General features: G+C 53.0%; 6 protein-coding genes across 15 annotated transcripts; 4 read left to right on the forward strand and 2 right to left on the reverse strand.

Annotated features, from left to right (window-relative positions):
- Window positions 1-9,667: 9,667 nt before the first annotated feature.
- FAM178B (family with sequence similarity 178 member B) lies at window positions 9,668-106,435 on the forward strand. The gene is given in 18 exon segments (XM_060116977.1): window positions 9,668-9,781; window positions 9,877-9,978; window positions 23,990-24,059; window positions 24,259-24,680; window positions 25,699-25,760; window positions 28,631-28,738; window positions 33,351-33,503; window positions 39,775-39,880; window positions 43,420-43,504; window positions 62,027-62,145; window positions 67,228-67,317; window positions 67,599-67,775; window positions 68,010-68,107; window positions 82,917-83,004; window positions 90,885-91,010; window positions 104,458-104,535; window positions 104,858-105,010; window positions 106,364-106,435. Coding segments are annotated over 18 exon segments (2,184 nt in total). The 3' UTR covers window positions 106,397-106,435.
- A 5,082-nt stretch (window positions 106,436-111,517) lies between these two features.
- SEMA4C (semaphorin 4C) lies at window positions 111,518-120,604 on the forward strand. Of its 4 annotated transcripts, none has more exons than XM_060117603.1 (15): window positions 111,518-111,575; window positions 113,566-113,714; window positions 115,177-115,325; window positions 115,652-115,714; window positions 115,861-115,959; window positions 116,035-116,131; window positions 116,254-116,370; window positions 116,468-116,619; window positions 116,704-116,879; window positions 117,126-117,270; window positions 117,367-117,589; window positions 117,712-117,824; window positions 118,781-118,938; window positions 119,026-119,096; window positions 119,224-120,604. In XM_060117603.1, the coding sequence occupies exons 2-15, from the start codon at window positions 113,606-113,608 to the stop codon at window positions 120,051-120,053; spliced, it is 2,502 nt and encodes an 833-aa protein (XP_059973586.1). In that variant the 5' UTR covers window positions 111,518-111,575; window positions 113,566-113,605; the 3' UTR covers window positions 120,054-120,604. The 4 variants fall into 4 exon arrangements, with proteins under 4 accessions (XP_059973586.1, XP_059973587.1, XP_059973585.1 ...); XM_060117604.1 differs by having other exon boundaries at window positions 111,525-111,575; window positions 113,569-113,714; XM_060117602.1 differs by lacking the exon at window positions 111,518-111,575 and adding an exon at window positions 112,136-112,254.
- Window positions 120,605-122,312: 1,708 nt separating this feature from the next.
- Window positions 122,313-131,428, forward strand: ANKRD39 (ankyrin repeat domain 39). Of its 3 annotated transcripts, none has more exons than XR_009534337.1 (5): window positions 122,313-122,500; window positions 123,549-123,652; window positions 123,990-124,193; window positions 126,844-127,548; window positions 128,632-131,428. XR_009534337.1 is itself a non-coding variant. In XM_060117611.1 (4 exons), exons 1-4 carry the CDS (start codon window positions 122,401-122,403, stop codon window positions 126,985-126,987), a joined length of 552 nt encoding a protein of 183 aa, XP_059973594.1. In that variant the 5' UTR covers window positions 122,313-122,400; the 3' UTR covers window positions 126,988-128,083. The 3 variants fall into 3 exon arrangements, 1 of the variants encoding a protein (XP_059973594.1); XR_009534338.1 differs by lacking the exon at window positions 128,632-131,428 and having other exon boundaries at window positions 126,844-127,302; window positions 127,444-128,083; XM_060117611.1 differs by lacking the exon at window positions 128,632-131,428 and having other exon boundaries at window positions 126,844-128,083.
- Window positions 129,992-135,604, forward strand: ANKRD23 (ankyrin repeat domain 23). Its single transcript, XM_060116978.1, is given in 11 exon segments — window positions 129,992-130,018; window positions 130,678-130,771; window positions 131,063-131,137; window positions 131,325-131,384; window positions 131,387-131,442; window positions 131,644-131,778; window positions 132,914-133,039; window positions 133,288-133,386; window positions 133,477-133,768; window positions 133,911-134,017; window positions 134,080-135,604. Coding segments are annotated over 11 exon segments (1,167 nt in total). The 3' UTR covers window positions 134,176-135,604.
- Window positions 135,600-165,035, reverse strand: CNNM3 (cyclin and CBS domain divalent metal cation transport mediator 3). Of its 5 annotated transcripts, none has more exons than XM_060117610.1 (8): window positions 163,654-165,035; window positions 145,510-145,653; window positions 144,364-144,513; window positions 143,903-144,072; window positions 143,621-143,717; window positions 143,132-143,265; window positions 142,646-142,784; window positions 135,600-135,790 (listed from the first exon to the last, which is right to left on the reverse strand). In XM_060117610.1, the coding sequence occupies exons 1-8, from the start codon at window positions 165,011-165,013 to the stop codon at window positions 135,777-135,779; spliced, it is 2,208 nt and encodes a 735-aa protein (XP_059973593.1). In that variant the 5' UTR covers window positions 165,014-165,035; the 3' UTR covers window positions 135,600-135,776. The 5 variants fall into 5 exon arrangements, with proteins under 5 accessions (XP_059973593.1, XP_059973591.1, XP_059973589.1 ...); XM_060117608.1 differs by lacking the exon at window positions 135,600-135,790 and adding an exon at window positions 139,336-139,493; XM_060117606.1 differs by lacking the exon at window positions 135,600-135,790 and adding an exon at window positions 139,407-140,548.
- Window positions 165,036-168,299: 3,264 nt separating this feature from the next.
- CNNM4 (cyclin and CBS domain divalent metal cation transport mediator 4) lies at window positions 168,300-204,667 on the reverse strand. The gene is made up of 7 exons (XM_060117495.1): window positions 203,251-204,667; window positions 177,912-178,055; window positions 177,491-177,625; window positions 176,309-176,478; window positions 175,950-176,046; window positions 171,113-171,297; window positions 168,300-170,806 (listed from the first exon to the last, which is right to left on the reverse strand). The coding sequence occupies exons 1-7, from the start codon at window positions 204,650-204,652 to the stop codon at window positions 170,609-170,611; spliced, it is 2,331 nt and encodes a 776-aa protein (XP_059973478.1). The 5' UTR covers window positions 204,653-204,667; the 3' UTR covers window positions 168,300-170,608.
- Window positions 204,668-219,833: the final 15,166 nt, after the last annotated feature.

Consider the following 219,833-nt stretch of genomic DNA (forward strand, 5'->3'; position numbering starts at 1 on the left):
TGATGCATGCTAATTGTGATGCTGGTTCTCCTGGCAGTGTGTGAGCCACTGCAAACTTGTGGCCCAGCCTACAAGAACTTGGGCAGGACCTGCCCGCAGTCCTAGCATCAGTTTCCTGTTACAGTGGTTTTGAGGTGATGAGGTCCAGGCCTGAGGCGAGGCTGGGGAGGGGGAGGAAGGTAGGGCCAGATTGTGGACCCTTCCCAGGACCAAAGACCTTGGTGATGTGGGGTAAAGGGGTGGCTACTGGGAGGCTGTTAACTCAGAAGAGGTTAAGGGAGGGGAAGCAAGAAGCGGAGTTGCTAATGGAAGATGGAGTCCCAGAACGTACTGGGACGGGAGTTCTGCGTTTAAAACTGAAAACATCTTCCGTAGCTCCCCCATTGCCCACAAGCTAAGATGTGCAAGTTTCTTAGGGTGGGCTTTGTAAACACTGCCTGCCATGGGCTCCTAGGACCTAGTTCCCATTGTCAGTATAGCCCTGTCACAGTCTGGCTGCATGTAGTATCGGTTTCCCTACCGGATAGAAAACCCCTTCAGAGCAGGAATTATGCTCTATTCACCTTTGAATTCTCAGTGCCTTGCAGAGGCCCGGCATATAATAGGACCAAGTAAATTTTTGTAAATTTGTTTTTTGGAGAGAACATATAGAATCAGTTTTGTAGGGCTTCTCCTGGCCCAATGAGGTCAATTTGAGGTAAATTGGGGAGGGTTGAAGTCCCAGGTGTTCCCACCTGTCCCGTGGGGGTTATATTTTCAAAAGGACCTGGTGGAGCATTTCTTCACATGAGCACAGCTGGTCTTCGTGGGTGCCCCTCCATCAAGAAAAAAAAAAAATCATCTCTAAGGCCAAAGATGTCTTGATCCTCTTTAAAGGTGTGTTTTGCTTTGAATGGCTTCTGCTGTTACTCCCTTCTTCCTTACCTCCACTGCACCCCTTCCAAATTAAACTGGGAAAAAATTCCCTTAAGTCCTAGGAATGTTCCCCAGAATCTATAGTTGATTTGTACCTATGGTTAGATGTTTAATGCTGGGGGGAAAAAAAGCATTGGTCTGGAAAATAGGTGTTCTGGGATGGAACCCCACCAGCCAACTCAGCAAGTCACTTTTTGTTTTGGCCACCATTTCCGCATCAGTAAAATTATGATTAGACTAGTATTTCCCAAAGTATATCCCATGGACTCCTGGTCTCCGGATATGCTCTCAGTAAAAAGGTCTTGGTCAAGATAGGAAAGTTCTGCATTTGATAACCACCCTTTTGGAGATGAAGACACTAGCATGTTAAAGACTGATGCGGACTGCAGCAGAGAATGCTGTTTAATTTTCCCATCATAATTGAGCACTGTTTGCAAAGAAACACCTGCTAACCCAACTCTCAGCGGACCAGGGAGAAATTCTGTTCTGATGTGTTATGGTTCCCTCCTGCCTGACCATAAGATGGTTTATTCCAGGCTCTAAAATGGAAATAGAGTTGAGGCTTGTTTCTCCCTCTCACAGTAGGCTTGCCTAATCATAGGATGTTTTTTGCAGGTGGATAGAGAAGATGTGATATATATATAGATACATAGATAGATAGACACACACACACATACATACAATGGAATATGACTCAGCCATAAAAAAGAATGAAATTTTGCCACTTGCAGCAACATGGATGGACTTGGAGGGCATCATGCTAAGTGAAACAAGTCAGACAGACTGTATGATATCACTTACATGTGGAATCTAAAAAATACAGCAAACTAGTGAATATAACAAAAGAGAAGCAGACTCACAGATATAGAGAGCAAGCTAGTGCTTACCAGTGGGGTGGGGGAAGGAGGGAGGAGCAAGATAGGGGGAGGGGATTAAGAGGTACAAACTATTATGTTTTTATATAATAACATGTAAGGATATATTGTACAACATGGGGACCATAGCCAATATTTTATAATAACTATAAATGGAGTATAACCTTTAAAAATTGTGAATCACTATATTGTACACCTGTAACTTATAAAATATTGTACAGCAACTATACTTCAATAAAAAAATTTAAATCATTAATGAGTATTTTTTAAAAAACTGTCTATTCAGTACATTCATAGTTGCTTGTATTTACCTAAAGGAACTCTGGAAGGATACATAGGAAACCAGTACAAGTAGTTACCTCTGTGTCCATGTTGGGTGGGGGAGGGAACTGGGCCCCTGAGGACGGGGTGGAGCGAGACTGTTCCCTGCAGGCCTCTTATACCATTTGGGGGTCTTGTTTTAACTGTGTGAATGTATTATCTATTCAGAAATGAAATAAACATTTTTAAAATTGGCTATTCATATTATTTTGGGAGATTGTTTAATTGATTTGCAGAGACTCAATGTTAGGGAAGTTATATCAATTCCTTTCCATGGGCCAAGGCTGGTCACTATTCAAGAGTGAATCAAATGTGGCTTCTGCGTTGAATCTATCACGAGTGATTGGAAGAGGGGAGGTTGTGCTTCACTTGGGCCAAGTTCACACAAGCTTGAAGGAATGGGGTCAAAAAAGGACTTAATCCGCATTTCTGTTGCCAGAAAGAGCAGCTCTGACTGGATCACAGAGGCCCCACCTCTTACAAAAGCAGATGTAGGATCAGTTTTTAATTATAACAAGGGGTGAGGGAGACAGTTGCCGCGTGAGGCCTGGCCCCATCTGCAGCATTCAGGGACAGCTCGGAGCCCCGGCGCCCCCTAAGGGGGGCTGAGGATCATGTGACCCAGGGCCTGAACCTCTGGCAGGCTGCTGGGGGCCAGGACCCTTCTGGTGGAAAAGCCAGGTCAGAACAAACTGAATGTTTTTGTGCAGATGCTGCAAATCCAAAATGGGTCACCTGGCGCTGTGTCAGCATGGGGCCTGGCTGGGGCTGGGGCTCAGAGGGATCCGAGGGGGCTTCTTATTTACAGTGTGTGTGTGTGTGTGTGTGTGTGTGCGTGTGTGAAATGAAAGCAGTCTGGTGAACCAGGGGACAGTACAGGACACCTCACACAGGAGAAAGGTGAATTGCCACCCTTCCTCCTCCTCCCAGGACCCTTCTCTCGCCCACTGATCCCCCTGCCCAGCCCCGTAGAGCTCTGTTTATTCTTTCAGGGAGGAGCCTGAGCCCCACCTGGGAAGTCCTAGTATTCCTCTCTTCCTCTACATCCACCTCTTCCTTCCCTCTCCTTCCCCCTCCTTCCCCCTCCCTCTGGGCCAAGGTCTGTTGTTCCCAAGTCAGTTGGGTCCCCACTGCACTGCACGGAAGAGGTTAGAAGAGGACCGTTTGCAGAGGGTGCACAGGGTTTAGGGAGCCCCAGGGGATGGTGAGGACCGGGGACGGCCATGGTGGGATGCTCTGACCACCTGGGCCAGGCAGTGCTGGCACGTGGTGACCACTGTAGCAGCAGGAGGCGCTGTGCCCGGGCCAGAGCCTGGCGGGGGCGGGAAGGGCCCCTGCTTCCCCAACCTCTCTCTCCTCCCACCCTCCTCGCTGCCTGGCTGGCAACCAGAGGGCAAGGGAGTCCCTGGATGTGGGCCATGGAGGTTAGTGCCCCCCAAGCAGAGAGAGCAGGGAGAGGGGTGGAGGGTGGACCTGGGGGACCAGGCAGGAAGTGACCAGCATGATTCTCCGGCTGGGACAATCCCTGCTTAGATGGCTCAACCACACTATCACCAACATTTTCAGCTCCTTGCTCCCTTGCCCACTGATCTCAACACTAAATTTACTCAACCATGTTTTTTCTGCGTTCCTGCTTCCAAGGTGCGTAGCACGGCTGGAGAACGTCACACACTATGACAGGCTCGTGACTGTTGCCCTTGGCTGAGCCATTGTTATTGGGAGCTTGGCAGTTCTTTTGCTCACTGTTCTTTCTTTCTTTCTTTTTACTGATTTATTTTTGGCTGTGTTGGGTCTTTGTTGCTGCGCGCAGGCTTCTCATTGCCGTGGCTTCTTTCACCGTGGAGCACAGTGCTCTGGGCACGCGGCTTCAGTAGTTGTGGCACGTGCGCTCAGTAGTTGTGGCTTGCAGGCTCTAGAGCGCAGGCTCAGTAGTTGTGGCGCACGGGCTTCGTTGCTCCGTGGCATGTGGGATCTTCCCGGACCGGGGCTCGAACCCGTATCCCCTGCATTGGCAGGTGGAGTCTTAACCACTGCACCACCAGGGAAGCCCTTGCTCACTGTTCCTAAGCCCTAGCCCTACCCACCTGTATTTTACTCAGCCTCCCTTCCCTCCTCTTCCTCTTTGACCCTCCTCTTCCCCTCCCCTCCTTCCTTCTCTCTGGTCTTGGAGGAGCTGGATCTCCCCTCCCCAGGGCTGCTCCTTCACCTGCCGGGCTCTTCCTCCTCTCCCTGCGTCAGGCACCTTCTCTTGGCCTTCACGCATGCTGAGACATGAGTCTTTCCTCCGCACAGCGCCTCTCTGTCCTCAGTCTGTCTTCTCGTTCCAGACTTCTCGCAAGAGTTGCTCCCTCCCTGAGTCTACATCTTCAGCAGCCACTTACACGTGGTCTCACCCAGCCGGCCTTCTGACCACACTGTGCCCCGAACTTCTGTCCTCCTATTTGCCAACCCCCAGACTCCTTTTACAACCTCGTTTTCTTAGATACCTTCCCAATGTGAACCGCCTCCTCCTTGCCTCCCCGAAACTAGACTTCAAGGCTGCCTTTCAGTCTCTCTTCTTGGCTCTTCTCCCTCTGCTGGAGGCTGGATCTCAGCTGCCATTTCCTTGACTCAAGCCCCAGCAGAGCCCTCTTCCCTCTCCCAGCCCACTCCCTCCAACTAAGTTGCCCACCCCCGCCGGCACCTCGTGGTTCTTTAGGGACTGCATGCAATCAAGTTATCCAAACTCACCATCTTTCCCCTCCAAGCGTCCTCCACCTCTTCCTCCCTGTCCACCTCTTCCCTGCTTACAGACCTTCAGTGACTCCCCCTCTCCTAGAGAATGAAGACCAAATACCCTGACAAGTCTTTAAATCCTGCCTCTGCTGCCCTTGCCCTTGGCTTTCCAACCACAACTTATTCTTTGCTGTTTTACCAAAGGTCTCTCTGCTTTTTCCCTTTAGGGATTTTAGGACCAGTCCTGACACCTGCCTCCCAGGGTGGAGAGTTATTTGTTCTCCCATTGTGTTTTCTCATAGCACTTTACACAAATCTAAGGAGCTGGGTTTGAATCCAGTGTCTTCTTTTTTAGCTCTGTGACCTTGGCCAAGTAGCTTAATCTCTCTGAATCTCTGTAAAATAGTAACCTGTAACCTCAGTCCAGAAATAACCCTACACATTAATGGTCAATTGATTTTCAACAAGGGTGCAAAGACAATGGGGGAAAGAATCGTTTTTTCCACAAATAGGCAATGTCCAGAATAGGCAAATTCGTAGAGACAGAAAGTAGATTAGTGGTTGCCAGGAGCTGGGGGAAAAGGGGAATGGGAGTGATTGCTAATGGGTTCTGATTTTTCTTTTGAGAATGTTCTGGAATTAGTGAGAATGATGGCCAAACCTAGTGCATATACTAGAAACCACTTTAAAAGGATGACTTATGGCATATGAATTATATCTCCATTTTTAGAAATCAAGCCCCCCCCAAAAAAGAAAGAAAGGTCCACTTCACAGGGTAGTTGTGAGGGTCAAATATGAGGCAGCATGTGGGAAATGGCTGTGTTGCCTTCGGTGCTGAGAGAGTGGCTGTGTATCCACCTTTCTCTCCCACTAGAGTATGAGCTCCCCTTGGGAGGACCTGCTGAACCACATTCATCTTGTTCCTCTCCTTATCCAAGTACCTAGCATGGAGTCCAGCATGGAGTAAGTATTCAACAAATCCAAGTTGTTTCCATAAAAGACAGCTATACTGCTTTTGTTTTTTTAATTTTATTTATTTATTTATTTTGGGGGGTGCTGTGCTGTGCGGCATGCAGGATCTTAGTACCCTGACCAGGAATTGAACTGCTCCCCCTGCAGTGGAAGCGCAGAGTCTTAACCGCTGGACTGCCAGGGAAGTCCCCACATGTTTTATTTTTTTGGTACGCTGCTTTTTTTTTTTGCGGTACGCGGGCCTCTCACTGTTGTGACCTCTCCCATTGCAGAGCACAGGCTCCAGACGCGCAGGGTCAGCGGCCATGACTCACGGGCCCAGCAGCTCCACGGCATGTAGGATGTTCCCGGACCGGGGCATGAACCTGTGTCCCCTGCATCGGCAGGCGGACTCTGAACCACTGCGCCACCAGGGAAGCCCCTTGGTACGCTGCTTTTGTAAGCTGATGAGAACACGTTATAGGTAAGCACACATGCAAGTGAATGCATTCAAAAACTAAGTTCATGAATCCACAGGGTTATTGGGGCAATTCATCTGAACTGGACACTTGTCCAGCTCAGAGTAAGCAGAAGATTCAAAGAAGGAGCTTCCAAAACGTTCTCCTCCCAGAATTACATCAGAGAGCCTGAGCTCAAATCATCCTCTAAATACAGGTCTAAAGAATTAAAAAAACAAACAAAAAAAACACAGGAAAGTGACACGCCAAGGATAGCCCATGGTATATCCCCTTTATCCAGTCCTCATCCTTGAATCTCAGTTCTGTCCCAGGAAGGAGTGTTTGAATCCCAAAAAGGCTCTGGGCCTGTCAGTGGAGTCTTGCACGGAGTCACCCTCACTGGTCTTTGTTTTGATATTATATGCTTCATCTACGGGAATAACTTTGTATTAGACCTCACCTCCTGAATTCTCTGTGGACTCTTAAAATCGACCTGGTTTCCAGCTGAGCTCACTTTGGGTCCCCTCATTCAGTTCATGGAATCTGTCCTCTGTGCTGACACATTGGTGTTCCCCTCCTGTCAGTGTGTGGTTCTTCCTCAGCAATAGTCGCCAGGGTGGCCCCTCTTGGGGCCTAGCCACCGACTCCCATGTGTAGTCTTGTTACTACCTTTTTTGGGACTCCCATTTCCCAGCTCCTCCCATCTCTGTTTGGCCCCTGTTCCTTCAGTACTGAATTGGATCCTGCTGAGGAAACCCCTTAGCCTGGCCCTTGAAGTCCTAATCAAGCTGGCTGTCACCTATGAGTCCTGTACTGCCGCACTGGTAAGTGACATTCCAGTCCTCAAATGTACCATTTGCATTCATGTCTTTGCACATTCCTCGCATGCTTTTTCCTCCTTTTGAAAATAAGTTGTCAATTCCAACTCAAACTTCAAGACTGTGGGGCTACGTTGCCTGTGAGGTCATCAGACTCCCCCCACCCCTCACTGGCAGGGTGTCATCCCACTCCTGTGTGCTCCAGAAGCATCAGGCACACCTCCATTATGGGGTTGATTACATTGCAGGGTAATTATCTTTTTGCATGTGGTTTGCATCTAGGCGGCTAAGGCATGGTAGGTGCTCAGGGTTTGTTGAATGATTACAGAATGGACGAACGCTTTACACAGGACAATTGTTGAGCTGTCTTTTGCTGTACCTGGTTGTTGAAAACTTTGTTCATTTTGTTATATAATATCCTTGTATAAAATCCCACATGAGAAATGACTTCTGGAATGGAAAATAAGGAAAAAATTTTATTTCCTCCTACCTCAGAGACTCTATATTATATAGAGAAGCATGTAACCCTTCATGTTTCCCCCCTCTTTTTCTTGCTTCCAAGAAACTCAGAGACAGATTTAATATTCATTCACATAATCACATTAGCCCTGTTGGCCAAAATTTGGATCTTCTTCCTCATTGTGGTTTTGATTTTTTATCTTTTCTCTATTAACTCTTGAAATCATTGTAGTGTGGAGAAAGAGGTATAGACTATGGAGTTAGAGAAACATGGATTTAGATGGTCTCAGTAACTAGCAGCTGTGCAACTTGGGCAACTTTCTTAACCTCTCCGAACCTCCAATTTCCCTTTTGTAGGGTCGTTTAAAAGGGTTAAATTACAACTCATATTGCGTATGCAGCACCTTCTAGGTGATCAATAAATGATAATTACATGAAGTAGAAGTCATGGATGAATAAAATAATTGAAAGTGTCACTCCAGGCTGGCTTTTGGAAGAATAAGCAGCTGCTCACATGGCATGACTTGGGAAGGAGCAAGGCCAGATCCCCTGAATCAGTCCCATCACTAGGGCGTGTTCAGAGGACCCTTTGGAACACAGTTCTTTAACTAGGCTAAGAGATCAAGTCACTAGGAGTGGGCACGCATAGCAGGTGGTCCCCTGGAGCAGGGCCTGAGGGAACGGAGATCCCAGGAAGAGGAGATGGAGGAGTGGGAGGAGGGGGAGGGAGGGGACAACGGGGCAGGTCCTCAGCTGCCCATGGCCAGGCCCTGCAGGGGTCTCTCCTGTAGTCCCTGAGCTACCCGAAGCAACCCTGTTGGCCAAACCTCCTTTTCTCTCTCCAGGGTCCTCTGGGTAGAATACAGAGGGCCTCAAGGACACAGACCCTGAACACAAGCAAAGAAGTAGGACAACATGTCTCCAAAGTGAAGGCAAAACCCTGAGAGATGTGGGGAAAGACAGGTCAGTAGCAAGGAGAGCCCTGGGGTTAAATGCTGGCTCTCATAACCCCGTGTGTGGCCCTGGGCCAGGCAGGTGGCCTCCAAGCCTCAGTTTCTTCATCTGAAGAATGAGGGTAGCAGTAATGCCCTCTAGCCTGCTGTGAAGAGGGAAAATTGGGGGAAGCATTTATACACTGAAAAGAATTATTCTTGTGTAGGTTATTTTCAATTTTGCCTGTCTCTTTATCTTAAACTTTGAAATGATGCTCATTAAAATGGATCTAACCTATATATGTTTAAAACATTTAAAACAGCAAGAGTTCTCAAAAAAACAGTAAGGAGTTCAGATGGGATCCGTTCAACCTCTGCATTATCCCTTTTGACAACTGGAAGTCAGATGAATTAATGGGCCTGAACTTCTAGAGGTGATGATCAAAGGAAGTCAAAGCAGCAATGTTGCTGGGAAGGCCTCCCAGCACAGCAGGGCTGCTGCCTTCCCACCCATTACATCCTGGCCCCAGAAGAGGGGGCTCGCTCACAGTATGGGCTTAGCCAGAGTTCCAGCAGCAGCTCTCCGCCATCCTGCCTGAAAAACCACACAAGAGGATGATTAGTTATTCATGATGCCTAATTAAAAATCAGTTCTCCAGAAAAAAAAAAAAAAAAATCAGTTCTCCAGAAGAGTAGGATGTGGGTTTTAACTGATGGCAGGACTGGCCGAGGACAAAGAGGAATACTGTGTAAATGGCCCAAATCAATGCCAGGCATGGGGTCGGGGCTCAACGGGTATTTGTTGAGTGTGAGTCTGAGGGCCAAGACCCTCCAAAGAGCGTGCACACAGACACACGGACATTCACACACAGTCAGGGACAGATCCATTCGCAAAGCAAAACGTAGGCCTGTAGCGTCTCAACTTTAAAAAGAACTGAAGTGCTAGGACGACCAGGTCTGGAATCGAATCTTGACACCGCCCCCTTCTGTCCATGTGCCTTTGGCAAGTGGCCCTTTCCCCCGGGGGCCTTGGTGTCCTCATCTGTAAAATGGACACCATCGTGCCCAGGTGAGGATTCAGCGATTTACTGAACTTACCAAGGTTCAGTGTGGGGAGGCAAGCCGCTGCTGGCGGCAGCCAGGGCAGGTGCGGGAGCGCGCCTGCGAGGCCGCCCGCAACCTCCCGGGGGCGCGCACGTGGTGCGCACGTGGAGGAGCTGCGCATGCGGCCCGGAGGCTGGGCGGGCAGGAAGCGGCGGTCCCGGAAGCTGTTTCTGGAGGTCAGTGGGCTGCTGAGGTCGACCTTGAGGCGCGGGGAGGACCCCGAAATCCAGGAGGTAGGGACCCACGCCTGTCCCCGGCCGGCCCGCCGGTCCCGCGTCCTCCACCCCCACCACCCTGGAGGCCTGTGCCCGCTCCCTTTCCCCGCTAGCCGGCCCTGTCCCCTGCCACCCTCCCGGGCCTCCTGAGCCCTGCCCTGCCTGCCCTTCGTGACGAGGGCTCCCTGTGCCAGCCTCCTCCTGCAACTCAGGGAGTAGGCTGCCCAGCTCCGTTTTACAGATGAGGAAACTGAGGCTGAAGATCCTCGAGAGGCGCATGGTGGCCACACAGTAACTTCCCCCTTAGGACTCTGGTCGGTCCCAAGCCCCGTGCCGGTCAGCTGTCCTCCCGTCTTGTACTTTTATGGATTTCTTTGTTCCACGTGTGCATTTGCGTTTGACTCTGACCTCAGCACAGGGATGGCCCCGATGAAGACAGGCCAGGCCCTCCTCTCCCCGGGTGGCACAGTCACCAAGGCATGGTTCGCTTTGTTGGAGTGGAGATTTCTTCAAGGTAGTTTGGAATTGGTTTGTGTTGTTTTTGTTTTTTTTTTTCGGTACGCGGGCCTCTCACTGTTGTGGCCTCTCCCGTTGCGGAGCACAGGCTCCGGACGCACAGGCTCAGCGGCCATGGCTCACGGGCCCAGCCGCTCCGCGGCATGTGGGATCTTCCCAGACCGGGGCACGAACCCGCGTCCCCTGCATCGGCAGGCGGACTCTCAACCACTGCGCCACCAGGGAAGCCCCCTGGTTTGTGTTTTGATTGATTTGGTGGTTTGTTTTGTTGTTTGCGCGTTTGTGTTTCATGTTCCCCAGGGCACAAAGGGTCGCTGTCGTTTTTCTCTCCAGAGAGGCTGTCTGTTCCCGCCCCTGCCCAGTCTGATGGATGTGTGGCTTATGATACTGGAGACTGTTTGGCTTTTCTTTGTGGATAAAACTCATCTCGTTTCAAATTGTGAGCTGAGTCCTCGCTGACCAGAGCCTCTGCCCCCACTAACATTCCTGAACTATTAAATATTTGTTTAAAGGGACAGACATAAAGCAGGGTGTTAGGAATAAGGCATCTTGAAGAAATGGTCTTCATAAAAGCACAATAGATGTACTATTCTGAGTGAATCTTGGATCTTAATGTATCAAGGCTCAAAGCACTATGGAGTCCGTAATTATTTGGCCTGGTGCTCACACTTTAAGACAGATGGCTTTATTTTTCTTGTAGCCTGGAAAGTAGAAGAACAAAAAAGGGAGGTGATGTGTTGAAATCAGATGTGAGACCGTGATGAAGAATGGGAGAGGCTGGGGACGGAGGCTGAACATTAAAGGCTTTGGACTTGGGTTTGCAGGACTTGGGGTCCTGCAGTGGGGTACGTTTGACAGACCGAAACCCCAGTCCCTGGGCTGCACTGGGGAGGTGGGAACATGGCCGGACCAGGGAGCCGTGCTCTAAGGTGGTCTCCTTAATGTGGAAAGAATTGAGTGAGATTGAGGAGGAACAGGCCTTGGATGCTTGGGTGTTACGGGCTTGCGGGGGACACAGCGGAAGGAGAAGTAACGTTTAGACAATAAGTGTGTCTCCCCATTTGACTGGAGCAGGGCCTTGACATCATCGCTTTTGTCCCCTCCTGTGTTCCCGTCTCGACACCTAGCACACAGCGCTCGGAGCCTGTCAGACTAACCAGAATTATCGTTTTTAATTGATTCTAGGATGCATCTTTGCTCACATTTTTTTTTTTTTTTTTTTTTTACGGTATGCGAGCCTCTCACTGCTGTGGCCTCTCCCGTTGCGGAGCACAGGCTCCAGACGCACAGGCTCAGCGGCCATGGCTCACGGGCCCAGCCGCTCCGCGGCATGTGGGATCCTCCCGGACCGGGGCACGAACCCGCGTCCCCTGCATCGGCAGGCGGACTCTCAACCACTGCGCCACCAGGGAAGCCCTTTGCTCACACTTTAACAGCTCGGTGTTGGGCTGGATCCCACAGTGGATGGTGTCTTCCTTCGTGCTGTCGTTTGTTCATTCGGCAGCTTTTTGTCTTTCTTAGTTGCACTGAAAGTCACAGTGCTCTTAAAATCTTAGCTCTGATGAATTGCAGGTTTCAGAGTTGGAGACTCAGGCAGAAAAGATGACCTGTTAGCAGCCTGTGTTCTTCTACTGTGGTTCATTTCTTCTTCTTTGAAAATGCTAATGTTTTCAAGGAACTCAAGGGAGGGGGGTTGGTAAAAGCCAAGAACAACAGGTACATGTAAGAAAAATGTATTACTTTGTGGGTTGGAGAGGGAAGAAACAGATGGTGGATGTGTCTTCTTTGCAGGGAAAATTGGACTGCTGTATAACCACTAGCAGAGCAGTACCTTTGAGGGACATGTGCTTTACGGCAGCTGGCCTTAGCTGCCCGCTGAGCAGGCAGCCCTAGCCCATAAGCCTGCTCATGACCAGCCAATCTGAACACACCTTTTGGGACAGTGGGGCCCAGGCTCCATCATCCACTGGTGTCTTGGTGACCCCCGGTCTGCCTCTTGGTAGACACCTCCCACTGCTGCAAGTTCAAGGGCAGAGGCCCTATCTTCCCCTTCCTTGGTATCCCAAGGCTCAGCACAAGGCCTGACACATCAGAGATGCTAAATTGGGTTTTGCTGAGCAGAACTGTACTGGACAAGTTGGGGCAAGTTGTCTTGCTGGTGCCTAGGTCAGTCATCATCTCGTAGGAATCATGTTCTGGGTCAAGGTTCCGTTCACGGCCCTCAATCCTCGCTGCAACTGCTTCGTGAGTTACTGGTTTTGTGAGCTAACCTGGACACTGTCTTTCTCTCCAGCCCCCATCTCTCTTATTTCTAACTCTTGGCTTTCAGAATGAGCTTTTGGGACTTAGTCCTCTTAAAAATTAGAACCTGTTTCTATGTCAGCTCCCTTGGTGACATTGCTCCCAGGGACCCTGACTGGTTAAGCTGCAACATAGCAGGATCCCAGCTGGTGCAGCAGGTTGTCTGTGCTGGGTTTGGTGTTTAAACAGGTGAGCAGGTCTCAGCCTGGGGAGAGCTACAGAGGTGAGAATCTCCTAGAAACACAGTCTGAAGTTCGCCTTCTGCTTTGTCTCCAGAGAAGACATGAGCTGGACCCTGGGGACCTCAGGATCTGCCAGGCTTGAGGCCTGCTTCCCATCCCTGCCCTGGCTGACCTTATATGCTCCTTCTAGAATGAGATGCTTTGAGCATGCAAAATGTCTTTTCTCAGCCTGCATCCAGATAGTCTGCGGGTGGTTTGTACAGAATCGGAGACTTTTAGGAGTTATTCTCTGTCTTCTTTGCCTGAGAATGTAGCCACTGCCGGTGCCACCACCAGTTTGCCAGTTTTATTCTTTTAATCTTTGAAGGTGACTCTGGGGATGTTTTTGTGGTAAAAGTCTAATGATCTTCCAGGCTTCCGTTTGATTTGTGAGAAGTACTGGTTATTACTGTAAGATTTTTGCAAAATTTGAAGTTATTAAAAACAAACAAAAACTAGTTTTCAACCATTCCCATAAAAATTGTTTCAGGCAAGAATCATCAATGGATGCTAAAACTAGGAAATGAAAGTATGATGAGAAACAGGATGTTTGCATAGTCGCAAAGCATCTTCCGATAAGATGTTAATTAGTTACAAAGGGAAAATTGTAATATTATGGTGGAGAAACCTGGCAGATACCACCTTCGCCAAGTGATGAAAGTTAGCAACGTCAGTAATGGGACAAATTGACAGCTGTGCCTTCGAATATGAGGCTCTGAGGACTCAGCATCACATCTGTGTGTTCCTGCCCAAAACATATAACCTGAACCCAGTTGTGAGGAAACATCACACAAACCCAAGTGTACAGAATCTACCAAGTAACTAGCCAATACTCTTCAACAGTGTCAAGATCACATATTTACACACACACACACACACACACACACACACGTGCACATACATATTAGAGAGAGGTAATGATAAAGCAAGTATAATGAAATGTTAACATTTGAGAAATTTGGATGAAGGGCATGTGGATTTCTTTGTGTTATTTTTGTAATGTTTTGTAAGTCTGAAATTATTTCAAAATAAAAAACAGAGAAGAGGGCTTCCCTGGTGGCGCAGTGATTGAGAGTCCGCTTGCCAGTGCAGGGCACACGGGTTTGTGCCCCGGTCCGGGAAGATCCCACATGCCGTGGAGCGGCTGGGCCCGTGAGCCATGGCCGCTGAGCCTGTGCGTCCGGAGCCTGTGCTCCGCAAGGGGAGAGGCCACAACAGTGAGAGGCCCGCGTACCGCAAAAAAAAAAACCCAAAAAACAGAGAAGACTGGTTTTCACAGTTCTTTCCAAAAAGAATTATAGATGTGGGAACTATAGATGTATCATAGATAAAATATGCTATATGTTTTTGGCAGGGAGAGCTTGACAAATCTAAATGTTTTTCATAGAGTGGGAGCATCAAAGTTTTGTGTATCCTGGTAGATATCCGACATAAAAGAGTGTTTATGTCCTTCAAAAGCATATACAAGAATATTCATAGCAACTTCTTATTCATAATACCTTGAAATAAGAAACAACCTAATCGTCTATCAAAAGGAGAGTGGGTAAAGAAGTTGTGATGGGGACTTCCCTGATGGTCCAGTGGGTAAGACTCTGCACTCCCAATGCAGGGGGGCGTAGGTTTGATCCCTGGTCGGGGAACTAGATCCCGCATGCATGCCGCAACTAACAGTCTGCATGCCGCAACTAAGAAGCCCACATGCCACAACGAAGATCCCATGTGCTGCAGCTAAGACCCGGTGCAGCCAAGATAAATAATAAATAAATAAATAAATGAATATTAAAAAAAGAAGTTGTGATGTATTTATATGGAGTGCTATACAATAATGAAAATGAATGAACAGCTGCATCATGCAACAACATGGATGAATCTCAATGTTAATCAACATTGATGTTGAGCAAAATATAATCAGACCCAGAAGAGTACAAAATGTATGATTCTGTGTATCTAAAGTTCCAAAACAGGCAAAATAGTTGATGGTGATAGAGGCAACGTATTGTTATCTTTGGGGTTATTGACTGAAGGAGGTATGAGAGATCCTTCTAGGGTGTGAGAAATGTTCAATATTTTGATCTGGGTGGTAGTTACCTATATGTATATAAATTCATCAAGCTCGTTAAGATTTGTGCACCTTATCTAAGTTATACACCAATAACAATTTAAATGTATCTTGTGTGGATTATAGATCCACATATGAATTGTAAATAACAGAAATTCTAAAAGTTGACATATGAGGCTATGTTTGTGACTTTGAGATAGAGGAAAATTTCTTAAGCAGGATGCAGAATGTGCTAATTATAGAAGACACTGTTGATAAATTAGTCTACATTAAACTTACAAAGTTCTTTTAAACACACCATTAAGAGAGTGAAAAGATGAGCCATCTAGTGGGAGAAAATATCTGCAGCACATAAAACTGACAGAGGGCTCGCCTTGAGAATATATGAAGAATGCCTCCAGATGAAGAAATTTTGAAAAGGACAACTCAATAGGAGAATGGACAAGAGGCACTTTATAAAAGAAGATATCCAGGAGGACAATGCAATAGGAAAATTGGCTCCATCTCATTATAATTGGGGAAGTACAAATTGAACGATGCCACGAGAAACTAGTACACACCTCCCAGGATGGTAAACATTGAAAAGACTGACGTCAAGGGTAGCATGAGGGGAACTGATAAATGGCTGACAGGAGGGTAAAGTCATCCTACCACTTGGAAATTGTTTGGCCTCTGCCACCACAAATGGACATAACTATTTCGTGACGCACCTAGGTGCGTTCCCAACAGAAATGCATGTGACTGGGTGTGTGGGTATGTGGCTGTGTGTGTACAAAAGGCAAGTATAACAATGTTCATGGAAGCATTATTCATAAGTCCAAAACTGGAAACAACAAAGATATCCATCAATAGTAGAAGCATTGAGCCTGTATTCATACAACAGAACACTACAGAGCCATGAAAACGAACATGCACAAACATCACACTGAACAAAAGAAGCCAGACACAAAAGAATCCATACTGTGCGATTCATTTACGCATTATTCAAGAAACAGGCGAAACGAATCTATGGAAGTCCTACCTTTTGAGCAGAGGGTAGGGGTCCTGACTGGGAAGCAGTGTGAGGAGGACCCTGGGATGCTGGTATATGCTATTTTTTGGACTTAGGTCATGGTTGCCTGGGTGTGTTCACTTGGTGAAAATTCATCAAGCTGTATTCTTACCCTGGTTCCCTTTTCTGCATGTATATTGTCCTTTAAAGTTGCTTAATCTGATTTGTACCTGGTATAGTGATGTTTGGTATATTGCATGTCACAGTGGGCTGAACTGTGTCTCCCCCGCAGATTCTTGCATTGAAGCCCTTACCCTCAATGTGATGGTATTTGGAGATGGGACCTTGGGAGGTAATTAGGGTTAGCTTAGGCCATGAGGGTGGGGCCCATGCTGGGATTAACATCCTTAGAAGAGGAAGAGACCAGAGTGCACACACAGGCTCGCTTTCTACCCGCTCCCATCCTGTGAGTGCACAAAAGAAAGATCGAGAGAGATGGCAGCCTCCCGTGAGACACGAGAAAAGGCCTCAGAATATAACCTACCAGCCAGCACCTGGATCTGGGACTTCCAGCCTTCAGAGCTGTGAGAAATAAATCTGTGGTTTAAGCACCCCCCAGCCCATGGTATTTTGTTAAGGCAGCCCAAGCCGACATAAAAGTGTACAATAGCATCGACTAGTTTTCTGAGCTTCCTTCTGGGATGGGCCCTGGGCTAGGCGCTGGGGTAGGGAGATAAGACTCCGTCTGTGCACTCAGGTGACGCAGGAAGAGCTGGGACTCCCCAGTGTGGTGATGAGGGTGCAGGGGAGGGGCTGAGAGACCGTGCTGCTTCCTCACTCAGCAAGGACAGCCACCCCTCTAGCCCGCCTCCCCATGCTCCCGCCCTGCGCCCTGCGCTCCATCTGAGCCCTGAACTGCTGAGCTGTCACGGACCAGAGCGTGCTGCTTGTCATGATCCTGAAATTGGAACAGCAAAAGCCATCGACTCTGGACTGGAACAAAGGCTGTGCTGTTTTTCCTAAACGTAGTGGGCTCCGCATTGTTAGGAAGACACAGAAAGCACTTGTGCTCAGAAAAGAAACCGATTTAAAAAGGAGAAAGAACATAGCCTCTCCTCCCACCCCCTCACCCCTCCCACCCCCGTTGCACGCAGCTTTTTCTGCATGGATTTGGTCTCATTATATCAGCGGTTTCTGATTCTTTTTATATTTTATCATCTCCGTGGACTTCTGCTCACCAAAGCATTTGCTTGGTTTAGGCAAATGTTCTAGACTCAGCTTTGCACTAAGAACCTCAAATAAAAGTGTTTTTAAAAAGAGTAGCTGTAATCGCCCCCAAAATTCCCAGAAGGCATTATCATTCACATAGAATATTTCTGGAAGATTTTAGTGATACTTTTTATTCTTTGGTTTTCTTTTCCTTCTTGCTTCTTGATCAGCATCTACAATGTGAACAGCTTTGACCATGTTTTCCAGCTTCCTGTTTCTGAAGTCCTCTGCCCTCAGAATCTTCAACTTCATCGACAGCGGTGACCTTTAGTTTTACTCTCCTTGTACTGACTTTCTTTTTAAAAAAAGTTTTATTGAGATAAAGTTCACATACCACACAACTCACCCATTTAAAGAGTATAGTCATAGAGCTGTGCAACCATCGCCAAAGTCAATCTTAGAAGTTTTCGTCACCCCAGAAGAAACCCAGCATCCCTGAGCTCTCACCCCAACTTCCCTCCTCTCTCTCAGCCTTAAGCAACTATGAATCTGCTTTGTGTCTCTACTACTTGCCTATTCTGGACACTTCATATAAATGGAACCCACAATATGTGCTCGTATGAGTCTGGCTTCTTTGCTTGGTATAATGTTTTTGAGGTTCATCCATGTCATAGCGTGTCTCTACTTCATTCATTTTTATGGCTAACAATATCCATGATATGGATATTTTGTGTATCCACTCAATGACTGATGGGCACTTCGGTTGCTTCCACTTTTTGGCTGTTGTGAATAACGCTGCTGTGGACATTCGTGTGCGAGATGTTGTGTGGACAAATGGTTTCATTTCTCTCGTGTACATACCTAGGGATGCTTTTGTTGGGTCATATGGTACCTCTGCATTTAATCATTTGAGGAACTTCCAGGCTCTTTTCCAAAGCCCTTTTCCGTGTATTATCAGTAAGCAAAGGGAATATTTTATTGCTCTTTGACTTCTGCAGAATTTTGAAATTTTATTCCTGACCACCTTTGCAGTTTGTCTGTTAAAATGCTTCCATGAAAAAGCTGGAGGTGTCATCAGCATGCTTAGACCCTCGCCCCACATACGTCTCATCCTCTGCGAGCACTGCCGGGGGAATCTGGGTCTTAGTCCCCAGTTTTCTCAGGAATGGAGACATTTTCCACCAGATGCATTGTTATTTATGGACCAAAGAGCGTTTCAGATATTCTGGCTATAAGAGCAAAACATTTTTTTTTTTTTTTGGCTGGTGTTTACCTGTCCTCTCACATATTAAACCATTGAGAGTTCAGATAGAAGATTGCTCACAATTTTTGTTTGCCTGAGCACATGTCTGGGTTGCCCACTGTGATCATGCTGATGTCATGGCCATATTAGCAGTAAAATGATATCCAAATCAAGAACATGGGAAAGACCTGGGACTTTCACTATCATCCTTTCTGATACACATAAAGAATTTTCAGCATTTTTAGAGGCCTCTACTACCAGCCTCCACCTTCCACAGAGCTCAAATGCACATAATAATGTGCTGCCAAATGCACATAATAATGGGCTAAATTGTGATCCCCTAAAATCCATATGTTGAAGTCCTAACCCCCAGCACCTCACAATGTGACTGTATTTGGAGATAAGGTCTTTAAAGAGGTCATTAAGGTTAAATGAGGTCATTGAGAGTGGGCCCTAATCCAATATGACTGGAGTCCTTAGAAGAAGAGGAGCTTAGGACACAGGCATACAGAGCAGAAACCATGTGGATGACACAGGGAGGAGAGAGCCATGTGCAAGCCAAGGAGACAGGTTCAGAAGAAACCAACCCTGCTGACACCTTGATCTTTGACATCTAGCCTCACAGAATTGTGAAATAAATGTCTGTTGTTTGAGCCCCCCAGGCTGTGCTACTTGTTACAGCAGCCCAAGCTGACTAATATATGCACCTTGATGCTCCTTCACCCTGACACCCTGCCTGCTCTCCTGTCCTGCAGTCCTGATGGACAACTGCTCTCCTATCTCCCAGACCGTATCCTCTGCTTGGCTCATCCTGAAGCCTCCATTCTGGCTCCCTTTCCACTGGGCCCCACCCTCGTCCTTCTTGTTTCCCCAGGGCCAAAGGGGCCTGCTAGGTAGAAGGCACACCATGGCCCAAGTATCACCCCACAGCGGGAGGAAGAAATGCCACCGGGGGGCTCCTGTCAAGACTTGAACCCCCTCTGCTCCCACTTCTCCTTTACAAGGGGAAGTTCAGTGATTTCTTAGCACTTGCCAGGGTCCCCATTGAGTTCAGAACTGGGAGGGCCAACAGTGGACACCTTATATACAGAGATGGCTTAGATTATCCCAGAAGCATTTTCATTTCATTTAACAGAAATTGTATGTTGTGTTTTCCTCCAGATGATTTCTAATGTGGAAATAATTTTATATGTTGAAAAGTCTCAATATTTGCTAAGTGGAAGCTGGTGTTATTTCTTAAGTTAGGTTTATGGAGGTATAACTTACATCCAGTAAAATTTACCCTTTCTAGATGTGCAGGTCCGTGAGCTTTGACAATGGTATGTAGTTTTTGAGGAACCACCACCACAGTCAAGATAGAGAATATCTTCATCACCTTCTAAAGATGCCTCATGTGTGTACCTTTGCCCAGCAATGGCTTCTGAGCAGAGGAGGTTACACGATTGAGTTGATGCTTAGGAAGGTTGAATCAGAAGCAATTTTCAAGAAGGACTGGAAGGAAGAGTGATTATTTTTTAAGGCAGAAAAACTAGAAAAAAATCCCACTGGCAAGTGGGAGAATGGGCAGTCCTGGGCAACACCTCCTGAAGGCCCCAAGGAGGGCAGGATGTCAGAACCAGGACAGGGTGATTTTTAGTGCCATCCTTATCTCACTGGTCCCCTAAAGGCTTCTGATGCTGCCCTCCAGTGCTTAGATGGGCACACATTTAGAACATTTTATTATTTAAACAATTTTGCAAAAAATTACAACCATAACTCCTTCACTTCATATGGTTATTTCATATTTCTGTAATTTTTTTATAAGTTTATTTTCTTTTCATTTGTGTTTAGCTGCGTTGGGTCTTCGTTGCTGCATGCTGGCTTTCTCTAGTTGCAGCGAGTGGGGGCTACTCTTCTTTGCAGTGTGCAGGCTTCTCATTGCAGTGGCTTCTCTTGTTGCAGAGCACGGGATCTAGGCTCACAGGCTTCAGTAGTTGTGGCACGTGGGCTCAGTAGCTGTGGCTCGCGGGCCCTAGAGTGCAGGCTCAGTAGTTGTGGCGCACGGGCTTAGTTGCTCTGTGGCATGTGGGATCTTCCCGGACCAGGGCTTGAACCCATGTCCCCTGCATTGGCAGGGGGATTCTTAACCACGGTGCCACCAGAGAAGTTCTGTTTTTTTTCTTTTTAATTCATGATTTCTACCAAGTTGTGTTGACCTCTACTTACCTGACGTTATTTTGCATACACTTTTCCCCCGTGTATAATTTATATATTTATTTATCTTTTATTGTGGTAAAATATACATAAGACTTACCATTTTAACCATTTTAAAGTGTATAACACAGTGGCATTTGGTACATTCATGGTGTTGTGCGTTAGCGCTGTCTAGTTCTAGAGCATTTTCATTATCCAAAGAGGAAAGCTTACGCAGTAAGCAGTCACTCCTCAGTCCTCCTCCCCTCCCCACACCTCCCACAGCACCTGGCAACCACTAGTCTACTTTCTGTCTCTGTGGATTTGCCTACTCTGGGCATTTCATATATAGAGAATCATATATATGATTCTTTTGTGTCTGTCTTCTTTCACTTAGCATAACGTTTTTGAGGTTTATCCATTGTTATAGCATGTATCAGTGCTTCATTCCTTGTTGTGGCTCAATAATATTCCACTGTGTGGATATACCACCTTTTGTTCATCCATTCAGTAGTAGATAGACATTTGCATTACTTCCACCTTTTGGCTATGTGAAGAGTGCTACTGGGAACATTCATGTGCAAGGATTTGTCTGAGAACCTATTTTCACTTCTTTTGGGTATATACTTAGGAGTGGAATTCCTGCGTCATTTGGTAATTCATATGGTAATTGTATCGTAACTAACTGAGGAACTGCCAACCTGTCTTCCACAGTGGCTGTACCATTTTATGTTCACAGCAGCAATGTATGAGGGTTCCAATTTCTCCAGTCCTCACCAGCACTAGTTATTTTTTGTTTTTGTTTTTGACGATAGACATCCTGGTGGGTGTGAAGTAGCATTTCATTGTGGTTTTGATTCACACTTCCCTAATAAAGTGACTGTTAACATTGAGCATCTTCTCATGTGCTGGTTGGCCCTTTGTGTATCCTCTTTTGAAAATGCCTATTCAAGTCTTCTGCTTATTTTTTAATTGGATTTTTTTACCTTTTTGTTGCTAAGTTGTAAGAGTTCTTCATATGTTCTGGATCCTAGACTCTAATCAAATAAATGATTTGCAAATATTTTGTCACATTCTGTAGGTTGTCCTTTTATTTTCTTGCAATATTCTTTGAAGTGCAAAATTAAAAATTTTTGTGTGTGTGTGTGGTATGCGGGCCTCTCACTGCTGTGGCCTCTCCCGTTGCGGAGCACAGGCTCCGGACGCACAGGCTCAGCGGCCATGGCTCACGGGCCCAGCCGCTCCGCGGCATGTGGGATCTTCCCGGAGCGGGACACGAACCCGTGTCCCCTGCATCGGCAGGCGGACTCTCAACCACTGTGCCACCAGGGAAGCCCCAACATTTTAAATTTTGATGAAATCCTATTTATGTATTTTTTCTTTTGTTGCCTGTGCTGTTGGTGTCATATCTTAAGAAACCATTTGCCAAATCTGAAGCCATGAAGACTTACCCCTATGTTTTCCTCTGAGCCATATGGTTTTAGTGCTTCTGTTTAGGTTTTTCATCTATTTTGAATTAATTACTGTGTATAGTGTCTGGTGAGACAAGGGTCCAGTGTCATTCTTTTGCATGTGAATGTCCAGTTGCCTAGCACCATTTGTTGAAAAGACTCTTCTTTCTCCACTGAATGTTCTTGGCATCTTTATTGAAAATCAGTTGACCATAGATGTATGTGTTTATTTCCAGAACTCGGTTCTACTCCTTTGGTGTGTGTGTGTGTGTGTATATATATATACATATATATATACATATATATACACACATATATATATATGTATATATGTATGTATATATATATGTGTGTATATATATATGTATATATATATATATGTATATACAGTTTAAGAGTTTGTTTTACTTCTATGTATTTGTGAAATTTCTTCTGTCATTTATTTCTAGTTTCTATTGTGACAGGGAAAGATACTTTGTATGAATTCAGTATTTTAAAATTTATTGAGACTTGTTTTCTGGCCTAACAGATAAATTATCCTGAAGGAATTCTACGTGTATTTGCAAAGAATGCACATTGTGCTGTTGCAGGGTGAAGGGTTCTGTGTCTGTCTGGTTATGTTTAGTTGGTTTATAGTGTTGCTCAAGTCCTCTGTTTTCTTTTGATCTTCCATGTAATTTCATTGTTGAAAGTAGGATATGGAAGCCTTCAGCTATTATTTTATAATTATTTCTCCCTTCAGCTCTGTCATTTTGCAGCACATAGTTTGGAGCTCTGCTTTTAGGCGCATATATGTTTATAATTGTTATATATTCTTGATGACTGACCCTTATATCAATGTATAATGGTTTGCTTTGTCTCATAGTAATTTTTGACTTAACATCTATTTTTTCTGATGCTAATATAGCTACTCCAGGTCTCTTTGGGTTTCTGTTTACATGGAGTTATCTTTTCCATCCTTTCACTTTCAATCTATTTGTATCTTTAGATGTAAAGTGAAACTCTTGTAGATGGCATATAGTTGGATCATGTTTGTTTAGTCCATTTTGCCAGTATCTGCCTTTTGATTTGAGAATTTACTCCACTTATGTTTAAACTAATTACTCATAAGGAAGAATTTCTGCCATTTTACTATTTGTTTCTTATATATCTTACATCTTTTTTTGTTTCTCAGTTCATCCATTACTGCCTTCTTTTGTGTTTAACTGATTTTTTTTGTAGTGTGTGATTTTGGTTCCCTCCTCATTTCCTTTTCTATATATTTTGAAGTTATTTTGTTAGTAGTGACACTGGAGATTATAATTTATATCTTAAATTTATTACAGACTTGTTTGAATTAATACCAACCTAGCTTCATTCAATAGTATACAAAAACTGCTCCTATACAACTCCATCCCTCCTCTTTATGTTTTTATTGGCACAAATTACATCTTTAAACATTGTGTGTTCATTAACATATATGTATGACATTTCTTTTTCCTTCTTTTTTTTTTTTTTTTGCGGTACACGGGCCTCTCACTGTTGTGGCCTCTCCCGTTGTGGAGCACAGGCTCAGCGGCCATGGCTCACGGGCCCAGCCGCTCCGCGGCATGTGGGATCTTCCCAGACCGGGGCATGAACCCGTGTCCCCTGCATTGGCAGGCGGACTCTCAACCACTGCGCCACCAGGGAAGCCCTCTTTTTTCTTTTTGAAATGTTTTTCTTTTTTTACAATTGTATTAAGATATAATTGACATATACCATTTTATAAGTCTAAAGTGTACAGCATAATGATTTGACTTAATATACATCATGAAATGATTACCACAATAGGTTTGTATAATATTGTTTTATGCAGTATTTCATACAGGTTTAAAAAATGTTGATGTCTTTACACTTGCCCATCATGTCCTTGAAATGAGAGGTCAGAACAAGCCTCCTTCACCTCAGCAACTTGATCTTTGTGGTACATGTGCTGAGTCCTTGGGGTGGAGCTGGAGGGGGAGTTCCTTGCCCAGGACCCCCTCTAGAGCACTTAGCTCTCTTCTGGAGGCTCGCCTCACCTGACAGGTGGTTCCTTCCAGGATAAAACGCCCAGTGGTGTGCAGATGGCCAGGCCCGAGAAGTCTGTGCTAGTCCATCCTTGGAGAGAAGGTAGGTGTCACTCCCCTGTGCAGGTAGAGCCTTTCTGAGGTTTGGGGCCACGAAGGAGTGGAAAACGCACGGTTGAGGGACTCCCCTTGCATGCTGCCCACAGCAATCCCAAGCCACCCCTCTCCTCAGCCAGTGTGGCGCCGTGGTTGGGATGGTGGCGGGCAGGTGGGGACACTGCAGGACTCTGTCCCGTCCACAGGGGTTCAGGCAGCCGCTGCCAGACCCATCCTCTTGCCCAACCTGAAGGGCGGCGGCCTCAACCACCCCCTGGACCAGGGGCTCCTGCACCCCACGCAGCGCCTTTGCAGCCCCTCCTCTGCTCTAGCTCCCAAGTCGTCGAAGAAGCCCAAGATGCAGGCCGACGGAGACATGTTCCCCAGTGACTGGAGCCCGCCAGCCATGGAGTTCCTGAAGCGGAGGGCCCTGCTGGCTGACAGTGGGGCCCCAGCCCAGAGGCAGGCAGGCACGGCGGGGCCTCGGGGCCTGAGAAGACTGGCCCACCAGCTGCCCGAAGAGTCAGAGCAGGAGCCCCAGGACCCAGACCCCGTGGGGGGTCTGGCCTCACTGGAGGATCCGTTCTGGAGCACGGCAGGCACCAGCCCAAAGGCTGCAGCGCCATGGGTGGACGCCCGTACCTCGGTAAGCCAGGAACTGCCCCTTGGCCTCCTCTCCTTGCCGCCCCTCTTCATCCACCTCTCCTTAGTCACCCCCAAGCCACCCCTTTTTGGCCATCCTCCTCAGCCACACCCCAACTGCCCTCCGGCCACCTCGCCTTGACTGTCCCTCCTTGGCCACACACACCCCGCCACCTCTCCCCAGCCCCTGGGCCCTCGTGCCTGGGAGCTTGGGCCCCCAGGGCTGGGCTGCATCTCCCCCTGTATTTCTGCTCGTAACTCCTGCTAATGAAGATGCCGGGGGTGGTGCCGTATTTGGTGCTGCCCCTGAGTGGGTCCCATCAGGCTTTTGCAGCTGTGCTTGGGATCATGGGTCTGGGCGAGGTCAGGCACAAAGCCTCAGGCTAACTGTGGTCCAGCGACCTGGGATTCCTAAGTGGAAACTTCAGTGATGAACTTTAAGCCGGGAATAAACTGTGGTTGCTGGGGAAGACTGTGGGGACATCTGAGTGTCCATAGATCCGGGAAATTTATTCTAAGAATAGGATTTATTTATTTGTAATAGCTCAAGATTGCCAGTAACCAAAATGCCAATCACTAGGGAACTAATAAATTATGTTCTAATCATAAATCAGAATACCATGGAAGTGGTTTTTTTTTTAAAAAAAAACTCTCTCTTTAGTATTGATATGGAATGACCCTGAAGACATATTGTTAACTGAAAATCAGCAAAGTGCAGAATAGGGGGTGTAGCGTGCTACCACCTGTGTTGAAGGAGAGAGTCTATGATGTATTACTGTTTGCTTGTCTGTGCGTACAATAGCTCAGCACAGCCAGCAGTAAACACCTGTGGTCACCTGTGGGGAGGGACCTGGACGGCTGGGGATGGAAGTGAGCGAGTGAATATATTGCCTGTTCAGAAAAGTAAACAAAATAAGTAAAGGGCTTAACGTAGCTTCAGTTTTATTGTTTTCCCTCTGTCTTTGTCTTTCTCTTTCTTGCCCATTCCCATGTGGCTTCTCCAGCTTGCCTCTGGGGGCTCCGAGTGCTACTTCAACAGCTTGGATTACTTACTGCAGGAGAAGAGGTGAGTGGGGAGGGTCCATCGTGGGGGGTCTTCATTTCTGTGGGGTTGGCAGTAATTTCATGGGTTTGTCCTCAGAGACTCAGAGCAAATTCCTCTCAGGATAAAGCAGCCTACCCCCGCCATCGGCATGCCTCCTGAGTGCCCTGTGTGCCCTGGTGAATAACGAGTGTGCAGAACAGTAGCGGGTCAAAGGGCAGCATCTCTGAGGCAGAGAGCCCCGGACCCTCACCACGTACAGAGCCCTCGTTCCGGTTCTGTCTCCACCTCGGTGCTATTCTGCCCAGTTCATGCCAGTTTAGGGCTTGCTCAGCTTCCACTGAGCGAACCAGAAGAAGCACACTGCTTTGATACCGAGGCGCACAGCCTGACCATCGACTCGACGGTGACAGAGGTGGAGTGGGAGGGGTGGGGGGTAAGGTGCCAGCTTTTCCTGTGCCCTGCCCCACACCGCCACCTGAGCACGCTTTGCTCGTTATTCCATAGCACTTGGTCTAGTTCACCTGCCCTCCCCCCAGGATTACGGTGAGCATGTCTCACGTGGAAGTTGGTTTCTAAAGGCAAAAGTCACATCCCATCAGAACTGTAAGTCCCTTAAGGAGGTGGAGGTGGGGATGGAAACCAACCCCGGTGCTCTCTTTACTGGAAAGCAGGTGCCATGGTTGGCTTGCCCTGAGGGCCCATTTAGTGGTGAAGACACTAGAATCCTGCTCCTCCATTGCCCGCGAGGACTGGGGCGGCTGGGATGCAGTGGACTTCACCCCTTGCGCTTTGATGCATGGGAGCCCGTTGCCCACAGGCTTATTCTGTGTTCTCATCCCTTCTCCAGTGTTTTGTTTTTGTTTTTGTTTTTGTTTTGTGGTACGCGGGCCTCTCACTGTCTTGGCCTCTCCCGTTGCGGAGCACAGGCTCCGTACGCGCAGGCTCAGCGGCCATGGCTCACGGGCCCAGACACTCCGTGGCACGTGGGATCTTCCCGGACCAGGGCACGACCCGTGTCCCCTGCATCGGCAGGCGGACTCTCAACCACTGCGCCACCAGGGAAGCTCTCCGGTGTTGTTTTTGCTCAGTGTGTGCGCACTCACTTTGCGGAAGTTAAGAGACGGTGCTGTGGTCTGATGCTTGGGTTCTTGTCGGAATGACATCTCACTGGTCTCTGTTTTTCCCAATTCCCAGCCCATGTTCTTGCCTGCAAGAGGGGGTTAAAGACACGTGTGGGATGAATGATTGTTTTCTCTCCTATGTCTATTCTTGACCCCACCCCAGAGTCATCTTTCTCCTCTGGCTCTTAACAGCCCGTGACTTCTGTTGTTTAACTCCTTTACCTGAGTATATTTTTTCCTAACCAGAGGGTAAGTTAGGGAAGGGGCCATGTCTGTATGTTTGCACGGTATCCAGCTGTAAATGTATTAGATACTCAGAAGTGTCAACAGGAAAGTGAACACGCGTGGGGAACTACCCGCTCCTCAGTGCCTGGCATGGGAAGGTTCCTGCTCTGTGCTGCGCCCTGTGCCAGGCACCGGATATACAGATATGGTGGTGAGCCCCACAGACCTGGAACTGAACGCAATGATTCTAGTATTTCCCGTGCTGTAAAGCTGCTACGGAGGGGCCTGGAATAGTGGCATCTAACTTAGCCTGGGAGTCAGGACAGGCTCCCCAGGGGGATCCTTGTCCTTGGACCTTGGAGGATAAGAGGTGGGAGGGCAGCAGGAGTGACCACACATGTAAAGGCAGGAAGGACAGACCGTGCCTCTCCTGGCTGGCTAGGACTGGAGTTCTTGGTGCCAGAGTGTGGGGAGTGGACGGAGCAGGAGGTGCAGCTGAGATGGGAACGGAGCCTCGTGAACACAGGGTCGAGTCGCGGGCGAACTTTAAGCAGGTCCTGATGTGTTTTGCCAAGTGTTTAAGAGAGGGCACTCAGGCTGCGTTATGGAGAATGGATGGGAAACGTGAGGGGGGAGTAGGGTGAATGGTGATGAGACAGGGCCTCGGGGAGCTCCCGTGGGACCTGCTGCCCTGGGTGGCCGGGGCCTGTGTAGGGAAGAGGAATTGAGAATTGGGTGCACAATGTCGGGAGGATCGGCCACGTTTGGCTGCAAATCATCCATCTAGTGGCTGGCTCAAAGGATCTGAACCCAAGACAGGCTGGACTGGAGGCGAAGCCTTTGAGAACCGAGGACCAGTGGGCAAAGCCAGGGTGAGCACCCGGAGGGCAGGGTGAGGGCCGGGGGGCTCCCAGGGGCTCCCTCAACAGCCGGAGGGAACAAGGACTCAGAAGGCCAAGCGGGGACTGGTGCCCCCTTGGGGTTTGCGTGTGGTCAGGGCAGGAGGTGAGGGAGCCGGGCTCCCGCAAGATGATGGTCGGCACACAGGGCCTCTGGTGGGGCCGATTGAAAAGGGAAGTGAGGCGCTCAGGCCTGGAGGGAGAAAACGGACTCGGGGGCTGTGCAGGTGCAGTAGGGAAGGAGCAGGCCCTGGGGGGCTGCCACTTGGGGCTAGAGAGTCAGGCCTGGGGGAGCCATGGGCACAGGGGCTGCTCCTGGTCAGTGTGGCTGGACCAGAAGGGCTAGGCCCTGTCCCTGGTGTGTTAAAAAGAGAGCAAATGCCAGAACAAAGTACACAAATAAAGGTGCGTTTGAAGTTGTGTAGCGTAAATTGTCTTCTTTCAGGCAGCACAGCTGATGCGGTGCAGTCCCTCCCCCGCCCCAGGAATCTAAGTCTGAGAGCTGTGTGCAGGGAGACAGGGCTCCGGGCTCCCTGGTCCCCGTGCCTAGGCCTTGCTGTGCCCAGGGAGGCCCCTGCGGCCCAGTGACGGGGCCGGATGAGCAGGCACTGCACTGACCCTGTTGTCACCTCTCACCTTCTGGCAGGGAACAGGCCCTGGAGCAAGAGCGAGAGAGGCTGCTTCTGCAGGACTGTCTTGACCTCAACTCCTTGGATCCTGATGAAGATGAAGTGCCGCTCACACCACAGCACAGGTGTGGGGAGTGGACACAGGTTTGGGGAGTGGGCACAGGTGGGAGGGGAGCCGTGTGCCCACTCAGGGCCAAGTCCCCGCACCCGCCTCTCCAGGCAGAGGGTTTAAGTGCTCACCTGCCCTTGGTTTTGGATGGTTTCAACCGCGATTTGTGTGCTGTTGAGTTCTCAAGCTGCGTCCTTCTCTTCATCCCACATCTGTTCATTGATTCGAGAAGCATTTATTCACCTACTGTGTGTCAGGGTCTAGTGTGGGCCTTTGAAGACACAGAGGTATGAAATACGGCCCGCTCTTCCCCTGTTGTCTGCCCAAACGTGTGGAACCAGGTCTCAAACTGCAGTCTGAATGAACACTGACTTTAAACGGGAAAATACAGCCACGGGACATTTTCTGTCTTCCCCTGTGTGGGGAAGGGAGCCGGCTTCTGTCAGCTGTCGTCTGGGCTGGAGTCTGCTGGCCCATGGGCTGGAGGGAGGGCTGGAGTCATCTGTACCATGGAGTCTCGGAGATAGCTGAGGACCACAGTTGAATTCATCTTCAGGGTACCCTGTTATCCATTCATCCATTTGTCCATCCATCTGTCCATCCGTCTGTCCACCCATCCATTAAACATCTGTTACCTGCCAACTTTGTGCTAGGCTCCGTGCAGACTCTGGGGATACAGCAGGAAGAGAACAGACAGAGGTCTCTGCCCCCGTGTTGCTCGCCGTCCGGGCGGGGAGACCACCAATGCACACGGTGAATGAAGGGAGCTGTGTGACAAGTGCTCATGAGAAAGGAGAGAGTGGGGAGGGGGCGTCAGCAGTGCCGGGAGGGCTGGAAGATTTGGAGGAGGGGTCAGGGAAGGCCTCTGTGAGTAGCTGGCTTTTCAGCAGAGCCCTGAAGATGGTGAGAGGCGGCCCTGGGAGGGCCTTGTGGCTGCCGCTCCTCTGAACGGGGTGGAGGGTAGACTCGGGGTGGGGGTGGTCGTGGCGCCGTGGTAGTAATCCCGGAGCGGTCAGGGCCGGGTGGTGAGGAGGAGGCAAACTCTGGGTACGTTTTCAGGGTAGAACCGACAGGGTTTGCTGACGAGCTGGAGGGAGGCTCTGGGAGAAAGAGAGGAATCAGAGGGACCCCGGGGATTTTGGCCTGAGCAGCCAGAAGGTCGGAGTTGTCTTTATTTAATGGAGGAGGGCTGAGTGACGCACGCTGGGGGGTGGCAGGCACGGGCACAAGAGTTCATTGGGGGACCCCCGGGGTGAGACCAAGACAAGGACCCCCTTGTCTAGAGAGGCCAGCTTGGGAATCACCATGTATAGGTGACATTTAGAGCTGCAAAACCAGATGAGATCAGCCGGGAGCCATAGAGAGAAGAGCAGGGGCCAGAGGGCACAACGTAGAGATCACGGTGACGTTGACAGGAGCAGCCCTGGGGGGTGACAGGGGGCGAGCCTGCCTGGAATAGATTCAGAGAACGAGAGGAGACGGCAAAAGAGAAGACTGGGCAGCAGCCGAGGGGGAAAGTGGAGCCGGGACGGATCTGTCTGTCTGTCTGTCTGCCTTCCTTTCCTTTCTCCCCTCCCTCCCTCAGGCCCCACGTGCCCCTGTGTGACTGAGGGCAGGCTGGTCCACACGCCCTGGATTGCCTGCCTGTCCGGGCTTTTCTTTTTCTATGCGTCCGGGTGACGTTATTGAGGTCCCAGCCGTGATGGTCTGGTTTGGGTGCTCGTGCTGAGTCAGCATTCTGCATCCCCTCACTGAGGGGCGTGAGCGATGACACACGGACACCTGGGGGCCCCCGCTCTCAGGACCCCCAAATGGTTCCCACCGTCACTGATGCCCAGAGAGGATCCCAAGCAACACCTTGGCTGCCCGTGTGCTTTTTTTCTCAAGTCTTTCTGCTGATTGTCTTTGGACTTTCTGTAAAGCCTGTGAATAGTAAATATTTCAGGCCTTGAGGACCATACAGCCTGTCGGCGGCTACGTGGCTCAGCTGTCGTGGCGGGAAAGCACCCGTCAACCACGTCAGCCATCCGTAACCGGTGAGCCTGCTTGTGTTGCACTGAGACCTCGTTTACAGAAGCAGGCGGGCGAGAGGAGGCCACAGCCTGTGTGCAGTTGCTGGCCCCTGGCCCGGATTAGGGGATGCCTGTCTCCTAACTGGTCCCCGTTTCCACACGCTGCCCAGGGGCAGGGAAAGGGTGCCTCGTGGTCTCACGATGGCTCCCTGCAGAGCATGAGGACTGAATGGAATCGGCGGGTTTGGGCCAAAGGCCTTGGTGGCATCGTGAGTGATGAAGCGGTTTTCTATGTCGGGGGCCGTGGGTTCGCTTTCCAGGTCCCCCGCTCACCGGATGGATAGCCTTGGAAGTAAACATTTTGAGACAGCTCTGTAGCCAGAATAATCTTTCCAGCTCTTTGCCTTTCTCCTGAGTGCATCCAGGATTCTGGAAGTCATGGCCTGGATGTTTTGAAAATTCCCCACAGAAAGGGAGTTACCTGGGCATACGGTGTTCCAGGCTATGAAATTGCTGATAATTTTCTGGGCACGTGACATTTTCAAGTAGTACTTTGAGAAAGGCTTTTTTGACAGCAGCCACTGAGGTGGTTGTTTTGATGTGGGATCATTTTGATGGGACAGTTCAGTTCTCTGCTTCAAAGAAAATTACTCACTGATGTACAAAGCCAGCAGCCTCTTCCATCCCTGAATGGGGCCGGGGGTGGGATGGGGGGTGCCAAGCAGGGGTGTGGGTCCGGAAGGGGTGAGGCCAAGGCTGGGGGCTGGCTACCATATGGCAGGCAGGTCGCCTGTGACCAGGAGTCACGTGACCACCACAATTACGCGTCACAGAAAGGCCCCCAATCATCCTGAGCAGATCATCCGCTCCTGCTCCAAGGATTGCTTGCGTCTTGAATAGACAGTGTCCTATATTCTCTGTTCCTTAAAGTTAAAAGACCTTATGTGTGTGCTGGGGCAGGGGAGGGGAGGATATTTATACCACAGCATCATCCTTTATCCTCGGTTCTGGGCTGCACAGGAAATCCTCAATTAGATGCAAGAGAGTCATCTCAGAGTTCTGAATAATTACACATACATTATATTTAATATCACAAAAGGCCCTTTGAACGATAGTTTGGGGGACAGGAGCTGAGACCTTTTTACAGATGAGCCGAGTTCTTACAAACTTCTAATGATTTGTACCTTTCTTCAAATTATAAAAACAACATAGGGAACCATAGATAGCCAGAAACTCAAAGAGCAAAGAAATGAACAGAACAGAAAATTGTTTCACCATTTGTGCGGTGGTTTGCCAAGGCTACTTCCAAAGGCTGCGGGATCAGAATCTCCCCAATTTTCCGACGTCATTCCCATTCATTGTGCCATTTCATCCTTAGAATGACCCTCCTTACCTTGGGTCACTTGGCCAGAGAGTGACAGGTTTCCTCTGGCCAGCTGATGGGCCACCAGCTCTGCACCTCCACTTCCAGTGCCGGCCACTTGGTCCCAGATCCTCACGGGAGTCCCTGGCAGTGTCGCCTCCAAGTTCACTGCCTCAGGGCCTAGCTGAGAACCTGGGTATGGGCCTTCCTCTGGTGAGGGGAGGGGGTGCAGTGCCTGTGCCTCGTGTTATTTTGTTATTTTTATTGTCAAGTGTATGTTATGTTACTGCAAAATCAAGCCGAACACAGTTGCGTGAAATAAACGGGAAATGTCACTTCTTCCTTCCCCTCCCCCATCCTGTTCCCTAGGGACGACCCCAGACCTTGGTTGGGCGCATCAGATGTGTGGGGGGGTGTTGTCTGTGTCTAAGAACGTGCGTGTGCATGTCTGTGTGTTGACGTGCACGTGCGCACGCGTGCACACACGCACCTCCTATTCTGCAACTTGCTATTTTCACCCACTGCGTACTGTGCTCAGGGGATCATTCCATCCTGCGTGGTGCAGAGACCTGCCTCATTCTTAGGAATCCTCTTCACCGCCTCTCTTAGATGCGTGCCTATAGAGTCGGAATGTATCCCCTCTGTGGATGTGCGGCCCATCTCTGATCCACTAAATGAGACTCGCAGGGCGGCGTGGGCCTGGGTGTCTGCATTTAGCAGGTTCCCTGGAGAGTCGTCCTGCTCACAGGAGCTTGAGGACGCTGCTCAGAGGAAGAGTCCAAGCAGTCCAAGCAGGGGAGAGTCCTCCCCTCGAGGCACCATGTGGCAGCTCTGAGGCTGGTCCCCTTGCTGGAAGGCATTGCCGTGATCCCTTTACACTTTTCCTGGCCGTGCAAGGGCAACTCACGCCTGACTCATCCTTCAGCGCCTGGCACTCGCAGTCGTGGGCACTCAGTGAAAGTTTGAACGCAGCCCATGGGTGGGGCAGGATTTGGGACCAGGATTCTGGCTCCTGGACCAAGGCCCTGAGGGAGGGGTTGGGGTTTGACCCAGAGTGGGAGGGGGAAGGGCTCCTCAGTCTGCATCTCTCGGGCTCCCCCTCCGTCAGCAGGTGGCGCCGTGTCCCTGGGCTGGTCCCCACCAGGCGGGGGCTGCAGGGCGGGGGCAGCCATCTGGTCCTCCCTGGCCTTCCTCCAGGCTGCAGACCAGGTGTGCCTGCTGACGCCCGGCTCTCCTGCCCCTTGCTTTGCCAGGAAGCTGGTGGAGAGGTTCTCCGTGTCACTGCGGGTCATCCCAGCAGTACATCCAGGCGAGACTATGTTTCTACCCCGGCATCACCTTCTGCCCTGCATCCTGGACTGTTCACACCTGAAGCCACGGAGCTGCCTGGAAGAGCTGTTCCTCAGGTAAACATCGGCGTGGCATTACCAGGCCCCTCTCTCAGGGAACCCAGTGGTAAGGACCACCCCAAATGAGGCAATGCAAAGCTGTGTTTTGCCAATTTGGATATGTCTGTCCGCTTTTAGGGAAACAGATGAAATAGCACACGTCAACTTATAATATTTCATTTACCAATTTAGATGCACACACTTTAAAAAACCTTACATTACAGCAGATATTAGGCATCTGTTCTGTAATTGTGTCGCCTCTTCCTCCCCCATGCCCCAGTTTCATGGAACAGCTCCGGTCACACCCATCATACATGCCTTTGGGGTTATGTCTCCATCAACACTGGAGCCACTTTACCGGCCATCCAGCAGTTCTCCAGAGCCTGTCATGGCCACTTCCTCCTCCTCCTTGGGTCTGTGTGTGATGTTGACCCTGAAAAGTTTGTCCCCAGCCCCAGGTACACTCTGTATAATGTTAGGACAGCCACCCTGGTACTCCTCTCATTAGAAGGTGTTCATGGTCGTTATCACATAACCCCTGACTATGTTGATTTTTTAGGGGATTTTTGAAAACTTTACCACAATACCACGCAACGCTTGCAACTGTGAGTTCACATGTCTACGAATAAGAGAGAGAGAAAGTGCACAGGATACAGTACAGCGGCCCTCCAGGGGGCTGGTGCCCTGCTGGGCCTTGGCAGCTGAGGGGATGGAGGAGAGGCCACCAGCCCCCACCAACCCCTGCCCCAGCCTGTAAGGCACGTGGAGGTTGGGGCCACATTAGCACTTGAATGCAGGAATCTTGTTCTCTTTTCCAGCTAGTCCATCTTATTTTATAATAGAAAGATAACAATGTTTTGATGTGTTTCCTGTAAAACTCTTTATCATGGGAAGTTTCAAACATACATAAGAATAGAGTGTACCTCCATGTACCCACCACTCAACATCAGTTACCAACTCAAAGCCAATCTTGGTTCATCTGTACCCCTGCCCACTAACGTTGTCCCCTCGGGATTATTTTTAAGCAAATCCCAGACACATACAATTTAATTCTGTAAGTACTTCAGTCTGTCTCTAAAAGACTCTCTTTAGGCACAACTTCAATACATTATTACACCTAAAAAATATAGGAATTTCTTAATAGCATTAATATCAGTCAGCATTCAGATTTCCTTGATTGTCTTTTAAGTGTTCTTTAATATGTTGTTGAAATCAGAATCCAAGGCCCAAATGCTGCAGTGAGACAAAGAAATGTTAGTGGTGAAACTATATCCCATGGCATTGATGCCCCAACATGTTTAACCATTTTCCTCATTAGAAAAATGAGAAACAACATACAGGTTTTTCCAACTTTTCCCCCCACTGTAAACAGTGTGGTAGAGAGTATCCTTATACAGAAATATTTTGTCTGCAGTTCTGGAATAGATCCCTGGATATGACGTGAGGTGATTGGGTCTGAGGGTGTGCATATTGCTAAAAGTTCCCATTGCCAAATCGAAACTATTTCTAATAAAGAGGTGATGAAAAGGGGGGGGGAAGGAATGGAGAGAAAGAAGAAAGATAGTGGAGCTGGGGAGGGACAGAGCATGGCTGGGCCGGGAAGGAGACACGAGGGGAAAGGCAGGCGGCTTCCTGAGCTGCTTCTCCTCGGGCTTTGTGCCAACAGCAGATTTTCTGTCCCAGGCTGGATGGCCGGCAGGAAGTGTTTGACAGATGAGATGGCCCGTGGCGCGGTGGCCTGGGATCCTAGCGGCCATGCCAACTGGGGCCAGGTGGCCAGCCAGCTTCCCTGGAGCGGGGGATCCAGACCCTGCGCCCTCGGGTTTGCTCACGAAGCAGAGTGGAGATGGGGCTGCAGGTCTGGCTCGCGGGGCTTCCTGGAGGGGTGCCCGCGCCCTGCCCGCAGCCAGGTCAGGGGGCGCCTGCCATGCACTGGGGAAGGGCCACTTCCTGAAGGTCACCCTTTAGCCTGGGGAGGGGGGGGCGGTCATCCTTTATTTCCTGTTTGTGCCAAGGACTTCAAGCCCAGACACAAGAATGAGTGTTACTTGCTAGCCGTTCAATAATCATCCCGTTGTGCGCAGCCAGAAGCACGAAGATGGAGGAAGAAGACAATGTTACTTGATCTCTCAGAGAACAGTATGGTTCAGTTTCTCACCGGAGAAAAAGTGAACACTTTGTGAGATTGCAGGTGACTTGTATTCTCCTCATTAGACTCCTCTGTATTTTCCACACTTGCTGTGATAAACACGTATCGTTTTTATCATTAGAGGTTTGGGGGGAAAAGTGAAGGAGATTTAAAAACATCACTTCTTGAAGTAGATTTGCTTCTTCCTGCTGTTCGGTGAAGAGGGATATTGCCTTTCTTTCCACTGCACCAAGTGGGAAATCTTGGCACACGTTAGGCCAGCAGTTTGTCTCAGATTGCGGAGCGAGGGACGGCGCCGGGCCTGGTCCTCCTGGCTCGGACCTACACAGGTTTACATGCAAGAAATCTCCTCCCAGAACCCACAGCTGTGGGACTGGAGGTGGCCCGGACCATCCTCTCTTCGTTTGTCACCCGGCTGGACGTGTGACCTCAGGTCGGTTCCCTCGGACCAAAGTCACATGCTGTGACAGACGCTGGTACCAGGGCCTGAACCTTTTCCTCCTCCTCTAATCGCCCCCCGCAGCCCCGAGTGGAAAAGCTGTAGGACCTGCGCCCACAGGCAGCTCCAAGGCAGGAGCTGGTGCCATGGGGGTGGGGGGGGCCGTGGAGATTGCTCACTGAAGTACCCTGGGCCCCCGCAGTGTGTGCGGGAGCGTCAGGACCCATGTCTGTCCTCTGGGTGCACTGGCCGCTCTCCCCGTGAGGTGTTTGCAGTGTGTTCTCGGGGTACCTGGTACGCCAGCGGGGACCTCCCTCCGCGATGGCTTCAGTGGGCAGGGAAGGGGGTGAGTCGGAGCTTCACGGTGTGAATGATGCACATGCACCGGATCTCCCCGAAGCCCAGGCCCCAGCTCCTGTTTTGCCAGGGGGAAGCCCGGGTGAAATAAATCCAGCAGTTACAGAGTGTGGACGGGGCTGAGCCGCCCAACTGGCTGCGCCTGCCCCCAAAATCCAGAGCCAGCAGAAGTGGCCAGCCGGGTTGTTGCTGGGATCCCTGGGCTGCTAACCAGCGTGGCGCTCACTGATGTTTAAACAAAGGAAGGAAAACGAAGAGGAGCAGGGATGAGCGCTTGGACCGCTATCTGTTGCTGTTCTTTTCCTTGGCATTTCACTTAAGCTAACATTTGAGTAGCCTGGCAAAGGCGCGGAAACTGATGCTGTATAAATAACGGCACTCGCTGTTTATCCCTCCGCTGTCACTTGGGATTCCCGAGGCATTTAGAGACTTCGCCCTCTGGGATGGCTGCCCATGAAATAGACGAGAGATGGGGGCCGGAGGGGTCCTGACGTGGGCCTTATCAGGAACCCACAGTCCAAGCAGAAGGTCGGAGCTCCGCCAGGAGCCCAACCTGCTGACCCAGGCTGGGGCCTTTGTTCTGTGTGATTCTCCTTTTGGGCCGATCCCCCCAGCCGCCCGCAACCTTCCTTCCTTCTGCTCCCATGGCCCCGTGTCCTTGCCGCGGTGGCTGGGGATTAGCGCATTCTGACTGTGGCCGATCCTTGTCCGGGTGGGGACCTCCCCCCGCCCCCCAGGATCCTCAAGGTTGGCAGCTGGGGCTTCGCGCTCAGCTGGGCCTGCCTGGCATCTGCTGCCCAGCAGGAGGCTCTGCCCCTCCCCTTCTTGCTCCACGGCATTCTGACATTCTCAAGATAACTTCTGACCTTGGCCTTGGCTTTGCCACAAGCACAGGCACCCACCTGGGCCCGGGGTCAGCATTCTTGGCTTGTGGACACACCGTGGATTTGTGTAAATCTGACAACAGTTGATTCCGTAACCCACGGTGTTTGAGTTTGCAGCGCACACACCTGCCACCCGCTTCCCTTCTCCTCCAGGCCTCCCCACGTGCTGCTGTGCAGTCTCTCCTCCTGCCTCAGATCAGGGCAGTGTCTGCACGCCAGGCCCATCCCCACCCTTCCCCCAAGTGAGAGGTTACTTCTGCTGCCGGCCTAGTCTTCCACTGAGTGGTGACGGGACTCGTGGTGCAGCCGAGGCAAGGCAGCACCACCTGCCCTCACACCGAGCACGCACGGAGGAGATTGCTCGCATCTCATCTAGCTGTCGGCACAGAATTCCTTGAAAGCCATTTGCTTCGAGGCACAGCCGGACCGTGCCCTTTCGGCGTATCTCCAGCTCCTGGTCTTACAGACTAAGCCTAGCTCAGCAGCAGTGAACTCCGAGGCAGACTGATCATTTCTCTGGCAGAAACTGCACTGCAGAGTGGTGTAGCAGAAGGGAGACATTGTCACCCAAGGGGTATCTCTCCCTGTTGAGCAGCAGTCGGCAATGTGTTTATCTGAGCCTACAGGGGCTTGTACAATCAATTCCCCTACTGAGAAGCTGGCGGGTGCCCCCCGAGCAGAATGCCAGAGCCAGAGTCTCCTAGAGTCCCTGGAGCGCCAGCCTCCTTACCACATGGCCCCTGGCCAGGTCCTGCCAATTTGTGAGGCCCTCCAGACACGGTGTGCTTGGGTATTGTCTGTGTTCGGGGTGCTGTGCTTGAACCACGCGTGCATCGCGGGGGTCAGTCCATGAAAGTATCCGTGTGACTGAGCACGGGGATCAGAGTGGTGTGTGCCAGCAGCCGTGGGGTGCACACGTGTTTGTATGTACAAATAAAGGACTGTTTTAGAATGGCCAGCTTCACAAGCACCGGAACAAAGCTGCTTTCTCCTCTGAACCTAAATGATTTGGAAAAAAAAAAAAAAAAAAGACATATACAATTTGTAAATTGCCTGGATATACTCAAGCAGACAGCAGCTTGGCTCTGAGGAGAATCTTTGTTTTGGAGCATTCTGTTCCTGGAAGATTAAAATATGATGTCCTTTTTAAAAAGGAGAGGAGGAGGTTGGGCCGACCAAGGAAATTTCTCTCTAGAGCCACGACTTTAAATGCTGTCTGAAATGTTCTTTGCCTGGATTTGGCCATTAAAAAAGAAGAACAAACATGAAGTTACTTTTTCATTTTCTGGAATCCTTATTAATTGCCTTTAGGACGTTATCTAGAAAGAGAGCAAAGAGGCATTCACCAAACACGGGCGGAGTAGGAGAATCCTACCCCACACCCAGCCTCCACGGGACGCCCAGGCGTACAAGAGGGTGATGAAGTGTAGCCAGCACCTCTGAAACGAAGCACCTTCCACCAGAGGCCCTAAAACCACACAGAGTCCATCAGCTCCTCGTTGTACAGGGACCTGGGATCCTGTGGGTCCAGAGGATCTATCGGGGCAACAGTGTACTCAAAGCAGGGCTCCTCTCCACACCAGCAGCTACTGGCGGGAGGGAAAGGCCCCATCGGATCCAGTCGGGAATGGAATCGCAGGTTAGGGCCCCAGGAGCATGGAGAGTCTGAGCGCCCTTCCCCCTTGGCCCTGGGACCGTCGCTGCTCACGTGGTTTCCAAAGAATCCCACGTGGCACCCTTGGTTGTTATTTCCTTCCCCAAACTTCCCCGTCTTGGGCCCCTTTCTGTTACTTTCCCATCTTCTCAGGTGTCCCCTTTGTTTCGGAAAAACACAAGACGGGGCAGACACGCTCTGTGTAACCAGACCCCGGATGCTGGCTCCACGTGGGCCCCACGGGTAATTCTGTCCGCCCGCTGCAGCCCGGAGCCCTCAGCTAAAAGGTGCGACTCCCAGGCCCTCTCCTCACTGCAACGCAGGTCCTTTTCGCAACCCTGGTAAATACCTCAGTTTCCTCCCACCCCCGTCAAATGGGAAGGACAAACTGTATTCCTCAGTCGTGTGTTTAAAACACTGTGAAGGGAGTGCCCTGGCAGTCCAGGGGTTGGGACTTAGTACTTTCACTGCCGTGGCCCGGGTTCGATCCCTGGTCGGGGAACTAAGATCCCGCATGCCGCACGGCGTGACCAAAGAAAAACCAAAACCAACCAAACAAAAAAACCCACTGTGACATGTATTCGTGGACAGCAGATGATTCTGATGGTGCCACAGTTGTTTTACCTTCCAGCAGGTGCTTGCACCAGGGCTCCACCAGCAGTTTTGTCCAGAGAGTGACTGACGCGCTTCCAGCATCCCGGTGAAGCGGAAATCTGAACCATCCCCCCGAACCCAGCCTCGCCGAGACAGGCGTGTTGAGAAGGCTCCCTCCCTGACCTCGCCCCTGTGTCCCTTCGCTCCCACAGCTCCCCGCCGGCCCAGCAGCTCTCCTTCCTGCGCAGCGGCCTCCTGAGCAGCCTCTACCTGGCCTCTGGCCACTGCCCCGTGCCCCTGCTCCGGTGGCTGTTCCAGGTGAGGACCGCGGCCTGCCGCCAGGTGGCGGGAGCGTGCTGGCACAACAGCCTGGGCAGGGCTGCTGGCAGGAGGGGCTGGGCACCCACCCTCTTCTGGCCTTGGGTGCTGCTGGGTTTGTCCCAGCTGAGGCTGGAGAAGGGAGGGAGGCTTGTGATGACTGAGACAGGGAGGTGCAGGGACCGGCTGTTGTCTCACAGGGTGTTGCTTTGCCCCCAGAGGCCCTCTGTGTGATTCCGGCTGGGCCACTCAGCAGGTGCTCACACCTGCTTGCATTGTGTCCAGGCTCATCTCCAAGTCACAGGTCCTGGCCCTTGTCCCATGGGCAGCGGGAGCACAGCCCTGCAGCAGCCTTGCAGGTGTGAGGGCCCTGGTGAATTTTGAGCTGGGGTGCTCGGGTGTTTGCCTCCCGCTGTGGAGTTGTAGGTCAGCTGGAAAAGCCTAGAACAGCTGCTCTGTCTTCCCCTCCCTTCCGTTCTGGTTGCTGCCAGGGGGACATGCATTCTGCCCGGGGCTCAGAACCTTTGCACTGAGAAAGACGGTGAGAAGCCAGCAGGAAAGCCCGGGAACCAGCTGCTGGGATCTGAATGCAGGGCACGGGGATGCAGCCTTGGCCCCCACCCAGGACCTTCCCTTGCCCGGGGACCGGCAGGTCCCAAGTTCCAGCTGGTCCCGTTCCTGCCAGTTGGAGCCTGGACCCCAGCCGTAAATTAGAGCCACCATGCGGGGTGGATTGTTCTCAGAGCTCCTCGGCCTCGGCAGACTGGCTGCCTTCCAGAAAGAGCCCTCTGGCTATCTCTTCTTCCCTGCGGGCTCCTTCCCATCCGCCCTTCCCTGCCCCTCCCCCAGGCCCAGGCCACACCGGGAACAGAGTGGCCATTATTCTCTGTCCCCAGTCAGTGCAGGCTTCTCTCTCCTTGCACAGTTCACGACAGACGCAAAGTCGGGCATCGGAGGCACAAAGAGCCGGTCTGAGATGTCGCCCACAGAGGGTCCTTGTGTGACCCTGACACGGCGTGGAGGCGTGAGCGAGCCCCGCCTTGCCTCTCCCCCACCTCTGTCACCTTGGGGGGGGTGGTCCCCGAGAGCAGAGGAGCGAGCCCTGCTCCTCCACATACTACTGTGTGACTTGGGGAGTTATTTAACATCAGCTCCGTGCCTCAGTTTCCACTCTGTAAACTGGGGCCGGTAGTCCCACGCGAAGGCTGAATGAGGACATCCTGTGACCTGCCTTGTCCTTATAGTCCCCCGAAGTTCTGCCCAGGGTCTGGGCATCATCTGGAAGCAATGAAGTTAGCACAGAGGTCAGGTTCTCTCCATCTTCAACAAGGAGAAACAAAGCAGCTCCTCTCCCTGCTCACGGCTAAAGTCAGATCAGTGAAAGGGGTGCACTTGGCCTCGGAGGCCTCTTCCAGGGGAGACCCTGCCCGGCATCTTTGTCTCCGGAGGGGAAGGAGGACCGGAGCAGCTGCTGTGTGCCACTCACGTGATCACACTGCAGGCTTTAGGATGGGCTCCGACGTTTCCCTTCCGAGGTTTTGGTTTTCTTGTCACTTGGAACTTATTTTCCCACAGCAACAGTAGCATTGGTTCCTCTGCAGACCTTGGTTCAGGACAGGCTACCTGCTGAGCTCTAGGGACAGAAAGGTTCTGGAAATGGCGTCCCAGGTAGATGCGTAGAACGTGGCCATGGGGCTGCGCGTACTTCAGAGCCGCCCGCTGTTAGTGAGAGACACAAATCCACGGGGGCTGCCTGAAGCTGCTGGGGTGGGGGGCGCTCCAATGAAGGTGCAGTGGCATCCAAGTGGGATCCAAGGGCAGGGATACAGCTGGGCCTCAGGACGAGCTGGACCCGGGTTGGACAAGGGTCGGGATCCTAGGACAGGCTTTCGGCTTCTCTCTGTACCCCAGGCTCCATGGTTAAGTAAATTCCCAGGAAAGAGAATCTGATTGGCCTAAGAAGGTTCAGTGACCACCCCCAATCAAAGGCAGCTAGGGGAGCAGGCTCACAGGGCTGCTGGGGTCCCACGTGCATACCCGGGGTTGATTCTGAGAGCTAGGCGGTGGGGGAGTTGGGCAGACCGCTCCAACCCTGCTCTTCAACTGTCCCTTTGGAAAGGCCATCCTGTGTCCCCATGGGGACTAGTTCCTGCTGCCCGCCACCCTCCGTGAAGCCAGGGGCTTCAGTGGGGTGAACAGTGGGCGCTGGGTGAGTAGGCTTCAGCCTTAGTGCTCATGAACTGTGTGAGCTCGTCACGGGAGCCCTAGTGTATGCTTCCCAGGTGAGCCTTGCTGGGGAGGGTGGACAAAAGCAGGAAGCTTATGCTGTCAGTGAATTTATATTCCTGTTGGGGAACGATCACGTGTTCAACTATGAAAAAGTTAGGAAAGGAAGAGGGAGGCAGGGTTCTGGTGTCTTAGGTCAGATCCTTGGGAAGCAGGAAGCTGCCCCTGTGAGGGAGGGAGCGCAGCAGGGCCGGGGTGGAAGGAGAAGCTGAGTAGCAAAGCAAACGCGTGACAGGCCACGGCCAGTCCTGGGGGGCTCTGGAGCTGGGATTACCCTTTAGAGTTGTCCCATTTGAGGCAAGGGCTCCTGGCCTTTGGACCCGAGCATCGGCTAGTTATCAGACGAAGGCTGCACTTGGAGAGGCGGGTGTGACCTTGAGTGAGGGACTCCCTCTGTCCTAGGTCCATGCCCAGAGCAGCACTCAGCTCAGGGCCCTCAGACAGCAGCAGTGCCCAGCCTGTTGGGGTGGGAGCCTCAGTCCTGAACCGAGCGCCCACTGCAGCGGGCTCTTCTCAGCACTCTCCGGAGGGAGGATGGTGTGCTGCACAGCGTGGCCTGGCCTCACCTGTGTGTCCCCAGACTGGATGGCGCTGGTGGGGAGGGTGCATGTCTCCATGTCACACTCTGTTCACATTCCAAATCCCCAGCTGTGGCCGCAGACTCAAGGAGTGTTCGAATAAGAATCCCAGTGAGTTTGAGTCAGGTGGGTGCCCTGCCCACCCTCCCCCCACCAGCTTGTTGAGGATCCGCACTCAGTACCAAGGACCTTCCAGAGCCAGTGGTCTCCCGAGGCTCAGATGTTCGGAGTTAAGGCACTGACCTGGAAGTGATGTGAGGGTCTCGAAGAGGGGCCGCACTTTACCTTGTACAGCTGACGGTAGTCAGTGCTTCTGAGCTCTTTCTCTTCCCTACACCGGTTCCTGTCCTGGAGGGGCGTGGCTGTGACCACAGGGAGTGAGGGGCAGAAGGACCAAGACTCCCACACACGGAGGTGGACACAGCAGGAGATTTCAAGTCACATAGACCTGGGATCGAATCCTGGCTTTTCTGCTTCGTTGCTCTGTGACCCTGGGGAAGTTGCTTGACCTCTCTGAGCTTGGTTTCCTCATCTGTAAAGTAGCAATAATGACAAAGTCCTTCTGTGTGGATTTGTGAGGATTAAATGGGATTTATTTAATATGGCGTAATAAAGGTTTCTGCTGTTACTCCATAGGAATGACCCAGCTAACCTGTTTTTTTTTTCTCCTCCTAGCTGCTGACATGGCCTCCAGAAACTTCTTTGGGAGCCTTTGGTCTCCTGTGGGACCTCAGCATGGATGGGCTCTTCCGTCAGTCTGGTCAGTACCTCGGGTGCGGGGCGGCAGCTTGCATGCTGGGCACCCAAGCTCAAGAGCCTACATAGTATTCAGCTCCAGCCCAGTGTGTGGGAGAGGTGCTAGTGGGGACGTTGCATCACCGGGACACGGAGACATCAGGCCATCTTTGGCTCTGGCTCCTGCATTAGTAAAAAGCTGAGCCAACAGGCTCCCCAGCACCTTATCTGGCCTCAGATCCATGTCACCGGGGCCAAGTCCAGGCTGACTTCACAGACTTAGGATCCTGGAACAGTCTGGAAGGTGGGTTCTCTGGATTTACGAGGACAGCTTGCCTCCAGCTTCTTCCTGAGAGCCCCAGTTTGCTTGGGTGGGTTCCAGGAACATCTGCATCAAATCAGGGAAGCTCTTTGGGTTGGAGTCACCAAGTGGGAGGGCCCTGAAGCTGTGCCCCTACCCGCAGCCCTCCTCAGCTCCTAGGGCATCAGTGGAGCCCCTAAGTTTGGACTGGGCTGGAGTGAGAGCCTTGAGTCTGTACCTTGGTCCTGACATGTAAGGGATACACTTAAGTTATTTTTATTTGTTTTTTTAGTTTATTTATTCATTTTTGGCTGCATTGGGTCTTCGTTGCTGCGCACGGGCTTTCTCTAGTTGCAGTGAGCGGGGGCTACTCTTTGTCGTGGTGCGCGGGCTTCTCATTGCGGTGGCTTCTCTTGTTGCGGAGCACGGGCTCTAGGCGCGTGGGCTTCAGTAGTTGTGGCACGTGGGCTCAGTAGTTGTGGCTCTCGGGCTCTAGAGTGCAGGCTCAGTAGTTGTGGTGCACGGGCTTAGTTGCTCCGCGGCATGTGGGATCTTCCCAGACCAGAGCTCGAACCCGTGTCCCCTGCATTGGCAGGCGGATTCTTAACCACTGCACCACCAGGGAAGTACCTGAGTCACTTTTATCCTTTCAGATGTTCAGAGTTCCACAGAAGCAATTAGTTTCCCCTTTTGTGGCTGCACCCTTCCCGGGCTGTCATCATTTGGTGCCTGAACCTAGACACTTTGGCACCAAAAAATATCATGTAACCGATTGAAAGCTGCTTAGGGCAGACAGTGAGAGGGATCCACAGGTTTCCAGACCGCGCCCTTGCCCCCCAGCTGCAGTCTGCCCACCTCCTGCTAAAACACTGAAGCACGTAGCTCTGAAGGCCAAGGTTATAGACCCATGATGCACCATTAACCCCACCACCACCACTGGCAACCAGCCCTTTGAATTTCTGCTTTTGTGCCTCCCCTCCTTCAGGCGTTGGCTGAGCTGGGGGCCATCTGTCACATTAGAGCATTCCAGACTCCTCCAGCTCCCCCCTCCCCCGCCCCTGCCCCTACGCCTGGGACCCTCTAACTGAGGTCCTCTGAATAGCACCAGTCTCGGCCTCCTCTCCCTTTGCATAACCTCTGCCCCTGCAGCCTGGGCTGCCCTTTCGCGCCCCTGTGGCCGCCTCTGCGGCAGGCCTGCCCTTTGGGGAATAGAGGCCTCCCTTGTCCCACTCTTCTCCTGCGCGAGGTGGTCTGTGTCTCCTCCCGCAGAGGCAGAGGGGACGTCCCACTCTTCTTTGCTTCTTGCCCCATTGTCCCTGATTCGCCCTCCACTGGGAGGGGGTGGAGCCGGGAACGGGCCCTTGAGTTCAGCTCTGGTAGCTCATTCCACTGCAGAGCCTTTCTCCCGGCATTAAGGTTGGGGGCGGGGGGAGGATATCTCTTTCCCTCCCGTTGGAATAGAGACTGGGCCACAGAATGCCGTGCCCAAGGTCAGGATCTTGATTGGTTTGGGCAAAGGCAAAGGCCTGGTTCACAAAAGAAGGGAAAGCAGGGACTATTTGTACCCCCGTGTTCACAGCAGCATTACTCACAACAGCCAAATGGCGGAAGGGACCCAAATCCCAATCGTCCACTGACGCCTGAATGGATAAGCAAAATATGGTCTATACATGCAGTGGAGTATTATTCAGCCTTAAAAAGAAAGGAAATTCTGGGACTTCCCTGGTGGTCCAGTGGTTAAGACTTCGCCTTCCAATGCAGGGGGTGTGGGTTCCATCCCTGGTCAGGGAGCCAGGATCCCACATGCTTGGCAGACAAAAAACCAAAACATAAAACAGAAGCAACATTGTAACAAAATCAATGAAACATTTAAAAATGGTCCACATCCAAAAAAGGAAGAAAATTCTGTCACAGGCTACATCGTGGATGGACCTTGAGGACATTATGCTAAGTGAAATAAGCCAGCCACAAAAGGACAAATACTGTAGGATTTCTCTTATATGAAGTACCTAGAGTAGTCAAATTCATAGAGGCAGAAAGTAGAATGGTGGTTGCCAGGGGCTAGGGGAGGGGGAATGGGAGGTTAGTTGTTCATGGGTACAGAGTTTCAGTTTGGGATGATGAAAAAGTTCTGGAAATGGGTAGTGGTGATGGTGAACAATGTGAATGTACTTAACACTGCTCAACTGTACACTTAAAAATGGTTAAGGGCTTCCCTGGTGGCGCAGTGGTTGGGAGTCTGCCTGCCGATGCAGGGGATACGGGTTCGTGCCCCGGTCCGGGAAGATCCCACATGCCACGGAGCGGCTGGGCCCGTGAGCCATGGCCGCTGAGCCTGCGCGTCCGGAGCCTGTGCTCCGCAACGGGAGAGGCCACAGCAGTGAGAGGCCCGTGTAACCGCAAAAAAAAAAAAAAAAAAAAAACCCACAAAAATGGTTAAGATGGCAACTTTTACGTTATGTGTTTCTTACATAATTTTTAAAAAGTAAAGGCCAAGTCCAGAGTCAAGAGCCAGGTGCCAGGAGAGAATCTACCAAAAGCTGGAACTGGAAATCAACTGCCAGTTCAGGGAGCATTTGCATGGTTAAATTAGATCCAGGATTGATGCAAAAGGAAGTCATGTTTCTCAGATCTGTCAACGCCTTGAGGTGCTCTGAGTGTCCTTGTCCTCTGTGGGGCACTGCCCTCTGGGGCAGAACTGTGGGGCTTTGGCTCTGTGACTGGTACGTGAGTTTTCAAGTTGCCTGGCCTTTCTCTTTCGTAAAATGGGGGAGACTTGCAGGTGTGTAAATTTCCACCTTTTTCTGGAATATGTAGCTGACCAGAAGTTCTTCCCAGATTATCCCGGGAAAGGTCTTACACAATTGCCTTCATCACAGCATGCTTCCTGAGTCAGGGGAGAGCCCGGGTGGGTCCGGGTCTCTGGCAGGGCCTGGGATCCAGGCTTCCGAGTTGACCGTCATGGGTGTGCTCCGGGCGACTGGGGCTAAGGGCTGAGAGCCCAGCGATCGCTGGAGGATTGGAGTAAGGTGGGAATTGTTTTCCTGGTTTAAGAAGATGGTTCCTGCCCTCAGGGGGCTGATAGGTGGGAGGGGATTAAGTGTCCAATTACAATAGGAGATGGAGAGGAAGCAGAGGCAGAAGTGTGGGAAACTACTTCTAGTTAGATGGCGGAGGCAGGAATCGGGACGTGCTTTGTAGAAGAGGGAGCGGTTGACTCATCTCTCAAAAGGCGTGTAGGGCAGGGATTGCAAACTCGGTTGCAGTGGGGACCTAGTGAGATCAGTGACTAGAGAGCTCCTGGCCTGTCTAAAGAGGCTGGCTGGTTCCGTGTTGCCAGATCTGTCCATTTTCAAGAGATGCTGTGTTTTAGTTGGGATGTACTTGGACTCTAAGTAACAGATGTCCAATTAAGAACAGTTTATCATCTCACATGACAGGAAATCCAGAAGCAGGTTGTTCCATGGTATGTTCAACAGATTTGCATCACCAGGGCTCTGGCTTAGCTTGTGTCTCCCTTCCCACTACTTCCCCTGAAGGCTGCAAAATGGCTTCTGTTGCTCCAAGCATCATCATGTTCTCACAAGACAGCAGTGTTCAAGGCAGAAAGGATAAGGGTGAGGGATAAGAGATCATTGCTGCTTATATTTTTTCCCTCTTTTTATGAGGACATTCTTTCCATTTTGTTTCATTAGACAGAACTGGATCACAGGCTCTAGAAGACCCCTTCTAACTGCCGGTACCCTTTGAACACCGTGGCTTTGTCTAAAGAATTTTCAGCCTCATGAATCCTATACCTCCAGGGTAGAATCCAGGAGACTCTTTTTTTCCAGCCTCCTTTCAAATGTTTGAATTTTTAGTTTTGGAATTTCCATTTAGTCCTTTATTGTTTTTTTTATAGTTTCTGTTTCTCTATTGGGATTTCTTATTTGTTCATTCAATATGAGCATATTTTCATTTACCATCTTGAGCACAGTCATAATAGCTGCTTTAAATCTTTGTAATTCTAACATCTGGAGCATCTGATTCACTACATGGAAAATTAAGTATGAAAGGGAACATTTATTGAGAATGAGTCAAGAAATCATACCAAGTAAATACCAGGGCTCTTTGTCCTAGATCTCTTTAGGATATTTTCCAGAACCGTTCATGTAGAATTGCCTGCTGATTGCAGCCTGGCTTCCCTACCTAACCTAGAACACTCGCAGAGCCGTGCAGGTGAGGTGTCCTGGAGCTTAAGCTTCATGAGCTTTAAGGTCAATTGGTTTTTGACATATAATAAAACTGTTTTCTGCTCAAACAGCCAGAGCCTGTTTCTGTTGCTGTGGCTCTCCACCATGGAATGATGTGGTTCCTCCACTGGGGTGGACCCACTTGCCCTAAGCAGACACCAGGACGAAACCAGCGTTCCCTTCCTGGGGGAGCATGGCTCTTGGATAGGCAGCCAGCAGAATCTGTTGTAGCCAGAATACGGATGTTTATGTGAAATCTCCTGTTGGTAACTAATTCTGTTAAAAAACAAAACCCAAAAAAACCCCACTGTGAACCCATCTGCAGACTATTTGACTGTAGATAGAATACAGCTCTACTGGTTTGCAGCCCTGGGCATAGCCCTGGCTGTGGAGAGATTCGGGGGAAGCCAGGAGCAGCGAGAGTGGGACTTCCTTTAAGGGACCGAGTAGGAGATAAGACTGGACCTTTTGGGCCAGATCTTGGAGGACAGTGGGGGCCATTACAGGTGTAGTGAAGCTTCATTAATATTTGGCAAGACCAGGACAGATTGTTGTTGTCGTCATTGTTATTTAGATATAATTCATGTACCATATAATTCACCCTTTTAAAGTGTATGATTCAGTATGATTCACAGAGCTGTTCAGCCATCACCACTATCTAATTCTGGAACATTTTCATCACCCCCCCCAAAAGAAACCTCAGACCTCAGCAGTCACTGCCCACTCCCCACTCCTCCCAGCCCCCTGGTAACCTCTAATCTACCTTCTGTCTCAGTGGACTTGCTTATTCTGGACATTTCATGTAAATGAAATGGGACAATATGTGACCTTTTGTGCCTGCTTCTTTTACTTAGCATAACGTTTTCAAGGTTCATGCATGTCGTAGCATTCCTTTTTACGGCCGAATAATATTGCATTTTATGGCTCTACCACATTATATCCATTCATCAGTTGATGGGCACTTGGGTCGTTTCCACTTTTTGGCCCTTGTGAGTAACACTACTGTGAACATTCGCACACAAGTGTTCATGGGGACATATGTTTTTAGTTCTCACTGGTATATGCTTAGGAGTGGAATTGCTGGGTAATACGGTGGCTCTATGTTTAACCTTTTGAAGGACTGCCAGACTATTTCCTGAAGTGGCTGCGTCATGTTACATTCCCACCAGCCATGTCTGAGGGTTCCAATTTCTCCACATCCTTGCCAACATCTGTTATCGTCCATCTCTTGATAATAGTCACACTAGTGGGTGTGAAGTGATATCTCCTTGTGGGTTTGGGTTTGCATTTCTCTAATGACTAAGCATGTTGAGCACCTGTTCCTGTACTTGTTGGCCATTTGTATATCTTCTTTGAGGAAGTATCTATTCAAATGCTTTGCTCATTTTTTGATTGGATTGTTTGTATTTTTTTGCTGAGTTGCAGTTCTTTATATACTCTGGATATTAGACCCTTACCAGATGTGTGAGTTGCAAATGTTTTCTCCCATTTTGTGGGTTATCTTTCCATTCTTTTGACGGTGGCCTTTGATGCACAGAAGTTTTTAATTTTGATAAAGTCTAATTTAGCTGTTTTTTTCTATTGTTGCCTATACATTGATGTCAAGCAAGACACCACTGCCTAGTCCAAGGTCATGAAGATGTTCCCTTATGGTTTCTTTTTTAGTTTATTTATTTATTTATTTTTGGCTGCGTTGGGCCTTTTTTGCTGCGCGTGGGCTTTCTCTAGTGGCGGCGAGCTGGGGCTCCTCTTCGTTGCAGTGCGCATGCTTCTCATTGCGGTGGCTTCTCTTGCTGCGGAACACGGGCTCTAGGCGTGCGGGCTTCAGTAGTTGTGGCGCACGGGCTCTAGGGTGCAGGCTCAGTAGTTGTGGCGCACGGGCTTAGTTGCTCCGTGGCATGTGGGGTCTTCCTGGACCAGGGCTTAAACCCATGTCCCCTGCATTGGCAGGTGGATTCTTAACCACTGCACCACCAGGGAAGTCCCTCCCTTACATTTTATTCTGAGAATTCTATAGTTTTAACGTTTCCATTTAGGTCTTTGATCCATTTTGAGTTGACTTTTGTATATGGTGCGAGATAGGGGTACTGCTTCAGTCTTTTGCACGTGGATATCCACTTGTCCCAGGACCATTTGTTGAAAGACTGTTCTTTGCCGCAGTGAGTTATCTTGGCACCCTTGTTGAAAATCAGTTGACCATGGATGTACGAGTTTATTTCTGGACTCTCAGTTCTATTCCATTGATATATATGTGCGTGTGCGTGTGTGTGTGTGTGTGTGTATACACACACATATTTGTCCTTATGCCAGTACTGCAAATTCTTGATTATGGTAGCTTGTAGTAAGTTTTGAAATTGGGAAGTGTGAGTTCTCCAACTTCGCTCTTTTCAAAATTGTTTTGGCTATCCTGGGTCTCTTGTATTTCCATATTAATTTTAGGATTGGCTTATTAGTCTCTGCAAAAATGACAGCTGGGCTTTCGATAGTGATTGTGTTGAATCTGTAAGTGACTGAGTGTTACTGCCATCTTAATAATACTGAGTCTTCTTAATCCATGAGCAGGAGATATTTGTCCATTTATTTAGATCTTCTTTCATTTCTTTCAAGAATGTTTTGTAGTTTTCAGTGTACAAGTCTTACACTTCTTTTGTTAAATTTATTCCTAATTATTTTATTCTTTTTGATACTATCGTAAGAGGAATTCTTTTCTTCGTTTTCTTTTCAGATCATTCCTTGCTAGTGTGTAGGCATACAACAGATTTTTGTGTATTGACCTTGTATCCTGCAACCTTGCTGAACTCGTTTATTAGCTCTAATAGTTTTTTTTTTTTTTTTTTTTTTTTTTATGGCAGAGTTTGGTTCTGAAAGCAAACATATTCTTGTGCAACTAATTGCTTGCGAGAAATGACCTCATGTTTCTCTAACAAACATGTTTTGGCTGTGCTAGTGTTGGACTGGCCAGTAACCCAGTGCCAATCATACTGACTAGGCAGCTGTGCCTGGAGAAGAGCAGCTCTGTCAGTGAGATCGAAACACTTTGGAAGAGAAGTAAAACAGGTGGAGCTCCTTTCCCGCTAGTTTCCAAGACAATGTTGTTCCTTCTGACCCACTCATTCCATTCCCTGCCAGCTTCTATGATAGTTGTGTGGGAAGGGGGGAATATAACGAAATAAGAGACCCTGGCCAGTACATTCTTTGGATGTTTTTTAAGTGGGCGAGAAGTTTAGCTCTCAGAACAAATTCGTTTTGTTTTCATGAGCTGTGTCTCTGGACACTTTGTCCTTCCTCACTTGGTCACCATGCTTTTCCCTTTGTCCCCAGAGCCAGAGCTCCAGGGTCGTAGTTTCTCTTGGGCGAGCCCCGTTTTGCGGGTGGCTTTCCTTTCTGTCATTGCTTGCTTGCATCCTCTCTCCTCCCCCTTCTCAACCTTCCTTCCTTCCTCCTTCCCAGATAATATCTATAAGGTAGCTTCTTGTAAAAAGAATAACACAAACCAAAAGATGCCCAATAAGCTCACTAGCCAATGGAACCCGGTTTTATTTTTTCAAAAGTGCCCTACGTACCAAGTGCTGAAAATTCAAATACAAGAGAAAGGTGCAAAGTGAAAAGCGAACGCCTCCCTCCCTTCCCTCTCCCCAAGTGCTCAATAGTAACAGTTTCTCGTGATGATTTCCAGGAACAGAATTAATGCACAATCCACATAATATATGTTTTGATATTTACAGGTTGTATTTACACCACCTTTCTTCCGTCATTTCGGTATTCATCTGAAATTGCCTCCAGTGGAGAGTTTCTAAGAGTTTCCCAGCTCTCTCCCTGGGTGTCAGGAGAGGCCACAGCCCACATAGCACAAGTTGGACAGGGTTTTCTCCAGAGTCGGGGGTCCTGGAGGTAGATGAGCCCCCAGGGTGTGAAAAGAAAACATTAACATTTACATTTTAACTTATCTTTAAAAAAAAACAGTTTCGTTGAGGCATAATCGACATACATTAACCTATACACATTTAACGTGTACAACTTATACACAAAACACAGGTATATACCCATAAAACTGTCACCACAATCAAAAAATAATATCCGTTGTCCCCTGCCCTCCAAGTTTTCTTGTGCCTCTTTGTAATTAATTCATCTCTCTCCCCTTTTGTCTCTAAGAAACCACCGATCTACTTTTTGTCACTCTAGATTAGTTTGCATTTTCTGTAATTTTATATAAATGGAACCATGCAGTAGGTACTCTTTTTTTGGGGGGGGTCTGGCTTCTTTCAATTACTTTGAAATTCACACGTGCTACTGTGTGTATCAATAGTTTATCCCTTTCAATAGCCGGGTGGTATTCTGTTGCGGGGCAGTACCACAGTTTGTTCATCCAGTCACCTCTTGGTGGACATTTCGGTTGTTTTCAGTTTGGGGGCTATTAAAATAAAGCTGCTATAAACATTGTTATGCAAGTCTTCGTGGGGAGGTCCCTTAGGGTAAACATCTACAAGTGGATAGGCTGGGTCATACGATAAATGCGTGTTTAAGTTGTTAAGACATTGCCAAACTATTTTTCTCTAAGTGGTCATACCATCTCCACCAGCAGTGAGGGGGAGTTCCATTTGCTCCACATCTTCCCTACCACTTGGTATAGTCAGTCTTTTTAAGAAGTATGTAGCGGTAGCTCATTGTGTTTTAATTTGCATTTCCCTAAAACCTGATGATCTTTGCATAGGCTTATTTGCCATCTGTATATCTTTATTTTTTATAAATTTATTGTATTTATTTATTTTTGGCTGCACTGGGTCTTTGTTGCTGCGCGTGGGCTTTAGCTGCAGCTAGTGGGGGCTACTTTTTGTTGCGGCGCACGGGCTTCTCATTGCAGTGGCTTCTCTTGCTGCGGAGCACGGGCTCTAGGCGCGCGGGCTTCAGTAGCTGTGGCTCGCAGGCTGTAGAGCGCAGGCTCAGCAGTTGTGGTGCACAGGCTCAGTTGCTCCGCGGCACGTGGGATCCTCCCGGACCAGGGCTCGAACCAGTGTCCCATGCATCAGCAGGTGGATTCTTAACCACTGCGCCAGCAGGGAAGCCCCATATAGTTTGTGCTTTTAACATCATATTTAAGAAATATTTGTGAAATGTGTGTTACTGAGATCTTTTCCTATCTTCTTCTAAAAGTTTTATAATTTGGTTTTATAATTTATAATTAAAATAAGTTTTATAACTTATAATTAGCCTTTCATTTAGGTCAGTGATCCATTTCCAGTTAATTATGTTTATGGTGTAATTTAAGGTTAATTTTTTTACATATGGCTATCCAATTGTTCCAACACCATTTGCTGAAAAGATTATCCTTTCTGAATTGAATTACCTTGGCACCTTTATCAGAAGTCAGTTGATAATGTGTGTGTGGGTCTGTTTCTGAACGCTATTCTGTTTCATTGATTTTTATGTCTTGATTACTGTAGCTTTATAAGTGTTGAAATCAGATCGTTTGAATTCTTCAACTTTGCTCTTTTTCGAAATTGTTTTGGTTCTTCTAGGTCCTTTGCATTCTCATATAAATTTTAGAATGAGCTTGTCATTTTCTATAAAACAAAACAAAACAAAATACCGCTGCAGTCTTTATTGGGATTGCACTGAATCTATTGACCAATTTGGGGGAAATTGACAGTATTAAGTCCTCCAATCCATGAACATGGGATATCCTCCCATTTATTTGAACCTTCTTTAGTTTCTTTCAACATTTCAGTGTACAAGTCTTGCAATTCTTCTGCTAAATTTGTTCCTAAATATTGTATTTTTGATGCTATTGTAAATGGAATTGTTTTCTTAATTTCATTTTCAAATTATTCATTTCTAGTGTACTGATAGACACTTGATTTTTGCAGATTGGCCTTGTATCCTACAATCTTAATAAACTTGTACTTTGCTGATAATTTTTATCAGGAATGTATATTGGATTTTGAGATGATTATATGGTTTTTCTTCTTTAGTCTCTTAATATGGGGAATTACACTGACTGATTTTCGAATGTTTATTCCTTCATCCTTGCATTCTGGAATAAATCCTATTTGGTCATGATATATTAATTTTTTATGTATTGTTGGATTCAACTTGGTAAATTTTTGCTGAGAACTCTTACATTTATGTGCATGAAAGATATTTGTCTGTACTTTTCTCTTTCTGGTTCTGGTATCAGAGTAATGCTGGTTTCATAGAATATGTTAAGAAGTATTCCCTCCTCCTCAATTTTCTGGAAGAGTTTCTGTAGAACTGGTATTATTTCTTCCTTAAATGTTTGGTAAAATTAGCCAGTGAAGCCTTCTGAGCTTTGTTTCATTGTGGGAAGATTTTAAACTACAAGTCTGATTTTTAAAAATATATATATGGTTATTTATGATATCTGTTTCTTCTTAAGTAAGCTTTGTTGTCTGTGTCCATTCATCTTAACTGTCAAATTTATTGATATAGACTTTTTCATAATATTCTCTTATTATCCTTTTTTAAAATGTATTTATTTATATTTTATTTTTGGCTGCATTAGGTGCGTGGGCTTCAGTAGTTGTGGCTTGTAGGGCTCTAGAGCACAGGCTCAGTAGTTGTGGCACGTGGGCTTAGTTGCTCCGAGACATGTGGGATCTTCCCCGACCAGGGCTTGAACCCATGTCCCCTGCACTGGCAGATGGATTCTTAACCACTGAGCCACCAGGGAAGTCCTTATTATCCTTTTAATGTCTGTTGAATCAATGATGGTCTCTTTCTCACTCTGATATTGGTAATTTGCGTTTCTCTCTACTTCCTGATCAGTCAGGTCACAGGTTTATCAACTTTATTGATCTTCTCAAAGAACTAGCTTTTGGTTTCATTTATTTTCCTTACAGTTTTTTGTTTCTGTTTCACTGATTTCTGCTCTTACCTTTATTTCCTTTCTTCTGCTTGTTTTGGGTTTGATTTGCTTCCCTCCCCACTGCCCCCCCCCCAGTTTCTTAAGGTGGAAACTTAGATCACTGTAGCTCATCTTAAGTTCTCTTTTTAATATGTTATATCACATACATAACATATTAGTATCACTGTGCAATTACATAGCTTATAAATGTGTATTTGTTGGAGGTATAACTTAAAAAATTTTAATGACAGATACGTACCATCAAAAAAGTTTGAAGACCAGCAGACCTAAATGAGAAGGAAATCCAAAAAAGAGGGGATATATGTATATAGAGAGCTGAATCACTTTGCTGTACAGTATAAACTAACACAATATTGTAAAGCAACTATACTCCAGTTAAAAAAAAAAAAAAAAGTTTGGAGACCAGCAAAAGCATTCTTTGATTGGAGCTCTGGGCAGACTCATTATTGGAAATTTTGAGCAGCGACATATCATGGGAACACAGGGATGCATGATTGGTGATGGCGTGTAGGATGGGGTGGATGGAGTGGAGTCAGGGTGTCGGACAGTCACTCCCTTGGCAAAACCCTGCAGCAGCGTTGGAGTGGCATCAGGACACAGGTGGAATTGGGCAGTCAGATGCCCAGTTCTCACCTGAGGAGCCAGCACTGAGCACCAACGGTTGTTTTCAGTTAGCAGCAATTATGTGTGTGAAACACCTGGTGTACAGGGGATACTCAAAATGATAGCTGTTATCAAAACAAAAATGTACTTCTTTATAAATCGGAGATCATTAGAGAAACTGAAGGAACTAAGCAGCGCAAATGTTCTAAATACTGTCTGTACCTCTTCTTAATTTTTGTAGTTCTGTTTTGGCCATTTATCTCTCAGCCTTTTCTCAGCTGGTTGGTTTTTGTTTTTCTGTTTCCTCGCCTGGTTTTCAAGCAGTCAAAACCCCCTTAGTTCTATAAGATCCGGTTGACGCTTTCTACTCTTCGCAGTCTTACGAGGAGTTGTCCTCCCCTCACCTGATCTGTCTCCCATGGAGGGCGGGGCAGTCTCCAGCTGGAGTGGCAGAAAGCAATCCATCCAGAGCCCCTGGAGCCTCCCGGACTGGAGGCCCAGCCTCTGATGTGTGGATTCTTTGATTCATATTGTCTCTCCCGATGGGCTGTGAGCCCCAGAGCTCAGGGATCATGTCTTTGCTCGTTTTGGTTTTAGCCTTCACTTGCGTTCCTGGCAGCTCCATGAGCCGAGTGTACACAGTAGGACGTGGACTATATCCGTTGAATGAGTGGCCACGTCTCCGGGACCGTGTGTGTTGCCCACAGCAGACGTCAGCATCTCTCCCCACCAGGCCCTCTGAAACCCCGCGGTCAGTCAGCTGGGGAGCTGCCTGTCTGCTCCTCCAAGGTCAGGACACGGGGTCCGCGGGCCCCGTGGGGACCAGCATGCGTGCTTTACCCCAGCTCAGCGGGCATCTCCCTGCTCCCTGGACCTTTGACTCTGACCCACCACCTGTACAGCCGGGTCACAGGGTGCCGCTCCATGAGCTGCTGGGCTCACGTAGCTTTGCTTTCCCAGAACACACGTAGAATAGTACTGGCACAGGATTTTTTTCAACTCCCAGGTGGCCGTGACGTGCGGCCAGGCTGAGAAAGGCTAGGAGCAAGGCTGGGAGCAAGGCGGGGAGCCCTGGGAGTGATGCGGAACTGGGGCTGCCTTCCTTTCATTCCTCCCTCTCCCCCGCCCGCATTATCAGCCAGAGCAAGTGAGGATGGGCCCCAGGGTTCCGCTCTGGTGTGAGGGCCACGGCTTTCCTTAGCTCAGTGGTTTCCGAACTTGGCTGGTATCAGAATCACTTGGGAATTCTTAAAAATTCCAGAGCCCAAGCCACACCCACCCTCATTAAACCACAGTCACTGGGGGTGGGACACAGGTGGCAGCGATTTTTGAAGCTGCTCCCAAGTGATTCCAAACTGTGCAGACAAGTCTGAGAACCACTGCACTAGGCGCTTAGCTGGGCCCCTGATCCAGAACATACCGCGGACACCACCTTCCCTTAGACTGTCTGCTGCCCAAGGTGCTGTGTGTGGAAGACTTTTCTTCTGTTGTTGTTTTTTGGATTTTTTTTTTTTTTTTTTTTTGGCTGCATTGCGTCCTCATTGCTGTGCACGGGCTTTCTCTAGTTGCGGTGAGCGGGGGCTACTCTTCGTTGTGGTGCGCGAGCTTCTCATGGCGGTGGCTTCTCTTGTTGCGGAGCACGGGCTCTAGGCGCGCGGGCTTCAGTAGTTGTGGCTCTCGGGCTCTAGAGCGCAGGCTCAGTAGTTGTGGTGCACGGGCTTAGTTGCTCCACGGCATGTGGGATCTTCCCGGACCAGGGCTCGAACCCGTGTCCCCTGCATTGGCAGGAGGATTCTTAACCACTGCGCCACCAGGGAAGTCCCTAGTGTCTTCTGTTTCATTTTATTCCAGAGGTCAGGACCATTCCCAAAACTGCAGGTTCAGAAATCCAAAGTGAGAGAGAACCGGTGGGCCATGCATTCAGGGACGTTACTGGGAGGTCTTTGGTTGAGTCTGAATCAGTCTCAAATTCGTGCTTTTGAAACTTGAGAGGGTAGTTTGCTGCTGCCTTCCTGAGTCACACTGAAGAGGCCTTGCATCCTTAAAAACAACTCAAGAATGTGTACTAAAGTAGCAAAGTGAGGAAGTAGCTGCCTGGAGGTGAGACATAATAACTGGGCCTCTAGCAGCTACCCTGGGCTGCCAGGTGGTCTTGAGAAGGAGAGGCACCTGCTGAGAACGGTGGAGCAGCAGCGTCACCCAGGGTCCCCCAGATCAGTCAGGTCCCCACTGTGTGGCGCCCACTCCAGGCTTCTTTTTCATCAGAGAGAAATAAAACTCTAGCTTATTAAGCCCAGGTGGGTTTTTTGTTTTGTTTTGGGGCTTTTTGTTATTTGCAGCTGAATCTAATTCTAGCAGATACCATAGGTTCAGTGGTTTGGCTCAGTGCAGGTCTGTCCTACACACAGGGCCTGGAATGCTCAACGGTGTTAGGTGACACAGGGCAGTGGTGTGAGTTACAGAGGGCTGGGGAGAGGAGAGGTGGCCTGGGGACGGCATCACCTGCCCTGTACACACCCTCAGCTCGTGGATCAGCAGACCAGGGGCTGACAGAGCCTGTGTGTGTGTGTGTGTGTGTGTGTGTGAATGGGTGGTGTGTGCACGCGTCTGTGTAGTGGGGCGTGTCGGTACTTGTGTGGGGATGTGTGTGAGTAGCGTGGTGTGTGGTGAGGGAGGTGTGTGGAGGGGTGGGTGCCCGCTGCGTTACATACAGCGAGGTAGGCAGGGAGGCTCTAGGGCCCCATGGGGAGGGCCTGAGCTCCGGGGGAATGGCAAGAAAAGGGAAAACAAGGGGCCAGCAGGGCGGGTTGCCCAGCAGAGAAGGAACAAGAAGGAGACTAGGAAGAAAGCCGGCAGCGCAGGTCTGGAGGGGGAGTCAGGGGGCGTGAGAGGCCAGAGCAGCAGCGAGTGGGTCTGGGTCAGGGCGCATCAGGGTCCCGCCGCCAGGGCGGTGCTCTGTGGGGAAGCCGTGAGGGGCTCTGTCCTGTGCTCACGCTGTAGTTGGGGCAGTGAAATGTGTGTGTTCTTGAAATGCGGGCTGGGTAAGATTTTGTGTTTCTACCCCACACTCGGATCATCCCTCTGATAACGTCTCCTAGCCCCGCAGAGGGGTGGGTCTGTGGGCTGGGCGCCGGGCCCCTCCCCTCCCCTCCCAGGCCTCTCTGGCCCAGGCCCCGTCCCCTCCTGCCGTCCCCCACCCCTGGGGGCCTGGCACCAGCTCCAACACGCCGGGCTCCTGGCTGGACCCAGGTCTCTGCAGGGCTCTTCCGCCTGCCCTTAGCATCGCCCTGCGTCACCCTGACCCCTTTCCTTACCCGCCACTTACACACCCGGGCACGGTATGTTTATTTTTCGTGAGCATTGTCTGTTTCCCCACGAAACCTTCAGCTCCATGACACCAGAACTTTAATCTCCTGCTGTTCACTTGCTGTTTGTTGACTGAATAACAATTTTAAATGACGGGGGCTAGAGCTGATTGACTAAAGCCCGTGATGTAGAACAAGTTTCAATTTAAACACAAGAGTGCCGAGGGGAGTTAAGTAATCAGAGTTGGGAGGATAAGAAACCATATGATTTTAAGCCTCCCCTAAATGTTATGAGCCCCACCCACACTCGGGTGTGTGATGGGTCGGTAGCTTGCGTTCCTTTGGGAACCAGCACCCCCGTTACGGCTGACGGGGACTCCGCCTGATGTGGCACTGAGGGGTCTCAGATGGTGTCAGAGAATCAGGACCCAGTCTGATGGCGCCTGCAACACCCGGAACGCTCCTTAGCAACTCGATTTGGGGGCGGGGAGGGGGAAGACAAGGACCGGTGTCTGAAGACTCCGCTCCCCTAAGGCCCAGGATGGGACCTGGTGGGTGTGACAAAGGGGTGAGCAGGCCCGGGCAGGGGGGCTGGCACGGCTGGAGCTGAGGAGGGTTCTCGGGATGTGCGTGGTTTTCCCATTCAGTGGAAATGGTGCCAGGAGAGTGGGTTACGTGAAGTAAATCTGCTTGGGAGTCGCAGATGGAAAAGTCACTTTTATCTCAGACCTGATGCCTTTCTTCCCCTGACTTCCCCCGAAGCCTCAGTTCCATCCCAGGAGAGCTTTCAGACTCAGAGTTAATAAACAGAGCCCAGATGCGCGGGGCCGTTGGCGCTGGCATTGGACACGGCCCAGGGCCCTGGTGCTCCCCCGGGGGATCCCCTCAGATGACCGTGCTGTGGGCGTAAAGGAGCTGAGTTCGCGAGACTTTTCTTCTGTGTCAGCTCTCCAGAAAACCCTCCTTCGGGGCAAACCGTGCTCGGGAAAAGCTGAGCGCACGGCCTACTTACGGGCAGCGTTCATTACGGGCTCTCGGGTGCCTGCCCTCACTTAACCAACTTCCCGGGCTGTCGGATGGGGACTGATTGACCCCGAGGTGACCCAGGCCCCTTTCTGTGACCGCTCCTGACACCTCAGCCCGGGTGGAGCGGGCGTGTGGAGTAATCGCCGGGGAGGCGTGGGGAGAGGGGCCGAGGCCAGGCTGGGCCTCTGGCCGGCGGGGTCCGCACTGCTGCTGTCACGGGGCTTCAGGGGCACCTGCGGGGGCCGCCGCGGGGGGCCGGGTCCAAGGCTGCGGGCAGGATGTCGCCGCCCAGCTGGGCCTCTGGAGGCCTTGCCCTCGGGTGATTCTCTTGCCACACCGTCTTCCCCTCCCTGGCAAGGTCACCGGCCACCCACACCGTCCCCCATGGCTCAGGCTCAGGGAAACTGTCCTCTCTCATTGTGTTTTGCAGCCTTCATTCTTCCCAGCTTGTTTGTGTAGCGGGCAAGGGGTAGCATTACCTTTCTCGGACTTGTTAAGCTGCCCAAGAGGAAAAAACTAAACAAGCAAGAAGGTTTTTCCTCCTCCCAGAGTCTCATTACTACTTGGGTGAGCCTCGACCCGTATACGTTTCCAGAGAGAGACACTTGATGCCGACCGGCCCAAGGCTCGTCCCTGGACGGGACTCAGACCCTCCGCCGGCCGTTCCACCGTCTGCTGGCTCTGCAGCTGCACGGGACCGTTGCCGACACATCTCAGCTCGTTTAGGACGCCCTGTTTCTTGCCTTGGGTCGCTGGATGTGCCATGCTCTTTCATGCTCTTTGTCATTTCTGTCCCTTTGCCGGGCGTGTGCTTCCCACCTGCCATTCCACCTCCCCCAGCCCCCAGTTAACTTCCTCTCCCCTGAGTAGGCTCCACACCTTTCACCGGCTTAGATTTTTGCAGGAACACACTCTCTTATATTTGTTTATCTGCCTGGCTCCTCTCCCTCCTAGACTTGAGCTCCCTGAGGTCAGGGGTTCTACTGGGTCACCTTTTTGTCTTTGGTGACATGGTGGGGTCCATCGAGAGGGGCCCATAGGTGGGAAGGTTCAAGCCTGAGCTGCTCATGCACTCCTGGCCCAGCTTCCACACTCTTGATTCCCACAACTCACCCGCTGCCAGATCCCTCATCTGCGTTCTCAGCGCTGCCAGCTTGTGACTTTTTTTCCAGTTTCCCTCTTAGTCATGGACTGCTTGGTCAGGTTTGTGTAGGATGCTCTCCGTTCATGGGTTCATTCATTCATCATTCATTCATCACCCATCCATCCATCCATCCATCCATCCATCCATCCATCCACACACTGGCCACTCCTCTAGGCTCTGGGTGTGCAGGGATGAACAGCACAGACCTAGTCCCTGTCCTTGTGGAATTTACATTCTAATGGGGAAAGACAGACAAGAAGCAATCAAATCAGGACATAAGATGATGTGGAGCGGTGAGAGGGTGGAGACGTGGGCGCTGCGATGTGGACGCTGCAGTGCAGAAGAGCGTGTGGAGTGGGATGCAGAGGTGCAGCCGTCTCTGGGAAATACGCTCCACCGCGTTGCCTGTTATTTCTCTATTCTCCCGGTTCAGAAAATATCCTTAAATAGCCTGACAGGAGAAAAGGCCCTCAGTCTGTAAGGTTTTTCCCCTTCGTTGATGTGGTCAGATTATCGTTCATGTCTTGTTAAGAGAGAATGTCCTCGAAGCTCGAGCTTGCTGAGAAGATGCGTTCCCGGGCTGCAAGGAGGGCCCCTGGCAGGGACGGTGGACCTGGGAGTGCCCAGACTTTGCCACCAAGGCGCTGCTGAGTCCGCAGTAGGTGCAGAGCTGGCCTCAGCCCTTGGTGGCAGAGAGCCCAGGGCCGCGGAGCCTGGTGTCTCCAGAGTCTTGCTGTCTCCAGGCCTCTGGTTCAGGACTTGGCATCTGGCTCAGCTCGGGGCAGCTCAGTGCCCCAACGGCTGCCTGGTGGAGATGGTCAGTGTGCCGTCCTCCCCGGTCCCTTGCATGTCAAGGTGGCCATAGCTTGAAGACGGGAGAATGAATGTCCAGGTTCCCAAAGTGCCAGCAAGTATCTGAAACCACTGGTGGCTTCACTGCTCCAGATAACACCCGTGCTGCCCGAGGATGGGGCTACCAGCCCCGCTTGTGGGCACAGTGCGGCCTGTCCTGCTGTGCCCACCCTAACCCCCCGCCCTTCCTTGGCCTGACAGATGCGGACATGAGCTTGTGGTGCCCCTCGCTGCAAGAGGTCACGGCCGCGTTCCACAGCCTGGGTACCCACAGCCCTGCTTTGCAGCCCCCGGGGCCCCTCCAGCACGATGGGAGGTGAGTACCTCCCCCACCTCGGGGTCCTTCCTCATGCGGTCCACAGCCACTGAACGCAGTTCAAACCCATCTAATCGTGTACATTAAATATGTGTAGTGCCAATTACACCTCAGGAAAAATGTAAAAAGCAAAACAAAACAAAATATTACCCCACAAATAGACTCTTATAAACATATGTCCATGCTAGGAAACACTAAAGTATTTCCTTTTCTGTAAATGTAATACACCTGGCCGTTCATTGTACAAAGCTCCATTTTCATTATTGTTGGTGGTATCCAGCCTTGGCTCAATAAGCATTTTACAAGTTAGAGAAAGGAAAGATTTCCTCTGGTGATTATTTTAAATTATGTACTTTTTTTTTTTCTTTTTTTTTTTTTTTTTTTGGCCATGCTGTGCAGCTTGTGGGATCTCAGTTCCCCGACCAGGGATTGAACCCGGGCCACAGCAGTGAAAGCCCGGAATCCTAACCACTAGGCCACCAGGGAACTCCCAAATTATGTGCTTTTTTTTTTTTTTTTTTTTTTTTTTTTGCGGTATGCAGGCCTCTCACTGTTGTGGCCTCTCCCATTGTGGAGCACAGGCTCCGGACGCACAGGCCCAGCGGCCATGGCTCACGGGCCCAGCTGCTCCGCGGCATGTCGGATCCTCCCAGACCGGGGCACGAACCTGTGTCCCCTGCATCGGCAGGCAGACTCTCAACCACTGCACCACCAGGGAAGCCCCTATGTGCATTTTTTGAGGTTAAAAAAAAGAAGTTACCAAGCTCAGGCTCTAGCCCCAACGGTGAAGCACAGAGTCTGAGGGAATCACAGCGCACAGGTACCCCTGAGTATAGTTTCGCACCACGAATGAACGGCGTGTAACACAGCCTCGAGGCGACGGGAAGACCCAGGCACGGCTGAGTCTTGCTGCTCTGACTGGCATTTGTTCCCGCCCCTTCCTGACTCAGCGCTCGCCGCCCCTCCTCTCCTGAGACGTGTCCCAATCTCTCTGGTCTGTCTCCAAGCCCCTCCTGGCACATGACCTACTACCAGCTCATGGCCAGCAAGGCACAATTTTACATGTCATTTCCACAGTGCTCCACTTTGTGTCGTGGGTGCCCCCTTTGTGCCCTGGGCAGTGATGCTAATTTGTCCCCACCCTCTAGGGACAGAGCCGTATGATACATAGACGACTCGTGTTGGGTGGATGGGTTGTACAGGTGTCAGTTTTGGCACATCCAAACTCTCTGTTGAGAGTTCTTTGAGCAGCTGGTTTGAGAACCCCAGACAGGCTGCGCCGTGGGAGCCCCCTCCCTCCTGCCGACAAGCCCTCAGGGCACCGTGGTGGGCGGATGTTTCTTTAGGGGAACGCCAAAGCTTTCTTAAGAACCTGTTCCACCACTGTGTTTGGTAATTGTCTGCCAAACCAAACCAGACCAAACCACACTTGCTGGGCTGTAAATACTCTGCCCATGTGCCAGCCTGCCGTGGGCGACGGGGAGCGAGAGATGAAGCTTCGCCCGCTGGCCTGCCGCTCACCCCCTGCTGTGCGGCCCGGTTCCTAACAGGTCTCGGACCTGTACCAGCCCGGGGGTTGGGGACCCCTGCTCTAGGCTATTCAGGGAACACCAAGAACATTCTGGTATCTCTTCCACCAAGGGTGTGGCGTCCTTCCCGATTCCACGGGCCACAGGAGAATCTTCAGGGCAGGCAGTCTTCTCTCTATCATCCTCCTCGGAGGCTCATCCCGTGTCAGTCGGTTCCACGTCGGGTGCTTCTCTGTTGACGTCTAGGGATGTCACCATCTAAGGCTCCGCTGGCCGAACAGATGCCCTGGGGCTCCTCTGGGGTACCCACAAGCCTTGCAGTGGCCAAGACTGGAAATGAGGGCACACGTGGGTGCACGGCTTGGCTTGGCTGCCTGGCTCGTTGCCGTGAGAAAGACAGGTCTTTCACCAATCGTTCCTAATCTCAGATTTCCTTAAAACTCATCACCATCTCATTGAACGCTTCAAGATTTCCTTCCAGAAGGAAACAGCCCTGCTGCTGCTGGACCATGCACATCGTCTGATGTCTGCCTTGTTGCAAAGAGAGTAGCCCTCTGCCCAGTGATAAGGCTGGGGAGGGAGAAGTCAGGAGGATATTTGGGAAAGAAAGGCCAACAGAGGAGGGACCAGAACGTGAACACCGGATAGGAAGCAGGCCAGAGCCTCGGCATCCTCAGAGGGAGCTCGTGCCACTCGGCTGTTCAGACACTCTTCGTCAGGTACCCCTGGTCTCACTTGGGAAGAGAGGGGGCAGTGGCTGGTCTTCCAAGGCTGCTCCCTGATTACAAAGCCCAGGTGAAGAGCCCTGGTCAGACCACAAGGCTGGCCGCTAAAGACCAGCAGCCTGCTGCTGTTGCCTGGTGCCAGGAGCCTTCATCCATTTGGTTCTCCAAGAGGGCAGCCTGATGCAGAGGCCAAAGGGGTAAATAAATGACAGCTAATCCACTGAAAGGGGGCGTTTGGTAACGGGCTGCCTCGGGGCAGGGTAATTCGATCCAAGTAAAGTTTGCCCCTCCCTCCCTTTCCGTTAGCTCAGCATCTATTCCTCTTCATTGCGTTGACCTCGGTCACGCAGAGCCCAGATGACGGGTCTGGTCTGGTTTGGTGGTGCAGGCCTGAGGCGAGCACCCTGCCTGCAGCCCCCGTGGTGGGCTCTCGGTTATGGTGGCGGCCGTGCTTGTAGCTTCCCTTACAGTCTTCCCTCAGAGCAGGTGCAGAGAGTCACTTTATTATGCTTTTCCAACAGCACTAGGGGAAAACAAATAGAGAAGCTGGCGTACCTCTCTTAAGAGTGTGGAACAATGTCATTGCAGCCCAAACTCCAGCTCCTGGCTGCTGGCCAAGGGCCGAGAGCCCTAACTCCGCCAAGCCTGTGTTGAGGCTGGGAGGCAGGGGTGGGGTGAAGCTGCTTTGCAGGTGGAGTCTGGTGGTGGGACCCTCAACGTGCCCTTCACCTGCTGAGTCCTCTGGGAGAGCAGTGGGCTTACTAGGCTATGAATTCCTCTTCTCCGAGCTGGAGGCCTGGGGATGAGCTGATGCCACGTCCCAGAACAGCAGTCACGATGCCGACGTCCCAGTCGAGCCTCAGAAAGGCAGGCCGGGCACGAGGACCCCGATTTGTTTCCTGCTGTTCCCAGCAGAGGCGGCACAGGGGAGGCTGTTCCCCTGTCCGCTTGGGAAGGCTGACCTTCCTCCCCAGCGAGGAGAGGCCTCTCGTCATAGCCACACTTCCCCTGCCCAGCTCGGAGAAGACGCGTCCCTAGCGCACGTTTTCTACACTCCTCCTCCCACTAGCAGCTCCAAGCTGTCTGAAAGCCCACTCCTCTTGGGCAGAGTCACAGAGTCGGCTCTGAGGCTGCCCCCACCCTTCGGGAGATCTGAAAACATTCCCACCCACGCTTGCATGGCCCCGTGCGTGCTCACGGGCTGGTACAAGCCAGAACTCCCCTGCACACGCTGACGCAGGCCCAGCGTGTGCCCAGATGCGTGAGCGCCAGCCTCACCCGTTCGTACTCTGGCCCTAATAAATGCTAAAACCTGGAAGAATGTCTGATCCCAGTCCTGTCCCGCACCCCCTCCTGACTTTGGTTTGTTGACACCAGTTTCCCGGGTGCCTAGAGATGGGTTTCTTTTTTTCCCCTCTGAGAAGCAGCACCAAGAAGTAAAGAAGAGCGGAGCCTTGGGGAACTATGGCCGGGGCGGCTCCACAGGAGGCTGTTATTGACAGTGTTGTCTTCATCATCGGTGTCGTCACTTACAGAGAGTCCGCTGTTATCAGGAACTCCAGGCCAGTTAGTGAGAGTGGAGGAGTGGAAGAGACAGCAAAGGGAGCTTTGTCATAAAGTCACCTTACTTACTTGAAACCAACAACATACACTTGCCCAAAGAAAGAGCGTCATTTAGTGAGGGTGCCCCTGATCAGTGTCTCCTCCAGGGAGCATGTGCCTGGGAGGCTTGTGCAGAGGGTGGTGTGGCTCTGCTGTCGGCTAGTGCCTCTCTCCCTCTGGGACTCTCGCCACCCTGAGTATGACTCTGGTCTTTAAAGAGGGGAAATACGACCCTGGCCTCTAACTTCATCCAGGCTGTTTCCCCTCTAGGGGAAAACTGGCCATCCCGGGCTTGTCCGTGGACAGCATGGTAGTGGGACATCTTTGGAGGGGTTCTCGAGGACCACTTATACTGTAATTTCACCTTACTTGCAGATACTTTGGAGTCTAACCTGACGTAAGCTACAAAATAGTGTCTTTTTCGGTGCATGAGCAGACTCACCATAACTGTGTGGACAAAGAGTGCTTTTAAGGAAGACTTTTGGGGGGCAGTGGAGAATGATTTTCTGGTTTCCAAGTCCCAGAAAACTAAAGCTGGAGGCCTTCCTGGAGCGGCAGCGTTGGGGAGCCAACCCCCAAGAGGCCCCAGTGACCCCCCCCACCTCCTGGCATTCATCCCCTTGTGCAGCTCTCTGTCACCCCAAGTCAGGCTGGCCCGTGTGGCCTGGAGAAATCAGCAGAAGTGATGTCACCTCCAAGGTTAGGTTATGAAAGGCTGCACCCTCCGTCTCAGGCAGGCATCTCCTCTCTCTCACGTCACTCGCTTCAGGGGAAGCCGGGGCAAGTTGCAGAGCCCTGTGGAGAGGCCTGCACGGCGAGGACTGAGGCCAGTGACCCCTGAGTGAGCTGGGAAGCAGCTCCTCCCGCCCAGTCAAGCCTAAGCTGACAGCAGTGCCCCCACCAACGTCTTGGAGGCAGCCTCCCAAGAGAGCCAGAGCCAGACACGGCCCCCCTTCCCCGCCCCTCCACGCTGCTCCTGGATTCTTGACCCTCAGAAACTGCACAGAATGATACATATCTGTTGTTTTTAAGCCTCTACATTTGGGGGTCATTTGTTACGCAGCAGTGGGTGGCCAGCACACACGGGGCATCAGGGTCCCAGGCTGAATGGATCATCCACAGGCTCTCTGTTCTTCTCCAGCAAGTGCGGCCTCCCTCTCTGCCTCACTTCTCCCCTTGCGCCCATCTCCTCCTGTTTGCTTTCCTTTGTTTTTGTCTTACCTCAGCGAGCTTAAAAGTGAGGCTAGCCTGAGCCAGAGTGAGCAGCAGGACACCCCCCAGGAGACGGCCTTGGACAGCAGCCTGAGCTACATCTGTAAGGTGAGCCCCACCCATCCCTCTGCTCGCAGTCCAGACCTATTCAGCATCTAATTCAGTGAATACCGCTGAGCATCACCGCAGGCACTGTGCCAACGGCCAGGAGGGATGCCACAGAAGCCCGTGCTCTCCACGCCTGCGCCCTCCACACCGGCGCCTGCCCCTGACGACCCCAGGGGCCTCGACTCCAGACCTCCCCATTTTTCTCAGTTCCTTCCCAGCGGGGCCCTGGGCTCACAGTGCCAGGGAGGCGCCCCTGCCCTAGTGCTCCCTCTGCTCTCCAGTTCCTGACGCTGTGCGTGCAGGCCCAGCCAGGGGCCTACGCCGATGGGAGCCTCTTGGGCCTGATTGAGCTGCTGTGCCGAGCCGGCTTGGACGTGGGGCTTCGCCTGATGCCCAAGACCGACCTCCAGCAGCTCCTGCTTCTGCTGCTGGACAGCATCCAGGAGTGGCCGGGGAAGGTACGGCAGACCCCTGGGCCCAAGCCCAAGCCCCCAGCCTCACCACAAATGCTCTCTCACGGCCCCTAGAGTGCCCCAGGTGGGGACAGCGCTGCTCCCTCCCTTACCTGGCCTCCACGACCCACCCTCGTACTCTCCAGACATCCCCCCCCGCCACAGTGGGCTGGTAGGGAGGTCAGGGTGGAAGGCGGGCCACGTCCCCCCAGCCTACCTTGATGCCCGCTGTCCCCACAGCTCCGGCAGCTGTGCTGTGCCCTGAGCCGGGCATCTGATCACCACCACAACCTGCTGGCGCTTGTGCAGCTCTTCCTGGACGTGACGCCCCGGAGCAGGTGGGTGCTTCTCCACCTCTGTCTCCCCCAACCTGAGGCTTATCCCCGTACCTGTGCTCACCCCCCGTGGGCGATCCACAGTCCGCCCCATCCGTCCCCACAAACCTCCCCGTCCCGCCCAAAGTCAAAAACCCAGGAGAAAGAACTAAGAATACAGCTCACTAATGAGTTCATTACAAACGGAACACGGTCTTCTTAGCAAAACCGTCGCCTTGTACAATTCGCCTCAGACCTGCAGCATCCCCACCCACCCTTCTTCGCGGCTCCCTCCCCGGTCCTCAGTGGAGGGAGGGCTCCTTCTGTCATTCAGAGCTCAGCTGTGTGTGGTCTCTTGATCACTCCCCGCTCCCACCCCCCTCTCAAACCCTCCATTCATCATTCTGTTTTATTTTCTGGACAGTATTGATCTCTGCCAGAAATTTTCTTACTGTTTGTTCCTTGTTCATGGCTGCCTCTCCTCCTTGTCACTTCCAGGAGAGCAGGTCCCTTATTGGGGTCACTGCCATATCACCGCACGTCCAGAACAGTGCCTGGCATTGCTGTTGGCACTTTGTAAATTCTTTTCAAATGAACAAACGAGGTGAACAAACAAACTCAGCCCGCAGGGAGATAAGACCCATTCGCTGGACCTGCCCCAGTCTCTCCCCTCTCCCCTCCTTCCTTCTCCCACTTGAGGCCACAGCCGCAAGGAGTCCTTTGCCCTTCCCTGTGCAGACCACTCCCCAGGTCCCCTCCTCTCCTCTCCAGCCCTCCATCTGCAGCTCGTCCCACCTAGAATGACACCCCTTCCCACCCTTCCAACCAGGCCTGTCCTGGCCCCCTCCAGGAAGACCCTTCACAGGTACCCACACAGTCACTCTCCACCGGGGCCACCCCCCTGCAACTCCCTCCCCAGGGGAAGCTTCTGGGAGCAGGCTTAGAGTTCTGCTTAGACTCCTGTCCTCAGCAAACGTGCTGAGCTCAACTTCAAGCCTAAGATGGGAAGCTCGATCTCTTTCCTGTGAATCTGGCTGGAAGAGAGGAGGCCTTTCCACAGTCCTGAAAGGAAAGCTTTTGCTGTGTATTTGAAAGAACTGGGCTTCTCGAAGCTCTGTCTAAGACCTTTAGGTGATGCATGCGTCAGAAATGGCAGTCCTGGAGGGCTTTCCCGTCCCCACCTCATTATCCCTGTTCATCCCGAAATCCTGTCCATTCTGCCTTCCACATCCTAAATCCTTGCTTCTAGTTGCCTCTCTCTGTCAGCTCCACAAAAGCAGGGACCTCGTCTGGGTCACTTTAAATCAGCTACCTCCTTCCCGCCCCCTTCTGCTTTCATCTCACCATCTCTCACCTGGATGATGGCAGTGACATTCTGTCCCTGGCTCCTCCTTCAAAGGCTGTTTGCTCTGCAGGTACATGGGATTATCATGTCTCTGCCTTGCCTTGCTTGCTGTCGCCTGCACGGCCAAGTGCAAACACCTTAGCTTGGTCTCCAAGGCCCCATGTGGTCCAGCCCCAGTTTCCCATTTGCTCCAACCAGGCCATGTGATTTGTATTTGTTCTACGTCCTTTTATATGTATATATATTCACATGTATGTAAATGTTTATAAATACAGGCAGACCGCATTTCACTGTGCTTCGCTTTATTGCACTTCACAAATATTGTGTGTTTTTGTACAAATGAAGCGTTGTGGCAATCCTGCATCGAGCAAGTCTGTCAGTGCCATTTTTCCAGCATCAGTTGCTTACCTCGTGTCTCTTTGTCGCATTTTGGTAATTCTCAGAATATTGCGAACTTTTTCGTTATTAGGTTTGTGATGGTGGTCTGTGATCAGTGATCTTTGACGTTACTATTGTGAAAAGATTAGGACTCACTGAAGGCTCAGATGATGGTCAGCATTTTTTAACGAGGTGTTTTTTAATTAAGGTATATACACTGTTATTTCAGACATAATGCTACTGCGTACTTAATAGACTACCGTATAGTGTAAACATAACTTTAAAAAAAATTTTTATTGAAGTATAGTTTATTTACAATGTTGTGGTTAATTTCTGCTGTACAGCAAAGTGATTCAGTTATACACATATATTTTCTTTTTCATAATCTTTTCTATTATGGATATTGAGTATAGTTCCCTGTGTCGTGGTACCTTGTTGTTTATCCATTCTATATACAATAGTTTGCATCTGCTAATCCCAAACTCCCAATCCTTCCCTTTCCCACCCCTCCCCTTTGTCAGCCACAAGTCTGTTCTCTGTCTGTGAGTCAGGTTTTTTTGTAAATATGTTTATTTTGTAGATATGTTTTGTATATATGTATTTTAGATGTAAGTGATATCATATGGTATTTGTTTTTCTCTTTCTGACCTACTTCACTTAGTATGATAATCTTTAGGCCCATCCATGTTGCTGCAAATGGTATTATTTTATTATTTTTTTAATGGCTGAGTAATATTCCATTGTATATATGTACCATATCTTCTTTACCGATTCATCTGTCGATGGACATTTATATTGCTTCCATGTCTTGGCTATTGTAAATAGTGCTACTGTGAACATAGGGGTGCATGTATCTTTTCGAATTATAGTTTTGTCTGGTATATGCCCAGGAGTGGGATTGCTGGATCATATGGCAATTCAATTTTTAATTTTTTGAGGAGCCTCCATACTCTTTTCCATAGTGGCTGCACCAGCTTACATTCCCACCAACAGTGCAGGAGGGTTCCCTTTTCTCCACACCCTCTCCAGCATTTATTATTTGTAGACTTTTTAACGATGGCCATTCTGACCAGTGTGAGGTGGTACCTCATTGTAGTTCTGATTTGCATTTCTCTAGTAATTAGCGATGATGGGCATCTTTGCATGTGCCTGTTGGCCATCTGTATGTCTTCTTTGGAAAAATCTCTATTTAGGTCTTCTGCCCATTTTTTGATTGGGTTGTTTGTTTTTCTTGTTACTGCTAAACAGTAGGAGCTGTTTGTATAATTTGCAAATTAGGTCCTGTCAGTCACATCGCTTGCAAATATTTTCTCCCAGTCTGTAGGTTTAAACACAACTTTTACATGCACTGGGAAATCAAAAAATTCATGTGACTTGCTTTATTGTAATACTTGCTTTGTTGTGGTGGTCTGGCACCAAACTTGTAATATCTCCGAGGCGTGCCTGCACATATGTGTGTGTGTGTGAGATGAGCCTCATTCTTTTCCATAGCTGCATAGTATTCCCTAGTGTGCATGCAACCAGTCCCCTGTTCTGGATATTTGTCCAAGATACAAGCTTTGTGCATCTATCCAAATATTTCTATAAGATAAGTTCTTTGAAATTGCAGTCCTAAAGTATGTATATTTAAAATTTGGCCTCCACAAAAGAAGCTGTACTAATCAATAACAGACATGAAAGTGCCTGTTTCTCCACATTCTCATTAACACCGTGTAGTCTCAGTTTTAAGTTTTAATTAATCTGGTAAGTGAAAAATCTCTTCCTGTGGTTCTAATTTTCATTTCCCTGATTGCCAGTGAAATTGAGAATCTTTTCCTATGTTTATTGGCCTTTTGTGTTTCTCTTGGTGTAAATTACCTCTTGATATCTCGCCCATTTTTCTATCAGGTAATTTTTCTTCTTCTTAATTATATTGATTTATAAGCAACTTATTACATTTTGGACACCGTGTTTTCTCCTAAGTCTGTAAATTGTCCTTTTTAAACCTTTGTGTATATCCTTCCGTGAACTGATTTTCTTTCCCTTTTTTAATAAACTTTTTTTTTTTTAATTTATTTTTGGCTGTGTTGGGTCTTCGTTGCTGCATGCAGGCTTTCTCTAGTTGCGGCGAGCGCGGGCCACTCTTCGTTGCAGTGCGCGGGCTTCACATCACGGTGACTTCTCTTGTTGTGGAGCACAGGCTCCAGGCACGTGGGCTTCAGTAGTTGTGGCACGCGGGCTCAGTAGTCGTGGCTTGCGGGCTCTAGAGCGCAGGCTCAGTAGTTGTGGCGCACGAGCTCAGTTGCTCTGAGGCATGTGGGATCTTCCCGGACCAGGGCTCGAACCCGTGTCCCCTGCATTGGCAGGAGGATTCTTAACCACTGAGCCACCGGGGAAGTCCCTTCAATAAACGTTTAGTTTCAGAATAGATTTAGATTCACAGAAAAGGTACATGGATAGTACAGAGAGTTGATTGTAACTGAATCTTTCTATCTTGAAAAGGAAGGCCTTCCCCACCCCCAAGAGCATAAAAATATTGTGTTCTATTTTCTTTCAGCACTTATATAACTTTGTTTCTCTTGGCTCTTAATCCCATCTGGAATCTATTTTTTGTAGGTATGAGACAGAGATCTAACTTGATTTTTCCCGCCCCCAAAGAGCCAGTGACCCAACACCAATTTTCTTCTGTCTTAGTAATCCACCATTTCCCAACAGATTTGAAACTACCTGTGTCAAATCCTCAATTTATGACATCGTTCATCTGTTAGCCAAACTGTGATATCAGGAATCAGTGTCTTTCTGAGGGTATCTTTTTTATAGCTGGAGGGCCCTCGGTAGATGCTCCTTAAATGCTCATAGTGAATATAATGGAACGGCCTCACCTGCTTTCAAACAGACACACCAACTAGGGTAAAACCTCCTGCCGAGACCCGTTGCTGGGAAAGAGGGCTCATCATAGGGACGGGTGGTATGTATTCATTTACTTAGAAATGTTATTTCTTTTTCTAAGTAGATAAAGCACTCAGAACAAAATTCAAAAGGCACCAAGGAGTACCTCTAGAACACCTGCCCCTCCCCCTCCCCCGTGCCTGTACCACCTAGCCTTGTCCCCATTTCTCATCTGTGCTTATGGCTTGTCCTCCCCGCCCTCCTGTCCACTTCAGCGTAGGTTTTGGCCGCTGTTCCAAACTGGATCGGAAAGAGCTTCTAATGCTTTTGCGCAGCTGCCCTGTATTCACTGTGCTCTTTAGTGAGCCGCCCCCTCCGCAGCGTCCCCGTGGTGGTGGCCTTGTTCTCCCCTCGCTGGCGGCTGCCCCACTGGGCTCAGTGCCCAGACTGACCCCAGGAAGGAGGGCGTGTTGTTGTACGATGGGCTGCCACTTTCTTCGTCTGCCTGCCTGCTGACCGGTTAAGCACAGAGCGAGAACCCCCGCCAACACGGGTGTGACCCCCGCCCCCTCCCCACCTGGTTGACCAAGACTTCAAGGGATGCACTGTGAGGCGAAGTTGAGCGTAACCGTGAAAAATGAAAGTACAGACTAGAGCAAAGCACCTGAAATGGGGCCAATGGGAAGAGGAGGCTCTTGGAGGGAAGAGGAGGCTCTTGGAGGAAAGTCTGTCTTGGGACTCTGCCCCTCTGGGGTGGCTCCAGGAGCTGCTGGGGAGAGCGCATGTCCGCGCAAGCCTCTGCGGCAGCTCCCACGGGCCCTGTCGGGAGGGAGCTGCCCCTGAAAGCTGAGGTTCCCAGGCTCGGGACCCTCCTTCACCACCTGCGAAAGTTTATTAAATGTCCCACGGGGGCTGCCTCACCGTGGCCCTGGAAGTAGAGGGGAAGTGACACCAGCTTAAGCGGATTCCTGGTCACGAGGGAGGAGAAGGCAGCCCCGGGAGAAAGCAGCCTTCAAAGTCACCAGCTGTTTGCCCCAGGGATGAGAGTAGTGACAGGTGCGGGCGCACCAGAGCTCCCCGGAGCCCTCCTCGCTTCCCTCTGGGTTCCACGCTGCCGCCCCGGGTGGGCAGAGGGTCCTTGCAAGGCCCCGGACCGCTTCATCTTCTCCCAGCCCATCAGCCTCTCCCGGCTTCGCTTCCTAGATCCCTCGCTCCACTGTTAACTCCCTTTCTTGCGCGTTCTTCAGATCTGCCCACCCTGAAAACTGCATGGCCACGTGGCGTGGTGCTACCACATTCCCTGGTTCCCCCCATCGGCCCCTGACCCCTTCAGGCCGCCCAGGAGCCGCCCTGAGTTGCCAGCCAGCCTCCTGGGGGCCCTCAGCAGATTCCAGGCTCCACCAGGCTTCCTGCTGGAGACACCTCTGCCCTCCCAGCAAACCGCGGGGCCCCTTCTCTCTCCACAGGATGACTGCTGCCCCCGCACACACGCCCCGTGGACCCACAGCTCTCACCCCCGTGTTTCCTCCTGGTCCCTCCTCCACATTCAGGATCTCAGCAGTCCTGCCTTTTCCGGAACCTTCCTTCTTTATCATCCTTGCTCGTCCTTATACCTTCAGCTTTTTATTCTCTACTGGCTCTTTCTGTCAGCAAAGAAATATGCTCTGTGTGTCTCCTGCCTTCGAACGGCAGGTCCGTCTCCACCCACCCCTCCCTGCAGCTGCTGCTGCTGTCCACGCTCTCCACCCCGAGCTCTCTCCTTCTCCTTGTCCAAACCCTGCCCACCCGGGACACGGGGGTTCTTCAGAGCTCAGAGTGTCTCAGAGGGAGTTCTCACCTGAGAAAAGAGACAGTCGGGCCTCTGGAGGCGGACAAGTCGAGAACATTCTAGAAGGAGTCCACCAAGGCCCCAGACCCTCAAGATTTCATAAGGGTTCAAAATCGGGAGGAACAAGAGGCAAGAGGAAAGTCATGTCCAGGGGTCAAGGGACCATGGCTGGAGCTGGGAGGACAGCCGAGGGTCCCCATGAAGCCAGGAACATGCGGGCTGGTGGCTGAGCAGGAGCTCGCTCCCCTTTAGGAGTGGCTGTTTGTGTGTTGGGTGGGGGCAGTGGGAGTCGAGGCGCCGGCCCAGTCCTCCTAAAGCGCTTTGTCCCCAGTGACCTAATGGCCTGTCCTCGTGTGCAAGCTTCCCGTCTTCGCCTTGGCTGGCTGCACGGTGTGGTTTTCCTGGTACCCTCCCCTCCTCAGGCTCCTCCCGCTCAAGTGCCATCCTCGGTGGCCCCTCCGCTGCTCCCCGAGCCTTGGTTGGCCTCAGAGTCCTGCCCCAGCCCCTCCTCTCTGGTCCCTTGGCACAGCCTCGGGGGGGCTTTGTGGGCGGGGCTCTGTCCACACTGCCCCCTTGCAGGACTCGGGTGCCTCTCCCCAGCTGCTGGGAGGGTCGAGCTGCCTCTGCGGGGGGTTGGCTGGGCCCCTTCCTTGGGAGCAGCCCGGGGCCGGGGGTGCAACGGGCTGCCGCTGCCTCAACCCTGCATGTCTCTGAGAGGCGGGGACCCTGCCGGCTCCAGAGCCCCTTGCGGGGTCGGCTGAGGTCTTTGCGGTGACTGCACCGCAGCCTGGCTTGCCCCCTGGCCCAGACCTGCTTCCTCCACCCCCTGATAGGAGTGATGCCAAGAGCACCCTTATACCCCACTCCTGCCATAAATTCCATGCACACTTATCTCCGTTTCAGAGTCCAGCTCCTTGGGACTCCACCCAGGACCCCATCTCAGCCACTTCCATGGCTTCAACCCCAACTTCGCGCCAGGGGCTCCCGAGTCAATACCTCTGGCCAGACTTTTCTGCTCAGCACCAGATCCGAGTGGGAAGTATTTCAAATTCAGCACATGTGAAACAGAAGTCACCGTCTTCCAAGGGGGACCACCTCCTCCTGTCTTCCATGGCCCTGTGATGGCATCTGCCCATGGCCTGAAGCCTGGGTGGGGGTGTCTGTGGGCACTTTCTGTCCCTTCAGGCATCCCCACCTCCCATGACAGTTACCTCTCCACATCACCCTCCGGTGCCACGGTGGCTCAGGCTCTCAGGACGGCACCCCTGGACGTCTGCCAGGGGGCCGGAGCTGGCTCCTTCCAGGCTCTCTCCCATGTGAGCCATCCCCACTCTGTCCAGCGGTGGCCTCTTCCTTCTAATGCACATCTGGCCCTGTCACTCCTCTGCTTAAAATCCTTCAGGCTTCTATGCTCAGGATGAAATTCAAACAGCACAGCCTGGTGTACGAGGGCTTTCGTGCCTACTTTCCCAAGCCTGCCTTCTCCCCGCCACGTCCCCTCACAGGCTTCCACACTCCAGCCATATCCTGAAACTGTGCGGCTACCCAAACCCATGATGAGCATTTGTCTTGAACTTTTCAACCTCTGTTCCCTCTTCCTAGAGAAGCCTCTTTCCCTATCTTCCTCTTCTTCTTCGCCTGGTTGACATTTCCTCACCCCCAAGACTAGGCTCAGATGAGGCATCTCCTCTTTGGAGAAACCTCCGGATGCAGAGCCCTGGTTGTTGTTGCCCCTTGCTGACCCCTTGGGCTGTGAGCGTCGTGAGGACAAGAGCCGTGACTTTGCTTGCTGGGTCCTTGGACCTTGGCATGGAGGAGGGGCTCGGGGAGCCTGCTTGTGGAGTGCTTGCTTCTGGAGGGCAGATTTCAGAAAGAGTAGAGAGAGTGAGAGCTTTTTAGTAGCAGATTCCAAAAAGAAAAATGGTTCAGGGGGGCTAGAGACATCCTGCAATAAAACTTTGAACATGGTTTGCAAATGGACCCAATGAGGAAAAATGCAGGAAGTATCTAGAGGTGCAGGGGCTGCACTCAGAGCTCATGCATGATCTCTGATCTTGAAAGATATGGAAGAGGGAAAGAAAGGGACATGAGTAAGGCAAATGGAGAAATAGCACAGACCAGTGACAGTATTGGTGGGAAAAGCTAAGGCCCGTAGAAGGGCCTTCTGTGTAATTTTTGCTTTTTTTTTTTTTTTCTTTTGGCTACAGCACGAGGCATATGGGATCCTAGTTCCCTGACCAGGGGTGGAACCAATGCTCCCTGCAGTGGAAGCGTGGAGTCCAAACCACTGGACTGCCAGGGAAGTCCCCTGTGTAGTTATTTTTGAAGTGAGGAGTGCTGTTCTGGGCTGATGGGGAAACGTTAACACTGATGAAGAGAGAACACCACATAATTCCTATTTCGCTTCTGTCTTCCTTGTCCAGGAGCATAATTTTTCATCTGGACTCAGATATTGATCAAAGGGGATTGCAGCCTAAGATATGGGGGGCAGACGGTAGGACAGCATCCAGCTGTGTGACATGAGTTGAGGTCCCCTCCAGCAAAAGGATGTCTCAAGTCTGTCCCGGGCGACGTGCAGGTGGAGTGCCCTCACTCTGCAGAGACCCCGGGGGGTTGCGGGAGCTCCCGGGGGGGAAGGGGAGGGAGGGTGCATTCTTCACTCAGTGCTGCGGGCTTGATGTGTCCCTCAACAGAACTCCCCAGGGGATAGCTTGTGAGCACATACATAGAAAAGGAAGCACTGCTTTCTAGGATTCCTAAGAATAAATCATACCAGACTAGCCTCATTTCGTTTTTGACAGGCTAACCAGAAGGGTACTCTGGAGAGGGCTGTCTGGGTTTTGTAGGGCCTTTGATGGAAACGATCGTCGTATCTTGTGACACCATAAAGAAACGTGGGCTGAGCAATGTCAAATTAGATGGGCTCGTCATCCAAAAGTGCTGCTAGCCATCAGAATTGGCCTGGAGGGCAGGCCCAGGCGGCCACTCGGAGTTCCGTCTTCACTGACAGGTTGGCCAGCGCAGACCCTGGGTCTTGGACGAGGCCATTAATAGAACAGTGGTCAAGTTCACACATAACATGAGTGTAACTGACAGCAAATTGAAGATCCCGGAACATCTCAGCAGACCACAATGATGGGCTGAGTGGGAAAGAGAGGCCCAGCTGCACAATTAAGAACAGGATCTGGGAAATGGGATTTGACAGCCAGACGTGTGAACTAACTTTGGGCCCAGTCTGTCAACGGCATAGCATCTCGAGGCTGCCCCTAAAATGAGTGTCAGCCTCAGCTCTGAGCACCTCACTTGATGGGAGTGTCAGCAACCCTGAGGAACTTCATAAGAACCAACCCAGAATGGCAAAAAGATTCCAAAGGGTAGAAAAGAGTAGCTGTTGCACCGGGGAAGGGGTAGCCATGGGAAGTTTGGTGACTTCCTTCAAGTACACGAAGGCCCTAGTTAAATGGACGGATATGTGGGTACCAGGACATGAGGCAGGGTGACTTTTAAGGTATTTTAAGCGTAGTGGTCTGTGGTCATAATACCAGAGAGAGAGAGAGAGAGGGAGGGAGATAGGAGGATGGAAGTTGGGTTGTGATTGTCCACGTGAACTTTATTTACTAAGCAGTAGTAACCTTTTTATTTGGTTATACTATGCATGCAAGAGAGGACACATCAGAGGTGGACACTGTACACTTTGCCAGGCGTCTGTGCAAACACCACTGCGTCACAGGCCAGAATATCACCTGCTCCCCAGAAGGACCCTGGGCCCCTCCCAGGCATTCCCTGTGCAAAGAAAACCGCTTCCCCAACTTCCTTCCATAGGTGTGTTGTGCCGGGTTTTGAACATGGGTACCGGTGCGACCGGTAGGTGGCTCCTTCACGTTGCCTGGTGGGACCCCGCCGTGTGGATCTGAGGCTGTCTGAACCCCACCGTCTCTTCCTGTTTGCACTGTGTGTGCCCACACTTGTGAGTGTCCCAGCGGGTGTGGGGATGACTGGGCAGACTGCCGAAGAGTTTACCCTGACCTCTGAGCCCAGGTCCTGTTCTTCCTGCCCAGGTGACACATGCTCACGTGCAAGACAGGAGACTCCAGGGAAGGACTGAGGGGCGGGTGGCATGAGAAGCGGTCGTGATGCCTGAGAGGCGGTGTGGACAGCCCGGGAGGCGAGCCGGGCAGACGCCCTGGGGCAGGGTGTTGGGTGGCGTTTCCACCGCGGAACAGGCTGCTGCGGTTGCTTCCTGAGCTGCCCTAGAGACATGGAAAAGGCCGTTCACGCCTTTGGCCAGATGCCTGGTGGCCTCTTAGCGTAGTTCAACCTCAGCAGAGCCCAGTTCCCCTCCAGAGGGGCTGCGGTGACCTGTGTGGTTGTCCTGACACCCTAATGGCCCGAGCTGGCAGGCTCCTTTGTGTGGTCCTCAGAGCACCCACAGGCTGCCCCTTGCAGGAGCTGGAGGCTGGAAGCCGGGGAGTAGAACGCCTGCGCTCCACTTCCCGGCTCTGCTGTTGGTTTGGAAAAGTCATTTCCCAATTTCCCAGCGCCTTAGGCCCTCTGAGTGCTGATCCGGTGTCCTGGTCTTACAGCGGCCCGTCAGGGTGGCGGGGCAGGACTGAGGCAGAGGCCTGGCCTGGTGTGATCTCAGAGGGCTGGAGCCTGTTGCCTTATATGACACCGGCTGGCATGGCTCCGGTGGCTTCTGCATCCTCCTGTGTTTGCCTGGTTTGAATTCCGGGGAGGCCTCGCCGGGTGGGGTTGGGCAGCTTCTGGGGGAGGACGGGCCCCGCTGCTTGCCCCCTGCACGGTGTGGGTGGTGTTTGGGGTGAGTCTTTGTTCTTTCCCCTCTGTCGAGTCAGTTTTCAGTGTGGAATTAAAAAGTGGTCCTGTTCCCTCCCCCTGTGTCCCAGTGGGAACTGAGAGGGCAGGGGACTGTGTGTAGAAGGCAGGGAGGGCCGTCAGGATGAAAGGCAGTGGGCAGGTGGGGAGCGCGCCGCCCTCAGATGTGGTTTCGTTTCATCCAGTCACCCCCTCGGCCCTCCTTCTGATGCTTGTGTTCTATTTCTTTCTGGACAGCAGCTTTGTCCTGACCCACCCGGCCCACCTCTTCCCTTCTGGAACCACCCCCAGCTCTGCTTTGCGGGCCTGCCAGCACCCCACCCCCGGGGCGGCCGCTCCCCACCCGCTGCGGGTAACAGTGCTCCCCAAGGCCTGGGTTTGGATTAATGAAGCCCAGATGCCGGACTGGGGACTCGGGCTGCAAGTTCTCGCGTTGGAGCAGCAGCTCGGCTTGGAGGGGCCGTCTACCTCCCCCCCGCCCCACCCCCCTTGCTCCTGGCCCAGCTGCTGTTGGGGCTCCCGGGGAACAGCTGGAGAGCAGGTTCTGGCGGCGGGAGCCCAGGGAGATGCGCGGGTGGGGCTCCGGGTGAGGGGTCTGGTGCGGGGGGCGGGGGGCGCCGGATGAGGGCTCCCATGTTCTGTCCCGTGACGCAGTCCAGATGGGGCTGCCTCTCCCCAGGACTCGGAGGGTGGGTGGGAAAGCTGGGGCGCTCTGCAGAAAGGGAACCGGGGTCACCGGTCCAGAATAGAAGGGGATGGCCGGCCCCTCCCAGGGTGACCAGATAAAATACAAAGATCACATGGGAGAAACTCAGGCTAAAAAAAATTGTCCTTTATCTATAGGAAGTTCAAATTTAACTGGCATCCTGTATTTTTATTGGCTAAGTCAGGCAATCCTTACCACCCCCCAGCTGAACTTCTTCAAGTAATAGTTTTATTGGACTGCACCATACAAACAGAACACAGACCGTAAGTGTGTGCTCAGTGGGTTTCTACAAGTCGAACACATGTAAAACCAGCACCCAGATCAAGAAATGAGGGAAATGTCTGGCGGTCCAATGGTTAGGACGTGGCGCTTTCACTGCCAGGGCCCAGGTTCAGTCCCTGGTTGGGGAACTAAGGCTCCTGCAAGCCACATGGTGCGGCCAAATGAAAAGGAAAAAAAGAAGAAGAAATGAGACGTGAGCAGAGCCTGCCCGCCACCCCACCCCTGCCACGTATCCCCGTTTTTGTACTTAATGTAAGTGAAGTCATACAGTTGTGTTCTGTTGGAACTGGCTTCTTTCACACAGCCCTGTGAGGCTCACCCGTGCTGCCGGCTGGAGTCGTGGCTCATCCGTAATCGTTCCGCGTGGGCTTGAGATGCATGGGTGGAACCCAGTCCCCCTGTCCATGCTAGTGGCGGATCGGTGCTGCTCGTCCCCCTCTCTTTTCTTGTACGTCGTACATGTGTGCCCGGGAGTAGGACTGCCGGGCCGTGGGGCAGGCACACGAACATCTTTATCTTTAGTAGGTCTCACCAGGCAGTTGGCTGAGGTAGGTGTATGCATTCACGTCCCTGACAGCTGTGTGGGAGCGTCTCCCCTCTTTCCCATGTTTTCACTTCTAGTATGTGATGCTACTGCCTGATGCTGCTTTTTTCCCTTTTTTCTAAAATCAATAGCTTCTTGCCTTGTTGATTCCTCTGATTTTCTTGAATAAGAAGATCAACAAGGCCCCTGCTTCAGGTACCACCTACCCTCCTGGCTTGGAGGAGGCCATTCCCACCTCCGTTCCCCACCAACCGGGAGCCCCCCCTGCACCCATGTGAGGCCACGGCAGCCGCAGGCCCTGGGGAAGTTGCAGGGGCGCCTTCAGCACCGCTGAGGCGGGGCTCAGTCCTGCTTCCCCCAGGTACTTCCTTAGGGAAACATCATTTCCGAGGGCTGCCTGTCCCCGATGTCCTGTCTTTCGTTTCCCCGTGGGGTCGTCCCAAGGATGGGGGTAAGGGCGCCTGTGGGGACTCTCCAGCAGTGTTGTTACAGAGGGCATTTCTCCTCTACGGAGCTTCCAGCCCACGTGTTTTCCTTCGTGTTCCTTCAGTTTCCGCCGGCTTCAGGACCTCTCCTTTGCTTCCCCTGGTGGTGGCTTTCCGTGGGAATCAGGGACTGTGGGCCACATCAGAGTCCATGCCAGGGGCTGCCTTCTGCTGTCCATGGGGGCAACAAGTGTGTGAAGCCTCGAGGAAGATGTAACCCTTCACCCCTTCTCCCATCGCCCCTCTCCAGCCTCTCCTGGCCACTGCCGCCCCTAGCCCTGTCCTCTAGTCTCTACTTCCCCCCTCTCTTCTTTTTACTCACTCCAGCCCTCAAGGACCCATGAAAATCAGAGCCCCAAACATTAGCGTCTGAAATCCCCATTAGAGGTCTTCACTCCTGAAGAGGGGAGACACCAGCTCCATCCTGAGCGAATCAGTTAGGACTGTTTGGTGCTAGACTTAGGAGCCCAGCTCAGACTGACGGAAGAAGCCAAAGGGACTTTATCGGCTGAGCCGACCAACCCACTGACCGCAGGGGTCCGGGGTCCGGAGGCTTCAGGCAGGGCGGGCTCTGGGTGTTGTCAGGGCTCTATCTCTGCTTGCTTCATCCTCCAGGCTGCCCCACAAAGAGGCAGGATGGCCACCAGCGACAGTGGGGTCACCTCCTACCTGATCAGTGGTCCTGCTGGAAAGGCACATGCTCTACTGGTAGCTCCAGCCAAGACCCCGAGGCCACCTCTCAGTGGCTCAAACACAGGGACTGATGGGCCAGGCCTGGCTCACGTGCCCACCCTGGGAGCCAGGATTTGGGCCGGGTGTGGTGGGTGAGGGTTTCTCCAAAAGAAAGTCACTGAATACTGGCTGAAAAAAAAAAAAAAAACAGGGCTTCCCTGGTGACACAGTGGTTGAGAGTCCGCCTGCTGATGCGGGGGACACGAGTTCGTGCCCAGGTCCGGGAAGATCCCACATGCCGCGGAGCGGCTGGGCCTGTGAGCCATGGCCGCTGAGGCTGCACGTCCGGAGCCTGTGCTCCGCAACGGGAGAGGCCACAACAGTGAGAGGCCCGCGTACCGCAAAAAAAAAAAAAAAAACCCAAAAACAAAAAAAAAACCCAAAACTTGGCCTCACCAAGCCCTGGTCACCCACCTTCCACCACCCTACATGGGCTGAAAGCTCATAATGCTGCAAAGGAAAGAAAAGGCAACGGTCTGTGCACAAGAGGTTGAACAGTCCGTACCTCTGTGTAGCACAAATATATAGAGGAAAAAACTAAGACGATAAATACTACTATGCTAGCCTCTGAAGTGACCACTTCTTTTAAAAAATATTTTTTTTCTTTTTGCTTATTTTTAAACTTTCCCATCTTGCATGTTTTATTACTTCTAAAATAAATAATGAACGCTATAAACCAAAGGAGAAAGCCAGAGTTCCCCACATGGCTCACCCCTGTTCACGTCTCGGTGTGTGTCCTGCCCCTCCCTGCGCCCACCCGGGGACTTCAATCCCTCCACCACCCGCCCAGGGTGGTACACCCCCTCAGTCTCTCTCACCCCTTCTCTCACAGGCAGCTTCGACGCCAGCTCAGCCTCGTGATCATTGCCCGGCTGCTGGGCCAGCAAGAGACGCTCCCTCTCTGGCAAGAGAAGGCCCAGGTGAGTCCCTGCCTCAGCATCCGCTGGGGAAGCCCGGCCGGCTCCTCCCGCTGCTTTTCCCAAAGGTTGGGAGCCTCAGGCCGGCGGAGTCCAGGTGAGTCTGAATTTTCTGCTCACATCCTTGCATTCGACAGTTACTTTTTGCACGCCCACTATGTGCTCGACCCTGAGGATAGAGCAGTCAGCTGGGAGCAGGGATTACTTTTTCAAAGAATTGTGGTTAAATATACAGAACATAAAATTTACCATTTTAACTTTTTTTTTTACCATCTTCACAATTCTAAGGGCAGAGTTCTAACCGCTGCCACCGTCCACCTCCAGAACTTCTTCATCCTCCCAGACAGAAAGCCTGAGCCCGCTGAACACTGACTCCCATTCCCTCCTCCCCAGCCCCTGCTTATATAACTTCTTATAGGTGGAAAAACAACAAAGGTGAACACGAACACGACTCAGTTAACCCTGCTCGCTCGCAGTGACCCTGCTGCCGCGTGTCAGGCGTGCCTGGGACAGCCGGGGAGGGAGTGCCTTCTTTCCCCCCCGCCCCCTGCTCTCCAAAAAGCTCCGACTGCAGCCTCCTAGCAGCTCAGAGAGCAGTAGTTCCGGGGCCCGGGGGGCAGCATGGGTCATAGCCAGCCCAAGGGCGGGTGGCGGGGGGGTTGAGAATGCTCTCACCGGCCTCCCCCGCCCCACACACAAGGGTCTCCCTCGAACCCCAGAAGAGCTGCCGGGTGCAGCTGAGCCGTCTAGGCAAGGCAGTCCCAGCGAAAGGCTGCGTCTCTAGTCCCTGGAAGTACACCGGGCAAGCCCGCGGCCAGAGTGCTGAGAGGATGTTCTGGACCCTCCTGGGGCGGGTGGACCATACGGCTGAGTCTAAGAGGCCACAATCGCAGGGCGAGAGCTCAGAAAGGTGACCGCTTAGGTTGGCTCATCCAAGCAGGCCTGGCCTGGCTTTGCCCCAGATGCCCCCTCTGCCTTCCATGCTTTCCCCAAGGCTTAGGACGGCGTGAGCGTCTTCTCACCCCAGTTCCATGTCACCTTCTGCAGGAGGCCTTTGCTGACCACCCAATCCAAAAAGTGCCCTGGCACCATCGCACTCTTTGAAAGTATTCATGGTGCTCACCTCCTGATATTTTTTTATTTGTTCAGGGTCTGTGTACACGCACACGCACAGAGCATCAGCAGCTCCTTGAGTGCAGGGACCGGATGGTTTCTGCTCACTACTGCCCGTCAGCTCCTAGCTCAGTACCTGACACACACAGGACCTCAGCACACACGTGTGGGCTGAAGGAACCCGAGGTTGAGTTCCTGGGTGTGCAAAGGAAGGTTCCCCAGGCAGAGACCTCGGGAGGGCAGGAGGGGAGGGTGGCCTGCTCAGGGGTCACTTCACAAAGGTGAGAGCCTGATGACAGAACATCTCTGCGAGAAAGAGAACAGGGGGGCCAAACAGGGGCGGGGCAGGCAGAGATGCAGCAGCAGGACAAGACAGAGTGATCCCAGGAGGCTCCCGGGCTGGGGGCAGCCTGGTAGAGAGGCTTGGGTGTTGACCCGGGTGCGGCCACCGAGCTCCTCGGAGAACCAAACACGTGTCAGCAGAGCGGAGGTGAGAGGCCAGAGTGTCGAGATCAGGAAAGGCAGGACTGGCTGCACGTGGTGGGTGGGAGTAGCCACCGTCCGGCCGGCAGCGCTTGGCAGCGATCAGGAAAACACAGGCTGGCTCGAGCATGAGGGTCAGTTCAAGGCTTGGGGTTTTGTTTTGATTTGTTTTTTATTAGCCAGAGCCTACGCAGCGGAGAGTGCGGGGAGCGTGATGAGGGCCGGAGAGTGGCGAGGGGAGTGGTGCGGGGGAGAGCTGGGTGGTCTGGCCTGGCGGGGACCTGGACGGGAGGCGAGTGAGCGGGGCTGGTGGGGGGGAGGGGCGGGAGGATGCCTCCCCCAGGGAGAGCTGGCCTGGGAGCTCCCAGCCTGTCTGGGGCGGAGTCCGGCCCTGCCCTTGTGGGTCCCAGCTCCAGGGCTGTCCCACCACTCCTGTCACCCACCTGCCCGCGTGCCCGCCGTGCGTTCCTGAGACCCCAGCTGAGCGCCTCCTGTGTGCCAGGCTCTGCACCAGGAGACGACCTCGGAGGAGAGGGTGTGAGCGTGAGCGAGGCAGGCCGAGGGCCCCGTGACTAACTCTGCCCGAGGGCAGCGAAATGGCCTCCAGAGCCATCCGGAGCCAGGTCTCGAAGGGTGCGTCAGGGCTCGTGCCGCAGGAAGGAGAGAGGCGGCGGGCAGGCCAGGCAAAGCTGCGCCAGACCCGCGGCGGCTCGAGGGGCAGACGGGCGGCTCGACCCTGCCCGCTGTCCTCCTGATGTGTTTCCCCGTCCCCACTGCAAGCCCGCGGCCACTGCACGGCCTCCTGCCAGGTCTCGGGGCCGCAGGTGCTCCCCTTTCCAGTTAGACCTGCCAGGCGGCTCCTTATGAGACACGCCTTCAGAGGGCCACCTTGGCCCTGCAGCCGCCCACGTCAAGCCCCCACGCCCCGCTTTCCCCACTCCTCCTCGACCACGTGGCTGCCAGGGCTGCCTGGACCCTCCTCGCGGGCCAGCCCAGCCACCCTCTGCACGTGGCTTTGTGCCTGGGGCACTTCTTCCTTTCCACCCGTTACATCCCAACCGAAGTGGTGGCTCTAACGTGCTGCAGAGCATGGCTGAGCCCCGGTGCGGGACAGATGGGGAAACGGAGGCAGGCACGGTTAGGAGACTTCTCAGGGTCACGCAGTGGGAAAGCCGTGGAGCCAGCATTCAAACCCAGGTGCCCTGACTCCAGAGTCCGTGCCTGGGATCCCTGCAGTGTGCCGTCTCTGCTTCTCCAGCCCCTTCCTTGGATCCTGTTGTGGTGACAGCCTGGACCACACCTGCTGCTTCAGCTGAGGTGCCCGGCTGGTCCCTTGAGCTTTGGTTCTGGCTGGCAGATAGGAGGACAAGGGCTGGCCCTTCCTTCATCCATGCATAAGTGCTTGATAAACCTTAGCAATTGATTTACCACGAAGGGGACTTCAGTGGTTGAGAATTGGCTCATAGAAGGAGAGGATCTGGGGTGAGTGCCCAGGCAGGGGGTTCTCAGGGCATCGCTGGGCAGGAGGAGTCCCCGATGCCTGGATTGCTTGGTTCTCCATCTCAGGCTGCAGCCGGAGGCCCCAGGATCAGGAGCAGGTGCTGAAGAAGTGAATTTGAGGGACAGGACTTCTGTAGGTGGTCGGGATGCAGCAGCCCCAAGACTTGCACCTTCCAGGAGAGCCTCAGGCTCAAACTGCTTCCTTCGTGTTGTTCCTGCGGATCATGGGGATATCCCAGAAACAGCAGGGTTTTGGCCCTAGGCACCAGTGTGCTCCAGACACGGCTCAGGGCACTGAAGATACAGCCCTGAACAGCGTTCAGTCTCCTTCCCTCATGAAACTCAGTGGAGACAGACACAGGCAGCAAGAGAGAAGTAAATCTTTGGCATTCCAAATGGTGATAAGTGCTGTGGAGAAAAATAATGCCAGATAAAGAGGAGGGGGAGTGTTGGGGGATGCTGTTTTATAGGGGTGAACAGAGAAGGGGACATTTGAGCACCGACCTAAAGGAGTCACGCAGGTTTCTTGGGGAAAAGCATTCCGGGCAGAGGGAACAGCCGGTGCAAGGGCACTGGGGCAGGCAAAGCCCTCTCAGGTTGGAGGCAAAAGGAGAGGCCGGTGTGGCTGGAGCAGAGGGCTGAGGGTGGAGTAGGAGGAGCTGAGGTCAGAGGTAAGTGGGGACTCAGGTGGGGGCTTGACTTCCATGCCAAAGTGGAGAGCCACTGAAAGGTTTTGATAAGAGGAGGGACATAATCTGATTTATAAATTTTTTTACAATTACACTGGCTGCTGTGTTGAGACTAGACTGTTGCGGGTGGAAGGAGACAATTGCAGTGATCCTGGCAACAGCTGACGGTGGTTTGGCCTGGGGCGATGGCGGCGCACGCAGGTGGCGAGCAGTGGTGAGATTCTAGGTGTATTTCCCAAGTACAGCCAGCGGGATGTGGAATGGGAGAGAAAGGCGAGGAGGCCTCCAAGACCCATGCAGCTGGCAGGATGGAGAAGCCCTTTACCGAGACGGGCAAGACACAGGTGGAACAGGTTTGGAGAGAAATCGGGTTTCTTATCCCAGGCCACCTCTTACGACACAGCAAGCCTGCTTTGTCAAGCCACGCCTTCCAGTTTGGAGTTTGGAGAACACGGGCTTCGAATGGCCAAAATCAAGGGAGACAGAGTTTTGCATCTACTATGGAAAGGCCAGCTGCAGACCTGACCTGCTATTCGTTCATTTGTTCATTTAACAAATGCTTATTAAGCATATACAGTAGTTCCTGCTATCCGCGGGGGATACAGCCCAAGATGTCTAGTGGGTGCCTGAAATGGTGGATAGTACTGAAACCTATATATGCTATGCTTTCTTCCTATACATACCTACCAGTGATAAAGTTTAATTTATAAATTAGGCACAGTAAGAGATTAATAACAATAACTAATAATGAAATAGAACAATTATAACAGTATACTGCAATAAAAGATATGTGAGTGTGGTCTCTCCCCATCACAATATCTTATTGTATAAATTTGATGCCTTTTTCATCATAACTAAGCCCTTATCATGCACTGTGGCCATAACTTTTACATTTTGAGATGCAGTAGCAAAACCAGCATGGGTTTCTTTTTCCTTCTTCACAATTTCACGGATCAGAGATGTGTTCTTACTGTAGATCTTAGCAACCTCAGCATATGATTTTTTTCCCTTCCTTCTAAAGTCGAGAACTTTCACCTTGTCACTTAAAGGAAGCACTTTAAGGCCTCTTTTTTCTTTTTTTTTTTTTTTTTTTTTGCGATACGCGGGCCTCTCACTGTTGTGGCCTCTCCCGTTGCGGAGCACAGGCTCCAGACGTGCAGGCTCAGTGGTCATGGCTCACAGGCCCAGCCGCTCTGTGGCATGTGGGATCTTCCCGGACCGGGGCACGAACCCGTGTCCCCTGCATCAGCAGGCGGACTCCCAACCACTGCGCCACCAGGGAAGCCCTAAGGCCTCTCTGTGACATATCTGAATTGCCGGCATCACTGCTCTTGTGCGTTGGGACCATTATTTAGTAAAATAAGGGTTACCTGAGCACAGGAACACAAGCGCTGCAACACTGCGACAGTCACTCTGATAACTGAGACGACCACCAAGTGACTAACGGGGTAGGATCCACTGGGCACAGGGACATCCCCATCCAGGGAGGAATGGAGCAGGACTGCGCGAGATTTCATCACGCTACTCAGAAGCACGTGCGTGATTGAAAACTTACAAGCTGTTTATTTCTGGAATTTTCCATTTCATATGTTTGGATCTCGGTTGACCACGGGTATCTGAAACCGTGGAAAGTGAAACTTCGGATAAGGGGGCACAACTGTGCCACGTGCCAGGTGCTGTGCAAGGCTCTGGGGACACTGCAGTGACCCAAAACTGCCCTCACGGAGCTTACGTTCTAGTGAGGGTCAGGGGACAAGTAATAATAAACATAACAGACAAGAAAATTACATAGCATGTCAGAAGGGGTGCTTGCTGCTGGGTAGATGGGCGGGCAGGTGGCGGGGGGGTGCCTCACTGGGAAGGTGGGCCTGGAGGAAGGCTGGAAGGCAGAGGGGGCAGCCGTGCAGTGTCCGGTCAGAAGGCCCAGGCAGGGCACAGGCTCCAGGGAACAACAGGGGCCACCCGGGGCCTCGCAGACATTTAAGATGCTGGCCTTCTCCACTGGGCCAATAGAAGCAGCTGCCGGGGTCTGAGCACAGGAGGGACCGCTGTGTGGACAGTTGCCTCGCTGGAACTGTGTGCCGCCTCTTGCCGGACAAACCGACAAGGCCAGCGGAGGCCTGCCTTTTTGGGTGATCATTTGCTTCTTGCCTGGGGATGTCTGTCCTAACAGTCTGAGTGTTTGCAGAGACGGCTCCCAGCGGTGGGGGTAAAGTGGGGAGGCGTGCTGGTCAGAGCCTGGCCCTGCTGGAACCCACGCAGCCCAAATAAGTCCTGACCGCGCGCGGAGAAGGGTGTGTCTCCCGGGGAGGGGATGACTGCGGCTGCCAGAGCTGGGAACAAAAGAGAATAAGCAATCAGAAGGCAGCAGCTTGCTGTGCTGAGCAGAGTGAAGCTGTTTTCACGGAGTGAGAGGAAAACCGTGGGAGCAGCCAGCCGCTGCTGTGTGCTACCCGGCCCAGCCCGGCCCGCCCAGGGCTCCTAGCAGGGAGGGTCCCAGCTGGGGCGGGGCTGCCTGCCGAAGGGCTGCTTCTGGGGGCGTGGGCTGCAGAGCCCGCTCCTGTGCTTGCACAGCTGTGAGCCCAGAGCAGGCAGGGCTGTTTTGGAAACTATCGCCAGACTTGGAAGGCCTGAGCAAGGCAGCACAGCTCTGGTTTCGGTGAAGTTCCAGATGGCGCCTCTCTTTGCCCAGAACCTTCCCCCACTCTCTCTCTCCCTGCCCCCTGCCCTCCCTCTCTGAAGGGATCAGACGCTAGGCCAAGAAGCCCTGGCCCCCTTCCAGGAGCCGAGGCCCCGGGCCTGACTCCTAGCCCTCACTCAGCCCAGCTGCTCTTGTGGGCTTTCTAAGCCCGTGGCTGGCCGAGGTGCTGAGCAGGTGTCTGCGGGTGAGTCAGGGGGAAGGAGCCAGGTGTGCCAGGCAGGGCTGGGCTTGGGCAGGGAGCTGGCCCAGAGGCTTAGCCCTCGCCCTTCGGGCCAGCCTGCACCTGCTATATCTAAAGACGTGGCGCCTCTGTGAACTCCCCCGGCCCAGCTCTTTCCTTCTGCATCCTCCCTCCCCAGGGCTACAGGTGGCCTCAGAGGGGCCCAGGGCTCAGAGACTGCCTGCCTCCTGAAGCCCCGACCCTGAGTTAGCTCTGGGGCAGCTGGTGGTCCTTGCCGGGGCTCAGCCGAGGCTGCCCAAACCAGGTGCAGGGCCTGGGTGGGAAGGAGTGGCTGGATGCAGACACCTGGACTTATGCAGGCCACGTGCCCCCATTTGTTCAGAGATGGGGGGGTAGGGCAGCTAGCAGATTGGGTGATATAATACATTAACCAAAGGGCAGTGTGTGCACCTCGCGGGGAATCCCATTCCAACCAAGCAACTGCCTAAGGACATTTTTGAGACAATCAGAGAAAACTGAACACAGGTGTTTGATCGTGTAAGGAATTCTTGGTAACTTTGTTGGGCAAGAGAATGATGTGATTATGTTGGGGAAGAAAATCCTTATCCTTTTCTGTTTGAAGCTCTTTGTGGGTAAAATGATACGGTGTTCGGATTTGCTTTGAAATTCTCTGGAAGGAAAAAGGCGGAGGGGGGCTGGGGGTGATGAGTGCAGGCATCATTCACGTTCACAGAGATGGGCATGGAGGTAGTTCTCAACCTCTCTTCTTTCAGGAGTGTTGAAAACGCCCGTGGTAACAAGTTAAATGACAAGAGAGGGCCAGCGGGCCTGAGCAGCAGCTCAGGGTGGGAAGGTCTTGTCCTGTGGCAGAGGAGACCCTCTTCTGGTCTTGGTTCTTCTAAGCCCCGAGTGTCTGCTCAGTCCCGGGATGTGGGTTAAGTCCTCCTTGTTCACTTGTCTAAAGGATGCACGCCCTGCGAGCATGAGAGCCTCTTCTCCCGGGAAGAGGGGGTGTGCTTGTCTCCATTTCACAGATGGGGACAGGCTCCGAGAGGCCACAGGGCTCCCAAGGGAAAAGATGCCCCCAGGTCGTGGAGCCAATGGTCTGGCTCCAGAGCCTAGGCTCCGACCCATGCCTGCCAGCTGGCGTGTCCCGGCCACGCGTCCCCGCAGTGCCCCAAGCCCTCGTGAGTTAGAGCCCCGCTTCTCTCCCCAGCTGTCCTCGCTCAGCCGTCTCCTGAGCCTCATGAGGCCATCAAACCTGGAGCAGTACCTGGGCCCTGAGACCATGCCGCCCGGCCAGGAGCAGCAGCCAAAGGCCAGTGCCCAGCTGGACCACAAGGTGAGCACCCAGCCCCTGCCCACCTCCGCCAAGGCAGCACCCCAAGGTAGCAGGGAAGGCTGGGCTGTCCACAAGGCACAGCCTGGGGGCCTTAAGGCTGCCAGTCCCGAAAGCCCGGGGCCTCGGGGCAGGGCCCAGCCAGCTACTCCCGCCCATCTCCACAGAGCCTGTGCCCCTCATGGAGGCATAGTGGGCACAGGCGTGCAGGCTTGTGAGTTTCGCTGTGGCCTTTGCGGCCTGGCGTGGCTTTGTCAGCCGCGTTAGAGAGGACGCAGGAGCTGAAGTGCTGGCGAGGGGAGTGGGGTGGGAAGGGAGTGCCCTAAAGGAGAAGCACGGAATGTTCAGTTGCAAGAGGCCCCATGTTGCCTGAGAGTGGGGCTGGGACCAGCTGCCTGTTCCTATTTCCTGTTTCCTGTGGCCCTCACTGAGGCTGAGTCCTTGGCCTTCCCCCGGTTCTTCCTAATTGACTTTCCAGACATCGCCCAGCTTTCCCAAAAGCCATGCTTTGGCGAGAGTCAGGGGCAACAAGGTACCCCAGAACCTGCGGGTTGTGGGGCTTGGAATGGTCAGGCCTGTGGCCCCTGGGGTGAATGTCAAGCAGGGGTGGCGGCGTAGGGGCTTCAGCCTGGGAGTCCCAAGCCTGGCTCCCTGGGGAGTTGGGGGATAGAGCTCAGTGAGCTCCCCCATCCCTGGGGACTCAGGGATGAAGGATGCAGATAGGCATCTTGCTAATTTAGGAAGGCGGTAGTTCCAAAAAGCTCACCCAGGGGTTGGGTGTTGACATCCAGAAGGCCAGCCTTTGGGCATCATTCTGCAAATCAGATAAGTGAATTAATTACTGAATGAATACAAATGAACTGTTAAGAAGATATGATAACCCCCAGGTGTACGCTGTCCCCGGGCCCTGTTCCCCTTTGCCGGCTATTTCTCGTGAAACTGGAGCTCCTTATGGAGGCTAAGTCTGGGTTTTCTGGGGACTCTGGAACAGAGGTGGGGTCAGCCCCTGGGGGTGGTCTGTCTGAGCAGGACACAGGTGGGCAGGCCCCAGGTCTGGGCTGGGGGAAGGGAAAAAGAAGAAGAAGGGGAGGGGCGAGAGAGAAAAGAGGAGGCCTGTGTCTGGTCTAGCGAAGGAAGAGCTGCCCTCCAGGCGCCTGGGGCCACCTCTGGACCTCGCCTCACAGTCTGGTAGCAGATGTGCCTTCAACAGCCTGGGAGGAGAGGGGAATAAGCGGGCGGAGGGTATCCTTGTATATTTGAGGACTGTTCTCATGCATGTAAAGGAGGCTGTGAAGTGTCAACTCCGGTCGGCTGCATGTTGGCAATGACCCATTTGGCCTGGGAACACGAGGGGCCGGCGTGTCTTGGCCGGGTGCTGGTCCAGGGCAGCGAAAGAGGCAAGTGAGGCCCAGACAGCTCTTAGATGCCTTTGCTGCAGCTCGAGCCCACTGGGATTGATCCTGGTCTGAGGTAGCCAAGACCAGAGAAGAGACGTGGACGGGTGGGGCTGGTGCTGGTGCACGGGCAGCAGTCTGCACAGCGACGTGGAGCATCCTATCCCCCTGGGCCGGGTACCCTCCAGACCGGGAGGGGCCGGGGGGGGCAGACGACTGGACTCCCGCAGCCCAGCCCCACTCCCCGCTGAGCCCACTGACTCCTCATTAGGGCCCAGGCGTGTTTCATCTTCAGAGATGATCGGGCTACTCACCAGCCAAAAAGAGCAGCGGCATCATCTACCCTGTTTTACAGGGAGTGGTGGTCTGGGCTGGCCGAGCCTTTTATCCCTAGAGCTCGAAGTCTTTGCCTTCTTTCTGCTTGGGGTGCAGCGGGGAAATTAAGGCCGGAGTGAGGTTGGCCTGAGGCGACCCAGCCTGCAGGAAATGGGGACAGGCCCTTCCCAGCGTTTGGAGCAGCCCTGCTGGGCCCGGCCCCCGGGCCCCTCACTCCTGTCTGGGAGATTTCCTGCCAGGACTGCTGGGTCGCAGCCCTCCTCCAGCTCTGCAGATAAACACTTCTGCCAGCCTCCGCTCCCCGCCCCCCCTCCTGTCTCGGCCTGGGGCCTTGGCCCAGGCCCCTCCTTCCCCCGGGAAGCTCCCAGCCTTCTTCTCCTGGTCCTGCCTTCCCCGGAGGCTGGGTGCTCCCTGCCCAGGGTGTGACTCTCTCCTTACTGATCCCATGGCTTTGCAGTTGTCCATTGACTTGTCTGTCTCCCCAGCTAGACTGTGGGCACAGCCGGTGTCTCAGCGTCGCGTGCCGTGTTGGGCGCTAGATGGTTGAATGAGGGCACGAATGAATGAATGCAGTTGTAATTCTCCCGCTCTGAACTCTCTCCTTCCACCCCATTCTGGCCCTCCCACCCCTCTGCTGGAAAGCACCCTCCCTCTGCACGCCCCCCACGCTCAGACCAACCTCTGTGTAAAGGCCCCCTTGTCTCTTAATGTCCTTGTTTCATTAAGGCTACAAGGGTTGATGGCCTGGGCTTCTCCTGTTGGAGGCCCTTGACTTCAGACCTGTCACCTGCTTACGAGAGAACCAATCACAGCCGTTGTTTGTAATTCTAAGCTAGTGAGATTCCTGCCTGAGAAAGCTAACAATCAAGTTCAACAAAAGAAGCAACTTGCTCCTTCTGCAACACTGCAGGGGGTGGGGGTGGGATGGGAGGCGGGAGGGGGCTGGGGCGGGCGGGTTCTGTCCTAGCTCAAGAGTCACAAAGTGTCCCAGCAAATCAGGGCAGAGCTTGTGTGGAAGATAGGAATCCTGCTTCTGAACAGGATGATGAGAGTACTTTGAGCATTTTAAGGTGCTTTTGGCTAAAGAAGTTGCTCAGCCCCTGGGTGAGTTATGGCAGCCCTGTGCTTGCCTGGTTTGAGAGGGGTTCTCCCAGAGGAGAAGGAGCATCGAGATGAGAGTGATGCCTGGGGGTCCGGGGCTGCCCCGCGAGGAGCTTGCGCCCCGCGTGTTTGAGAGAGGTGGGAGAGGATGTCTTAATGCAGGCTTGTACTCTGAGAGTTGGCCTCCAGGTGCTTCCCTCTGGCCCATGGGTACCAGTTCTGCAAGAGGCCAGCTCCTTCCCAGGCCTGTGTGTGTGTGTGTGTGTGTGTGTGTGTCCGTGTCCGTCCGTCCTTTCCGCCTCTGTGCAAACATCTTGTAACTGGACTCTGTTTTCCACTGTCTCCTCAAAGCGACGAGCTCAGCCGTGCAGCCCAAAACCAGGGGTTTCCTGGGGGCTTTCTGTTGTCTTTTAGCTGACTTGCCTAAACCGTATTTGTCCAGACTTAACTCATTTTTATCGCGATGACTGACGCTGTGGTCTGGTTAAACCTCCGCCGCGTGTGACGTTCCTGTTGACCACACTTCCCTGACCTTCCTGACTTCTCCCTGGCCTGCCTTCTGCCACGTGGATGCTACAGTGAAGGAATTTTGGGATCTGTATTTCCTCTAGGGATTTTGGAAGGTCTGTCGAACCAGGATCTTTATGGTAGGGTGGAACTTTTCCCCCAGTTTGGTTAAATTTGGGAACTTTGAGGAAGTTAACCATCTCTCATTGTGTGGAAAGAAAACTAAGGCCACGGAGGGGGATGTCCCAGCATTGGGGCTGCACTGAGGCACCAGCCGGTTCTGTCTCCTCCTCTGCCCCTTGGGCACACCCTCCTCAGAGCCTGACAGTGCCCTCACGGGACAGACAGCCTGGGACCCACGTTCTGGGTTCTACATCTGTGATGGGCCCTGTCCCCCCAGGGCCCAGCCGCAAGAGGCCACCCCACCCAGACTGAGCCTGGCAGCTGCAAGGGGCTCCCATCGGCTTCCTCACCACGTGCATGCCTCCCCACGCACATGGCCTGTGCTCCTGTCTCTGTGCTCGTGAGGCTTGTTTATAGGAGAAGTGCGTGTGTGAACAGGGAAGGGGCGGGGTGTGCTCTGGGCTTGGCTGATGCTGGGGTGAACCCCACCCTGCCTCACAGATTCCTCTGAACTCACGCCTGGCGCCTCTGCACATCTTCTGCAGAGGGCACGGGACTGCCACGCATGAGTGTGTGTGCACGTGTCTTGTGCGTGCGTGTTGTGTGCATCTCCTGTATATCTTTATGGTGTGCCCATGTGTTAACAGAGTTGACAAACAAGTTTTACTGCTTTTACTCCTGCGCTGGCCTGTCCCTGTGTCCGGTGACCCTGCCAAGAGCCGCCTTACGTGACTGGGTGGAGTTCGTTGGGGAGTTTGGGGCTGCCCTCTGGCTCTTTGCACCCGCCTCTGCACCCTGCACTCTCCCGCTGGCACTCGACACCAACGGGGACGTGGACTCCCTCAGGCTTGGCTGGGGCACAGGCTCCTGGCCCTCGTGTCACCTAGAAGGACAGGTGGAGCAGGAAGCCCTCCCTCTCCCTCCACTCTCTGCCTTCTCCCCTGAACTGCCGGCCCCTTGCCCTGCACCCTAGGGAGAGCCACACCCACAGGGCTGGGGACCTTGGTCAGGCCAAGATTAGGAGGACTGGTTTTGAAGAATGGACAGTGGCTATTCAGGACCCCTGAGTTCCTCCTCTGGCTGCTCTGTGTTGGGTCCCTCCTCTCTTCCTCCAAAATGAGGAACAGCTGACATCTTTGGAAATAAACTTCGAAGAGGTGACCTCTGGGGAGGTGACCTCTGGGTAGCTGACCCTAAAGGGAGATCCGTGCCCCAGATACACATCACAGCCACCTGAGTGGCCACTGAGCCCCTTCACAGTGGGTACCTCTGAGCGTCTGAAGGCACATGAGACCGGGGGCCCAGGCCAGCTTTGATTGACTCCCGGGAATTCTGGCTTCTTTGCAGGTGTACGAGCAGGGCTTAAAGTGACGTTGTCGAGCTGGGGAGGAGAGGCTTAGACTCTGCAGGCAGCTGTTGTTGAAGCCCAGCCAGCCCGAGTCCTCGGCAGCTCTGGCCTGCTCTCTGCCCTGCGCCACCCCAGGCTCAGTCCTCCTAAGGACCCTTCAGGGGTCCCTCCCGTAGGCACCGTCCTTACCCCGTGCGGGTGACTCCACTGCTTCTGCCCTAGCACCCCCCCGCCTCTGTGTCTCCATCCTTCAGGTCCTCCTGGACAACTCTGCGATCGTCTTTCTCCCGTTCTTTCGTAGGAATGAGCGAACCTGAGTGCCTGTCACATCATATTCAAACCCCTGCATCCAAGGCCTGTGTCAGCTGGCCTGCTTCATCCATGCGGTTTTTCTCTTGTGCATCAAACCACTCCATTTGATTCCAAGCAGTGGGTGTCTTTCCCAGAAACCCTCCATTCTCAGGCCCGTGTCTTTGCCCTGCTGGTCCTCCTTCCTGGCGATGCCTGGCCTGTCTCTCCTATCCTTGGATTCCGGTGGTCATTACAGTCTGTTCACTCAGCCAGTGGCTTGTCCTCACATTGCTTCACACACCTGAACAGAGTCGCCTTTGAGGGTTGGGTCCAGGGTCTATCTCAACCACATGCTTCCATTAAAATGCCTACCCTGAGCAAGTACAGTCTGGTGAGGGACCTTCTCCCTGCCCCCCTGCCCCCAGCCCCGCCCACCAGCCTCGGGAGTGTGGGCGGGGGAGCAGTGCCCGCTTGCGGGGTCTTAGTTTCCGCACCAGGGATCGAACCCAGGCGCCAGCAGTAAGAGGGCCGAGTCCCAACCACTGGACCACCAGGGAGTTCAGCAGTGCCTTCTAAGAGCCCGGTGCAAGCAGCTTGGGCTCAGCTCCCACTGTCACGCACCTGAGCGGGGAGCGGGAAGGGTGTGTGAGGCCCCTCCCTAGCTGTCCTCAGCCTGGAGGGGCAGTTGCCAGGCAGCCCACGGCCCCCTCGACTGCTCTTCTGCTCACCGCCTGTCCTGCCCCTTCTCACCCCGTCTTTGCCAGGACCCTGTAGTGACAGAAACACCAACACACGTCCCAGGAGGTCCTGGGACAGCTCATCAGGCTCAGCTGGACCAGGGCTGAGCAGTGTCGTGAAACATCAGTGTTGCTCTCTGCATCTCTAGGCTCTGCCTTTTGGTGCGTTCCCAGGCAGCTTTCCCGCTGCTTCTGAGACACCCCGGGCTTATTTCCTTCCCTCTGCAACCCTAGCCAGGGGGAAAGAAAGAGCTTCTGTCCTGGATCCTAACAGAGTCCCAAAGTTGAGTCTCATTGGCCTGGCTTGGGTCATGTGCTCACCTCTAAGCTAATCACATAGCCAGGCATGAAGTGAGTGGCCAACCCAGGTCACACATCTTTGCCTGGAGTCCGGGCTGAAGTCCCCACTGTGTGGCACCTTGGCCTGGGTGTAGGGGACGGGAGGCTGGGACTCGACAAAGGAGGGAGCAGGATCAGCCTTAGTGTCTATGGCATCCCTCTGGTCTTCAGCCGTGGGCCGAGGCCTTGTTCTCTAACACCCATGGGACGTATTAGGAGGGCAGTGCTTCCCAGGCGCTGGCCATGCCAACACGCCAGGAGACAATACAGAGAGTGAGAAAGGTAAGAAAGAGAAGGGAGGAAGCCACTGCTTTTGAGGAAGCCACCGCTCCGTGGGGCCCCTCCAGCCCCTGCCAACACCCTGGCTGGTTTCAGGGGCTCCCTCCAGAGCTGGAATCCACGTACTGATGTACACGTGCACACCCAGGCGTAGATTCTCAAACACAGGCACCGAGAATGTCGTCCCTCTCTGGGCAGCAGGCAGAGCTGGGTTTCCGTTCCAGATCCCCCTGGGGTCAGGGTCTCTAGTCCCAGCTGGAGGAGCAGGATGGGCCAGCCAATCCCCGCCTGTCAAATCCGCCCCCCCCCGTCCCCCCCGCCATGGCCAGCAGGAAGCCAGAAAGGAAGGGTGGGCTGGGTGGGAGCACTCCAGCAGGGGTTTGCCTGTAGCCCCTGGTTCCTCCCACCCGCAGACATAGGAGGGGGGCAAATGCGCTGAGATAACCCCCTGCAGCAGGTCCACAGGAACAAAAAGCCCTCAGCCTTCCTGCTTTTGTCTCAAGTGCATCTCTTCCCCACCTGGCCCCGCTGTGCCCCGGCCTCCTAGTTCCCTCCCCATCCTCACTGCCAAGAGCAGGGGCCAGGGCTGCTCAAGGTCCAACTCCAAGTTCAGGATAGAGCTTAAAAAAAGAATACCTCGGTCCCTTTCAAGTGAGTTCAGGGTCTCAGGTCTCTGAACCCACCTCCTCTGGGCAGCTAGAAGAGCAGGTGAGGGGCTCATCTTCTGAGATACCTGTGGAGGGGGACCCATGCGGGGCCCCGAGGTCCTCTAGCAGCCTCAGCAGAGACATCCCATCTCTCCGCCCCGCTGGGGCCTTGAGACAAACTTTCTAGGCAGTGGCCATTCCCAGCTGTTGAGCCGGAAGTCCTGGTCCTGTCCAGATGCTGCCATCCTGTCTCCCGTCAGCCTGCTCCATGTCTAGGGCTCCACCCACCCCCACGCCTAAACAGGCACTCTCATTTACAGAACTGAGTGTCTGTCCTTGCAAGCCCCCGGGGTGAGTCTGGCGAGTCCTGCCTGTGACGTCTGTTCTCTGGCCTCTGTGCCCTGTGCTTCCAGGGACCTGGGCTAGGAAGAGGTGCCGTGTCACCATGTCATTTCCTAGTGATGGGTCATGCGTCCTTGTCATTTCCTTCTCTCTAGGACTTATGATGGATGACCTGTCCTGGTCAGAGTCACTTCCATACTCAGCTTTCCTGTGGGCACAGCCCTCTGCTTGCTGCTTTGGTGCTTGCCCAAGCCAAGGTCAGAGAGTGTAACCTTGGAGCAGGAACAGCCTGGGCAAGGGGAATAAATCTTGCACTCAACTTGTGGGGCAGAGGAAGTTAGGAAGAAATAGCACCCTAGAGATGGTGGCAGGTGTCACACTCCAGGACAGGTCCAGACGGGGTTCCCCTAGAAAAACGCATCCCCTCTCATCCTGAGCCCCGGTGGACACACTACTAGCCAGATGAGCTTCAGTCTGTCACCAGTCTGAGGCTCTTGGCCTGGGGCCTACGAGTAGCCCTACATCAGGATTACTCACGACTGACTATTTTTGTTGTTTGCCCAGCTGGTGTGTGATGGAGTACCTAGACCATGTCTGCTGCCCCGACTCTCCTCCCCAGGGGGGAGCCTCAGCCTCTCCCTGTCCTGCCTCTAGCAGGCCCTTGGGCCCTGGCTGTGCAATGCAGAAGGGCCTTGATCTCTCTCCAGGGTTAAATCCCCTTTAGGGAGCACGAGCGCACGCACACACGCATGCACACACACACGCACAGCTTGTTCAGCTTAAGGGAGCACGTACAGACATTTGCATCAGGCCTAACACTTCGTGGAGATGGCCATGCAGTCAGGGGACCTCTCCAGGCTCAACTTCCACATCTACTGAGAGTGAAGGTCAGCAGGACCTCTGTGGGAACCCGCTGGGTCAGGGCACTGTGCAGTAGTGCTATAGGGTTCAATTTGATAGAAGGAGAAAGGAAGGAAGGGAGGGAGGGAGGGAGGAAGGAAGGAAGGAAAAGAATTCATCAGGGCCCAGCTCTAGCCTTGGGTTTGAAATGGCCCAAGGCAGACCAGCACGGCTTCACTCTTTCCCAGACTTCATTGGTTCTAGAACTGACCTTCAGCACGTGTGTTTGCAGCGAAGTGTCTCTGAGGGAACAGAACCCCTGAGAAGACCCACACGTGGCAATGACAGGACCTATGGCAGAATTCTCCTCCTGGACCTCCAGGCCTTCCATACGCGGCTGAGAGCAGCCCAGCCAGGCTGTGGCTGAATGCAGGTCCCCCAGGACAGCACCCCTCCCAACCCCAGAGCCTGTGAGCCTGGAGAGGTGAGACCAAGGGAGGCTGCTCTGGGGTGCTGGCATCCCGGGCAAGGAACCGGACAACAGTTGGCCTTGAGGGCCAGCTTGCTGGCGGGAGCCAGCGACATCTGCTGTGTGAGCCCCTGGGCCCCAGCAGCCTGGCTGGAAGGCTGTGTCCTTTGAGTCAGCGTGTCCTCCCCAGCAGGTGTTCCTGGGTCAGCCTTAGTTCTCCTCCCATCACCCGCCATGCCCCACAGCAGCTGCCCCAGAGCCTGGCTGGACCTGCTCCCCCAGGACCCTCCAGCCAAGAGCAAGGTCTGCCATCCCCCGCCTTCCTTGCACCCCTTCTGCTCCCCACCGGGCTGGCAGCCTCCAGGGAGGGGGCTGGGTTCGAAGGATTGCCTCGGGTGAGCCTGCACTCTTCGTCGGACCTGAGGTGGGAGAAACTATTATGTTCCGGCCAGAGCGAGTGGCTTCCTGGGAGATCCTCTCCCTCCCCCTCTCTGCCCTTTCTTAGCGTAAATAACCCACAGCCAGCTCCCTTGGCATTAGCTAGAGGGGAATTTTTCTAAAGGATGAAGTTCCTGGGAACCGTCCACCCTTTTTCCCTTTCGTCTCATGACGAAAGCTCCGAACACCAAGACTTGGCTGGTGGTTCCCGGGTCAGAACTAGCTGGACCAGAAAAGGAGACACTGGCCTTCCCCTCCCCCGGCCCCTTGGCGGGTGACAAGCCCAGTGGGCTGTCCGTTATCTCTCTGCCTTGTCATCCTTCCCCAGGGAGAGGACGGGGCCCGCCTCCAGGCTCTAGAGCCAGGAGGGAGGCATCCTGCACAGAACTTCTCAGAAAAGTCTGCCTGCCAGACTCCAGGGAGAGACCCGGAAGATGAAGCTGCAGGCCCCGCTGGCAGCAGCGGGAGGGGACCGTCCTTTCCTGTCGGCACTGGGTTCGGGCACGTCCCGTGCCTCAGACTCTGCCTCTCCCCAAGTCGTTGCCTGAGGTTTCCTGGCCCCGTTTCCCTTGGGGGCTTCCCAGCCTCCACTCACGCCCCAGTCGGGAGGTGCTGGGTGGCCTGAGCTGGGGAACACCCGTTCTACAGACAAGATGCCCAAGCTTGGATGGATATAGCCCCCACTCAAGGTGTGCCCCTGCACTGCTCAGTAACCCTGAAGCCACCCGGCACCCTCCCCTACACCCATACATACCCCCGCCCGCCCGTAGGGACTTGGAAGGGGCCTCAGACAGGAGGAAGGGCCACCTTGCACTGGCCCTGCTGATGCCTGGCCTCTGCCTAGCCTCCCTTTCCAGTATCTTGAAAGAGAAGACAGAGCCCCACGTTTCTGTGGTGCCAGCAGGACAGGAACGGGCTTGCTGAGTTCAGGAACTGGTCACAGCACAACTGGAGAAGGAAACGCAGCTCTCGCACCTGGCTGTTGGCTGAGCGGCCTACCCTGTCTCCTGCCCGGCCCTGCCGGGCTCCTTGGGCTAGCCCCCGCCCTCCCCACCGGAGGAAGTTTCCAGAGGACGGAGACCCGGGTTCAGCCTCCCCCAGCCTGCTAGAGCCCCAGTTTCTGCTCATGGTTTGCTTCTCTGACCTTCACAGAAACAGGGCCTGGGAGAGGAGGGTTGAGGTGCAGGAGAAGCCTGGCGTGTCCCCAGCGCCACGGTCTGTCCCTTTGTCTGGACAAGAGCGGAAGGACCCTCTCTCACCTCTCCTCATCCTCTCAGGGCAGAGACCACGGGGAGGAATGGTCTGGGCGACTCTGCTGATAACGAAGCCCTTTGCCCCAAAGCGGGGAGAATGCTCCCAGCCCTCCTTCCAGGTAGTGGGCACGGTTCCCCCATACCCGCACCCACCCTTTGGACGATCGGCTTATACAACGTGGTTAACAGGGCTCTTCTTCAGAACTACCTCTTCCTTCTTGCTATTCTCGTGATGCGCCCCCCCACCCCCAGCCCCCGCAAAAAAAAAAAAAAAAAAAAAAAAAAAAAACCCGTATTCAGAATAGTTTTCCTGGGATTTTCCCTCCCGATTCAATTATGGGAATCGGCGTTAAGACTGAAGTTGTGAAACCTGTACAGACGTAGCCGCTGTTTTCTCTCAGTAAATCCCCACTGCACAGGCGTTCCTCCAGGGCACTCCTCAGATCCCAGGCCCACCGTCACCACGCCCCCCTCCCAGGAAGATACATTCTGCAGGGGAGGGGGGATCAGGGGGCTGGGGGCCTGGCCAGGGCCTCCACCTGAGCCCGCAGCCCAGCGCCTCAGCGCCCCCTTGGGTTGGGGGAATGTTTACAGGTGAAAGGTCCTTCTCCCCGCTATGCCACAGCCCTCCCGGGCTTTCACACCCACCCCGCAGACAGGCCCGCCTCCCGGCCGCCAACCAACGGCTCCGTCGCCCTTGGATATTTTCTTCGGCTTCTGCCACCTCTCACCATCAGCGTGCTCAATGCGCCTCTCGAAGAGGGTGCTTCCCAAGGTCACGTCCCTCTCCCCTGCCCCGCACCTACCCCAGACCCACCTGGGCTCAGTCGTTTATCATTGGCATTGTCTGGTTTAAAATTAATTTTTTTTCATTATATTCTGATTATATGAGTAAAGCACACACATTGTAAAGAAATAATCTTAAAGAGAGAAAAAAAAGATGAAGGAGGAAGCGTAATCCTTCTGAGAGCCGCGTTTTCACTTCGGTGGATTCCTTCCCAGCGGATTCTATCCCCTGCTTCCCCCAAGTGCCCCCCGTCTGTCCTCCACAACCCAGGCTCCCTGCTCCAGAGCAGCGTTGAGTGGCCTCCACTGTCCACTGTCTGGTCTCTCTGCTGCCAGCCCAGTCCCCAGGGTGCCCCTCTACCCCGAGTCCAGCCCAGCTCGTGCCCCAGCGGCGGTCAGTCCCCCAGCGAGCCCTGCCTCTGCTGCGTGCATCAGCCCAGGATCTGTCTGGTGCTGTAATCTTGGCTGTGCCCCACCCGCACAGGGCCACCTTCACCTCAAATCCTACGGCTCCTTTGAGACCTGGTTTAGTCACTTCCTCCCTCTGAAGCCCTCTCAGCTGCACACCACCACCGCTCCCCACCTCCCCAGAAAAGCCAGAAGGACCCTTTGTCCTCCTGGTCCACGGGAAAGCTGAGGTTCAGTATTCAGTGTCAGTAACCAAATGATTGCCTTCCTGAAGCATCTTTTCCCCTCTGACGTCTGAGTGTGTGTGGCTGTGTCTTAGTCAAGGTACGCTGTCTAGCGCACAGGCTTGAGCCTGCTTTAGGGGGTTGGGATGGCGGGAAAGAGCCGTTTGCCATGACTGCAGAGTTCAGGAGCTCCAAATGCCGTGTCCTCCTGAGGGCAAGGCCAGGCTGGGGAAGGGGGACCCAGCAGGTGGACCCTGCTCACGGAGGCTGGATCTTCCCCAGCCCCGGGGCAGCGCCGCCTGGAGGCACACCCAGTGGGCCCCCTGCTTTTCCCCACTGCCAGGTGCCATGCCACCCAACCCGGCCAGCCTGCCACCTGCGGGCCTCAGCTGCTGTGCTGAAGAACAGGCTGGGTCCTGGGCAGGGCAGGTGCCGCTGGAGGAGGGGGGCCGGTGGCCTGTGGCCTCAGGAGTTTGCATGTGATGTTTGAGCTGGAGAAGACTACACTCCAGAGTGTCTGATGCTCTCAAAAACCGTTCCAGCGTCTGCCCTAAGGAGGCTGCTGGGTCTGTGCAAAGAGGCTGTGACCGTTTCTGGGGCACCACCAGGTGCTCTCAAGGGGGAGGATGATAAGGGCAGGGGAAGTGGGGGGACAGGGGAGCCTTGGCTGGCTCTGAGCTCCAACCGCATTATCACCAAGCTGGAGCCCTGCTGGCCATCTCTAGAGCCTGCCTCTCCCCTCCCAGCTCAGCCTCAAGGCTGGTTATCTGCCACAGGCGTGATGGTGGGGTGCTTCCTGCCACCCTTCCTATCTTAGGAGGAGTCTGAAGGGGGCAGAGTAGCAGGCACCTCTGAGTGGGGGAGGGGTGTGCCCCCTGAGTGCCAGGAGCAGGCCGTCTGCACAGCAGGAGCCTCGCCTGCCTTTGGGGTGGGTGCTCCCCGTACTTCGTTTCTGTGCACAGCAGGTGAATGTCTCATAAATGAATGGGCACCCACAGAGTCCAAGGGCGCCCCGGGATCTAACTTAGCCTCTGATCACATAGAATCGGCCTTCGTCCTGTTTGCACCCCTTGGTGTCCAGGGGGCAAGAGCGAGGGTGTGCGTTGGTGGGTAAGGTGGGCAAATGCTCGACCAGACCTCCTGCCCTTTGCCCCCCTCCCCTCGCCAGCCTCCTCCGGTCAGCAATGTGGGAGTGTCTGGACTGAGCTGCACATCTCTCTTTGCAGGGGTGTCCCTCCGGGCTGAGCTGGGCACCCACGGGGGACCCGTGTACGCGTATAGTGGACAGTGGCTTCTGGTCACAGTGCGCACAGGCGTGGGTGCCACAGACGGCAGGCAGAGCTCAGAGGGGACAGGCCCCTCTCGCCCACGGGCTTTCTCCTCTGGAGCCCCAGGATGGGGCTAGGTGACAGTGTGGATTCTGGATGGCAGAGATTTCTTCTTTTTCTGAGGGGGGCGAGCGCGGTCATTCCTCAGGGGCAGAGCTCTGAGTGAGCGGGGCCCTCCTTGAGGACACCTCCCCACACACTGTCTCAGGAAGCCCGGGGCTGGGCCGGAGCTGCGCTCAGGGAAGCCTGTCTCTCCCCAGGTCTGCTACCTGTGCTACAGCCTCCTGACGCTGGCTGGGCTGGTGGTCAGCTGCCAGGACATTACTCCAGACCAATGGGTGAGTCTCCCACGAGGCTGGGCTGGGGCCACTGGGGGAGGAGCCCAGCCCGCTGCCAGGAACTGGCAAGAGTGGGAGGCAGAGAAAGAAGCAGGCCTGGGGGAGCCGGCCTCGTCCTCCTCCCAGCGTCCCAGCAGGCCTTCCCAAGGGATACTGACCCGCACCCCCGGTTACCCCGTGCCTCCCCCGCCTTTCCTGCCTGACTTCTGAGCAGTCACTCAGACCCGTCCTCCTCCTTCTCCGATTTTGTGCTCCCCTCCCCGACTGTGGCTGCCGGGCCTGTGCCTCCCCCCCACCCAACCCCGCCCCACGGCCTCTGCAGGGAGAGCTGCAGCTGCTGTGCATGCAGTTGGACCGCCACATCAGCACCCACATCCGGGAGAACCCCCAGGCCATGCACCGGACCAAACTCAAGGACCTGGCTGCCCAGACCTACATCCGCTGGCAGGAGCTGCTGGCCCACTGCCAGCCCCAGGTGGTGCCCACACCAGCCCCCCGGGCTTGGGAGGGGAGGAAGTGGTCAGGCGGCTGACCGGAGCCCTCAGTGTGTCCGCCCCCTCTGCAGCGGCCGGGTTCCTGGCTGGAAGATGGGGGCAGAGGGCAGCGCGGGGAGACGTGTCCTCGGTGGGCCATCGCCATTCTTATCAAGAGTCAGAGGCCCCGTGTGGGAGGGCGGTGAGGGAGGCACAGCACAGGCGACTCCTGGGTGAAGAAGGCAAAGAAAAATTTCACCCCGGAGAGGGAAGAGCCTGGGCCACAGGGCCAGTCTGTCGTGAGCCGTGCCAGGAAGGGGCAGCAGAGGCACCAGCTGTCCACCCTCTGCCCAGTTGTCCTGTGGGCCTGAGGCTGGCCTCCCACTCTGCTGGGGGGAACGCGCCCCGGCTGCCTTGGTCCCTCCAGGTTTTGTAGCAGCAGCGCTCACGCTCCTGACTCCCTCAGACTCCCTGGGTAATAAATATTCATAGCTAATGTTTATTGAATAAAGACCCTCTTCTACATGAATCCACGTAACCTCCATGAGGCAGGTATTGTTATGATCCCATTTTACAGATGAGCAAGGTAGCCAGAGTCACTGAGAGGTTAAATAGCTTGCCCCATCATGCAGGCCGGGGCGTGCAGATATCAGAACCAGGGCACAGAACCAGCCTGACTCGCCAGCCTGCACCCTTACGCACGGTCCAACCCCTGCTCTGGCAGTCTCCCTTCTGGCCTCTGTCCGTTCCTCCAACAAGCAGCCCTCCCACCCCTCCGCCCCCAGCCCTGGATGCAGATGAGCTGGGTCTCTTAAAAACTCTTTCTCCAACCCCCCTCCCAATGCTCCCGGGCTCCCAACTTGCCTTTCCTCTGACTCCCCTCTGCTTGTCCTTCCCCCGTAACCTCTGACTTGGGGCTGACACATCAGCCACAGGCTGTGGCTTGGGTCTCAGATTTCACAAGTCTCTGAGAAAGCTGGAGAGCAGATCTCACCCTCAACCCTAAGGAACTAGATCACACTGGTCTCTGGTGAGAAGCAGTGTGTTTGTCATGAAAAGAAGGAAAAGTGATTCGTGGCCTGGCCGAGCCAGAGGGCAGGTCCCACCTTCCTCTCACAGCGCCCTGGGCCTGTGAACAGGGAGTAGAGAGAACCAAGGCAGAGCTGTGGTTGGGTGGCCCGTTGACCTGCCATGTCCTCACCTGGACTGGCAGCCCCAGGAGCCTTGTGGCTCAGCATGTGGCACGGAGGAGGCCTTAGTGGAAATTCAAGGGATGCTGGAGCGCCAGGGAGCATCCCATTGGTGGGCCCTACCTGGGCCCAGACCGTCACACCCTGCTTTTCTCTTTGCCACAGACCCAGTACTTCAGGCCCTGGGAAGATATCTAATGGAGCAGGGCAGGGGTGGCCCAGCGCTCCTGGCTCTGGCAGGCAGTGAACATGGCCCAGCTAACTGGAGGCGTGAAGAACGGAGGCCAGAGGAGGACCAGCCAGCTGAAGCAAGCACCTGCCTCCCCCCGCTGCCCTGCGCCCCCTCCGGGCAAGGGTCCTGCCTCTCGCTGCCTGACTCACCTCTCAGCTCTCCTTCCCTTCCCCACCGTCTCCTCTCCCCAAGACCTTTGTCTCCAAAGCTCTGGATTTCCTGGGCCTCCTGGGTCCTCCGGCCACCATCCTCCCCACCCTCCTTCCCATCTCTGTGTGTCCCTAATGTGAGGGTTCCTTGTGCACACTAAAGTCTCATTTCAGCATCACTGGTTACAAGAGTTCCTTCAGTCCCTTACTGAGGGCCCGTGCTCAGCGTCCAGTTTCCTGACTTCTGGCTTATACTTTGCAGAGTTCTCACCCCAGGCAGTCATGTGCCCTGCCCCACCCCCTGCAGCTGAGGGCTGTTCGTAAACCTTCAGAAAGGAGCAGTCCTGGCTGTGGCCTGAGAGCTGTCAGACACCCAGGCAGCAGGGATGGGGAACGTTTGTTTGGACCGGTCTGGGACCACTCCCCACTCCCCGCTGCCACTGGGGAAGATCCACGGAGTGAGATGGTAGCTCAGGGCTGTAACTACACTTAATTCAGTTTATTGTTGAGCTCTGAAATCAACTCCCAGACTTAGGAGTTGGGCGTGGGGGGCGGTGCCCAAAGATAGTTCCCGAGGCTTTTTGTTTTCCCTCTGCCTCACCCAAGATCCGTTCTGTGGGCCCTGATCCCTGAAAAGGTGCTGGACGTCTTTGACCTGCTCCCCTTGAGAAGTGAGCGAGCCTTCGGTACCCCCAGGAGATCCTTGGGTATCACTTTCTGTCTCTGCCCACACGTCCAACCCTGAGAATCCACTGCCAGTCCCTGACCCCTCCTGACTCCTTTCTGGGTTGGGATGGGGTTTTGCAGGGGCCACAGGAGGTAGATAAGAGGTAGCAAAGGATGAGCCCTGCCCACTGGGCCTGTGCCCACTCCTCAGCTCAACCCTAGCATCTGCCAGTGGAACTCCACCATGGCTGGTGCTTGTGACTTTCTCTGTTTATTTGTCCCTCTCCTTTGTTCTTTCACACCACGGGGGGTCAGGGTAAGGCAGGTTAAGTAGGAAACTCCCCCAAAATAAAGGACCTTCAGGCCAAGTGCCTCAATTTGCAACCCCAAAATGTAGCCCATCGCTTCCTGGGCCTGTTTTGGAGGCTCTCGCTGGGTCCCCAGGGTGCTGGGAGCCGAGGCAGATGTATAATTCAGAGGGCACGAGCACACGGCAGAGGGCCGGGTACCACGTCTCCCTGCCTCTCTGCCTTCGCCAGGTGAGAGGTGGAAGAAGCTCTCTGCCAGGGAGGCTTGGAGGCCCAGGCGGCTTGCCTGAGAGTTCTGGTTTCTGTTCCTGGCCACATCACAGGCCCCCTCGGCCAGGGCACCCCTGAGGCCCCAGCGGCATCAGGTAGGCCTGAGATCCTCGGATAGCAGAGTGGAGGCTGTGCCGAGCCACTGCCTTCACCCTCCCTCAGGGCCGCCCCTGCTCCTGCTCCTCGGCTATTCAGTTTGCTCCGGAAACCTGGAAATCACCTTTGAAATTTCCTTTCTTCGTTCTCGAGGCCAAGGGCAGAGAGGGAGTAGGGAGGCCTGAGAGTCTGAAGCGGGGAGTTTCCGATTCTCGAAGCTGCTGGGCTCTGAGCAAGGGTTCGAGCTGTCCAGTGTTGCAGGCTCTGGAGCCTTCCTGCCCAGGCCCGGTTCTCGTGCACTGCCCCCTCCGCCCCAGCTCCCAGAGACACTCACCCCCAGGAGAGAAATAGATGCCAAGGAGAGAGGAGGTGTTGGTCACAGCTCAGGCCCTCCAGAGGCCTCCCTGTAACCTGAGCAGAGGTGTGCACTTTGAGGTCACCCAAGGGCGGACGGCGTCCCCCGGGACGTGTAATGGGCCCTCTCTGGAACTGGCTGGGAGCTGACCAGATCTTCTAAAACCAGTCCGGGACCAGTTAGCCAGCCTCCTCGAGGCCAGGAATTCCACAGTGACGCTGGCAACTTCACCACATTCTCTTTCCAGATCCCTAAGCCCCTGGGAAAAGGCTGAGGGATATCCTGGTGGAAGCCACTGGAAAAGCAGCATCCGGGGCTGTGATGACGGATGTTTTCCTGCTTCCTTTGGCGATGGTGGTAGGGAGGGGCTGGAAGGGAAAGGCTTCCCAGGTGGACAGCTTTGATAACTCTCCTTTAGGAGGAAGTGGAGAGAGGAAGTCCTTTTCCTATGTCCCCACTCCCCTCGGTCCCCAGGCCCTCAGAAAGGCCCCTGAAGAGTGGCTGACCCAGGCTTTTTCATTTCCCCCCTGTGGGTTGACAGCAGCTCCTGACTCCCTTGGAAGTTGGCCAGGCAGTGTTGACTACAGAACCCCACTGTGACCCCTCAGCCCCGCCCTCACCCCCCCCTCAGAAAGCAGCCTCAGGAGAGCTGGAGTTCACAGGAGGGGCACCGTGGCGCATGACCAAGGTGTGGGAGTGAGGGGGGCCTTGCTTTCCAGAGAAGACTCTTGGGTCCATCTCCAGGGGCTGGACTGAGCTGCCAGTGGGTCCTCAGAGAAACTCGTGGGGCATTTAGCACATCTGCCTTTTCTTGGCCACAAGCGGTTGAACAAATGGGGAAAGTAAGAGGGTCTGTCAAGGCCTAAGGCCTGAAAAGTGGATACCTTCCATAGAATATGATAGGCCCCGAGGAGGCTTGATATACCATACACAAGCCTTTTATTTTTTTCCCGGTATTAGTAACTTTTTTTCTTCTTAATTTAAGATCCAGGAATTCTCATTTTTGACCAGTTGTGCTTTTATTTTAAAGTATGAATCATGAGCAAGTAGTCATGCAGGAAACTTTATCCCCTGCCCACCCACCCACGGAAAAGTTCAGCGCCGGAAAGGAACAGAATGCAGCAGAAAATGAGCGAAGGTGGAAAAGGGGAGCAGGCAAGCTGCAGCCTTATCTTTGAGGAGCGTTTGGGAGGGAAGGGCTCCGGAGTCTGTTAGCAGGAACGGAGAAGCCGGCCTTGAGGTACAGAAGATGGTCACGGCCAGTGAAACCAAACCACCTGCTGAGACTTTCCACTAGGGCTGCCTTGCAGGTGGGGCTAGGAGCTCAGGTCTCAGCCTGGTAACCGTCACACCTAGAGGGGGGTGGGAGGTGAAGGCCAGGCTTGAAGGTGAGGAAAAACAGCAGGAGATGGAGTGTGTGTGGCCTAAAAGTTATCAGGATACCCTGTGACTTAGTGGAAAGACAGGATCAGGAGTCCTAAGGCCTGATTGAACATTCTGACCTTGCTCATGATCTATGTGAGTTTGGGCAGGATGCGTAACCTTTCTGAGACTCATTTTATCTATGGAATGGGAGAAACAATACCTACTTTGGAAAGGGTGGTCATGAGGGCAGAGTGAAGGCAAGTTGCAGAGTGTGAAGCACAGAACAAATGTGAGGGGTACCTGCCTCTTGATTTACAGCCACATAAATAGACGCAGGGTCTAACAGGAAGAGGGGGGTCACACATCTTCCTCCCTGTCAGCTGAAGCAAAGCCTTCCCTGCCCACCTCATGCTAATTAACTGGCTTGCCCCCTATCTCCAGCATCTCCAAGGCCACAGCTTTTCTTTTTTTTTTTTTCTGGTGGGAAGGAGCTGGGAAATGTGGCTTTGGCCAGCGCAGGAGAAGGGGCCTTTATGTATACCAGCAAAGACCCAATTGTTACTGAATCCAAACTGGGCTGCTTTTCCCAATTATCTCCACGACTCTTCTGGTCTCCACTTTTCTGATGCCAAGTTTTAACCCAGAACAAAAGCTCCCGTAGGGACTGATTTATAATCCAGATCTGCTGACGGGGCCCTAAAGTGTCCCTCCCCTCCAGGACTGCACCGGGCTTAAAGTCACCACCGTAGCCTCAGGGCCTCCAGTCTCTTCACCTCTGCCCTTTGCCCCTAGCCAGGAGGTGGCATCTGTCTCCGGGTCCCGGTGGGCTGGCCTCCCTGGGGTTCCTCTGTCCACCTGACCAGCTCCGAGAAAGCGGCTGGCAAGGAGGACACCCCAGCACCGCCCAGGAGACCAGGGCTACAAGTTACTTCTAGGAGCGGCTGTGGGCGGAGGCTGGCGGTTCGGAAGATGCCAGTTCTCCTCCAGCGTGGCTCCCCTCAGAACCCTTTCGTCTGAACATCAGGGCTCATGTCACTTGTTATTCAGCCTTCCAGGGGCACCAGGAGTCACTTCCTGAGGGTAGGCTCTGTGCAATCGGAGTCGAGGGTTGTCTTCCCCGGGAGCTGGCCGGGGGGGGGGGACGCTGAGCAGGTCCCTCCGCCTGGAGCGTGAGAAACAAGGGGGAGAAGGTCTCGGGGAGGCTTGCGGGGGTCTTCCTGGCTGGTGAGGCCCGTTCCAGTCTGATCGCAGGGGTCAGTGGGAGTTGGGGCCAAGAAACGAAGAAGAATTGGGGGCCAACAGACCACTCTGGTCCGTCCCGAAAAGAAGCCTCGGATACTCGCCCAGAGGTGGCCCGCACGCCTTCGTTCCAGTAACCTCAGCGTGGGGATCCCCTTAGCCCCATTCCCGAGCCCGGCCGCCCAGCCTGCGCGGTTGGCCTTGGGGGACACTTCGGAAAGACCGGGTGAGTCCGACTCCCCCGTGCCAGTGCCCGGAGTCCCTCCCCCGCCCCACCTCCCGGCGCGGTGGCGCAGCTCGCGGCTGCAAGGCGCGGGGCGGCAGGGCACGGGGAGGGGCGGGGGTCCGAGCCCCCGGGCGGGGAGCGGGTAGGCGTGCGGGTCGCTGTGGGTCGCAGCCCCCTCCGGGGCGGGCCTTCGCGGCCCGCCCCCGACCTCCGTCGAGCCCCCCCGCCTGACGTCAGGGGGGAGGGGGCGGAGAGCCGCGGCCGCGGCGGAGAAAGAGCCGGCGCCCGCCGCGGTGGCGCGGGGAGCCCGAGCCCAGGGGCGCCGAGCCGAGCCGGGCCGAGGGGCGGTGGCAGAGGGGCAGCGGAGCTGGGCGGGCGGGCGCGCGCGGGCGGCGGCGCGCGGGCAGGGGCGGACCGTGGTCGGAGCCGAACGCGAGGGCGGCGCCCAGGGATTCAAGCCGCGAAGAAGAGGTGAGTGAGGCCGGGGTTGCTTGGGGTCGGAGCCAGGGGGCTCCGGGGTCGCCGCTTTGTCCCCCGACTCGGGTGGGGGACGCCGCACGCGCGAGGGACAGGGTCTGGGGGCTCAGGCAGGGGCGGCGGCGGGGACAGCTGTCCGCCCGAGCGCCTTCCTGCGCCCCCCGCGGGCTGCTGCGCGGGGGCTGGGGAGCGGGGAGAGCGGCGCCCTCCACCACAGGGTCCGGAGGCGCGGACTGGTCAGGGGCAGCGGGGCTTAGGGAGCGGGGGTCCCTCGTGCAGTCCGGTCCGCGGCCGGGATCTTCTCCAGGCCCCCGAACTGCCCCTGGCTCCCCCACCCCCGACGGAAAGTTTGGGGCGGGCTTGGACGGAGGCCGATGTTGTGGGATCGGATTTCCCTGCCGCGGCCCCCCGGCCGCGCGCCCGCTCCGCTGGGGAGGCGGGCTGTCCTGGAAAGCCAGGCTCCTGAGCTGCGCCGCCCAGTCCCCGGCTGGAGTGCTCGCCCTGCAGCCGCGGGGGCGCCGTCCGCGGCCCGCCGCTCGGGGTGGGCAAGGGTGGGGGGCGCGCCGCCGGGAGCCCGCACCCCTCTACACACCCCCACCTCCGGGGCTGCTCCGGGGAGGAGCTGTGCCGGCAGAGCCTTGGAGCGCGCCGCAGGGTCCGGCCCGGGCCTGGGGTAAGGGGCCGAGGGAGGGCTGGGGGTGTGTTGGGGGACGGGTGGGGGGGGTGAACGCATCTCCTGCCCCCCCCCGCCCTTCCCGCGCTGGGTTACTGGGCCGACAGGGGGCGTCCGCAGGCCGGGCTCCGCCACGCTCCCAGCGCCGCCGCTTTGTTTGCCTTCAAATCCCCGGAGCTGGGGGAGGGGAGAATCCGGGGGGCGGGGGGGACCCGGGACGGGGTGTTGGCGGGGACCCTTTGTTTTGGGGTGAGCATAGACCCAGCTTCTGTGTCTCTGTTCCCGGCATTGGAGGGCTGGAGCAGTGGAAATTAATCCAGATGGCCTGCCCTGGCCGGGGTCCTGGGAGCGCGATCCCTGAGTTGGGAAGGTTCGTCAAGACCCCGGGAGAGCGCAGCAGGCGCCGGCCCTGCTCGGGGCGCCCTCCTCGGTCCAGGAGGAACCCCCCTGGCGCTCCCCACCGGGTCCTCACTTCCCCCCAGCCCCCGCCTGAAAGCGCCACCAGGAGATCCCTGATGAGACCGGAGCGGGCTCCGTTGTCCCGCCGCCCCTCAGCCCGAGGGCTGGTGTCTCCTAGGATCCTGTGCAAGGAACAGGATGAGGCCCCGGTCATTTCCACGCCCATCCCACCCACTTCCTGCCTTCCTTCTTGGGCAACAAAGGGGCCTCGGGAAGCGGGGCCCCTCCAGCTCCCGGCCCCACTTCAGCCCTGTGATGTGGAACGGGGTTTGGGGCTCTGCCCGGCTATTGTCTGCGCTGGGGGAGGCGAGAGGCTGGGGCCGGGACCCCCGCAGGCCTGATGCACCGAGTCCTCCCTGGGGGTCTTTTCCAACCGCCTGCCCCACCGCATGCTTATCACCCTGCTGAGGGGTTTGCGTCTCAGAATTAGGTCTTGGAGCTGGCTGGAGCCCCAGTAGGGCCAGGTCCTGCCTCCAGAGGTTACTTTAAGAAATCCTTCGAATCTGTCAGGCCTGAGGTGGGGAGGGGGTCCCCTTTTTATTTTCTTAAACAACTTCCTGTTGAAGAGAAGGAGTCGGGGAGGGCCCGGAGGTCGTCCGAGTGTCCACTCCTGCAGCTGACTTAGCTCTCTCCCTCCCCCCAGGGAGACCCCATGGTCCCTTTGGAGGCTGTAGAGGCTGAGGCCAGGTGTCGGAGGGGACTAGGTCTCTGCTCCAGGGCCTGGGGCACGGGGGAGTCCTGGGGAGGACGGATCAGGTCTTCCGTCCTGTCGGTGCCTCCTGGCACGGCTGTGTGGGCCCCCTTCTGGTCTGTTTTCTCTGGTTGTGATTCTGACCCTTTCTTTTCCCCCAGCAGGGCAGCTGGCCTGGAGCTTAGTGCCAGGGCGTGTGCCATGGCCACGCACTGGGCCGTCTGGCTGCTCGCAGTGGGACTGTGGGGCCTGGGCATTGGGGCTGAGGTGTGGTGGAACCTGGTGCCCCGGAAGACGGTATCTTCTGGGGGTGAGTGCCTGGAGGGCGGGGAGCGGGAGGCCAGGAGGGACTCCTGGGGGAAGAGGGGTGCTAAGGAATTGCCCTCTAGGACGTGCCAGCTGTATTCTGCAGTCGGGCTCAAGGCCCACTGATGTATGTGACACAGCTTACTGAGAAATGTGAGTGAGTGGCCCTAGGGACCCAGAGCTGGTAGTCCAGGCCAGGACCTAGAGGATCCCTCCTGACACTTAGGACCTGGCTCGGCTGCCCCTGTTATACAAGAGAGAGTGACCATCCTGCATTACTCTCCCCATGCCTCACTTCTGGAATTATCGCTAGCACTGAGAACCTAAAGAGAGAAACCTGGGTCAGGATGGGCATGAGGTGAAGGGTGTCACCGCCCGCCCCCAGGAGGCCCCTTAGCAACCCTGATATGATAGACCCCCCTCTGCTGCCCTGACACTGTGCTGTCTGGTGGCCCTAGAGTGGGGGGGGTGTACGCACGCATGCACGTGCTTGCGTGGGGGGACGGCAGACCTGACAGCCCTTCTGTGCTCACACACCTGTATGTGGAGGTGATGTCAGGTGTTTGTGTCATCCGTGTGCTCTGGGGACCCAGGATGAGCTCACCTCCCACAGGCTCCTCTCCGTGCTAACGAAGCCCTCCCTTGCCAGCCTATGTCTGGGCCCATCGTTGGCTCCAAAGACTAAGGCTGGTTTAGAGGGACCCTGAGGACAGGTCGGCAGCTATTTTGGGGGCTGACGTAGGAATCCTGTGACTACGCGAATATCATAGCGCCCTGCTTGGCGGATGGCAACAGGGCTTCCCAGCCCCGAGGCTTCAGCGCCATCTCTGGTCCCCAGCTTCTAGTTTCCGCTGACCTCCCTGGCCTGGCCTCCCAGCCCGATTCCATCTCCTGCCGTCCCTCCTCATCCCATAGCCGGCTGTGCTTGTATCCCTAACAGCCCAGATTTGGGTCCCACTGGAGGGAAGGGTTTCCTAAGTCAAAGGAGCGCTCACAACTTCTGTCCGTCCTGCCCTGCTGGATCAGGGTCCAGGGCCTGGCTGGACCCTGGTGAGGGCAGCAGGCAGCAGAGCAAAGAAGGAAGCAGCCGCTGAGGAAGCTGGGAGGGGGGGAGCACTGCTGACCCTGAGAGTGAGAGCCATCGGCCTGATGGCTTCCTCTGACCGGAAGCTGTGGCTGAGATATCCTTCCTTCCTCCTCCCCAGCCCAGATTTGCCTCCGCCCCGGCTGGGAAAGGCCAGGGAGGCCTGGGTGGAGCTGTCAGAGCCAAAAGCCTGTTCAGAAAATGCCCTTTCCTACCAGTCAGGGGGCTTGGCTGGCATCTGCCTGTGGGGTGCTGGCTCTAATGTGGGGACCAGGGGTGACCATCGCATAGAGGAAGGCTGATTTTGGGGCGGGGGGGCCTCCCGGAGTCCCAGGAAAGTCCGTTCACCCCACCCCTGCTCTCTCTGGCCTTGTCCCTGCAGAGCTGGCCACGGTGGTGCGGCGCTTCTCCCAGACGGGCATCCAGGACTTTCTGACGCTGACCTTGACCGAGCAGACCGGGCTCCTGTACGTAGGGGCCCGGGAGGCCCTGTTTGCCTTCAGCGTGGAGGCTCTGGAGCTGCAGGGAGTGGTGAGAGGTGGGGGAGCGGGAGGCACACGGGGGTGAGAGAGGCAGGACCCGGAGGGGCTTTGCTTGGCCAGGCTGTCCCCTCGGCTCAGCTGCCCCCCACCCCATTCTCCTCGGTGAGCATGTTGCTCCCCCCGAGTCTGCAGCACTTACTGGGTCCGCCGCGTTGGGGCAGCTGGGGCTTCTGACCTCTGCTGGAATAAGCTCCCAGAGAGTGGGGACCGTGTCCTCTCACTTGGCTTCCCCACGTTGCTGCCGTGAGCCGTGCTAGTAGCACATGCCCAGTATGTACCTGTGACATTGCTGACGTGTCCCCTCCCTGTCCCCAGATCTCATGGGAGGCGCCAGCTGAGAAGAAGGCCGAGTGTACCCAGAAAGGGAAGAGTAACCAGGTGGGTGCTTGGGACAGTGCTGGCGGGGGCGGGGGGCATGGTGCACACTCTTTCCCCAGAGTCCGCTTTGTCCCGGTGCTGGTCTGGGTCCTTGTGTCCCCATGTCCGGGGCCCTCATACTTTAACTGATGCCCCTCTCTCCCCAGACGGAGTGTTTCAACTTCATCCGCTTCCTGCAGCCGTATAACGCATCCCACCTGTACGTCTGCGGTACCTACGCCTTCCAGCCCAAGTGCACGTACATTGTGAGTGCCGCTCCTCTCCCCCAGCCCCCTCGACCGATCCCCGTCGCCTTCTCATCGCCTCTTCCCTTCCCCTAGGACATGCTCACCTTCACCCTGGAGCGTGGCGAGTTCGAAGATGGCAAAGGGAAGTGTCCCTATGACCCAGTTAAGGGCCACACCGGCCTCCTTGTGGGTGAGTGGCTGTCCCGCTGCAGGTTGGGGGGTTCCCCCAGGACTTGTTCCCACTCCGGGGCCGTGTGGCCTGAGTGCAACCGCACCTCGCTTCTGGTCCGGCTGACCCCCTGTCTCCCGTAGACGGGGAGCTGTACTCGGCCACGCTCAACAACTTCCTGGGCACGGAGCCCGTCATCCTGCGGAACATGGGGCCGCACCACGCCATGAAGACGGAGTACCTGGCCTTCTGGCTCAACGGTGAGCCCCGAGGAGCCGGCCAGCCCACCGGGCAGCCGTGGGTGGGAAGCGCCGCGAGGGCCCAGCGTCCGGGCTGACCCTCCTCCCCTTCCCGCAGAACCGCATTTCGTGGGCTCCGCCTACATCCCGGAGAGCGTGGGCAGCTTCACGGGGGACGACGACAAGGTGTACTTCTTCTTCAGCGAGCGCGCCGTGGAATACGACTGCTACGCCGAGCAGGTGGTGGCCCGCGTGGCCCGAGTCTGCAAGGTACAGACCCCCCACGCGGCGGGCGACCCGGGAGCGCGGCGGCCCGGCGGGGCTGACCGGCAGCGTCCCCTCGCTGTCCCGCAGGGTGACGTGGGGGGCGCGCGGACGCTGCAGAGGAAGTGGACCACGTTCCTGAAGGCGCGGCTGGTGTGCGCCGCGCCCGACTGGCAGCTCTACTTTAACCAGCTGCAGGCGCTGCATACCCTGCAGGACGCTTCCTGGCACAACACCACCTTCTTCGGGGTTTTTCGGGCGCGGTGGTGAGTTGGCCGGGAGCCCTTGGGGGTGGGGAGGAGCGGGTTCGCAGGTTGGGTCTGACAGGGACAGGCCTCGGGGGACGTCCAGGCGCCTGCCCCTTTGCAAAGCCCCCCGCGGGAGGCGGGCCGTGCTCTGTCCCCGGTGGCACTTGGAGCCGCCGTCACGTCACGTGGGCCCGTGACCACTGCATGCCCGGAGCTGTGGTCGCCCCAGGCCTGACCCTGGGGGTCCCTCCCTTGCTGTGACAGGGGCGACATGGACCTGTCAGCAGTCTGTGAGTACCAGTTGGAAGAGATCCAGAGGGTGTTCGAGGGGCCCTACAAGGAGTACCATGAGCAAGCCCAAAAGTGGGGGCGCTACACCGACCCGGTACCCAGCCCGCGGCCCGGCTCGGTGAGTCATCCGGGGCAGGGGCGCGCTTGTGTCCTCCCCTCCAGTGCCGTTCCCGCCGGGCTGATAGCTATCCCCTCCCCCCCCCCGTGCCCCCAGTGCATCAACAACTGGCACCGACGCCACGGTTATACCAGTTCCCTGGAGCTGCCAGACAACACCCTCAACTTCATCAAGAAGCACCCGCTGATGGAGGAGCAGGTGGGGCCTCGGTGGGGCCGGCCCCTGCTGGTGAAGAAAGACGCCAACTTCACCCACCTGGTGGCCGACCGCGTCACGGGGCTTGATGGAGCCACCTATACAGTGCTGTTCATCGGCACAGGTGGGCCCAGGGGGCATGGCCTTGGCCGCTGGGGACTGGGCGAAGGCCTGTGTGCCCCAGGCGGGGAGAGCCTCTTGCCCTTTTCTTTACACCTGTCCTCCCTCCCCCCGCCACCACCACAGGAGATGGCTGGCTGCTCAAGGCCGTGAGCCTGGGGCCCTGGGTCCACCTGATTGAGGAGCTGCAGGTATTTGACCAGGAGCCGGTGGAAAGCCTGGTCCTGTCCCGGAGCAAGGTAGTAATCAGGCCCCAGCCACCACTGTCCCCAGGCCTCCCCTGGTCGTGTGCTTGGCCGCTACAGGGGTGGGGAGATGCCTGAGCCACCTCGGGTAGCTTGGGGCGGGTCCCAGGAATGAGAGCGCTAACGGAATCCGCGCTCTGCGGGCATTATGTTTTATATATAGCCTGGTCCTGGCGGGGCTGCGTTCCCAGAACGGGGCCTTGGCGGCTGCTCTGTGCGCTTTCTTCAGGCCCCTCGGGGTTGCGCTGTGCCTCTTCTCTGCCGGTGCCACTGTTGGCCAGGCCTTGTGCTGTGTTGGTTCGTGATGCCCCCGTGATGTCGCCGTGCCCACCGGCCCCCGTTGCCCTCCAGCCCTGCCCCCTGCCCCCGGCGGCTTCAGCCGTTCCCTGCAGGGCCGCTCTCGGCTTCTGCTCCTGCTCTCCTCTGGCGTATCTGTGGCACCTTCACGCGCTTGCCTTTCCCCACCTGTGGTGGCTCAAGTTGTTTCTCCAGAACGTGGAATAATGGCAGAAACAAAGTCTGTGGTTGAAGAAACACACAAATTGGCAATCACCATTCAAACAGAGGAAAACGCCTTATGCTCTGCTGGTGCTATTGTGAGGCTGACGGGCCCTGCGGAAACTGAACTTCCTGCGCTATTTATACTGTCCTGGAGTGAGTGAGTGAGTGTATGTGTGTGTGTGTGTGTGTGTGTGTGTGTGTGTGATTATATTTCTCGGCCTCACAGGTCTGCTGTTCCTTTCTAATAAGGTCACATCTGTAAGGTGCTTAGGATTGCGTTTGGCTTGTAGTAAGCCCTCCGTGCGTTCTCAGTCCTCAGATTTCCCTCCTCAGGACTTGAGCACAGCCCCCTTGTTCTTTTGGGCCCCTTGTGACCCCTGGCAACAGTCTGAGCCGCCCCCAGGCCATGTCCGGGCCTGGCTCACCCCCCTCCTGGGCTTCTCTGGCAGAAGCTACTCTTTGCGGGCTCCCGCTCCCAGCTGGTCCAGCTGCCCCTGGCCGACTGTGTGAAGTACCGCTCCTGCGCTGACTGCGTGCTTGCTCGGGACCCCTACTGCGCCTGGAGCGTCAACACCAGCCGCTGCATGGCCGTGGGCGGCCACTCCGGGTGAGCGGGGCTCTGCGCATGCTCGGACCAGCAGGGAGGGGAGGGGGTTAGAGCTGGGACGCTGATGGCCTCTGCTTCCCCCACCAGATCCCTGCTGATCCAGCACGTGACAGTCTCAGACACCTCAAGCATTTGTAACTTCCGGGGCAGTAAGAAAGGTGAGCTGTTTTTCTTAGTCCCCCTCCCAGGGCGGTGGGCCCTGGGCCAGAGCTGGCGTGTCTGCATCCGCCCCCCGGCCTGGGTTTCCCGCACTGACTCTCCGCTCTGCTTTCTCTGCCGCTGCAGTCAGGCTCACGCCCAAAAACATCACGGTGGTGGCGGGCACGGACCTGGTGCTGCCCTGCCGCCTCTCCTCCAACCTCGCCCACGCCCGCTGGACCTTTGGGGGCCGGGAGCTGCCTGCAGAGCAGCCCGGCTCCTTCCTCTACGACGCCCGGCTGCAGGCCCTGGTGGTGATGGCTGCCCAGCCCCGCCACGCCGGGGCCTACCACTGCTTCTCGGAGGAGCAGGGGGCCCGGCTGGCTGCCGAAGGCTACCTGGTGGCAGTGGTGGCGGGCCCGTCGGTGACCCTGGAGGCCCGGGCACCCCTGGAGAGCCTGGGGCTGGTGTGGCTGGCCGTGGTGGCCCTGGGGGCCGTGTGCCTTGTGCTGCTGCTGCTGGTTCTGTCCCTGCGCCGGCGGCTGCGGGAGGAGCTGGAGAAGGGCGCCAAGGCAGCCGAGAGGACCCTGGTGTACCCTCTGGAGCTGCCCAAGGAGCCCACCAGTCCCCCCTTCCGGCCCGGCCCCGAGACGGACGAGAAACTCTGGGACCCCGTGGGCTACTACTACTCGGACGGCTCCCTCAAGATCGTTCCTGGACACGCCCGGTGCCAGCCCGGTGGCGGGCCCCCCTCGCCGCCTCCTGGCATCCCCGGCCAACCCCTGCCTTCTCCAACTCGGCTCCACCTGGGGGGTGGGCGGAACTCCAATGCCAACGGATACGTGCGCTTACAGCTGGGAGGGGAGGACCGGGGCAGCCTCGGGCACCCGCTGCCCGAGCTCGCCGACGAGCTGAGACGCAAACTGCAGCAGCGCCAGCAGCTGCCGGACTCCAACCCCGAGGAGTCCTCGGTGTGAGGGGACCCCTCCGGCGGGGCGGCGTGGGAGGCGCGGCTCCTACTTTTGCACAGGCACCAGCTACCTCAGGGACATGGCACGGGCACCTGCTCTGCCCCGGACGGACCCTGCCCGGCACCGCCCGGCCATGAGGACCTGCTCTCTCAGCACGGGCACTGCCACTTGGTGTGGCTCACCGGGGCACCAGCCTCACAACAGAGGGCACCTTCCTCCTCTGTGAGGGGCTGTGAATCACAGACGCACGGGACCCCAGCAGCCAAAACCTTTCAAGGTGGAAGTTGGAGATGTGGGTGTGTTTGTGTACATACATGTGTGTCTGTGGACGTGTGCACGTATGTGTGTGTGGGTGTGTGACATAGTCTTCCTGTTTCTGTCAAGTCTTCCCTTGGCCTGGGGTCCTCCTGGTGGGTCACTGGAGCTATGAAGGGGAAGGGGTTGTATCACTTTGCCTCTCCTACCCCCGCCTGTCCCCAGTGGGGGGCAGCCATGTACATACGGGGGTGGGCTGGGCAGGGTGCTGTGCCTCTGGGGGAGTCCAGGGCTCTGGGGTGGGCCTGGTTCTACTCCCGGGGCTGTGAATGTTTTCAGGGTGGGGGGAGGGAGATGGAGCCTCCTGTGTGTTTGGGGGAAGGGTGGGAGGGGCCTCCCGCTTGGCCCTGGGATTCAGTGGTATTTTATACTTGTCCTCCCTGGCAGGGCTGGGAAAGGTGGTGTGGGGGGAGGGGGGAGGGGGAGGGAAGGAGAGGGCGGGCATGCTGTGGATGCGGCACATCCTCTCCCAGCCCCAGGAGGAGGGCTTCTCACAGTGTAACTTATTGTGTCCCCGCGTATTTATTTGTTGTAAATATTTGAGTATTTTTATATGGACAAATAAAATGGAGAAAATGAAGCTGTTCCTGTCATGGAGATAAGACATTTGGGCCAAAACCTTCTGGGTGCCAAGAGGGAGACTCCCTGTGGGTTGAGTGGGGCTGGACTGCCCCCCCTCTCGGTCCTGGGGCAGCCGCCCTTTCCTTCAGTGGTCCCCCTCCTGCCTGTGCCCCTCTCTGGAGGGGGGACAGCCCAGGCGCCAATGTTTTCCCACAGTGGTGGTTCGGGCTGGGAGCCAGACCAGGGCCACAGCCTCTTGAGAGCCAGCCTTGGCTTCTGGCCAAAGGGAGAAGTCAGGGCATGGGGAGTTGAAGCAGGAGAGCGGGAGGGGCCTGGCTTCCCAGAACTCTGGGAAGGGGAAATGGGAGTGAGGAGGCCGAGGAGGGGAACTTCCTAGAAGCAGCTTAAGGTGGTGTGGGCTGGCTCGTGTGAGGATGGGGCTCCCAACCAGCTTAAGGGAGGAAAGATGACTTCCAGCCTTTACCCTCCAGACTGTTAGCCTTGAATGCTTCAGCTACACGCCATAGGGAACTTTCCCCATTGCCACCCGGTGGGCACCAAGCCCCTGTCCTATGGAAGGAGCCGTGCAGGGCCCAGATATTTGTAAGAAAAACAGGACCCCGCCTGGGTTCTATAATTCACGCCCACACACACAGGCAGCCAGTTCTCTGTACCCTTGACCGGTCTGGGGGTGCCTGCTGTGGCTGGAATAGGCTGCTGCCCGGCGTCCTGCTGTTAAGAGAGGGCTGGCATCTGCTGACGAGCACGCTATGCGTCCTGCACGGTCACTAACCCACAGCCCAGAGAATGTCTTGATACAAGAAGGTTGATTCGGTAAGCTAGGTGCCCACTGTGGGGTTGAGGGTTCCAGGCCCTGCCCCCCGGGCCTACGTGCAGGTCCTCCCAGCGGCAGGACAGGTCATGACTACCTGCCTCCCACGGGGTTTTAAAAAGTGAGCAGGAGGGGCGAGAGGAGGGAGGGTGTCGCGCAGCCTTTCAAGTGGACACCGCGCCGCCGCGGTGACCCGTCTTCCTGGGCCCGCGTGGTGGGGTAAAGAGGGGGGTAAAGGACCTTGGGGTGCTCCCGGCGACCCCCTGCCCTGGGGGGCCCGGTGGGACGAAGAGAACCTGGAAGGGCGCCACATGAATGCTCCCGACCCACCCCACCCCCGCCCCGCTGGGTTCCAGCGGGCGCGCCCCGGCCTCCGCTTAGCCTGGGACGCCCTCGCGTGGCCGCTTCGGGCGGGCGCGGCCAGGCACCCCCCCCAGGTCCCACCCCACCGCCGCGATTGGCTCCCGGGCTCAGACCCAGACGCTTGATTGGTCGGCTCCGTGGCTCTCGCGGACGCCGAGTGGTCAGGCCGGGCGGGTGGGCAGCGCTGCGCCCGCCCCGCCCGCCGAGGCCACGCCAGCGCCCCTGCCCGTGACCTTACCCGCGTCCGCGCCCGCAAGCGGGTGGGAGGGCGCCGAGGGCGACATGGCGGTCCCGCGGTCCTGCGCCGAAGGCCCCTGCTGCTCCCGCCCCAGCGCGGCTCCCGGCGTGCAGCAGACGCTGGACGAGATGGACTTCGAGAGGGGTGAGGCGGGCGCGCGGCCCTACCGGCCCGGCGCCTTCCGGCGTCCCCCGGCCCCCAGGGCAAAGGAGGTGGCCGAGAACCGGGGCCCTGAGGGGGAGGCAGCCCGGGGACCTAGTCGGAGCGTTGGCGGGCGGTGGGTTCACCGCTCCCGCGTAGTGAGAGCCCGCCAGGGACCCGGCGGGAGCTCGGCATTAGAAACACCGGCTCGCGTGCAGGTCGGGAAACAGGCTTTGGTTTCAGGAACTTTCTCCAGTGGTGCGGCTGGGCCCGGCTTCTCACCTGGTGCAACCCCGGGACACCCAGTCCTGCTCCCGGGTCTGCCCCTGGGCAGCAGAGCCTGCAGCCAGGGTGTTGCACCCACCCCGTGGGGATGGAGCTTCAGACTGGGGGGCTGCGTGTGGGCACTGCAGGCGTGAGATACGGCAGAGATGGCCTCGAGGCAGACGATGTCATCCCTACCTGTGGGCTCAGCGGGGTAACTCTTTTGCCCCAGACTATCCTTGCTGCTGCACTCACCACCCCCGGCTTTGTGCACAGAGCCTGGCTCTGTCTGGTTTCTCACCGTGCGCGCGGCCGACTTGGCTCCAGACGCTGCTCGCTCGGGCGTTCCAGCCAAAGCCCCTGAGTTGTGGGAGGGTTCTGAGGACTCTCAGGATTCCACAGATGGGGTGACTGTTCACCACTTTGGCTGTGGTTTTCACTTTGCGCTGGCACCTGGCAATGTCCTTTTCTTCCTTTTGACTGTGACTATATATTCAAACATCTTAAACAGTACTTTATCCAACACTGGTGTGTTTGCAGTGGGAAGAAGGGTGACTGTGTCTGCCCAGTCTCCTGTCCTGGCTAGACAAGCCCCTTATCTGTCTTGCTCACAGCGATGTCGCCAGCACCCAGCACAATCCTTGACACAGAGGAGGTGCTTGTGTTAATATTTGTTAAACCCATGAATTTCCATTTCATAGATGAGAAAACAAGAGGTCAGGAGGTAAAAGGAGCGCTGGAAGCCCCCAGTCATTCAGCGTTATTCAGTGCTCGGGTTGTCCTGCAGGAATCTGGTCTGCAGCCCTGAACGGAGACCTGGGCCGAGTGAAGTATTTAATCCAGAAGTCAACGGACCCCAGCCAGCCCGACTCTGCCGGCTACACGGCTCTGGTGAGCTGGGGATGAGCCTCATAGGGTTCCTGCTCTCTGGGGGTGGGGAGGGGATGATGTTTGCATTTTCTCTTCTCCCACCCTTCCTCCTCTCCCAGCAGGGTTTCTGTTTAAGCATCACGTGAACCTGGGGTTTTTTTAATTAGCGTAAGTGCTTTGCATTAGTTATTTAACTTCATTCTCATAAGGATTCTGCGAGGTAGGAATGGTTATTATCTCCACTTTCCAGTGGCGGAAACTGAAGCTAGGAATGAAGGCTCACCCTGGTCACCCAGGTGCCAGAGGGGGCACCCCCCGCCGGGGTTCTGCCCCCTGACCCCGGCTCTGTTCCCCACAGCACTATGCCAGCCGCAACGGGCACTATGCCGTGTGCCAGTTCCTGCTGGAGAGTGGGGCCAAGTGTGATGCCCAGACCCACGGGGGAGCCACCGCTCTGCACCGGGCCAGCTACTGTGGGCACACGGACATCGCCCGGCTCCTGCTGTCGCACGGCTCCAATCCCAGGCTGGTGGACGACGACGGCATGACCAGTCTGCACAAGGTGGGTCCCCTCTTGGAAGTTTCACAGGTTGCAAGAACGTGTCTTCTCTCATTAGAAGAGTTAGAACATGGGACTTCCCTGGCCGTCCAGTGGTTAGGACTCAGCGCTTTCACTGCCGTGGGCCCAGGTTCAATCGCTGGTCGGGGAACTAAGATCCCGCAAGGCGTGGCCAAAAATAAAAAAGTAAAAGTTATAATGTGTTCACTGTAGAAAACATGGGGAAAACGGAAAAGCATAAAGTAGAAAATGGAAATCATTTGTAATCTCAGTGCTCACCTCTCGTCACTTTAGGGTTAACGTATAATTTTCCAGCATGTCTCCTGCGCACATAAATTAGAACTAAACGTATGGCGTCGTTTTCTTTTCCTTCTCCTTAATGGTGTGTCCTCAGTGCTTCTCCATGTAGTTTTCTGAAACTTGCACCCACTCTTGCCTATCCCTCTAGTCTGCTTTCCACACTGTGATCAGAGTGATCATTTAATTAAATGTTTTCTGACTAGAAACACCTACCCGCTATGAACGGTTTGAGGAGTACAGAATGTCTGCCGTGGACACAAGTTTCCCTCCCCCCCCCACCCCTGGTCCCTTTGTCTTCCCTTCCCTCCCTTAAGGCATCCCCTTTACCGATTTCTTGTGCATCTTTGAGACGCAGTTGACGCATACTTACGGCCTTTGTGTGCAAACCTGTTCCTCTCTTAGCCCCACTGATTTTCTCCCAGAGTGATGGTTTAAAAAGCAGTTCTGGGCTTCCCTGGTGGCGCAGTGGTTGGGAGTCCGCCTGCCGATGCAGGGGACACGGGTTTGTGCCCCGGTCTGGGAGGATCCCACGTGCCGCGGAGCGGCTGGGCCCGTGAGCCATGGCCGCTGAGCCTGTGCGTCCGGAGCCTGTGCTCCGCAACGGGAGAGGCCACAGCGGTGAGAGGCCCGCGTACCGCAAAAAAAAAAACAAAAACCAAAAACAACAATAAAAAGCAGTTCTGACCGTGCCATGCCTTAGAGTCCTTCGGAGGCTGCTCTTACCAAGTCCTTAAGCTGGTTCACAGGCCCTCTGGGGTCAGCCCCTGCCTACCTGCCTGCTTGTCCTTGCCCCGCTAGTCGTCTTCAGTTTCTTGAACCTGCTTCTCTGTCACGTGCAGGCCGTAGACAACATCTCTTCCCATCCGGGTGCCTCACGTCACCCTTTTCCCTCTGACTTGTGTCTGTCCTTCCTTCTGGATTGCAGTTTCTACATCACGCCCTCAGACTTCCTATTTCCTCAGAGGAGGACAGCTCACGCACCTGGATGCCCGGAGGCACCCTGTGCTTGACTTCTGACTCTTCTCCCCCTGGAAATTCCCTGTGTGAGCTCCGTCTCACTGGAGGCAGCTGGGATTGGTCCTGTTTCCTGCTGTGGCCTCAGCACTGAGCTCAGGTGCTGAGTGAGCAGCTGGGGGTTGTTTTGTTTTGAGACCCTTGCTAGTTGGAGAGGCAGGTTGCTCGTTTCTCAGTGGTCTAAACTGGTGTTGGCTTGAGTGTTTCACTGCCACAGCTCACATGATGGGTGTTGATAGGCAGGACGCTGCCGTGGTTGGACCTAGCTGGTGTCACCCGCACTTACGGCATTCTCGTGAAATTGAAGGAATGCATGTGTGTGAGGAATATGAATCGTCCCTTCCTTTCAGCTTGCTTGCCTCCCTCCCTTGCTTCCTTCTGCAAACATTGGCACTTTCTTTTGCCAAAAATTATTCGGAATTCATCTTACAACTGCTCACAACACGCTATTGCCTGAATTGAAGCAGTAAAATTGAGAATCCCAGGTCTGTACTCATCAAGATAATATTTATGCTGAATAAAGATTTAGATTCAAATTTGAGATGGTTTTTGGTACTAACATTAACTTTGATACCTTTCAGGAGCCCCCGTAGCCCTTTAATTTGTCTCTTGGGAGGAGTAGGGAATATAGTGATATAGCTATTGAGAGTTTAGACTTTGAGGTCAAACAGACCTGGCTTAGAATTCCCCATGCTGCCACATTAGCTCTGTGACCTTGAGCGAGTTACTCAACTTTTATAAGCCTCAGTTTTTTCATCTATAAAGTGGAAATAATGATACTTCCTACCTCTGAGGGTTATTGTAAAAGTTAAGTAAGATAATCTGTGTAAATCACTTAACACTGTTCTTTTTTGGAGGATGTAGGTTAGAAATTGACATCCAGATTGGGATCGTTGATCTCTGAGGGGACGAGGAGAAAGCTGGGTACTGGGCCTGTTTCTCTCCGCTCATCTGAAAGTTCCCAGAGGGCAGGGGCCGTGTCTGATGTGTCTTGTGCCCACGGCACCCAGCACCCTATAGACAATCTGAATGTTTGTAAAGATGCTTAGAGATCCAGGGTTCTGTCCTTGTTCTTAATGTGCAGGCCTGGGCAAAGAAGCATGGCCACTGAGCAAAGGACACAAGGAAGAAAAGCTGACTGCCCAAGTGGCACCAGGGTGCCCCAACACCCTGCAGCACGTCATTGCAGTTTGGCAGGGGTTAGGGGAAACCGGCTCAGACAGCCAGCGCCTCCATTTCCACGAGACCTTTTCTCGGACTAAAAGGGCCCCAGAAGTGGAGCAAGAAAGAACAGGGCCCAGTGGGGTGCGGCTTTTGATCCGGGCCTCTCTCCCCACAGGCCGCTGAGAAGGGTCACGTGGACGTTTGCTCCCTCCTCTTGCAACACAGCCCAGCCCTGAAGGCCGTCCGCGACCGGAAGGCACGACTCGCCTGTGACCTACTGCCCTGCAACAGCGACCTGCGGGACCTGCTGGCCAGCTGAGTCTCCCCGCTCCTGGCACGGGCTGCGTGTGGGGTACACGGACGAGCCCTCCAAGCCCCCGCCTCGGTCAGCGCCCGAGCCGCAGGGTGGGATCCTGAGGCTGGAGGACCCCGGAAGAGCCCCATTCTGGCCACTGGGGAAGCAAGGGCAGCGATTTGGTGGGGCTGCCGGTGCTCCAGCCTGGACAGATGACCGTATTCTAAATTAGTTCGTGTGGAAACATCTCTCCGTTTGGAAAAAATAAAGTTATATCCTTACCTCATCCCACGCACAAAAATAAATTTCGAGAAAAGACCCAAATCTGAAGATACAAAAGTATGTAAGCATGAGAAGAAACTGTGGAATATGTGACAAATGAACAGCTGCTTTCTAGCCGAGTGACCTTGGTACAAGTCACTTTACCCATCTGTCCTGTGTCCTCATTTTTTTTTTTTTTTTTTGCCTCGCGGCATGCAGGATCTTAGTTCCCCTGACCAGGGATCAAACCCGTGCCCCCTGCAGTGGAAGTGCAGTCTTAACCACTGGATCGCCAGGGAAGTCCCCTGCGTCCTCATCTCTAAGGTGGGAGTGACTACAGTGGGGCCGCCTCGGAGTCCACTTGGGGGTGAGACGAGTGAATATCTGGGGAGTGCTGGGGAGGGTGCCCGGCACCGTGCGGGCTGTGTATGGGAGCTCCCACCTCCCCAGAACCTGACCAACACTTGTGTTTACAGTAATTTCATTCATTTTAACCGTCTGATAGACTACCAAGTGCTACTGCTTTGTTGCATCGCTAATTGCTAGTGAGGTTGAACACCTGTCTTCTGTGACCTTCCTGTCTGTACCCTTTGTCCATCTAAAATTTTTCTCTTTTTTGATTCATAGGAGTTATTTATCTATTCTGGATATTAATCCTTTGTTATATATATATGTACATAATTATATATATCTTTTTTCTTTTCTCTTTGATGCTGTTCCTTATCTTAACTGTGTTTGTTTTTATCTGTTCATGGAAATGGGTTACCGCCGGTGTGGATGGCAGTTTGGCAATATCTATTAAAATTTAAGTGAACAGGGCCAATACATTGATTTCTCTGTAGGTCCCTAGAGAAATATTCATCTGTGTGCACAAAGATGTTTGCTTTTGGGGGGTTTTTTTGGCCTCACCGAGAGGCATGCAGGATCTTAGTTCCCCGACCAAGGATCGAACCCATGCCCCCTGCAGTGGAAGCGCTGCGTCCTAACCACTGGACTGCCAGGGAAGTCCCCAAAGATGTTTATTTACAGAGGCATTTTCAAACACGTGGATTGGAGCATGGGGTGTTCGCAGCACGGGGTAGGTGAGGTTCTAGCACTTTTGAGTGCAGCATACGCTACTGTGGAAAGAGTGCTGAGTCGTGAGTACGTAAAGCGTGTAGAAACGTGTAGGTGCGTACACACAACACACAGGAGGAGCGTGAGGAAGCTGTGTGTTAAACTACCCGTGGCTTCGCCGGGCTCCATGGCAAGAGTACTTAACCAAGGGGGTCCTGAGCTTGATCTGCTGTGTTTGGATTTTTTACCAGAAGTAAGTTTTTTCTTTGATAAGTTATACCAGTATTAAGTTAATACCAATTAGTTTCACGTGAATACCAGTAAGTCTTCTGCTGAAAATTTCTGATGCAGCCTGTCAGTGCCCTCGCCCTCGGACGCTGGAGGAGGGGAGTCTCTGTGCGGCAGGCAGTGGAGTCCAGAGCTGAAGTCCTGCTTGTTCTTGTCGGTTTCCCCTCACTCTCCTCCAGGTAACCGTTTCCCTCCTCAAGAATCACCTTTGACAGAAACACCCTGGAGCATAAGGATGGAGTTTCTCTCAAAAGCTCTGGGCTCCCTGGGTCTCAGAGCTTGGAAGCAGTCACCAAGAAGCCAGCTGTGGGCGGGGCCTTGGGCTGCCCTGGATCCACGGTTCTCCTTCCCACTGGCTCGTCCTGGTCATCTCTGCTCATGTTGCCCCGAGTCTTACTCACTAGGCAATCTGATGGCTAGTGAATAAGACTCCAGAATCGGAGTGACACGAGCAATCAGATTTCCCTTCAAAGGTCAAGGCAGAATTCAAGGCACAGCTGGGTGGAAGATGTGCTTGGTGTCTTAGGGAGAATTAGGAAGTTTGGCTTTGGTAGCTGCAGGCTGATTGCTTTGCAACTGGATTAATGGTTAACGTTCGTACTTGGACCTGGAGCGGATCTGAACCTCACCTTCCTGGCGAAGGGCGTCTCCGTGCCCAGGTCCACCAGGTCCCTGGTGGGGGACCTGCGTGTCGGCCGTGGGAGGCTCTTCAGGAGGCATGAGGGGCTGATGACGGGCTGGGCTTGGCTTCTGATGGTGGCCTAGCTTAATCGATGACCTTGACCGTCACAGTGGTGAGGGAGCAGGGTGGGTATCTGGGGAAGGAAGCCACCACCAGGAGCAGCCCAGGCGGCCTAGAAACTGGCCGGGAGTTGGGAAATCACTTGATCTCCTCCTGTAGCAGCCAGGAAGCTTCCTGAGGCAGAGGTCGGCCTCTTGTGCCTGTCCTTTAGAGGTCCTCTTTAGGAGTCTGGCTTCCTTTTGCCAGGGCAGTTGGGCTGGGTCTCCCAGGGTCTCAGGCGGCCAGACCTACAGCAACGTGGAGTCTCACTTCTTTTTCTCGAGGGCATCTACACTTAGGAGAATGGGAGCTATTTCCCCCTGAACCTGGGCTGGTGGCCCAGCACCCAGGATGTGTGTTTATTGGTTGAATCACTTCTGAGTAGGTGCGGGGTGGGGGATGGCACAGGTGCAGGCTGGGGGGTGTCTGAGGATGCAACTGACTCAGCTCAAAACAGCTCTTTCTCCCGCGCCCGCAGTGGGCTGTGTGCCCACACCGGTACTTTGGTGGGTGTTACGGAGCCACGGAGTTGTCTGGCCGGGGCCCGAGCCTCTGCCCTGCCCCCCCGGCCCCCGACAGCTCTCCTATAAAAGGGCTGAGCTGCTCGGCTCCTCACTGGGGGCGTGACGAGCAGGGGGCGCCATGGACTTCGTCAGCATCCAGCAGTTGGTGAGGACGTGGAGCGGAGGCTGGGCAGCTCCTTTCTGGTGCCTGAGGAGGTTTTAGGAGTAGAAACCTGTAGTTCTTTTCCGGCCTGTCTGCCTAGTTCTCGTGTGAGGTGGTGAGGGGCCAAGGAGCAAGAGAGAGAGACAGTGAGAAAGGCGTCTGGTGATGGTAGACAAGAAAATCCTTGAGTGTAGTGGGTTTTACCTTGGACTGTGATGGCCAAAGAGGAACGGGAAGTGGTGGGTTACCCTGGGAGACACAAGTGTGGCTGGGTGTTGGCTGAGCTCAATTGTGTTGATGGTCTTTGCGGGGGAAATGGTCTGGAGGGTCTGGCTGCCTTGGCTGGGGACAAGGAGAAGGGCGCTCGAGTTCCCTGGGCAGGCACACCAGTGACACTTTGGGATGTCTGTTGTGAGGGATGGGGCATGGAGGGTAGCGAGGCCCGGGGCGTCACTTTGCCCCACAAGCCCCACTGCGGGCCAGGGCCCTGCTGGCCGCAGCCCAGGACAGCCGCTGCTGGGAGGCGGGTTGCAGGGCCCAGGAAGTGTTAGGCTGCCCGAGTTTGCTTTAGAAGGGAATGGAATGTAGTTCTACGTGGCTGGAAGCCCTGCCATCGTTATCATTCCAGCCTTTTCTCTCCCCTCAACGTGCTTATTCCTCAGGGCTCCCCAGCCGCTGAAACATGGGGCTGGGGGCCGGGGGAGGAAGAAAAGAATGGACCATTGTTTGGTGGGTTCTGCCCTAAGCACAGCACCGGTAAGTCATTTCATCTTTATAGCTCCAAGAGGTAAGTGCTAGTTTTACCCCATTTTATCATGAAGAAACATAGCTTCACGAAGAGGGAAAATTTGAACATAGGAATTCAGAATTTTATCCGGGAGGCATCTCCTTTGTCCCCCTGGGCTTGGGGTCAGGTGGCAGTGTGGTGTGATAAGGTAGGAATGTAAGGACAACCACCCAAGAGGGAGGCCCTGAGCTCACCTGGACGCAGCCCAGCAACATAAATAGATGTGGCGTCAGGCCCCGGCCGCAGGGTTCCTGTGACAGGACGGAGTGAGCAGCAGTCAGCCCCCGGGCCTTGGGCGCTGCTGCAGGTGGTGAGAGCCAGCGACAAGCACCGGGGTCAGGGAGCCGGCCGGGGCCCACTCTGCCATGGGGCTTTGAGAGGGGTCAGGCCAGCTCTCAGATCCGCATCCAGATCACTAATCTCTGTACGTCAGCTCCTGGCAGGACCCCCTGTCTGGCACAGTTGTGTTTTCTAAGGGCTCCTCCTAATTTTTCTGATTCTTTGTCTGTTCCTATAGGTAAGTGGAGAGAGTCGAAAGGAAAGAATTGGGACGTGGACATGGAGTGTCTGATCCTGGAGGCTGGGGCCCCAGGAGGCTGAGGCCCGGGAGAGGCAGGAACTGGACGAGGAGAGGAGGAGAGTGAGGGGCAGGGGGCAGGGGGCACGGGCAGGTGGAGCGGGGGTGCCGCGAGCCCGGGGCTCGGGGTCTGACAGCCTGGGCGCGGCGCTTCTCCTGCGGCTGGGAAGACGAGGGTTAGAACAACCGGGAGCTGCCCCGGGGTTGCTGTGGCCAGCAGCCAATGGCTGGCGTGGGCCTGTTTCTGCCTGCTTTCCGCCCCAGCATGAAAGATTCAGCAGTCCCAGAGCTAACTCGGAGAGCCTGGCTGACCTGGAAACGTTGGTTCGAAGACGGACAGAAAAGTGACTGAAACGCAGAGTCCCCTGGCCCGCCAGGGCACCCGAGCCTGAGGTCAAGGTGAGCGGGAAGGCGGGTGCGTGGGAGTGCCACACCAGGGCTGGAGTGCCTGAGCAGGAGCCCTCCCCCCCGTCCCTGTGGGAGGCCTGGGGAGGAATGACGCTGCCCCCGCGGCTGCACAGCCCGCACCAGGGGGCCCTCTGCCCCCGGCGTTGTTTTCCACGGCTGCTGCCGGAACCAGGTACCCCAAACTGGGGGCTTAAACAACAGCTATTTATGGTCGTCTCAGAGGCTGGAAGTCCAAGATCAGGGAGTCGGCAGGCAGGGTTGGTTCCTTCTGAGGCTCTGGGGGCGGATCCGTCCACACCTCTCCCCAGCTTCTGGGGTTGGTGGTGTTCCTTGGCTTGTGGCCTCGTCGCCCTGATCTCTGCCTCTGAGCTCACGTGGCCTTCTCCCTGCCTGCGTGCCTGTGTCCAAAGGTCTGTCCCTTCTCAATAAGGACACCACTCGTATTGGACCGGGGCCCACCCTACTCCAGTACGACGGCATATTAACCGATTACAGCTACAATGACCCCATTTCCAAATAAGGTCACGTTCTGAGGTACTGGGGTTAGGACTTCAACAATATGAACTGGGGGGCGGAACACAAGTCAATCCGTAACCCCGCCCCGTACCTATTCAGTCAGAATCTTCTGGGGGCAAGTGTTTTTGTTTGTTTTTTAATTAATTTATGTATTTTTGGCTGCGTTCGGTCTTCGTTGCTGCACGCGGGCTTTTCTCTGGTTGCGGCGAGCGGGGGCTACTATTCATTGCCGTGCATGGGCTTCCCATTGCGGTGGCTTCTCTTGTTGCAGAGCACAGGCTCTAGGTGCACGGGCTTCAGTAGTTGTGGCTCGCAGGCTCTAGAGCGCAGGCTCAGTAGTTGTGGCACACGGGCTTAGTTGCTCGGCGGCATGTGGGATCTTCCCGGACCAGGGCTCGAACCCGTGTCCCCTGCATTGGCAGGCGGGTTCATAACCACTGCGCCACCAGGGAAGTCCTGGGGGCAAGTGTTTAAATCTATTATTTGTATAAACCAACAGTGTGCTGGTCCTCTGCCAGCTCTTTGGAACCACTTGGCTAGACTGGTGAGGCTGTGTGTCCCAGAGGCCTAGTGTGGGGAGTGAGTTGGTCTCGTCCTTGAACTTATCCAGCCGCAGACCCTGGCCCAGCTGGAGCCCGGGGACCTGGAGGCGTTCCTGAAGGCAGCTGCTGAGAACCAGGAAGCCCTGACTGACAAGTATCTGACAGACGGAGAGGACCCCAATGCCCACGACAAGGTAGCGAGGGTGGGTGCAAGTGTGTGGCCTTCAGCGTGGTCCAGTCAGAGCCTAGAAAACTGCAGGGCTTTTCTGTTTTATGGGGCACGGGTCCCATGATGCCTCCCGAGTCTGGAGGGAGAGGCCCTTCACACGACGGGGGAGTAAGCAGCTCTGTTCAGGTTACCAGCTCTGGGAACGGGGTCGCGGGTGGGACCTCCAGGGGTGGCTGTGCTCCCTGCACCTAACTCCCGTCCGCAGCACCCCAGCTCCACCACACGGCCTGGCACTGGGCCTGTCCGAAGGGTCACAGCCAGCTTGTGAACAAGCTGCTGGAGGCGGGTGCCACCGTGGACGCTCGGGACTTGGTGAGAACCAGGAAAGGGCCATCCCCACGGCAGACCCCCCTGCCTTGCATCTCTGCAGGTCAGGGTTACTTTGGTGCTTTTGTTTTGCAGCCAGACGGGACCCCTGTGTTCTGGGCCTGCCGTGGAGGGCACCTGGACATCTTCAAACAGCTGCTTAACCGGGGCGCCCGGGTCAATGCCCGGGACCAGGGGAGGGCACAGGCTGTGGGGCGGCCCGATGCTCTTCCTGGGGTTGGGACACGGCCTTGCCAGCTTGGAATGACACTGAGCCTCACCACTCCCTTAGATCTGGGGCATGCCCCTGCACATGGCCGTGTGCACCGCGACTGCCTGCAGCACCTCGTCGCCTGCAGGGCCTGCGCTGACGCACAGGACAAGGTAGGCGTCTGGTTGTCCCGGGCTGGGGTGGCTTCATCCCCGGGGGCCATGACTAAGGCAGCCTGAGCTCAGCGACAGTAGCTGCTGAGCTGACCCTCCCCGGGAAGTGGAGGTGAGGAGGACGCCGCCCCCATCTCGACGGGAAGGGGACACGGCTCTACACGAGGAGGTGCAGCCCGGCCACTACAGAGCTGTGAAGGTGCTGCTGCTCTACGGGGCCGGGCTGGCCTGAGGATGCGGTGAGTGCAAGCGAGCAAGCGGGGCAGGCAGCTCCGGGGAGGAGAGTGGGGACTCACCTGGAGTCCTTGTCCCCAGGCTTCAGTGACCCCAGTGTAGCTGGCCCAGGACTGGCAGTGGGGCATCTGGGAAGCACTGCAGGTCCACGTGGGGCACCCCCGTACCCAGTGCTGACAACAGCCGATCCTTGGGGCCACTCGCAGCCACCATTCCATCCCGTCATCTCCACCCCCGTGCCACTCACGTGTCTCACCTGCTTGATCTTCCCTCCGTCATGACTCCCCGCTCAGGGCTGATTCCGTGCCTCCAGGCAGCCCTGTCAGACCAGCCTCCCTGGCTTTCTGTCCCAGGCTGAGCCGGTCCCCGCCGGGGTGCAAGCTGGGGGCTGACACAGAGGACCCGGGGGTGGCAGGTGGGTGCAGGAAACAAAGTGGGTCCAGATGAGGGGCAGTGGAGGAGTGTGGGGGCCCAGGACGGAGCAGCACGGGGACAGCCTCGAGCTCCCTGGGGCCTGTGCCAGGGCTCCTCGGTGCCCACTGGTTCTCGGTCCAGGAGGTGGCTAGGCTCTGCCCTGCACCAGGGCCCTCCTGCCACCAGGTGGTGACTCGGTGCATGGCCAGCAGCAGATGCTCTTGGGCGCAGGTTTCTCCAGGGGCCTCCGTGCCTGGAGGGTCTGGCCGTCTGGAGGGGGCTGCTGGACGGCTTTGAGCACCCCTGCACAGAAGGCCAGCCCCAGCCTGCTTGCCTCAGAAGCCCCAAGGCCGACGAGCTGGAGCTGTTTATTTTAGGGAAACCTTGTGCCCTCTGTCGAAGGCTTCGGACAGGCCTGCCCGCTGCCCTCTGGTTGGCCATCTGGTGGCTCCCCTTGTAGGGGGACATGCCCGGGTGCTGGGGATTGCTGGCGGCCCACTCAACTTTTGGGGCGGTGGCCTGTAACCCTACTCCGCCTCCGGCACTGACGTCACCCCGGCCCTGGTACTAAAGTGCGTGCTCTCACGTGGCCCCTGCAGCCGCGGCCGTGCTGCTCCACCCTAACCCTCGGAGGCAGGACGTGGAGGGCTCTGAGCTCACCTGCTCCTTTCCCTCCTCCACCGACTGGGGGTGGCCCGAGGCCCCACCTCCACACGCTCCCCTAAAGCTTCCCCCGCTCACTGTCCTTTCCTGGTCACGCTGCATTGGTGCAGACCTGTGCTGTACTGCTGGCGGGCAAGGTCCTTACATGCCAGAAGGTGAATCTTAGAATAGCTCTGCCCTAAACTGAGAACCACAGGCAGAGGGTGGGGCTCCAAGATGAAGGTTAGCCTCCCTCACGTAAGGAACCTGGGTTGATATCCATTTTGCAGCAGTTACTTTTAGTCTAACTGGTGGCCTTCTCAGGCCAAGGACAAGGCAATTTCTATTCTATGAAAAAGCTGACAAGAGCTCCCAACAGGGGCCACACGCCTTCCCCTCACATGGGCACCTCCTGCCCTGTCCTGACAGAGCCCCGTGCACCCAGACGCTGGGGCCATGGGAGAAACAGGCGTTCAAGTCCATGGACAAGACACTTCCCATCTAGGAAATTGGGACACTTAAGTGACAGACAAAAATACCTTTTTATACGTATCAGTAGTTTTTGTTCATTAAAACTGGTTGATTATCCATCACGGCCTGGTTGTTTTTTCTGGGCTGAGAGGGGCCAGTTCCTCAGAAACTCAAGCCTGATAACCATGCCGGCCTGACAGCAAGACAGGTCCCCAGGGGCAGAGCAGGTAGGCAGGGTGGTCTAGGGCTTCTCAGCCTGGACTGCCTATTAGAATCAAGAGGGAAGATTTTTAAAATCCTGATGTCTAGATGGATTAAATCAGAATCCCTAGGTTTGGACCCGGATATCAGCATTATCATACAGATGACATGCTTGTCTATGTAGGAAATCCTAAGGAATCTACAAAACCAAAAAAATGGGACTTTCCCGGCAGCTTAGTAGTTAAGACTCCAAACTTCCACTGTGGGGGGCGGGGGGCGGGAGCACAGGGTTGATCCCTGGTCGGGGACCTAAGATCCCGCATGCCACGCATCGCAGCCAAAAAAAAACAAACAAAAAAACCCCACCTAGAATAAGGGAGTTCCGGCAAGATCTCAGGATACAAGATAAACATACAAAAACCTTTTTTCTACATACTAACAATGACTCTGAATTTGAATACTAAAATTAAACACACAGTACCATTTGTAATTGCTAAAAAGAAAACCCACTTAGGTGTAAATCTAATAAAACATCTAAGGACCTGTATGCTGAAAACTACAAAATGCTGACGAATGACACCAAAGATTTAAATAAATGGACACATACACATGGATTGAAAGATGCAGCTGAGTAAAGATGTCAGTTCCACCCAAATTGATAACACAGGTTTAACACAGTTCCTACCAAAATCCCAACAAGATTTTTCTTTGTATATGTAGACAAGATTATTCTAAAATTTAAAACTAAAACAACTCTGGAAAAGAACAAAGTGGGAGAAATCAGTCCACTTGATTTCAGGTCCTAATAAATTGCTATAATAATCAAGACAGTGTGGTACCTGTGAAGAGACAGACGCATCGGTCAAAGAAACAGAACAGACAACCCAGAAATAGCAAATATGCCAAAAGATGCAAAAGTTATTCAACGGAGGAAAGATATGCTTTACAACAAATGGTGCTGAGAGAACTGGACATCTACAGGCAAAAAAGTTTTTTTTAAAGAAACTTAAAATGGATCACGAACTTACTTTCGCTCTGCAAAAGAATCCTGTTAAGAGGATGAAAAAATAAGCTACAGATTAGGAAAAAATATCTGCCAACCAAAAACCCAATAAAGCCTAGTATTTAGAATATATAAAGAATTCTCAAAACTCAGCAGTAAAAAAATCTAATTAGAAAATGGGCAAAAGACATGAACAGACATTTCACCAGGTCAAACAAGCACATGAAAAAATATACATTCGCCATTATGGAAATGCAAATGAAACCCACGATGAGATAGCAGTACACACCTACCAGAGAGGCTAAAATAGAAAATAGCGACAATACCAAATCCTGGAGCGGATGTGGAAAAAGACTCACACATTGCTGGTGGGAATGTACAGTTGTACAGGCACTCTGAAAAAGTCTGGCAGTTTCTTTTAAAACTTAAATATGCAGTAACCATACAACCTGGCAATTGCACTCCTAGACATTTAGCTAAGAGGAAAGAAAACCAATGTTTACACAAGAACCTGTAATGAATGTTCATAGCAGCTTTATTTGGAATAGCCAAAAACTGGAAACCACCCAGATGTCCTTAGACAGGACAGTGAGTATATGATGGAACACCACACAGCAATCAAAAAGGAATGAGCCATCGACACGTGCAACAGCCTGGAGGAGATTCCAGAACATTATGCTGAGTGAAAAAAGCCAGTCCCGATGGTTACATACTGTAAGATCCCATTTATACAACATTCTTGAAATGACAAAATTATAGAGATGATGGACAGATTAGTGGTTGCCAGGAATTAGGGATATTGGCCAGAGGGGGTGGGGTGGGGGCTCTAAAAGGGTCTGCTGGAGGGAGATCCTAGGGAGGAACAGTTCTGTATCTAGATTGCAGTGGTGGTTACACAAATCTACATGTGATAAGATGCTATAGAACTATATGCCCACATTGCACCAGTGTCAGATTCCTGGTTTTGATACTGCATTGTAACTATGTAAGATGTAATCATTGAGGAAAACTGGGTGAAGGGTACGTGGGACCTCTATCTTTGCAACTTCCTATGAATCTGTTAATTATTTCAAAGTAACAAGTTACTTAGGAAAAAAAACCACAATAGCTCTAAATGCAACTTGGTATCCTGGATTGGATCCTGCAACAGAAAAGGGACATGATGGAAAATCTGATAAAAATCCAAGTAAAGTCTGTAATTTAGTTAACAGTTTTGTACCCATGTTAATTTTTTAGTTTCAATAAATGCACCAAGGTTATGTGAGATAACGTTCAGGGAAGCGGGTGTGAAGGGTATATGATCTGTGAACCTAAAATAATTTTAAAGAATAAAATCCTGATGCCTGGACTGATTAAATCAGAATCCCTGGGGGGTGGGCCCCAGGTATCAGTATTTTTAATTTGCCAGGTAATTTCCAATGTGCAGCCAAAGTTAAGAACCACCATTCTGGAGAGAGAATTTTAAAGTATCTACTTCCCACCTGGGTTTGCTCCTGGAGAGAATTCCTTGAGAAGAGTCTCTCAGTGAGCATGCCACTGTGTTTTGGCCTTCATTCCCACTGATCCTGGATAAGGACCCAAATGCCTTTGGGAAAGGGTCCAGAAATCCTCCCCCCTCCCCATCCTCGGTCCCCGTGATGCCCTGGTTTCTGCACAGCTGAAGCACTGTGGAAGGTGAGTTTAGGTGAACCAGAAGGCGAGACAAATGCCTTCTCGTTCCCGCTTCTCTAAAACCCGAGCTAGAACAGAAAAAAAGCAAAGAGCTTGAAATGTTTCAGAGATCTAAGAAAGACTCCAATGTCATGTTCTTTTTTCCAAAGGACGGAGAGGGTTCTACCTGGATCACAACCAGCCCTGGCTGCCCTGGCCGCCCTCCACGCACCTGACAGCCGCACAGTGCCCCTGGGGGGGCCGCGGGCTGCCCTCCCCGGAACCCCACGACAAAGGCTTAGGTGCAGCAGAGCGGTCCCTTCCTCCCACGTGTGACCTTTTCTTAAAACACAGGAAACGACAATACTGTTAGTGGCGACTGAGCCAGGCAGGCGGAGGAGTGGCAGGAGGAAGAGGTTCCTCAGCCCCGTGGGGCCAGCGTGAGAAAGCCACCTGCACAGGCGGGAGCGGGGCTGGTGTGACAGGCTTGCGTCCAGGTTTGGCACATGGGACAGGCTGGGCGCATGCTCTGAAGCATGGCATCGTAAGGGGAGCCAAAAAGGTCACGGTGGCCAAGGCCATGGATGTGAACCCCCAGCCCACACTGGTGCTCCTGGTTTGCTCAAAAAGTGCTGCCAGCAGCAGAAGGCTGGCAAACTAAAAGCAAAGAGAGTACAGGTCACGGCCACAGAAAGGCAGTAATTGTGCACTCACATCGTGGCTTGGCCAGGAGAGGTATAAATACACTGCACTGTCACAGGGAGGCTGGCCCAGGGACTGGAGGTGGCACTGTGCCTTTCATTCCGTTCGGAAGCAGGCCTGGAGGGCTGGCCCCAGCGGACCCCCGTCTCCTAAAGGGGGGCAGGACCTGCTGAGGCTCCTGGCACCGGCCTCTGGTTCTGAGGGCAGCCAGGACCCGCATCCATGAGGGCCATCTAAAACGTGGCCTGCAGGGGATGGGGACAGGCTGGCAGGAAGCCGCTCCTTGGCTCGCTCCAGTTCCCCACGTGATTGTCCGTTCCCCAGACTCGGGGCTGCCTGCCAAGCGGTTAAACTCCCGGGTTCCGCCCAGGGCTCTCCTCCGCCGGGAGGCCGGGTCTGCTGTGGCTGGACCCTAGAGGGGAGAGGGGAGGAGGATGAGCATCGAGCCAGTACAGGCAGCGGGTCCTGTGACACCAAGTGTTAAGTCCTCTTTAGGACGGGAAGGGGCGGGGGGGCGGGGGGGCCGAGGAGCCTCAGGCCTCCTCGGGAGACATCAAGGCAGAGCTGGGAGCGTTTAGTTAGGAAAATGCTCAGCCTCATGAGAGAAGACCACTGCCGGGACGGATGCCATCACTGAGAGGCAGGGCTTCTGCCCGTGGGAGGCCGAGGCCATAAGGCCAGGCAGGAGGCAGCTGCCCAGACAACACAGCAGGCACTGGGAGGGAGCTTTTGTTTCCAAGGCTGAGCAGGCATTTCATGGTCCCTCCTGCCCTCCAGAAAAATGAGATGAGAAGTAGCAACAAGGGACAGGAAGCACCCACTCACCCCCATGGAGAAGTGCCCCCCATCTGGGGGGAGAGGTCTGCAGTGCCCCCCAGCAGCTAACAGGCTGGCAAAGGAAAGCAAAGAGAAGGTAAAGTAAAAGGCAAGATATTTACCTTGCGTGTTGTCTTAAAACAAAAAATGCTCACTAGTCCACAGTCAATTATCAACTGCAGTTTCCAAATGTGCCAAAGAGGGAAAGGCCTACTGGGAAAGCTAGAGAGAGGAGAGGGAAAGGGAGAGGAAGGGGGAGGGGGGAGGGGGGAGGGAGGGGGAGAGGGAGAGGGGAGGGAGGGAGAGAGGGAGAGGGAGGGAGGGAGAGAGGGAGAGGGAGGGAGGGAGGGAGAGAGGGAGAGGGAGGGGGAGAGGGAGAGAGAGAGAGAAGACCAGCTATGGAGCTGCTCCGGCAGAGCCGCTCCACTCGGGCAGCTTGGGCAGCACCGCAGAGTCAAGGCCGCGGGGGCGAGAGGGGCCCAGGAGGCTCGGTGTCAAGCTCGGACTCTCCCTGGGAATCCCGCTCTGGGACTGATCGATGTGGAGGGGATTTTCCGAATGAAGCAGTGGACCAGGGTTCCGGAAGGTGTTTCTGTAAAGGGCCAGTCTTCTTAGGCTTTGCAGGCCTCGGGGGCAACAAGGCAACTCCACCTGCAGCCGAGTACAATCCCTCAGCAGATGGGCACCCCCAGTAAAACGTTACGAGAACAGGCAGATTTGGCCCTCATGCCATTTGCCGACCCGGCTGAAGGCAGCTCAAAATCATCACGCTTTCCAAGCATTTCAGACACTTCTCTGCTGGGGAAGCTAGAGCCAGTCACCCAGAGGATGGCTCTGACCTGCACCGTTTCAGCAGCGCCCCGGGGACACGTCCAACACGTGTAGCGACACTGAGCTCCCCGGGCAGCGAAGCAACAGGTTAACAGAGATAAAATGCAAGACCCTGAGGGCTGCCCAGGGCCAATGTCAGGCCGCACTTAGGGGAAAATCACCAACATCATGACTACAGGACAGGGGCTGGTTGGTAATCCGTTACAAAGAGGAAATGACCCATGAGCCACCAAAAACGATTCTCAGAGGACTGCCTCACGAGCCGCTGAAGCCACAAAAGGATTGAAAAACCCCTGGGTATGTGATAAAAGATGAAATGAAGGGAAAAACCAGGATTCTTAGACTTAAGTTTGTACCTTATACACAACCTGTGCAATCTGAGTAGCAGGTGGAGCCAGAAAAGGCTCACATGTGAGAAAACCAAAACCAAAAGGCTCACATTTTGAAAAACAAAAACGTCCTGGCTTTCGAGACCCGAGTCTAACTTGGTGCGAACCTCTGTGTGAGGGGTGCCTCACAAAATAAAAGACCAGTCACAGTGGGTAAACAGAGGAGCGGGCTCCGCCCTAAGAGGTGAATGAAGGGTCCGTTCATTCCAAAAGGACTGCGACCAGGCCCGGATCCAGGACCCAACACAACCCCCCAGGGTCCTTCACCAGCACCACAGATGGAGCTCGCAGGAGTGGAGCCACCGACGCAGCTCAGGAAGCACCTTTCCATTATAAAAACACGTTTCCCTTCTCAAACGTGGGTCCAGTAACCAAGGGTGCGCCCAGCCTCCAAGCCAGAGTGCCCGTCTCTCCCGGCCTCCGACTCTTCACCTGTAAAATGGGCGTGACAACTACCACCTCTCAAAACTTCAGGGAAGTTTTCTTAGATGAGTCAGGACGAGGAGAGCCCTTAGCACAGTGCTTGGCTTGGGAAGTGTTCAGTAAGGGCTCGGCGTCCCCACTGCAGGGTAAAGGGGATGGAGCACAGGCAGTCAGGCCCCTGCAGTTCCTTCCACGGCCTCTCCCAAGCCCCGCCAAGCCCCGGAGGACCTCAGACCCCAACCTAGGAGCTTGGTCAGCATAAAAGTACCTTCTTGAATAACAAGGACAAGAAAGTTCCCTGCTGTTTTACCACTCCCATCCAAAGCCCACCCTTCACAGGCTCCTTTTTTATTTTCCCTCCTTCCCACTCTAAGGGTGGGGTTTCCCATCCCACTCTGCAAAGTCTGTTTCTTCCTGCTCCCAGTGGAACGCCTGGATGGGACCAAACGCCTCAGGAGGTGGTCTTCTGGGTTTTGGGGATGGTGTCCACCAGCCACCTACCTTCTGAGCCAGGCCCACTGGTGACCCAAATCTTCACTTTCTAGGTGACCTAACCCTAACCCCAGATGACCCAATACAGCGCCTGAACGTGACCATACTCCCATTTAGCAACTACGGTTGACCCTTGAACAACTCAGGTTTGAACTGCGTGGGTCCACTTATATGCAGATTATTTTTCAATAGTAAATACTACAGCACTACACAGGCTGTAGCTGGTTGAATCTGCGGATGCAGAACCACAAATACAGAGGACCGACCACGTTACACACAGATTTTTGACTGCACAGAGGGTTGGCGCCCCTAACCTGCTGTTGGTCAAGGGTCAACTGTATTCTCTAATTAAATCAACCCACCCTACAGGCCCTGGAGAGAAAATGCTGACTTACATGCTCTACTCAAAATGTCAGCTGACCTATAGATCAGCATTGACGAATTATTAAAAACACAAGAAGGGAGAGAGAAAAGGACAGGGAGACAAAGGGAAAAAGAATGAATGTAGGGCAGGGCGAGGGCAGAGAGAGCAGGTGTGTGTGTGCAGCCAGGACGGCAAAGGGCACGCTCGCCCTGGGGTCAACGCCGCGGGACGCAGCCGCACAGGGCTCACCTGTGGCTGCAGCTGTCTTGTCACCAAGGAGCCGGGTCTGGCTGCCTGGGATGGCCTGCAGGTCCGCGTTCTCAGGGGACTGCGGCAAGGCCTGGGCTCGGGTGGCCAGGAGTGCATTGAGGTACTGCAGCCGTGTGACCTGGGGCACAGGAAGCATTGCAACTCGTGCAGCTGGACGGAGAAGGTGAGGTGAGGGGCCACACCCCTCCCTCCTGCCCTCAAGCCCCCGAACGAGGGGTGGGGGAGGGGTGCGGGGCGGAAGCGTTGTTAAGATCTCCAAGGAAGCTGGGTGCTTAGGCCACCAGCAGACAGGGGGGCCAGGCCATCCACCCTTCACAGCAAGTACAAGGTCTTGCTCTGGGAAGTCTCAGATAGACTCAATCAGAATTTATTCTTAATCCACTCAAATGTGTGACCAGCTGGTCTAGCCCTCGGGGATGCAAAGCTGGTTAAAAGCCAGCACCAGTGAGCAGCCCAGACAGTCACCTTGATGAGCTGCAGGTCAGAGAGGGCCCTCACGGTGTAGTCAGGACAGTAGGCAGACAAGCGGGTGCCTTCGGCGGGCTCAGGCAGCGGGTCGTGGCGGATGGACTGGAGCGAGGACACCGGGGACTGGTGAACTATGAGAGGACAGTGGGTGACGGAGCAGGCCAGCCCCACCCAGCCTCTGAGATCCACCCCACAAATCACCCTGGTGAGGGAATACAGCCAGGGGCTCTGAAAAGGATGGCAAACACGCTCCTCCTGGGAAAAGTTGTGCAGGGGTGGGGAGGGCAACAAAGATGAGCCCCGAAGAAACGCTGCCCCACCCTCCATGCAGCCTGGAGAAGAGCCAGCAGGTCCCAAGGCAGACTGCCTTGCAGGAGGCATGGGCTCTGCAGGAAGGACAGGCCAGACGCGGGGCACTGGAGAGCCTCGGCAACGCCCACCCAGCCGCCGGCCCTTGCCTCCAGCTCCGGGACGGCTGCAGCTTACCCGAGGATGGCGCCGTCAGGGCGGACACTCCGTAGTAGGTGAAGGCCCCATTCTCGAACTTCAAGCCCTCTTTCCCGATCTCCACCTCAACCCTGCCCTGGGAGGTCGGGGAAGAGGTGGAGGAAAGAGGTGGACAGGTTATCCGTCCTGCCAGCCAAGAGCACAAGGAGAGAGCGCCGACCCCACTCATCCAGGGCGGGTGCATCTGGATGTTCCTTCCTCTTCTCAGACCCTCCCCACTTCCTAAGCAAGTGGCGGGCTCCAGGCCGGGCTCGCAGGTACCTGCAGGATGAGGATGAAGTAGTCCACTGGCTGGCTGCGCTGGTAAAGGTAGTGGTGGGCGGCCAGGCGGTCGCTCTCGTCAAACCTCACTTCCTGGTTGACGCTGGGATGCTTCAGCAGGTGCAGCAAGACCTTCTCGGAGATTCGCAGCGGGCTGAATACATCCACCTCTGCCCCACAGGGGAAACAGGTGCGGGGACAGTGTCCACCGGGCCCAGCGCAGCCCGTGTAACCACCCGCCTCCCGCTGCATGCCTCGGCTCCCCCAGCCTCCCACAACACCCACCCGGCCGCGGCTCCCTGCCACCCACAGAGGAGCCGCTTCAGGTGACCCGAGCTAATGACAGGGCAGCAGAGAGAGTCGCCGAAGTTCTCCTGGACACCCTCCTGCTTACTGGGAATGGGGGGGGTCTCCTGATCCACCGGCCGGTGAGCAGGGACGAGGCCCACCCTCGCCCTCACCTCGGGAAAGGAAGCGCTGGGTGGCCAAGAGCAGCTGAGGCGAGATTTTCACTTTATAGTCATCGTCAGACACCTTGAACAGGGAGAATTCCTCTTTCTGCCTGAGAGGGGCGCTCAGAGACGCAGGCTTCTTCTTCACCACGGTGTCTCCTGGGGCGGGGAGAAGAGGGCCTGCTTAGGCTCCAGCAGTCCTCCATCAACATGACCGGACCAAGGGGCACGTTGCCTCTCCCTCCCCCCAAGGCCTTGGGGCTCCTGGGGGGGGACAGCATCAGGGCACTGCTGTCTTGACGGCACCTGGCGGCCACTCCACCCAGGCAGTGATCTGGTGCCCGGTCAGAGGGGCGGTAGCCTGCATTCCAGCGATGTCCCAAGAAGTAGCAGAGGGGCCTGCTCCCTCCTCGGAGCTGGGAGAACATAATGCTGATATGAATGGCAGACAGCTTATGTAAAACAACAGGCCCCTCGCTAGAAAGCACATGTTCGAGGATTACTGGTGCCAATCAGCCGCTAACCTGCAGACCCCCTGCCTACGGCAGTCTGAGATGCCAAACCAAAATGCTGCATTTGGGGGGCAGACACGTGGGCAGAGATTCACTTCCAAGCTCACAGGGCGGGCAGCTCAGTGTCCCAGGGGGCCCACGTGAGGCCCGCCATCAAGCATGGGCTCTGTGTCTGCCCTGCAGACCGCAGCTGCCATTCCAAGAGTCAGGTACTTCTAAAACAGAATCTCGGGCCCCACGATCATCTGTTTGGGGAAGAACCTCTCAGCAGTAAAGAATGGGCTTCTTTGAGAAGACACTTCTATACAACGGAACAAGAGAAAGCAAACGGACCACAGAAGATAAACACTGGGAAAAAGCCCGTTAAAGGCAGAGCTCCGGGCAAGCCCTGGGACTGCAAAGCCACCCATGGGACGCGCCCCCATGGCTCTGCATCCAGGCACAGGTATGAGCCCTCCCTCCTGCAAGGGGCAATCCCGGCCCACGTAGGGGTAAGGAGACGGGGCCTGGGTATGTGACGGCTCTGACCCGAGATCCAGCCCCGCTTCTGACAACACGGAGACCCGCCATCCTCTGATACACACACGTCTCTGTAAGCTCGAAAGACCAGCTGAGCCGGAAAAGCGCGAGGGCCAGGACTCACGGTAGTCTTCAGACTCGTCCAGGATCTCGGACTTGATGATCTCCTCGATGACGTCCTCCAGGGTGACCAGGCCCAGCACCTCGTAGAAGGGGTCACCTTCACCCTCGTTGTTCACCTTCTGCACGATGGCCAGGTGGGACTTCCCTGCGGGGAGGGACACTTGCGTTACAGCTTGCTAGGGGGCCTCCTGTTTTCCTTAGTCCCATGTGACTGGCCCACCACAAGGACAGAAGCTGATGTCTATGTTCCCACAACACGCCAGGCACCAGGAGAGACTCTTCCTAGGTGCCCATGAGGAGTAAGTCTCGGACCCCACGTCCACCTGCCCAAGTCCCCCCAGGCAGCGGCGGAGCTGGAGTCACCCCGGGTCTGTGCGACTCCACGCCGTAAACGTGGTTTAGACAAGGATGCATCCGGACCAGAACTGACACCGTATACGGCAGCAACCGGACCGTGGACACAGGGGGCCGACACCAAAGACGCTGGCTCCCCGGGGACAGTCTGAACGCAGAAGTCGAGAGGGCCACCCGCCTGAGTCTCCAAAGGGAGCGTTCCCAATTCTGAAGGCTACCCTGTATTTCCAGAAGCCGAGGTGCATGAAAGTCACCCAGGGGGATGAAGATGATGGTAATCAGCCAGTCAGAGCCCAAACTGTGCAGGAGGAAGAGCAGGAAGCTGCAACTCCTCTCCTTCCTGCTCTGCATCCTCCTCAGGTGAGCTAACTGCTTGTTTTACGAGAAAATGTAAGCTTGAGAAAAGCCCAGCCTCAGAGTGCTGGGGAGTGTTAGGGAAACTTCAAGAATATACTCTGTTTCAGGTGAGTGCTTTTTCTCCATAAAGCTTTATGCTTGTCCAAAAGCCACAGAATGTGGGACTTCCCTGGCAGTCCAGTGGTTAAGACTTCGCCTTCCAATGCAGGGTGTGCGGGTTCAATCCCTGGTCGGAGAGCTAAGATCCCACATGCCTCAGGGCCAGAAAACCAAACCATAAAACATAAGCAATATTGTAACAAATTCAATAAAGACTTTAAAAATGGTTCACGTCAAAAAAAACCATTAAAAAAAAAAAAAAAACCAAAAAGAAACAGAATGCAAGTCATACAGGTAATTTAAAACTTTTGAGTAGCTACATTAAAAAAATTAAAGAGACAGAAATGAAATCAATATTTTATGATGAACTCAATATAATCAAAATATCATTTCAACATGCAGTCAATGTAAACATATGAATAAATATTTTTCCTTTTCTGAGTACTAAGTCTTTGATATCTGGTGTGTGTTTGGCACTCCCTGCACATCTCAGTTCAGATTGGTTACCGTTCAAGAACTCAGCAGCCACTTGTGGGTAGTGGCGACTGGACTGGACTGTGCAGGTCTAGGATATGGAACTGAGAGCAAACTCATCTCAACCATGCCCCGCCCCCCCCCCCTTTTTTTTTTTTTTCTTTTTGCGGTATGCGGGCCTCTCACTGTTGTGGCCTCTCCCGTTGCGGAGCACAGGCTCCTGATGCGCAGGCCCAGCGGCCATGGCTCACGGGCCCAGCCGCTCCGCGGCATATGGGATCCTCCCAGACCGGGGCACGAACCCGTATCCCCTGCATCGGCAGGCGGACTCTCAACCACTGCGCCACCAGGGAGGCCCCCGCCCCCTTTTTATCAGTATTTTTTTTCACTGAAGTACAGTTGATTTACAATATTATGGTAGTTCACACTGTGTACAGCAAAGTGTTTCAGTTATATTTTTTTCAGATTATTTTCCATTATAGTTATTACAAGATTTTGAATACAGTTCCCTGTGCTATACAGTAAATCCTTGTTGCTTATCTATTTTATGTGTAGTAGTTTGTATATGTTAATCCCATACTCCTAATTTATTCCTCACCCCCTTCTCCTTTGGAAACCATAGTTTGTTTTCTATGTCTGTTTGTTTTGTAGATTCATTTGTATTATTTTTTAGATTCCACATAAAAGTGATATATAATATTTGTCGTCTTTCTCTGTCTGACTTACTTCATTAAGTATAATATTCTCTAGGTTCATCCAAGTTGCTGCAAATGACATCAGTTTATTCTTTTTTATGGCTGAGTAGTATTCACCTGCATATATACCACATCTTATTTATCCATTCATCTGTCGATGGACATTAGGTTGCTGCCCCTTTTTATTACTAGTGAATAAAAGCACAGGGTAAAAGCCGGCCTGGACCTGCATGTAAAGGGGTGCTTGCTTCAAGAATCCTTTGGTAAAGCAAAAAGTCAAGCTCACCTCTTTGTGTGAATCCTACTTTACACACCTTGGGTTCAATGACAACGTAGTGACTGGGTTTAGAAGCACATGCTTTGGAAGCAGCTGGCATGCCTCTGCCTCATTCTTTCAGCATCCGTGCCCCCTGCCCCACCCCCAGTAATCAGGTATAGGAAGATCTCTGCTCCAAAGTTGGAGGGAATGAAAATGTCAAGAATCAAGCAAAAGCTATTATTATTAGACCACTAACCAGATATCAAGAAAGGAAGGAGGTTGTAAAAGAATAAAAAGATCACATTTACTGTATGTCATCAAATCCAAAATGTCATCAATCATGAGACATCCTGGTTACAGAGATGTTAAAATGCAAAAAAAATGTGCATCTGAGAATTGAAGAAATGCAGTACAGGGCTACGTCATTTCAATGTGCTTCGCAGATACTGCTTTTTTTTTTTTTCCCAACAAACTGAAGGTGTGTGGCAACCCTTCGTCAAGCAAGTCTATCAGCACCATTTTTCAGACAGCATCCGCTCACTCTGTGTGTCACATTTTGGTAATTCTTCCAGATTTTCAAACTTTTCCATTATTATTAATCTGCTATGGCGATCTGTGATGTTACTACTGTAATTGTTTTGGGGGAGCACCACCAACTGCACCCACGTAAGACGGGGAACTTGATAGACACTGTGTGTGTTCTGACTGCTCCACCAACTGGTCATTCCCTGTCTCTCTCCCTCTCCTCCCCTCTCTCCCTGTTCCCTGAGACACAACAATATTGAAATTTAGGCCAATTAATAACCCTACAATAGGCTCTTAAGTGTTCAAGTGAAAGGAAGAATCACAGGCCTGTCACTTTAAAACAAAAGCTAGAAATGATTAAGCTTAGCAAGGAAGGCATGTCGAAAGCTGAGACAGGCTGAAAATTAGGCCTCGTGCACCAAACGGCCAAGTCGTGAATGAAAAGGGACAGTTCTTAAAGGAAATTAAAAGATCTACTCCAGGGCTTCCCTGGTGGAGTAGTGGTTAAGAATCCGCCTGCCAGTGCAGGGGACACGGGTTCGAGCCCTGGTCCAGGAAGATCCCACATGCTGTGGAGCAACTAAGCCCGTGCGCCACAACTACTGAGCCTGCGTGCGCTCTAGAGCCCATGAGCCACAACTACTGAGCCGACGTGCCACAATTACTGAAGCCCGCACACCTAGAGCCCATGCTCTGCAACAAGAGAAGCCACCGCAATGAGAAGCCCACGCACTGCAACAAAGAGTAGCCCCAACTCGCCACAACTAGAGAAAGCCCGCGCGCAGCAACAAAGGCCCTAAACAACCAAAAATAAATAATAAATAAATAAATAAATAAATAAAATTTTAAATAAGAGCTGCTCCAAAAAATAAAAATAAACAAACAAGCAAATAAATAAATAAATGTGCTACTCCAGTGAACATGTGACTGTTAAGAAAGCCAAACAGCCTTCTTGCTGATATGGAGAAAGTCTGAGTGGTCTGGATAGAAGATCAAACAAGCCACAACATTCCCTTACCCAAAAACCTAACCCAGTGCAAGGCCCCACCTCTCAATTCCATCAAGGCTAAGAGAGGTGATGGAGCTGCAGATGAAAAGAAGCTACCAGAGATCGGTTCATGAGGTTTAAGGAAAGCTGTCTCCATAACATAAAAGAGTAAGGTGAAACAGCAAGTGCTGATGTAGAAGCTGCAGCAAGTTATCCAGAAGATTTAGTTAAGATCATTAATGAAGGTAGTTACACTACACAACAGATGTTCGATGTGGACAAAACCACCTTATATTAGAAGAAGATGCCATCTAGGACTTTGATAGCCAGAGAGGAAAAGTCAAGGCCTGGTTTTAGAGCTTCAAAGGACACGCTGACCCTCTTGTTACGGGCTAATGCAGTTAGCAGGTGATTTTAAGTTGAAGCCAATGCTCACTTACCATTCCAAAAACCCTAGGGGCCTTGAGAATTATGCTAAATCTACTCTGCCTGTGCTCTATAAATTGAACAATAAAGGATGACAACACATTGGTTTACTGAATACTTTAAGCCCACTGTTGAGAGCCACTGCTCAGAAAAAAGATTCCTTTTAAAGTAGTACTGCTCACCGGCAATGCACCTGGTCACTCAAGAGCTCTGGCGGAGCCGTATAAGGAGATTAATGTTATTTTCATGACTGCTAACAAAACATCATACTGTAGCCCATGGACCAAGGAGTAATGTCAACTTTCAAGTCTTATTTAAGAACTACATTTCGTAAGGCTACACCTGCCATAGATAGAGATTCCTCTGATGGATGTGGGCAAAGTCAATTGAAAACCTTCTGGAAAGGATTCACCATTCTAGATGCCATAAAGAACATTCATGATTCATGAAAAGAGATCAAAATATCAACACTGATAGGAGTTTGGAAGAAGTTGATTCCAACCCTCATGGATGACTTTGAGGGGTTCAAGACTTCATGAAGCAAAGTAACTGCAGATGTGGCAGGACGAGCAAGGGAACTAGAATGAGAAGTGGAGCCTGAAGGTGTGACTGAATTGCTACCATCTCAGGATAAAACTTTTAATGGACGAGGAGTTGCTTCTCATGGATGAGCAAAGAAAGTGGTTTATTGAGATGGGAACTACTCTTGGTAAAGATGTTGCAAAGACTGTTGAAATGGCAACAAAGGATTCAGAACATCATATGAACTTAACTGATAAGGGGTTGGGGTTGGCAGGGTTTGACAGGACTGACTCCAATTTTGGAAGAAGTTCTACTGTGGATAAAATGCTATCAAACAGCGCTGGGTGCTTCAGAGAAACCGCTGGTGCAGGGAAGAGCCAATTGATGCAGCAGGCTTCACTGCCATCTTAAGAAACTGCCACGGCGACCCTAATCAGCAGCCACCACTCTGATCAGCCAGCAGCCACCAACATCGAGGCAAGACTCTCCCTTATCAAAAAGTTTATAACTCGCTGAAGGCTCCGATGGTGCTTAACATTTTTTAGCCATAAAGGTGTTTTAGTTAGATTTTCCAGGGGACCACGCTGCACAGCATGTGGGATCTTAGTTCCCTGACCAGGGATCAAACCTACACCCCCCCTTCAGTAGAAGCACAGAGTCTTAACTACTGGACCGCCAGGGAATTCTGCCACGTTTTTGTTTTGTTTTGTTTTGTGGTACCCGGGCCTCTCACTGCTGTGGCCTCTCCCGTTGCGGAGCACAGGCTCTGGACGCACAGGTTCAGCGGCCATGGCTCATGGGCCCAGCCGCTCTGCGGCATGTGGGGTCTTCCCGGACCAGGGCACGAACCCGTGTCCCCTGCATCGGCAGGTGGACCCCCAACCACTGCGCCACCAGGGAAGCCCTGCCACGAAGTATTTTTAAATTAAGATAGGTACATTGTTGGGACTTCCCTGGCAGTCCAGTGGTTAAGACTGCACTTCCAGTGAAGGGGACACGGGTTCAATCCCTGGTCGGGGAACTAAGATCCCGCATGCGGCATGGCACAGCACCCCCCCCAAAAAAGATATGTACTTTTTTTAGACACAATGCCAACTGTACACTTAATAGACTACAATATAGCATAAACATAGTTTTAAAAATAGATCTTTATTGGCGTATAATTGCTTCACAATACCATGTTACTTTCTGCTGCACAACAAAGCATATCAGCCATATGCATACACATGTCCCCATATCCCCTCCCTCTTGAGCCTGCCTCTCACCCTCCCTATCCTACCCCTCTAGTTCATCGCAAAGCACCGAGCCAATCTCCCTGTGCTACACCGCTGCTTCCCACCAGCCAACTATTGTACATTCTGTAGTGTATATATGTCGATGCTACCCTCACTTTGCCCCAGCTTCGCCCTCCCACCCCATGTCCTCAAATCCATTCTCTATGTCTACCTCTTTATTCCTGCCCTGCAACTAGGTTCATCAGTACCCTTTTTTTTTTTTTTTTTAGATTCCATATATATGCCTTAGCATACAGTATTTTTCTCTTTCTGACTTACTTCACTCTGTATGACAGACTCTAGGTCCATCCACCTCATTACAAATAACTCAATTTTGTTTCTTTTTATGGCTGAGTAATATTCCATTGTATATATGTGCCACATCTTCTTTATCCATTCATCCGATTATGGACACTTTGGTTGCTTCCATCTCCTGGCTATTGTAAATAGAGCTGCAATGAACATTTTGGTACATGACTCTTTTTGAATTATGGTTTTCTCAGTGTATATGCCCAGCAGTGGGATTGCTGGGTCATATGGTAGTTCTATTTTTAGTTTTTTAAGGAACCTCCATACTGTTTTCCATAGTGGTTGCATCAATTTACATTCCCACCAACAGTGTAGGAGGGTTCCCTTTTCACCACAACCTTTCCAGCATTTATTTATTTATTTATCTATCTACCTACCTGTCTATTTATTTATTTATTTTTGCTGTGTTGGGTCTTTGTTTCTGTGCGAGGGCTTTCTCTAGTTGCAGCAAGCGGGGGCCACTCCTCATCGCGGTGTGCAGGCCTCTCACTGTTGCGTCCTCTCTTGCTGCGGAGCACAAGCTCCAGACGCACAGGCTCAGTAGCTGTGGCTCACGGGCCTAGTTGCTCCACGGCATGGGGGATCTTCCCAGACCAGGGCTCGAACCTGTGTCCCCTGCATTGGCAGGCAGATTCTCAACCACTGCGTCACCAGGGAAGACCCCAGCATTTATTGTTTCTAACTTTTTTGATAATGGCCACTCTGACTGGTGTGAGGTGATACCTCATTGTAGTTTTGATTTGCATTTCTCTAATAATTAGTGATGCTGAGCATCTTTTCATGTGCCTCTTGGCCATCTGTATGTCTTCCTTGGTGAAATGTCTACTTGGTGTTCCACCCATTTTTTAACTGGATTGTTTGTTTTTTTGATATTGAGCTCCATGAGCTGTTTGTGTATTTTTGGAGATTAATCCTTTGCCTGTTGTTTCATTTGCAAATATCTTCTCCCATTCTAAGGGTTGTCTTTTTGTCTTGTTTATGATTTCCTTTGCTGCGCAAAAGCTTTTAAGTTTAATTAAGTCCCATTTGTTTACTTCTGTTTTTATTTGTTACTCTAGGAGGTGGGTCAAAAAAGATTGTGTTGTGGTTTATGTCAAGGAGTGTTTTTCCTATGTATTCCTCCAAAAGTTTTATAGCGTCTGGTCTTACATTTAAGTCTTTAATCCATGTGGAGTTTTTGTCTTGTTTTTGTGATACGCGGGCTTCTCACTGTTGTGGCCTCTCCCATCGCGGAGCACAGGCTCCGGACGCGCAGGCTCAGCGGCCATGGCCCACGGGCCCAGCCGCTCTGCGGCACGTGGGATCCTCCCAGACAAGGACATGAACCCACGCCCCCTGCATCGGCAGGCGAACTCTCAACCACTGCACCACCAGGGAAGCCCTGGAGTTTATTTTTGTGTATGGTGTTAGGTAGTGTTCTAATTTCATTCTTTTACATGTAGCTGTCCAGTTTTCCCAGCACCACTTATTGAAGAGACTGTTTTTTCTCCACTGTATATTCTTGCCTCCACTGTTGTAAATTAGGTGCCCGCATGGGCATGGGTTTATCTTTGGGCATTCTATCCTGTACCACTGATCTATATTTGTTGTTGTGCCAGTACCATACTGTCTTGATTACTGTAGCTTTGTGGTATAGTTTGAAGTTGGGGAGCCTGATTCCTCCAACTCTGTTTTTCTTTCTCAAGATTGCTTTGGCTATTCAGGGTCTTTTGTGTTTCCATATGAATTGTAAGATTTTTTGTTCTAATTCTGTGAAGAATGCCATTGGTAGTTTGATAGGGATTGCATGGAATCTGTAGATTGCTTTGGGTAGTACAGTCATCTTCACAATATTGATTCTTCCAATCCAAGAACATGGTATATTTCTCCATGTGTTTATGTCATGTTTGATTTTTTTCATCAGTGTTTTATAGTTTTCTGAGTACAAATCTTTCACCTCCTTAGGCAGGTTTATTCCTAGGTATTTTATTCTTTTTGTTGCAATGGTAAATAAGAGTGTTTCCTTAATTTCTCCTTCTGATTTTTCGTTGTTGGTGTATAGGAAGACCAGAAATTGCATTATGATTTTTGGCAAGAGTTTTCTGTGCATTAATTTTGTATCCTGCCACCTTACCAAATTCACTGATTAGTTCTAGTAGTTTTCTGGTAGCCTCTTTAGGATACTCTATGTATAGTATCATGTCGTCCGCAAACAGTGACAGTTTTACTTCTTCTTTTCCGATTTGGATTCCTTTTATTCCTTTTTCTTCTCTGATTGCTGTGGCTAAAACTTCCAAAACTATGTTGAATAACAGAGGTGAGAGTGGGCAATCTTGTCTTTTTCCTGATCTTAGAGGAAATGGTTTTAGTTTTTCACCACTGAGAATGATGTGGGCTGTAGCTTTGTCATATATGACCTTCATTATGTTGAGGTAGGTTCCCTCTGTGCCCACTTTTTGGAGAGTTTTGATCATAAATGGGTGTTGAATTTTGTCAAAAACTTTTTCTGCATCTATTGAGATGATCATATGGTTTTTATTCCTTAATTTGTTAATGTGGTTTACCACATTGATTGATTTGCATATACTGAAGAATCCATGCATCCCTGGGATAAATCCCACTTGATCATGGTGTATGATCCTTTCAATGTGCTGTTGGATTCTGTTTGCTAATATTTTGTTCAGGATTTTTGCATCTATGTTCATCAGTAATATTAGTCTGTAATTTTCTTATTTTATGATATCTTTTTCTGGTTTTGATATCAGGGTGATGGTGGCTTCGTAGAATGAATTTGGGAGTGTTTCTCCCTCTGCAATTTTTTGGAAGAGTTTGAGAAGGATTGGTGTTAACTCTTCTCTAGATGTTTGATAGAATTCACCTGTGAAGCCATTGGGTCCTGGACTTTTGTTTGCTGGAAGATTTTTAATTACAGTTTCAATTTCATTACTTGTGATTGGTCTGTTTATATTTTCTAATTCTTCCTGGTTCAGTCTTGGAAAATTGTACCTTTCCAAGAATTTGTCCATTTCTTCGTGGCTGTCCATTTTATTGGCATATAGTTGTTTGTAGTAGTCTCTTATAATCCTTTGTATTTCTGCAGTGTTGGTTGTGATTTTTCCTTTTTCATTTCTAATTTTATTGATCTGAGTTCTCTCCCCTTTTTTCTTAATGAGTCTAAGGGTATATCAATTTTGTTTATCTTCTCAAAGAACCAGCTTTTAGTTTTATTCATCCTCGCTATTGTTTTCTTCGTTTCTATTTCAGACATGGAGTTAGCATCTCCCCACAACTAAGGCACCTGCTGTCTGCTTGTGGGGGACTCTGACCCCCAAGGAGACGGGAGGAACCCCAGAGTGAACCGGTAGGACACAGGGGGACCGAGGGGGGAGGAGAAGTGGAGGCCAGACAAGATCAGCGCCCCTGAGGCCAGGAGATCAGGAGAGGCAGGTGGGAGGGACTCTCCAGGAAGAGCAGGAGAGGAGCGGAGGGCAATCGCATGGCCCACTTGGGCCAGGGAGCCTGCTGAGCTCCCAAGCTGGTTCCCCCCTCCAAAGCCCCATCCAGGCTGCGTGGGTCCTGGGGGCACAGGAGGGAGAACAGGGAGATCAGGAGAGGCAGGCGGGAGGGGTCCCGCCAGAGGAGCAGGAGAGGAGTGGAGGGCAATTGCCCCGCCCACTCAGGTACAAGGAGCCTGCTGAGCTCCCAGACCAATCCCCTGCCCTCCAAGGCCCCTCCAGACTGCGTGGGTCCTTGTGGGCATAGGAGGGAGGCCAGGTGGGGATCAGGAGAGGCAGGCGGGAGGGGCCCTCCAGGAGGAGCAGGAGAGGAGAGAAGGGCGTTTTCCCCACCCACTTGAGCCCAGGAAGCCTGCTGGGCTCCCAGGTGAGGTCCCCTGCCCTCTGAGACCAGGGGTGTGGGGCACGCCTGGGCTCCTTCTGTACCTTGAGCCTAATAAGCCCCACCCACCACAGCCCCCAGGGCCTTTTCCAGCCCTGTGGGTACTGAGCATAGGCCCCGCCCACTGCCCAAACCTTGCCCTTGCTTAGGCCCCGCCCTCCACAGCCAAGACCTTCCCCCACCACCTTTTTTTTTCTTTTCCCTCCACCTCTTTTTTACTACTGTGGTACTGATGTACCTTCCCATTGTTGATTCATCTATATTTTTATTTCTACATTCTTTCTAACATATCTGTTAGTTTCCTAGTCTAATTTTATTTTTTACTTTGTTATTGTTCTTTTTTATTTTTTATTTTTGCCACCCCACATGGCTTGCAGGATCTTGATTTGCAAGCCCAGGGTCGGGCGGAAGCTCCTGTGGTGGGAGCTCTGAGTCCGAACCATTGGACTGACAGAGAACCTCAGACCCCAGGGAATATTCATCGGAGTGAGGTCTCACAGTGTTCAGCACCAAGACCCAGCTCTCTCTACCCAACAGCCAACAAACTCCAGTGTTGGAAGCCTCAGGCCAAACAACCAGTAAAACAGGAACACAATCCCAGTCATAAAAAAAAAAGAAATGGCAACAAAATATGTCACAGATGAAGGAGCAAGGTAAAAACCTACAAGACCAAATAAATGGGGCTTCCCTGGTGGCGCAGTGGTTGAGAGTCCGCCTGTTGATGCAGGGGACACGCGTTCAAGCCCCGGTCTGGGAAGATCCCACATGCCACGGAGCGGCTGGGCCCGTGAGCCATGGACGCTGAGCCTGTGCGTCCGGAGCCTGTGCTCCACAATGGGAGAAGCCACAACAGTGAAAGACCTGCATACTGCAAAAAAAAAAAAAAAAAAAAAAAGACCAAATAAATGAAGAGGAAATAGGCAATCTACCTGGAAAAGAATTCAGAGTAATGATAGTAAAGATGATCCAGAATCTCGGAAATAGAATGGAAGCATGGATTGAGAAAATACAAGAAATATTTAACAAAGATCTAGAAGAACTAAAGAACAAACAAAACAGAGATGAACAACACAGTAACTGAAATGAAAAATACACTAGAAGGATTCAATAACAGAATAACGGAGGCAGAAGAACAAATAAGTGAGCTGGAAGACAAAATGGTGGAAATAAATGCCAAGGAGCAGAATAAAGAATGAAAAGAATTGAAGACAATCTCAGAGACCTCTGGGACAACACTAAACACACCAACGTTCGAATTACAGGGGTCCCAGAAGAAGAAGAGAAAAAGAAAGGGTCTGAGAAAATATTTGAAGAGATTATAGTGGAAAACTTCCCTAACATGGGAAAGGAAATAGTCACCCAAGTCCAGGAAGCACAGAGAGTCCCATACAGGATAAACCCTAGGAAAAACACACCAAGACACATATTAATCAAGCTAACAAAAATTAAATTCAAAGAGAAAATATTAAAAGCAGCAAGGAAAAAACAAAAAATAACATACAAAGGAGTCCCCATAAGGTTACCAGCTGATTTTTCAGTGGAAACTCTGCAGGCCAGAAGGGAGTGGCAGGATATACTTAAAGTGATAAAAGAGAAAAACCTACAACCAAGATTACTCTACCCAGCAAGGATCTCATTCAGATTTGATGGAGAAGTCAAAAGCTTTTCAGGGCTTCCCTGGTGGTGCGGTGGTTGAGAGTCCGCCTGCCGATGCAGGGGACACGGGTTCGTGCCCTGGTCCGGGAAGATCCCACATGCCGCGGAGCGGCTGGGCCCATGAGCCATGGCCGCTGAGCCTGCGCGTCTGGAGCCTGTGCTCCGCAACGGGAGAGGCCACAACAGTGAGAGGCCCGCGTACCGCAAAAAAAAAAAAAAAAAAAGCTTTTCAGACAAACAAAAGCTAAGAGAGTTCAGCACCACCAAACCAGCTTCACAACAAATGCTAAAGGAACTTCTCTAAGCAGGAAACACAAGAGAAGAAAAAGACCCACAAAAACAGACCCAAAACAATTAAGAAAATGGTAATAGGAACATACATATCGATAATAACCTTGAATGTAAATGGATTAATTACCCCAAACAAGACACAGGCTGGCTGAATGGATACAAAAACAAGACCCATATATATGCTGTCTACAAAAGACCCACTTCAGACCTAGGGACACATACAGACTGAAAGTGAAGGGATGGAGAAAGATATTCCATGCAAATGGAAATCAAAAGAAAGCTGGAGTAGCAACACTCGTGTCAGATAAAATAGACTTTAAAATAAAGACTGTTACAAGAGATAAGGAGGGACACTACATAATGATCAAAGGATCAATCCAAGAAGAAGATGTAACAATTATAAATGTTTTTGCACCCAACGTAGGAGCACCTCAATATGTAAGGCAAATGCTAACAACCATGAAAGGAGAAATCGACAGTAACACAATAATAGTAGGGGACTTTAACACCCCACTTACACCAATGGACAGATCATCCAAACAGAAAATAAGTACGGAAACATAAGCTTTAAATGACACAACAGACCAGATCTAATTGACATTTATAGAACATTCCACCCAAAAGTGGCAGAATACACTTTCTTCTCAAGTGCACATGGAACATTCTCCAGGATAGATCACATCTTGGGTCACAAATCAAGCCTTGGAAAATTTAAGAAAACTGAAATCGTATCAAGCATCTTTTCTGACCACAACGCTGAGATTGTAAATCAATTACAGGAAAAAAAAACTGTAAAAAACACAAATACGTGGAGGCTAAACAGTGCGCTACTAAATAACCAAGAGATCACTGAAGAACTCAAAGAAATTAAAAAATACATAGACACAAATGACAACGAAAGCACGACCACCCAAAACCCATGGGACACAGCAAAAGCAGTTCTAAGAGGGAAGTTCATAGCAATTCAATCTCACCTCAAGAAACAAGAAAAATCTCAAATAAACAATCTTACCCTACACTTTAAACATAACTTTTATATACACTGAGAAGCCAGAACACTTGTATGACTTGCTTTACTGTGGTGGTCTGGAACTGAACCCACAATATCTCCAAGGCATGCCTATACTTAGGGCTTGCTTACTGTGTGCCAGCCACCAAATGCTTTATTCATTTATTAACTTACCAAACCCTCTGGCAACTCTATAAGGCACATATTATTATTTACATTTTACAGTTCACAGAGAAAACTGAGGCCAAAAGAGGTTCCGTGACCCTGCCAAGCTGGAACCCAGGCAGCTGGCTCTGAGTCCACTCTCCTAACACGCCCCCCCCACCCCACTCAAGTGACTTTCACTGAAGAGAACAAAAGACCGAATCTTAGGAGCCCCCTCCCCTCTGGGAGACAGGCATGGTGCCAAGTGCAGGGCCCCCCTGAAGAGAAGCCAGCAGCCCTCTTTAGGGGCTCTACCATCCTGGAACAAAAATTAAAGGTGGAAATGCCCACATTAAGTTGCCTCCCCCCTTCCCAGGAGGAAGGGGCTAGGGGTCCCTGGGGAACTGTCTGCCCATTCCTGCTGAGACAGAGGCACTGAATGAGGAACTTGGCATTTCCAGACGCTTCCCACCCCTTGGTGTTTGGGCTGGAATGGCTCACACCGGCAGGCAGGCAGCGTTGCTACGAGGGCCCCAACAGCTCTGCCACGGGATACAAATCCGTCAGGCCACATCAGGAAGGCTGAGGCTCGACACACAATGTTGGTCAACGGTCTTCTGGGATTTCGGGAGCCAAAGCCCAGGTTCTACGTGGCCATCTGGGAGCACAGGACCCACTTCAGCCCCCTTCTTCCACAAAGCCAGTCCCTTTGGCAGGTTACCTACAGGAATGACTAAGTTCTACCTTGCTTTCAAAACTTCTATAAAATAGGCGCAAGGTTCTCAGTGATGAGATGATTCAATAATGAACAGAAGAAAGAAGAGCCCTTGCAAGGTCCCCCAAACAGTGGCCACGTGATCTAACCTTAAGACAGAACGTTTGAGGGGTCCAAAAGGCAACCAGGAGAAAGGAGTAAGGGGCACACAGAGAATGGGAAGCTGGAGGGATTCAAGTTTCTCATCTGATAGGACAAAACGCCCTGAAGATACGGAGCCCCCTGGCTGGCTGGCTGACTGCAAACACGGACACAGGCCCCGAGACAGGTGCCGTCAGCTCTCCCCGCGAAAGCTCTACAGAGCCGCAGGCCAGGGGTAGATGGCACACCTGCCGACGTCGACCAGGAAGCTCTGAAAAGCTCTAGAGTTCTGATTTTACTTAGCAGGCTCGAGAACGCTCACAAACGACAGGGATGCTAGAGGACCCTTCCATAATGCCTATTTTCTAGGACATTCCTAAAAATGCAATTGGAGTTGAAATTCCTCTGCCTTCCCTCTTTAGCTTTTTTTTAAAAAACTGTCTGAACGTATCCTGTGAGAAAAGTACTATGTGACCATCCCTCACAGATGTCTGAGCAGGTCTGACTCTTCAGAGTTGGGGCAACCTTTGGCTTCTGACAGGCAATGAACCACAATTCAGGGTTTAAAGCCGACTCCGAACAGCGTACCCATCCTAATCCCTCCTTTGGCTGAATGTCCTTGAGGTCACTGGGGGTTGACAAAGAAGGCAGGGGTTAATAGCTTTAAAGAAAATACATGCTGGGCTTCCCTGGTGGCGCAGTGGTTGAGAGTCCGCCTGCCAATTCAGGGGACACGGGTTCGTGCCCCGGTCCGGGAAGATCCCACATGCCGCGGAGCAGCTGGGCCCGTGAGCCATGGCCGCTGAGCCTGCGTGTCTGGAGCCTGTGCTCCGCAACGGGAGAGGCCACAACAGTGAGAGGCCCGTGTACGGCAAAAAAAAAAAAAAAAGAAAATACATGCTACTTACTACACCTCCAAAGTACGCGCTCCCCCTGGCAATGCCTGCACAAAACAATCAGCTGTCACCTCAAGTCTGCACGGTGACTGAGGGGCACCTCACCGGGGAAGGTGCCTCTCCCAGACTATACAGTTCCAAAACGGTGCTCTGAAGGAGAGAAAGGAACAGGGACCGGAATGGCAATAACTGCCAAGATGCCAGGGTCTCCAGCTTCGGGAATTCAGAGGGACCACCGTCTCATACACTTGGCAGAGAGACAGGAAGGGGATTGGTTCCTAAAACCTCACGCACCAGGGAGGCTGCGATATGCCCTTTGTTCATAAGCAGAGGAATGATGAAGAGTGTTAGGCTAACAAGGACTTCAGCGAGGAAACATAAAGCGATCTGCCAAAGGACTGCACTGCACGGGAGCAGAGAAAGCTCAGGATGTCACAGGAAAGGCGTGGCCATCTTGCCCTGAGAATGGCCCTCACTCTCCACGGGAGTCAGGAGGTCGAGGGGACTGAAGAGCCCCCCATTCAACCTCCACACTGCACCCTTCCCCCACCGCCTTCTAGAAGGAGGCTCTCCAGAGCCGCCCCAAGGCTACCACCCCAGAACAGAAGCAGCCTGCACTGGCCTTAACTTCCTACCAACACTCAGACCTAAACCCACTCGACTCCCCCATCTTAAGATCTCCCATCTCAAAACCAAAGAGCAGAAGGCCTCCTGCCCGCCCAGCCTCTCCCAGCCACTGCCCCCTGGCTTACGCTCTGCAGCCATACCTCCCGGAAGGCCTGTCTCCTTGGGCTTGTCATACTTCAATCCCCAGCACCCCACTCCATGGCACCACAACTGCTCTGCAAAGGTCAAGGGTATCTTGGTTGCTGGATCCCAAGGACATGATGCCAGCCTCTCTCCTGATCACTCTCCTTCCCTTAGTTTCCAGGGCTTTCCAGGGTCTGGCTCTCCTCAGCAGCCCCTCCTCTCTGCCCTGCACCCCTTCCCTGCTGTGCCCCTCTTGAGGCTCCGCTTCCTAGGACCACTCCAACACAGACGTCCAGATCCTTCCCTCCTGCCTGGGACTTCCACTTGCATTTCACTGCACATCAACTAATCCTAGGAGCCTGCCTCTCGGGCCACTGCACAGCCACAAATTCCAGTGTCCAGAAGGAACTCGTCTGCCTGCCACCCGCCTCCGTCCCCAAGCCCTCTCTCCCCTGCGTGTGCTCTGCACACGAGAAGGTCAAGGCCACCACCAAGCCAAAATCCACATTCATCCTCGGCTCCTCGTCTGGCCCCACAGTCGCTGAGCTGACCACAAAATCCTCCTAAGCCCACCTGCAAATGCCCTCTTGGGTTACTCCTCTCCAGGCCCGCTGTGCACCCCTGTCCAGGCTACCACCACCTCTCACTGCACCCCCCAACCACTGGGACCCCCCAACTGTGGTCTCCACACCAGTCAGTGATCTGTGCAAACCACTCAGATGGCGCCACGCTCTGCTCAGTCACCGCCCTGGTGGTCAAGCCCGGCCTCCCCAGGGCCTCAAGCTGGAAGGCGGCAGGGGCAGGATGGCACCCTCCACTGCTGACTCCAGGGCCTGCACGGCTGGCCACCAGACCACGAGAATCCCCACTGCCTCAGAGACTACAGTACTACTCGGAGACAGAGTACTTGCTACTGGGGGGCTCTGCCTGGCCCCCGACCCAGGCTCCTCTCCCCAGTGAAGGGCTGCATGGCTACTCTCTGAGGAAACAGCCAGGAGCTTATCAGAGATTCTCTAGCAGAGCAGCCAGGGCTGCCCATCAAAGTCTCCCACCGAGATCCCCAGATACCGTAATAATAGTTACCGCCTAACTTCAACACCCAAGCATCTCGCAAGGATTAAAGGAGATGGTGCACGAGAGCGCCCACTAGTGGCCGCCATGCAGCAGTGCTAATGCAGGAGTAACATGGTCACTACCGCAGAGCTTGGCCTCCCTGCCCTGACCAGAGTCAAGGGGCTCACAGGGGCCTGGAGACTTCACAGCTGCCAGGAAGTTGAGGGGGAGCTGCTCAGTTCTCGGCCGCAATTATGCAGCCTTTAGGGTGAAGCTCATCCAGAGTCCTGAGGTGTCCCCAAGCCCATCCTGCAGTTCAGCTGTGAAAAGCCTGGCTAGTGGCCAAGACATGGCCAAGCTCTGGGAAGACACCAAAGCCCAACAACGGAGAGGGGGACTGCAGGGGAATTCAAACCTTCACAATGCGAGGGTCTCATTTTTTACCAGGGTGAAAGGAGAGGGTGAAAATATGGAGTTAAGAGAGAACTTGAGACCTTACTCGGGGTTTAAAAAAAAAAAAGTAACGGGAGACTATTGGTATCCATCAAGTTGCTTCTGATGAAATTACAGTGGAAGTTTTTTCCACACCTGTAGAAAAATATTTACCAATCATTCCCTTTACCTTCCTTTTACCAATCAGGAAGGTAGCAGCCCATCAGTGACCTTAACAATGATGCCCTGGAAACATCACAAGACCTTTTATATTATATGTGTGCAGACAGCAGCGTCCAGGTACCTGAAGACTATACTCTTCTATGTTCTTTCAGTTTCTATCCAAGAGTTTGGACCTGCTACAAAGCCAAAGGCCACAGAAATGACCTGGTAAAGAGCTGGAGAGTTAGAGCCAAGTAGACATACCTCCCCGAACTGGGGGCCTGCCAGGAGAAGGGGATTTTTTTTTTTTTTGCGGTACGCGGGCCTCTCACCGCTGTGGCCTCTCCCGTTGCGGAGCACAGGCTCCGGACGCGCAGGCCCAGCGGCCATGGCTCACGGGCCCAGCCGCTCCGTGGCACGTGCGATCCTCCCGGACCGGGGCACGAACCCGTGTCCCCTGCATCGGCAGGCGGACTCCCAACCACTGCGTCACCAGGGAAGCCCAGGAGAAGGGGATTTTTGCTATCTATAGCACTGTCAGTTTCGGAGCCACAGCCTTTAAATGATATTTCGAAGGGTCATTCGGAGCTGCAAAGCCATACTCTTCATTAAAAGGGCCCTTAGAGGCTTCCCTGCCCTCCACGGGGGTGGGACCCTTCCCCAGAAGCTTCCCTAAACCCCCACTCCTTCTGTAGGGGGCTGACATGCGAGTCCCCTCCGCGATTCCCCGGCCGTTACCTCGTTTGAACTCCTCCAGGACGGCGTCCAGCTTGGTGTCGTTGAAGACGAAGTGGAGTGGGTGGCTGTAGAAGCGGGTGATTGTGCTGAGCGGCGTGCAGTCTTCGGGGTCCACGAAGGCCAAGTCCTTGAGGTAGAGCATGTCCACGATGTTGGAACGCTCGTCCTCGTACACGGGGATGCGCGTGTGGCCGCTCTGCATGATGCTGGCCAGGACGCCGAAGTCCAGCACGGTGCTGGCGTCCAGCATGAAGCAGTCCTCGAGGGGCGTGAGCACGTCCTCCACGGTCCGGCAGGGCAGCACGCGCTTGCTGAGATCGCTGTAGGGGTCGTTGCCGCTGCGCGCCAGTTCCAGCACGCGCTCGCGCAGCCGCCCTGGCCGCGCCGCCAGCTCCAGCAGCTGGCCCACGGGCAGCGCCACGGGCAAGGTGAGCAGCACTGCCAGGCGGCTGAGGATCAGCGCGCGCGGCGCCAGCGCCAACGTCCAGCGCCCGCTCACGGCGGCCGGCACCACCTCGCCCACCAGGAACACGAGCCCCGCGCTGCCGAGCACTGCAGGCACGGCGCGCTGGCCGGCCGCGCGGTACAGCAGCACCGCCAGCGCCGCCTGTGCCAGGCTGGCCAGCAGCAGCAGCGCGCCCAGGGCGCAACCGGCCCAGCGCCGCGCGGGCTCCAGGCGCCGTGCCGCCGCACGCTCCGCCTCCGAGCCGCTCTCGCGCAGCACCTGCACCTCGGCCGGCGCCAGCGCCAGCGCGCTCAGCTGCAGGCCCCGCGCCAGCGCCGCCAGCGCCAGCAGCCCCGCCGCCCCCAGGCCCAGAGCCCAGGGCGGCGCCGCCTCCTCGGCTGCCCCGCCGCCCGGCTCCACACGCACGGCCAACAGCGCCGAGTGCGGTCGCACGGCCTCGGCGCGCAGGCGCAGCAACACGCGCCACTCGCCCGTGGGGGCCGCCGCCTCTTCTGCCGCCTCGCCGCTCGGCTCCCCGCGCACCGCCAGCAGCGCCGAGTGCGGGCGCACAGCCTCAGCGCGCAGGCGCAGCAGCGCGCGCCACTCGCCCGTGGGGGCCGCCGCCTCGTCGGACGCCGCGGCCGGCCCGCCCTCGGGGCAACCCGCCCCCTCAGGGGCCACCCAGGACCAGGAGCTGTTGGCGAAGCCCGAGCCGAAGAGGCGCAGGCGGAAGGTGGCCTCCGGAGCGGCCCGCATCTCCCCTCCGCGCGCCCACCCCGCGCCCGCCGCTCCGTCCTCCTCCAGACAGACACCCAGCACTCGCGGGCCGGAAGCCGCCTCCCCGGCGGCGTTGCCCAGGCAGAGCGCGGCGAGCAACCAGCCTAGCCGAGCCGCCGCCGCCGCCGCCGCCGCCATCGCCTGCTGCCCCCTCTCGGCCTCCCGCGCAGCCTACCCCTCCGCCTCCCCCGGGCCAATCGTCGCCAGCCCTGGCGCCTCTTCCGCCAATAGGCGGCGGGCGGGGGCGGGCCCCAGGGTCGGACTAGGCTGCGCCGGGGAGTAAACAAGCCGCGGCGCGATCCCGGGGCGGGCCGGGGGCGTGGGGCTCTCGGCGTGGGGCTCTCGGCCCCGCGGGGCTCGGCCGCGACTCCCGGGGCTGGGGCTGGGGCTGGCTGGCGTCCGGAGGGCGCGGAGCGGCGAACTGGCCCCCCTCCGCGGGCGTCTGGTTCTCACCGGCAGTCCCCGCTCACCGGGAGGCCGGGCCCGTGCTTTGGGAAGTCCCTGGCTCGGGACTCGGGCCGCAGAGCGGAGCGGCGCTCCTGAAATTGCAGGCAGAGGATTCAGCCAAGGGAGATGGGCCGTTTTCTCAGAAAGGGACCCCCCGAACCACCGACCTAAAGGGCGAGGAGGGCTGAAAGAACCGGTGACTGGGCATCGGAAGCTAAGGTTTATTGAAAGTGTTTCTTGATCGCACCCGATTCTGCTATAGGTCTGGGACGTGACACAGCCCCTGCCTTAAAGGCCCTTGCATTCCTGCCAGGGAGAACGATGGTAAATACGTACACGCACGAAATCACTACCTCATTGGATCCTCACAGCTACTACATGTTATGAATATATTTTACCAGAGAAAAGTGAAGCAGGACTCAGGCACGGATGTTGGGTTTCAACGCGACCGGCCTAATATCCTGTTCGCCATCCCAGCCACATTAGGAGATGGCACCTCTGTCAGGAATTACTGTACAGTATCTGGTCACTCCACTTCTAGCAGATCATCCTTGGGAAAATAATTCCTAAAGACCAACAAGAACTATTCAAGAGAATCCTCCCAAAGACTGTGTGGTCCTTGACAGTGTGGAATGTTCTTCAACCTATTGTATGTGAACTTTACCTGGTTGGAAGGAAATAGACAACCTGCTAACAAGACTTCTCTATAGGCGTCCAGATGAAATGGTTTTTTTTTTGTATTTTCTTTACATTTTTATGTATTTTCAAATCTTCTAACATACATAGACTTTCGTAAGGCCGTCCATGTACTTGTCATTTAAAATGGTCTTTACAAGGATTCAATAGAAATTCATGTGCTGTGTCATGAAAACACTTTAAACAACAGTTTAGGCACTGTGGCTGCAATTAAGTAAAATACGTTTGTGTGGAAGGTAATGTGCAAGAATGAATAAGCCCGTGGCGAGTGACCGGCAGAAATACTGTGTGAAAAGTTCCAGAATAAGCCGCCAGCAGAAGCAATAATGACTACTGAGCCTTTCCACTGGGCTGGCATGCCTCTTTTGAAAAAAAATAATAACAACAGTAGACTCAACCCCTTTGGTTCACACTTCTACCTCCAAGTCCAGATAAAATGCTGACACTGAGATAGAATGGACAACAGGCTTGAAATGAGTCATGTGCCTGAAAAGTTAACTAGCAAAGACCAGAGGTAAGATGGGGAGAACACTCGGTATACCTAGACAGGGCTCTGACCTTTGACAAGTTACTTTTCCCCTGGTCTCGGGCTCCCTTGGAAAACAACCTGTAACTTATTTGGGAGGGGGGAAACCTTTGAGAAGAAGAACAGTTGGATCACGCTTGGAAAACACAAATAGTGAGTTAAACTGTGAGACCCAAAGACAAAGGATCCGGTACAGAGCAAACAAAGCTGCTCACAAGTGACTTTCTGTGAACAATAGAGGCCCCAACACTGCTTTGCCAGCTTCTTTCTTCCTTGGCTCTGAGTCACTCTTTGGCCCATCATCACAGCATCAGTGGAGACACTTGTCACCGGGCATTCAGTTCCCCCATGGGCGATTTTTCCTTTCTGATCATTTGGTTCAAGGCATTTCCATGTTTTATCTAGTATTCTTGAGTTTCAAACCCATAACTATTGTGTGTGACCCCTGGCTAATTCCTTCTTCTCTCTCAAGTCTGCAAACGTCACTTCCTCCAGCTGGTTTTCCTCAACCATCTTCACTAGATTGGGTCAAGGTTATGGGAGCATTGTACTCCCCTCCAATAGCATCCAGTACTCACTTTCTTGTAAGACCCATTCATTCATTCAACAAGTATTTCCTGCATCCAGTGCCTGCAATGTACCAGGTACTGTCCTAGTGCTGGGACTGCAGTGGAAATAAGAAAGACCCTGACCTGCTGGAGGTTAAGTTCTAGTGTGAGGACAACAGAAAATATACAAATCCGTATTTTAATATCTGACAATAAGTGCTATGGAGAAAAACATGGCAATACAAGATGGACAGAGGGACTGGGGCCAAGCTCTTTTGGATGGGGTGATGGGGGAAGGCTTCTTCAAGGAAGTAGCATTTGAACAGAGGCTTAGATGAAGCAAGAGGGTGAGCCTCACAAAGACCTGGAAGGAAGTTCCAGGCGGAGAAGACAGCCTGAGGGGTTGGTGGCACCTGGCGTGTAGCAAGGGCTTAAACATGTGTGGAACAGATGGATGAATGAAATTTATTCTTGCCCACCTATGCACAAGACTTTGTATTTGTTATTCCTTTTATCTGAAATGTCCTCTTTCCTTTCTGCCTACCCAGTGCCTCCCTTTCTTTAAACATTCCCCCCACCAAGTTGGCCCTGTCAAGCCAGGCTTGCTTGAGCCCCTGGCCTGGGTGCACTCGACTGCACACACAGGCCGAGGCACCTGTGGGCAGGAGTCTGCCTGGCTGAAGCCTTGGGAGCGGATACAGTGAGGTCCCTCTCAGGCGGGCTCTCCAGCAGTGAGCGCTCCAACTGTGAAACCACAACCAGCCCCTGAGTATGGACTGAGAGGCACCTGCTGCTATAAGACAATGTGATCATACTTTTGGATCAAGCTCCTTTCTCCTTCAGCCCCCGGGGGAGAGGGGAGGGGCAATCTGCCCATCCCAGCTGCCCCCAGCCCTCTGGTGTCCATTTTACTGGATTCCTAATGGTGGCAGTTGAGCACACTTGCCCTGTCTGTCTAGCAGCAGCTGGCACTCTCTAGCTCCTGTGACAACAACCTTGATGATATATATTTTTGTAAGTTACATTTCTGCTTCCTTTTTACTGCTAAACAGTCCCAGAATGCTGGCCCCTTGCCCTGTCATAGGTGACAGCCAGGCACAGCCACTTCTAGCTCTATGACCGGTACCGAGTATCGACAGAACTCAAACAGGCCAACTGTAAACTCACCAAGATTTATACATATTTCTTTTTTTTATTACCAATCAAAAATAAATTCCGTATATCGTTTAGCAAATATTATCATTGTTTTGTGACAAAAGACACAAGAGTCATAACAACAAAACTCCCCGAGAGTCAAACTCATAACAATGCCAAAATAAATCACAAAAATATACAAATTAAAATCTTATGCAAAATAAATATGAGTTATTTGCTACGGTGGCTGTAACTCGCCTACCCAACCAGAGGCCGTTTGCGAAGGTCTCCCTTCCACAGGAAGACACGCAGGGCTGGGCCAGGTCAGGGTACTGCTCAGCCCAGGAACCAGAGATTGGAATAGGAGGTGAAAAATTGCACTGGGAGGAGGAAGTCATCGGACCAGTAATACGTGGAAATAATCATGACCCTCTGCACAAAGTGATTATAAATGGGGACGGGAAGAGGAGGGGAGGCGGGACCATCTCTTGAAAGTAACTGTGCGTGCAAAGAGGTAGCCGTGGAAGTGTGTGCACCTGCTCCTGTGGCTTCACACACACTCGGTTCAGGCCGTGAGTCTGCTCCGCCTGGCACTCAGGTCCCAGGAACACAGCTCTGCGAGCCCCTGTGTGGACTCGGAAAGCAAGCTGCTCCTGGAGAAAACTAAGGGGTTTTCAGGCCCCAATGGGGGACAAAGGTCTGGTGTCTTTTTTCCTTATGACTTGAGAACCCATGGCTGTCACCACCTTCTCTGCAGACTTGTAGGAATCAATTCTGTGTCTGGAAGGACTTTAAAATTACCAGGGGCCAGTATACTTGGTGCAAGACACTTCCTGGTCTCCAACAGAGCACTTGGGGTAACAGGACTCACAGGCTGAGGAAAGGAGTGAATAAATAACACTCAGGAAGGCCTGTGGAGTCTCCCTCGCCTGATCTTGGGCCCCCCGCCCCCCCCAGCAACTGTTCCACCCAACCAAAGGGCCACCGTGGACCTTGGTCCTACAGCCTCCCCGATGGCGGGAAGCCTGCAGCACAGGGAAAAGGTGCTGGGGCAGGACTGCACGTGGGGCTGGGGCTCTAAGCGCCCAGGACCACGAGCTTCAGCAAAGGCCAGGACGACATCTCACACTAGGATAACACACACGTGGGGGAGACGGGGCTGCCAGCTGTGTGCCTTTTAGTTGGATCTGTAAGCGTGTGAACAAAGCCAGGTGAGCCTCAGCCACAGAGGAAAGGGCATGAAGAACCCGCTTAGGTTGGCTTCCTACAACATCCTCTTGTCCTCAGTCCCCAAGAGGCACTGGCGTTTTGGGTTAGAAACCGAGAGTCCGGAAAGAAGGCCTTGGTGGGTCGGTGGCTGAGACCTGACTTTCGCTGTGGGGTGGGAAGGGGGTGGAACGAATTGCTAACGACGTAGATGCCCATGACCAGGTTCCCTCCTGGCCCCGAAAGGAGCATCGCGAACAAGTCCCCTCTAACGCAGTCGCTCCCCCAGCCTGGGGAAAACCTTTGGTGAAAGTGAGGTCAGGGCCTGGGGAGCAGGGGTTAGCAATCTTAAAGGTGTGAGACCCTAACACTCGGACTCAGCCCCATTACAAGGGGAGAGTTGTCCAGAGGGGCAGATATGAGGGACGGGGCGAGAGTCCTCAGCAGAGCCCAACTCACCAGGAGGGCCCATCAGCAGAGTTCTAGGAGATTCCTGGGTCCAGCGATTACCAGGAGGAGGTGTGCTCCTCTCCGCAGTTGCGAGTGTCACGTGCCTGATCACAGTTCCCAGAATCCCTCGGCCTCGGTGACACCAGGCGAGCCTCAGCGCGTGTCCGGGCAATTGTTCTCAGCACTATTTGGTTCTTTGCTTCCTGGGAAGAACTCTCTTCCCTCCCAAGAGAAATCCTTCCTCCAGCAGGCCCCTGGGATGCCATCTCTGGAGGAGGCGGAGGAGAAGCAGAAAGAGTAGGCTTCCTGAGTCAGGGACATAGCCGAAAAGGTCACGGCTGGGAGCAGATTATGGCTATTGCTTCCCGGGGTGAGAAACCCTACCCCTTTTAAAGTTTTTGTGGAAAAAAAAAAATTGTTTTTAAATAAAGTTCCTTAACCCTGTCTTCCCTTCCCCATATGGTATTAAAAAGAGGTGAGATGAGCCTAGTTTAGAAGCACTCCTGGTCGCCGGTCCACTGCCCCACAGTCCAGGGTGGGCAGCCACCGGCTCGGAGCTGTTCAGAGGTCCCTGTCGGAGGCCAGATCCCCCTCAGGTCGGGGGCCATCTGGCTGCTCAGTCTGACAGGTTATCTGTACCCCGTCCGGCCTAACAGGCTCCCTGTCTTCGTGTGGGCCCACTGGGGAGGCCCCCGCGGGGCTGGCGGGGGACCCCGGGCCCTCCCGTCAGATGGCGCCCTCAAGGGAGGCTCCGTGCAGCAAGGAGTTGCGCTCGTTCAGGAGAGTCGTGGTCTCGTCCACCAGGGGCAGCTCGGACTTGTCGGTCAAGTTCTCGGTACAGATGGTGCAGCCATCCGGGGGGAACTGGGGGCAGTTCTCCATGCGTGAGGCCAGCAGCCCATTCTGGTACTGTTGCCGGGTGATCTGCAGGGGGAAGGGGGACGGCCTGGTTCACTGACAGCAGGGCTGGGGTGGGGGGGGCCAACCCTACAGGAGACCCGGAGAAACGAGCAGCCAGGAGTCCAGGAGAGAGGGCGTGACCCAGGGGGCGGGGCGGGGGGGTGACCAAAGAGCGAGGAGCTAGAGCAGGAGGGACACGCATCCCGTGTGTCCTCCGTGCTGGGTGTGGTGGATCAAAGAAAGAAGCTGCCGGTCAGAGGCAGAGTGATCCAGATGCCCAGGATGAGGAGGATGGTGCTGCCCGGGAAAAGGGCCATGGGGAGCGCTCACCTTAATGTACTGGAGGTCCATGAGCGCCCGGACGCTGAAGTCGGAGGTGTACTGGCCCAGGATGGAGCTGCCGAACTGGTTGCTGCTGCCTGCCAAGGGGGCTGTGCTCGACGCCGTTTCTGAGCGGTCCGGGTAGCTGAGGGAGGCCGAGCGGCTGAGGGGTGCGGGGTGGGATGGGGAGCGGTCTGTGGAGGGAGAGAGGCTGTCAGGCCAGGGGCCAGCCTGGTGCCCCTCACAGCCTCCCGTCCAACCTTGTCCATGGACACCCGGGCGGTGGTGCCCCCACCGGCAGCGGGAAGTAGTTCTCGGGCACAAACGAACGGAAGCTCTGCCTGCAGAAGGTCCGGCCTCATCAACGCCAATGAGTTAGTTTGTTTAGGACTGTGGTGCAGTAAGTATTAAAAAGTCCACCCAAACAGATGAACAAAACAGAAAACAAAAACCAGAGACACAGAAAGTTTACGGCTACAAAACCCCTCATTTCCCCCAACAGCTGATCGGGCAAGGGTGTCACAATGATGACCCGAGCATGGCAGAGGAGCCACTGTCCCTGTCTCGATGACAGCTTCTGTCAAGGGACATAAACTGCATACTTTTAAATTATATGAAAAGGAAGAACCTGCAGTTTGCACTCTCTCACCACACGTCATACAGCCCCCAACGTGACACCCTGTTCGCATCTCAAAATGCTCATAGGGGCTCAAGTGTGTTCTGCACGTAACCTGTTGTGTGTGGAATAGTCCTGCCCTGTGTCTGCTGAGCCCAGCCAGCCTGGCAGGCGGGTGGGGTGCAGCAGGTTCCTCTCAGAGGAGCCTAGAGGCCCCAGAGCTCCAGGCTTCCCACTCGGGCGTCCGGCAGAGCCTGGGGTAGCGGTGTCAGTACCTCTTCCCGCCACTAGGGGAAGCACAGGCCTCCATTCGGTCGACTGTAACCAGGAGAGGGGAATGGCTCAACCTGCAACGAGGAAGGAACCAGCTCCTTAGTTTGCAAAAGGAAGGGCACACGCATTGTTGTACATCATTAGCTCGTATTTTGGGGAACACTCGGAAGACAATGAAATGCACCAAGAAGTTAATTGTGGAGGCATACTGGCTTGTTTTAAACAAACAGGAAGTGGACTAAGCTGATTTGCTTGGTTGACTAGTAAGTTACTAACGACTGAGTTAGCTATTCTAACAAACAGACCAGTGAAACGAGCAACCATTGAATCTGGCTGGCTGAATCAAGTGCCGATGAATTGAGTAATACTCTACGTTTGAGTTTCATTCATAAAACTAGGAAAATACAGTCTGGATATTCTATGATTAGGTGGTATACAACCACTAGAGGACCATGCGCACGTATCACTCATTCTAACTTAAGCAACACCTCTGAGTAAGTTCTAGCAAAGAACAGAAACGCTAGGCATATTGCTCAATATTTAACATTAATTATTTGGATGATAGAATGCTTTTAATTAATGCTTATTAACACTCCAGGAACAGGAACTGAATTTAAACCAACATAAATTAGTCACATGGCCTATTAAAAACAGAGGTCTAGAAATATAACAAAATATGAAGTGCTTGTTTCTGAATAATGAAATTATGATGCTTCTTAATTTTCTTAAGATTTTTTTCCACCTTCCCAATTTTCTAAATAAGCTATGTTACTTTTATGATTAAAACAAAACAAAACAAAAAAGCAGGGGGTTTGACTTGGTAAGTCCATTTCTGGAAGAATATTCGAAGGACATAATCTTAAATACACGAGAAGTTTTTCTGTAAAGAGGTTTACATCATGCTGTTAGACTTAGAATATAGACCCCCATGAATATGCATAAGGGAGAGAAAACCAAATGAAGGCACACCTGCTTGGTGAAACCCTGTGTAGCTCTAACTAGAAAGCTTATGGAAAAGTGTCTCGGTTCCCATATTAGGAAAAGACATCAGGATTCAAACCATGTATGCATCAACTCCCGGCCATCTATGAGACAGAAGCAAGGGCAGAAGAGGAGAGTGAGGCTGAGGGGTTGGCCAGTGAGGGCTGACATGGCCCATTCTGTTCTCATCAGACAGCCCCCTGCTCGAAGACCATTAATTGCTTTGTACTTCCCATCACTGCCAAAAGTTGGCTGTGTTTGAACGGGACAAGTGACTTCTAAATCACCTTTTTACTGTTTTTTTTTTTAAAGAGGATCAATTTTAAAAAGTGTGTTTTTGTACATTTAAGATGGAAAAAAACCCAGCTGTACAAACATAATAGGGGAAACAGTTGACTGAAGTGATAGGTTTTTAGCACTGCTGGGGCCCAGCGAACTTCTCTTAAGTTATGCACTGAGACCGGAGCTCAGAGACACCCATAATGCTCTTCTCCTCCGGGCTCAGCAGCCCAGGCCAGAATCCTGACATCAGGACCTCTGCCGCCGCAGTCTACGTGGGATAGGAATCCCTCGAACTGAGTGATTCTGGGGCCAACACAGTTCCCACCGACCCTGGGACAAGGCTCGGGAGTGTGACATATCAAAGGCCAGAAACAGCATGTTTCTGTGGCTTTCGGAATTTTCCTAAACACTTTCTGATTGGAATGTCACATTTTGGTTGTAATAGAGAAAAAACAAACAGCAACTGAGCTCTAACTAAACATTTTATATCAATTCTCTCACTGCTGCCAACAATTCTAAGAAGTGGGCACATGTATTGCTCCCATTTCACAGGAGGAAACCAAGACCTAGAAAAGGTAAGTCAGCTCCCGGAATCATTTAGCTGGTGTCTAAGGAGACCCCATTCAACCAGGGCAGCATGACTGCGGCCACAGTTCTAACCACCCAGCTGATGCCTCCCCCTGGCAGGTGGAACCAGCAGCCAAAGAATGAAAACCAAAGCCTGTGAGGAAAGCTGGAAAGTTTTTTAGAGAAAGCTGATGGGGTGACAAGTCATCCTGCGGAGGCCTGTGAGTGGCCCTGAGCAGCTGGGCTCACTTGGCCTGGCCGGGAGCCACCCTCCACTCCCAGCCTGTCACCTGCGTGCGTGTGTGTCTCTTCTCAAAGACCGAAGGACCTCTGGGGAAACCCTTCCAGGACCTGGGCAAAGGCACATAGTAATTGGGCCCCAGGCCAAGCACAGCTAGCACTGGTCAGGCTGGCCCACAAGTGTGAACAGGTGGGAATGGCACAGGTGCTGGGCGGGGACGGGGCCCCCAGTGCCTGCTGGGAGCGGTTAATGCAGCTGCAGTGTGAGGGCTCAGGCGGCAGGTGGCAGTGCAAATTCTCCAGCCATGCCATGTTACCTGAGAGCCGGGAGAGCAGGGAGTTCCGCTAGCCAGGCGGACACCTGACCAGGGTGGAAGGCACTGGAGCAAAAGAGGAAAAGGTCAGTGATGGGTCGGGTGGATGTGGAGCCATAGGAACAGGATGGAGAAGCAGACTTGCTGGGGGCCAGGTTCCCTCGAGCAGAGAGGGGGCACAACAGTAAAGGGGGCCCGGCCCTGACAGGGAGGGTGCTCAGAGCCCCCGGAAGTCATCGCCCCTCCCTTCCAGCCACTGCAAGTGGGAACCTGGGGCCTCCACATCCAAAGACAGAGCCCAGGACCCTAACCAGGCTCTGAGGCATGGCTGCAGAGAAAGGGTGCTTGGAGGGACGTCCCGTGACTGTGTGCCCTGCTGCACAAGATTTCCCCAAGCTGGACCGCAAGAGGTGCTCGCAGGAGGGGCAGAGAAGTCCTCCCCAGGCCTGAGGCACCTGGGCAGGGGCCACCTGTTCCAAAACCCAGCTCTGCAGCCTTGTTTCCCACTCCCCTCCCCCAGGAGCCTGCTGACACTGGTGGAGGAGCTGAGCTGTGTCGGGTGCCCAGCCCCCCGCACGGGGGTCCTCTTTGTCAAAGGACAGTGACAGGCACAGCATGGAGGCTCCCCAGGGGCTGCAGCAGCCCCCTCACCATGTGCCTGTCCCCGGCACCAAAGGAGACTTTCACTCTCCAGCCCGCGGCAACCTGCGGCCGGAGGGGTCACACGACGGGCGAGGCGCTGAGCCGGGCGAGACTTGGGCCTTGTCTGCAGGGCACCCCCTCCAGCAAGGGGAGCCTGAGCCACCCAGGACTGGAGAAGCAGAGGGCACCGGGGTGGCCAGTGGCCCTTCTCAGAGGCTATCCAGTCCTTTCTTTGCCCCCAGGTCCCTTTATTCCATCAGAACGGCCCCCTAACCAAAAGGCAGTGGCTCAGCCCCCTGAAAAGCTGAAGCCATCTGCAAACTGCGCGGCCGAAAAACGGGCCCTGGCCTGGCCCCCAAACATGGGAGCTGTGGGCTCCCTTCCCCCACCCTGACTCCCCTGGCCCAGTCTTCACAAGTGAGGCCCAGCAGCCTCCCCCCACCTGCCTCCCTCTCGACTGGCCTCCCGCCGTCACGGCTAAGGAGGGCCACTGTGGCCCGCTTGCCCAGTTGGCCCACTCTGCCGTCACAGGACCTCCTGCTCAAGGGCGACTAACGGCCTCCTGCTTCGTATCGCAAGCAAATGCCATCAACTTCCTGCAGCTCCCTGACTCATATCCACCCTCTTCCTCATCTCCTGGTGGGCTGGTCTCACCACCTCTGAACACGCTCTCAGCTCCCTCCGGGCTTTCGTCAGAATCTCCTCCTCATCTCTTCCCTCCAGCCTCTGAACTCTGTCCCAAGGGGCGGGTCACCACTCTTCCAGGCCACTTCCTCGAGGTCCCGGCAGCTCTGGCCCTCGCTGGCCTCCTCTCCCCCGAGCCACCTGGGTTATGACCCTTCTAGGCGGCCCTAGGTTCTGGGGGGCCAGTCCAAGTCTCTCCCCTTCCAGGAGTGCTGGAGGGCGGCCCAGACATGGCCCAGAGACCTACCAGAGGGGGACGAGGACAGGGCCATGGTCCCGTAGTAGGAGAAGGCACCCGTCTCAAACTTCATGTTCTCCTTCCCGGCCTCCACCTCCACCTTCCCCTGAAAGAACACGGGTCAGGGTTACAAACAGAGTTGAGAAGGAAAAAACACCTGGGAAGAGAAAGCCTGAGGCACGAGGGAGAAGCGAGGCGTGAACAGGGCTGTGGGCCCCGTGGAGGAGCTAGTTCCAGAGCCCTGGAGACCCGGGGGCTCAACGGTGGCCTTGCAGGAGGAGGACGGGCAACGGGGAGCAAAGGCTCAAGGGCAGGAAAGCAGGTGAGCGGGCAGCGCGGGCACGGAGGGCGGGGCGGGGCAGGCGCACCTGCAGGACGAGGATAAAGTAGTCAGCCGGCTTGTTGCGGGTGTACAGGTAATGGCGGACGTAGTACTTGTTGTGCTCATCGAACTTGAGCTCCTGAATGACGTCTGGGTACTTAAGCAGCCGCAGCAGGATCTTCTCTGATATCAGAGAGGGGCTGAACTGGGGAACCTCTGGAGGAGGAGAGAGGAGGATCTCATATGAGGCCAGGCTGGGCCAGGCAGTGCCTGGAACATGGTCACTGCTGTGCTGGACGGCTCCTCACTGCCTGGCCCTGCCTCCCCAGAGGGCATGACCTTGGCTCCGGCCTCCGTACACGCAAGTCTGTCACCGGTTGGGCCCTGGACAGTGGCTCCTGCACTAATAAAACATGACCTCAGGCAAACACCTTCACCCGTGCCTCAGTTTCCTCATCTGTAAAATGGGGATTTAAAACTTCATGGGGTTGCTGTTTGGTGAAATGGGATAACAGATGTAGGACGCTTAGACACACGCTTGCCACATGCGAAGTGCCTAATAAACGTGCCTATCACTACTGTCAGTATCCACATCATCAACAGCCCGGCAGGAAAAGCACAGGAGAGGGAAGGGTCACAGCTTTAGCAAGTGAGGGCTGGGAAGGAAGTCAGACTGAGGGGAGAGAACAGAGCAGGCGGGCGTTTTTGTAATCAATCACCCGGGTCTCCGAGGGAGCTTTGAGTCAGGGGTGAGAAGAGAGAAAAGTCATTGACCTCAAAATCAGGTCCTGAGGGGCCCAGCAGATGCGGGCGGAGGGGAGGCAGAGAGATGAGAAGGGAGCTGGATCCAGGCCCTCAGAGAGGATGAGCAGGCAGGGCTGTGGGCTGTGCCCGGGGGGAGGGGGCATACAGAAGGGCCTCCTTCTCCCACCTCAACGGGGAGCCCGGTGCCCACCTCAGGTCCTCCCAGCACAAAACAGCCAAAACAAACCCGGATGGTTCCTGGAAGTTCATAGCAGCAACCCATTAACGGGGAAAACAAACCGCAGGGACCTTCGGTGGGGATGGAAGGAAAACGCCTCGCCCCCTTCCAGAGGCAGCCGCGCGTGCCCCAGGCCCTTCATCTGCTGTAGCCCTTGTCCCCTGGGGAGGAGTAACCAGAGGCCCAGTACGTCTCCCTCCGGGGCTGTATCCCACCGACACCCGAAGGCCCCCCTCATGCTCTTACCCGTGGACAGGAAGCGATGAGCAGCCAGAAGTAGCTGAGGTGAAATTTTCACCTTGAGTTCATTGTCAGCGTCCTTGAAGGCCGAGAAGTCACGCTTGTTCTTCTCAGATACCCGTTTCCGGCTTCGGTTGTCAGCTGCAAGAGAAGGAATCTGGAACTGAGAACAGCATCCCCCAAGGACCGGGGAACAGACTGGTACCCACCCCCCGACTCCCAGCTCCGTGGGCCCTTCTTCCGCCAGAGGCAGAAGCAGCAGTGTCTGCGCTGAGACACAGATGCCGGGAGGAAGGCAGGCGGCCCCTGCGGATGCTCCGAGCAGCCCTGGTTGGTGCCCAGCCTCCCGTCCCCACGGCGGCCTTCCCACCTGGGGACAGCAGGTGCCAGTCTGAGCAGAGCAGGGCAAGGTGGGAAGGGGACTCACTGTACATATCAGACTCGTCCAGGATCTCGGACTTGATGATCTCCTCGATGACGTCCTCCAGGGTGACCAGGCCCAGCACCTCGTAGAAGGGGTCACCTTCGCCCTCGTTGTTCACCTTCTGCACGATGGCCAGGTGGGACTTCCCTGCGGGGACAACAGAATGAGTCAACCAAGAGCAGAGGGACCAGTCACGAGACTCCTCGACCAAAAGTTAACACATGTGGGGTCATAAGTCCCTGGGGTGGGGTCATAAGTCCCTGGGGTGGGGTCATGAACGGCCTTTTTTCCCTTTTCTGCATTTCCTGAAGCTTCTATTGCAAACAGACATTACTTTCACGGAAAGGAAAACCAACAGCATTTTTCAATTTAAAGGCATTTAATTAAGGACCATTTGTTTCAATAGAATGAAAATGGCAAGGCCCTGCCTGGTGCTGCGCATCAGGGGCTCCTAGGACCCCTGGGAAGGGGAGAGACCCACCCTGACAACTCGTGGACAGAGGCAGCTTTGGTCAGAGCCCTGTGTGCACCAGCTGGACATGGGGCTCCCCAGGGGGCCCACGCCGCCCCCCCCATGGGCCTCACAGGCCATTCACGTTCCTTCATCCAGTGCTCCCTGGCCAAACTTCCCTGCATGTACCCAGGGGCCGTGATCCTGCCCAAGGCAAGGGCTCTCAGTTCCCAGAGCCATTAACAAATTAGCCCAGGCTCTAATTAGGCCAGGCAGGTACTATAATTAGAGGAGGGCCACCCTTAGGAGCAAGAAAGAAAGTTAGGAGCAGAGGGTGGGGAGGAAGGACCCTCCCCAGAAGCTCTGTGGGGCGGCAGGGCTTCCCAGGCCCTCCTTTGGGGTCCCACACTGCTCTCGTGCCCCTCGCCCCAGCGCATGACAATGACACGGTGACAGCCAAGAAGGGCCCGGCCCCACTCTGGGTTGAACGGGACTGTGTGACCCACACATGAGGACACGGGTCTAGAGCAGCCTAAGGGGAGAAGGCCCGGAGAGCTGTGAAGGTCAAGTCAGGGTCTCCTGCTCAGCTTCCCCTGCAGGACCCAGCCTCAGCCCTGACTCTAGCACATGGTCCACAGAGGATGTTCTCCAGGTCTCTAAGGCCTCAGGGAATCCCAGCCCCAGGATGCATCTCCATAACTCCTAGGGGCCTCTGAGGGAGAAGAGAGACATGCCAGTTCTCCGGACCAGCATTTTTAAAAATAAAGTGAAAAATCGCAGAGTACACCACATGGGGGCAAGTACTGTTTTTTGTTTGTGTGGTTGGTTTTTGTTTTGTTTTGTTTCGTTTTAATTAATTTATTTATTTATTATTTATTTTTGGTTGCATTGGGTCTTTGTTGCTGTGCGCGGGCTTTCTCTAGTCGCGGTGAGCGGGGGCTACTCTTCGTTGCGGTGCGTGGGCTTCTCGTTGCGGTGGCTTCCCTTGTTGTGGAGCACGGGCTCTAGGTGCACGGGCTTCAGTAGTTGTGGCACGCGGGATCAGTAGTTGTGGCTTGTGGGCTCTAGAGCGCAGGCTCAGTAGTTGTGGCGCACGGGCTTAGTTGCTCCGTGGCATGTAGAATCCTCCCGGACCAGGGCTCGAACCCGTGTCCCCTGCATTGGCAGGCGGGTTCTTAACCACTGCGCCACCAGGGAAGCCCTGTGTGGTTGGGTTTTTTGTGTGTGAAACTTTTCCACAAGGTGCCGGTCACTGTGGTATCCTTATTTCCAGTCGTGGCCAAAAACCTTTCAGCACTCTGCCAGGAAGAACCATGGGCTCGATTAAAACTTTCCAGTGTCTTCCAGAGCTGAGCCGGCAAGACCCAGAGCTCGGCCAAGGTCCTCAGCAGGCAGCAGCCAGTCAGGGCCAGAACCCCGGTGTCCGGCCCCCCGGCCTCTTCACCTGCCAGTGCTGCCCATGCAGGAGCGCTCTCTGGAGACAGAAACGATGCTCTGAGGGGCCTGGGGCAGCCAGTTATGCTGTGGCATCAGGCAGGAACCAGAATTAGAGCAAGGTAGCTTTTGCTGCTTCCAGACAGCACACCCTAATAAGCCTGGGAGTGCCCGGTGCTGGGGAGACATGCAGGCCCCCACAGGCACTCTGGTGGGTGGGCAGGTAAACGGGCACTCATTTCAGGAGGCCAAGTTGGCGGCATGTCTCAGAATTCAGGGTCCCTAAGCTTGGACTTGGAAATTCCATGGGTAGGAACTTACTCTACGGATGTAATTTTCAAAACGTAGAAAGACAGAAAAAGCAAAAGGGTTCATCAGAACATTCTTTTTAACAACCTCAAACCTCGAGAGCAATGGAGCAGCAGTCCTTAACAGGAGCCACTGCTGTTCTGGGGAGAATGCGGCACAGCCAGATCAACCACGCTGTGGAAGGAAGCCCTGGAGAGGCTATAACGGGACAGAATGCATGCTGCCATCTGCCTGCGAGGGCCGGTGAGGTGTAAACTACCCTGTTAGTGTCTTCGGGGATATTTGGAGTTTGTTATCCCTTACTTTATACCCTTCTATAGTGTTCTACTTGCTAGGCATGTTTCACTTCTACAGTTTTTTTTTTAATTGAGAAAAAATGAAGGGGGAAAAACAAAATTAAAGTGAACAAAGGGAAACTGGTAAGAGGGGGTGAGCAAGGACCCTCCATGCCTAACCTGCCGCAGACTGAGCCCCGGAGAACAGGGTGGGTGTGGCTCAGTCCGCAGGTCCTTGCTCACAGCCCAGAAGTCAGAGCCCCTGCAGAGAAGACACAGCTCCAGTAATCTGAGAAAACGTCCGCCTCCCCAGTGAACCTTCTGATTAACCCACAGACTCAGAACAAGTCCTGACCCACAAAACAGTCACGGGTCACACTGGGCCTCACAGGGAAAGGTGGGTGGCTTCTGTGAAGGACCGAAATGCCCCTCCTGTGGATGAAACGAACAGATTCCTTGAGCCCTTCTCAGCCCTCCCCGCTCCTCTCTGGGGCACCTTGGTTTGTGGAATCCACTGGTGGGTGTGGGCGCCCTCTAGTGGCAGCACCTTGCAGACAGGTACCCTGTAGGTAAGGCAACCTGGGGCACGGCCCACGGCCAGCCCTGCTCTGCAGGCTAAGAGCTTGCAACACTGCACTCACTGTGGCTGGCCAGTTGGGCCCCATGCAAAGGTGCTGGGCTGGGGGCCAGTCAGTCATCCTCTACTGGCCCGGGCACAGGACCCTGGGCCATGTCTGCCTTCTTCTAATTTATCTGCCCAGAGGGGCCATTCTTGGGTCGTAGCAGAACCATCTCCCCCCCGGTCAGAGAACCTCTCTTGCCAAGGTCACCAATGACCTCCAACGGTGGGGTCTCAGTCTCAGATGACCTGCCCAGGCCACAGTCTCTGACAAGGGGCCAACTCTCTCCCTCCCCCTGGAAATCCTCCCTCTCCTCGGCTTCCAGGACACGGCTCTCCTGGTGTTCCTCTGACCTCAGGGCTGCTTCTTCTCCTTGAGAAGAGAGGGTCCCAGGGCTCAGTCCTTGCACCTGGTCCCTTGCCTCTGGACTTTAAATACAAACTATACGTCAAGGCGTCTCAAATAAGTATGAGCAGCCCAGCCCTCTCCTGTGCCCTCCAGACTCACATATCCAGCCAGCTGCTCGCCGACAGCTAGCTCCACGTGGATGTCTAACATCTTGAACTTAACTCGGCCAAAACCTAGCTCCTGCCCTTCCTCCAGACCTCCCCAATCTCCATCCGTCCAGCGGATGAGGCCCTGGAGGAATAAACTTTGCCACCTCTATTTCTTTTCTTCTCTGGCCACGCCGTGTGGCATGCGGGATCTTAGTTCCCCAACCAGGGTTCGAACCCGGGCCCCCTGCAGTGGAAGCGCAGAGTCCTAACCGCTGGACCGCCAAGGAAGTCCCTGATTCTTCTGTTTCTCTACCCTTCTACAACCAACCCACTCAGCGGATCCCATCAGCTCTGCCTGCAACGGACACCCAGAATCCAACCTCTTCTGGGAGCGTCCACTGCTACTGCCGTGTGCTGAGCCATGTGCACCTCCTCTCACCCAGAGGGTGAGACCCCAAGTCTTCATCCTGGACCCGAGTGTACTCTCAACACAGCAGCAAGGGGGACCCTCTTACAGGAGAAGTTATAACGTCACCTCGTGCTGTGCCCCAAACCCTCCAGTGGCTCTGTCACTCCAGGTAGACAGCATACTCCTCGCAGCGGCCTGGGGCCCAAAGCCCTCCTGCTGCCCTGCCCTCTCACACTTGTACTGCTCGGCCTCCTGGCTCTTCCTCAAACTCCTAAGGCTGCTCCCTCAGCCTGGCCTGCTCCTCCCCCACACACCTGCCCAACTCAGCCTGCTTCGGGTCTTCCTTCACTGCTCAAATGTCACCTTGGCCTACCCAGAGGGCCTCACTGAGTACTGCAAACTTTCTCCAGTCCCGCAACCCTGGTCTTTAGTTTATCACCTACAATAAATAATAGAGGGCTTCCCTGGTGGCGCAGTGGTTAAGAATCCACCTGCCAATGCAGGGGACACGGGTTCGACCCCTAGTCTAGGAAAATCCCACATGCCGCGGAGCAGCTAAGCCCGTGAGCCACAACTACTGAGCCCGCAAGCCACAACTACTGAAGCCCACGTGCCTAGAGCCTGTGCTCCGCAACAAGAGAAGCCACCGCAATGAGAAGCCCACGCACTGCAATGAAGAGCAGCCCCTGCTCGCCGCAACTAGAGAAAGCCCGCGTGCAGCAACAAAGACCCAACGCAGCCAAAAATAAATAAATTAAAAAAAATAGAACATGCTTGTTCCTTGTGTTTGTCGTTTTACGGCCCATCTTCTCCCACTAGATTGAGAGCTCCATCATATCAGAGGCTGTCATCTGTGTTCCCGAAACTCAGAACAGCAAGCAGCACACAGCAGGTGTTCAATGAACATTTGTGGAATGGATGACACGGTTCATGTGGGTGTGCCTTAGGAAAAGAAACATAACCAATGGGGGAAGGGAGAGAGGGACAGAGACTAGACAAAGAATTATTCTGACTTTTAGTAATCAAGAAGCTTCTGTAGGGACTTCCCTGGTGGCACAGTGGTTAAAACTCCACGCTCCCAATGCAGGGGGCGCAGGTTCGATCCCTGGTCAGGGAACTAGATCCCACATGCATGCCGCAACTAAGAGTCTGCATGCCACAACTAAGGAGCCCATGTGCCACAACTAAGGAGCTGGCGAGCCTCAACTAAGACCCGGTGCAACCAAAAAAAAAAAAAAAAAAAAAAGCAACAGGGGGTGATGACTTAAAAAAAAAAAAGCAACTTCTGAACAGTAATTCAGAAATTACTATTAACTGATTTACCATTTAGAATAAGAGGATCAACTTAGGACTTACATTTATGATTCTCATTGTATGGAATTTAAATCTAATATAGAATTTCGTTTTAATGAGTTACCTCATTTGATTATTAGTATCCATTCAACTGGATAATTGGATTTTGGGGTGAGAAGTGGGGTGAGAAATGAAACATGAAAATTGACATAATACATCTACTCCAAAAGCTGAGAATCCCACATTTTCCAAGGCAGTCCTTATTCGAAGAAAAAGAGGCTGAGAAAATGTAGCAAAATGATTATATTTGGCTGACCCATATGAAATTGCTGATATTTGACTATTTTTGACCAGAAAAAAAAAAAAAAGACAATTTCAATTCATATGGTTTAACCTAACAGTATGGAGGGTTTCAGTATGGTTTCTGTTTTCTTTTTTATACTTCCCTAAATAGAAATTCTAAAATTTCCATAATCAATGGTATAATTAGAAAGAAACACATAAGAAGAAAGAAACTCTTAACAATACTCTCACACTGCTTTGCTAGGGCTTGGGGCTTCCTCAGCCTTCTAAATTCAAGCACTGCTAGGAAGGGGCAACCTGGCTGTGGGGAAGGGAAGGAGGCACCTTGAAACTGCTGTCCTGAGGTCACCTCTGGGCCACATCTGGCTGCAAGCTTGCCCTCTCCGCCCTTGTCAGCCTTTGTCCAGGTCAGAAAGCTGCACGAGGCCTCTAGAAACCCCCGCGGGATCGGCAGATGCAGACAGCAAGCCTGGGCCTCTTTCACTGCCCTCTCCCACCTGGAAGAGGGGGCAAGCAGAGGGAGGACCTGCCTGAGTCCCTCAACAACCTCTTTACCCTTCCACCAGCCCATCAGCACTCACTGCCCCCACACTGCCCCGCCCCAGGTCTTCCTTTCCCAGCACTTGGAAGGCCGCGGACTGTGCCATTGGCTGCCTGGCATCCAGCTCCCCACAGACCAGGACCAGGATGCAGCTCAGCCTGGCCTGCACTGTGATTCACTTCTCTCCACGAGCCCCCCGTCCCTCGCCCGGTGCACAGCAGATGCTCCAAACTCTGCTAGAAACATACAGGGAGGTCTCCAGGCGCCCTGGAAAGCCCAGTCCTCCACCGCCCACAATGCCCATTTTAGCAAACAGCTGTGTCCTCCTCCCCCCCGTAAAAAACCTTTATAGTCTCTCAAAGATCATAAGAAAAACACATTACTAGGTGCTGGGTTTCAAAGTCCACAGGGCTCCGAGAGGCCCTACTCGCCAGCTCCAGTTGCCTTTTCTCATGGGGAAGATCCAGGGGCCCCAGATCAGACGTGGGATTACCGCCACCCAAGATGGTGTCCTTGGCATCTCTCTCTGGCCTCCCTCGCTGGCCTCCCGGCAAGTCCCACCTCCTGCCATCCCAGGTTCCAAAACTGGCCCTGAGCTCTCAGGCACCCCCCACGGGGAGGGGAGCTGGCCAGGCAGTCAGCTGCCAAGCGCAGACCCATCGCCCAAGACATAGCCCTAGGCAATGGGTCTGCACTTGCAGACAACGGGCACCCTGATTTCCTGGGAATCCCCCTCCTCCGCCTCCCTCCACCGGCCAGGGCAGGATTAGGCTGATGATTAATAGCGCTGACCTCAGCCAGCAGGAAGAGCCTGTGGCCCATCCCAGCAAGAAGCCAGGGGCCAGGGTGACAGAGGAACCAGAGGGGAAGAGCCCGGCCCTCCCAACTCAGCTCCAAGGGGGTGGGAGAGTTACATGCAAAGAGAATACTGCAGAGCATCCAGAGCAGAGAGGGCCGGCCGGACTGCGGAGGGCCGGGTGGAAGTTGTTTAATCAATAAGCCATTTAAAAGAACAGTGAGAAAAAAATTTTTAATTTTTTTAATTAAAAAAAAACACTGAGGAGGTCCTTAATTTTCATATAAATTAAAATATAAGACTGTGGTGACTAAAAGAGTGCAGTACTGGAGAGAATGACATTTTTCCGTCATGACCTGGTCATGACCTGGCAGTATGCGTCAAGATGTAAAATGTATAAGACCTTGGACTCCACCGTTTCTTTCACTTCTAGGAAAGACCTTAACACAAAGGAAGTGCCCAGGCCATGTGCAAGGTGTGCCCAAGAGGGTCCACCCAGTGTGGTTTATGACACAGTACTGCAGCCACTAAAAAGGCTGATGTAGATATAGATTTATTTTAAAAGACGGTGGTTCACTGTTTGTGTAAAGCAGAAAGTTACAAAACAGGACAGTAAAAGCAACACTGGTTTCTTTTGCTTTTGCTTGATGCATTTTAAAGTCAACATGCATTACTTTTTAATTTTTACATTTATAATCATAAAAGAGAAGAAGGATGTCTCATTTTGAGAGGGAGAAGCAATACAGTTCATTGCTGACTCACTAGAAGAAAACGCAACAAAAACATCTGGGGTGGTAGGATGAGGGTGACTTTGACTTTTATTTCTTAATCATTTTCCACTTTTCTAAAAGTTTCTACAATAAATATATTACTTTTTATTTTAATTAAAAATACAAGGTACACTTTTCTGCACCTCGCGTGTTGCCCTCAGAGAGGTCACTGGAGTGCAGAGCTACTCCCCACTCCGCGGCCCGACAGCTCGGATTGTGGGCACCAGTATGGATGTGGATCTGACCCTCTCCCTTCTGCTGATGGACACATTATTGTTGCCAGGTTTTTTTCCACTGCAAACAATGCTGTAAGGATAATCCCTGTACGTCCACCATTTTTGGCCCACGTGAGATACATTTATAGTTGTGGAGTCACAGGTCAAAGGGAAAATTTGATAGAAAACTCCCAATTGCCCTCCCCAGTGTGGGTCCCGGTTTACACTCACCCGCAGAAATTATATTGGGCGGTTCTTGACTCATGCCTCCTTGTCCAGATGAGGCTCAATATACAGCAGGTGCCCGACAGGCAAGCTAGCCAATGAATATCACCACTGAAAATACCGCATTTTAGCGGGTTATGTTTTTGTTTGGTTTTGATAAATTTATTTATTTTATTTTTATTTATTTTTGGCTGCATTGGGTCCTCGCTGCTGCGCGCCGGCCCCTCTCCAGTTGCGGCGAGCCGGGGCCACTCCTCGCTGCGGTGCGCAGGCCTCTCATTGTGGTGGCCTTTCCCGTTGCGGAGCACGGGCTCTAGGCGCGTGGGCTCAGTAGTTGTGGCTCGCGGGCTCTAGAGCACAGGCTCAGTAGTTGTGGCACACGGGTTTAGTTGCTCCACGGCATGTGGGATCTTCCTGGACCAGGCCTTGAACCCGTGTCCCCTGCGTTGGCAGGCGGATTCTTAACCACTACGCCACCAGGGAAGTCCCAACGGGTTATGTTTTAAAAAGGAAAGAAATGAAAATGTAAGGCAAGACAAAAGGTAAAACAGAGTAAAGCAGAAAAAATAAAGCAGAAAAAAAAAAAAGACAGTGATAAGAGGACAGCTGCATGGAAAAGAGAAATGGAAATGGAGACACTGGGGCCCACTTGCCAAAACAGACAGGGGTCTGCAGGTAAAAGGGGTTCTAGAGACTGACCAGGAGATCGACAAGCCGAGCCACCCCGAGCAAGATAACAACGCAGTCACGGCCCGTCCGGGACCTTTCAGAACAGGGTCTCCCAAGGGGGTACTCATCCCTTACACGGTTTCTGTTTATTTTTAATCCAAGATAAATAAGCAACTTTAGCTTTTGTTTCTACACAGACTGACCACGGGTGGGCCTGGACCAGGCCTGCAAGCCAGCTGGTCACCAGTCACCGCAGGTGACCACGGAGCTCCGGATGTCCTGCACACACACACTCACTCATACTGCAGCAGACTGGGAGCAAGTGCAGACAGGGATTTACACACGATGTGGAGTACACGGGACCAAAGCAAAGCTCGCAAACTGGACAGTTGCTTAACAAGATCCGGGCAAGGAAATCCCAGAATGAAGAGCACACATGCCAACAAAGGCCAGAGCTGCTCCTCTCACCACCTTCTGCCTCAACCAGCATCGGGGGGAAATCAGTAAGGACGGAGTCAGGGCTGAGTGATTGGCCAAAATGATTCAAAACAAAGAAAACTATGTGAAACACAGACGTCCAGCCACTGTCAGTAATGATGAATCCCAGCAAAAGGGTATTTTGTGCCTTGAGAAAGTATATAAAGTATGTGCTAGAGATAATAGGAAGTGATAACTATTAGCAAGACATTTTAAAATAATGGTTATTCCATTTTGGCTTCTTTAAAATTGTTTTTCTTTGTTTTATAATATATGTATTAGAAAAACAGTACACGTATATAATTTTTGAATGGAGATACAAATTAAAAAATTTTTTTTTCCTAATAGGGTCCACAATCCAAAAAGTTTAAAGAGCTCTGTTTAGAACAGCCTTGAAAAGGTGGCCACATCTTCGCTGTCCCTTTGCACCACAGACGCTTGGGTGTCCCCCCTCAGGGTCTACTTCCCCCCAGGCACTGAGCAGTCAGGGCGAGCACTTTTGGGGGAGGAGGGCAGGGTGCTGTCCCGCCCTTCCCCTCCCCCCATCAGAGCATCTCCTACGACCAACCCCACTCTTCACAGGAGGAAACCCTAGCTCAGAGAGGTCCTGCCCAGAATAGCACTGTGAGGAGGTGAGCAAGCTGCGATTCAGAAATGGGACTTCTCCAAATAGCCTTCTTTTAACCCAAGTGCCCCAGGGGTCAAGCTGTTGACAAATGGATGTCGGGGAACCCTAAGACTTCTCTAATTCTCAGGACAGGTCTTCATGGCTTTGATTTTTCAGTTAACTAGTAGTCTCTAATTTTTAACCTTTTATGATGGAAAATAAAAGCATATACAAAAGGAGAGGAAATAATATCATTACACCCTTCACCTACCTTAAACAATTAACAACTCCTCTGGCCAATCCTGTTTCCTCTTTCACCCCACCAGCTCCACTGGTTTATTATGAAGGAAATCCCAGATCTTATCTGTAAACATCTGTAACTTTTACCCAAGCATTTTGCTGAGTATCTCTAAAAGTTAAGGAACCTTTAAAAAAACAAAACCACAATAGTATCATCACAACCAAACATATAATTCCTTAAGACCGTCCACAGTCAGCACTCTAACTTCCCCAATTTTCTTGTAATTGTTTTTTTTACATCTAACTAATTTTGACTTTTTTTTTTTTCTGATTGTGGTAACAAAAGTAGAAAGAAGGAAATTAAGATCACTTTTAACCCTACCTTCCAAAGATAAGTACTGGTAACTGCTTGTTTTCTTTGGTCTTTTAAAATTAACATACATAGATAAAATATTATATATTTTCTCCACAAATTGGATCATAATGTAAATAGTTTTGTACTCCGTTTTTTAAATACTTTGCATTCTTTGTATTTGCCCATGTCACAGAAATATTTGTAAAAATTGAATGGCCTGATAATATTTCATTGCACACATGTGTACATAATCTCAAGCCCCACTGGGCTCTTAAACTGTGTCCTTCCCCTTTTTCTGCCAATATGAAAATCCTCGTAATGAATATATTTGGATCTATCTCCATGTCCTTAAGATGGATTTCTAGAAGGGGAATACCCGGGTCAAAGGAGAGGCTTTTTTTTTTTTTTTTTTTTTAAGTTTCTTAAGTTATCTAAGGAGTGAGCTCAGACCAAGTGCTGGTGTCTTGGTCCTCAGAGATGTGGAAACCTCTCCTGGAGGACACAGCCAGGGATGCTGCAGAGGGTGGGGAGGAACACAGAGAACTAGAGCCACATTACACAGTGGAAAGAAATAAAGTGGAGAGAAGATGCTGGCCCGGCTGACATGCCTGTGAGCAGAGGAAGGCACCACCGGCCTCCTTTTGACTTTGGACCCTTCCAGCAAACTGCTTCTCTCTCTTTCCACCCGTCCTCTGGTCTCAGGAGCCCCCCTGGCCTTTCCCCCTGGAATCCCAGCTCCTGACCCTCTGGCCTCCCGCCCCAGCCCCAGCCCCCGAGGAGAAGCCCCTTCCTCACCACTCCCCGCAGGACCGCTCACAGACTCAGCACACTTTCTGCCTTCAGAGGCACCTGCTTTTTTGGATCTGTTTGTGCAACCAGCTAATAATCTACGGGCAAATCAACCTAAAAACTGGACCACTGTTAAGGAGCCCACATGTTGCCTGTTATTCATGAGGATATAATAGGAAATTCTCTTAAATGTTGACATCAAGATAACATTAAGTCTGGGACTAGTTTTCTCCTGAACTAACCTAGTAATCCTATCCCCCGTCACACAAAAAAAGGTTTTTTGTTTTGTTTCCATTGGTGAAGCCCAGGTGGTTCCTGGTAATCATACACGTTTCCAAATAATTTGTAAACTATTAAAATCATTCTAGATCTTGATATCAAAATCTGAAGGAGAAAAGAAAAAAAAAAAAAAACCCTAAAGAAGGAGAAAAACTGCAGCAACATTGCCCGTTATGTAAGACGCTATACTGGTTGTCTGAAGGAGAAGCAGGAAACGGGGAGGGAGAGGGTGAGATGATTACTTGCTACGTTCAAATTTGCTCGCCTAAACTGAAATATTAGTTAAAAGAGGGAAAAAGACTCAATTATTAAGCAATTATTTTTCCTGCCACAACAAACAAACAAACAAAAACCTAATGGGGACACCTTGTAATAATATCTTCCTCAATTGTTTTTTTTTAATTGTTTTTTTGAATGGCAGAACAAATACTTATAGGCCTATCTCTCTCATGAACGTAGATGCCAAAATTCTAAACAAAGATATTGGCAAATCAAATCCAATGACGCGGGCCTCCCTGGTGGCGCAAGTGGTTGAGAGTCCGCCTGCCGACGCAGGGGATACGGGTTCGTGCCCCGGTCTGGGAGGATCCCATATGCCGCGGAGCGGCTGGGCCCGTGAGCCATGGCCGCTGAGCCTGCGCGTCCGGAGCCTGCGCGTCCGGAGCCTGTGCTCCGCAACGGGGGAGGCCACAACAGTGAGAGGCCCGCATACCGCAAAAAAAAAAAAAAAAAAAAAATCCAATGACGCGTAAAAAAAAGAATACATCACGACTAAGTCAGGTTTATTCCAGTTATACAACAAATATTTAAGGATTAACGTTAAAAAATCAATCAGTATAATTCAGAAAAAAGGAGATTAATCATTCAATCATCTCAGCAGATACTTAAACAAGAATGCCCACTGTCACCAGGTCAACATGATCCTATATGTCCTAGGCAGTGAAAAAGGCAAGAACAAGGTATAAAATATATGAAGTTTAGCAGTAAATAAATAAAATTGCCACTATTCATAGGCAACATAATTATATGTGTACAAAAGCCAAAAGAATCTAAAATAAACTATTTGAATTAAATAGTCAGCTTGGCAAGGTCAATGAATTCAGAGTCACTATACAAAAATTAACTACATTTCTCTATATGTGTGAAGTATAATAAAGCATATATCTGGTCTCTGACCCTAGTTCCTGGCAGGGAGCTTCAAAAACCCTTGGATTTCCTGAGTGACAGGAGTGTCTTTGTGATGTTAATAAGATGACTCTAGGGAATTCCCTGGCAGTCCAGTGGTTAGGACCCCGTGCCCTCACTGCTGAGGGCCCGGATTCGCTCCCTGGTCGGATTCGCTCCCTAAGATCCCACAGGTTTCGGGGAGCAGCCAAAAAAATAATAATAATTTTGATGACTCTAGCTAGGTGGGACCCTAGAGAGAGACTGGAGACGGTCACCAGTTAAACTAAAGAGGGCACAAAAGGCCCTACCTCCAGGGAAGGCCAATGACTTAATCAAGCATGCTAAGGAAGTCCTGATAATAAAAACTCTGGATCCCAAAGCTCAGTGGAGCGTCCAGGTTGGTGAACACACCGATGTACCAGGAGGGTGACACACTCTGGCTCCAGAGGGAGAGGGCATGGAAGCTCCCTGTCCCTCAGACAGACCCCACCCTAGGTACATTCCTTAAAATAAAACTGTAATCGTAAGTGTAGCACTTTCCTGAGTTCTGTGAGCCATTCTAGCAAATTATCAAACCTGAGAGGGAGTCATGCAAACCCCTGAGTGTATAGCCAGTTGGTCAGATGTACACAGGTGGAGGGGACCCCACTTGAGGCTGGCATCTGAGGTGAGAGCCGTCTCTGGAGGACTGAGCCCTTACACCCATGGGGACTGATGCTAATGCCAGGTGGTTGGCACCAGAACTGAACTGCAATACACCCTGGTTGGAACAATCTGTAACAAACAAATGAAAAATAAAAATTTAAATACACTGCTTAAAATCACCAAATACCTAGTAATAAATCAAGAAAAGAAGTGTAAGACTTCTACACAGAAAATGACTATATTATTGAAAGAAATTAAGAGAGCATGAACTAATGGAGGGGTAACCATGTTTGCAGACTGGAAGAGTCATTACTATAAAGATGTCAAGTCTTCAAGTTATCTATAGAGTCAATGCAATTCCATAAAATTCCCAGGCAAAAAAGGTTAAGAATAGTCAAGACAATCTTGAAGAACAAAGAACAAAGTATTGAACATTATCAGGTACCAAAGCTTACTGTAAAAGTACTGCAATTATGTCAATGCAGTATTGGAACAAGGAAAAATAAAGAGACCAATGGAAGAGGGTCCAGACCTACATATATACCATGGTTCAGCGAGGAAAGGACAGTCCTTTCAATGAGTTCTACTGAAGTAGCTGGACATCCATACGGATTTTTTAAAAAAGAATCTTGACCTGTAACACATCAAAAACAAAAATAGGGCTTCCCTGGTGGCACAGTGGTTGAGGGTCTGCCTGCCAATGCAGGGGACACGGGTTCACACCCCGGTCCGGAAGATCCCACATTCCGCGGAGCGGCTGGGCCCGTGAGCCACAGCCGCTGGGCCTGTGCGTCCGGAGCCTGTGCTCCGCAACGGGAGAGGCCACAGCAGTGAGAGGCCCGCGTACCACAAAAAAAAAAAAAAAAAAAAAGAAAGAAAGAAAATTACGGAAGGATTATAGATCGCTAAGGTAAACAATACAGCTTCCAGAAGATAACACAGGATTCTAGCTTCCTGACTTTCATATAGGCAAAGAATCTTAAACAGGGAATCAAAAGCACTAACCACCACAATAGATGATAAGCATATGAGAATGTGCTCAGCATCATTAGTCACTAGGGAAATCTATATTAAAATCACAATGAGATACTACCACACACCTACCTGATGGGTTAACTAAAATAAAATAAATAAAGAGCCAACAATACCAGAGTTGTGAGCATACGAGTGGAAACAGATACAAGCACTTTGGAAAACTGTCTCCTCTATGCCTATACAATGCCCTAGCATTTCTACTCCCAGGCATATTCCCAACAGAACTGGCTACATATAGTCACCAGAAGACATGCCAAGAGTGTTCTTAGCGGCATTATTTGAAAGACTCTCAAAGTGGAAACAATCCAAACGTCCACCAACAGTACCATGGTGGTGTGTTTCTATCATGGAATACTATACAGCACCGAAAAGAGAATGAACTACAGCTACAAGCAACATGCATGAAGTTCATAACGTTAATGTTGAGCAGAAGGACCCGGACATAAGAGTATAAACTATACGATTCACTTATAAAAGTTCAGAAACAGAAAAAATTGACCCATGATGATCTGTGGGGCAGGGGCAGTAACTGGGAGGGTGTGCGGGGGGCTTCTAGGATATTGATAATGTTCTATTTCTTGAGCTAAGAGGTATTTACACAAGGGTGTTCCTTTGCAGAAACTAGCAAGCTGAATACTTATGATTTAAGCACTTTGCTTCAACAGAAAGCTTACTTTAAAACAAATCTAGGAGCTTCCCTGCTGGCGCAGTGGTTAAGAATCTGCCTGCCGATGCAGGGGACACAGGTTCAAGCCCTGGTCCGGGAAGGTCCCACATGCCGCGGAGCAACTAAGCTCATGCGCCACAACTACTGAGCCTGTACTCTAGAGCCCGCGTGCCACAACTACTGAAATCCGTGCACCTAGAGCCCGTGCTCTGCAACACGAGAAGCCACCACAATGAGAAGCCCGTGCACCACAACGAAGAGTTGCCCCCACTCGCCGCAACTAGAGAAAGCCCACGCGCAGCAACGAAGACCCAATGCAGCCAAAAATAAATAAATTTAAAAAAATAAAAAATAGAACAAATCTAGGTGGTTGCCGAAAGTGAGAGGTTGGGCAAAACAGGTGAAGGTGGTCAAAAGGTCCAAATTTCCAGTTAGAAGTCCTTAAAATTGGGGAGGGGGCGGGGGGGAGGGGAGGGGGGGGAGGGGGAGGGCAGGGTTTTTTAAAAGCCCTGGGGATGTAATGTACAGCATGAGCACTGTAGTAAATAGTTAATAAATAATATGTATTGTCTATTTGAAAGTTGCTAAGAGAGTAGAACTTAAAAGTTCTCATCACAAGAAAAAAATTTTTGTAACTATGTGTGGTGATGGATGTTAACTAGACTTATCGCAATGACTGTTTCACAACACACACATACAGCAAATCATTTTGTTTTATACCTGAAACTGACATAATGTAATCTGTCAATTATATCTCAATTTTTTAAAATGTGGAACTGACAGTAAATTTTCTAGCCTGGGGTTACTGGAATATCCCAATCTTCTGATCTCTTTCTCAATACCTACAACCCCCCTGAGAAGTGACACAGAATAGCAGTCAAGGGCTTGGCCCGCGGAGGGGAGCAGTCTGGGGTGGCCACTTAGCTGTCATGTGGCTGAGAAAGGAAGATTCTCAGCCTCTCTGAGCCTCAGTTCCCTGTCTACAGTGCTTGAATTCAGTGTTCGACAAAGGCTAACTGTTCATGAAGGCACTTCTTCCTTCTTTAACGATCCCTGCTCTACCCTCTTCCAGAGCTTGGGTCTGGGGCATTTCTGGGGAGACTGGGCCTCTTGGGGAGCCTCAGTCCCTTGGATCCCCCTCTTGTTCCTGCTGCTTTTCTATCACAGCCTCTTCCCTCCCTAACTGGGGCACCAGGGAGGACAGGTGATTGGTGGATCCTGAGATGAAAGAACCCACATAGGGGCGCAGCTGGTAAATGTGGCCACGCTCCTTTCCCAGACATCTCCCCAGAGCAGCGACCCCCAGCCTGTGCTTCTGCAGTGAGCCCACAAAGGCGCTGGCCATCAGGACGGCTGCCTGAACTTTTCCCAACGTGCGGGAAACAAACAACTGAATGAGGAGCATCTCCTCAGTTTTAAGTTACTCTTCTGGACATTTTTTTTCTTAAGCTCTGGCTTCTGTTACCCTTCACATACACGCTAGGGTCCAGATAAGATGCCATCTGAATTAGCGTGCAATTATATAGCAGGCTCTTTTGACCTCAATGTATTCATAATTCCAAGAAAGACACCACGCCCAGACAGTGGGGCAGCTGCCACCCAAGCCAGTATGTAAGAACCACCGTGGCCCAAGTGGGTGTCAACACCAACGGGGGTACCTTTTGGATGGTAATAACAATAATTTTTAAAACCGCTGACATTTATTGCACGACAACATGGTGCCAGGCGCTGGGCTGAGCCCTGGACGTACCCTGCCTCGGTCTGTCCTCCCCACAACCTCCAGGTTGGGTGTGTCACTCACGTGGACGACCAAATCACCAGCCACCAGAGAGCAAGTTCTCTGAGCCCAAAAGTCAGTCACTATTTTGAGCCTTTTACAAAATAAACTCCACTGCACAGGCGTTTGCTCCCTTTTTAAACTTACTCTCGAGAAAGTTTGATGAGAGACGGACATACATTTAAAGCAGGACTCTAGGTGACTGTGCATATGTGCGTGTGTGTGTGTGTGTGTGTGTGTGAGAGAGAGAGAGAGAGAGAGAGAGAGAAGAGAGGGAGCGCCTGCCTGGAGTGGATAAATGTGTGTGTCTGTCTGCCGGTGGGTGTGGGTAAGAGTGTGTAAAAGGATGCCTGAGTGTGTGTGGGATTGAGCCTGCCTGTGTGTGAGTGGGTAGGTGGGTGCGTATGTATGTGTGTGCGTGTGTGGACGTGGGTGTGGATGTAGGTGTGGGGTCGCGTGTGTGCGTGTGTGGACGTGGGTGTGTGTGGGTGTGGATATAGGTGTGGGGTCATGTGTGTGAGTATATGGAGGTGGGTGTGTGTGGGTGTGGATATAGGTGTGGGGTCGTGTGTGGACGTGGGTGTGTGTGGGTGTGGATGTAGGTGTGGGGTCATGTGTGTGCGTGTGTGGGGTCGTGTGTGTGTGTGTGTGTGTGTGTGTGTGTGTGTGTGTGTGAGTATGTGGAGGTGGGTGTGTGTGGGTGTGGATGTAGGTGTGGGAGTGAGGCTGCCTGGGGCGGGGCAGGGGTGGGGGGAGGCTTCCTTCCAACCAAGGCTCCTGGCTGCCAGCTGGCCAGAGACCAGGGATTCCAGAGAGCCCGGCGAAACCAGTCTTTCGAGAACCCTGCCCAGGTCACCGTAAATAGGCCCTGCAGCAGGGAAGAGACTCTGGCTGTAACCTCTGGGGAATGCTCCAGCAATCCCAGGTTTAACCCCCAACAAAACAGGCTGGCCGCACACCCGAGCCCTCTGGGCTCACCGTGTCAGCCACAGAACGCAGCCCAGCCCTCAGTCTGTGGAAATCCTCCTAGACGCTCCTCCTAAGAATCCCAGGGATAAAAAGGGATTTCACTTTTTATCAGAGGAGAAATCTGAAGAACCGATCTAAACTGTGTTCCAAAAAGCAGAGCACAGAATTGTACGTAGACAGTGATTTCAATGTGAAAACACGTAAGGGCAGCTAGTGAGAGAGAGCATGGCTGTAAAAATGTAAATGATTTTGAGCCTGTTGCCTTGTTACAAGATTTTTTAAAATAAAAAAAAAAGATTAAATTTCTAAAAAGTTATCAAAGTAAATTAAAATATTAAAAGTGCTTCTTGGGGCTTCCCTGGTGGCGCAGTGGTTGAGTCTGCCTGCCGATGCAGGGGACACGGGTTCATGCCCCGGTCCGGGAAGATCCCACATGCCGCGGAGCGGCTGGGCCTGTGAGCCATGGCCGCTGAGCCTGCGCGTCCGGAGCCTGTGCTCCGCAACGGGAGAGGCCACAGCAGTGAGAGGCCCGCGTACCGCAAAAAAAAAAAGGGGCTTCCCTGGTGGCACAGTGGTTGAGAGTCCGCCTGCCGATGCAGAGGACACGGGTTCGTGCCCCAGTCTGGGAGGATCCCACATGCCGCGGAGCGGCTGGGCCCGTGAGCCATGGCTGCTGAGCCTGCGCGTCCGGAGCCTGTGCTCCGCAACGGGAGAGGCCACAACAGTGAGAGGCCCGCGTACTGCAAAAAAAAAAAAAAAGTGCTTCTTTCTAAGTCACAGACTTCTGGATTGTTTGGTTTTGATTTTTGCCTGTTTTCAAAGGTTCTGATAATGATATGTAGGTCTTTTTAATTAACATTAAGGAAAAGAAATTCCATAATAAATGGAACCGGAATACAGTAAGTAGTCCAGAATCCAGTCTATGAAATGAGCCAGGAGTCCTTTCTGTAGCCACAAAGTCTTTTACAGCTGGATGTCCTGGGACGCTCAGGTGTGATGAGAGGGGTAACCCGAGGTTCAGGACAGGAGAGCACCCTGTCATAGGGCAGCTGTGCCCAGTGGCAGATGGAGGGGCTCGGAGAACAAGGGGGGAGGCCTGGATCTAACGGCAGCAACAGCACCAGGAAGCTGCTCCCCGTCCTGTTAGCTGAGGGCCACCTTGGGCACCTCTAGGAAATTCCATAAGCCTCACATCCTCCTGGCAAGTTCTGCTGAGGAGCTCAAAACTCCCTGAGGCCAAAGGAAGGCAGAAAGAGAGAGCCAGGCCTAGGACAGGCAAGGCAAGCTGTCCCTCCCCGCAGGCTGGGCGGAAGGAACCAGGGGGCTCCGCTAAAATCAATCACCAAGTCAGCGACAGAAGGGACCGGTCCACCCTCCCCCTCTAGGCACACTCCCCTCTACGAGAGTGTCTGATAAACAGGCTTGCGGCCCCTGCCCTCGAGGAGACAGACTGGCAGGAAAACGTCATGCGAGGCACCGTTCCTTTCCCTCAAGGATATCCTAGCTGTTCAGTTACCTGGCTCATCAGTACGACAGCACTACCTCGGGAGACGGGCACACAGTGGTGGCACCTCCCAGCCCCTCTGGAAAGGGCTGAGAGGCGCTCACAAGATGCAGAAGCCGTTTCCCGCAAAGTTGGCACCAAGGACTGAGCAGCTCAGGTCTCACCCTGTGGTCTCGTCCACGTGCCCCCAGAACAAGAGGCACAGACGTGCAAAGTGCTGTGTCTGTTCCCCCTCGAAGATCCAGCTGAAATGTCAGATTTCTACTGACAAGATAAGCAAGGCTCGGGCTTCCGGAGGGGCCCCTGCCCCCTATCCATTTCTCCTGCAGGACACAGGAGAAGTGTGGTTTTGTGTTTCTGTGCACAGTTTTCAATATTAAACATCTGTCCAGTGCCTCCTGTCCTGACCAGAGAAGTCCAGGAAAACTCTAGAGCTGGTCTGTTGAATTAGAAATACAAGACTTTTGACAAGTAAAGATCTACGAAGCTCTTATTAGGGCCTGGCTGTAAGGCAGAGCCTTCCAGTACACAAATAATAGCTTTAGGAAGAGATCTGTAAAGAGAAGACGGGTGAGGTGCTCCCAGCTCTGGCTCCTCTATGGAAGCTGGTGCACAGGCTGCACACGTACCACAGTGAAGAGAAAGTGAGCAGCAGCCTGGCCAGTGTTTTGTCAGTTGCCCTGCTGGCATCTCTGCACCGACAGGCAGCTCCTGTCACTCGCTCAGATATACTTGCCCCCGGGGAAGCTTCTTGAGATCAGATCACCAGCTCAGCTCAAGAGTGTTTCCAGGTGGAGCTGTCCAAGATCAGGTGTAGAGCTGCCTTCGCTCTCCACTCTGGAGGCCGCCCTCTCCCAGAACCTCGTGACCACTGTCCCATCCCACAGCTGGGCTCAGCACTCGCCCTATGCGACCTCCCCAGGAGGCTCCCCAAACCAGGCCTGCGTGGCTCTTTCTCATCTCGCCAGGGAGCCGCTGGGGCCAGGCTGCTCCGTGCCTCACACGCTCTGCCTGCTCTCAGCTGGCTCCCAAACCTTTCAGCCGGGTCCCCGCCTCACTCCCGAGCCCCACGTGGCACTCCCCCTGCATACCTGCCTGGATGGACTGCACCCTCGTGCTGCTTGGGGTGGTCCAGGGCCAGCAGCACGGGCATCATCTGAGAGCTTGTCAGAAAGGCAGACCCTTGGGCCGCACCCCAAACCCACTGAGTTCTCATCTGCGTTTGAACAGAATACCTAGGCAGTGGGACATTCGTTGAAGCGCCAGATGCTCCGGTGCACACAGTGCTGGGCACAGAAATCTGATAAAGGGTGACACCACCGTTATTATTTAGCACCACCCCTCCCTCCGCCCTCACCAAACTGGCTCTGTTCCCTACTCTGCCCACTCCCCATCCTCAACTTGAATCCCGGGCAAAAACCTCAGATGTTCACCACTACTTCCCACCGCGACTCCAACATCTCCGTAATAATCACTGGGCCCTGTCATTCTGACTGCAGAAGCGTCTGGAGGCCTAGGCTTTCCCGGGTCCCACCGCGCCTACCTGTCTCCCTGGTGGACAGCGGCTGCTGTGAACAGGGCTGTGTTAGTCCTCTGACTCCCAAAAGCTAGCACACCGTCTGACACACAGGCTTCCAAAAGTTAGATGTTGGTTGAACAAATGAAAAGAACAAGCAGGTGGAGGGAAATAAGATACTTAAGGTGCGCCAGACGGGAGGAACCCAAAGCAAATGCAAAAATTATGCAGTGTTCTGTCCAGCCTGTATAAAGTTGTTTCAGGAATAATATTAAGCAGGCGGGGAAAATGTGATGTGACATAGCTGGAAATATGGGAGGAGTTCTCAATGAAAGTATTTCTAGCTTTTTCCCTCCAAAATATAACTCACTAACTGTCTATGTATGAGGAGCAGTAATAGGTGCAAGGTTACCCCAGGGGTCGGTGACCAAAGACTAAAGAAGAGCTGAATGGGGCTTCCCTGGTGGCGCAGTGGTTGAGAGTCCGCCTACCGATGCAGGGGACACGGGTTCGTGCCCCGATCCCGGAAGATCCCACATGCCGCGGAGCGGCTGGGCCCGCGAGCCATGGCCGCGGAGCCTGTGTGTCCGGAGCCTGTGCTCCGCAACGGGAGAGGCCACAGCAGTGAGAGGCCCGCGTACAGCAAAAAAAAAAAAGAAGAGCTGAATGCCTGGGAGGGGCAGGAATGCCCCAGAGGGAGGGGAGGGAGGGGCACAGCAGAAGCTGGAGGGGGAGTTTCAATGAGGGGCGGAGCTTCCAAACTCTCAAGTGGAGAGTTCATTCATTACTGTGCTTCCAGAGTCTGGGGGAGCATCTGTGGTGAAGGAAAAACACAGCAGGGCCAGGAGCAGCCCAGGGAAGCCTCGTTTTAAGATTTCGAGCTGTAACCAAACTCAACCCAAACTCCCAGGACTGCGAACATTCTAGACGAAGTTTAAGTGGAAGGACCAAGGTTCAAATTGCAGGAGCCTCTCAGTGGCCTCACAGCTCTCACCAATTAGCGGGTCTTACTCCTGAGGGCCTGCAGCACCAGGCGTCGTGTCTTGCACATAGCACGGGGTTCAGGAAACAGTGCCAGCTGCCCTGAGTTGGAAGGCAGAAGCGGCTGGGAAGCTGTTGCTTTGGTCCCTAGGCGAAGCTCAGCGCCCCCAGGCCTGCAATGACTCTCTGAGCCTGTCTCTAAGTGTGTAGGCGTGTATTCATGACTCCCACTAATGAGTGAAGCCAGGTCAGCTCCTGATGGTCAAAGACCACTTATTCGCTGAGAACCTGAGGCACGGGAAAGGAGAACCAAGGCTCCACACTCTGCTTCTCAGTCCCTGATCTGAACCTCTGATACATGTGTCACTGCAGGAGCACCTCCTGGCTTTCTTGGGGCAGCTGGAAGTGTCAAGTCCCTGGATAACAGCACAACACACCCATTTTCCTTTAGCCCTTATCAGCTCGTCAAAATTCTAACACTTCTGGAATGCGGATAATTCTCTCTCAAACCTGACAGGTCATTAGTTCATTCAGTGACTTTTTATTGAGGTCTTACTATGTGCCAAGAACCATGTTACGTGCCAGGGGTATATTGGTGAACAGAACTTAGGGCCCTGCCCTTTGGAACTTACATTCTAGAGGGAAGAGACAGACAATAAAAAACAAAGTAAACTGGTAAATTGTACAGTTGTTAGAAAGTGATATGAGAGAAAGAAAAATGAGCACAGGGTAGGTCAGGGTGGGAAGGGGGTTCCAGTTTTAACTAGGGTGACAGGAAGGCCTCACGGAGAAGGTGACGTTGAAGCAGACCTGAGGGAGGGGAGAGTGAGCCATGCAAAGTCTGGGAAGAACATTCCTGCCTGAGGGAACAGCCAGGGCAAAGGCTCTAGGGTGGGAGTGCCCTCAAGGCCAGCAAGGCTAGCAGGGCTTGCCAGAGAGAGCCATTCGCTTGTTGCTCATTCACTGGTTAACAAACATTTACTGTTAATTTCTTCTGCTAGCAACTGAGTGGAGAAAACACTAATAAGGCATGATCCCAACCCTCAAGGAGCTTATAATGCTGGTGGGTAAGGTGGAGATAAAATGACCTTAAAAGAGGATTACACCCGCAGCAGCGGAAAGACTCTGGCAGAATTCAGGACCCTCACCCAACTTGGAGGTGCCAAAGGGTCCCCTGAAGCGCAGAAAAGACCCTCGGCTAGACTAGGCAGGCACCCTGGCCCTGATTTTGGTGCTGCTGCTGACGCTGGCTGTGTTAACCTGGCTTGTTGGGTTTTCTTAGCGAAAAAAGAAGCCTTCCAAACACCAGATTTGTAAAGAAAATCCTTTAAGTTGCAGGTGTACACTAAGCGTTTGCCGCGTCCTGGAGGGCCTTAGACTGAAAAGGTAGATGCCAGATGGAAAGACCTGGCCGAGGTCACACTGCGGGGAGCCCAGCATGGCAACGAACAAGGAAGTGATGGTGTAACACCCCGGGTACGTTCACTCGGGGTGACCATCCCTCACACTTGCATCTCCAGGGCCTCACACTGCACAGGGCAGACTGTGCCTGTGTTTCCATGGAATTACCAGCACCCCCTCCAGGCCTCAGTCTCAGGCTGCAAGCCTGTTAAGGAGGAGAGTCCAGTGGACTAAAATGTGCATCTGCAGAGCCCCACTCAGCAGTGCTCTGGCCTGAGAGATGCTATAGCTCCGCTTCCTCAGCTTCAGGAAGCGGTACTTTTTTTTTTTTTTTTTTTTTTTTTTTGAGTCCAAAGGTGGCCCTGCCAAGACCCAGGAAGCTCCCACCCTGCTGATCAGGGGCTGAGAAGCCTGACCAAGCCAATCCATACAGGTTGGATCCAGATGCGGGTTGAAGGAGGCAAACGTGCTTGTCGGGCGTGTCACCAGCAACAGTCCCAAAGACCATCGAGGTGGTAAGGAGGAAGCTGCCCTGGAGAGTCCTAACCCGGTTCCCGACCAAGCAACATGGGAGAGGAGGTCCTCTGGGCCTAGAGGCTGCAGGGTGGGATGGGGCACAAATCCTCAGTGCTCTTCTGTTCAGACTCCGAAGCTCCCCCCAGGCTGTGCCGTCACCACGGGTCCCTCTGCAGTGAGACGACCTTACTGGGCTGTCTCCCACTGAAGTCCTCCTCAGCTCTGACGCTGAGATTCAGTCTGCCAAACTGAAAAAGGGAAGGGACCTGGCCCTGACCCTGACCCCAGCATCCTTGCCAGGCCAGCTCCTCCCAAACCCACTCCATCACCCACTGATCCAAGCCAGTTCAAGCTCTCCTCCACTCTCGGTTCCAGAAATGACTGAAAAGGGTCTGGGCGCTTGCTCCCAGCTAGAAGCTAGAAGCCCCTCAGCCAGAGGGAGTTCCACCAACGGGAAACAGCAAAGTCCCCAGGTTTAGGATAAGGTCCCTCCCCCTCTTCCTCCTTTCCTTTATAAAGACCTTCCCTTTCTGCCTCCTCTCTCCCTTTGGCCTAGGAGGGTTTTACTCCATAATTGGTTTGTTTACTGTCACTCTGAAGGCTTTGGAGTGGCAGAGGTAGGAGAAAAGTTTTGTTGGAAGTAAGGAAAGGGGTGTGTGCCCTGAGCTCTGAGGCTGGTGAGTAAACCCTCCCAGTGTCTCTCTTAACTACCTGAAAATTGGCCAAGAACCCGTGTGAGAAAAAAACACAAGGCAACGCAAGGCCCGCTGAAGATTCCCAGCAGACCACAGGAGGGAAGCTTCTGTTTGGCGCCTGGGGAAGACAGAACAGTAACCAAAACTTGATCGGCTTTTGCTTCTGCTGAAGAGTCGAAAGCGTTACTTGGCATTGTTCTGGGCGGGGAGCCAACTAGAGCCCTCCTAATTTGGCTTCCGTGGGCCACGAGCTCCAGTGACACTGTGCCCCTGCTCCAAAACCTTCCATAGCTCCAAGCTTCCAGCAAGCTGACTGCCCTGACTTTCAGGCTCTTCCTGAGGCCCCGGATGGCTCAGTCTCTCCCCCACTGACCAGTGATCAGCAGAGCCTGTACCCATGGGAACAGGACCACCTGCTGGGCCACAAGCACATCCTTTGCTCCCCAACTCAGCTTCTCTGCTCGAGGGGTTCCCTCTGCCTCAAGTACCAAGTCTCCCCACCTTTCAAGGCTCTCCTCAAACGTTCTCTCCCCTGTGAAGGTTTTCCCAGTTCCCCGGCCCCTTCCCCACCCGACCGCAGTGAGACGTGCTGGCTCCGGTTCCTTGCCCTAATCTCCATGCCCTGGTGTTGGCCTCTTTTGAGGCATTAGCTTCCCTCTGTCTGGCTCCCATGTGGGTGAGTGTGTCTTGCTCTGCTTTGATTCACCTGAAGCACAAAGCACAGTTCCTGGCAGACAGCAGACGCTTAAGAACTGTTTCTGCTGCCCTGAGTACCATTCACCTCAGAGGCATAGGAGGTGCTGAGCAAAGGGACACTGAGTCACGCGAATGGAACGCTAAGATCAGCAGACACAAACCAGGCAAGGATGCGCGCGACACCACAAAGAGCGAAGTGGGAGCTGCATCAGGCCTTACCCTTCTTGAACTCCTCCAGCATGGCATCCAGCTTGGTATCATGGAAGACGAAGTGCACTGGGTGGTTGTAGAAGCGGGTGATGGTCTTGAGGGGGGTGCAGTCATCGGGGTCCACAAAGGCCAAGTCTTTGACGTAGAGAATATCTACGATGTTGGATTGCTCGTCTTCATACACGGGGATGCGCGTGTAGCCGCTTTCCATAATCTCCGACATGGTGTTGAAGTCCAGGATGGCATCGTTCCGGATCATGAAGCAGTCCTGGAGCTGGGTCATGATATCCTCCACCGTTTTGGTCCGGAGTTCCAGGGCACCCTGGATCATGTTCAGCTCCTCTTTCACGAGGTCATTGTAGGGCTCCGTCACCTTCAACATCTCCATCAGCTTCTCCCGATTGTAAACGGTGCGGATCTCCTGACCCAGGAAAAAGTCCAGGAGCTTGCTGATGGGGAAACTGAGGGGGAAGGTGAGTAGCATAAAGAATTTGGTGAGAATGATAGTGTTGGCGCCCACAGCCAGCCCATGTCGGGAGCACAGGGCCTGAGGCACAATCTCCCCAAAGATGACAATGCCTATGGTGGAGAAGGCCACGGCCACCAGCCCAGACCCGATGAGGTTATCTACAAGGATGGTGAGGGAGGTGTTGACCAGCACGTTTCCCAGGAGCAGGGAGCAAAGCAAATAGTTGCCCTTGCGTCGGATGGGCTCGATCTTGCGGGCATAGCGCCTCTCCTTCTGAGTGCCACAATTCTGCACGATGCGCAGCTCCATGGGGTCCAGGGCCATAAGCCCCAGATTGAGGCCAGAAAATATGCCCGACAGCACTAGCAGCACCAAAATGAGGAGGATGTGCAGCCAGAGGGGCAGGAACCTCCCAGCCTCCTCCACCATGAAGAGCAGCGAGTCCTTGTCCGTCCACTTCTGCCAGGGTCCGTCCACGCCGGCCCGGGTGCACAGCGCATACAGCTTCATGTTCTCGCTCCTCCGGAGAAACTTGGTGAACACCACCAGCATCCCGGACGTGTCCCCGCGGCTCACGTTGACCAGCTTCTGGACGACCAGGTCCTTGGTGAGCTCGGGGCAGCTGGTGGAGTTGTGGATGGTCTCGGCGTTGTCCACCTCGGTGAAGGAGATCAGGTTGCTGGAGAAGGAGCCCAGCCTCTGGCCGTACAGCCTCAGGTTCACCGTGCTGCCCTCGGACACGAAGATGATGCCATCCGAGTTTATCCCACACGATTTGTTGCAGCTCGCCAGCCTCATGCCCAGGATCGCGCTCCGCTGGGGGTCGCCCTGGCCGCGGGCCCCCCGCGCCCACAGCAACACCAGCAGCACCGGCGCCACCAGGAGGAGGCGCCCTCGGGCCGGCCCGCCGCCCGGGCGCCCGCCCCCGCCCACCGGCGCCATGTTGCTCCGGCTCGGCCGCCGCCGCTCCCCGCGCCCCTCCGCGCAGCCCCTCTCACGCCGCAGCTCCTGCCGCTCCGCCGCCGCTGAGCCAACTGCCCGGGCCGCCTGCCTGACGTCAGGTCAGCGGCCCGCCCGCCACGCCACGCCACGCCCCTCATTTGCATGGGAGGCCCCGCCCCTGGCGCACAGCTCCAGCGCCCTCCCTTAAGGAGGTCCGGCATTTAAGGTGGCGCAGCGTGGGAGCGCGGGAGCCGCGGGCGAGCGCAAGCCCCGCCCTTCTCCTCGCACGCCTTTCCGCTCTCTCGGCGGGTCCCTCTCTCCTCCTCCGCGACCTGATCTCTCGACCACGTAGTTCCTCTTCCGCAGCCCAGACTGGGCTTGGTTGCTGGGCTCTTTCCCCATCCCCAGAAATCTGCAGCTCGGGCGGTGGCCCTTCTCTGCAAGAACCTCTCGGAAGCAGCACCGCGTTGTGCTCGGGCAAGAAAATTGATTTTCTGCTATGAAAAAGGAAAAGGAGAACCTGAGGGCATAGGCCTGAGGGAGGTCTTCAAGTCCACCGGCATTGTTCTGGAACTGCCGGGGGTTTTGCCCACCTTGTCCCAAGACCAGAAGTGGGTTCCCCAGGCCCAGGCCCGAGGTCTCCTTCGGGGGCCAGTGGAGGGAAAATCTGGGGAACTGAAGCTGTAGGATGTACCCACAGATAGAAGGGCCAGGGTCTAACCTGGGCTTATCTCCTGTCGTTTCCATTTAGGACACAAATATTGAGCACCTACTACGGTCACTTGTTCCAGGCGCAAAGAGTACAGCAGTGAATGAGCCAAAGTTCCTGCCCCCTGGAGTTTGCAGTCTAGGATAGAAAACCGGCAATAAACAAACACATACATAATATTTTTTTAATCTTCCCAACAACCCTAAGAGGTAGTGTTATTATTTCCATATTACAGATGAAGAAATTGAGTCTAGGCACAAATCAGAGTCCACCCAGACTGTTATCTTAAGAGCAGGTCTGTGTGACTTCGGGTAAGGCAAGTTGGAATGTCTCTCAGCCCCATTTTCTTCATCTGTAAAATGGGGATAAGAATGATAACACAGCACCATTCCACTAAGCTTGTGGGAACAGCTGGCCTAGGCACTGAACAGGACAGAACAGCTCTGTGAATGTTCTTTGACTGTGCAGCTGTTGTTGTTATTGTTGCTGTTATTATCTGCCCTCCTGGGACCAAACCCCTAACCCCAAATTGTGGTGACTGACCCTGGGGCAGCTAGCTGCCTGTGGAAACAAGCTGAGACGCGCAGCACCAGGCCCAGCCCCGAAATGACTGCTTCCTGGGCGGCCCTACCTCGATGTCAGTCGGCAGCTATGAATTGAGCACCAAGCACTCAGGGTGTGTGGGGGGAAAGACCAACCGCAGCTGCCATCCAGTTAGGGAGAAGGAGAGAGACAGACAAACATCCTTATAATTGCAGAGGTGCGCTGACAGGAGGATCGGGTACCAGGTTGACCACTGGGTCTTGGAGCAAGTTTTTTCCCAGCCCTGGAGACAGAATCCATTTCACTCTCTCCCTGCAGAAGCACTTGTGTTTATTTTTATTACGGTATACTGTTTGCCAATAAAAGCAACAATCAGTACCAGCCGGAAGGAGACTAAACAGAGAGGAACAATAATATAGTGTTTTAGGAGGAGGTGTGGTGGCAGAGGCCTGATTCAACTAAGCCCTGTTAGCAGGGGTAGAGGGTGCTGTGTGCTAGGCCAGCCTGAAGCGACCCCTTGCAGGTGCCTCACTTCATATTCCATAGTGAGTGTGCAGCCTGCCAGTTTTCCAGAAAACAGGAGCCTCAGATGGGCATTGGCCAACACAGAATAAAAGCAGAGGGCTTCCCTGGTGGCACAGTGGTTAAGAATCTGCCTGCCAATGCAAGGGACACAGGTTCGTGCCCTGGCCCGGGAAGACCCCACATGCCGTGGAGCAACTAAGCCCGTGAACCACGACTACTGAGCCTGAGCTCTAGAGCCCGCAAGCCACAACTACTGAGCCCACATGCCACAACTACTGAAGCCTGCGCGCCTACAGCCCGTGCTCTACAAGAGAAGCCACAACAATGAGAAGCCCGTGCACTGCAATGAAGAGTAGCCCCTGCTTGCCACAACTAGAGAAAGCCCGCGCACAGCAGTGAAGACCCAACACAGCCAAAAAGAAAGAAAGAAAGAAAGGAAGGAAGGAAGAAAAGCAGAAAGCAGAACTTTTGACCAGCTGTTCCCTCCCATGTCCACTGACCAGCATGAGCCACCTACATCACCTCGGAGCAAACCCAGCTCTCAGGGATGCTTCTGCCCTCATCTCTTTCCAGCCGGCTTTAGGATCAGTGCCCTCTCCCACGGTACTTAGAGACTTTCCCATTCTATTATCGACCCACTGGCTATTTTTATTTTGCCCTTTTCAGACTATCTGTACTCAGAAGCATTCTATGCATGCCCTGAGCCCAATGACAGAAGCCAGCAAAGGGAAAGAAAAAATAAATTTTCAAGATACTTGGGTTAAAAATGCCAGAGCAGGTGAGGATTTGGTAGGAAAAATCAGTCTCTGCTGAAGTTCATTTAATTACACCCATCCTGGGCTTCCCTGGTGACCCAGTGGTTAAGAATCCACCTGACAATGCAGGGAACACAGGTTCGAGCCCTGGTCTGGGAAGATCCCACATGCCGCAGAGCAACTAAGCCCGTGTGCCACAACTACTAAGGCTGCGCTCTAGAGCCCGCAAACTACAACTACTGAGCCCACGTGCCACAACTAGTGAAGCCCGCGTACCTAGAGCCCGTGGTCCACAACAAGAGAAGCCACCGCAATGAGAAATCTGCTCACTGCAACGAAGAGTAACCCCTGCTCGCCGCAACTAGAGGAAGCCCGTGCGCAGCAACAAAGACCCAATGAACCAAAAATTAATTAATTAATTAATTTAAAAAAATTACACCCATCCATGATTATATTCACACCCATGATTAAGTGAATAGAGCAGATGCAATGAAGTAAAGAAAAGAAATTCCCCTTTCCATGCTACCCAGGCAGAGGTCCATACGCCCTTGTTCTGGGTGCCCATCATAACTTAAAGGGAAGCTTTCACAATGTCCAGAATGCTTGATGCCCTGCAAATGAAGGAGGAGGCGTCATCTGTTATTAAGTAGTTTATACAGTTAAGGAAGGAAGGGAGGGAGGGAGGGAGGGAGGGAGGGAGGAGGGGAAAGAAAGAAAAAGAAAGAGAGAAAGAAAGAAAGGGAGAAAGAAGGAAAGAAAGAAATTCTTCTTTGCCCTCCCAGGGCCTTCAATCTGCAGGGGAGACAAGACTCCCTGGGTAATAGTTAAATGATACAACCCAGAAAGAGTCAGAGGAGGTATTTGAGTTGCAGACTGGAGTCCACGTTCATTCTCTGCCTGGCATTTGTCCCTGGTTAGGGCATTAAACCTTTCCTCATCTGCAGAGTTGAGAAACTTCCAGCAGCGTGGTGGGAACAATGTGGAGATGGAGGTGTATTAATGTGCAAAGCAGGAAGCCTGGACCATGTCTGGCTCCTGTGAACGAGGCTGTAAGAACAACAGAAAGTGATGTGCATGTGAGAAGCCTCTCTCCTTTAGGGGGCAGACCTGTTCCTCTCCCTGGGGTGGAAGTCTTTACTCAGTTGCCTCCATTTGAAAGTAAGGAGTTTGGAGAAGGTCCTTCCCCAACGGGTCCTGATACCTGACCCCCAAGCATCCTAAAGCACTCCATTCACTCCATTGGGCCTGATGGGTTCTTTCTGGGACCTATGGCAGCACATCTACACCTCCTGTGGTTGAGCCCCCTCCTTTCTGGTCCTGTGTAGGGAGACAGCCTAAAAGGTTTATTGCCCCTTCTGTACCTGGCATTGAGCTGATACCGAGGATCCAGTGATGAACAAGGTCCTGAATTAGTAACCTGGGATCTCCTTTCCCACTTCCTAGGCTGGGATCCTCCCAGCCTGGATTCTTAGCCGTTTTCAATCTCTGAGTCTCCACAATGGGGAGCTGTGGGCAGAGAAGCTGCCCATCTGCTGGTGGAGCTCAGAGCCTGAGGCTCTGCCGTGGGCCTGGGCTGTGAGAGCCTGGCTGGTAGCAGTGGGACACCTTTTCAGAGTGAGACATGGGCTGGTCCACGTGCAGTGATGTTTACAGTTAATTGATCACAACCAGTTACAGAGTGAGACATGGACCATCCTCAATACCTGCCGTGGTCTGTTTCACCACTGTCTATAAGTCTATAGTAACCCTGAGCATTTGCAGGATACATCCGTGCCATTTAATTGTCTCAGGAGGGGGCTTGCCTGGTAGTGCAGTGGTTAAGAATCCACCTGCCAATGCAGGGGACACGGGTTCGAGCCCCTGTCCGGGAAGATCCCACATGCTGCGGAGCAACTAAGCCCATGCACCACAACTACTGAGCCCACGCGCCTGGAGCCCGTGCTCCACAACAAAAGAAGCCACCGCAATGAGAAGCCCGTGCACTGTAACGAAGAGTAGCCCTCCTCACCGCAACTAGAGAAAGCCAGCATGCAGTAACGAAGACCCAACGCAGCCAAAAATAAATAAAAATTTAAAAAAATTTTTCTCAGGAGGGAAGGAGCAAGCATGGGGTTAGCTGGATGCTGCCTTTTTTTTTTCCTTTGGCTGCACTGCATAGCATGCAGGATCATCTTAGTTTCCTGAACCGATGCCCCCTGCATTGGACGCACAGAATCCTAACCACTGGACCACCAGGGAAGTCCCTGGATGCTGCCTTGACTCACATCCCAACTCAGGTCATCCCAGCGAGTGGGAACATGAGGACCCGGTGTGTGAGACAGATACTTCATTGAGCCAGAGAAGGGGACGAAAACATCAGGTCAGCGGATCCAGGCCAATAAAAGGATGTGCCTCTGAGAAGCAGTCAAATGCCAAAGCGGCAAGGGGAAGGAAGCATTTGTATTCACTGGGTAGGCTTCAAGGCTCCCACGGCCATAGGACAGGTTGTTCTCCTCTGGGACAGACTCACGGGAGGCAGGATGCCCCACCATGCGGGTTCAGGCACAGCTCTGGAGGCACGATGGGGGTGCTGGCTCGGCCACAGATTGCCTGTGTGACCTGGGACTCCGGGACATTCTTGAGTGTGGAGTGAGAGGATGTCTGGCCCATGGTAAGAGCTCAATACCGTGACAGTGATGGGAACGATGCAGCCAGGATTTTTAGAGGACACACAAAAGTCCTTAGCTCTGCTGTGTCTCTCCATCCAACTTCAGCCAGTCTTCTTGTCCTTTCCCTTCCCTTTCCTGCGGAGGGAGAGATCAATAGCGGATGATGGGGAAAACCAGAGGCGAGGGGGAGATCATCGAGGACTGAACAAGACCACATGTGGGGGCTTCCCTGGTGGTGCAGTGGTTGAGGGTCCGCCTGCCGATGCAGGGGACGCGGGTTCGTGCCCCGGTCCGGGAAGATCCCACATGCCGCAGAGCGGCTGGGCCCGTGAGCCATGGCCACTGGGCCTGCGCGTCCGGAGCCTGTGCTCCGCAGCAGGAGAGGCCATAACAGTGAGAGGCCCGCATAATGCAAAAACAAAAAAAAGACCACATGTGGCCCCCTTCGGCCTCCGTGCGGAGGGAAGAAAGGAGGCTGGGGTTAGGGGAGGTCGAGCTGGTGGGGGGCAGGGGTCTGGGGGTTACACACAAGCTCTCAGGCTGCTGGGAGGGAGAGAAGCCTCTCACTCGGGATCAGAGAGACCTGACACCCTGCGAGCCCAGGCCTAGGGAAGCCCCTGCTGTTCCAGAGCCCCTGTGGGGAGCCCTGGGCAGCACTGGGTGTGAGAGGGGCCTCCCGGACCTAGGACTCTGCCCACTGTCCTTCCCTCCTGCTTCCCTCCCTGTCGGGTGCACTGGAGCACCCTCCGTCCCCAGGACTGGCTACCTCAGCAAGCTTTACCTTCTGCCTCCCAAAAGGAAAAGACGCTTTTCTATTTTTTTAAATAAATTTATTAATTTACTTATTTGTTTGTTTATTTATTTACTTTTGGCTGCATTGGGTCTTCGCTGCTGCACGTGGGCTTTCTCTAGTTGCGGTGAGCGGGGTCTACTCTTCCTTGCGGTGCGCGGGCTTCTCATTGCGGTGGCTCCTCTTGCTGCAGAGCACGGACTCTAGGTGTGTGGGCTTCAGTAGTTGTGGTGCACGGGCTCTAGAGCACAGGCTCAGTAGTTGTGGCACACGGGCTTAGCTGCTTCACGGCATGTGGGATCTTGCCTGACCAGGGCTCGAACCCGTGTCCCCTGCATTGGCAGGCGGATTCTTAACCACTGCGCCCCCAGGGAAGTCTGACCCTTTTCTATTTTAACAGATTAACTGCTCATCACTAGAAAAACACTAAGAAGAGCAAGGTAACGAATGCTGAGTATTTATAGAGGCTTAAGAACAAAGTTTTCGGAGTCCTTGTCCCTAGTTTCTGACCCTTTTGCTTAGTTGGCAGAAATGTCACGGGCTCTGACCCTTACCATCTGGTGAATTGGGGCAAAGTGCTTGACCTCTTAGGGCCTCGGTTTCTCCACTTTAAAGATGAAGATCAAGAGACCCTTCTCGCTGTATTGAAAGGACCACATGAGCCCTGGTTTGAAAGCACTGCTCTGTAAACACTGGTTTCTTTCCCTTCCCCCAGGCCAGGACTTTCACATTGCTGTAACTTTCATTCATTTATCCATTCATGTAGTTTTATATTTTTGCTGGGCTTATAAAATAGGTGTTATACATGTTCATTGCAATAAATTCAAATAACACAGTGTGTATAAAGTAGAACACGAAAGCTCCCCTACCCCCATTCCACTGCCCAGGGGTTGTTTTTCTGTAAAGTATTCAGCCACTGTCTGCCCTCTTCATTTTCTTCTCTTCTCTAATCTGGACTGGAGGCCATTTCCCACTGGGCTGAGAACTCTTCAGGGCAAAAACTGTGTCATAGTCTTCTCTGTATCCGGAATACTCAGCATTCCATATGCGTTTGTGGAATGAATTGGATTTCCCTTTAAAAAGAGGGCAGGGGCTTCCCTGGTGGCGCAGTGGTTGAGAGTCTGCCTGCCGATGCAGGGGACACGGGTTCGTGCCCCGGTCCGGGAAGATCCCACATGCCGCGGAGCAGCTGGGCCCGTGAGCCATGGCCGCTGAGCCTGCGCGTCCGGAGCCTGTGCTCCGCAGTGGGAGAGGTCACAACAGTGAGAGGCCCGCGTACCGCAAAAAAAAAAAAAAAAAAAAAAAAAGGGCAAAAACAATACTATTGGGGACCAGGGATGGGAAATGAGGAGGAAGCATTTAGCCAGTAGCTTTATATATAAAATTGTAACTTAGAAAGCTGTTTCACAAGACAATATTTACCCCTTGATATCATTTCTGCTCTGTTCTATTTCTTAGGAAAAAAAATCTGATCTTGACCCAACTAAATTGATTTCTGCGCTGAGCCGCGCAGGCTCAGTGGCCATGGCTCACGGGCCCAGCCGCTCCGCGGCACGTGGGATCTTCCCGGACCGGGGCACGAACCCGTGTCCCCTGCATCGGCAGGCGGACTCTCTACCACTGAACCACCAGGGAAGCCCTAAATTGATTTCTTGACAGGGTCACAACTTGAAAAATACTGGTCTCGTGCGTTGCTCACAGCCATCCACTGGAATTCCCTTTGGGGGAAGCCTATGAGGATGGTGGGAGTTAGAATGCTCTCCTTGTAAATGTCCTCCATGCCAACAGTGCATTCCATACTCCACATGTGGCAATAAATCAGCCCAGGCAGATCAGTGAGCCAATTTCCTGATTCCCAAACCTTATTGGCTCCTAGCCCGACCCAGAAAGGGAGACCGCCTTTCAGATCTTCATTTCCAAACAACTGCCAAGTCACCAAATACCTGTAGAGCCTTCAGCAACCAGCTCATCTTGCTAGCCTCAGGGCCTTTATCTTTAAACTGAGGGAACTGGATTAGATAATTAGGTTCTATCCTAATTTAAATTCTTTGATCTACGATTCTTTCTGGACAACCAAGGGAGGAAGGTAAAGGCAAGACCAGCAAGACCAGAGGTAGTGGGCATCAGTGGTTGTGGTCTGTTCAGCTTCCTTCCCCTCCTTCAGCAAATGGCACCTCCCTTTCCTCTGGGAACCTGTCCCACCTCCATTTTCATGGGTTCTAGTGGGGATGGGCAACTGACCAGGCCTGGACAAAAGTACCCCAGGCCACAGCCATTGACCTACGGTGGGTAGGACACCAAGAAGGGCCAATCAGGAGCCTGGGTTTTTATATAAGGGGAGGGTCCCTAAATGGAGGTAATAGAAGCCTCAAGCTGTCTGTTACTAGGTCCCCTCCCCCTGCTGAGGGCAGTATTTCTGTTCAGCTTCACCACAGCACTAAAAAGGGGGAACCATTAGTCATCTCCTTTCACAGATGAGAAAAGGGAGATTTGGAAAGCTGAAGAAACCTGCTCAGGGACTTCCCTGGCAGTCCAGTGGTTAGGACTCCGCACTTCCACTGCAGGGGGCACGGGTTGGATCCCTGGTCAGGGAACTAAGATTCCTGCATGCTGCACAGCACAGCACTCGCTAAAAAATAAAGAAAGAAACCTGCTCAGGATCACACAAAAATGGATTTCGATACTGTTCCAACCTGTCTGGACTCCAAACCTTCTTAGCCCTCCTGCATGCACTACCCAGCTGAGGACTAGGGTTCCGGGAACAGATCTGTAATTGGCTGACTGGGGAATTTCAGTTGAGTGGGGACTTAACACGACATGGTTTTATTTCTTTTCTAATCAAGGCTTTTAACCAATCTCTGTCAAATTTCCCCCTTCCAGCCCTCCTTGAGGTCTCTGGTGGGTCCACCGTCTTTAGTGTGACGTTTAGTATCAGGAATCCAGTCAGGTCCATTAACAACTGCCATCTCATTTCTGACTTACATCACCTGTGCCCCCTCCCTGTCATCCTTCTCTAGGCGTGGGGTACAGGGTCTGCTCCACGGACTTGGAGTGGGGAAGGGCCTTGGTCAGCCTTTCAATCCTCCAATCACTGCAGCCAGTTTGGGGTGAGTGTGTATGTGTGTATCTGGTGTCAAGTGGAGGGAGTTACTTCATTCTTCCTCTTCAGTGTCAGACTTCTCCAGCATTGGGGCCTGGGAGGGCAAGGGGGCAAGGGGAAGGGCAATTTCTCTTTACTTAACCTCTCACAGATTAGACCCCCTCCCCTTTATGGCTGTTGCTGCTTGACTGAGTGTGGCTTGTGTCCAGTTATTGGTTTCTTATAGGGGGAGGTTTAGCTCAGCTTCTGTTGGGACTCCTTGCCCCCAGCTTCTTGCTGTTGGGGTAACCTTGGCCTGGCAGACAGCCCCTCTTGAGTCCACCCAATGGATGCTGTAGAGACCACTCCACTGATGACCCCTCTCTCTGCTTCAGGTCTTCAGTTCTCTCCTTCCTTTGCTCTAGGAGTCACAGGGCAGAACAGCAAGTCTGGTGCTTATGGTGGTATAAGATGCCAGTCCCTCTTCTTGCAGGAGCCCCCAAGTTTTCTTAGAGCACCCCCTTCACCTGAGTTTGAGAAGTATGTTAGTTACCTATTGCTGCATAGCAAATTATCCCCAGAAGTTAGTTGCTTAAAATAGTAAACATTTATCATGTCACAGATTTTTAGGGTCAGGAATTAGGAAGCACTTTATTTTATTTTATATTTTTAAATAAATTTATTTATTTTATTTATTTATTTTTGGCTGCCTTGGGTCTTCGTTTCTGCGCGCGAGCTTTCTCTAGTTGCAGTGAGCGGGGGCTACTCTTCGTTGCGATGGGCGGGCTTCTCATTTCTGTGGCTTCTATTGTTGAGGGGCACAGGCTCTAGGCGCGTGGGCTACAGTAGCTGCAGCACGCGGGCTTAGTAGTTGTGGCTCGCAGGCTCGGGAGCACAGGCTCAGTAGTTGTGACGCACAGTCTTAGTTGCTCCGTGGCATGTGGGATCTTCCCAGACCAGGGATCAAACCCATGTCCCCTGCATTGGCAGGCAGATTCTCAACCACTGTGCCACCAGGGAAGCCCCTAGGAAGCAGTTTAGCTGGGTGGTTCTGGCTCAGAGTCTCATGAGTTGGAATCAAGATATTAGCTGTGGCTTCAGTCATCTGAAGGCTTGACTGAGGATGGAAGATCCATTTCCAAACTCGCTCACATGGCTGTTGGCAGGAGGCTTCAGTTCTTTTTCATGTGCCCTTGTCCACAACACTGCTCACAACATGGCAGCTGGCTTTCCCCAGAGTAAGTAATTCAAGAGAGAGCAAGACAATGTAGAAACCATGATGTCTTTTATGATCTAGCCTTAGAAGTGACATACCACCAGTTCTTTCCAATTCTATTGGCTATATGTACCAAAACTGATGCACTATGGGAGGGGGTTATCCAAGGCATGAGTAGCAGGTGTCATGGACTACTGGGGGCCATTTGGAGGCTGGCTGTCACAGGAGGTGAGGGAAAATCCTCTACTGAATACTGATCAACTAACAAACGTCCCCCAACCCTGACCCCCAACAGCTTCTCTTAAAAATTGGGAATACGGTCTTACTGGGTTACTGGTTAGGGTTGGAGAGCCTGTTCTCTGCTTAGAAGTCCAATAGACACATAAAGCCATCATCACCAAAATTAAAATATTGATTTTTCCTTCAAAACATATATCTCTCATAATTTCCCTTCTATCAGTATATGGCAATTCCACCTTTCCAGTTGCTGTGGCCAAAAATCCAGGGTCATCCTACTCATCTTTTTCTCTTATGTCTCTGTCTGATCCATTAGCAAATCCTGTTGGCTCTACCTTGAAAATACATCTAGAACCTAGGTACCTCTCTCCACTTCAGCTGCCACCACCCAGACTCCAGGCACCTTCCTTTAGCACCGATATAGCCTCCTACCTGGCCTCCTTATTCCTATCCTTTCCCTCCCACATTCTGTTCTCAAGGCAACAGCCAGAGTGATTTTTTTTTTTCTTTTTTTTTTCTGGCCGCACCACATGGCTTGTGGGATCTCCATTCCCCTGACCAGGGATTGAACCCCTGCCACAGCAGTGAAAGCCTGGAATCCTAACCACTAGGCCACCAGGGAACTCCCCAGAGTAATCTTTTAAAAACATAAATTATAAACCCCTTCTGATCCAAACCTTCCAGAAGCTCAGTTTCTTTTAAAGTAAGAGCTAAACTCCTGACATTGGCCTATACACTAAAGAGTTTTGTCTTAATCCTATCAGGGAGGAACAAAGATTCTTATTGGGGAAGTGATGTAATGGAAACTAAAATTAGGTCAGTGTATTGGGGAAATGGGGTGGGAGTGAGTCCAGCAAAGAAGCTGCCATTGTAATTCAGATGTGAAGGGACAGGTAACAATTAATAAAAGTGACCTCCCATTTATTCAGTGCTATGTGCCAAACACTGTGCTTTCCACACCTTTCCTCATTTAAATATTTATAGCAATTTTGTGAGGTAGGTGTTATTATTATTCTCCTTTTACAGGTAGAAAAACCAGGTCCCAAAGAGGTTACATAACTTGTCCAAGGTCATACAACTAGGCAAGGTCAACAGAGCCATGTATTGAAACCCAAACCTGTGTACTGCCAATGCTTTCCAAGCTGTCATTTTCATCGACAAATGTTGAAACCCAGGGACATCATAAGAGTTTTCATTACAGAAAATAGAAATCTTTATTATAAAACAGCCGTGCATGAGTCTAGTTGTTTAAAGAAATTCCAAGTGGAATATGATTTAAAGAAATAAAGCCATGTCTTTATAATTGGGCTTCTTACACATTAATCTTCAGTTTTTGTCTTTTAGTGTGTAGTCTAACCTTGACTTCTTGGCTCTCTCTCAGAGCCAACAACCTTCCATCTGACTTTGGAAATAGCCATCATCAGGCTGGCTTAAGACTTCGGGCCAGGTTAATTTCCGAAGCCACAGGATGGCTTCCCTTGACTCCATGGCATCCACTCATCCTGAAGAGCCTGCCATTCCTGGCAGAGATGGGCTCTGAATTCTCTGCACAGAATGAGAATTTCCATCCTCATCCACCCCCTCCCAGGGCTTCTGTCATAGCTGTAGCTCAGCTGTATCCATGCACTTCCCTACACATCGAACTCCTGAAGAGCTCAGGGCTCCTCCATCTGTTCATCTTCCACAGGAAGAAGGAGAGTGAGGAGAATTATACCCAACAAAGCCTTTACTTAGCTGTTTGACCTTCAAAGCTATAGCTTGTTGTATTTCTAATTAGAAACCCCAGTGATAAGATTTGCACATTACACACTTCCACTCTGCACCCCAGATCCCTGAACAATATCCTCAAATAAGCCAGTGGTTTCTACTTCATTTATAAAACTACTTCTAACAGAGGTACTGTCTTTCCAAGGGACCAAACCCACTTTCCCAGAACACAGTCCAGAACACAAGTGAGCAAGCCATAGCAAAGCTTTACAAACAATACTAATCTGTATACTTATAGAAGTCTTTAGAGTCAGCAAGGTGCATGTGCATCCTTTATACATTCTTTGGTTTAATGTTGCCAACAATCAAGTGTGGTAGGTTTCATCACACCGAATTTACAGGTAGAGAATTTGAGGTTCAGAGAGATTATGTAATTTGCCCAAGGTCACACAGTAGAGCTGGGTTTCAAAATGGCAGATGTTTTCATCCCAACTCAAACATGCCAGACTTCTCCTCCCCCCACCCCCATTCTGTAATTCTTGGTGACGCTTATATCCCAACTCTGTGACAAGCAGGCATCTGGATGCCTAGAGGCAGTCCCTAATTCGTAAGAGTTCTCCCACTTCATCCAGCCATCACAGATCTAAGATCTGATCCTTAGGATATTGGTTTTTATTAATTCACTGATGGATTAACAGATTGGAGAAGGTAAGTCACACTAACTAAGCAAGTAACTAAGTGATAAACCCAAATATGAATTTCTTAACTAATACTGTGGCTTGTTGGGAGGTCAGAATTTGTAAGTTGCCACTGGAAAAGAGTTGGCCAGTTAGTGTTGGAGCTACTGTCCCTTTCTATGCTCCAGGTTCTGCTGGGAGAACTGGAAATGGAGGGGGGTGGGGCCAGGTCAGCTGCAACTTTAGGGCTGAAGATGGGCCCAACCCCAAGGCTCAACCTGGATCTCTGAGGAGGGAGGAATGGTCTACCTGGTTTGGGGAGGGCTGATGTTAGGTCCTGCTTTGTGTCCTAGGTTTGGATGAGGGTAGATTTAAATAGACTATCAAGGTTTAGAACTGAAGGGTGGTACTAACGCAATACTGTAAATCAACTATACTTCAATTTAAAAAAGGGGGTGGGGAATTGTAGGGTGGAAGGGAGGGGAAGGATGGGGCCAAGATTCTACCTTGGAACCTCTTTCATGGGGTGGGGAGCGTCAGGCTTTTAGGTGCTCCTGTTTGACTTTGAAGACAGTAGAGTAGGAATCAACCAGAACTCTAGAATTCACAGCTCACTTTGCACACGAATGGCCCCCACCTTGGAGCTATGCAGCCCTAGATTGTGACTCCCTGGAGAAAAAGAGGGATATTAGGCAGCTGAAAGGGTGGTCGGTCAAGACCTGACCCAGCTTTCAGAGGTGCCTCTATGTGTGTGTAAGGCAGTGCTGGAGGGGGGCAGGGCTCCTTTTTCTCTTTCTTCCACCTCCCCTCAACCCCTTGACATGTTGGACTTTATCTGAACCTTGTACTTCTGGAAAGCAGCTACAGTCAAGAAATGCTTCCCCTGCTTTGTGTCCCCCCTCACCCCATTTTGAGTTCTGAAAATAGCCAACTTCAAAGGACTCTCCTGTTCTAGAATATTCCAAGATAAGACCCCCTTCCACCCTTCCTCACTGACTCAGATAAGACCCTCTCCAGCCTTCCTCATGATGACTCCCTTGTTTACCTGCCTCTATAAAACCCCAGTTCCCTCCTTTTCTTTGATGCATTCCTCATTAGTGAGCATTCTCCCTTTTGCAACAGTCTGATTTATTGTCCTGTGCATTTTGTCTTTCACACCCTTCTCTTTTATTCCCTTTTTATTCATTGCAATGAGTTTCATAATGAGACATCTCCTGACATAATCTACCAAAAATCAAGCTCACAGGCTGCACAGCAATATGAATGTACTTAATGCCTCTGAACTGTATACTTAAAATGGTAAACTTTATGTTATGTATATTTTACCACAGTAAAAAAATTCCAGCTGCTAGAGAAATACAATGAAAATAATTTTATTCAAAGCAATGAGAATCCCTACTATGTGCTGGGTGATGGGTTAGGGAGTGGGGAAGTGGGTGGGGCCTGGGGTAGGAGATGAGTAAGATCTGCTCCCTGTGGTCCAGGAGCTCTCAGACTTGCTGGGGAAACAAACACATAATCTGCTAATTGAGCACCATAATTCAGAATGACACCCATTTTAATAGACATGTGTACAGCCTGATTTGACTCAGGCTGAGCAGGGCCTTGAATGTTATGCTAAGGAGTTTGGATTTTATCCTGTGGTAATTGGGAGGCATGCATGGTTTTAAAGCCAAGGTATGACATGGATAGATGTATTCAATTCCTAATGTCTTATCACCAGTCATCTGCTTTGTGTGGAGTGTGTAAAAGATCAATAGCTGTGACAGCTTTAATTTTAAAAAGTTGATCCCCCATAAAACAGGCTCATAGTCATATATCTCCTATTAAATATATTTATGCTCAGGAAAGAAGGATTTAACTTTGGTCAAGTCTATTAGGAAGACAGAGACACAGAGCTGGCAAGTACTGTGTAAGAAATGTGCTTGGGAACACTGAGAGCTCAGAGTGGGGCACTGCCCGCTGGCTGAGGGAGTCAGGGAAGGCCTCCAGGAGAAAGTGGGCTGGGGCAAAGGAGAGGGAACAGGGGAAACTGGAGCATATAGACAAGGAAGGGGGCTGTGGGCCAGATGGCAGATGGCTTTGTGTGCTAGGTTGAGGGGCCTGAATCTCTTCCCCACAGGTGATGGTGAACCATACTGGGCTCTGTTAATAATCATGGTGATGCTGCTGATACTGTAGTGCTTACTACATGGCAGACACTACTCTAAGGAGTAAGAGCTTTACCCGTATGGACTTAATTAACCCTGACACTCAGGAAAGTGCATGGGTAGATGGTTTAGATCACTTGGATGG

This window comes from Mesoplodon densirostris, chromosome 14 (assembly GCF_025265405.1).
Source record: "Mesoplodon densirostris isolate mMesDen1 chromosome 14, mMesDen1 primary haplotype, whole genome shotgun sequence".
NCBI lineage: Eukaryota > Metazoa > Chordata > Mammalia > Artiodactyla > Ziphiidae > Mesoplodon > Mesoplodon densirostris.

What these genes read in the sequence shown, in the direction of transcription:
- SEMA4C (XM_060117603.1), top strand. Translation starts at nt 113,606, where the DNA reads ATGGCCACGCACTGGGCCGTCTGGCTGCTCGCAGTGGGACTGTGGGGC. An exon ending in AGCCCAAGTGCACGTACATT is followed by an intron (nt 115,960 to 116,034) that starts GTGAGTGCCGCT and finishes CCCTTCCCCTAG; the next exon opens with GACATGCTCACCTTCACCCT. An exon ending in CCACACCGGCCTCCTTGTGG is followed by an intron (nt 116,132 to 116,253) that starts GTGAGTGGCTGT and finishes TGTCTCCCGTAG; the next exon opens with ACGGGGAGCTGTACTCGGCC.
- ANKRD39 (XM_060117611.1), top strand. Translation starts at nt 122,401, where the DNA reads ATGGCGGTCCCGCGGTCCTGCGCCGAAGGCCCCTGCTGCTCCCGCCCC. An exon ending in CGAGATGGACTTCGAGAGGG is followed by an intron (nt 122,501 to 123,548) that starts GTGAGGCGGGCG and finishes GTTGTCCTGCAG; the next exon opens with GAATCTGGTCTGCAGCCCTG. An exon ending in GCATGACCAGTCTGCACAAG is followed by an intron (nt 124,194 to 126,843) that starts GTGGGTCCCCTC and finishes CTCTCCCCACAG; the next exon opens with GCCGCTGAGAAGGGTCACGT.
- CNNM3 (XM_060117606.1), bottom strand. Translation starts at nt 165,013, where the DNA reads ATGGCGGCGGCGGCGGCGGCGGCGGCTCGGCTAGGCTGGTTGCTCGCC. An exon ending in GGACGAGTCTGAAGACTACC is followed by an intron (nt 144,514 to 145,509) that starts GTGAGTCCTGGC and finishes TCCCCGCCCCAG; the next exon opens with GAGACACCGTGGTGAAGAAG. An exon ending in CAAGACAGCTGCAGCCACAG is followed by an intron (nt 140,549 to 142,645) that starts GTGAGCCCTGTG and finishes ACTCGGCTGCAG; the next exon opens with GTGGAGTTGCCTTGTTGCCC.
- CNNM4 (XM_060117495.1), bottom strand. Translation starts at nt 204,652, where the DNA reads ATGGCGCCGGTGGGCGGGGGCGGGCGCCCGGGCGGCGGGCCGGCCCGA. An exon ending in GCTGGAGGAGTTCAAGAAGG is followed by an intron (nt 178,056 to 203,250) that starts GTAAGGCCTGAT and finishes TTGTCCCCGCAG; the next exon opens with GGAAGTCCCACCTGGCCATC. An exon ending in CCTGTCCTCGTCCCCCTCTG is followed by an intron (nt 171,298 to 175,949) that starts GTAGGTCTCTGG and finishes CTCCCTCCACAG; the next exon opens with ACCGCTCCCCATCCCACCCC.